Source organism: Lepidochelys olivacea, assembly GCF_965140295.1.
Source record: "Lepidochelys olivacea isolate rLepOli2 genome assembly, chromosome: 2".
Taxonomy (NCBI): domain Eukaryota; kingdom Metazoa; phylum Chordata; order Testudines; family Cheloniidae; genus Lepidochelys; species Lepidochelys olivacea.
Window position 1 is genome coordinate 179664722 of NC_140412.1, and position 288358 is coordinate 179953079.

A 288358-nucleotide genomic window follows, 5' to 3' on the forward strand; every position below is an offset into this window, starting at 1 on the left:
AACTGTACTATGCCACTTGGTAATCACTGGAGCTGGGACCAAAGTGGCACGTAGCTGAGCTGCATATAGACCGGGTTGAAAGCCTCAAGCATGCAGTAGTTGTGCTCTGGTTACCCTGCTCACCCGCAGCAATGAGATGTCAGCAAGCAGGTTGGCCATCTGTGAAAAAGTGTGTGATAATTTTAGAATGAGTTCCCTGCAAAGCTGCCCTGCAAGCCGTGACCGTTTTGTCCATATGCACAACCGCCTTTCCGACACTCACCATGACTGGGGTGCTCACGGATCTGTGTGCCTGCCTAGAGTCAGTGAGCAAGTGATTGTTACTTTGCAAAAGGCCCTTGTTACTGAAATATTTCAATCGTTTGCTGGAATGTAACAATCCCTCTTCTGTGCAATGTCCACAGTAGTGGAGACCTTGAGGAACACACCACACACCCCTGCCGACCAGCTTCAGCAGATAAGGAAGAATCTGAGATGCAGCAAAGAAGACATGCTCTGGGAGGTGCTGCAGCGCGATGAGAGACAAACCAGGGAATGCAAAGAGTGCTGGGAAGCCAATGCAGCATTTGCTAGGCAAGCAACAGAGCAGATGATAAAAGTGATGGAGGATCAGACAGAGATGCTCAGACTTTGATACAGCTGCAGACTGAGCAGATCCGTGGTCGAATTCCACTGCAGCACATATACAAGTCTTTGCCAACCCCAACCATCTCCATGCCCACACATTCCTTTTCCCTTCACAGCACTCCTGAGTTTCCCCATCACTCCACCCCCTCTCACAGCTTGCACAATGATAGCTGGCGCTACACGCAGTTGTGAGGTTTTACCCTTTTTAACAATAAATAAAGGCTAAGGTATTTAATGGTACAGCATTTTTATTTTGTGTTCTACAAAAGTGTATAGCAATCAATTCAATCTGGGGAACAGGCTTCTAAAGCATTTTGTTGCAGCTTGGGCCCCAAAATTGTACACGGATGCACCAGGGAAGCAACTCCAAAGCAGACATGTGTTAGTGCCCCTCATTGTCAAAGTGATTCCTCAAAGCCTCTCTGATGTTAATAGCAGCCCTCTGGGCTCCTCTGACACCCCTTGCATCTGGATGTTTAAACTGTGCAGCCAAGTGCTCTGCCTCAGTGCTCCGCACCTGAGCAAACATTTCACCCTTAGATTCACACAGATTATGCAAAGTGCAGCAAGCAACTATGACCACAGGAATATTATCCTTGGTAAGGTGCCTGCCATTGAGACACCTCCAGCGACCTTTCAAATGGCCAAAGGCACATTCGACTACCATGCGGCACCTGCTCAGCCTGTTAAAATGCTTCCTGCTGCTGTCCAGGTGCCCTGTGTAAGGTTTCATGAGCCAAGGCTGTAAGGGGTAAGCTGGGTCTCCCAGGATTCCTGTGGGCATTTCCACATCCCCCCCACTGTGATCTTCTGTTCTGGAAAGAAAGTCCCCGCCTGCAGCTTTCTGTACAGGCCACTGTTCCTGAAGATGCGTGCATCAAGCACCTTTCCAGACCAGCCTGCATTGATGTCCGCCACAGTTAGGGAAACCCATCTCTGCAAAGTCATTCACTACCTCATGCGCATTTCCCAGAATCACGGTCCTATGCAGCAGGATGCAATTTATTGCCCTGCACACTTGGAGTAATACAGCCCCAACAGTGGACTTCCTCACTTGAGGTTGATTTGCAACTGACCGGTAGAAGTCTGGATTCGCCAGCTTCCACACAGCGATTGCAACATGATTCTCTACCGAAAGGGCAGCTCTCATTCTGGTGTCCTTGTGCTGCAGGTCGGGGGCCAGCTCAACTCATAGCTCCATGAAGGTTGCTTTTCGCATCCTAAAGTTCTGTACCCACTGGTCGTCATGCCACACCTGCATGACAATGCGATCCCACCAGTCAGTGCTTGTTTCCCTAGCTCAAAAAGCCGGTCTACAATATGCAGTTGCTCTATGAATGCCAAAAGCACTGATAAGTTGCTACCGTCCATATCACACTTGTGTACCTGCAGTTCATCCTCTGTCAATAACTTTGCGAGTAACTCTCCTGCCATGCACGATGTTCTCACGGCAGTTAACAACGCATAGGAGAGATGTGCGGGATCCATCCTCTCTCACTGCAGATGCTGGGGCGCACTACAAAGACAGTTGGAAAAACCGTGTGAAAGGAAAGCCAGAACGGCACGAAAGGAAGTCAGAAAGCATTGGAGGGCTGGGACACAAAGCGGTGCATGACGGGACAGTTTGCACATCCCAGGATGCACCACGCTTCGTTTCCGCCTTCCCACAACACCATGCGACAGATGGTGTTGCCAGGCACTGTGGGATACATACCCACCGTGCATTGCTCATGCTGTCAACAATGGTGCTCCGAATGTGGATACGATCTGTCGACATGGAGCAAATGTAGACTCGCTTTGGCATCTTTGATTTTGTCTATTTTTTTGTGTGTGTGTGTCAACATTAGTTTCATCAACAAAACTTTCTAGTGTAGACAAGCCCTAAGGTACTGGTACTATCTGAATGATCAAATCTAAAGCACTCTTATTGCCCAAGGGAATTTCCTAACCCCCTCATTATTTTTATTAAAATATATTTTTAATGAAATTTCAAGCACGTATTTTAAGAAGTAAAACTATCTGATATTAGTATAGTAATAAAACACCTCAGGACATATTAATGGGTCTTTGTTGGACTTCATGTTCTGGCACAGGTCTCAGTCTTGTGTCTCATGCCGGATTGTATTTGGAGGCGTTCACATTAACGCTACAATGTTTTCATCCATGTATTCTTTCTCCTCTGGCTAGAGTGATGGTTTTATTTTATTTGAGGCCAAATCCTGTAGCCCATACTCCTCAGAAGGGGTGAGATACACCTCTGTGCAGAAGGCAGAGACACATTCTATGCACCTCTGTGCAAGGGTAAGTTTCACCCAGGAAGAATCCCATAGAAATAGAAACCAATGGAACTCCTCATGTAAGTAAGAGCTGCAAGACCCTTTAGTAGTAATTCTTCTCAAACAGGAACATTATAGATGGAATTTCCAAAAGCACTCAGAGTTGGCTTAACTCTGCTCTCATTGAAGCTAATTGTAAAATGACTTCAGTGGGAACTGACTTAAGCCAATGCTGAGTGATCTAGAAAATCCTGCTCAAATTCATAGCTTTATGTATCTCACTGCAGGAGGATAATTTCAAATGATTATTTAATTAAGTTTAATTAAAATGGTACACACAGCACTTATAGGACAAAATATACAGCTGTGTTGGAAACTATTTTTCTATCCCACAAATATCATCAAAAGTTTGATGTTTTTCCCCATCTTGAATCAGAATGTAAAGTGTAAATTTCAAAAATATTTCTGATGCAAAACTGATATTTCCCCCACAATTCAGGACGAAACATTTCATTTTGCTAATTTTAAAATGTTTAGTTTCAGTTTCAATCTTTTTTTCTTTTTAAACCTTTTTTGGGGTCTAATTAGCTTAAATTTTGAAACAAAAAGTTGTTTTGAACCAGTAAAGTGGAATTTTTAGTTTAAAAAAATGTCAAAAGAACAAATGCCTGAACAATTTCAAAACTTTTATTTTCAACACTTTTTGAGTCAAGAAATTTGTTTAAAGTGCCCCATTTCGCTTTCAGTTTTGATGAACTGGCAGTTTTTGATTTGCAAAAAAAATTGTTGAAAAATTCCCAATCAGCTCTAATAAAATTCCTCCCACTTATATAATCAGTATTGTGCTCTAGAACTTAGATACTGGTTCAATGTATACTTGCACACTAAAACAGAGATATGACTCTGAAGTTGTAGGGAGTGAAGTAAAATGACCTGAGTGCAGAAAAGTATTAAAATTTGGCTGAAATTATAATTATTTTAATTAAAAGGAATTGCCTAAATCCTTAAATAATCAGAAATTTCATAGACTGATTCCCAAGTAATTAGCCCATCTATTCCTTAATATTTCAGTTTCTTTCGTTATAATTTCTGTTGGGTTCGTTCAAGTTTACTGTCTATAGCTGTACCTCCCTGTGCTGTGATCCTGGAAAGATGGGTCAGTAGGTTCATGGCATAACTGCAAGAAGCATCCAGATGCTGCAGGAAGTAGTATTTATGATTCCGCAAGTAGCACCCTTCCCTTTGAGTCAACGCTGAACAAGTCTGCTAGTATAATGCTAGGGAGCAGTGGAGATGCTGTTTGGCAGACAAAGTTTAGAACTGAAGTAATCTGCACTTGTGGTCATTAAACATCTTGTGTTGCTTTTCATAACTGCTAATCTAATTGTCACAACAGGAATCTAACTCATGTAACTATATTCTGCCTATCAAAACCCCAATTTCAATGCAGCTTCAATTCCCAGGTAATCCTGCAGTTTCATTTGGATACCGTATTCTTTATTTCCTGTCTCAAATTGTCATCTTGCACTGCTATAGTCAGTTAAGCACAGTCCTGGTGCTGAGTAACGTGACGAATCCATATCCTTTACTCACCTCTCCCTGAAGTGTTGTGAAGCTCAGTACATCCGTGTCTGTAATATGGTTTGAGATCTTGGATGAAAGGCATTACCGAAATGAAAAGTGATATTCTGTGTGGGGAAAAATACATTTAAATGGGCTCTGCTGCAAAATGTAAAGTTAGAGTGCTGCGGTATTTTCCATCTCTCATGTGATATTAGAAAACTGATCACTATGGACTAGATTCTCTCATTACATCAGCTGATTTTACACCAGCTGAGAATCTGGCCCTGTATTTATGAGAAGAATTGTTTAATTAGAAATCCTATTTTTGTTGAATTAAGAAAGAAGTAGGTTATGTACGTGTGTCTGACCTCCTTTTTGAGGAACCCGTGAGGAAACCTAGCAAGACTTATTTTAATTTAATAGATGCATTTTTATTAAAATTCCCATGGAAACATTTTTAAAAAGCAAATAAACATCCTGTGCCACGTTTGCAACCTAAACATTTATCATTTTGTTTTAGTGTCTGAGAGCTAAAATATAAAACTGATTGGAAACACAAATAAAATTGAGTGGTATTTTCATTGTCCAAACTGAGATAAATGCCAGAGTAAACAGTATAAACTGTAAACAAACAAACAAAAAAACCCCACAGACAAAACCCAGTCGATTTAGATTTTTCAAATTCTTTCTCTTTCTCTTTCAAAGGAGTTAGTAACCTAAAGAAGGAAGGTTGCTTTCTTTTTTTAAAAAAATTATTTTACCCTGACAGTGTCCCATTAAAGAAGAATCGCAATGGCAGTTGTATATTGAAGGCAGTGCTCTCACATAGCCCTGAGAATATAAATATCCCAATCCAGTGGCTGGCTGGTAATTAATTTTCAAATCATAGGTAATGGAGATGGCAAAATGCACTTTAATGAACTGTACACTGAGGGGGACACATTCTGCCTGCTCTCCAACACCACAGAAGTGCCTGGATGCAGGAAAACCAATGCAGTTCCGCTATGCGAAAAGGAAAGAAGTCTGTGCAGGTATACCCCCCCATTGCATACCATCATGCTCCTGGCAAACCAGCATGGAGAGTTGTTTCATGATCTGTACTGTGGGACCCCAAGGCCAAACGCCTTTCCTCTCATGGCAGAGAACTGGTCACAGAAGCAGCATACTAACAGCTGCAGAGTGGCACTTCACATACCCCCATCCTTGGTATTGCATGAACAGCCTGATGGAGCACAATGGGAATCATTCCATTGGTTTCAATAAGTGTTCGATGTGGAACTAAAATGGTTTACTTGTTCATAGCATCTGAATGTACTTACTCTCCATGGTAGCCCTATGCTGTACCTTGCTGTTACGACTAAATAAGCAAAATACACACACGGTTCAAGTTAAAGCAAGCTCCATTAGTTGATGTATTATTAGAGCTGCACAATCCTTTTACAAACTCAAAACCAAAGAAAAACAAACTTTATGGAAGATGTTAAAAATTACTTCAGAGTTGTTTGGAAGATCCGAGTACATTGGGATTTTGTTTTGATCCCTGCATCTGGCTAACATTAGTAGACTGTGATGTACTGCATAAAATATACTTGGTTTCTGTTGGTGTATTGTGTGGATTTTTTTAAAGGTAACTTGCTTTTCAGGGCATGGACTATGTTTACCTCTGAGTCTAGAAAGCTTTAGCCCCTAAAAGATAGTAAATAATAATTGGGCTGTTATCTATACATCCAAAATGTCTAATCTTACTCCCATTGAAGTTAATGGGAGCTTTATCATGGAAGTTGGATCTTGATGGATATTGAGAAAATATGCAGTTACTAGGACATGGATGATCTTACTACTTCTGTGGCTAGGAGTCTGTAGTTAACGATGTTTGATTATGGCATTTACCTCTGCATTTCTGTATTTGTTTTATGGTGATGGTAACCACCTGGCTTGTATTTTTGTAAAAACTTTTAATTGATTTTTCAAATATTACAAATGTAGAACAGCACCCTCATGCAGACAAAGACATACGGATGCAGAGCCTGGAGTAATGCTTGCCGTATGCCACTGTGTTGCTGTGCTCTGGTTGCAGGTCAGGCAAGCATGTGTTTAATTCAGTACTGATAGATTTAAGCAAGTCTTACCAGGGAGGGTTGGGGCCAGTGTTTAAGTGCTTTCCTGGACTGGGGCTTCTCTGACTTAAAAGCCAAGTTTGCTTGATGTTTAGGTCAATGGTGGGCTGTTTTAAGGATTGTTTGGGTAACTGGTTCAGGGCAGGATAAATATTTTTTGTGGGTTTGGCAGAAGAGACTCAGGTTCTATTCTTAGCTCTGCCACATATTTGATTTTGACCTTGGGCAAGACACTCAGGCCCCAATTTTCAACAAGTGGCCTTTAGTTCTGAGAACTGTGTTTTTTTTAATGTTGGTTACACTACATAGAGGAAAAAAATTCAAAGCTGGTTGACCCAAGTTAGTTATCTTAGGTGTCTAAGTATAGAGATGTTGCCTGATATTTAGATAGGCAGAGCACAGGCAATGGGAGCATAACTCATGTTGCTGAATACACCCAATCGGAGTACTGAGCGCTCCGCACTTCTGAATATGAGGCCACTAGATGCCATTGAGTGGCCAAATATAGATTTAGCTGCCTCACTATGGGAATCCAAGCTTGACAATGTTGAGCTATAAGACTGAGCACCCACAACTTCATTGGATATCAATGACCAATACTCAGCACTTCTGAAAATTGGGTCCTATGGTGTCTTGCTTTGTGTGGCCAAAAAGTGGAGACACCCAAAATGAGTGACACCTTGAAAAAGAGAATCCTTTGGCTCATAGATAGATACTAAGGTCAGAAGGGACTATTATGATCATCTAGTCTGACCTCCTGCACAACGCAGGCCACAGAATCTCACCCACCCACTCCTGCGAAAAACCTCTCACCTATGTCTGAGCTATTGAAGTCTCAAATTGTGGTTTAAAGACTTCAAGGAGCAGAGAATCCTCCAGCAAGTGACCCGTGCCCCATGCTACAGAGGAAGGCGAAAAACCTCCAGGGCCTCTTCCAATCTGCGCTGGAGGAAAATTCTTTCCTGACCCCAAATATGCTCAGTGAAACCCTGAGCACATGGGCAAGATTCACCAGCCAGATACTATAGAAAATTCTTTCCTGGGTAACTCAGATTCCACCCCATCTAACATCCCATCACAAGGCCATTGAGCCTATTTATCATGAATATTTAAAGATCAATTAATTACCAAAATCATGTTATCCCATCATACCATCTCCTCCATAAACTTATCGAGTTTAATCTTAAAGCCAGATAGATCTTTTGCCCCCACTGCTTCCCTTGGAAGGCTATTCCAAAACTTCACTCCTCTGATGGTTAGAAACCTTCGTCTAATTTCAAGTCTAAACTTCCCAATGACCAGTTTATATCCATTTGTTCTTGTGTCCACATTGGTACTGAGCTTAAATAATTCCTCTCCCTCTCTGGTATTTATCCCTCTGATATATTTATAGAGAGCAATCATATCTCCCCTCAACCTTCTTTTAGTTAGGCTAAACAAGCCAAGCTCCTTGAGCCTCCTTTCATAAGACAAGTTTCAGAGTAACAGCCATGTTAGTCTGTATTCGCAAAAAGAAAAGGAGTACTTGTGGCACCTTAGAGACTAACCAATTTATTTGAGCATGAGCTTTCGTGAGCTACAGCTCACTTCATCGGATGCATGCCGTGGAAACTGTAGCAGACTTTATATATACACAGAGAATATGAAAAATCAGTGGGGTGGGAGGAGGTATTTTTTCATATTCTCTGTGTATATATAAAGTCTGCTACAGTTTCCACGGCATGCATCCGATGAAGTGAGCTGTAGCTCACGAAAGCTCATGCTCAAATAAATTGGTTAATCTCTAAGGTGCCACAAGTACTCCTTTTCTTTTTTCATAAGACAAGTTTTCCATTCCTCGGATCATCCTAGTAGCCCTTCTCTATACCTGTTCCAGTTTGAATTCATCCTTCTTAAACATGGGAGACCAGAACTGCACACAGTATTCCAGGTGAGGTCTCACCAGTGCCTTGTATAACGGTACTAAAACCTCCTTCTCTCTACTGGAAATACGTCTCCTGATGCATCCCAAGACCGCATTAGCTTTTTTTACGGCCATATCACATTGGCGGCTCATAATCATCCTATGATCAACCAATACTCCAAGGTCCTTCTCCTCCTCTTTTACTTCCAACTGATGCTGTCCCCAGCTTATAACTAAAATTCTTGTTATTAATCCCTAAATGCATAACCTTACACTTCTCACTATTAAATTTCATCCTATTACTATTACTCCAGTTTACAAGGTCATCCAGATCCTCCTGTAGGATATCCTGGTCCTTCTCTAAATTGGCAATACCTCCTAGCTTTGTATCATCCACAAACTTTATTAGCACACTCCCACTTTTTGTGCCAAGGTCAGTAATAAAAAGATTAAATAAGATTGGTCCCAAAACTTATCCTTGAGGCACTCCACTAGTAACATCCCTCCAGCCTGACAGTTGATCTTTCTGTCTGAGTTTCTGGATCTGTAAAAGGGGGGTAATATTCAGCTGCCCCAGAAGGGTGTTGAGATGAGTTAAACAACCTCTGTAAAGTGTTTTGCTCTCATTCAGTGGAAGGTGATATTATTATACCATATGGTGTTGTCAGACCTACAGCAGCGGGTGCTGCTTTATATACTTCTTCCCCCACCCCACCTCTTTTTCTTTTCCCGTTGTAGAAATCAATAGCGTCCCTTCAAGGAAGAATGCACATCATTTGGAGTAAAAAGAAAAGGAGGACTTGTGGCACCTTAGAGACTAACCAATTTATTTGAGCATGAGCTTTCGTGAGCTACAGCTCACTTCATCGGATGCATACAGTGGAAACTGCAGCAGACTTTATATACACACAGAGAATATGAAACAATACCTCCTCCCACCCCACTGTCCTGCCGGTAATAGGACTAACAGGGCTGTTACTCTGAAACCTATCATTTGGAGTAAATAGCCTCCCCCCCTAAATTAACCTCCAGATTCCTAATGCTGGCCTTGCCTGCTGTTTCTGTCTTTCAATATTTTGTACCATTTTCTTCTCCTTCAAGAGCATCAGGAAAGGAAGATGTTTTTTAAAGGCAGGAAAGTGCTTGGAGCTCAGACCGGCTCCCCCTGAGCACTGAGGGGGCCGTGGGGCCAGGCTCTCTCTCTCTCTCTCTCTGTATCTTTAAGATCCCCTCCTCCACCTTGTCTCGTCGGCCCCTCCCTCCCCCATCTCCTGCTGGCTCCCTCGCTCGCGCTGTGTCTCAGCCGCTGGGCTCTGCCTGACTCGCCGCCTCGCCAGGCTCCCTGGACCAGCAGCCATGGCCGACATGAAAACGGGCATCTTCGCCAAAAACGTCCAGAAACGGCTGAACAGGGCGCAGGAGAAGGTCAGCGCAGAGCTGGGGGGGGGGGGGGGGGGAGGCGGGAAACCTGGGCAGGGGGCTTGTTCACCCTCGGGCGGGGGAGAGCAGGTGCAATGGGCGGGTTGCATCCTCCCGGGATGGGTGCGAAGGGGAAGCGGCCGCAGCAGCAAGGGGCTGCGGTTGAGCATCCCGGGCTCGGGACTGGGAAATGCATCGCTCTGGAGGGCGGGCGGGCGCGGGGGGGTGGGGGGGCGCAGGCTGGCAGGGCTGCAGAAGCAATGGCACCGGGGAAGACCGCACTGGCAGCCACACACAGCTGGGGCCGCTGCTGCAGCCCCCGCGCTCCGCCCTGACAGCTCAATCATGGCAGGGTTCCTTCCTCCACAGAGTGACCAGCCCCAGATTAGGGGCTTTGTCTTATATACCTAACTATACCCTTTTCCCGCCCCCCCCCCCAAAATATAAGTGTCTTGATTTTTCACACTTGCTGTCTGGTCACCCTATTTGTCCAGCCCCTCTGCTGAGCATGCAAAGGTCCACCCCCGACCCCCCTTTGTGCTGTCAGGGCTCACCTTTAGCTGTAGGCGGGTGCCTGTGGCCGGCAGGAGGCGGGGCTGCAGCTGGTTTCATATCTAGGGGGTCGGATGTATTTGTGGACTTCACTGTGGTGGGATTAAAAAGCAGGGAGTGGAGCGGGGGAAATGATGTCTGTTTTGACCCTCTTAGGGCAAGAGAGGAAAGAACCCGTTTCTTTAATCGTAAGCAGGCAAGATCCCTAAACAATGGCTACAAATCTAATGGGGGCTGTCTTGTCTTCTAATGCCTGTATGGCCAGTTAGAAGCAATATTGTATGCCCTTCCTCAGAAGGTCAGGAGGGAAGTGTAAACTCTAATCGATGGGTGCACTACAGTGTTTCCAGTGAAACAAAGTCAGTAATTACAACACACATACTGTGAATGGCCTTTGTTTTAACATATACTTGTTCAATTAGGCTTTCTTTGAATCCTGTACAATGACAGAAGGGATGTGTAAATGCATCTCGATTCATTATGGAATGTAAAATAATCCAGGGAACCATTATCATTTTAATTTTAAATGCCTGTATAACAAAATACTTTGGATAACTACCAAGTAACATGGGGTATTCTTGCCTTAAGGACAGGAAAGCTACTGCTGTCAGATATTATTATATAATATAACTGGCCCATTTATTCTTCAGCTTGACTGAAATACTCTTATACCATTGTGCAGATCAATCAACCTTAGTTTTTTCAGAATAAATATTGTGCGACTAAAGTGGATTTATTTTGTTTTACTCCATTGTTCCCCTCCCTCACACACTGAATATTCCAGGGTTTCATCTACTTGCAAAATTATTGGATAATAATCTTGCTTTGGCATTCAGAGAACACAACTGGGTCAGATCCTCAGTGCATGTTCTCTGCCGTGGCTCCCTCAACAGCAGTAGAGCTACATTGTTTGACACCCGGTGAGGGTCTGGTCCGTGTGTTTTGTAATTAAAGAGAGGCAAAATATCGGGAGAATTTTAGGCCAAATGGCAGCACAGTAGAATGCAGCACAGTAGAAGGAATACATCCGTCGCCTTGATCTCTTCACAGAAATAAAGGTTTGGCTGTCTCTTGTCCCCACCTCCACAAATGCACACTTTCAATACTCTAAGAGGATTGTATTTCCTTTAATATCCTCCCAAGCTCCTCTTGAACTAAAGTGATCCCCCTCACCAGGTTCACTTGGCAGCTGAACCTTCCTATGAAAGAGGTGATTCTAGCTACCTTCTAAATCACTCATGTCAGTAATCCACAGTGACCACAGCATAGACTGCTTTAAGGGCTCATGTCAGCATTTTCATTAGCAATTGCTTGGAGTTTGGAACTGTAATTGTGTTCCTCATTTTAAAAAAAATGTTAGTCATGACACTGAAAACTCATGAAGCTGATCACATTTCAGTTGTTAAAGGATTTAGAGCCCAGTCTTTAATCAGAGAAAACTGTCACTGAAGTTAACAGGGAATTTGCAAAAGTCGGTATTGCAGGATATCCACATTAAGCCTTATTAATTGAACCCAGTGCGTATAAATGTGCCACACACATTTTTCCAGCTTTAAATCTCTTACAGCTATGGAAATATAAATACAAACCTTGAATTTGGGCACAAAAAATACATGATTTGTGCAAAATGTATATATGGAGAAAATATATGTTGGCAGTGTGAAGGTTTTACCAGCATGAGTTTGTGATAGCCATATTCCATGTGAGTGGCAAAGTCATCCCAGTTGAATGCCAATAAAACCGGTAAGCCACACTATCTGCATTTGCTACACATTTTACATAAGTGCTCTAGGGAGTTTTTAAAAATTATTTTACTGATGCTATTTTTCATAGCTCACTGCCTTTGTACCATGTATTCAATGCTACAGAGTTTCAAGGGAGAAAAAATATATCACAGCTAGAATGTAGAAATAATACCATATATTTTTGGTTTACAAGGAAATTAAATTTTATCAATGGGTCTGGTAAGAACATAAAATGCAAAAGTGCAGCCAGAGTAGATTGTGATGTTGCCAGATAGAGATATGTCTTTTCTCTGTTCAAGGTTTGCATATGGTTTTATTGCTTAAAATACATAGATCTGTACTACACCCATTCCTTGTTGTCCCTCACAAAATCTCTCTTGCTATTCTGCCTTCAACGTCTACTTATTTTTTCCTCTACCTCCATATTTGTCTCATGCTTCTGCTGACTTTTTGTTCTGCCTCAGACCCTCCCTTTGGGCTACAGGGATCTCTTCTCAGCTATCTCCCATTCCCCAGACCTTTCTCTCATACTTAAACCACCAGTTAGCTCTGGGTCTCCTTAATGGTTTTATGAGGCAAAATTTCTTAACATTTTTTTGCTAATATTTTTAAAAGCATAATTGAGAATACTAAAAGCTCCATGTGCAGCTATTTAGGTTTTATTTAAGTTTTTAAAATAAAAGGGGTGGGAGTTGCAGAAATTAACAGATATTTATACATTTTTATACAGGTTTTTCACTGGTGTGATATCACACATTTTAAATGATTGGAAGTCTGATTTCTGACTTCATCGGTACAATGTGATTGTGTGATGTACATACTGTACAACACGCGTAGACTTCAGTGTGCTATCTGGTATAAAAGAGCAATATGTTAGAAATGAATGAGTTCAGTTTATTCAGTTTATCCCTGTGATTTGCTGACATTCTAGCAAAAGTATAAGTATTTTCTGCTCTGTTTTGTTTTTGTTTTACTCCTATAATACCTGTACCAAGGACATTGATGTTAGAAGATATTTAATGCCATAGGTCAAATCCCAGACCTAATAGCCAGATTATGGAAAATATCTTTTTAATGATAAATAACATAACTTTCAACTCCCTGTGTGTATACACACACACACATATAAGGGCTGTTGATTAATTGCAGTTAACTCATGCAATTAATTCAAAAAATTAATTGTGATTAATCGCAGTTTTAATTGCACTCTTAAACAGTAGAATACCAACTTAAATTTATTAAATATTTTGGATGTTTTTCTACATTTTCATATATATTGATTTCAGTTACAACACAGAATACAAAGTGTATATTATTTTTGATGACAAATATTTACACTGTAAAAATGATAAAAGAAAGTTTTCAGAGTAGCAGCAGTGTTAGTCTGTATTTGCAAAAAGAAAAGGAGTACTTGTAGCACCTTAGAGACTAAGAAATTTATTTGAGCATAAGCTTTCGTGAGCTACAGCTCACTTCATTGGATTTTTCAATTCATCTTATACAAGTATTGTAGTGCAATCTTTGTTGTGAAAGTGTAATTTACAAATGTAGTTTTTTTTGTTACATAACTTCACTCAAAAACAAAACAATGTAAAACTTTAGAGCCTACAAGTCCACTCAGTCCTACTTCTTGTTCAGCCAATTGCTAAGACAAACAAGTTTGTTTACATTTAGAGGAGATAATGCTGCCCTCTTATTTACATCACCAGAAAGTGAGAACAGGCATTTGCATGGCACTTTTTTAGCTGGCATTGCAAGGTATTTACATGCCAGATATGCTAAACATTCGTATGCCCCTTCATGCTTTGGCCACTGTTCCATGCTGATGACACTCATTAAAAAAAAAAATGCGTTAATTAAATTTGTGACTGAACTCCATGGGGGAGACTGTTTGTCCCCGCTCTGTTTTACCTACATTCTGTCATATATTTCATATTATAGCAGTCTTGGAAGATGATCCAACACATGTTCATTTTAAGAACACTTTCACTGCAGATTTGACAAAACGCAAAGAAGGTACCAATGTGAGATTTCTGAAGATACAGCGCTCAACCTAAGGTTTAAAAATCTGAAGTGCCTTCCAAAATCTGAGAGGGATGAGGTGTGGAGCATGCTTTCAGAAATCTTAAAAGAGCAACACTCCGATGCAGAAACTACAGAACCCAAACCACCAAAAAAGAAAATCAAGACTTCTGCTGGTGGCATCTGACTCAGATGATGAAAATAAACATGCATCGATCTGCATTGCTTTGGATAATTATAGAGCAGAACCCGTCATCAGCATGGACGCATGTCCTTTGGTTTAGTGGTTGTAGCATGAAGGGACATGTGAATCTTTAGCTCATCTGGCACGTAAATATCTTGCGATGCCAGCTACAACAGTGCCAGGAGAATGCCTGTTCTCACTTTAAGGTGATGTTGTAAACAAGAAGCAGACAGCATTATTTCCTGCAAATGTAAACAAACTTGTTTGTCTGAGCAATTGGCTGAACCAGAAGTAGGACTGACTGGACTTGCAGGCTTGGACTTGCAGGCTCTAATGTTTTACATTGTTTGTTTTATTTTTGAATGCAGTTTTTTTGTATATAATTCTACATTTGTAAGTTCAACTTTCATGATAAAAAATTGCACAACAATACTTGTATTAGGTGAATTGAAAAATACTATTTCTTTTGTTTTTTACAGTGCAAATATTTGTAATCAAAAATAAATATAAAGTGAATCATGTACACTTTGTATTCTGTAAAAAGAAAAGGAGTACTTGTGGCACTAACAAATAGAGAGACTAACAAATTTATTTGAACATAAGCTTTTGTGAGCTAGACGAAAGCTTATGCTCAAATAAATTTGTTAGTCTCTAAGGTGCCACAAGTACTCCTTTTCTTTTTGCGAATACAGACTAACACGGCTGCTACTCTGAAACCTTTGTATTCTGTGTCGTAATTGAAATGAATATATTTTAAAATGTAGAAAACATCCAAAAATATTTAAATGAATGGTATTCTATTATTGTTTAACAGTGTGATTAATCACAATTAATTTTTTAATCGCTTGACAGCCCTAATATATATAATATATATATAATATTAAAATGTATGTGTGCGTGCATGTGTATTTATTCACTAAATTAAAATTGATATGTAAATATTTTCTTGTTACATTAGTATATTGTCTTTCTTCATATTAGGTAATCAATCAATCTTTTATTTATCGATATATCGCTATTTAAATGTTAAACAGTAGCTCCAATGTAAATGTACACACTATATGATTCAGCAGTCTCAATCGTTTTTAAAAAAAGTGTATGTGATATAGTAAACTTTTGGCCATTGAACAGTAAACTCAATAATATCAACAGCAATACTGTAAGTTTTATATCGTGCCTTGTTTCTTAAAGGATTCCAAAAAGCTTTGCAAACTAATCAGTACACCCATATCTGGAGTGTAATATGACAGCTGTTTGACACTGTGCTGTAACATTACAAAACGATTCAAGACAGAAGAAGAGAAAGAAACTGTGTCCATTTAAAACTGTAGGGGAAATGTAGGTAGAGGTAGAACATAATTACCCAAACTCAGATTTGGCCAGGCTAATACCCAAAAGTGTGATTTGGATTTTTAATGATAACAAGTGGTTGGGTACTATTATTATGTGCTTTTTAATTCTTTGTCTGCCTCTTTGCCCTCATCTTGCTCTTTCTTCTCCACAAAATTTCAACTGATCCTCTCCTCCTAAGTATTCCCCCCACCATGCATTTCAATGATACCCCTCTGTTTCTGTCTAACTCCCACCAATTTGTCCAACCCAGATCCTATCTTTTTCCCTCTCCACTAAATATGGCCCCTCCACCATCAGATTCCATCTCTCCTGTCCTCACATATTGTCCAACCCCAACAACTAACATTCTTCTCCTGAAAGTGGGATCTGGTCACTTCTCTGCTCTCCACTGCCTGCCTTACTGAACTGGATTGACAGATACTGTGTGGGTGAAGGAACGATTAGTGGGAGCAGGAACGATGAATAAGTCTCTTTTCTCAAAAAGAACAGGAGTACGTGTGGCACCTTAGAGACTAACAAATGTAGTCTTCTTACTATATGTTCCATTCTATGCATCCGATGAAGTGGGCTGTAGCCCATGAAAGCTTACGCTCATGTAAATGTGTCCTCCTTTTCTTTTTGCGGATACAGAGTAACATGGCTGCTACTCTGAAACCTCTCTTTTCTCAGTAGCCTGAGTTGCCCCCAGCAGCCAGAACATGAACTGAAAATGAAACCTTGCTGACCACCTGCTTCTCTGTGACATTTCAGTTGGGATGGGTGACAGAGAGACAGCTGGGGCAAAGATGTGATTGGGTGGGTGTGCATGCAGGGGGTAAAGAAAATGCTTGTGCTCTGGCTCCCTGAGTGCAAATGAGGTGGGCTTGCACAGCAAGAGAGTGCCACTGCGTGGGAGCATGGTGAGCCCCCCTTACCCCAGAGGAACTGGCTAGTGATTAGAAGCTAGTGCTGGAGGGGCAGATGAGCTGCATTTGGAAAAAAGGAAGTGTAAAAGATGCTTCTGAGCACTCTTTCCTCTGTGGCTATGGGGGCATTCTGGCTGCTTCAGCACCCTGTAGGCAGCATGCCTCCAGCTACTGCTGCAGTGCAGCTGCGCCATCTCCTCTACCACTGGTCTGACTGTAAAAGCCACAACAGAGCCCTTCATGTGTTCTGAGAATATTGCTGTTTGTATCTGCTAGTGCCTGAGAGTTGCTGTATGTTTCTTTACATCTTTTTTTCAGGCCATTTGGCATAATCCCACCCCAGCCCTCCACGTCTCACTTTGATTAATAAGCATTAGAAGCAAGAGGGAAATGTACTTCCAATCCATCACTGTGCAGAAAACATTAAGGTCCCGGTTCTCCTCTGCAGTGGTGGCTACAGGGAGTTAACCGTGGTTCCCTGATGCTCAGCCCCACAAAGCAGTTAGAGTAGGCCCCCCTGCTGCTCTAACTTCTGCTGCTGGCATAAGTATGGAGCGCTTATGCTATTGGGGGATCAGACACAGTGGGGCTCATTTCCACCCTACCCTGTTCCACCCTTGCATTACCCCTGGCCTGTATCTCCCACACATTTTCTCCCACTTACATCAGGGATTGGAGGGGCAGCTGGTGTAGGAAGCGTAATACTGCCTCTGTCAGCTTTACACTGCCAGAGAGTTCCCCCTATGTAGGGAAATTCTCTATGGGGAATATCCAGCAGGGTTAAGTAATTCAACTTGTGCTGAAACAAAGTAAACTTTAAAGACCTGGAGAATCCAGTCCTCAGCATCTCAAAGGCAGGGTCTCTTTTCCCTAATCATGCTGAGTGTTGTACCATAGTGAGTGTTGTGTTGTACCATAGTGAGCCTTATCTGGTTTTGAATGCAACATAATTTGATCCTGTCTCAGAGAACAGCTAGATGGTGAATAGTGTTCAGAATCAGAAACCACTGATCCACTAGGAAGGCAATAATGCTATATTGTCTTATGTCACACTAGCCTGTCTTGGCCAATGGGATTGTATATAGAAAACATAGGCATACTTTAAAGATGCATGTAATACATTTCTAAAGTACCTATGGCATTGTGAGAGAGCTCACACACCAAAATGTTCTATTGTTTTTGCTTGCCACACTGTCCTGAGATTCTGACTCTTCATTAATTAATTTTATTACTTGTATTATGGCAGCATCTAAACACCCCATCCAAGATCAGGGCCCATTGTGCTAAGCACTTTGTGAGATCTTTGGGCATAATTCTTATTATGTGTTTGCAATCAAAATAGACAAGGCAGGCAAAAGAGGGCAGGTGAAGCAGGGGCACAGAGAGGTAAAGGGACTTGCCCTAGGTCACACAGCAGGTCAGTGGCAGGGCTAAATTAGAACTAGGTCTCCATACTCTCAGTCCAGTGTCCTGTCCATTGCCCTCACCACTACCTTTTTTTGTTTTTTCCCACTCTCTTCCACTGCCTCTTCTCTGGTTGTTTCTGTTTTGTGACTTACTCACCTGATGTGACCTTCTACCTTGTTCTCCCCAACTCTTCGGCATCCTCATTGCTATCCATTCCCTTTAATCTTCAGTTCTGAGTCACATTCACACACACAGCCCTGCCCCCGTGGAGCTATAGTCAAACTTCCTTTCCTGTAGCTTCCACAGCTTTTAAGCTGTGCTTTACAGCATCACAAGGTCCAGTGACTCAATCGTGCAATCGGGAATTAACACTTTATATGTATAGGGAGAGGGAGACCTGTGCAAAAGTGATACTGTCAATAAAACCAGCTGTATTTATTATTGTTTATTACTATAGTTCAAAAAGCAGCTGGTATTTTTCAGGAGCAGTTCACATATTTCCAATTCTCTCTTTCTCTTTGTTTTATGAAATGTCAACTTTGCTACTACCGGGTCTAGACTTGTAAAATTCTGCCTCAGTAAATAAATATTTTTAACAAATTAGGATTTTGAGGGAATAAAAATTGAGTTCTTTGAAGATGAGTGAATGCTGTTTTCTTTTTGTCCAATGCATTGTCATCAATAATAAGTATTTTGCAGGCCATTCAAGGCAGGTATTCTGCCTTCACCTTATCTGTACGTCTCCACAGGAAACAAAGGAATGACCCAGGTGTAACTGAAGGCTGAAATTGGTCCACAGTGGCATTAAACTGTAATTAATTCTGTTGATGATTCACAGTCCTGCATATAGTACAGTCCATTTCACTGTCCCATTTATATGCTAGCTCTGCAGAGCTAACATGAGTAAAAAATACCTCAAAAGTACTTAAAACTGATTTTGTCTATGACGTAAGCAGATATGACTCTGAATACACATGGGAAGCAGAACTGATGAGTAAGTTTCCATTGTACAAGGTACTTTTCAGAGAATAATCATGTTTAAGTCTTGGGGAAAATGGATCAGTTATCTCATCTGTAAAATGGGTATGATAGGTCTTGATTCAGTAAGGTACTTAAGCATATGGTTCGCAGTCAAGCTTGAAGGGCATATTGAGTGGGGTACTGCAGGGATCAGTTCTGGGTCAAGTTCTGTTCAATATCTTCATAAATGATTTAGATAATGGCATAGAGAGTACACTTCTATAAAGTTTGTGGACAATACCAACCTGGGAGGGACTTCAAGTGCTTTGGAGGAGAGGATTAGAATTCAGAATGATCTGGAGAAACTAGAAAAATGGTCTGAAGTAAATATGATGAAATTCAATAAGGACAGATGCAAAGTACTCCACTTAGGAAGGAACAATCAGTTCCACACATACCAAAGGAAAGGACTCCCTAGGAAGGAGTACTGCAGAAAGGGACCTGCGGGTTATAGTGGATCACAAGTTAAATATGAGTCAACAGTGTAACACTGTTGCAAAAAAACCAACAACAATCCCCCCACTCTCCCCCCCCAAAAAAGAAAAAAGAACATCATTCTGGGATGTAACGGCAGGAGTGTTGTAAACAAGACACGAGAAGTAATTCTTCCACACTACTCTGTGCTGATAAGGGTTCAACTGGAGTATTGTGTCTAGTTCTGGGCTCCACATTTCAGCAAAGATGTGGACAAATTGGAGAGAGTCCAGAGGAAAGCATCAAAAATGATTAAAGGTCTAGAAAACATGACTTATGAGGAAGGATGGAAAAACCTGTGTTTGTTTAGTCTGAGAAGACTGAGTGGGGACATAACAGTTTTCAAGTACATAAACGGTTGCTACAAGGTGTAGGGAGAAAAATTGTTCTCCTTACTTCTGAGGATAGGACAAGAAGCAATGGGCTTAAATTGGAGTAAGGGAGGTTTAGGTTGGACATTAGGAAAAACTTCCTAACTGTCAGGGTAGTTAAGCATTGGAGCAAATTGCCTAGGGCGGTTATGGAATCTTGTCTTTGGAGGTTAAGAACAGGTTAGACAAACACCTATCAGGGATGCTCTAGTTATTACTTAGTCCTGTCTTGAGTGTAGGGGACTGGACTAGATGACCTATTGAGGTCCTTTCTAGTCCTATACTTCTGTGATTCTGTGATTCTACATACCTAAGGGCTTATCTACACACACCTGTGTAATTAAAAGTGGGATGGTTTGGTTAAACTTGTGTAACTTTGTGAGAGGACAGTGTTTTGTAGTTTTAAACCTGGCTTATGGTTGTTTAATTTGCTCCTGTAAACCAGGTTTAAAAATGTACAATTGCATCTTTGTTTAAGCTAATGCAGCATGTGTGTGTAGACTGGGCCTAACTGTAAGCACTTGGGTAGTTCCACTGAAGTCAAGTCTATTGTTAACATGGCATTGTTTTGTTGAAGTAGAAGTGGTGGATAATTACAAACACTAACTTTGGCTTATTTTTAAAAACACAAAGGAAAGTAGATGGTCCTGATTAGAGAGGTAAGAATTGAATTGCTTACACCATGTACACCATGTTTAGATATACATCAGACTGATACTTACAACAGAGAGGAAACTGAGGAGCGAGGATCAAAGTCAGTGCAAAGAATTGGAAAACCTCAATGGGTTGTTCAATCATCAGATCTGAAGAGAAGTAAAGCAAGTTACTTCAGAGATGGTTAGGGACTATTGCTTCCAAAGTTGTGGCTCATCTAAAAGAAGAAACAGGGAAGGCTGGGTAATGATGCTAAAAGTTGCTTTTAGCATAACTCAGAGACTCTGAGAGAGCAGCAGAGCCAGTGGGATTTGAAACCAAGGCTTAATAACTGAAGGAACTGGAACTCCAGATACGGCATGGCTGATTATACAGAGAAGGCTACTGCAACCACAGTGAGTTCATGGGTGCTAGATTCTTTTGTCAGAAAAGGATGATGCTAGAGGAACAGATTCATTATCTGAGGAAAAGGCAGACAGAAAATCATCAAAATAGAATGGAAAGTGTTGGGTCTTATGTCCAGATATTAAGTTATCTGGAAGGAAGTCAGAAACATCAGCTGTAGTTCTAAGATGAAATATAATGTCAGTAGTTGGATTTCAAGAAAAGTTGGTGTGTAAATACCTGAAAGTGTAATCATGCAAAGTTGTATACAGTGGAGTTCTAGCCATGTTGGTCCCAAGATATTACAGACACAAGGTGAGTGAGGTAATGTCTTTTACTGGACCAGCTGCTGTTGGTGAGACAGACAAGGTTTTGAACCACACAGAGCCTCACCCATCTTATCTCTAATCATGCAAAGGGAATTCCCATGATTAAAACAAAAATACTATAGTTTTCCTCACTATATCCTAAAACTCATTTTGGATTAGTGAGCAGAAACCAAACAAATTATTTATCACATTGTAGTCTACAGGCTGCCAAAATACAATTTCTGATAGCTCATCTCTAAACTTTCCCCCAAATTATTCTCAGTGAAAATGAGTTGGCAGAGGTTAGAATCATAGAATTGTAAGGCTAGAAGGAACCTTGAGAGGTCAGCTAATTCAGCCCCCTATTCTGAGACAGGGCAAGATCATTCCTGACAGGTCTTTGTCTAACCTGTTCTTAAAAACCTCCATTGAAGAAGGGTTTCAGCAACCTCCCTTTGCCCTGGTCTACACTACAAGTTTAGGTTGAATTTAGCAGTGTTAGATCGATTTAACCCCGCACGCATCCACATGATGAAGCCATTTTTGTCGACTTAAAGGGCTCTTAAAATCTTTTTCTGTACTCCTCCCCGACTAGGGGATTAGTGCTGAAATTGACATCGCCGGGTTGAATTTGAGGGAGTGTGGACGCAATTCGACGATATTGGCCTCCGGGAGCTATCCCAGAGTGCTCCATTGTGACCGATCTGGACAGCACTTTCAACTCAGATGCACTAGCCAGGTACACAGGAAAAGCCCAGCCAACTTTTAAATTTCGTTTCCTGTTTGGCCAGAGTGGCGAGCTCATCAGCACAGGTGACCATGCAGTCCCAGAATTGCAAAAGAGCTCCAGCATGGACTGAATGGGAGGTACTGAAGCTGATCGCTATATGGGGAGATGAATCCATGCTATCAGAACTCCGTTCCAAAAGATGAAATGCCAAAATATTTGCCAAAATCTCCAAGGGCATGATGGACAGAGGCTACAACAGGGATCTGCAGCAGTGTTGCGTGAAAATTAAGGAGCTCAGGCAAGCCTACCAAAGAGGCAAATGGCCGCTCCCGGTCAGAACCCCAGACATGCCGCTTCTATGATGAGTTGCATGCAATTCTAGGGAGCGCCCCTACTACTACCCCACCCCTGTCCGTGGACACTTGCAAGAGGGGAGTCTCATTCAACAAGCATGAGGATTTTGGGGACGAGGAAGATGAGGAGGATGGCGCACAGCCGGCAAGCAGAGAAACCATTCTCCCCGACAGCCAGGAACTGTTTATCACCCTGGAGCCAATACCTTCCCAACCCTCCCAAGGTGGGCTCCCAGACCATGAAGCCGGAGAAGACACCTCTGGTGAGTGTACCTTTGTAAATATAATACATGGTTTAAAAGCAAACATGTTTAATGATTAATTTGCCCTGAAGACTTGGGATGCAATCGTGGCCAGTACAGCCCCTCCTTTTAAATGGCCAACCCAACGGGTGCTTGGTATGGGAAAGGAGGGCGATGCTGTTTGAAACCATTCCCACATGTTATGAAGGCTGAAGAAGCCAAAAGACTGTGGCTTAGCATGGCTGCCTACAAGCCAAATTCTGTTGCCTGGCCCTGCGTGTGTGATCTCTCACACCAAATCGGCAAGCCCTCACTATAAGAGGCAAAATGCGACCTTGTACCAAAAGCATATGTGCTATATAATGTTAACAGCTTGGTTCATGGTGAAAGTGTCTACCTATTGTTCTCTAAAATGTGTCTTTTAAAATACTACTCTCCCTTTTTTTCCTCCCGCAGCTCCAAATGTTTCAATGCTCCCACTATCATCTCCGTCCCAGAGGCTAGCGCAGATGAGAAGGTGAAAAAAATGCACTTGCGATGAAATGTTCTGTGAGCTCATGCAGTCCTCTTGCACTGAAAGACCTCAGCAGAATGCTGAGGCAAACAATGTCAGAGTCCAGGAAAGCAGAAAATGAACACGAGGACAGGAGGGACGAGCAAGAGGAGAGGTGGCGGTAGCGTGATGAGAGGAGGCAGGATGCAATGCTTAGGCTATTGGGGGATCAAACTGATATGCTCCGGCATCTGGTGGAGCTGCAGGAAAGGCAGCAGGAGCACAGACTGCCTCTGCAGCCCTTGTGTAACCGCCCGCTCTCCCCCCGCAAGTTCCATAGCCTCCTCACCCAGATGCCCAAGAACGCTGGGGGCTCCGGACACCCAACCACTCTACCCCAGAGGATTGCCCAAGCACAGAAGGCTAGCATTCAATAAGTTTTGAAGTGCAGTGTGGCCTTGTCCTTCCCTCTTCCCCCACCCCTCCCGGGCTACCTTGGCAGTTATCCTCCTATTTGTGTGATGAATTAATAAAGAATGCATGATTTTGAAACAAAATGACTTTATTGCCTCTGCAAGTGGTGATCGAAGTGGGGGGGTGGTTGGCTTACAGGGAAGTAGAGTGAATCAAGGGGGCGGGTTTTCATAAGGAGAAACAAACAGAACTGTCACACCGTAGCCTGGCCAGTCATGAAACTGGTTTTCAAAGCTTCTCTGATGTGCCGCGTGCCCTGCTGTGCTCTTCTAATCGCCTTGGTGTCTGGCTGCGTGTAATCAGTGGCCAGGCTATTTGCCTCAACTTCCCACCCCCGTATCTCCCCGTTACTCTCACAGATATTGTGGGCACACAGCAAGCAGCAATAACAATGGGAATACTGGTTTTGCTGAGGTCTAACCGAGTCAGTAAACTGCACCAGCGTGCTGTTAAACGTCCAAATACACATTCTACCACCATTATGCACTTGCTCAGCCTATAGTTGAACAGCTCTTTACTACTGTCCAGGGTGCCTGTGTATGGCTTCATGAGCCATGGCATTAAGGAGTAGGCTGGGTCCTCAAGGATAACTATAGGCTTCTCAACATACCCAACAGTTATTTTCTGATCTGGTCAGCTGTTCAAACAGACCAGAGTTCCTGAAGATGCAAGCCTCATGTACCTTTCCTGGCCATCCCACGTTGATGTCAGTGAAACGTCCCTTGTGATCCACCAGTGCTTGCAGCACCATTGAAAAGTACCCCTTGCGGTTTATGTACTGCCTTGGTGGTCCGGTCCCAAGATAGGGATATGCGTTCCGTCTATCGCCCCACCACAGTTAGGGAACCCCATTGCAGCAAAGCCATCCACTATGACCTGCACGTTTCCCAGAGTCACTACCCTTGATAGCAGCAGCCCAGTGATTTGCATTGGCTACTTGGATCACAGCAGCCCCCACAGTAGATTTTCGTACTCCAAATTGATTCCTGACTGACCGGTAGCTGTCTGGCATTGCAAGCTTTCAGAGGGCTATCGCCACTCGCTTCTGAACTGTGAGGGCTGCTCTCATCTTGGTATTCTTGCGCTTCAGGGAAGGGGAAAGCAAGTCACAAAGTTCCATGAAAGTGCCCTTAACACATGCGAAAGTTTCGCAGCCACTGGGAATCATCCCAGACCCGCAACACTATGCGGTCCCACCAGTCTGTGCTTTTTTCCTGGGCCCAGAATCGGCGTTCCACAGCATGAGCCTGCCCCATTGCCACCAGGATGTCCAAATTGCCAGGGCCCGTGCTTTGAGAGAAGTCTGTGTCCATGTCCTCATCACTCTTGTCACTGCGCTGCCATCGCCTCCTTACCTGCTTTTGCAGGTTCTGGTTCTGCACATACTGCAGGATAATGCGCAAGGTGTTTACAATGCTCATAACTGCCACGGTGATCTGAGCGGCCTCCATGCTTGCCTTGGGATAGTATCTGCAGGAGAGCAGAGTTGCAGTGGAAGCTATGGCTAAAGATGGATGCCACGAGAATAGATATTTATAGAGAACGACGAGAGGACCTGCGAGGTGGATTCATGAGAGCAGGAGAGCAGAGTTGCAGCGGAAGTGGTGGAGGACGACAGTTAGCACCGCACACATTTCCCGAGGAAGAACACACGTACCCGGGAGCCCATGACAGACAGCATGGAGAAGTTCGCTATTGAGACAATAGCAGCAGAGCAGAGTTGCAGCGGAAGCGGTGTACGATGACAGTTAGCAGCACCAGGAGGACCAGAACAGATGCTCTGAGCTGCAGGAGAGCAGAGTTGCAGCAAAAGCAGTGGATGACGATGGTTCGCAGACCTACTGTACCGTCTGCTGCTAGCAGCACCCAGGACACAACAGCGGCAGTGTCGGTGAACTGAGCTGAGCGGGCTGCACGCTTGCCATGGTATGGCATCTGCGCAGAAAAAAGGTGCGAAACGATTGTCTTCCATTGCTTTCACGGCGACTGACAACATGTACCCAAAACCACCCGCAACAATGTTTTTGCCCCATCAGGCATTGGGAGCTTAACCCAGAATTCCAATGGGTGGCGGGGACTGCGGGAACTGTGGGATAGCTACCCACAGTGCACCGCTCTGTAAATCGATGCTAGCCACGGTAGTGATGATGCACTCCGCTGACTTAATGCGCTTAGTGTGGACATACGCAATCGACTGTGTAAAATCAATATCTAAAAATCAACTTCTATAATATCAACCTAATTTCGTAGTGTAGACATACCCTTAGAAGCCTATTCCACTGCTTAACTATTTTGTAGTTAGAAAGATTTTCCTAATATCTAAACTAAATCTCCCTTATAGCAGATTAAGCCAATTACTTCTTGTCCTACCTTCAGTGGATGTGGAGAACAGCTGATCACCATCCTCCTCATATCATATATATGTATATATAAAATGTCATATTGCCTCTCTAAAATCCATGGTAAACCCACATCTTGAATACCACATGCAGATCTGGTTGCCCCATCTCAAAAAAAGATATATTAAAAATGGAAAAGGTACAAAGAAGGGCAACACAAATGATTAGGAGTATGGAACAGCTTCTGTATGAGGAGAGATTAGAAAGACTGGGACTTTTCAGCTTGGAAAAGAGATGACTAAGAGGGGATATGTGACAGAGGTCTATAAAATCTTGACTGGTGTGGAGAAAGTGAATAAAGAAATATTATTTACTCCTTCACATAACACAAAACCTATCACCCAATGAAATTAATAGGCAGCAGGTTTAAAACAAACAAAAGGAAGTACTTCACACAATTCACAGTCAACCTGTAGAACTCATTCTGAAGACTAAAACTTATCTAGTTCAAAAAAGAACCAGAAACATTCATAGAGGATGGGTCCATCCATGGCTGTTAGCCAGGATGGTCAGGATGCAACATTGTGGTCTGAGTGATCCTAGCCTCTTATTGGCAGAAGCTGGAAGTGGATGACAGGGGATTGATCCCTTGATGATTACCTGTTCTGTTCATTCCGTCTGAAGCATGTGGCATTGGCCACTGTCGGAAGACCGGATACTGGGCTAGATAGACTATTGGTCTTATGTTTTAGGTTCTCTTTTTAACATCCCTTACCATATTTGAAGACTGCAATCAGATCTCCACTCAGTCTTCTTTTCTCAAGATTAAACATGCCCATTTTTTTAGGATTAGTCTGTTAAATTTTCCCTTTTGTGTTTATCTCTTCATCTTCCAAATTTCTCTCCTACCCCACCCTCTTCTTTGTCTGTCTTTTCTCCTATCCTTTGTTCTTTCTTTGAGTCTCTCCCTCTCTATCTGACTCTTCTCTTGTAGGATTAGTAGAAAAGTACTTCTGAGCTCAAATGCAAAAACCATTTACAGCTAGAACTTGCTTATTTAGGGCTATTTATTTATCTTGTGCTGCACGGCTCTGTGCTGGTTGCAGAATGGCCAACCCTAAGTCTTCAAAAGTCATGTCAGACACACAAAATAATGAGATTTTTAAAACGTTAGGTTATTTTTTTTCCTGCATTCTGTTAAATGTTAAAAGTGCACTTACTTCACATTTTTAAACTTTTCTCTGTAATTATGGGAGTTAATAACTTTTTTCCCCATGAAAGCTGAGATTTTCATTCAGTTTCTTGATTCCAGCCACCAGGGCTTTAAGAAATAAAATAAACATCATAAGATTTGCAATAAGTGCCTGCTTCTGTCCCATTGAAGTCAATGGCAGCTGTATAAGTAGGGGCATAGCGAGCAGATCGAGGGACGTGATCGTTCCCCTCTATTCGACATTGGTGAGGCCTCATCTGGAGTACTGTGTCCAGTTTTGGGCCCCACACTTCAAGAAGGATGTGGATAAATTGGAGAGAGTCCAGCGAAGGGCAACAAAAATGATTAGGGGACTGGAACACACGAGTTATGAGGAGAGGCTGAGGGAGCTGGGATTGTTTAGCCTGCAGAAGAGAAGAATGAGGGGGGATTTGATAGCTGCTTTCAACTACCTGAAAGGGGGTTCCAAAGAGGATGGCTCTAGACTGTTCTCAATGGTAGCAGATGACAGAACGAGGAGTAATGGTCTCAAGTTGTAGTGGGGGAGGTTTAGATTGGATATTAGGAAAAACTTTTTCACTAAGAGGGTGGTGAAACACTGGAATGCGTTACCTAGGGAGGTGGTAGAATCTCCTTCCTTAGAAGTTTTTAAGGTCAGGCTTGACAAAGCCCTGGCTGGGATGATTTAACTGGGAATTGGTCCTGCTTTGAGCAGGGGGTTGGACTAGATGACCTTCTGGGGTCCCTTCCAACCCTGATATTCTATGATTCTATGATTCTATGACTGCAATGGACACAGGATTAAGCCCTAAAATTGTGAGAGTTGGCAAGTCTGGTTGCTCCTGGTTCTCTTGACCCATGATATTCTGCTACCACAGTTTCATATTTGGGTGGGCAGAGGTCTACTAATTGGGAATGTGATGGAAGGCCAAATATGTTCTGAAAATCTACAGTACACATACACCTCGGGTGAAATTCTGAAATGTAAGGGGAAGCTATTGAAAGGTGAGCAAGTTAGCTAGGAAGCGGGGAAGTTAGTGGAAGGAGTTCAAACAGGTAAGTCAAAGCTTTCAACAGTGAACTGGGGGGCAAAGTCTGGTCCTAAACTAAGGAAAAGTCCAACTGACTTAAGTGGAGTTTTGCTTGATGCAGCAGTTTAGAATTTGGCTCAATGGCAACATCTTCCTAGATTCAACGCTGTGTAGATGGCAGTCTCTGTTCCACAGCATTTGAATATATTTTCCGCTTTTGATTTTAAGTCCATTAAAAGTTGCTATGAAATCTTAATGCTGGGCTTAGAATAGTGTGTTCCAAAGACACTAAACAGGCTGAAACTTTTGCTGAGCTGATATATTTTATATAAGGTTTCCAGCATTGTTTGTTTCAAATGTAGCAGTGGTTCCCAAACTTTTTTCCACCAAAGACACCTTTGGCATCTACCTAGTTGTCCTAGACTCCTTTCCTTTCCAGTACTACTGAAATGCCCCTGCCCAAGAACAAAATGGCATCCTTCATGTGGCAAAAGTGCTGGAATGCTGTTTTGGTGCATTCTGGCCATGGTTCAAGGGACAGAGCCCTGTGTAACCACCGGTGACCCCAGGGGTCTGGAGACCTCACTTTGGGAACCACTGAAATATAGGTTCTATATCTTTTGTTGCAAAATTTCTTATTAGAATAAAATCCAAATGGTGATCCATAAGTTGGCTGAGAATGTAAGTTGCTTTGAGTGCCAAATTGAATAAAAATTAAGGAAAAACCTTAGGTAGTTGTTAGTTCACACACACAGGTGTTGGTTTCTATGACATCTTCATAAGTCAAGAGTCATTTTTAAGTGTGACTGCAGGACTCAGGAGAATTTTAATTGCCTGTGGGTAATTGTTTGGTGGCCTATGTAAAATGTGTTACTAGTCTCATTCTTGTACCTAGTAAACAGCTATGCCCAACTCAGGAACCTCCACCAAAAATGGATCCCTTGTTGGCAAACTCAACAGCTGTTCCATGGGCAGGGAAACTGAATCAGTCTCTTAATCTTAATATTGATTCCAAGTTTGAAGCACTCTGGTAGAGCAGTGTGTGCAAGCTTTTATTTGGTCATGCCATGGCCATGGTCAGCATAGGAAGTGACACTGCAAGTGAAAAACACTCTGTCTCATACTACAGAAGTAGGCTGTTTGGTAAGCTTTGTCTTGAGTGATATTGGAATAAAAAGGTTCGCTGTGAGGGCTTTGTTGTTACGGTGATTACTGTGAAAAAAATTGAATTAATTGCATGTGAAAAATATAGAATGAATACTAACTGGGCAATGTTTAAACGTGTATTTTAAAGGGGATACTATTCTATCAGGTTTGTTAAAACCCCTAAAATTGGGATACCATCAGGATCACAAGCATACATTTTAGGGGCAACTAATCCTCTCTCACACTGTTTAAATTCCCGGGTGACATACAGTGACCAGACAGCGCCTCTTTGCTAAGTCCTATCATAGGGCCTGTCCTGAAAACATTGATTCCGGGGTCTGGTAGTTACTAATGGATGTAGTCTCAGTGATATCACTGGGATTGCTCTCGGTAGCAAACACTAAACCCAGAAGGAAGTCAAGGATGGAGACCATAGTGTTCAGCCACTGTAACCACTTCTCTCCACCAGTTGAAAAAGGAAGTAATTTTACCCTCCATTATATAAGTGTTCTGTTTCACACAGTCACTGATTAATGGAAATACCTGAAGCAGATTTGACTACATGTTAATGTGTCTTGAAGACTGCTGTTTTTTAGATCCACTGCACTTGAAATCATTCTATAAGCAGAAAGTTGGTCATAAATACAAAGGACTCCTTATCCCTCTATTGCTCTGCCTGAAATAGAGTATTCTGAGCTCAGCTTCAGGCAAGGCATTGTCGCTAAGCCTCATCCAAACCACCCTTGGTGGATTGTAATGTGTGTGCTTGGTTTTCACAAATTTTTTTTTTATGGAAATGAAAGTTTCAGAGTCACAATTTCAAATCGCTTGTCTCCTTCCTGCCCTGTAATACACCACTCCCACTGACAGTAGTTGTAGTTGGACTGGGCCCTCAAAGAGGGGAAGCTTGTGGACAGCCAAGAGACTGACAAAATATAAACTCAGTAGCCAAATTCTTCAGCTTTCCTACTCATGCCATGGGGAGGAATCAAAGTCTGATGGGGCACAGCCAAACTTTTCACAGGTCTTCCTGACTCCCTGGCAAAGTGCAATTCCTTTACTAACAGGAGGTGTGCTGTTATGAAATCATAGAATTTCCTTAATTTTTTTTTAAAGTTTAGAAATTGGGATGAAAGAAAGGGGTAAATACTGGGTTAGCAAATCTATGAACAGCACATATACTTTGATTGCTTGTAAACATTTCCACCCTATTTCTATATATTAGATATGGAGAATAACCATATGTACTTTATAACGCATGTTGGATATGAACAGGTGACTGTAATATCTGATGCTATGATCATTAAATAAGAGGCTTAAACGTGTAAAATTTAGAAGGCATTGATGATGGGTCTGATATAAGTGGAGTCAGATTAATATAAAAGTGGAATAGTGCTCTGGCAAATGAGGCCTAGCACATATAAATAGTCTGGTTGAGAATTCACTAAAGTAGTTGCAAAGCTATCTAAGACTAAAGAAGACTTAAACAGAAGTGCACTTGATGTTATCTAGTAGTGTTCATAGTATGGATTACCTTTTAAAGGCCTGATTCTGCTCCTGTTGTCTTCAGTGGCAGCAGGATCAAGCTTTCCTTGTGTTAAATTTAGCCCAATGCAGAGAGCTCACACAAGACCGATGGACCATTAAAGATTTAAATGGTGCATAGGTCTTGTGCTAGCTCTCTGCACAGGGCTGAGTTTAACCTTTAATTGTTACAGAGTTGTCTCTATTACGTACCTACAAATGTGAATACACACATGCACTAAAGTCACAAGCATTTTTTTGTTTAGGTTTCAGAGTAGCAGCCGTGTTAGTCTGTGTTCGCAAAAATGCGATGAAGTGAGCTGTAGCTCACGAAAGCTTATGCTCAAATAAATTGGTTAGTCTCTAAGGTGCCACAAGTCCTCCTTTTCTTTTTTTGTTTAGTCAGTGTTAAAAGTAAGGGTCCAGATCCTCAACTGTTGTAAATTAATGGAGCTCTATTAACTTGTGTGAATTATGCTAGTGACAGCAGCCGCGGATCTGACCCAGGGTTAAATAGTTCCTCATTGACCTCCCCTTTTAGTATCGATTTTATACAATAAGACAAAATGCACATTCTGTTCATCAGCAGTTTTATATTTTGCTGATACCATGAAGTAGTCAGCTAATTGTACCTGTGCCAGCAGACTTAAGTGAATGTGCAAACCCATCACATCCCATTGCAGGGAAATGCCCAATGTTGACTTTGTGCTAAAATTTTCCAAGGACTGCATGCAGACTCACTCGCATCAGCCTATTGCTTGCTTCCCCCACCCCAACAAACGCCCACACACAAGTGCAGAGGGCTTAATAGATCAGTCTGGGGCCGTCTGTCACTGTTTTTAATCTTGCTAATTTTTCTTTGCCTGTTTATATCAATCAGTTGTATGGTGCTTGCCTGATGCTACATGAGTAGTTTGATTGCTCCCTTTTCATATCATTTAAGAAGTACTTCCATGGTATTTACTTGTTACATTGTATTTGCTGCATAGTCAGAGATGTGCAGCATGTGAGCCAAATCCTAAAAATTTGCAGCTTTCCTTAATCTGTGTCAGAGTTTCAGCAGGTGTAAATCTGCATATTTCAATGGAACTGATTTCAATGGAATTATGCCACTTTATACCAGTTGAAGATCTGGCCCGAAGACTAGAAAAGGGAAACAGTTGTTGGATATCTTGATAACACAACACTTGACATTCAGGGCTTGAACACTGATTTCATGGGATAGGTCACTGAGCTGAAAAAGTGAAATACACAGGCTGGTCCAGGGTTCCCTTACTAAAGCTATGAAATGTGGGCATTCTGCTGGATAAAATTTTATGTGCTTCCTCAAAAGGGTATCAGATACAAGGGTGTGTGCTCAAAAGGGGGTGGAAGTAGTACTGTAGGAAAACTTGAGAATTTGGGCCAATGAATAAGTTACACAGACTGTGGGCCAAATTTTATCTTTGATTCACCTGCAGAAGTCTGCTGGAATCAGTGGGGTTGCATGAATTTAACTGAAAGCAGAATTTGCTGCTCTTTTATTTTATTTTATTTTATTTTATTTAACTGAACGTGTAAGTTAATGAAGCCCACACAGACTTTTAGCTTACTAAGGCCAGCTTCTGATAACCTTACCTTTGCCATTATTAAATACTATCTCACTTCATGAGTAGTTCCATTGGTTTTGCGGGAGTACTCCTGGAGTAAGGTATTTCTTATCATGGAAGTGTCAGAATGTGGTTGCAAACCAGCAATTATACAGCAAATCAACCAAGGTCCCACTGACCATCAGTAACACAAGGGATGGTATTTTCACAGAGATTAACTTTTGTTAGAAATTTTTTCAATGTATTTGGCACCAATAAGTTGGTCTCCAGCATCGTGTTTGGAGCGCTTCCTTCCACCAATTCAAATAAATTGAACATCAGTAACGAGGATATATAATAGTAAAAACTATGCAGCACATATGTAGATGCTTACATGGCAGACGTGCTGTACTACTAACTAATCCTCACAGTAATGACTGATACATACCATAAATAGCTGGGAGCTGTTATTCATAGTAAACCAGTTTTATTTGACAAAGTCCCTGTGAACAATGCAATTTATATTTGAGTTTCTGTTTGTCCTCTTAACATCATCCCAGAGCAGAAATTCAGATATGATTTTGAGCAATGCAGATTTTCGTTTTTCCACACTCCTTTCTGTTTGGAGGGATTGCCTACAAGAGCTGAATGCCCTGGGGTAACTCAAATGTTCATTTTCTTTCTTTGGTCTATTTCTAGTTTGGAGCTTTTGCATTTTGTGTTCTTTTGTTTTGGTAGAGTGGGGAGAATTGAGATTGTTTGTTCACCTCTTGACATCTGAAGGTCCTCAGAGAGCCCTGCTGTTTTCCAAGAGTGCTCATGGCACAGTCTGGCTAACCCTCATGTGGCAGAGTGCCACTCTGGGAGATTGCTCTAGCTGAAGTAATGGAGAGTAGCCCTTAGGTGTCCCTAGGACCATGGAAGCGGAAAGCTGTCTTAGAGAGACAGTTTTCTCATTTGTCTCACTCAGGATCTCTCCCTTAGAATTTAAGTTAACATTAGTATGCCTCTTATTCTCTTTTCCTTTAAAAAATTAATATTTTTCTATTTAAAAAAAGGCCTTTTAATTGCAGTGGTTTTCAACCTTTTTTCATTTGTGGACCCCTAAAAAGTTTTAAATGGAGGTGTGGGCCCCTGTGGAAACCTTAGACATAGTCTGCAGACCTCCAGGGGTCCACGGATGACAGGTTGAAAACCACTGAGCTATTATATGTGTTAGGGCAGCTGGAATAAGAATAGAATGTTCCTGTTTTCCATTTTTTCTGTTGTGTAATAAAAATACTACCTTCCTGAAATATTGTAAGGTTCTGGAGTGGAGAGTCGTGTCACGCACAAAGAAAGGAGTTGTTCTTCTGTTGTGCGTATCCATATAACTTTCAGTATAGGGACATCGTTTCTCTCTCTCTCTCTGGGGAGGGAGAGGCCGTACAAAGCTGTCAACCATAGGCAGCCCAGATGCTAACTTCTGCCAAACACAGAAGTTCCACCTCTGCTGTGAAGGGGCTGAAGGAAACTTTCTTCAGTTCCCATTTTCAAAAAAAGCTTTTGTCTTTTAAATTTTGGTAATATTCTAGCTCTGAGGTTTATTTCTGTAGAGTAGTATTGGGTTCCCTTTGGGAACACGGGAAATTTTGGTGTTATTATTTTTATTTAAATTTGCACACCACTGTTACAGTGCTCCCACTGTCATTAAAACTCAGTGTTATATAGTTAAGCATTCCATTGCACCCGTCACATTGTGGAGAGTACAAAGAGGCACCATGCAATGTCATGGACCTATTGCATTCTTAAATTACAGAACTGGGGATAAGTACTTGTACAGTGGTTGCTTTTCAGGAAATGTTAAAGCTATGAAGTTTTTTTTCTACAGAAAATTGTTTTTGACACAATGAAAATTTATATAAAAGTGTCTGCTTCGTGTGGAAAAAGTTGAGTTTTTGTCAAAAAAACATAAACCCCAAACTGGGAAGGTTTTGGTTTTTGGCTGAAATTTTCTGGTTTTGGGTTTTTCAATGAAAAGTCTAAAGAAAATGGCTTTTCTTTTCGTTTTGTCAAAGTTTTCCATTGAAACAAACCCATTCTTTAATGATTATGGCTTACAAGAGAAAGGTTCTGCTCTCACTTCTACTTCTGTAGCCCAACTGACTTGAGAACTGTTCAAAATGTTTTGTTCAAATCTGTTTTTTTAGTGAAAAAATAACCTTTTTCAAAATCAGAAAGTTCTTTGAAAAGTTTCCAGTTTTTCAATTTTTTGGATCAAAACCAGACATTTCAAAACTTCATTTTCTGGCTTTTCAATTTTTCTCCTTTCTCCCCCCTTTTTCCTTTTTGTCATTTAATGCAATAAAGTGAGAAAGGTCCTCTTTCTTTCTTTCTTTCTTTCTTTCTTTCTTTCTTTCTTTCTTTCTTTCTTTCTTTCTTTCACCACTTTGTAACTTTCCCAAACTTCTTCAGCTGAATCACAAGTCACTGCCTGGGGTGCATTTTTAATTCACAGTTTTTTTTCTTACCCCAGTTGCCCACAAGGGCCACAGTTTGGAACCTCAGGAGTAGCAAATGATCCCCAGGCCAGCCACAGGTTGGACTATGCATTGGACTGTGATACATCGCTGCTCCTTTTAGGGGACATGACAATACGGGCGAAGGGGTGTGGGAACACCTAAGTAAACATCAGGAGGTTAAATGGGCTAAGAAGAGAGCATGTGACAAATAGAGCATTTCAGACATAAGAATTTATGGAGTTCTGAGATGTGTTAGAGTGAGTCAGATACTGAAGCAAGATATCACTTGGTACACAAGGCACAATGGTATTCAGCATAGATGTGGTAACATGGGCAAAAGCGTGCCTCCTTCAGAGCTTCCATTTATCTTATTAGTGCCCCACAGAGGACTTCAGAATTTGGTATAGTTCTTCCACATCAGGTTGCACAGTCATTAGGCTGAAATGAAATAAGTCAACGTACCAAAAGAATCTTCCCTTCAGTTACTGTGCAAGCAAATTGCTATCATAGTTTTATCCAGTTTGAAAGACGACTGAGCCCATGTATGTCATGCTTCAGCTCAAGGAACTTAGAATCAACAGGAAAATAAAATTAGCATTGGTTTTCTGGGGATGAATAGATGCTTAATGTAGTTCACTGTTTCTCAGATGTTATACCCACATGCATTAGTAATGCTGGAAAATATTTACAGTGTTTTCTTATGTGCAAAAGGGAAGGGGGCACAAGGAGGTAAATATCTTATATCACAAGAGGTAAAACCAGAACTGATTCCCTTAAGCCATGTCACCGCACATCTCTGAAATCCAGGATAGGAGAGCAGTGTTGCAGCCATACAAAAATAGTTGACTGGGGATGGGGAAGGGGACAAGAATGGGAGTGCGTGGGTTCTGCTGTGCATTGAGAAGGACATAAGCCAAACAGTAAAACCAAGGGACCCATCTTCGTGATTTTGTACCCCTGTCTCTCATGATTACACCTATGAAAGGCAGGCAGTGGAGAAGCAGCTGCAGCATGAATCCCAGGAAGAAGTGTGGCAGCATCCGCAGAGCAGCCCTCTATGTTCTCTTCAACGCAGGCTGCAGCTGTAGGTCACAATCTACCCCTTAGTTGTGTGCTTCAGGTGGATGGAGAAGTTCCCATTTGGACTCACCCATCTGTGACTTGTTTTATGGGGGTGTCAAGTTTATTATAGCCACCAGAATCAGGACTGCCTTTTATAGTATCTGAATGTACGTCTTCAGTCTCTGATTAAACTGTCCTCTGAACCAATACAGTTATTCTTTCTACATTGTTTATCCTTTTACATTAGTTTTCTTATCCATTATATTAGCAAGAAGAATTTTGGAGCTACCTTTATGACATTTGATAGACCATAGGCCAAACTCAACTCACTTTGGTGTCAGTAGCACCAAGAATTACCTTAGGCCAAGGATTGCATATTTGATAATGATAAAGAGTTGTTGAAGGCTTTTCCGGGTGAATGCAATATTCTGCTGATCATGGAAGATAAGGAGCTCCCTGTTTTGCCCTCTTCTGAAGCATAAAAAAGAAAGATCAGGGCACAATCTCAGTGTTAGCAGAGTCGCAAAACCACAAAAGGGCAAAAATTACCTCACTTTGGCATTCATGATCCACATGAAAAGGTTATGTATAAGCTAGTATACATTAGACCTCCTTAGATCTACTTACACTTACTGAGGTATGACTGAGTTCTAATCTAACTTGGTGTAATTTACACTCTGAGGGTCTGGAATAATATGTTGGTGAGGATTATTGTAAAATACACTTTCTCAGAGCCTCCTGCTAGCTATCCGCCTGTCTTAGGACCCCATTGGTTTGTGAGTTACACCCATTTATACCCCATTTCACACAGTGAGACTCAGTGGGCCAAGATCAGAGGTGATGTCTATGTGGAGGTGTAAGTTACATATTGGTAAATGTGTGAGTGTCTAAGTCAATGCAGCACATGGGAGGGAGGGAAGGATATGTTACACTAACTCAGGCTTAGATTCACTTACTTTGATTGATCTAGTGAGTTCAGTGATTCTGAATGGGTGTGAGGGCAGAATTCGGCTAGTAGACTATAAGAAGAACAAACAATTTGAGAAAATATATGGTCTGTCATGTGACTTTTCACCCAAGGTCAAGAGAGATGAAAATATCAAAATAATCTTTAGGAGAATGGATCAAAACCTCTTTTTCAAAGGCAAATGATATAAAAGGCTTTAACCCACTGAAGGTAGAAAGGGCCATTTGAACAGGCAAAGGCTTTATGAGTGGAACAATCTTATGTCTCCCATAGATACTACAAGTTGGACTTGCAACCTTTATTAAATACAGAATTTGTACTCCAGGCTATTGTTGGTCCTCAGTTCTATTATATATAATGGTACTCTTTATGTCTGAGAAGAAATTTTAATTATCTGAGTATTTTTCCTGACTTTGATGTTTGTTCCTATTTTATTTGAAGTCTCACTATTGGCTGCTCTCCTGCGGGGAAGGAGAGCTGGAGGTGAGCTGTGGAGAAAAGACATTTTGTAACCTGCTAGTTTATTTTCTCTAAAACTGCATAGCCATGAATTCTGACCCACCCTGCTGATATAAAGTAAAGGTGCAATATTAGCATTTCAGTAGAACCTGGCTGTTTTGCAGTAAAGACAGGTAAATCCACTGCAAATTATGCATTTTGCAAAGTAATGAGAACATCAACACATAACACAACAAAGGTAATAAATATCACCAAATGTACTTTAACTGATTCTGACAAATATAGGCCAGTTTTAATTATTTATTATAAAACTTTATAATGTACAAGTTGTTAACGTTTTGTAATGAATTGCGTAAAAAAAGAGAGAGACCGTAGGGCTATAGCAAATCACTATTGCCTCTGTTATTTCTGTTGAATCTTTTCTGAGAGATAAAGAAAGATGGACAGATTTTTTTTTTGTCCAGGTGTGAAGTTTAGCGAAGTATGGACTAGCAAGGTTCTATCGCATCATGAAACAAACCATTTCAGGCTGTTGATGTGCTGATGTCATTGGAAATGAAACCAAGGTGAAAGGGAAAATTGAAGGAGGTAACGTGATTTGCCCAGGTCAGTGGCAGAGCTGGGAATACAACACATTGAATACAATGCAACTCCTGACTGCCTGTCCAGTGTCCTATCCGGAGGCCTACACATCTCTTACTGTGTGTATGAACAGAGCCTATCTCAGCTGGGGCCTCCGAGCATTGCAGTAATACAAATAATAATTGCAGCAAGGAAAATACTATTCTGGAGGCAAAGATTATAGATTGGATGATATCCCCTAGCCTTCCCATGTCTTTGATCTGTTAGGGTGAAGGACAGTATGATTCTATAGTACAGAGTTAGCAAAAATCTTATTGTACAGATGGGAAACTGTCAGGTATGCATGCTCACAGGTAACAGAAGTAATTCTTCATTGAAGTCCCACCAGTGTAAAACTGGGGTGAGATAAGAATTGGTCCAAAAATATCACCACTAAGACTGTGTTATGTGAGTTGTCTTTTTAGTGCACAGCTTTTAAAGTGTTAATGAAATGAAATGGGATGTTACTGTGTTTTCTGGAAGCTCTGTTGAACCTTTTCTTCCGGCATTGACATTATGGTTTGCTAATGAAGGTCTGAGCATGAATACTGCAAAATGTAAAAAAAAAAAAAAAAAAAATCTATAAATATTTATCCCTCATACTCTTGAAATTGAATGTTGTCATGACTGTGCACTGGTTTTTAAACAAGATTATGTTTGTGCCCATTTTAGGTAAGAGATACACCATTAGAATAATTGATCCCTGCAGGGAAACATCACGAAATACCTTTTTTTTTTTTTTTAAACATTGTGTGACTTTTGCATATCTGATAGAATCTATTCTTCCCTGGGTGCACCTGCATAGCTCCCCTTAATGCTAATGGAAGCTGTGTGTACTCGCATCCAGAGAGATCATTTACCCTCTGTAATGACCATAATATTCTCCAATCAGAAATTGTTTTAACTATAACTGGTAAACAAAACCTAGTATTTAAATATGAATTGGAAAAATATTTTTCTCTCCATAATTTTTTCTGACAGAAAAGAAAGATCAGTTAAGACTATTTCTGGGTCTGGGTCTGCATTATTATCCGAAGATGGAGAGGAGGGCACAAAAAACCATAGGCAGACCTCAGATATAGTCGCTGTGTGCTTCTCTGGTAATGCACAGGTACCATAAAGATGCCCAAATTGGACAGATGGTGATTCTCCTGGTATAGGGAAAACACCCTAACCTTGACTTGGCCTCAAACTTGTGCTGGGGGTCCAAACCACTCCGTGCTGGGGATTGGAGAAGCACAAAGGTAGTGCAATGCAGTGCCCCACTCTCTCATATCCTTTCACAAGGCACAGTGTGGTATTGCTGTAGCTGGTTTATCTATAATGTCCGGATTATGATAGCAAAGGGGCAAGATGGTGGTCAGGCACCACTTCTTATTGGCTAGTGGAGATGGCAGAGCAGAAAGGGAAGTGGTCAATGCACCCTTTTAAAGGGACCATCCTCCCCCCACACTTACAATTCCTTGGAGCTGCAACAGACAGTCTGAGGATGGTGCATCATCACGCTGCACCCAGTGTAGGGCTCTACCTTAAAGGCACAATGGAGCACTTAACTATTTAGTCAAGTGTAAACTACTTCTTGCATAGCAAAAATGGCATGCTACTGATTCTGCCATGAGTGTGCTGGTTTAGTACTGAAGGTTTTCCTCTTAACCCTGTTCATGTAGTCAGAATCCAAGGGACATCACTCTTATTTTGATGCATGTGTGAGGCCCATTAAACCAAACAACCTACGGGTGGGCATCAAGATCAGGATGCACCTAAATGCATGGCCTGTAACCATCTCCAGCAGAGGGAGTTTGACATTTATTGGGCAAATACCCTCTTGGTGGTAAAATCACTGAGCCACCCCATCTGCTCCTGGAAGCAGAATAAAACTGTTTAACTGATTACAAAATACATAGCTACAGTGGGCCAAATTCTTCCCTCACTTGCACCAGGGTAACCTCGCCAGGCTCAATGGAGTTGCCCAGTTATAAGGGCCTGATTATTCAAGTTGATAAGTACCACATGAAAGTGCAAAATGACTTTTACAGGAAATGCTCAGCATCTCTTAGGATTGGCTCCAGTCATTGAACAATTTAACCAACACTTACCAGCTCAAAAACTAAGCATTCTCACCAGGGCTGAATACACCAGTGCCCCTTAGCAAGTCACGTCCTCTCCCCAGCCGTGCCTCTTCCTCTCCAATCCCCCACTGACTGGGTGCCCTCTGATGTCCTTGCAATCTCCCTGACCTCACTTTAAATGAGGGCAGAGTTTGGCCAAGTATGTTTCCATCCTGAATGAAAATGCAGCAATTAATTATATATTTCTATAGACGTGCCAAGTTAAACCAAAACTATTGAAGTAAATGGCTAAAACTAATAGGTCTTTGAATATTTTCAGTGCTACAGGTTAGATTATAAAGAGTTATCCAAAAGAACGTAGGTAGTGCATATTCTACATGTCGTCATCATACTTAATTTTCATTGTACTAGTTGCTGTGGAGTGAAGTATATTCATATGCTTTTGTTGTTGATAGTTCGTAGCTGTTTTTTCCTTGCTTTCTTTTAAACATCAAAGCAAAGCCAGTGAGTACAATCTCAAACTGAAAAAGCGCCTCTGAAAAAAGTTATCCCTAAAAGAATGATCTGTTTTCTCAGTAGCAACATATTTATTTTTAAATGAAGAATCCTTGCCAGGAAATAGCAGTTGTAGGTTTGTGATTGTACAGAGCTAAGAGGGCTCAATGGGTTTATTTTTTGGTATGTTTGTTGGAAAAAAGTCTAAGAAACATGTTTGGGGTACTTTTAACTAAGTGTCTGTTAACCTTAAAATCTTTATTAATTTGTTTTTTCATCTTCAGTTTTTTCCAAAATGTTCTGATTTCAATGGAATATGTTCAGATCATTTTAAGGAGAAAAGAAAACAGGGATCAAAGGATCATTAATAAACAACTGTATTTAGTGGAGAAATACCGCCATTTAAATCTTTTATTTCAGGTACAATAGATTGCACTTAGAAATCTACTTAGGCATGGTCTACACTTAAAATTTAGATTGATGTCAATCAGGAATGTGAAAATCCTAACCCCCAGCATAGATGTAGCTAGGTCAGTGGAAAAATGCTTCTGTGGACCTAGCTGCTGTTGCTCAGGGAGGTGGCAATGTAGCTATGTCGGTATAGTCTCTGTAGCATAGAAATACCCTTTGAAATTGGGCTGTAAATTGCACTGAAAAAGAAAGTGTTTCAAGTAGACTGACCCCTGAGTTCTGTTTCTGATGCTGCCACTGATATGCTGTGTGACTCTGTGCAAGTCATTTAAACTCTCTGTTCCTCAGCTTACCCATCTGTAAAATGCATGTCATGATTTGTCCTTAGGTATTTTACAGGATGATGAGAGGCTTAATAAAGGCTATGTTGCAGCTTTCAGAGCCACTACTGCATGAAAAGGACTGTGACCAATCATTACATCAATAGCTGGAGGTATTCCATCTGCAGAGAAGAGAGAGAGAGAGATAGAGGCAGCATGCCTAGAGGGGATAGATGGGGTATGTGTGTGTTAGAATTACAGCAAGCCTTCCCCACCACCACCCCACAGTGCCAGCCCTGAGAACCACCAGCTGATTTTAGAAAGGGGCAGGCCTATAGGCCTCCTTTGGATTATCCAGTGCCTCTTCTGCTGCCTTGTGTTTGCAGCCAAGGGACACAAAAACCAGGATTGTAGTTGGCATTTGTGTGGATGAATAAGAAGGAGAAAGTTTCCTTCCAAACACTTCCCCCTTGCATATTTGAGCAGAGTGAGCCAGAATCTGGCCCTTGATGTTTATTAATTTCCTTGAGAGTTTCAAGAAAAAGCCTATAACAGTCAAAAGATCAATGGTATATTTCTGCTTTGAAGTATTATTTTCATAATCACATTCAGTATGATTTCTTGACCCATTTTGTTTTCTGCTGTTTCCCAAGTTAAGTTCCTGTAGGATGGAAGAGGGCAGTGCTTTGTGAGACGAGAAGAGATTGTGCATGCCCTGAAAGTTTGAATTCAAACACAACACACTTTTTTGGTGTTTGTTTTCATTGCCAGCTTGGGCTTGCACCTTCGCTTTCCCTCCTTAGTCCTCTTATGCTTTTTAACATTGTGAGATTCAGTCCAAAAGGAGAAACTTTTTGGTTTTGTGTTCCATTTCAGAACATACTGAGTGCTAGGGTGACCAGACAGCAAATGTGAAAACTCAGGACAGGGCTGGGGGATAATACGCACCTATATAAGACAAAGCCCTGAATACTGGGACCGTCCCTATAAAATCGGGACATCCGGTCACCCTGCTGAGCGCTGAAAGAAAGAAGGAATGTGTGCCTTTGTGCATGTGAGGGAGACACAATGTGAGAGAGGAGGAGAAACCCCAAAACAAAACATTTTTTTCTTTTTGGGCACTTGCAATATGCGGCTGAATTAGAGCTAAATGACCTGGCTAGTGATGTATTCTGTTTAATATAAACCCCTGAGATTGAGAAAAAGTTTAGATTTTCACAGTTCTGGTTCATACATCTGTTGCGTAAATCCCTGAGAGAAAAAATGTGATCTGGGAGTTCACTCATCTGGTTTTCCTAAGACGGTATTTCCTTCCTCTTAGCTCCTCCCTCCCCCTCCCCCGCATCCCTTTCTCCTCCATGCTAAGACTTCAAAGTGTCAGTGAATCTATACTGCTTTCATCTTGGGGGTGGGGGTGAGAGAGAGATAAATTTAGATAAATTTTAACACTTTTCTTTTCTACTGTAACTGAATATGATCTGAATTTTTGCTAGCAATCATTAGCTCAGAATCACTGGCAACTAGTCCTTCATAACTCATTAATGAAATGCTGTAACTGTGAGTGGCTAGGGTTGGTTCTGGGAGGTACAAAAAACCTGGAACATCTGGGATCATCCTGAGCTCATAAAACTGGACCACTGGGAAGCTGTACTGAGCACCTTTACAGATTTCCCAGGACAGTTACCTCAAAAAAGGGATGATGCTGGGAAAACCTGAACAGGTGGCAACCCTAGGCTGTGGAGAGTTGTCTGAAAAGCCTGTTGAATAAATGGCCTTGATCATTCAGGCCTTTCCTAATCCCACAATAAGAGCCTCAATATATAGTTGTACTTATCCATAACTCCCCCACCCCCTTATGGATGGATGTGTGTGTGTGAGAGATAGAGGATGGGCGGTAAAAGTATGACGTAAAATGTGATTTTACGTGAGACCTTGTTCCATCATCAATTAATTGTTACTCTTGCTGTTGGCTGTTACTAAGGATGGAATAGGCATATTTTGTATCAGTGGCTGGATCTCTTGCAGCTATTTTCTTTCAGTTGTTTCTCCATATTACCAAATTGTAGTTTATTGATCATTTGACCCTATTGGGAGAGGGAGAGAGAGATGGGGAGAGAGACATTAAAACAATATCTTGTCCTTCTGAAAAGGAAACTTAACTGAACCAAACTTTAGGGAAGTAATGTACAAAGAATATGAGACAGCTTTGAATCATTCTCACGAGAAATCTGAAATTACTTTCCTTTACCTCTCTGTGGACCTGATTTTCATTTATACTAAGGCTAACTTTCGCCTCCCTGAGAGTGCAAATAGGCCTTAGAGTAGGTATAAATGAGAACTGGAGAATGCAAATGTGTGTTTTAATTAGACCTGAGTGAATAATTCATTGTGAATGATGTAGTCTCTTTTTCCACTAGCATAATATGCTTGACCAGATATGTGATTTCTTCACTTACTTATTACTCAAATGTATTTTTCAATTAACTCCTCAAAATTTTCCCTCCAGCTACAGATTGTTAATGTCCAAATTTCATTCTGTGTTTCTTGATTGCTGTGTTGCTTCATCTTTTAAGGCCTTGTCTACGTGAGATAATTGCACCAGTTTGACTTTAATTGATTTTTAAACTTGTTAATGTAAACTGGTGTCCACCCTGTGTGGACCGTTTTATTTTGGTTTATCTTAAACCAATAATCAACTTTAATTTAACCAGAAATAAGCCTGATTTAAACTGAAATAAGTGTATCCACAGACACTGGTTTAGGTAAATCAGTTTAAAGTCACATCTTTACTTAAACCATTGCAGTATGTCAAAGTGCTCTACATACGTTTTAGTGAGTCGTAGCAGGGTCCACACAGCAGGTTAGCGTGTGGCAGGCTAGCATGCTGTAGATTTATGCCCTGGCTTGTTGTGCACCAAGTCTCCATGTAGACAAGCCCAAAATAGTATTTTTTGTTATTAATTTAAAACCCTGCAGGCTTCAGAACAAATCAGAACACCAAGGTGCCATACCTGTCTGCTGTCAGGAACATCCAAATGCATTCACACTTTGGCTTGCCACGCACTAAGTTTCTGTGTACAAAAACCCAAAGATTTCAATCATGCTAACAACACTATCAGCTGGCTAGATGTTTCTGCAACAATTTTTAATTTTTTAATGTAAACTAAGGTTTTTAACTGAATTATTTCACTATTCACTATTCCAACCAGCGTTGTCTATCATCCCCATACACTGCATAATGATCACTATGGGATGTGCTATACCAGGGGTGGGCAAACTACAGCCCGTGGGCCATGTCCGGCCCATCAGACATTTTAATCTGGCCTTCAAGCTCCTGCCGGGGAGCGGGGTCTGAGGCTTGCCCCACTCTGGCAGTCCAGCTGGGGAGCGGGGTTGGGAGCTTGCCCCGCTCCATATGTGCTGTGGCTCCCGGAAGCAGCAGCATGTCCCCCCTCTGGCTCCTATGTGTGTGTAGGGGCAGCCAGGGGACTCCGCACGCTGCCCCCGCCTCAAGTGCTGTCCCTGCAGCTCAGCATGTGGACCCCCTGGCTGCCCCTACGCGTAGGAGCCAGAGGGGGGACATACTGCTGCTTTCGGGAGCTGCTTGAGGTAAGCGCCACCCAGAGCCTGCAACCTGACCCCCTCCCATGCCCCAACCTGCTGCCCCAGCCCTGGTCCCCTCTCCCACCCTCAGAACCCCTAGGTCTCAGCCCAGAGCACCCTTCTGCACTTCCAAACCCTCATCCCTAGCCCCACCCCAGAGCCCGCACCCCCAGCGGGAGCACTCACCCCTTCCTGCACCCCAACCCCCAATTTCGTGAGCATTGATAACCCACCATACAATTTCCATACCCAGATGTGGCCGTTGGGCCAAAAAGTTTGCCCACCCCTGTGCTATATGTTTTTCATTCTTCCAGTGAAATATCTCTTACATAAGCTGAAACTGTCCATGTCATTATGTGCTCAGATACCAGGTTGCTGGCATGGTCTATAGACATAGTTTATATAAAAACTCATATACGCCCCACCTCCACACACATACTAGAAATGGACCCAACCCGGACACTAGAGGTGAGATTTTCAAAATTGCCTTAGTGATTTAACTAAATGGCACAAGTTCCATTGAAAGTCAGTGAGACTTGTGCTCTCAAGACACTTAGCGCATTTTGAAAATCCTATCCTAGACAGGAAACCATCCTGACAGTGATTTCATTTTGGAGGAATGACGCTTGCTGTTGTGATCCAAGTAATTCACAGTGAAACACCTCCACTCACTGAAAAATTTGCATGACTTGTAATATATGTGAATAAGACAAGTATCCCAATGGCATATACCCTCTTAAAAATTACACATGAAGCCTGATTCTCCCCTGCCTGGCAGCTTGTGTTATCATTTACCCATGTGCAAACTGAGTACAAACTCGTTTGAAGTCTATGAAATAACTCCTATGAATAAAGTCTGCATGATTATTAATCACAAAGGCTCTGATTCAACAAAGCACTTAAGCATATGCTTAACTTTTAAGCATGTGCTTAAGTGCCTTTCTTGAATAGAGATGCTTTTCCTGAATTAGGGTTAGTAAAAGTCTCAGCTAAAAACCTAGTTATCATTAACTGACTTTCTTTTTTGACTTTCTATTACTTTAATAACACAGTTCCCCATTTTGTTCCATTCCCTTACTTTTGTTGATACTATGACAGATTTTTAAAAGCCAGCCTTCCTTTCTGTGACTTCAATCTCTGGGCACAATTAATGTCTCTGAGACATGTAACTGCCTGTTTTGCAAGCACAGTTAGTTATGAAGGGGATCCATCGTGGAGCAAAGAATCTGGACGATTCTCTGTTATGATGGGGTAACAGGGCATAATACTAGCTTACCCTATCTCCTAAAGATTCCTCAAGGGAGATCTGGCACAGTGGCACATAATTTTCCTGTCTTGGCCCCCAGAGTACTAGATTGTTTCTAGGAGGAAGAGGGATGTGGTCTACATCCCTACAATTTCCAGCTGCTGGAGACTCTTGAGGTCATATGTAGTTGGGCACAAGATATAATAGCCCTGAGGCTGCTCTAAGTTGTGTCATAGCCCCAACCTATCTTTGATCTCCTCCCTCCAGTCCAGTCCTGTGATGAGTGAAGCTTGGAAGGTTCAAAACAGAGGTCTCAGTAAAGCTGAGTTAAAAATATGGCCCTGTTTTCATAATAAGACCTTTCTTTGAACTAGATGGACATGGAATTTGTCTAACTAGCTGTTGTTTTGGTATGTAACTAAGATACTCATTTAGCTCTCATATCTGTCACCTTCCTGTGCTGCAAAAGCCCAAAAATGCTGAAGGCAAGTGAGAACTAAAGACACTTGAAAGTTCCTAAAATGTGAAACTATAAAACATCAAAAATAATTGGAGATCCTTTTGGACTCTACTTTTCAGCAACAATCTAGTCTTGCATCTTGTACAAATTAGACTTTTTCTATAATCTATATATTGTTAATTGGACTCCATTTTATGATCTGTTGTAGTAATATAGTCTATAAATGGAATGTTATGCTCCACCATCAGTATAGCCAGAACCTTTTTCAGGAACAAAGGACGCACACTTCCAGCAAGAGAATTCTATAATAACTCTTTTCATACGTGGTCATTGTCCAAACGTATCCTTTTCCTGGGACGTGCCTTTGTTAAATTAACTTACAATAAGAAGATAAACCATAGTCTGAACTTAGCTGTTCCTAAGTTTTCTTCCCTGAAGGAATCCTCTGTCTATAGTTCCTTCAGTCTTTGAGAAACTCTCAACCCTTTTATATTCCTGACTAAGTAATGAAACCCACCTGGTACAGTAATAGGATGAAATAGCAAAATAGCTCTGCACCTCTGCGAAGGGTCCTAGCACCAGACACCTGTCAGACCCACACAGTATATTTGTTTGCCACATGATGTTACCTTTCTCCTTGGTTACAGAAAAATTATTTTGTGTAACTGGGAAAACAATTGAATAGATTCCTCAGTCCCTCACCATTTGTTTTGCAAAAGCACGCTCCCTTTTATACAGGGTTTATCACAGGTAAAGGAGGGAAAATGTTGTGGGAGAACCTTGTTAAAATATTGAAAGCATATCTTAGATACAGAATAAAAATTCCATTCTACATTATGAACTTTTACTGGAATACTTATGGAGCATTTGTGTGACATGACTGCAACATAATCAAGATAAGAAAGAACTTCCAGTGTTTATGTGACAGTTGGTCTACAGTTTGGCATTAAGACATTTTGTCTTTATTTTCTTAAATAATCTCTTCCTCACAGATGTGGTGATTGCTTCCTATTTAATAATACAGCCTCTGTTTTGAAGGTACCATTTCTCCTCTGCTTCTTCCTTCAAGGTGCCTTGAGGCATTCATTTCATTCAACTACATTTTCAGAATGATAGTTTACTCACTGGAGCAGTAATACATGTTTCTCCTTCCTCTAAGGCTGCGGAATAACCTTTCAGGGGAAGGGGTAGGAGCCCATCACTTGAAGCATTTAAAACTAGACTGGCTGAACAACAGACAATATACTGGAGGGAGCAATCCTGCATTGTCAAGAAGGATAGGCTAGGGGGTCTCTTCTAGATGTAAAAGATTTGATTCTATACCATTCTCTTTCCATCTTGTATGATATGAAAAACTCTAACCGAATTCCAGATCAGTGTTGTTGTCATCCAGCATTATCCTCTTATTTTGTGGGGAAAGAGTTAGGGAAAACATTAAAGGCTCCATAAATAATTGTGTGAAGACAGCAGCATGTGTTTCAGAAGAACTGTATAATTCTCACTGTGGCCATACATCTGTTATCGCATAAAAATCTCGCACACCGATATGTATCCTGCAATAAAGTTGGAAAACATGAGAAATTTTTGAAAGTGTGGCTGTATTCTGAAAAAAAAACAGCCCACTCTGTGAAAATGCCATAGTTGAATTCCATGCTTGCTGTATCTCTATGATTTTCAGATTAAATCTACTCAGTTTACAAAAAAACCAATAGTTTTCCTAACTGACAGCATGGCATACTTAATCTGAAAGTCAGACTGGGTTATTTCTGTTTACACATTAACAGCAATAAAGACTCTGCAATTGGAATGTGATTAAAGTGTGTGAACAATCGCAGAACAGAATAGAATCTAGTGTACTCCTTCCCACAGCTGTATAAGCACTGCAGTGCTAAGAGGAATGTAATGTAGTGAAAATGTATTTTATTGAGAAAAATAAGTGACTTTGAAAGGCACCGAGAGCAGATCGGTTGAGTAAAAATATGCCATTTGTACCCTAGAATTATGCTTTAAGAAAAAAGATCAACTAGCTACCGTTGGTCATAAAAAAAGCAAAACATGCCATAGACATAAATAAATGTCACGTCTTTGGTTGATTGGGGAATTATGATTGCTGTTACAGAATCTTGCATGGATTCTCGCATAGATTACTAAAATATATTAAAATGGTTGGCTGGTCAGATTGGTCTGTCCCAAAATAATTTAATCACTGTGAATGATGCAGTTCTCGCCTCAAATTTCTGTTAACATTCTGAGATGCCACTGTAACATCTTGCAATACATGGAACACAGACTCCCTTGATCCCACAATAAAGACTTAGCAATGTGGTACTTCTGGGAGGGATTAGGAACCAGTCACCCTTTCTGTCATGCTTTATTGCTTAATGAAAATTCTGTTCTGCCATATGTTTTTGAAACACCGTGTCCTTATGTGCTGTTTGCTGGGTCAACTGTATTTAGATTTCCCAGCGTACGTGCCGCTCTGCAGTACTTCATAATAAGCAAAGAGAGGAGATCTGATTCCAAAAGGACTAAGGGCTTGTATTCATTGTAATCTTAACATGAATTATAACCCAAGTATTGCTCCCTATCTTGAGTCCCACACACACACACACAAAACCCCTTCACACAACTGTGGTGGTGCTTTTAACTCAACTTGGCTGGCCCATCAGGGAGTATGGGCTACAGCTGGAATTAGCACAACTCATCAGCTGCTAATGCAGCTCGTGATGCTATTACAGTCACTCTGCCTCTCAGTTGCTATTTGGTGGTGTGGTCAGTCTTATTTGAGCTAGGCAAGCTATGGAAATCCATCTTTAAGATGGAGAAGTGACTCAGCAGTGATGTTGCACTAATGACAAAGCTAGATGTTCAAGTGGCATTGTAAGGAGAAAACTTAACTGCAATAAGGGTCATCGATAGGATACAAAAATGTAATTCCTTTTACTTTGCAGAGTCCATACAGTAAGTAAGTATGACATCCTTGAAGTATGAATGCAGTTAATTTTCCAACCCCAGATGTTGCCAGGGCTTTTCAAGTATTTGAAAGTTGTGATTGAACTCATGTGCAGATTTGAGGGGCTGAATTATATGATGGGGAAGTAAGTAGCTTCTTGAATAGCAATGCTTTAACAAGTTTTCATTTTTAAATTATGGTTCAGAATGGCACAGTTGGATTTTGATTGATGCTTTTGCAAGCTCTTCTGTCTCAAAGGTCAAGTTCTTATTCATTTTTTTCTGGCAGTGGCAAGTTTTGCTGTAATAAATTCCAAATTAAAAATCTGAAAAGTGTGTCTGTGCAGGGGTAAATTACATTGGGAAGGGGGACAATGGCAAACAAAATTAAAATTGTGGGGGAGATGGTTGGCTAGACTTCTACATCCATATTTAGATTCATAAATATCTTAACTTAGGTACCTAATTATGAGGTAGTAGCCTAAATTTTGGCCTCATAGGTATGACTAGTAAGCTTTTTTCTCTTCTTGGAATGCAAAATGATGGAAGTGGCAGCGCAGGAGAAAAATTGTATTCAGATTAACCTGTGCTGATAGCACTGTATTTCAGTGAGAGGTTGAAGCACACACACATTTGAAGTAGAAATGACAATATAATCAAATTCATGCGTTTTATTACATTAATACAGAGCTGATAAATGTCTACTTTCGGCGTACACAATAGTTCCTTTACTTTCTCCCTGTTGTTCCCCCAATCAGCTTTACGTTAGCAGCTGAAAAGGAACTGACCAAATTCTAGTATGGGTAATTACATTGGCCAAGATCCTCAGAGGTATTTAGGTGCCTAACTCCAATTGATTTAAATGGGAGTTAGGTGCCTATATACCTTTCAGGATTTTGGTCATTCTCTCTGATGTTTTAATTAGATGTGATAATCTTTACTTTTGGGTCTCAGCTCTTGTGAGGTGTTGTTGCACACTGTTAAACTGCTGCTTTTTTGCACCCTAGAAGCAGCTGCATTTTAGTGAAGTGCGTGAAATTATTCTTCACACAATGAGCAAATGGTCGCTTCCCTTCTGGGTTTTTTTTGTTTTTTGTTTTTTTTTAAGTTTCCATGGTAGCCTCCTTTTTTCATGCACTGACAATTTTCCAAATCATTCTGATTTGGGGTGGAATTTTCCTTGTTTGGCCACTATCCAAACGTGTTTTTTTGTTTTGTTTTTAAAGTTTTGGGCAAAATCCATTCAGCCAGTTTGAGTTCAGAGGTGGGGCAGGAAGCCCAAACATTTTTCCCATTGTAAAAATGCCCTCCAATGTTCATATGCTTTATCTTGTTTTGTGGCAGTGGAGGGATAACTCAACTCAAAAACAACATAACCTGTAAACTTAAAATTTAACATGTACAGTACTTAAGGAGGGAGGAGGGAGATTGTGGTGGTGGAAAAATCTATCTGCCAGAGGACTAGCAAATTCCAAAACGCTGAGTCAGCATATCCCTTGATCACCACCTGCAATTTACAGCTGCTCTTGACAAATCCTGACATTGCTTCTGATTCTCCAGAGTGAATCCCTTCACAATGGCTCCAGCTGATGCCGGAAAATATAATTCACTCTAGCCTCCCTGGCCTTTGAGTGCTTGATTTATCAGCCTAAAATTCATCTACACAGGAGTTGCCTTTTCATTTTTTTTTGTGGAGCACATATAATTTGCAAGGCACTTTAGAATGTAACTGTTCTTGTAGTGAAGCTGGCATATTGAGTATTCCCACTGTGATTCCTATGCAGCTGACATTTCTTAATGCTGATTAGGGCACAGTGTCTCAGAGATCTTCAGTAAATTGCTGTGATCTGGACACTGAATGCTTTTATCTTTTTACTTTCTTTTATCAAGCTGTTTCTTGATTAATGTGATTTGCACGCAGTAATTTTAGGTACTTGCACAAACATGAATGGGGTTCTAGACGCTATTTAAGTGATTTCCAGTATGGAAGAACAGCCCACCCCAGATATTGTTGTGTTCCTCCTTTCCTGACATTCTGTTTCACTGATTCTTTTTATTATTTTAAATCACTGATATTTTAATTAGGGCTGTCAAGCGATTAAAAAAATTAATTGCGCTGTTAAACTTGAATACAATACCATTATATAAATATTTTTGGATGTTTTTTACATTTTCAAATCTACTGATTTCAATTACAACACAGAATATAAAGTGCACAATGCTTACTTTCTATTTATTTTTTATTACAAGTATTTGCACTGTAAAAAAACCAAAAGAAATAGTATTTTTCAATTCACCTCATACAAGTACTGTAGTGCAATCTCTTTATCATGAAAGTTGAACTTACAAATGTAGAATTATGCGCAAAAAAACCCTGCGTTCAAAAATAAAACAATGTAAAATTTTAGAGCCTGCAAGTCCATTCAGTCCTACTTCTTGTTCAGACAATAGCTCAAACAAGTTCGTTTACATTTGCAGGAGATAATGCTGCCCAATTCTCATTTACAAGGTCACCTGAAAGTGAGTACAGGCATTCGTATTGAACTATCATAGCCGGCGTCACAAGATAATTACATGCCAGATGGGCTAAAGATTCATATGTCCCTTCATACTCCAACCACCATTCCAGGGGACATACGTCCATGCTGATAACAGGTTCTGCTCAATAATAATCCAAAGCAGTGTGGACCAATGCATGTTCATTTTCATTATCTGAGTCAGATGCCACCAGCAGAAGGTTGATTTTCTTTTTTGATGGTTCAGGTTCTGTAGTTTCTGCATTGGAGTGTTGCTCTTTTAAGACTTCCAAAAGCATGCTACACATCTTGTCCCTCTCAGATTTTGGAAGGCACTTCAGATTTTTAAACCTTGGGTCAAGTGCTGTAGCTATCTTTAGAAATTGGTACCTCACATTGGTACCTTCTTTGCATTTTTCAAATCTGCAGTGAAAGTGTTCTTAAAATGAACAACATGTGCTGGGTCATCATCCGAGACTGCTGTAACATGAAATATATGGCAGAATGCAGGTAAAACAGAGCAGGGGACATACAATTCTCCCCCAAGGAGTGCAGTCACAAATTTAATTAATGCATTATTTTTTAATGAGCGTCATCAGCATGGAAGCATGTCCTCTGGCATGGTGGCTGAAGCATGAAGGGGCATACGAATGTTTAGCATATCTGGCATGTAAATACCGTGCAATGCCAGCTTAAAAAGTGCCATGCAAATGCCTCATTTCACTTTTTGGTGACATTGTAAATAAGAAGAGGGCAGGATTATCTCCTGTAAAAGTAAACAAACTTGTTTGTCTTAGCGATTGGCTGAACAAGAAGTAGGACTGAGTGAACTTGTAGGCTCTGAAGTTTTACATTGTTTTGTTTTTGAGTGCAGTTATGTAACAAAAAAATCTTTACATTTGTAAGTTGCATTTTCACAACAAAGAGATTACATTACAGTACTTGTATGAGGTGAATTGAAAAATACTATTTCTTTTGTTTCATTTTTACAATGCAAATATTTATAATAAAAATAATATACACTTTGATTTCAATTACAACACAGAATACAATATATATGAAAATGTAGAAAAACATCCAAAATATTTAATAAATTTAAGTTGGTATTCTATTGTTTAAGAGTGCAATGAAAATTGCAATTAATCACAGTTTTTTTAAAATTGCAATTAGTTTTTTTGAGTTAATCATGGGAGTTAACTACGATTAATCAACAGCCCTAACTTTAATTTAAGTTCTGTAACTTTAAAAAAATTTTCTTTGGTATAGTGACATGCTGGAATGAAAATTTGATGATGTTACCTAATGGTTCTGATTCTGCGTTCATTCCTTGTGCACCAAACGAAACTGTCATTGACATTGATGGGAGTCCTACATGAACAAGGAATGCAATATAGTGCCCCATGTTGCTTAGAGCTGTATTAGAAACTTGTTTGTCATTGTCAATACTTTCCACTGAAATGAACAGCATGATGGGTGCAGGAAGAAGGGCAGCAGAGAGAATCCATAAGAAACAGGGTTTGAGATCACCAGTGAACTTCAACTTTTGTCAAAAATAAGCACGAATATTGTCAAAAGTGACTAGTGCTTTGGGGTGCCATGATTTTAGGGTGCCCAATTTGACACAGTTTAAAGGGGCTTAATTTTCAGTAGTAGTAAGCAGCCACTCACAGAAAATCAGGCCTCTTAAGATGCCTCAAGTTGGGCACACAGAAATCAAGGTACCCCAAATCCCTAGTCCCTTTTGAAAACCTTAGCCAAACTCCTCCCATCTCTTGTCAAGAGCAGGAATGGTGAAATTCCTCATCCATTCTGATTTTTGTTAAAGTCTGGACATAGCATGCATGATTACTTGCAAATACTGTTTAGTTAATGCAGAAGTTATCTGTATTCAGCAAGGTATGTTGTTTGGTGGGTCAAAATTGTTCTTAGGTGTTTTGTCTCTTGCTCAAACAGGCTGTGAAGTCTCTGACACTGTGCTGTGAATCTCGGAGAGACTTTTTAAACATTCATGGATCTATTTATTTATTCTGAAATATTTAATAAATAGTTGAAGATGAACATTTATGACATTGGAGATGCTGCATTGACATGGAGCTTTGGAGTGGAAAAGTTTGTACTGCTTTAAATTGTATCCTCCTAATTTCAGAATTTATTTAGAATTAATTATTATGGAAGGAGAAAGCAGAGGATAGTATGTTCCAGCCCCAATCATGCTGCTTTGCACTTAATAACACAGTCTTACGTTAAACATACAGCTTCACATTTCTATAGGGCCTATTGTCCAGAAGGACCACAAAGTTCTATACAGGAATTACTTCATTCACTACTTAAATGCAGGCTCTTCTGGAGGGGATGTGACAAATGGTTAACAGCATGTACACTGTATGCTGTACAGTGGTTTAGAACAGGAAGAGAAAGGAAAGAACATAATATTGGAACCACAGGAGAAAGGGTAGAAAGGCAGATATGTAACTACCCAAATGGGAACTTGTTTACCATCCTTACTGTTGTGAAAATACAAATGGTCAGGACATAAGCTCTACATCTCATCAGAAAAATGACACCTCCAGTGACCCAAGCTTTCTAATAATATGCTGAGGCATAGGGTTCAGTTTTACTCGGAAGAATAGTGTCAGCTACTGAATGACCAATACCATTTCCTACAGCATTGAGGATTTCCACTGAGGTCACCAATCCAAGTACTGACTAGGCCTGACCATGCTTAGGTTATGCAGTCTGACAAGTTCACAGCATAAAATGGTGTGGCTGCAAGTCTGTCTCAGAAGGATGGACAGAGAGGTGCCGTAATGGAGTGCTTCTCAACTTTTTCAGGTTGCCAAGTCTTTGTTTGAACTCAAATATTTTCATGATCCTCTTGCATGTTTTAGTCTTATGTTACTATACAATTATCAGTGATAACATTGATAACCCTGTATAAGTGTGTGTGAGAGAGAGAAAGATGGGGTGGGGGTTGACCTTGAAGGGTAAGGGTGTAGTCAGAATAGGAGAGCTAAATTTTCTTTGCTTTAGATGGTAATTAATTTTCAATACCTTGCAACCTTTCTTTGATTGCCTATTGTGACTGGCAAGTTGAGTAACACTGCCCTAATATAATAGTTTACATCCTTTTATTTTCCTCATCTTTCTTCGAAGCTGCTTGAACATTGGCAGCTGAACGTCAGTCACATGGATAAATTAGTATGAGTGAAACTGAAATGAGATTGGTGGAAAATGAACCGGCTAGGTGTGCCAATGTAAAAGTCCTGTTGTGTGTTCAAGGGCTTTTCACATTTTCTACTTGTGGGGCCAAACAAATGCAGGAGCTTTCGATTTGTTTTGGTTTGTATTTGACAGTGTTTGCATTTGATAGTAGGAGAGGAAAAATTATCACGAATTTTAAAAAACGGGTGGTTTGTTAGGTTCTTCTAGTATCGCTGCTTGCCTAAGTTCCTCAAGAGCAGAAGTGAAACTGTTTTGGGAGACACCTTAGGGAGATTCCCCCCCGTGTGGGATAAAACATGGTTTGATGTTGGAACCAGAGCTTATATATTCCTATACAGAGAAGGAGTTCCTGGCAGGTTATACTTATGAGGCAGACGACAGTGGCAACATTGTCAGAGACATATGTCTAAAGGTGTTCTAACCATCCCTGTGTAGAACGGGACAGGGAGATTATTTCCAATGACTATTAATTTTGATTGCAACAAGTTAGCTCAAGGTGAATTGTAATGGATATATATGTTCTGATATATATTCTGATATATGTTCTGAAGGGTTTTATATATATATATATATATATTCTGATATATGTTCTGAAGGGTTATTTCTCCTCACTTTGGAACAGTTGTTATATAAATTGTAAGGGCCAGACAGGTTTAAAAGAGATCATTCAAGACACTATTGTGTGTAAATTATGTGTCCGCTCCTATCATAATTTAGAGGTGAGCAAATAAATACCTCTGGAGAGTCTTTGATAGGCAAGTGAATGGTAAAATGACAGTTTTATAATCCATGGCCATCAGTGGTTCCTTAGAGTACTTTCAAAGCAACACATCAGCTGTTTACTATACTGCACGCAAGTTAAAGCAGAATACGTCATATTATACCTGTATCAGAGATGCCAAGTAAACTGTTGAGTTCAGGATATTGAGAGGATGGCTAATGTAATAAACCAGTGGCATCCAGACCTTGCCCAATGGAGGGCCACATCGGTTACAACTTCAGGATCCTGTTAAATTACTAATCAGCATTAAACAGTGTAGATTGCAGCCAGCATAATCTTTAATGGAGCCAACAAAGTCTACGGCACTTGGATGCATCATTGCACTGTGGTTCCTGTAATCCCATGGGTCACATTTGGCTCACACTTGACTCAACCCTGTGTTAAACAGTCTACAACATTCAGGTCTGTGGCAGCTAAAGCATGTTGCATACATTTAGGGGTTGAATATTATGATGAGATTTATTAGAGTTAAATTATGAGAACAGTCAATTGGTTAATGTTAATCTGTTTTGAGCTTGGACATCAATTTAATGATGCATTCGACTGTTTATGATTTATGTATTTGAAGTACTTGTAATTTTACTGATAAAAAGATATTGGCCAACTCCTCCTCCATACTGGAGGCCCATGATGTTACTTGTTGTAAAGAGATAATTTATATATAATGAACTTCAAATGAAGCTGGGAGTCAGAGTACTGCTTCCCTAGCTTTACTATAGAGCTGGGGTAGTCAATAGGTGGACTGTGGGCCAAATCCGGACCGCCAGACGCTTTTGAACAGACTGCAACTTCTTCTTATCAGTATTCTTGTTGGTTTGGTATTCTTTTTCTCTGGAGTCTGGACTTTGACCAAGACGTTTGTACCTTGACAAAAAATAATTGATTACCCTGCTATAGAGTGAAGAGCTAATAAAGGAGGGAGAGCTCTTTTAGTTTTTGCTGTCAGCCTGTTTATTCACCTCTTTAGCAGTCCTGCTAATTGGCATTTTTTCCCCATAAAAGGGTTACTGCTCTGCTAGATTTGTAAAAGGTTTTTTTTCTATCTAGAGGCATAGTCTGAAGAGTGTAGTAAAAATGCACATATGGCAGGAATGCTCACCGCAAATTACATAGCCTGTGTAGCTGGAGGGAAACAGGACCTCCCTTCCCCAAGTAGTGTTAGGCAAAGGATATTGCAGGAATCCATCACTCACTAACTGATGGCATGGAAGGAACTAGGATCTTTAGAGTTTCATGTAACAAATGCCAGGATTATTTCTTTTGGCAATATTAACAGAAATGAGCTGTGTTTTCTTTTCTCCTCCCCCCACCAATCTCTTCAGTGGAATTATAATTATAATTTACTTGTATCATCAGCCTCACATTCCATATAGGCTGTGTCTACACTATGAGGTAGGGGTGTGATTCCTAGCTTGTGTACACACACTTGTGCTAGCTCTCATTGACCTAATGTGAGTATAATATAAGTAGCAGCATAGCCATGATAGTATGAACGGCGGTGGCACGATTTAGCCCTGCCAAGTACAAACCTGTCTGCAACTGGTGAATACAAACTTGGCAGAGCTAAGCCATGTGGCTGCTGTTGATGCCCATGATACCATGGCTACACTGCTATTTATACTTGCGCTAGTTGGATAAGAACTAGTACAAGTATGTGTACACAAGCAAGGGAATCACACCCCTACCTCATAGTGTAGACACAGCAAAGCCAGCAAAGCCTATATGTGACGCTTAATAGACTGCATTTTTAATTGGGTAATCTAATTGCAAAAAAAAGTGACGCCTCATTGCTCATGTATGTTAAGGACTGTTATTAAAGAGGACGGTGATCAGTTGACATGGAGAACAATTGAAGTTGGGACAAGAAGTAATTGACTTAATCTGCTAAGGGAGATTTAGGTTGGATGTTAGGTAACTATAAGGGTAGTTAAGTTCTGGAACAGGCTTCTAAGGGAGGTTGTGGAATCCCCATCACTGGACTTAGTTAAGAACAAGTTGGACAAACACCTGTCAGGGATGATCTAAATTTTCTTGGTCCTACCTCAGTGCAGGGGACTGGACTTGATGACTTCTCAAGACCCCTTCCAGCCCTACCTTCCTACAACTACAGTATCTTGAAAAGGATGGCGGGGATGAGATCTTTCCAGACCTTCACTTTGGGGTGAGCTGGATAAATACTGAAAAAAGCTGGAATCCTGTTGGTATTTGCTTTACAATAATTCATATAATTTTAATGGTAGGATTTTGAGGCTAGCCACCTATTTTCTTGGGATCCCTTTCCAAAAGTTGCTGTCTATAGGTGTGGTCCTGGTTGCATTTAAGTTAACGTAGGGTTGATGCCAATATCAGCAGCAAAGGGGTAAAGTGAGCAAAAAGGAGAAGCTGAAACTTCTTTAGATTCCACAAGCATCTGCTGCTTCAGAGAGGAGCCGCTGCAGGGATAATGGGAAGATCTACATCCGCACACCAGGACAAGAATCAGGTAACCTGGATGTAGGAAGAGCTGGCTATCGGGGAAGGGTGCTGATAGAGGGACCTGTCTCACCTCTCTCCTCCTGTCTCTCCCAATGGGTAGCCCTCCAGCATTGTCGTCTTATACCCCAGCTGCCAGATTCTTTGAGGGAAAGAGTAATTTTCCCCTGGGGGCTGCTTGTCTTAAAGCTTTCTATCCCACACCATGCTCCCTTTTCTGTCTGCAGGCATACTCTGCTGTTCTTGTTGCTGTAGATAATATCTCTCACCAGGAGATTAGGTTTCCAGGGTCAAAAGGGGTTAAAGTGGGGCTATGAGGGGCGCCCAAACCCTTAAAATTATTACTGTTTGAAATAAAGACCAAGGTTGGCTATATATCCACCTTCATCCTGACATTTAAAAAGGTTGTGTCAGTTGTTCTAAATACCCTTTAAATCACACCCCACAATATCCAGCTAATAAGGGAGCCAAGGGCAACAGCTATCTTTACTTACAGAAGGTAACACTCCTAAACCTGAGGACCACTGTTAGGCAAGGTCATTCAGAACACATTTTGGAATCAATGTTTCAGAGCTTATTGCGTTAATTTGTAAGGGAAAACAAGACAGATACAGTGAATGACAAATGTGGATCTTCACCAAAACACTATAGCTCTTCACATTGTTAAGTCTTTGCAGGTGACCACTCTGTATTATACAACCCAAATCTGTTTTAGTCCATGTTTTTAGAATAAAAATTCCTTCTTTCCTATGCAGATATTATTTTGACCATGTTTTCATTTTTATACTGAGTTCTAGATCTTGTTCTCTTTTATACCAAACCACTTGATCTTACAACAATATAATCAGTCTAATCAGGGTATAAATCTACAGTCTTTGAAAGTCTGGCAGTATTTACCTGAAACACTCCACTCTGTTAGCAGGTGTATTGATCCTTCTGGGAAGGGGTTAATTCCCAGTTTAGCCGGTACTTAACCACATGCATAATCCCATTGAATTCAGTGCATCTTGTGCTTAAAGTTAGTCATGTACCTGACTGAATTAGGACCTTATGTGTCATGAAGGAAATATATGGAAGTTACTTGACTTATACATCCCAACCATATGAGCCTTGATGGAGCATGTCCTACAGGTATATAAACTAGTCTCTCAATTAAACAAGCCTTTGTAATGTCACAGAGTATGGTGGGATCACAGGACAGACTCTAATTATTTCTTTATAGTTTTAAATAAAAACCAATATATGCCTAAGTGCCTGGTATGCTTCCTACAGTACTTCCCTCTGAGCGCTTCAGTGCCTACAGGAAGGAAATGTAGGAATAAATTAACAAAATGCTGGGATTTGCATTGCATTTTTAATCTGTTAGTGGCTGTTAGAGGTTAAATATGTATTTATCATTGTTTTTAAACAGGTACAGTTCTGGTTGCCCTTCAAAGCCATTATGGTTTATAAGAAAAGCATGCTATATTTAAGCTCAGAATCAAAATATTTTTTTAAAAATGCCTTTGCAAAGTAGCTACCTGCTGCAGGAGCCATTTTGCACAGTTGAAAGTTTCAGCTATTAGTTTAAAATTATAATAATAATAAAAACCTAAGTTGCATAAATACAAAAACCATATTCACTACCTATAATCTATTATTTATTTTTGCACTCATAACTTTAATTAAATTGGTTTTAAAGTTTTTGCTACATGTCAGCAGAAATTAAATAATTACCATTACTTTTTTAATAATAATTTCTGCAATTGATATAGAACTAAATCCTTCTTGTAGTGGATCCACTAAGTGGATCTACTCATATGAGTGAGGTGAGCAGTACTGAGTCTTGTTATGTCTCTGAACTTTCTCTCACTTGTCTAAATGTCATAGCTCCATCAGAAAGAGAATCAGCCCTCACAAAGATTCCTAGAGAGCTCAGTCCTGCAATCCTTACTCATGTGTGTAGCTCTGGTGATTTGATCCCACTCCAATGAGGTGTTGAATGCCTCCTGAGAGATGCTCGGTGCTTGTCAAGTCAAGGAGAGATGATGGGGCATTCTGAGACTGGATCTGAAAATACTTACTCACATAGTCCTCACTTGCATTGCCTTGAGCAGGACTGTGTGTGCAAGTGAGAACTACTTGTTGGGAGTGAACCTCTACCTTTGAGGAGGTGTGGTGCTGGTCCTTAAATGAGTAAGGATGATCTTGTGGTTAAGGCACTGGACTGTGACACAGGAGATCTGAGCTCATTTCCCAGATGATTAGTGTGGGATTTACTGGAGAGGGAAATCTTTCACTCTGTCCTGTACTTCACTTTCCCATCTGTACAATGGAGATATTTCTCAAGCTCAAGGGAAGGTTGTGAGCAAAAATAAATGGGAAATGTTGATCCAGTACAGTGATGGGGCCATATAAGTACCTAGATATACTGAAGGGTTGCTGGATTAGGCATTAAAAGCATTGAGGCACTGAAGAACTAATATCTTCTGATTAGAGGTGTGCAGAAATGACAAATATTTATTTTGATGCAGGTTGTGCTGCTTTGCTGCTTATACATGCCTAACCCCCCTTCACACCTAACCTCATTTTCAGTGCGTGCCACTGTTTTTCTTAGTACTGAATTAAGTACCACAGATCTTTTTTTTTTAAATTATGACTGACTTGTAAAAGCACTGAAAATCCAGGAGGGCAGCAGTATAAGGCAAAAATGTGCACACAAAACTACCATAGAAAGCAAAAAGTGGCATTTCTCTCCCAATTTTGCCATTCACTGCTGAGTGCAAAATACATGGATTGTTTCTGATTGTTCTGAGCTATGGATAAATAGAGCACCGTGTCCAAAAGTGAAGGATGGAGGACTTTAACATGATACCTTGCTGTTACAGTAAATGGTTGGGGAGGAGGAGGAGGAGAATGTCTCTTTCAGTCAAGTTTAACTAATAGACTTCAGCTATGTACCCTACCCCTGTTGATTTTCAGTGGCAGCTTGTCTGTGGCTGCATCTTATTGAAGGATGTCTTGTTCTGCTGTTTGATATTACCTGTCTGATACAGACTTCTGTTCATTGAAGAACAGCCAAAGCACAGCGTGAACAGATTGTATGCTGAACAGTTAGAGGCACCTCTACATTTAGGATGGCTAATGAAAGACTTTTTTCTTCCCGAATGTTACAATTGGTGCTGTTTCTAAGGAGTGGCATTGGGGATGGCCAACCTAAGTGCTTTAAGAACGTTGGAATCATGCATCAGTTACTCTCTGACCCATGGCTGGAATTTTTGTTTGAAAGCATTACGATGAATCCGTTTGGTGCATTTTTCGTAGATTATTTTTTAAAACTATTTAGGACATTTTGATGGATTTATAAATCCTTGCCATGTAACTATCAGAAACCAAACTATCATTACAGCAGTGAGTTTTTGTTTAGAGAAACATACAGTAATATCATCACCAGCTCTCTCTAAACCCCTGTTTATTGAACATGAACGAGGGGCCAAATCCAGAGCTCCCTGCTCCCTATTAACTCTGTTCTCACTCAGGTGAGCTCTCCCTAGGTCAGGTGGAATTTGCGTGAGTAAGGACAGTTAAATCCAAATAGAAACCTCAGGACTTGGCCTGTTGAAGGAGGGTGTACAGAAGAGTGACCTCTTCCCCCGTGAGAACGACAGCAAGCCAAGTTTGAGCTAAGGAGAAGCTCATGGAATGGCAGAGATTTTCCAGCATGGGTAGACACACCCCTCCTCATAATGCCTCTCTGCATAGAAAATGTATCCTCACCAGAGAACTTGTTAATAGGTTGTAGTTCAGAAAAGCATGCTGGATAGGACAGAAAGCCTTTTTATTAGGTGCAAAATCAGCTTGGTTGAAAAGCTGAACCTGCCTGAATTTTCTGCATTCCACTGATCCAAACCTAAACTTGTCCCCATCCACATTCAGCAGCCAGGAACACAATGTCAATGGTGGCTGCAGGGAAGCAGCCAGAGAAGGGGTAGATTCTGGGGCTGCATTTCCAGAACATAAGTAACAGAAGAGGGCCGACTGCATGAGGAAGTAGCTGGCCAAGAAAAGCCAGACTCCAAAGTCTTGACTAAATAAGACTACTGAAATATGGCACCTACACTGAGAGAGATGAATTGTTGCAAATTGTCCACAATAACCATCTTGCAGAACATAAGAATGGCCATACTGGGTCAGACCAAAGGTCCATCCAGCCCAGTATCCTGTCTACCGACAGTGGCCAATGCCAGGTGCCCCAGAGGGAGTGAACCTAACAGGTAATTTTCAAGTGATCTCTCTCCTGCCATCCATCTCCACCCTCTGACAAACAGAGGCTAGGGACACCATTCCTTACCCATCCTGGCTAATAGCCATTAATGGACTTAACTTCCATGAATTTATCCATTTTAAACCCTGTTAGAGTCCCAGCCTTCATAACCTCCTCAGGCAAGGAGTTCCACAGGTTGACTGTGCGCTGTGTGAAGAAGAACTTCCTTTTATTTGTTTTAAACCTGCTGCCCATTAATTTCATTTGGTGGCTCCTAGTTCTTATATTATGGGAACAAGTAAATAACTTTTCCTTATTCACCTTCTCCACACCACTCATGATTTTATCTAACTAATTTTACCTCTATCATCTCCCCCCTTAGTCTCCTCTTTTCCAAGCTGAAAAGTCCTAGCCTCTTTAATCTCTCCTCATATGGGACCCGTTCCAAACCACTAATCATTTTAGTTGCCCTTTTCTGAACCTTTTCTAATGCCAGTATATCTTTTTTGAGATGAGGGGACCACATCTGTATGCAGTATTCAAGATGTGGGCATACCATGGATTTATATAAGGCAATAAGATATTCTCCGTCTTATTCTCTATCCCTTTTTAATGATTCCTAACATCCTGTTTGCTTTTTTGACTGCTGCTTTACACTGCATGGAGGTATTCAGAGAACTATCCACTATGACTCCAAGATCTTTCTCCTGATTAGTTGTAGCTAAATTAGCCCCCATCATATTGTATGTATAGTTGGGGTTATTTTTTCCAATGTGCATTACTTTACATTTATCCACGTTAAATTTCATTTGCCATTTTGTTGCCCAATCACTTAGTTTTGTGAGATCTTTTTGAAGTTCTTCACAGTCTGCTTTGGTCTTAACTATCTTGAGTAGTTTAGTATCATCTGCAAACTTTGCCACCTCACTGTTTACCCCTTTCCCCAGATCATTTATGTACAAGTTGAATAGGATTGGTCCTTGGACTGACCCTTGGGGAACACCACTAGTTACCCCTCTCCATTCTGAAAATTTACCATTTATTCCTACCCTTTGTTCCCTGTCTTTTAACCAGTTCTCAGTCCATGAAAGGATCTTCCCTCTTATCCCATGACAACTTAATTTATGTAAGAGCCTTTGGTGAGGGACCTTGTCTATAGGCTATAAAAGGCTATAAGCACGGGGTTACTGTAGAGGGCTGTCTGTAGATCCATGAATGCTTTCTCTGCGGCATCTGTCCACTTCACCATGTCTGGACCCCGGGCTTTTATCCAATCTGTCAGGGGACTCGTTCTGGTAGCAAAATGGGGAATAAATAGTCGGTAGTACCCCACCACACCCAGGAATGCCCGGACTTGCTTTTCCTGATTCGGCTGGGGCCAATTTTGGATAGCCTCTAGTTTATTTAGTTGGGGCTTGACCATACCCCTTCCTACAATGTAGCCAGGGTATTTTAGCCTCGTCTAACCCTATAGCACACTTGGCTGGGTTGGCAGTGAGGCCAGCCTGTCTTAGCGTGTCCAGAACTGCTTCCACCTTTCCTGAGTGGGTTTCCCAGTCGGGGGTGTGAATAATCACATCATCCAGGTATGCCGCTGCATAACTGGTATGGGGTCGTAGGAGCTTGTCCATAAGAATCTGGAAGGTGGCAGGTGCCCCATGCAGTCCAAAAGGAAGAACAATATATTGAAACAGACCCTCTGATGTAGAGAATGCCGTCTTTTCTTTTGCACCTTTGGCAAGGGGAATCTGCCAGTATCCCTTTGTTAAATCAAGGGTGGTCAAAAATCGGGCATTGCCCAGGCGGTCAACTAACTCATCGATATGGGGTATGCATTGAATTTGGATATCTCATTCAGCCTGTGAAAGTCATTACAAAACCTAGTGGTGCCATCGGGTTTGGGCACCAACACAATCGGGCTTGACCACTGACTATGGGGCTCTTCAATGACTCCCAGCTCCAACATCCTTTTTACCTCTGCCTTGATCTCCTCCCTTTTTGCTGCTGGGACCCGATAGGGCCTTAGAGTTACCTTTGCCCCAACGTCTGTGATAATCTGGTGATATGCTTCGGTGGTCCGGCCTGGTTTGGTTGAAAACATGTCCTGGTATCGGTTGATCATCTCAGTTACCTCCTTCTTTTGCTTTCGTGTCAGATCAGTGGATATCCTGATCTGCTCCTGCATATTATTTCCCTGGATCGGGGTCTCTGGGGCCACTACACACGCCTCTCGTTGGTGCCAAGGCTTTAAGAGGTTAATGTGAAAAATTTGTTCTTATTTCTGGCGTCCTGGCTGCCGCACCTTGTAGGTTACTTCCCCCATGGGTTCAAACATCTCATAGGACCCCTGCCATTGGGCCAAAAGCTTGCTTTCTGCCGTGGGTACCAACACCATCACCTGATCCCCTGGTTGGAACTGTCGGACTTTTGCCTGGCGATTGTAATGCGTTCGCTGGGCCTCCTGCGCCTTTTCCAAATGTTCCCGTACAATAGGGGTGACCCGGGCTATCCGTTCTCGCATCTGCAACACATGGTCAATTATATTTCTCCCCTCACTGGGTTCCTCTTCCCAGATTTCTTTTGCAATATCTAATATGCCACGGGGGTGGAGTCCGTATAATAATTCAAAGGGGGAAAACCCAGTTGAGGCCTGAGGTACCTCCTGGATTGCAAACATAAGGTAGGGTAGTAGGGTGTCCCAATCCTTCCCATCCCAACTTACCACTTTCCTTATCATTGCCTTGAGGCTTCGGTTAAACTTTTCTACCAGCCTATTGATCTGCGGATGATAGACTGAAGTTCTCAGGGTATGTATATGGAGCAGCGTACAGAGGTCCTTCATTAGCTTCGACATAAACGGGATACCTTGGTCTGTTAATATCTCCTTTGGTAGCCCCACTCGGGAAAAGATCCCCACCAACTCTTTAGCTATCGTTTTAGAGGCCGTGTTCCACAGGGGGACGGCTTCTGGGTAGCAAGTAGCATAATCCAGAATGACAAGTATATATTGGTGGCCCTGGGCTGTCTTCTCCAGGGGTCCCAGTAGATCCATGGCTATTCGCTCGAAGGGGACCTCTAGGATGGGAAGGGGTACTAACGGTGCCCTCAAGTGGGGACGGGAACTGTGCAGCTGACACTCCGGGCAGGATGCACAGTACCTGCGCACTTCTTCATATACTCCGGGCCAGAAGAATTGTCTCAGGATCCGTGCCAGGGTCTTCTCTACCCCCAAATGCCCCCCAAAAAGATGACTATGGGCCAGACTTAATACAGCATTCTGGTGTTTTTGAGCTATTAGGATCTGCTGTACCTTCTGCCCCTGTACTGGTGCAACCTGGTATAAGAGATTCTTCTTCATTATGAAGTAGGGTCCTGGTCCCTGGGTTTTCCCTTCCACAGGGACCCCACCTATTTTGGTCACCTCCTTCCTAATGTTGTCGTACCTTGAGTCTTCAGCCTGGTCCCATCCAAAATTTCCTCTCCCGGGGCTAATCTGCCCGAGATCTAGGGGGCCAGTCTCTGTTGCCTCTACTGGTTCAGAGGCGTTAGGTGTGGGTCAGACTCGGGTGCTTCTCCCTCCTGGGTGGCCTCCTTTTCAGCTGCTTGGGTCCGCCTACCTATGAGAGCGACCCTCTGGCTTTGGATCAGTATTCGGGTTCCCAAGGCCGTAGCTGCCCTTCTTTCCCTTTTCGTCTTTCTACGCTGTCTGGGAATGGAGAACAAATCTGGGGAAATTTCAGAGAAGGTTGGGGGTTGACAGTCTACTGTGGATGCCGCACTACTTTCAAGGCTTCCCCCTTTCTCCAATGTCCCTACCGGGAGTAAGTCTCCAAACCCTGGGAAGTCCCTCCCTAGGAGCAATGGGTATGGGAGTATAGGGACTACACCCGCTGCTACCTCAGTAGCGTTCCCCTGAATCTCGATTTTTACTGGGATTGTGGGGTAATAACCAACTGTCCCATGGACGCATGTTATCCCCGTACGCTTAGCCCACAGCAGCTGACTACGCTTCACGAGCTTCGCCGAGACAAGCGTGATAGCACTCCCCAAATCAACCTGTGGTCTCTACCCCATTTAGCTTCCCTGGTCTGGTGTACATATGTGGGGTTAGTGAGACCCCACAAGGTGGATTAGGGAGCATGGGTCTGGCCAGTTTCCCACAACATAGCCTGGTCTTGAGCAGCCTGGTCCATCAGCAGGTGATTAGTCTCTTGCTGCAGCCGCACTGTCTCCTGTTGGGCGGCTGCCTGGACACGAGTAGCCTCCTGCTGGGCAGCTGTGTCCGCACTACCTCCTCCATTGTGTTGAAAAAAAAATAAAAAAAGACCCTCTTCCCTTTTTTTTTTTTTTTTTCCCCTTCCAAACACCCTCCTTCTTCCAGCATGCTGTGGACACCAGATCCCACAGCTGACACCAGTTGGGACAAAGTTCCTGTTCTACCTTGGTGGGTCTTGTGCTTATTTGCTCACCTTGGAGCTTCACGGCAGCCCTCAGCTTGGCCGTTTTTCTGAACCCACAGTCCAGGTCGATGACTCCTGTGTCTGATCAGGAGTTGGGGGGTTTGGGGGGAACCCGGGCCTGCTGTCTACTCCGGGTTCCAGCCCAGGGTCCTGTGGAATGCAGCTGTCTAGAGTGCCTCCTGGAACAGCTGTGTGACAGCTACAACTCCCTGGGCTACTTCCCCATGGCCTCCTCCCAACACCTTCTTTATCCTCACCATAGGACCTTTCCCCTGGTGTCTGATAATGCTTGTACACCTCAGTCCTCCAACAGTCCACGTTCTCACTCTCAGCTCCTAGTGCCTCTTGCTCCCAGCTCCTCACATGCACACCACAAACTGAAGTGAGCTCCTTTTTAAAACCCAGGTGCCCTGATTAGCCCTAATATATCTGCCTTCTATTACTCTCCTATAGCCAGCTGGCCTGGAGGGAGAAGGAGGGAGAGAGCTGCTGCTCCCGCTGCTGATACTGCTGCTGCTGCTGGTGTTAGGCCCTGGGCTCTCCCTGCTGCTGTTACTGTTCCAGCTACTCCCCTGGCTGGGCCAGACACCACACCCTCCTTCTCTGCTACCTAGTTGCTGGCCGGCTGCTGGACCCCCCCACCCTCGGGTGCAGTGGGCAGGCTTTGCCCACCCACTTCCCGGATCCCAATAGGATTACTCTCCTATAGCCATCTGACCCGACCCAGTCACAATACACAGCAGCTAATGAGGGGCATCTGGTTGGGTCCAAGAATACTGATCTCTGATCTGATAATATTAAAATCTGAGCACTCCCCCAAATGCTTGCAGACAGTCTTATAAAGAACTATCTTGGAAAATGGAAAAGTCACCTTCAGTTACAGCTAATAAAAAAAAATGATTTTTTTGCCAATTTTCATAGAAATTTTGACCTTCCTGAAATTTTCTGACCAGTTCTACCACCAAACTACCATAGCTCACCTTCTCTAGCAACTGAATAACATGAATACCATCCTAACAACCTCCAGCTCTTACACGATTGGAAATGTCCTAAAGATGAATATGATGTTATTGAATGCTGACTACCAACTTCATGTATGCGGTGTTGTTCTAGCTGGGTTGGTCCCAACTTCATGTAAATTCTAAGAAGGAAACCACATATTCAAATTCTCTTCTTGTAAGTGCCAAACCCAAGGTACCTTGGACATAAATTAGATCAGGTTGGTGGACTTGACTAAAACTAAGGGAAAGGGTTTGGCTGTTAAGAACCAGATGCCACATTGTGGATTTAAGCCAGATATATGTTAAAAAGCACCATTAAATCTAAAGATTGGTTTACTTACAGATTGCTTAGTCCACTAAAACTGTTATCAGCTGAACTGCAGAAAGTAACATGAAGGTGCAAAATATATATTGTGATTCAGTAGAGACTGATATGATCAACAATGGAGTTTTAAATTCAAGGTCCATCATCATTAAAGTATTCTTTAGTTTTGACTAGTGATTTAAAAAAAGAGACCAGGTGAAACAGTTTCATTTGTCTCTGTCAAGGTTCCTCCCCCACTCTGAACTCTAGGGTACAGATGTGGGGACCTGCATGAAAAACCTCCTAAGCTTATCTTTACCAGCTTAGGTCAAAACTTCCCCAAGGTACAAAATATTCCACCCTTTGTCCTTGGATTGGCCGCTACCACCACCAAACTAATACTGGTTACTGGGGAAGAGCTGTTTGGACGCGTCTTTCTCCCCAAAATACTTCCCAAAACCTTGCACCCCACTTCCTGGACAAGGTTTGGTAAAAAGCCTCACCAATTTGCCTAGGTGACTTAGACCCTTGGATCTTAAGAACAATGAACAATCCTCCCAACACTTGCACCCCCCCTTTCCTGGGAAATGTTGGATAAAAAGCCTCACCAATTTGCATAGGTGACCACAGACCCAAACCCTTGGATCTGAGAACAATGAAAAAGCATTCAGTTTTCTTACAAGAAGGCTTTTAATAAAAATAGAAGTAAATAGAAATAAAGAAATCCCCCCTGTAAAATCAGGATGGTAGATATCTTACAGGGTAATTAGATTCAAAAACATAGCAAAACCTTAAGTTACAAAAAAGATACACAGACAGAAATAGTTATTCTATTCAGCACAATTCTTTTCTCAGCCATTTAAAGAAATCATAATCTAACACATACCTAGCTAGATTACTTACTAAAAGTTCTAATACTCCATTCCTGGTCTATCCCCAGCAGAAAACCAGCATATAGACAGACACACAGACCCTTTGTTTCTCTCCCTCCTCCCAGCTTTTGAAAGTATCTTGTCTCCTCATTGGTCATTTTGGTCAGGTGCCAGCGAGGTTACCTTTAACTTCTTAACCCTTTACAGGTGAGAGGAGCTTTCCCCTGGCCAGGAGGGATTTCAAAGGGGTTTACCCTTCCCTTTATATTTATGACAGTCTCCCAACTGAGATAAGGAAACCTCTTATGCTTGGTACATTGAAGTTTTTAACTCAGAGATAAAATTTGGAAATGACTGAGTTCTTTCCCCCTCCCCCTCCGAATAGAATTTGAATGTCTAATTAAGAGAGTGAAACTATGCCAGCCACAATTAAATTAAGGCTTTATAATTGGTGTTCTGTTCTTGGCACAAGAGAAACTTGATTCATTTCGAGATACCATCTTCCCAGTCAGGTACTGCTACTGTGAACCACAGGAAGATAAACTGTACTAAGTTAATTGTAGTATGATAAACTTAAGGGTTCTTACTGTGGAGGAGACACAATATTTCAGTCTGTTAATTTTTTCCTCACGGTACACTGCTGTAAAAAAAGAAACTTTGTACTAGGTTTCATTTCAGTTATGAAATTATTAGTCCTAGACCCATGCAACTGAGAGCTGGACAAGTTTTATAAAGATCATATACTCCATCCTCCTGCCAATGTTCCTATGGTCTTTGACGGAGACTTTGGCAGTAGTGTCTCTTCCACAGAATGCTCTGTCCAAAGCAATGGAAATGTGCTACCAAGACTGTGCAGAGTAACTGGGTTAGGTTATTAGTTTTTTGTTCTTGGTTTTGGTCAGTATCAAGTGGGAAAATATTGAATTTTTGGATAAAAGAACTATATGTTGTGCTGGGTGGATTTAAACATCAGTGTGGTGAGACTACATATACTGCTGATCTAAACAGTCTTTCAGTAGGCACGCTAATGGGAAACATCCAAGTCACTTTTCAGCCAAATGAGCAAATATCAGGCGGGAGTGAGATAGTTTGTTTGGATATTCATTAATTCACAAGAGTGGTCTTGTGATTTGTTTGGGATGCAGTGAAAGGCATAGAAATGCATTTGGTTATGCTGTTACTATGTGGTTGGGCAGTTACGTTTGAGATATCACAGCATGCTCTTGTTCAGTCAAAAAGGATCGAATAAGTCTTTGTATGAAGTGGCAGGACCTACAGGTGCAGAAACAGCTGTAGCAAAAGAAAGCAGGGTAGGCAGCTTCTCCAGTTCCTTGAGATGCCTCTATGACTCCTCATCCTCCTCTCTCTTCTATTCAGCTCTCTCTTCCTAATGTGTGCATTCTGAACATGGCAGATATCAGGACCCTGAAGCCCTTCTGTGACTTTTTTATACCTATCTCTTCCTTCCTAAATCTCATGATGGCTTCTCTGCACTAGCTTTCCCCCAATCTGCACAGGGTTCTTCCTCTCTCACATCTTTTCTTGGCTCTCCGCTACCTACAACGCCTTGATAGTCTTCATTTTGGTTGACGTCCTCCTCCTAATCACATCCCTGTGAGACTCCTCAGCTGTATTCCATTCCAGCACCTCCTCCTTTGGATGGGTGCTCTGCTCTGCCTTTCACAGGCAAGTCAGACACAACTGGCTGGGGAACATTGATTAGGTAAGCAGTTTGAAAAAATTGTGTTCCTTATGCTACTTTTCAGAGTAAACCGGAACTCTTTGAAGCCATCCAGGGTTTACAATGCAGTCTTAACATTTTGTTGTAGACAGTACCCTTCTGCATACTCACAGCACTCATGTGGTAAGTATTTGATGAAACATTAGTAGATGAGAGGGGAGTACTATTTTAAATGCTGTAAAAGGAATGCTGCGGAAAAGGACCTGGGGTGACAGTGGACAAGAAGCTGGATATGAGTCAGCAGTGTGCCCTTGTTGCCAAGAAGGCCAATGGCATTTTGGGATATATAAGTAGGGGCATAGCGAGCAGATCGAGGGACGTGATCGTCCCCCTCTATTCAACATTGGTGAGGCCTCATCTGGAGTACTGTGTCCAGTTTTGGGCCCCACACTACAAGAAGGATGTGGATAAATTGGAGAGAGTCCAGCGAAGGGCAACAAAAATGATTAGGGGTCTGGAACACATGAGTTATGAGGAGAGGCTGAGGGAACTGGGATTGTTTAGTCTGCAGAAGAGAAGAATGAGGGGGGATTTGATTGCTGCTTTCAATTACCTGAGAGGTGGTTCCAGAGAGGATGGTTCTAGACTATTCTCAGCGGTAGAAGAGGACAGGACAAGGAGTAATGGTCTCAAGTTGCAGTGGGGGAGATTTAGGTTGGATATTAGGAAAAACTTTTTCACTAGGAGGGTGGTGAAACACTGGAATGCGTTACCTAGGGAGGTGGTAGAATCTCCTTCCTTAGAAGTTTTTAAGGTCAGGCTTGACAAAGCCTTGGCTGGGATGATTTAATTGGGGATTGGTCCTGCTTTGAGCAGAGGGTTGGACTAGTTGACCTCCTGAGGTCCCTTCCAACCCTGATATTCTATGATTCTATGAAAAGGCACAGAGGGGCAGCCATCAGAAAGACAGTGAACAGAAAAAGTTGCTGGGGAGACACTGCTACTACTGTATATATCCCTGCCCTCTCACCTGGAAACCAGGTCTGAGGCTCATCCCCTTCCCGATTCTCCTTGAATTCCTGCTGACCAGCTAAGCTGTCCTGCTGGATCTCTTACAATCACATTAGCAGGTGGCTGCCATCCTGTATAATCCAGTTAGATTTTACGAGGGTGTCTATTTACACAGGACCAGGTATTAACCCCCTGTTTGCATATGTGTTTTGGGGTCTATCCATCACAGCCCAACAATACACTGTTGTGTTAAACAAGTGACTACTGTCCTTAAACGCATCTTTAACTTAAAAAAAAAAATCCGTAACCACCTCTCAAATAAACCTTTGAAAATACCAACAGGTATTGATTGTCATTACCATCAAAAATTAATCAGGCTCAAGTCCGTCTTCCAAAGTATTCTGAATCCATACTGCTGCTCTACTCTCGTACAAAAATGACGTCGATAATTTCGTATACCAATCAATCACTAGCCAAGAAAGCTTGTGCCTTACTTTTTGTGTGTTGTTGATGACATTTGTTCAGTGTTGCTCCCTAGTGAATCCTTATGTCATCTGCAGAATGATGTATAAATGTGTTTTGTAATTCCTATAAAAGGTTATCATAGTCATTAGTTTTCCCATGGCATAATTTGCACATTTTGTCATTTAGGCTGTGTACAAAGCTCACATTTTCAGTGCTTATTTTGATTAATAGAACAGTTCTACATCACAGTATTTTATGCTTGTATGAATAGTATAGAAGTGCTGTTCTTGTTTGTTAACTAACTGTTCCCATGGCCCTTTATGATACACAAAACACTAACAAAGGGTGGCATAAAATTAACAGTAGAAATGTAGCCTTCAGTAAAGTAAGTCTTCAGGCTTCCTGACTCAGGAGAATGGATCAGCCAATTGGTTTACATTTGTACAGAGCTTTTTATCCTGGAGCTTCCCATGGTACTCTGCAAATTATGTTCATATAAAACCACTGAAATGCAGATACCTCTGCAGTGAAATATGCAGGAGCATAACTGCTTCCTGGATGGCCACTGAAGTGTTTGGTGTCCTAAAGCTCAGAGGAGCCCAGCATGAACTGCTACATTCAGTAGCAAAGGGATTTGCTGTTGTTTATCAAAAGAAGTCAGGTTTTCTCTACAGCATTAATTCAGTAAACTTGGTGCTGTGGTAGAAGAAATCTTTAGCTAAAAGTCAAACAAAATTGTACTGGAAGCCTTGGGCTCAGTGTAAACAGGTCAGTTAAGATAGGTTATTGGGAGTGTTCCTTAGAGCAGTGGCTCCCAACCTTTCCAGACTACTGTACCCCTTTCAGGAGTCTGATTTGTCTTGTGTACCCCCAAGTTTCACCTCACTTAAAAACTAGTTGCTTACAAAATCAGACATAAAAATACACAAGTGTCACAGCACACCATTACTGAAAAATGGTTTACTTTCTCATTTTTATCATGTAATTATAAAATAAATCAATTGGAATATAAATATTGTACTTAGCAGTATAAATAAGTCGTTATCTATATGAAACTTTAGTTTGTACTGACTTTGCTGGTGCTTTTTATGTAGCCCATTGTAAAACTAGGCAAATATCTAGACGAGTTGATGTATCCCGTGGAAGACCTCTGTGAGCCCCCAGAGGTACACATACCCATGGTTGAGAACTACTGCCTTAGAACAATTTTTTGCTTTGCATGTATGATGTCTAGGAAGAGCGCATGTGAGGTTAGCTGCTTTTCTTAAATTTTCCATTTCTTTGTTTTCAGTGACTGAGCAGGTGTAAATTTGTCAGCTTTGCTCCTCGGTGTCATCTTCTGAACATGTAATAATTTGTGTGTGTGTGTGAGGGTGGGGGAAATCAGGAAAGTCTCCTGCACACTCTGGACTGGAGGGTTATTGCTTGTTCATTAGTGATACGGAGCAGGCTTTCCAGATTGGTTCTGTGCTTTACATGTCAATGGTTCTTCTTGATATTTGAAAAACAGTCCAGTGCATCATCGTTGCTGATTCAGCTACTCTGTTAGCAGGGTTGCTAAGTGCAGTCCTCAAGCATGCCTGAAGTAGCTCTATTATAGGAAGTCACTTGATAAAATATCAAGGGGACAAAGAGCAGTTATTTATCAGTGAAGAGGTTTGCTGCGATATTCTTCCAAGCCTTCCACAGCTCTTCTTTGATAAACACTGAAGTGTATGCTGTTGTTTTAAATGGTTTGACAGATGTTAGCTTTTCAGATGTTAGCTTTGAATAAATGACAAATGGATTTTTTCACAGTCATGGAGTATGAATTAATGAAAATTGAGGCCTGTGCAAACATTCTGCAGTCGTCAGCTGATGGCACTGCCAAAAAACAATGGCAACATAATAATATGGTCCAAGAATAACCTAGTGCTCTTGGAGGTGGTAGGAGTGAAGAAAACGAAGGATGAAATTCAGCCCTGGGATAATCAAACACAACTCCTATTCCAGGCAATGGAAGCTGTACCTGATGAAACCAGGCTATATTTATATAGTTGAAATGAAGATAAAATGCTATTTGCATATGTGTGTATTTTTTCCTAATTAAATAATGAACATTTTAACTCATTTAGATATGTTTTGGGTACTAAGAGCCAGTTAATTAAGTTATTAACATTACATAAAACATGATGTAATGACCTCCTGGTTCAGCTATGAACTGGGATTGAATCAAACTCCAAAGGACAGGATTCTACCACTTAAGCTAAAAGGCTAAATTGATTAGCTAGAAGTAATAGCAGGCTGATACTCTCTTATGCTATCCAGCCAATAGACCAAAAATTTTAAATGATGGTGCCTCAATGTAGGCATTTAAATAAATGACTTGATTTCCTTTTGGTACGTAATTTGGAAAATATTGGCCTTGTTGATCTCTCTGTGTCTGTTTCCCTATCTATAACAAATAATACTCCCCATATCAGAGTACAGTTCAATAATGCTTTTAAAACGATTTGAGATATTTCAGTGGAAGTTGTTACAGAAATTTGAAGTATACCTATTTTTATATTTTATACTGCATAAGGCCCACAATAAACAATTGCAGGAAGAATTTAAGCAGATGTCTAAGGGACTGTTTTTATTAAATCTGTAGAGTAATGGTATAGTAATTGTTTTTAATCCTAACATATAAACGAAAGCAAAACAATCAGGAAACTTACATCTTCCTTTCTTTCCACGTTGAGGAATCATTATTGGCAAGGAATCAGGGCCAGGAGACGTAACAGACCTGGACAAAATTGTTCTTAGAATCATCATGCCAAAACATGACATTTTTCTGAAATTTGCCAAACAGAAAAGCAGACAATTGAAATAAGTGTCTTGTATATAGATATACCTTACATCTAGATACTGTAACATGGTTCACCAAAGCACATCACAAACTGCCTTGTCCTGTTCCCCTTTTCAGTAGGGATAACTGTGAGACAATCTTGTTGTAATATTTCTTTTGTGCTTGTTTACTGATGTATAGTTCTGTTGTAGTTGCCCCAAAGTCAATTGTCAGAAATCAGGATTTTCCTGTCATTTCAGTGGCTCTTTTGCATTCTGTTTTCTCTGTTTAGGGTTTCATTCAATGTCCATTGAAGTGAATGAGAGATGGTGGGCTTTGGATCTGGTTTTTTTGCAGATTTCATGCTTGGATAGAATGTCTTCAGAGGCAACATTTATGCCTGGCTATAGCAGGCCACATTTGGCTTTAGTCTGATGCTTCTCAATACCACATGGGCACTGTGGATTATGCATAGCATTTTCTAGCTTGATTCTTTGTGGTTTTATGATACTGGGTCCTTTGTGCAGAATCCAATCACATGAAACCATTTCATCTCCATAGTCCTAAATAGCTATGTTTCAAGGTGTTCTGTTGGTCATCTGTTTAGAGTAGTCGTCTCCAACCTTTTTATGTACAAGATCACTTTTTGAATTTGAGTGGAACCCAGGATCTACCCTGCCCCATCCCTGAGGTCCCGCCCCACTCTCTCTATCCCCACTCCCTCCATCACTTGCTGTCCCCCACCATCACTCACTTTCATCAGGCTGGGGCAGGGGGTTGGGTGTGGGAGCAGGGTGTGGGCTCTGGGCTGGGGCCAAGGGTTTTCGAGTGTGGGAGGGGGCTCTGGGCTGGGCTGAGGCTGGGGGAGGGGGTTTGGATGCAGGAGGGGATGCGGGGTGTGGGCTCTGGGAGGGAGTTTGGAGGAGGGCACTCTGGGCTGGGGCAGAGTGTTGGGATGCAAGTGGGGGTATGGGGTTCTGGCTGTAGGAGGGGGCTCAGGGCTGAGGGTTGGGGTGTGGGAGGGGTGCAGGATCCCGCAGGGTGGCACTTACCTTGGACAGCTTCCAGTCGATGGCAGAGTGGGGCTAAGGCAGGGTCCCTGCCTGCCCCAGTTCCATGCCGCTCCTGGAAGTGGCCATCACACCCCTGCAGCCCCTTGGTGGAGGAGGGGACGTGGCTCCATGTTCTGCCCCTCTCTTCAGGCACTGCCCCTGCAGCTCCCATTGGCCACAGTTCCCCATTCCCGGCCAATGGGAGCTGTCAGGACGGTGCTTGCAGGCAGGAGCAATGCATGGAGACCCCTTGCCCCCCTGGGGCCTTAGGGGTGGGTTGGCTGCTTCCAGGAGCAGCGCGGGGCTAGGGAGCCTGCCTTAGCCCCACTGCGCCGCCAGACTTTTAGTGGCTGGAGATCACGATCGACTGTCAGAGGCTGCAGGATCGACCAGTCGATTGTGATCTACCGGTTGGTGTCCACTGATTTAGAGTTACTCTTAGGCTGCTTTGAAATTGAGTCATTCTGTGTTTTGTGTTTTCCTTCTGAGACATCACACATTAGTTTAGCAATGGGTACAACTGAACTACAGTCATATTTACTCAGGCATGAAAGTAAAATTGAAAACTTACAGGTATGGGGGCTGGCTCCGGCCCCCTGGAAGGGGCGGGGCCTCAGGCAGAAGGGGCCGGGCGATTTAAAGGGCCCTCCAGTGGCGATTTAAAGGGCCCGGGCAGCAGCAGCCAGAGCCCCGGGCCCTTTTAAATTACCTTTCCCGGGGCAGCTTCTCCTTTTGCCCCACCTCCCCCCTCCACTGGCAGCCTGGGGGGTGCAAAAGGGGCAGCGACAATAAAGCGCTGCCATGGCAGCGCTTTAAATAGGGTCCTTTGCCATGGCAGCACTTTAAAGTAAGGCGGTAGGGGCTGGTAGCGGCAGCCACTTTTTATCGGTATGCCGTAGCGGCTCATAACGCCTTACTTTCACCCTGTATTTACTTCAAACTCCTCCTCCTGCAGTTCCTTGCTTTTCTAATGAATAGGCATTCTTGAAAACATGTCCATTATAAGAAGCTCCTTTCCAAACCTGTTTTTCACATCGAAGCAATACTTTTACAGTTTTGTGATTATTTTCTGCAGTATTTGTGATACTTTGCACTTTAGTTTCTGTAAAATGGCTTCCATATGGTCTGTTTTGACCTTAACCGATTTCTGCCTATAACTGTATTCATGGAACTGCTCACAACCCGAAACTATTGCCAGAATTTCTTTTTCAATCTTAGAATTTCTTTTGTTCTTTTGTATTTTAGTCAGTGCTTGAAAGTGTATCCTATTGGAAATATGTTTTGTATCGGGGCAGCCCCCAACCGATGTGAGTTTGCATCAACTAAGATCTTGGGCTGTAAATTTTGGTTGGGGTTTGGGTGCAAGAGAGGGTGGCTCTAAATTTCATAGACCTCAGTTGCTCGGGGAATCTAGACGGGCAGTTGCTCAATCATATATCTACCAAAAGGTTGGTTGGAGATGCAGAATTTTACATTACTGTATTGAGTTAAACCTGACAAAACCCTTGGCTTGCATCCAAAAATGAAAATAATCTTTCATTTTGAAGACTAGACGTGTCCTCTTTATAACTGTTTGCAAGCAACAGCATTCTCTTTTGATGGCCTTATTCAAATTGTCTAGGTCTATACAGATTGTTAAATTGTTTGGTTTTATTATGGTGACCATACTCCTAATCCAATCAGTTGGTGTCCGTTCACTCAATAACGTCTAGTTTTACTAGCTGATCAAATTCAGCATTTACTTTATTCTCAATACTAATGGGACTTTATGTGGCATGCTGATATCTATATTAATGAGTAGGACTGGTTGATTACTCGCAGTTAACTCACGTGATTAACTCAAAAAAATGAATCACAACTAAAAAAAGTTAATCACAATTAATCGCAGTTTTAATTGCACTGTTAAATAATAGAATACCAATTAAAATGTATTAAATATTTTGCATGTTTTTCTACAATTTCAAATATATTAATTTCAATTACAATACACAGTGTACAAGTATCACTTTATGTATTATTTTTGATTACACCTATTTGCACTGTAAAAATTATAAACAAAAGAAATAGTATTTTTCAATTTACCTCATACAAGTACTGTAGTGCAATCTCTTTATTGTAAAAGTGCAACTTACAAACTTAGGGGGTTTTTTGTTACATAATTGCACTCAAAAAATAAAATGTGTAAAACTTTAGAGCCTGCAAGTCCACTCAGTCCTATTTCTTGTTCAGCCAATTGCTAAGAGAAACAAATTTGTTTACATTTACAGGAGATAATGCTGCCCTCTTCTTATTTACAATGTCAACAGAAGGGAAAACAGGCGTTTGCATGGCACTTTTGCAGCCAACATTGCAAGGTATTTAGGTGCCAGATATACTAAACATTCGTATGCCCCTTCATGCTTCAGCCACCATTCCAGAGGACATGCTTCCATGCTGATGACGCTCATTAAAAAAATAATGTATTTATTCAATTTGTGACTGCACTCCTTGGGGGAGAATTGTATGTCCCCTGCTCTATTTTATGTGCATTCTGCCATATATTTCATGTTTTAGCAGTCTTGGATGATGACCCAGCACATGTTGTTCATTTTAAGAACACTTTCACTGCAGATTTGAAAAATGCAAAGAAGGTACTAATGTGAGATTTCTACAGCATTCAACCCAAGGTTTAAAAATCTGAAGTGCCTTCCAAAATCTGAGAGGGACGAGGTATGGAGCATGCTTTCAGAAGTCTTAAAAGAGCGACACGCTGATGCAGAAACTACAGAACCCAAAAGTCCAAAAAAAGAAATCAACCTTCTGCTGGTGGCATCTGACTCAGCGGATGAAAATGAACATGTATTGGTCCACACTACTTTGGATCATTATGGAGCAGAGCCTGTTATCAGCATGGACTCATGTCCTCTGAAATGGTGGTTGAATCATGAAGGGACATATGAATCTTTAGCCCATCTGGCATGTAATTATCTTGTGACGCCAGCTATGATAGTTCAATACGAATGCCTGTACTCACTTTCAGGTGACCTTGTAAATGAGAAATGGGCAGCATTATCTCCTGCAAATGTAAACAAACTTGTTTGTCTGAGCGATTGGCTGAACAAGAAGTCAGACTGAGTGGACTTGTAGGCTCTACAGTTTTACATTGTTTTACATTTGAATGCAGTTATTTTTTGTACATAATTTTACATTTGTAAGTTCAACTTCCATGATAAAGAGATTGCACAACAGTACTTGTATTAGATTAATTGAAAAATACTATTTCTTTTGTTTTTTAGAGTGGAAATATTTTAAATCAAAAATAAAGTGAGCATTGTACACTTTGTATTGTTGTAATTGAAATCAATGTATTTGAAAATATAGAAAACATTGAAAAATATTTAAATGGTATTCTATTGTTTAACAGTGTGATTAATAACAATTAATTTTTTAAATATCTTGACAGTCCTATTAATGAGTTATATCCTGAACCTAGTCCATTAAACATCTCATCAAATATTTTAATAATTTCTTTTGCATCCTTGTTTTTACAAGTTGTATGCCTATTTGGTCATCTGCATGTGCAAATTGCTGTTAACCTGAGCAGAGCCTGGGACTTCCTTTTCCGCTGTTCCAAACTCTTTTAAGTGGTATCTGTCCTTATATGACATGCCTGCATGGTTTTACTTTTGCACCTCTGTGCCCCTTATAAAATTGGATATTCACTGATTATTTTGTATACTTTTTCTGAGATTACATTGCAAGTGCTAGTCTTTTTTTTAAAAAATCACTTTTTGCTCATTTATTACTGGTGTACACACCAATCTGTTTTAGACTCTTGCTTTGTTTTGTAAATGTACAAAGAGACTCAACTTAACACCTCTCGTTTCTGTAATATCATCATTTTCACCATCAATGCTGTATGTTCGTGAAAGTATTTTGCTTTTGTATTTCTTTGAAAGTTGTGCTTGGAGCTGAGCAGCACACTTAGAAAATGGTTGCTCTTATGCCTTGGATGACAGTGCACTCATGATTGCTTCCTGTATTTATTGCAAACTAACCTTTTATTCCCCATTTTTTTTAACATTCTTTCCTTGCTATACATTTTTAATTGGATGCACTTCATTTTTTTCACTGTTTGTTAACCTTTCATTTGGTAAACACAGTCTAAAGCAAATTTCGACTTTTCTTTATAAAGGCAAGTCAATTTCCTGCAATAACCTTGCTTTCACTTGGTTATTACTCATACCACAAGTAACTGAGTCTCTGTTTATTCTACCTGCTAACTTCTTATTTGTATGACTTGGATATATTACTCTGGTCAGTAGTCCAAGCTGTGTAGAAAATGTGGCTTTCCTATGTGGCACTCTTTCATAGATCAAGATAGTCTTAAACATTTTGAATTTTTCCCCTAACTTTGCAATCCCATACATGGTTTCACTAAAATGTAGCTCTCTGGTACCTCTGGGTCTCCCATGCACCCTCTCCTATTTGTCTGCAATACCATTTATTTTCAGGAAAATATGCTAATCCTGAAGAAAGCGAGATTGGATAGATGGTCCAATGGTGAGGGCTCTAGCGTGGGACTCAGGAGATCCAATTTTGATTCTCTGTTCTGCTGCAGATTTTGTGTGACTTTGGGCAAGTCGTTAAGCATTCTATCGCTCAGCTCCCCATCTGTAAAATTAAGATAATTATACTTCCCCCATTCCCCACCTCACAGGCATGTGGTGAGGATATATACATGGTACGCCCACATCTTGAATACTGCGTACAGATGTGGTCTCCTCATCCCAAAAAAGATATACTGGCATTAGAAAAAGTTCAGCAAAGGGCAACTAAAATGATTAAGGGTTTGGAATGGGTCCAATACATGGTGAGTTTAAAGAGGCTAGGACTTTTCAGCTTGGAAAAGAGGAGACTAAGGGGGGAGATGATAGAGGTATATAAAAATCATGAGTGGTGTGGAGAAAGGGAATAAGGAAAAGTTATTTACTTGTTCCCATAATATAAGAACTAGGGGCCACCAAATGAAATTAATGGGCAGCAGGTTTAAAACAAATAAAAGGAAGTTGTTCACACAGCGCACAGTCAACCTGTGGAACTCCTTGCCTGAGGAGGTTATGAAGGCTAGGACTATAACAGGGTTTAAAAGAGAACTGGATAAATTCATGGAGGTTAAGTCCATTAATGGCTATTAACCAGGATGGGTAAGGAATGGTGTTCCTAACCTCTGTTTGTCAGAGGGTGGAGATGGATGGCAGGAGAGACACTTGATCATTACCTGTTAGGTTCCCTCCCTCTGAGGCACCTGGCATTGGCCACTGTCAGCAGACAGGATACTGGGCCGAAAGGACCTTTGGTTTGATCCAGTATGGCCATTCTTATGTTCTGAAAGATTGAAGCACTCAGATACTACAGTAATGTGGGCTATATAATTATTTTTGGTAGCTAGCATGTGACTGCTTCTAGACGTGATTCAAGTGGCTTCATTTGCTCCATCTTTGTCAAAGATTCAGTTTTCTTCTGTCAATGTGCATAAAGATGTGATGCACAGGAAGTTGGTGAGTGTTTGGTGAGGAAAGTTGACCAGTGACCAGTCACAACAGGCTAAAAAATACAACTGAGATTAACAGAAATCTAAAACGTGCTTAAGACCAGTAAACTACTAGCTTTTAAAATTATTTGTCCTTACTCCTAACTCTTCAGTATCTGCCTATAGTGGATATGTCAGAAACTACCTTCAGTGCATTAACAATATCATAATCATCATTGTGTCACAGTTCAGGGCAGCTGCACCTGTATTCCCCTTCTGTGGTCCAATAAATGCATCTACTTTAGGCCCCTGGCTTGTCAGCTGTCACCTCTTTTGGGTGGAGACCTGGGCCTCCCTTCCCAAGGGTATTTGCAGGCTGCACAGTTCCCTGACTATACTGTGATATCCCCAGCAAAAGACAGACTGCCTAAGCAGGCCTGCTTCACTTCTCTCCTCAGAGATGGTACATAGCATGATTGCCACAGTTAGGTTATCACACAGCTCTATGTAAGCAAGCACATTTATTCTTAAAATGAAAGCATTCAGAGAAAACCTACTAACACAATACATGCATGCTAATAAGCTTACCACAGATCACCCCAACTCCACAAGGTCTCCGGCCAGTGAACAGTCCTTCAAACTCTATCTAGGGGTTCTCCCTGTGGTCACAAGTTCATCACAGGTTCAGCTCAGAACAAGCACCATCAGCCTTATGGGCTCTCAGTATTTGAAAGTTCTTCCCTAAGGATTGGGGGATACACCCTCCATTGAACCAGAGCTCCTGTCTGTTTGCTGGATCAGAAGGAAGTCCCCAAGTCACTTTTAACTCAAGCTATTTAACCAAAATTCCTTTCTTTGTCTGTTGGTCCCCAAAAATCCAGTTTGAACCAGTATAGGTGAGATTCTCTTCAGGTGGTCGTAGCTGTCTGGAGGCTCTCTGTGTGAATTTGCTAACCACCCACCTAAATCGTTTACCTGACCAACCTCCACTTAGTTCCTGGGAGGCTGTGGTCCCCCGCCCCCATGGAAATACATACAATCCCTCAACAGTACATGAACATTTGCATTTTTAATACAGTGAACTCCTAAAATACTTATTGAATTAAGTTTAAGGTTTGTCCAAGATATTGCAAGGTATTGGCATACAGTACATTCACCTTTATCATCATTACCAGCCGTGCTGCACTTCTGTTCTCCTTTACTGGCCCAGTTTTTGTGGCCTCTAACCAGTCCAAGGCATGATTAGTGGAAATTAGAGAGAAGATAATGAGTGGATCAGGTGCATAAAGTACTTGTTTTCCGCAGACTAGGAGATGTTGCTAATTCATTGTTTATATTTCTGCCCTGTCTCTGCCATTTGTGCTTGTCCCCTGATGTAGGAAACTCTGGAAGATTTTTAGTGGCAGGGCCAACAGCTACACACCTCTGGTAAAATCTTGGCTTCACTGAAGTCAGTAAAGTTTTACCATTGGTTTCAATGGTGCCAGGATTTCACCCCTTGTATATATGTATGTGTGTGTGTGTGTGTGTGTGTGTATAAATAAATAAATTAAATTGTAGAGAAATTCCACACTTTGGGGGAAAGAATTAAACTTTTGTTTGGAATATTAAAATAAGAGCTGAGGAGAGGGATTTTAATGATCGAGTGCATGTAGGTAGGCAAACAGATGAAAAGTATAGCAGGATTGCATGGTTTTCCAAATTATTATCACATGACTAGCCCTGCTACAAATCTCTAATATATAACACTCATAATAAAGTACGTTTGAATGAATGGGAGGACTAAATACCAATTCCAGTACAAGTTTAAAATAGTTATTTGTGATTTTCAGTTTTTCACTCTATATTTCTTGTTAAAAGCCATACAAATCAGGATCGTGTTAATAGCGTAACATAGGATGAGCCATAAGATGTAGAAAAGGTCTATGAATTTTGATCTTTGCTCCATCACACTCAGACTGAAGCTGATGTTTCCAGAAAATCTCTCTCTTTCTTTGAACCTTGGGGTTATTTCAGTGTCAGAAATATGTATTGCTTCATAAAAGGGGAGCAAGAACTCCACACATTCCATGTATGCACACTCTTCCTCCCACACACACACAAAATGTTTCAGAGTTTTGTGTCTATAATCTTCCTTTATTTTTTGCAAAGGTAGTAGTATCATGTATGTACTTTGGAGACAGATTATACATTGTAGTGCATACCACAGCTAAAAAGTAAAATGCCATTAAAACATAACAGCAGCTCTGGTGAGAACAGAGGCAGTTCAAGTCAAGATTTTGTTCTATTGTGACTCCAAATATTCTCCTTACTAGACATAATGCAATTCTTTTTTTTTCTTCTTTCCAATTTAGGTACTTCAAAAGCTAGGGAAAGCTGATGAAACAAAAGATGAACAATTTGAAGAATATATTCAAAACTTCAAACGACAAGAGGTCAGTTTCTTGTTTGGTTTGTGTAACACCAAAAAATTGGGGTGTATTTGAATTCATGGATTGTGATGAACATGCTTTCTGGCAACAGGTCAGACACATTGTGTGAAGATTTACAGTTAAAGGATTTCATCCAGCAGTCCTCATGTAAACAAAACCCAGTTCAAGTTTTGTTTGCAAAGGGACCACAGGATTGGGCCCAACATTTGTAATAAAGGGCCAAGTTCTGATTTCATGCAACACCATTCTGAAACTTCAGGCACTCTCTTGAACATAATATCATGTAACTCACTGGAGTGACTGTGGATGTACAACAGTATAACTGAAAACAGAATCTCACCCAAATTAATACTGCAAATGCAAAATTGTAGTTGTATTTTACAAAGGGGAGGCATTTCTTTGCTTGTTTTCTTAGTAGTTGTCAAAGTCTTAAGATGAATATGAACATTAGACTATAGTGTGTATTTTTCCTGCACTGCCCTATTGATGTATTAATAATAATAATAATTATTATTGTTAATATTTATTTCACAACAGCGCACAGGCACCCCAATCAAGATTGGAGCTTCATTGGGCTAGGTACTGTAGGTACACATATGATGAGATACTTTCTGTCCCAAAGACCTAATTATCTACTCTGCTTACAATGTACTCTAAATTCTAACCTCCATTACTCCTTGCTGTACTGATCAGAGGTGACTAATTATATTGAATTCCATGGCACCTTTCTAGTGTGAATTAATACCCACTAAGAATTAGATGAATTCTACCAAGATTATTTCATTTGTTATGTAAAACAAGTATGAATCCAGGTCTCCAGAGGTTTAACCATAGTCTTTCTGTTCTTCCCTTTGCTTGCGGTTTAGCTCACATGTAAAGACATTCAAATAGTTCAGGCCCAAGAAGTTATTTCTCCATCTGTTGTTGAATGTACTTGGGATACAAAAGATCTGTTTTATTTATCTAAAATGTTTCACATGTAAGTGAAAATAACAAATTTATTTTTTTAAAAGTTCACCTGTATCAAGATGTTTTCTATAAAAACAGCCCCATTAGAAAAGAGCTAACATGGTGAAATGGTCACTTTAAATGAGAAGCCGCTAGAGACCGATTTGTATCTCCATCACCTCTGTTTGTTCATACCCTCTCTTACAATCCAGAAACTCACTCATGGGAGAGGTAACTAGGACTCGGGGAGCATCAGGGTTGGTCCTCCACATTTTAGTATGGCACATGAGAATTGGCTTTGGGAGCATGAGACTGTCTGTGTTTGTGATACCCTCCCTGAATCAGTCCCTACCCATGCCACTCACTGGTGTATCTCCCATACAGACACTGCTCATTCCTCCCCCCGCCTCACTTGCTCCAGACTGGCCAGCCCCAGTTGGGCTCTTGCTCAGTGTCCTTGCAATTAATGGAGAGGGGTGCAGAGAGCCACTGAGGTAAAGGATTTGCACTCCCCACTCCGTGAGGCCCAGGAGCAATTCAGGAATTGCTTGTCCAGGTGGATCTTCACTTCTCCATCCCAAGGCTCAAGGGACGGGAGACAGCAGCAGTCACTGTTCTGGGAGGGTGGTTCTTCACTCACCTTTCTGAGGCCTGGAGGGAGATGGAGATACCGTGAGCCACTGGGCCCAAAGCAGAGAGCAGACCTGGGAGCTGTTGGGCCATGCAAGGATCTTGTATTTTTCTCTTTTCCAAGATTTTTAACAGGGACCTTTACATTAACATGGGGCATTTTTCTACTTCCTCTTCTGCAGCTGCTTATTGTCGAGTGGGAAGCCATAATCATTTCTTGGTAATGTCAGTGCCATTTGCATGGCAACTAATTGTGATGTCAAAAAACAGAGGTATATGTTTTCTCTTTGGTGGAGCAAAGGTGGGAGGAATGAGGCCCTGTTAAGAAACAAAGTTCCTGTAAGATGTAATTTTTAGCCAAATGACTCTAGTAATAGAAGAAGAAATAAGAAGGAAGATGAAAGGAGTGGGGGGAATCTCCTATTTCAACAAAATTTTGTCTAAGATAATTTGTTTTTGAAGAATTTGCTGTAGTGGTATTTTCCTGCTGGAAGTCTTGCTGTGGGCAAACAAGGCTGATGATGCTACTTTTATTTATCTTCTCAGTCTTTGGTGGACAGACTGTAAATAATGAGCAGTCATGGGCACAGCAGAATCTAGATAGCACTAAATCAGGACATAACCATGACTTAGGGCAAGAGGTTGAATTGAGGGGGAAAGTATTACCATTCCTTTTCTAAACTCCACCCACAAAATAAGCCCTGCCCATGTGATGTTCCAAATTGACACCATTTTGAGTAGATAGTGCAGATGTTCAAAATCTGATCATGCATGCTCTCTGAGCTCGATTGGGCTCCTTGGGCTTCCCCCTCAGTGGGGTTCAGATGTATCCATAGGCTCTGCTTGGTTCCTAGTGCTCGATTATGGAAAAACAAAAGCCTGTCCGTTTGCATAGGTCTTCATAATATGCCTTCTCTTGGTTTGTCCTTGCTTTAATCAACAGTGAAATAGTTGACAAAGTTCAGATATAAAATATTATCATTGTGCATCTGAATTAACACCCATTCTGATGAATGTAGCATTTCTCAGCTTTCAAAGCAACTCAACCAAACCTCCCAGTCAGAGAACATTTTAAGGGAAATTCCAAACTTTACTTAAAATCTCTGACTAGCAATTTGGCTCAATAATGCATCCATCTGATTCCCAGCTGTGCCCTAGGGCTGCATTTGAATTCTGGGGAGATTGTCCCTTCAGCTTTGCTTCCCCTTCTGGGGTGTTTGCAGCCACCGATGCCCCTGCAGGCTTTAGTGAGTGAGCTAAATTGAGAAATGCCAGAGAATAAAAGAAAGGTCTGTTTCACTTTCTCCCTCCCTTATCAAGTGTCTCATTGGGGGATCTTGATGAGTTCTGTGAGCAGAATGCAGTCCATACCCCTACTTATCCAGGCGGGGTCATCTTCCCCCACTCCCCATTCCCTAACAGGAAAGAACTGGCTACAGGGGCTAGCAACCACCCCACCTCTATCTGTGTTAGAGCAGTGAAGCCAGATGGAAGATTGTGCCTGGGTTCCTATAGCCTACATTAGCAGCCATGCCTCTGATGGTCATACCATCCTCCTCCTACCCATCCATTTTCCCCATAAATCATGGATGGACAGCACTGGACACAGCGCCATTCTCCAATGCCCACTTTGTTTCCATGCTTCGACCTCCTCCAAGCAGCTGGCCAAGGAGTGAGAAGAGGGGCAGAAACCCAGATGTGGAAGAATAACAAGGCAGCAAGGGATCTCTTTTTGGCCCACCATTTATTTACTTCTAACCCTTAGCCCACATTTTATAAGGCCAGAATGTTCCTCAGTGCATATCAGTCCAAATTCAAAATAGCCACATTTACCTTCAGTAGTTACACTATCTCCTCTGATGGTCGAAGACCCAGTGGTTCTAACTAAGGAAGATGGTTAACTGAAAGAATGGCCTTCTCAATACACTGGCACTTCACAGGCAGCCAGTTCCAGAAAGACATCACCTCAGTTTCCTTTGTTGGCATGAAAACTCTCAGATGGCAACAGACCACCCCACCCTCTGGGAAAAAAAATTATGATCAGTTATGACACTCTAAGCTCCTGCACATGCTGTCACAAGCTATGCTAACATTTCTTCCAGGATTGTGTTAGTGTTAATACTGGCTTAAAGAAGAAGAAAAATCACTTCTATCTTTTTCTGGATAATTTTTCTTATCAGAACTCTGTATAGCGAGAGTTGAATCTAACCACAGAGTCATATGGTTTCTGGAATATGTTGGATTCATAATAAATACAGACACATGGTACCAGGGAAGTCAATCAAAGGTCTGGGATGAGAAAGAATATTATCTGGTACAAAGTCTTATTTCAGATGAATATTAACTGAAAATGGCCACAAAAGCCATAAACAGAAACAAAAATCCAATTACTATTGGAGCCTGTTGGGAATTCTGATCTCAGACACAGGCATGCTTCAGTGAACCAAGAGTGCATAGGAGACCTGTCCAGTATTATTTGTTGTTCCTTCCACATCTCACACTATCACATCCATTGGCAGAGACCACAGTCCTATTGTAAATTCTCCTCTCCGTCAACTGGTGAATGCGACGAATCAGACATTTTTAAGGGATTCACTGATTAGCAAACCAGGCAGAGTGATCTTTAGGTCAGAGGCCAACTGGGGATAATGGAGGAAGGTTCATTTAGATCCCATTTCAATCCAGGAAATGGGTACCAGAGACAGAGCACAGCATCCACCAGCTGGAACATAGTGATCCACTGAGGTAGAAGCTACAGAGTACTATTTAAAGTAGAAAGGGGTGGCAGAGATTCCCTGCCTGACCCTCCACCTCTCTCAGGAACCCCACTTCCTCACACCAGCAGCCAGGAGGACTTTAATATGGGTGTATCAGAATATCCAAGCAAAAAGGCCAAGTGTCTGTTATCAGCATGCTCAAGAAAAGGAATCCCAACATTAAATACTTCCTTGGGGGCAACAAAGTTTGCTTTTTCATGAGCTCACAGAAAACTGCCTTGGGACCTCATTCTGCTCCATACAGCACTACCCAGACCCCTGCCAGAGGTATCACTATATTTTCTACCCATTAAAATAGATGTCCCAATAGCTACTATTTCCAGTCGGATGAGTTTCTGAAGTTGGGTCTCCTCAGAGAAGACTTCCAGTATACTAGTTTTAACTCAGAGAAGCAGTTCTCACAACTGTCACAGCGTTCATTCCCAAAATAGATGGAAGAAATAATCTTCCTTTCATTAAGCATCAAAGTTTGGAGCACGGACAAACTCAGGAAAGGAAGTTTGTCTCCCCTGTACTGAGATCTGCTAGGCAGCCTCATTGCCATCGATACATACATTCATCAAAATCTACATATGGGCCATTTAATCTTTAGCCAATACCATTTCTTGTATGCAATGTTGTTGTAACTCAGTCCCAGGATATGAGAGAGGCCAGGTGGGTGAGGTAGTATCTTTTTATTGGAGCAACTTCTGTTGGTGAGAGAGACACGCTTTCGAGTTACACAGAGCTCTTCTTCAGGTTCAGATCCAGCAAGATACTTAACCACTTGAGTATCACCACATGCTTAAGTTTAGTCACCTCCTTATGCACCTTGATGAAACAGAGCTGTCACTGAACAAAAAAGTCAACTGTATGGTCTTTCTGGAGGCACTTTGAACTGAGCTTTTTAATTTTTTTTCCCATGGAGGAATTTCATCTGACTTAGGATTCCTGAGGATTCCTTCAGGTTTACCCACCACCATCCACCTCTTGGCTGAGGACTACAGAATAGAATCCTCTTCTGGGCCTATCAAACCAGCTGCTGAATTGGCCAGATGAATCACTACAGGCTAACACGAGTCAGTTCATTTTTTGCAGGCACTGAGCAGGCTGCCTTTACGTAGTTTCCAAGTTCTATGAATCAGAAGAAGCCAGATACCAGAACTGAACCAGGGTCTCTTAGCATAGAGCAATGAGATTTGGATTTTAAACAATACATAAAACATATTCATATCTTAGCTTTATTTTGCTTTGCAAGGAAGTTGTCACTATTAAATAGAATTCATGTACTGTGAATAGGTTCATATAGAACACAGACATTTTCTGTATACTAAAAGATAGCAATTCCTGAAGCTTTATTTCTTCTTTTCTGCATAAGCTAATTGTGAACATGCCTAGCTTTTTAATTCAGCCTAAAGTAAAAAAAAAAAAAAAAGTGTCAAATCTTGCATGTTCCTCTCTCAGGCAAAAATATCACTGATTCTAGTGGGAGTTTGTACTAATAAACACGATGAAGGATTTGGGCCTAAATTTTCTCTCTGCTCCATTGTTCAAGCAAGTGCATCTTGCACTTTATTTTTATTTTCTGATCCCAGTCTCCTGGAAAGAATTTATTACTTGCTGACTAGTATTATGCAAAGTTAAACAGTGATTCCCTTGTTGCTAAGTGTATTCTAATCAGAATAATGCCAGCATTATAATTCATAACAGATCAATATTCTGTTTAATGTCTCCTGTGCATCTTTATCTTTAATTGCTCAGTTGCTCCATCAGTATGTGAGACCATTTCTGTGATGGAAAACAAAAAGCAAGTTATAGGTATTTCATTAAGCTATTAAAAAAATAGCCTATCCACCACTCACTGTTATAAAATAAAATGTTGCCTGGATGAAAATTAAGTAGAATGTCCAGTGTTCTGGGTGCTGGTTTATAAAATTACGAGAAAATCAAGAGGCTTTTCTGCAGTGAGCAAAGCTTGTTCCTTTAGTTGAGTTACAGAATTCACATTTCAGAGTAACAGCCGTGTTAGTCTATATTCGCAAAAAGAAAAGGAGTACTTGTGGCACCTTAGAGACTAACCAATTTGTTTGAGGATAAGCTTTCGTGAGCTACAGCTCGCTTCATCGGATGCATACTGTGGAAAGTGTAGAAGATCTTTTTATATATACACAAAGCATGAAAAAATACCTCCTCCCACCCCACTCTCCTGCTGATAATAGCTTATCTAAAGTGATCACTCTCCTTACAATGTGTATGATAATCAAGTTGGGCCATTTCCAGCAGAAATCCAGGTTTTCTCCCCCCCCCCCTCCCAACCCACTCTCCTGCTGGTAATAGCTTATCTAAAGTGACCACTCTCCTTATAATGTGTATGATAATCAAGGTGGGCCATTTCCAGCATAAATCCAGGGTTTAACAAGAACGTCTGGGGGGTGGGGTAGCAAAAAACAAGGGGAAATAGGTTACCTTGCATAATGACTTAGCCACTCCCAGTCTCTATTCAAGCCTAAGTTAATTGTATCAAATTTGCAAATGAATTCCAATTCAACAGTTTCTCGCTGGAGTCTGGATTTGAAGTTTTTTTGTTATAATATCACAACTTTCATGTCTGTAATCGTGTGACCAGAGAGATTGAAGTGTTCTCCGACTGGTTTATGAATGTTATAATTCTTGACATCTGATTTGTGTCCATTTATTCTTTTACGTAGAGACTGTCCAGTTTGCCCAATGTACATGGCAGAGGGGCATTGCTGGCACATGATGGCATAGATCACATTGGTGGATGTGCAGGTGAACGAGCCTCTGATAGTGTGGCTGATGTTATTAGGCCCTGTGATGGTGTTCCCTGAATAGATATGTGGGCACAGTTGGCAACGGGCTTTGTTGCAAGGATAGGTTCCTGGGTTAGTGGTTCTGCTGTGTGGTATGTGGTTGCTGGTGAGTATTTGCTTCAGGTTGGGGGGCTGTCTGTAGGCAAGGACTGGCCTGTCTCCCAAGATTTGTGAGTGTTGGGTCATCCTTCAGGATAGGTTGTAGATCCTTAATAATGCATTGGAGGGGTTTTAGTTGGGGGCTGAAGGTGACGGCTAGTGGCGTTCTGTTATTTTCTTTGTTAGGCCTGTCCTGTAGTAGGAGACTTCTGGGAACTCTTCTGGCTCTATCAATCTGTTTCTTCACTTCCGCAGGTGGGTAGTGTAGTTGTAAGAATGCTTGCTAGAGATCTTGTAGGTGTTTGTCTCTGTCTGAGGGGTTGGAGCAAATGCGGTTGTATCGCAGAGCTTGGCTGTAGACGATGGATCGTGTGGTATAGTCAGGGTGAAAGCTGGAGGCATGTAGGTAGGAATAGCGGTCAGTAGGTTTCCGGTATAGGGTGGTGTTTATGTGACCATCGTTTATTAGCACTGTAGTGTCCAGGAAGTGGATCTCTTGTGTGGACTGGACCAGGCTGAGGTTGATGGGGGATGGAAATTGTTGAAATCATGGTGGAATTCCTCAAGGGCTTCTTTTCCATGGGTCCAGATGATGAAGATGTCATCAATATAGCGCAAGTAGAGTAGGGGCATTAGGGGACGAGAGCTGAGGAAGCGTTGTTCTAAGTCAGCCATAAAAATGTTGGCATACTGTGGGGCCATGCGGGTACCCAAAGCAGTGCCGCTGATCTGAAGGTATACATAGTCCCCAAATGTAAAATAGTTATGGGTAAGGACAAAGTCACAAATTTCAGCCACCAGGTTAGCCGTGACATTATCGGGGATAGTGTTCTTGATGGCTTGTAGTCCATCTTTGTGTGGAATGTTGGTGTAGAGGGCTTCTACATCCATAGTGGCCAGGATGGTGTTATCAGGAAGATCACCGATGGATTGTAGTTTCCTCAGGAAGTCAGTGGTATCTCAAAGGTAGCTGGGAGTGCTGGTAGCGTAGGGCCTGAGGAGGGAGTCTACATAGCCAGACAATCCTGCTGTCAGGGTGCCAATGCCTGAGATGATGGGGCGTCCAGGATTTCCAGGTTTATGGATCTTGGGTAGCAGATAGAATACCCCGGTTGGGGCTCCAGGGGTGTGTCTGTGTAGACTTGTTCCCATGCTGTAGCACATGAGTTTCCATTCATGTGCTTTATGCTACCATTTGTTGTTGCTGCCACCCTGTGGTAGGAAAATCCACTCAATAAACAAATCGTTTGGTGAAAGTATTAGGGCCTGATCCTCATCTGATGAAAAGGCAATGTAGCTACACTGATTTACACCAGCTGTGAATCTGGTTCTTAGCCCACATTTTTTGTTAAGAGAATGAACAGTAACAAACTATCACTTGGTAGCTAACTAAGGGTCCTTGTGGCCCCTTTCTCAATACCAGTCAGAGACTAAAAGGTATGAAGGCGAAGGAGCACACCAACATGTACCCTAGTCACCTGGAATCAATCTGAACTGAAATTCTCCAGCAGCCTTTTTCTTGCGGGAATGCCTGGTGCCCCACATATGGATCTTAAATCTGTACTGCATCATGATGAGTATAGAGCCCATTTCACACTCCTTCCCTTGGCACTCACTCCTGTGCTTGGGCTTGGGATGGAAAAAGGGACCAGTCAATAAACAAGATTTTTTAAAGCTGCCTGAGTGATTTAGAAGTCTAATTCCCATTAGCTGGTATTAGTCCCTTACAGTTTTGAAAATCTCAGCATAAAACTGCAGAGAACTCCTGACACTTAGTATTTTGTGAGAAAAATGTGTAATTACATGAGGGTTCCCATACCTCTGTCTGTTAATACAGATCTCCATTCAGGGAGCCTTCTTTCCTAAAACAGAGCTGATGCCAAAAGTGATTCCCCGTGGATACTCTGCAGAAAGCTAGACTCTCCAAAGAATATCTAGTCTCCAGTGGGGATTTTTTTTCCCTAATCTCAAAACTGGTGATCAGTGAAAGTCCTCTGCATTCCAGTAAGGATCATGTGAACATTACACCCAGAGCCTGTTCACCTAATGGACACTTTCCCTGGAGCAAGCCTGTGGCACAGCTGAGATGTCTGCTGACCACTAAGCCCAATGAGGATGGGAATAAACACTGCAAGTCATCAGGGAAGGAGGAGAAATGCATTCCTGCTTGCCACTGGGAATCCTTTTGTCTTAAAATGTATGCGTGATCATGATGGGCACAGTGATGAGCTATGAATACTCAAAAACACATGCCCTGTTTGTGGATTTCACCAGGACTACTAGGTGACCTAGTGTACAATTAAATCCCATATCAGTCCCACTAGTTTCCAACTAGGCATGATCTCAGGAAGGTGGAGAATCTGTACTTTCATAGGTTTATTTTTTCAGGAGATACCTGTCTATTCTCTAATGAATTCCACAATTCACATGAGACAGTAGTTGGTTGGGTTTGGGTGGGTTTTTTTTTTAGATGTTCACTCAGACAAAATCTAAAATGGAAAGCTTAATTAATCAAATTAGGGTTAGTTTAGATTGCATCTTGACACTTCTTGGTTGTGTTTACCTGTTATATTTCAGCCTTTTAAAATGAGTGTTTGTTAGTTGCTTTCTCTAAGACAAAACCTTGCTGTGATTTTTTTAAGTCAAACTATCATTCAGTGTTTATCAAACATACTGTTGTATGTTACTTCAGGAACCCTTCAAATATCTGCCCACTGAGACACTAGACTTCATCTACATCTGGGCTTTGACAAATGGAGGGAATGCCATCCAGCAGATCTACCCTGGGGGATATGAAATGTTTTAACACTGCCTCCCAACATGGGCCAATTACTCAATGTTTAAAAAATATTAAATCAAATGAACATAAAAAGTACATTTGTTAAGAAGTCCACTAACACACAGCATTTAGATATAGATCATAAATGCATATAGGTACAGATATAGGTAGGATACAAATATAGCTACAGACAGAGGCAAAGTACAATTATAGAAAGTACAGATCTATATAGTACTGCATGTAGGTATAGATTATATTCAGGCACACACTTTAGAGTCTGATCCTGCATTCCTCACATACTCAACATTTCCTTTGACTCCAGTGTAAGATTGAGGTATATAAATAATGCAGGCTCACATCTCTAGTAATCTCCATTAGAAAACAGGAAAAAGATATGGACGTTAGAGACCAAAAAATACCACGAGTAGAATATCCTGACTGGAACAATATATGGTAAGCAGTAAACATAAGATGTGAAAAAAAATTGACTTCTGTGGTTAACTTCTATCAGGACAAATCAAGGAAAACCTGTTTCATATTCTAAGATGTACTAGTGCATTTGTGCCTTTTCTACATTGTCAAGGGGAGTTTTTTTGTTTTGTTTTGCTTTTACTTTAGATTATTATCCCAGATATTTGTGTTTGAACAAAGGCTCTCTCTGTATTGGCTCATTCCGTCTTCCAGATGCCCGAATTTGCCACTTCTTTTATTACACTAATCACAGACTGTTACACTGTGAAGCACCACACTTTTCCCATTCATATATAATAAAGAAATAAGAATCTTATGAGATAATTAATTAGTGGGATATAATGGATAAGGGAAGTGCAAGCAATGTGAATGCCACGTCTTTAATATTAGACTTTGCATGTAGGTTTGTTTTACAAAAATCAAGACTGGAAACTCTGGGGTGATGTAGGGGGAGAGAAGGTAACACTTAGAAGAACTGAGCACTGCTATAAGATCATCTTCTACTGCGGGTGTCTGCTCTCCTCATTAAAACAGGGATTACAGAAACATGGTGGAATAGCAGTCATGACTGGAGTATGGGTATTGACAGGTATGTACTGCTTGAGAGGGATAGAAGTGAAGGTAGTGGGGCAGTGTTGTATATCAGCGATGTGGTAAACTATAACGAAATGAGAAGTGATAGTATAAAACAGAATCTGTTGAGGTCTAAATGACTTTGGGAAAGGATTGCAAAAATGCTTCTATAGTGTCCCCCAGGCTCAGACTCTGACATGGATAGAGAGTTCTTTAAAGTTATTTGAGAGAGAAATACTACTTGGAATTATGTCATAATGGGACAATATAACTTCCTGGATATAAACTGGAAGATAAATGCTATTAATAATGGTAGGGCTCAGTTATTCCTGAATGTGATAGCTGACAATTTTCTTCATCAAATAATCTTGTTTCAAGTGATCATGAGTCGATTACATTTAAATTAAATGGCTGGGTAATCAAAACCAGGTTGACAACTATGGCTTTTATTCATTTCAAAAGGGTGAACTTTGAGAAAAAAGGGAATTAGTTTGAGAAGTCAACTAAAGTGTGAAGGACTTAAATGTGGAAGAGGCTTAGCATTTCTTTAAGTCAAGGATACAGAAACTACCTACAATTTGCATCGCAAGCAAGGGGAAAAAACATGTAGGGAAGGGCTTTATACCGAACTGGAGGAATATCCACCTCAAAAAGGTTATGAGGAGTAGCAAAGAGGCTATAGGGAAGAGAAAACAGATTGATCAGCAAAGAAAGCTACATCTTAAAGATCCAAAAATGGAGGAATAAAGTGAGAATTGTTACAAGTCAAGCTGAAGTAGATCTTGCCAAGGAAATTAAAATAAATAAGAGGTTTCTTAGTTATAGAAATAAAAAGAGAATGAAGAAGAATGAGGTTGGGCTGTTCTGCAGTATGAATCGGGTAGAGATTAAAGATAATCTGTGGTCCAAAAACTAAATTAATACTTTGCCTCAGGTTACAATAAGGATGAAAACTTAGGGCATGAAGACAGGCCTGACAATTGAAAGGCATGTATAGAAATAGAAATTACCTGACCTGAAGTAGATGAAAAAGGCTCAAGCATTGAAATTAGGTGGGAGCAGGAAGGGAGAGGATGAACTGGATAATTTGCAACCCGGGACACTGAAAGAACTGGCACATGAGATTGCTAGTCTAGTAGCAAGGATTATCAATAAATCTATCTATTCGGAGGTGGTACTATATGACTGGAGAACAGCTAACATTGCACCTATGTTGAAGAAAGGGGAAACAACAGATCTGGGCAATTACAGACCCATTAGTCTGATATCAATAGCATGCATGGCTTTAGAAGAAATTTTGAAGGAAAGAATAATTAAATCTAGGGAGGAAAATGGAAAAGTTGATGTCATGCCACATGAGTTTACCAAGGGAGATTGTGCCAGACTAACTTGATTTCCTTCTTAGGGAAGATAATTGACCTTTTAGATAATGGAAAGGTAGTAGATTTAATATAGAACCATAGAAATGTAGGTCTGGAAAGAATCTCAAGAGGTTATCTAGTCCAGCCGCTTATGCTGAGGCAGGACGACTATACCTAGACCATCCCTGACAGGTGTTTGCCTAACCTATTCTTAAAACGCTCTAATGATGGGGATTTCACCACCTAAGCCTATTCCAGTGCTTAACTATCCTTACAGTTATATTTTCCCCCTAATATCTAATCTAAATCTCCCATGCTGCAGATTAAGCCCATCACTTCTCATCCTGCCGTCAGCGGACAGGGAGAACTACTGATCACTGTCCTCTTTGTAACAACTGTGATACAGGAAGGCCAAGGAGCAATGGGAGAGTGCTAGAAGGGAAATATATAAGCTCAAAGCTAATTAAGGTGTGGTTTCCTGTAGCCTAGGGAAGGTGGCTGCAGGTTAATTGGAGCACCTGCAATCAATTAAGGCCCTGTTAGGAACCTAATAAAGCCCCCTGCTTCAGGCAGACAGAGGAGGAGGAAGGAGAAAGGACTGGAGCTTGGAGGAGTGCTGTGAGACTTGGAAAATCAGAGAATCAAAGTAAGGGGGACCCTGCTCCAGCATGTAAGGACTTCAGGTACCCCACCCAAGGGGGAAGAGGGTAAGAACCCGCAAGGATTGAGAGGGGCTGGGGCTCAGAGTGAGGAGCAAACCCAGACCCCTCCCCCACTTCCCTCCTTTAGCACCTTCCTAGGCCACTAGTAGGGCCATTGACACCCCAAGAACAGAGCTAAGGGGGGGCATCTTAGCTCCCTGCCAAGAAAAGTGCAGGACCCACCAGACTAACATCGGCCATCTTGTCACACAACCCTTAACATATCTGAAGACCGTTATCCCCCATCCCTCAGTCTTCTTTTTTTTTTTAAGTTTAAATATGCCCAGTTTTTTAACTTTTCCTCATTGATCAGGTTTTCTAAACTTTTTATCATATTTGTTGCTCTTTCCTGGGACTCTCTCCAATTTGTCCATATCTTTCTTAAAGTGCGGTGCTCAGAATTGGACACAGGCCTCCAGCTTCTCACCGGTGCTGAGAAGAATGGGACATGTCTTACAATCCCATCTCTTACAATCAATCCTCTTGTTAATGCAATCCAAAATGACATTAACCTTTTCACAAGTGAATCACATTGTTGACCTATTCAATCTGTTATCTGCTATAACCTCCAAATCCTTTTCAGTACTACTGCCTAGCCAGTTGTTCTCCATTGTGTAGTTCTGGATTTGATTTTTCCTTACTAAGTGTAGTACTTTTCACTTGTCTTTATTGAATTTCATCTTGTTGATTTCAGACAAGTTCTCAAATTAATCAGTTTGACTTCATTAAAACATGGGATCACACAGGAAATTATTAGTTGTTAGAGAAGTTAGGGATTAGTACAAGAATTGTAACACAGTAAAGGAACTGACTAAAATGGATTGTGCTGAAAGGTTGTAATGTGCGTACTGGAGGGAGGTTACTAGTGGAGTTCCTCCAAGATTGATCTTGGGACTTATAATATTATTTTTATTAGTGACCTTGGCGAAAGAAGTAGGACTGCGCTGATTAAATTTACTGATCGTACGATGTGGGACAGGGGGGGCATCGTCAATAGAGAGGAGGATTGGAATATTCTACAGTAGACGTGTGATGAATTTTAATAGTACAAAGTGCAAGGTCGTGCATCTAGGGTTTAATAATAAAAATGTCTCCTATGAGCTGGGGGCTCGTGAGTTGAAAGCAACAGAGGAGGAAAGAGACTTGGGTATGGTAGTTGATCACAGGATCACGATGACTCACTAATATGATGTGGTTACCAAAAAGGCAAATGAGATCCTGGGATGGATTGTGTGAGCTATTTCCAGTTCAGATAGAGAACTATTAATGCCATTGAACAAGGTATTGATAAGATCTCATTTGGAATACTGTGTACAATTCTGGTCACCCATGTTCAAGAAAGATGAAGTCAAAGTGGAACAGGTACAAAGAAGATCTACTAGGATTATCTAGGGAATGAAGAACCTATTTTATGAGAGGAGACTAAAAAAGTTTGCTTTATTTAGCCTAGTAAAATCAAGGCGGGGGGGGGGGGGCTATGATTGATCTGTGCAAATACATCGGGGGGGAGGTAAATACCAAGGAGGAAGAAGAGCTATTTAAGCTAAAAGATGATGATGGCACAAGAGCAAATGGATACAAACTGGCTATAAATAAAGGAAGGTTTCTAATCAGAGGAGTGAGGTTCTGGAACAGCCTCCTACTAGGAGTTGTGGAGCCAAACAACTTAATTAGTTTTAAGAGAGAGCTTGACAAATTTATGATTGTATGCTGGGGTTGCCTGTGGGGAAGGAGGGCTGAGCTCAGTAGCCCTGGCAGGTCTCTTCCGGTTTATATCTTATGTTCCTAAAATCTTATACTACATAGCTCTTGGCCTGCAGAGGTCCAAAGGGGATTTTTTCCCTTGCATATTCTGTTGTGGGTTTGCTTTTGTTTTTGTCTTCCTCTGAAGCATCGGAAAGGACCAAACAGGAGATGAGGGGACACTGGACAGGGTGAGTTGGCACTCTGAGGTGGTACTGAGAATTCTCTCAGCTGATTGCCTGGCTCGTTCTTGATCACATGCTCAGGGTCTAACTGATTGCCATAAGTGGCATCAGGAAGGAATTTTCCCCTATATCAGATTGGCAGTGACATTGCCAGTTTTTTTCCTTTGTCTCCAGCCTGGGGCGTGGGTTGCTTGCTAGAATCATCTGGGTATCTCTCACTTAATCATTTCCCTGCTATTGTGGGTCTTGGGCATTGGTGTGCTTAGATTCATAGATATTAAGGTCAGAAGGGACCATTATGATGATCTAGTCTGACCTCCTGCACAACGCAGGCCACAGAATCTCACCCACCCACTCCTGCGAAAAACCTCTCACCTATGTCTGAGCTCTTGAAGTCCTCGATTCGTGGTTTAAAGACTTCTTGTAGCACACAATAGCTTCATCTCCCAATGCTCCGATTTCAGTTGCTGGGTTCAGTGTGCAGGTGCTGGGTGGTGTCAGAGGCGTGTGGTACACAGGTGGTCAGACTGGATCATCTGGTAGTCCCTTCTGGCCTTAAACTCCATGATTCTATCATTCAAAACCTACCTCTCTCAACCTAGACTTCTTACAGTAACATCACCAAAGAAAAATAAAAAGAGAAAAACAGAAGAATGTCATTGAGTGCACTTCCTAATTTAGGGAGGCAGTCAGATACCACAGTGATAGGAACCATACACAAGCCTAGATAGATAGAAAATAATGTTGAAAACAGGGTTGGTTTAAATTTTTTCATTTGATATGCGCATATACCTCCCATTGAGTTACCTGTGCATACCAATGGGTAGGATTTGGCCCTTCATATTTTTTCAAGCTTTCCCTGGTGTTAACAGTTCTTTAAAGTCATACTTTGATGTCTCTAAAGAATGTCGATCCCTATCTAAAATGTATGCAAATTAGAGCTCTTGATGACAGCCTAGGTTTTTTTGCTAAGACTAATAACTACATATTTCAATAAAGCATGTCAGCCAATTGATATAGGAAATGCTTTAATTTGAACTGTTGTACCAGACATATTTAGTTATGAAATGACAATTTTCTGTTAGGCTTAGAATTACATAAATGATTAACCCTTCTGTAATTCTGTCTCTCAGTTTAACAAGAGTTACCAAAAAGGCAATCAGGTGGTAGACAATGCTCTGGACTCTCATCAAGTTCAGGTGATTGATTTCTTTCAGAAATAAAGTACATGATACTTCCAGCCTCACTGCATAAATTGCACTGCAGCTGCATCTTGTAAATGAAATGATTAAGAAAAGCATGTACCTATCTTCCTTGTTCAGTGACAGTGTGAACCAATGATGCTTTGAAACAATTCCATAAGCTGATAGGAAGGAATTTTCCTAAATTCACAAAGAGGTGACTTTCACATTCTAAATGGGGGCGGGGTGGTGGAAAAAGGCATTCCTAATGTGTCTGTTGGCAGCTCCACTTCTAATTTTCTTCCTCCACATCTAGAAAAGTTTCCAGAGTCTTATGCCAATTTTATCCCTCAAGTGACTGAATTTGGCCCTTAGTGTTTTAATCTATGATTCAAAATATGCCTACCTGCTGTACCATATTTATATTTTTCATTAAAAGGGCTGATTAATGGTTTAAGGGACCATGGAGCCCCATGGCGATGGAGGGTTAGGGGCTCCTTAACAGTCAAGAATTTTCCTGGTCTCCCTCAACATTTTGCCTGTATTTGACCTCTGCCCTGAGGTGCTTATGCCTTTGTTGACCACAGGATATTGATGCTTATAAAATAGGACACCAGGGTTGGTGAATAAAAGAGAAGAAGAAGGGTGATGTGACCACAAGACCAAGGATTTTTATAAAAATGGTGTTTTGGATAATTATTGTAAGTTACTGTTTTTGACATCAGAGTAGAGTTTTGTGGTGGTTTTTTAGTACGGAATAAGTCAAATGGTAGTATTTTGTATGTGGAGCATCCCATATCACTATTATGTGCAATCTAATGAGATTGCCTGTGAGATTATTGTGGACATATATATTAATTTTGACAATGTGTGGCCTAATGGTAACATTCTCATTGACATCAAACAACTGGATTGTGAGGATTCTGCTATCCTTTTTGAGTCTTTTTCCTGTTTTTCTGTATTCTAAAACTATTACTTGTTTGCTGTCATGTTTTTATTGTATACAATGTTAAGGATAAAATAGGCATCAGTGCCTGAGAATAAATAGGACATGATTTGTTTTTAAAGTCTCTTTTAGGCGCACTGTTTACAGATGCATACAGCAGCAGACTGGTACATGGCAGTCATTTGCCTTCAAGAAGCTACATCTCAATTAACAAAGTTGATAGACTGATTGTCTTAATGCAAATTCATGCAACAACGATTTCAGAGCTAGCAAATGCTTTAGTGTGATGGCTCAGAAAGGAGGGGGAATCCTCGGCATATATCTGTCATAGCACATTCTTTATAGCAATAAGATTTGGTGGGGGTGGGTGGGTTACTTTTGCTGTAGTTGTATTTTTTTTTCTTTCACTAGATTTCATCCTTAAGTGCATTGTTTAAATTGTGGTTTCATGTCTGGTGTGAGGTGTTGCAATGTTCCAGGGCTTCTAGCACCATAAGCATAATCTGGAAGAATAGAAAAGAAAACTCTTTAAAATTGTAAGACAAGACTATGGGAGCATTCAAAGGATAGAGGGGAAAAATATGAGATGTGGTCAAAATTGAAAAATATGCCAAAGAGGGTAGGGACAAAAGAGGAGTGCATTGATTACCCTATGTGAAAAAAGAGTTTGTTAGCTGATCAAATTATATATATCTTCATCAATAGCTACATTGTAAGATTGACAGGGCAGAGGATTTCTGAAGCAAATTTGCCTTTCTGTCTAGTAAGGCCTAATTCTCCTATCATTGAAGTCTGTGGGCCTTTTGCTATTGATGATGAAAGCTGGAACTGGCTGTGTTATAGAATATTTGCTGGTGGAGTTCTGTGTTGCTTAGATACTTCAGTGACTTGAGCCCTAAAATACCATAGACTGAGAGCGCTGCACATTGTAAGTTCTGACTCTTCATATAGAAGGATAATGCTAACTGTCAATATGATCAAATATGACCTTTTTTCATATGTCTCTGTCCAGTGGTCACTGGCAACTCATGACATTTACTGATTGATCATAAAATATTACATAATTTTTGTGATGTTACCCTAAAATAATATGTGGAATTAGAATTGGAAACTAGTTCCTGAATAACTTGTCACTACTGCACCTTTTGTTACGTGCTTGTTGTTTCACAACAGTGGTAGCACATCATATACAATTCTGTAGTTTACCTCTGAACAGTACATAGACATTGTACTTAAAATGGGACCTGGATAGCTCAGCGGATTGGTAAAGGCTATGGAACCTTCCAGTTTGTCACTGAGTCAAATCCATCATGTTCATGAATGATCAAAAGTCTTTACCATCTAACCATCTGTTCGCAATACAAGACGGTGGATTTAATGTAGTTCCTAGTAGACGTGTGTCTACAGCCAAACTCCCACTATTACAATTGGACTAGAATCCATGCTAACTGTCTCTGCAAAGAAACCATGAATGGGAACTGAATTGTCCTCTTACTAGACAGGTTGTCCTTCCAGAACTGGGTTGAGACCTGGTGGTGGGGTGAAATCGGAGGAAGTGCACAGCTCCTCTTTCTCTGCTAAAAGCAGAGGACAAACTCCCCTCCTCTCTCTGGCTTGGGTAAGTAGTGTGGCCCATAGCTCCCACTCCTCCTTGATACTGTGATGGCAACTTCCCCACCAGTTTCAATCTAGAGGCAGTATGGAAAATTGTGCATTTGTAGCCACCCATAGTGCCCAATTCTGCTGAAAACAAACAACTTTAATCTGCATGGCTGCCACTCCAACAGTACATTTATTTATTTCCTTTTTAAATGAATGTAATGCTCCTAGGTGTGTGACCCTTTTCAGTGAGAATAATTTGTATTAAAACGTGTGTGTATCTAATCTGACAAAATCACAAGAGACACTTATCCCAGCCATTTATGTGCCCCTTACCTGAGCACTATAGGCACCTAAGGGCGGATCCTCAATGGGTGTGAAGTGTCATAGTACCACTGACTTCATTGTACACCAGCTGAGATCCCCCCCTCCCCCAAATGTTCAGATAGCTCCCAAGAGAGGCGCCTAACTTTCATATTAAAAACATGATTAAAGCTCAGAACACACAACTGATGCTTCATTTAGGCAGTGCTCAGACATACAGGAGAAAATATGACCGCAAGCTAATATTCTTAAACAATAGCTTCAAAAGAACTATTTAAAGGATATTAGACAGTAATATACATTTAAGATTTTCCTAATTCTGCAGAATATGAAAAGCATCCTAAAGAACAGCTTTTTGGATCTAAAATATGCTTAAGGGCACTAAAATATGACAGATTTTTGTAAATACGCCACTGAAGTGTGAAGCATGAACTGTGTTACAATCACCGCTAAAGTACACCCAGTCAGTATTTTTACGTATGGTCTTTGGGATTCTCAAAGGATATTGATAATAGATAAAGATGCCTTTGATGTAGTTGCAAAGGAAACAGTTAAGATTTCAGAGCAGACTGTAGGATTTTATTGCCAAAGTATTTTTCTTAAGATTGCTTTGTCCTTTTGGAACGATATTAAGTTTCCAGTAACATTTCTGTGGTTATTTAGTGCCCCAATGGCACTAAAATTTTCTGAAAAATTGCTAATAGTGCAATAACGGTTGAGAAGACCTTTAGAAAAAATTTAAAGGGTAAAATTATTATTATTTTTTTTTTACAATAGCCAATAAAAAACTTCTTCTAAATTTATTTTTGAAATCCCTTTGCCAAACTATTATGAGATTTACAGTTGGTGCCAGATCTTCAACTGGTATAAATTGGCGTAGTTCCATTGACTTCAAGAGCAGGTGGTGATTATGGGATTTTAATTAATTGTTCATCATTGTTAGGGAAAAGATAGGATATCATACATGTCAATCAGACCTTGGCTTTGAAATATGTGATTCTTACTAATTGGAATTCTTCTTTGGGTGGAGCACAAGGGCTATGCCCCAATTAAAACCTCAAATTATAGTTTAAGTAGCACATGAGATTTATACGAGCCAACATCTGCTTGTGTGTATTCATGTACACACATCCAGAAAGAGGGTGTATGTAATGTTTAGAATGAGTCATAATGTGGCATCATCTGATAGATATTTTCTGAAATTGGTTTTTATTGCTAATTAAGCTTTAGAGGCACTTTCAGTTATTTTAAATGACTGTTGTATATATGTATTTTAAAGCACATGAGACGATGTGGGGAAATGCCCATTCTGGAGGTACGTGGATTTTGCTCAGCTACATTCTGGATATACAACCTCTATTTTCATGTTCTTTTTTTTTTTTTTTTCAGGCGGAAGGTTCCAGGCTCCAGAGAGAGCTAAGAGGATATTTAGCTGCCATCAAAGGTAATTTTTTAACAGGCTTAATATTTGTGTTTATTTTTTAACAGTTTTTGTAAAAAGATCCCCAAACAAATAGGAAAGGAGTACTCCTTTTCTTTTTACAGATACAGACTAACACGGCTGCTACTCTCAAACAAATAGGCTGTTTTGAAATAATTTTAAATACTCAATGGGGAAATCGGTGTGTAGTTGTGTGGCTTGTCCAACAGACCAGGTCAATGAGAGAGCATTTTTCTCATCATGGTGCCTCATTTCTGATTTGTCATCTTGCATAGACATTGTGGTCTAAGCTCTGAATTTCAAAATGTGTGACCCCTCATTACATACGTGCAGCCTTGCACACATTTTTCCCATGCTAGTCCTTATACAGACAAGTGATGTATTTCACATGCACAAACTCCCATTTGAGCACGCAGAACAAGCAAAAACAGGGCTTGCATTCTGTGACTCACCTTCACAAATGGCAGTGTCCCAAAAATATTATGCCCAAATAGAGGCCACTGGTGAACATGCTACCACTTGTGAACGCTGCACTTGACCTCTGCAGCCATAATGCCTGAAGACCTTTCTGCTCAGGCAGTGGATCCCTTCCTCTCAATCCCGGTCAGTCTGACTCAGGCTTTAAGTCTTTGCATTGAGGTTTATCCAACCTTTCTGACTGTCAGGTGCATAATACATTATCTTTCATCTACCAAAGAAAAAATCATTTCCTCTTTTTGGGATCAAAGTTGTTTTCTATGTTCTCCGCAGAAGTTCACTGCACATCAGCCAAACGTCGGGGATAAAGCAGAGTTGTTTAAATCCTAGTGGACATGTAAATCTAACCGACTGAACACAGTTATTCCCTGCAGAGAGGTGTCTGTTTTGTAATCATCTCTTCTAGAAAACCTTTGAAGCCTGATTCTTGGGGGATAGCAAAAGAAGTTGGCCATTAGAGAGATGATGATGGTTTCCTGATTCTTTATCCGGCCCCATCCCCAGGATGCTCTAACATGGACCAGTTAGCAACAGTGCTCAAAGAATGTCTTGTTGCAGTTACTGCAAGTCATAACAAAGTTTCAGAGGACATGGATATGCTAGGAAATTCTTGCTGATGAGCCATTCTTTTTACTCCTATATTGTGATTCTCAAGTTATTATATACCATTTATTGTTTGTATAATTGTGCAAGGCACTGTACAGAAAAGTCATATAATAGGCATGTGACATTCCTTGGTATCTAGATCAGAACAAACTATTTTACAGTTGGAAGGAATACAAATTCCTTTTGGCATTGCCTGGTGCTAGTATTGTATCCTCATTACTCAGACCCCTAGCATTACCAGCCATATATTTAGTGAGAAATTCTGATGCAGCTGCTTGTTAGCCAGGTCATCTTTCCTCAATGTAGGATGATTATTTTCATGGTGCTTTGATTTCTGTGCTGGTGACAACAATCCTCCTCTTCATCTCTATTTATTTTTTTAATGTTTTGCCACTTTATTTACTACGTTATTTAATGAAGACTACTCTTTGCACCGAATTTACTTTAACTTTACATGAAAGTTCTTGATTCGCTTTATCGGCAATACTAGTCTGTTTCTCGTCATGTTGCTTGTCATCTAAATTTGGTAATAAATGGAGCTCAAGAGACTTTCAATGTGATGAATGAAGTAAGTTTGGTGGCTCAGTACCTTCCCAGTGATCATCTCAAGAAAAGTGACATAATCACAACTTGTGGCAAATGGCATACTTGTTGGGAATCCTACTGAGCACAAAATGATCTTTTTTGCCAAGGCAGACATATAGCAGCTCTTGTTACAAATGTCATACAAGGGACTGTGATATTGAATATGTAAAGAGGAATTGCTGTAAATGTACTATACTAAGATTATGCAAAGAATAAACCTATTATTTCGTAAAGGTAACAACATCCCATATTTACACTGGGCTAAATTGTGCCCGGGTTCTGAATGGCCACACAGGGCAATAAAGGGAAAGAATCCCTTCTTCCCTTGTTGGCCATACAACACTTTTATGTGGAGCTTGTTCTGGGTGTGGGTGGGGAACACAGACTGCTCACCCAAAAGCGAGCAACTGAGCACAATGTGTAGTGAGTCAGGAGTAATCCCCTCCCTTCATCTCCCCCTCATTTCCTCCCCCCCCCCCACCATGCAGTACGCTCCTCCATCCGCAGAGAACGGGGAGTGCCAGAGGAATTGTACTTCAGAGACACACCTGTGCCCTAATACTCCTCCCAGGGCTGTCGAGCTCTGTGTTGCCCTATGCTTGTAGCTGTGCTGAAAGGTTTAGATGAGCTCCTAGAAAAACCAGCAGAAGATTGTCCAGTCACCTCAGTGATGAGGAAACTGCTGAACATTCTTCAACCTAATGCCAAAATTTGCATTTGTTGAAACTGCAACATTCCAGCCCACACACGTATGAGTTGAGTATTCACTGCACAGCAAATAACAGATTAGTGTATAGTTCTTGAACTGGTCAGTGCCTCCACTGTAAACTGATGATGATATCTTGTAACTGACATTTGAGGCATATATGGGAATTCTGCTACTTTATCACAATTGCACTTGCTGAATAGTACAACTGTTCTTGAATTGTTAGTTCTTCAAGGCAGGTACTGTCTTTTTGTGTATTTTACTGTGCTGAACACATTGTTGGAATTCAACAAATAAATAACAAAACAAACAATTATTACCTTTTAGTATAAGGACTTAGACATAGGAGATAAGTCAGCACTTTCTAACCATATTAACAGCGAATGTATACCATAACTTGGCATATTTGGGGAAGGGACTGTCTTTTTGTTCTGTGTTTGCACAGTGCCTAGCACAATGGGATTTTGGTCCGTGACTGAGGTTCCTAGGTACTACAGTAATAGCAATAAATAATTAATAATTAGTCATACTTAGATGTGTTTCAACAGTCAGGAAATACTGTTAGTTGATGTGGTAGGCAGAAACAGAAGTTTGAAATTCTGAGCAGAATTACAGAGCCTGCATCAGTTGCTCTTTAATTATGGATACATTTTTGATGAGATGGCTGATATCCTTATCAGAACAGATTACACTGGTAGCTATTTTCAAAGATATAAGTACAGCAGACCAGCATCATGAGTCTCAGGAAGTAGACAAACTGAAACACTTAATCTCTAATTAAAAGGATTTTTCTCTTTTTTTATTTGGCAGTAAGTTGTCATGGTATGAACTCTAGTAATAAACTTAATTTTACTCCATGACATTGGAATCTCAGGATTCTAGAAGTAAGATGTAAGAAGATCATTTCTGAATTTTAATAATGCACATTCCTAAAAGAAAAGAGTTTCTACAGAATTCATGCACCTCCCTGGGCTCTGTGGTGCTTCCTAAATCTCTTGGCTTTAGCCTATTCAGGCCCTTCTTGTCCCTCTATGGCTCTTGCTCTTTTCTGGTGACCATTGGAAGGAATAAGGTAATTGTGTTAAATATGTGTAGAATATTTGAGATGCTAATAAGAGAATGCTACACCTCGCCTGCATTTCTGTATCATTCTGGCTACATTTCACTGCATCTATTCAACCTGTATTAGGACTCTCTTAGAGCAGAGGATTAAGGGAGTGGATAAAATTTCCCTGTTTACTATAGTTTTCATCTGATGGCTGGGGTCCTTCCTTCCCTCAAGCCTCTCTAGTATCAAGTGCCTTCAGGGCTCTCTGGGGGTTTTTATCTCTGAGCTCTTCAAAAGCCACAGAGTTGTAGTTGGCTTTAATCAATTTTGGGTTTAATGGTCCTGATTTTTAAATAAATCCTAAATCAACTTCCCTTTTTGCACCCCTAAATTATTTGCAAGGTACACAAAGGCATGTAGATGTTTACCTGCAGTTATTTGCGGATGCAAATTGACGGAGTCAAGCCCTGTCTCTTTGATCTTTCATCTGGCATGGAAATGACAGCTGGCCTTCAGAAGAGCTGTAGGAAAGCTCACACATTCTGTGGCTGACATATGAGCTCCTATCACACACATACCCAAAACATAAATTACTTAAAGTTAGTCATTTCATTTCTTAGAATTTGTCTTTTGGATAAGACTTACTAATGAACTCAGATAATTCCTCTGAGAACCTCCTTGGAAAAACACCCTCCCCTCTTGAGTAATAAAATACTAGGAGCCAGGCCGGATTGTTCAGCTCAAGCCACAGGTACGGAAATTTCTCATAGATTGAGCAGGGATCTCCATTTGGAACACAAAAAGGTCAGCCCCAGAATGTGTCGATCACAAGGGAGCAACTGGAGTTAAGGGCCCACCGCACACACACACACAGCAACCCTGTTCCTCTGAACCCTAGCCATGGCTTTCTGCTGGCTTTGGACTCCCTGGCAGCCTGTTTTCATGGATGCTCTGCCATTAGGGATTCTGATTCCCTGCTGCCCCTGGAAACACCCATCAGTGGGAGCATCACATCTTGGAAGATCTCCACTTCTTCAGGCTTTTATAATGTTTAAAGCAAATTACTCAGAGTAGGTAGGGGCAGACTTGTTCCCTCCCATGCCTGGCCTGCTGCCTTCAGGCTTGCCCCTCTCCATGTGTGGATCCGTAATCTTGCTAAGAGCCCTTGCAAGATCCATGGAAGGTGGCTCTTCTGCATGGAAAGAGGGAGTCGATTTCATCCATGTGAAGTTTTCAGGGGAAAGATACAAACCTCAAGACCTGGATTATTTACCACAGATTTTACTAAGTAACTCAATTATTTCATCATGTCTAGTGATTAAAAAGTAAGTGATCTAATTACCAAGAACAAGCAATTGATATTAAATATGAATTGCTAACCATTCATCATTGGTACAAATTATTTTACCATTCCTCAGAACTTAAATGGTTTTTTAAAAGTAATTTATCTTTCTCATGACAGCAGTTAAGAGACAGCACACAGCCTAGGAAAGGCACTAATCTTCTTAATTTCAGTATTGAAAAAACACATAAGAGTTATCAGTATCTGAAAAATATTGAATGCGAATAGAAATAAATAATCCCTGGACATTGTGAGTTCATGCTGAGACAGATGTGTACGCACATACAAATGGGAAGCCACGAGCTGAAAGCCTAGCCATAGATCATTGTATATGTATACATACACACATGAAGAATATAGCAATAAATATAACATAAAAACTATAGTCAGGAGGCAAGAATCATAGTCACAAGGCCAAATTTAGCCCTAAGGTACAACTCCCATTATCTCAGGTTACATCTGAATTTGGTCTATGGGGTCTACAGCAATATGGGGAAAGAACAGATTATTGGGTATTGATAAAAATATTATGTTTGCACTTTTCTGGTGTATTTTTGATACAGGCCAAGCAAGATAGAGTCCTTTTCATTTTTTAAAAACAGATGTATAACTAGGATCTGCAATATTTAGATAATATTTGTCCTTTCTACTACTGCGTTAGTGGAAAAAAAAATGACTGGCTTGGAAAGAATGAGAATGTGTGGTCAGTTTTGTGTGTATTAATCCACGATACTCATAGGTTATGTTCTCACTTATTTATCTATTTAGTCATTTTAATAATTGATGCCTTGTGTGATAGCTGCATGTTCAGGGTTGGTTTTCATTTTTTTTTCAGGTTTTACAAATAATGAATGTTGAATTTTGTTTGTTTGCTATTTCCTTCTTGTGCGTGTGTGTGTGTATATATATATATAATATATATACTTATTTTTATTGTTTTTATATAAAATCTTTAAAAGAAAGTCTCTGTCAATCGAGATCTTATACCCAGCACTGATTTTTGTTTGCACAGTATCTTATCTGTGGCTGAGTTGAATGTAAGCAGCAGATAGATATAAAGAGAAGGGCTTTGTTGGCAGGAACATATGTTGGGGGTGTAATACGCAGTGTGCTCAAGGGCACAAGAGCAGAAGAATGATGATTCAGAGTAGATCAAAGTGTGAGTAAGGATGTCTGAACCTCCCTGACGTGCATTTTTATTGAGTGAATGGTCAGAACACAGTATTCCTAAAAGCAACAATGCTGCTTTGTTTCTTTTTTTTATTGGCTGAATTAATTTGTGGCAGTTGAAAGAGGATTTGAAATAGAGCTCTACTAAAAGATTTGAAAATCCTCTTCATTTTGTTTGGTAAATTCTAAATCACGTTTTAAAAAAATCAGTAATACCTTTTTAAGGTCCAGTGATGCATTATTCCTAGCAAGGATCAGGTAGCCATATCTAGAGAGGGGAGTGAATTCCAGCAGAGGAAGGGAAATCTTCCGTAAGCCCTTACCATCAATTTGAACACTCTGGGCTAGGTTGTGGCATTAAATAATCGTCCTTCATTGGGAGTGATGCAGCACGCCCAGTTGGAGCATTGTGAGGCATTGTACACAGTGTCTCCTGTTGCTCTGGGGAAGCACACAGACACTGCACTATCTTTAAAGTGAGTGCAGTGAAAGTGCCACTCTGCATTCAGCCAGCTCCACAGGGGTGGGATGAGGCTTGATCCTGCTCTCTCCCCTTCCTTGCCCTCCTACCCTCTTCCACACAAACCCCTATTAGCACTCAGAGCCCTGAGGTGCTCAAGCATTCCTTGGTCCTAGCCTGCTCATAGTGGCAAGACACCCATGGATTTAATAGTGCAAGATTGAATGCAAGAACTCCCATTGTGCTTGACCCTTGTGCCCCTCCTTCCCTTAAGTTTCCATGCAGAGGCCAGAAAAGAGAAATCTTAATTTTTTTTCTTTTCTACATAGAAAATCATTTTTGTAAACAGAAAAGTACTTTGTTGTTTTACTTTTAATGTCCCGTGTGTTTTTCAAAGAGTGGGCAATGAGTGGGAGGATCGCTGAGCAGGTCACAAAATACCTTCCTTGGAGTATTTGAACAGGGGTTTCAGGCTATTCCAGATTTTGGGGGTAACGTCTCTATTTCTTTCCAGGGAAAATAGAAATTTCACTGCTATTCCAAAATTCAGTCAATTAAGGGTTTATTCTAAAGCTTACACTAGAGATATTTCCAAGGCAGAGCAGATGTGCTGTTGCAAACAAAGATTTTGGCTGGCAATTTTTTTGTGATTGAAAAGCTGGACTTTTTTCAACCATTCCATTTTGTTGTCATTGGAATTCAGCTCATTTCAGCAGGTTTTATGTAAAAGTTTAAATAAAGTTTGGCTGTAATTTTAAAACAAGAAAGCTATAATGTTGGCCTGACCCTTATGGATATCTCAGGAAGGGTCAGATCACTTCTGCAGATAGAGCCAGGATTTTATCCACTATTAAAATCAACAGCAACACTCCCATCTACTTCAGTCAGACCAGTTGATCTGGGTTTGATTCTCCTCTCACAGGTTTAGACTGATGTTACCTGTGCTCACTTCAGTGGAGTTACTACTTACTTACTTCAATGTAAGTGAGAGGAAAGCAGACATTTTGTATATTAGAGTGATTAGACTAAGCTAGACCATTTTATCTTCTCATCAGTAATAACCAATGGTTCAAAGGAGGGCATAAGAATCTCATTGTTACAATCTGGCACAGTACCTCTCAGTATGACCAGCAGTCTGTTGCGAGTGGACTCCATCACTGGGCCCCATGTGCTTTCAAGCCAGCTGGGTCTGGACAGAATTATGGCCACTGTTTTCTAGCTTTGGGTTTGTTAGGCACGTTTCCAGGCTCAGACTCTTTGTCTGATCCTTTCCATGGGACTGCAATGCAACTACCCTAGACCCTGAAACCTGTGCCTCAAACCACCCAAGCTCCCAACTATCAGTCATGTACACAAGCTCCCCTAGAGCTCTGCTGAGGCTGTGGTCTCTCTGTCCCTGAAGGGGTTAAACAAGTATTTCAATGTGGCAAGAAAGCAAGGAACACAGGTTTAGCAAAGGAATGTCTTAACCAAAGTCACTTCACTCTTAAAAGCTCTCAAGACTTACAGATTTTTAAAATGACAAAAGGTCTTGGGATGCTGCCTACCCCAGTCTGATCTCACCCCTTCTGCGAGTCAGTGTTTCAGGCTGGGTAGAGTCTCTCCTGCACATCCTGCTTAAGTGTTACAGTGGCTGGCCTCTTGCACACAGCAGCATGCTCTCTTGAACAGTGTCTCTGCCTGCTTGCCATGTGCTCCCCTGGCATGCTTCAGTCCCATCCCCCATTCATGCTGGCACCACCTGCATAGAAAAACGTTGTTCCATGGGGGTGAGCCAGGAGCTGAGAGCATTCAAAGTTGATAGCTACAGATCGCCATTTTGTTGGCTTCTCAGTGACAGTCCTTCAAGTTTTCAAGTGATTTTCCTGGGCAGAGCCACAATCTGAATGGGCAGAGCAGCTATCTGAATGTAATTCAATACACTGCCTTGGGCCAGTTTAGAAGCCTGTTCAGCACATAATACAAAATGGAGTTCATAATTGTGTACAAAGATACCCCACTCTGTCACACTCATAACAGACTATAAAGGACATTTCTTGTTAACTCCAGGTAGTTAGTAGCTGGTTTATACCTTGAACACAAGGTTTATTTTTTGTTTAAACTCTTTGAAAGCTACATTCTTACCATACCAACAAGCATTATATACAGGGCCCTACCAATTTCATGGCTGCGAAAAACGTGTCTCAGACCATGAAATAAGCCCTTCCCCATGAAATCTGAGCACCCCAGCTCGGGGCTCCTAGCTGCGAGCTCCGGCCACTGTCGGGGAGGAGATCTCTGGGTGCCTCCACACGCTGCAGGAAGCTCTGGGGCTGGGCAGCAGCCTTAGAGGCTCTTGCAGCCGGAGGAGGCTTGTGGAGGTGGGCTCCTAGCTGTGAGTTGTGGCCAGGCTAGGGGAGGACAAGACTTGTCCTTACCCGGACTGGCCACTCTCGGGGGGGGGGGGCAGGGGAGGTCAGTCCTTTCTCTAGGTACCTTTTGGGTTGGAACCCTCACAGTTACAACACCATGAAATTTTAGATGTTCACATCTGAAAATGTGAAATAGACCAATTTAAAAACCCTCTGGCCATGAAATTGATCAAAATGGACCATGAATTTGGTAGGGTCCTATTTATATAGAAGGAGGAAAATGTGGAAGTAAATAAAGATTTGACCCACTATTCCCTGTGTTGTGTAGAATAATATATTGTTTTTCTACAAAATCCTAGGCATGCAAGAAGCCTCTAAGAAGCTTACAGAGTCTCTTCATGAAGTGTACGAACCCGAATGGTATGGCCGGGAAGATGTGAAAATGGTTGGAGAGGTAAGAGATGTGAATGTGAAGAAACATGGTTGAGAATATATTAATCTGAACCAAAGAATGGAAATATTAAACTTAAGTCACTGAGTTGCTCATTTATTGTACTAATGTATTGGTGCAGAATGTAATTGTAAGGTTCCTAGAGAGCATCTCATGGTAATCAGAAAACACTCCATGAACCATATTTACAAAACACAGCAATAGTGGAAAAGTGTGTTCTTAAAATAATTATTTTTAAAATAAAAATGTGGTTGACATTCTAAACCATTATGCATAATTGCCTTTACTCTCCTCTCACTCATGCTCATTGAAAACCCAGGTAATTCTATTAACTTCATTAATTTGGAGTTATTCCAGAATTACTTCAGTGTACCGGAAGTGAAAGCAGATTCAGGCTCAATAACAGATGCCTCGCAGTAGCTTGTCAAATAAGTTATATGCACGTTTATAAGATTTAGAATGTTCATGATCATCCCGAAGTATTTCATAATAATGGTAGGACTAATTATAAGAGAGAATACCTGACTGCATACTGACTGCTCTCTAGCCAGAATCTGTTCTTGTTTACAGTGGTGCAAGACTGGAGTAACTCCACTGAAGCGTTACTCCAGATTTACAACATTGTGAGAGTAGAATATGACCCTTTTATCTTTGGACCAAGCCTGGTGGTGGCGGTGTTTTTATTGAATTTCTTTAGGGTGTAATAAATATTAGAGGCCAAATTAGGACCTAGTGTAAGCCGGTTTAAATCCCATGGAAGTCTATAAGCAAATTTATTGATGATGAGGGTGTAAGCTGGTCAGAAAATGATGTAAATTATAATCAGATGTAATTTGTACTGATCTGGCATTAAGTGTGGGAGCCGTAGCAGGAAAAACAAATACAAAATCTCCTATTAATTGCTTTTCTTGCTATTCTCCTCCCACCTTGCTCGCTGCCAATGGAATACAAGTTACATTTGTGTTGTAAACACACACAATGCCAAATTAGTGTAAGTTATACTACTTCACTGCTTATACCCACTTAAATTTATTGTCTGAACAACTTACATCTGACATATAACTTATATTACCAGTTACATCATTGCTAATTTTGGACTTGGGTACAGAATCTTATTTCATAAATGCTATTGTAAATACAAAATATTACCACTGATTCCAGAAGAGTTGCTAAGCAGGGGACTACAGCTCTCATCAGTCCCCCATCCCACTGCATTTCCATTTCCCCTGGCCAGGTAAGGAGAAAGATCCTGAACCAAGAGCTGTCTGGGCTCTGCTGGGAGGCAGTAGCCACATGGCAAGAAGGGAACGGCAAGAGAAGCTGAATTCAGAGCAGATTCCTCAAGAACTGCATACATAGCTGCATGTGGAACAGATTGTGGCTGCTAATATTACAGCCAGGTGCAGATTAGTATGGTATGCATAAGGAACAGCAGCAGCTGGGCAGGAAGCCAGTGCAGAAGGGTCTCAATGACGCACACTGACTGAGACTAGTCTGCAAGCTCCTATTTGCTTGAATGGAAACTGAACTGGAGACGGCACCTCAGGCACTAGGACTGGAGAGCCCAGTGTCTCAGTTGGACTGCCCCAGGATCCTGAATAAGAACCACTATTGCTCACTTTGAACTGTGACTGTTTAAGCCTCTATAACTAGGGTATTTGCAACCATTTCCTTGCCTACTAGCTCTGTAAAATACCTGTTCACTTAGCCGTGGGTCTGAGTGGTTATTGAATCCCACGAGGGCTAGCACCTACAAGGCCTAGATGCTGAAGCACCTGCAATGCCTGCCTCTACATCATGGTGCACCTGGCATGCCACTGGAACCTTAGGGATTTGGTGTAGTCCTGTCATGAGAAACCCCAGTAATTTACACTGGTGTCAGCGATGGGATTCCAAAAGGCAAAGTTGGCTGGCAGGATGTAAAGGGCAGGAGCCAGAGGCACGAGGGCTACTTGGTGGGTAGAAATGAACAACCCTGATGATCTAAGTTTTCCTCTGAGCTCCAATAATGGAAATAGGTAGGGAAGTGCAGTGGAGAGAGGGTGATGTGAGTTGTTGTCCTGTGCTTAGCAGATCCATCACACGCTGGTGTAGATCCAAAGTATTCCCGCTGATTTAAGAGGAATTATCTTGGAGTCACAATAGTTTACCTGAGAACACAGCTGGGTCTTGGTCTCTGTTACATACAGGAAGAATCTTCTATCTCCCCACCTGTGTGAATATGGTCTCAATCAGGGTAACACATGACACACTATAGTTTCTACAGCTGAGTCTTTTCCAATTTAATCTGAAGTTTGGATGTGATGTTATAGATTTATGCAGTGCTGAAAATAGTTTAGGAGAATATGCTTACCTTGTCAAGTCCACAGGCAATTATTCCTAAATTGTTCCATCTAAATGATTTTGATCTTTATGTGAGCAGAGAAGGTGATTTGAGGCACTAATCATTTATTTAGCAAGTGCTTTTCAGTCCCATTAGCTTTTTTGAAAATCTCCAAGATTTTAATTTATCTAAAATGTGTCACTGCAAATTATTTTCAAATGCCAATGTACCATAATTGCTATTGCTTGCTATGATCTAATGCTTTGCTGCTTTTTACACAACTAATTAAATCGTGTTAATAAATATGGACTTTTTAAAGTGTGATGGATTATTAATGGAGTATTCTTCATCAGAGTCTTCAACTAAGATAGGAAATAGATGAAATAAATTCTGGCATTTTGTGTCATCCTGCATTTACAATAAGTCTGCCTTGTGGCACAGAATGAGTAAACAGTGTCACTAGAAAATAGCCTTCAGGACTGCTGCTTGCCCTTGGATCCTGTAGGGCAGTGGTTCTCACCTTTCCCATACCAGGAACCCCCCAAAACTTCCCTCTTATCTAGGTGAGATCTAGCTGGGGCCTCCCTCCCATTTGGAAAAATGAGAAGAGCAAGGTGATTGTGAGCACCCCAACACCTGTTCAAATCCCAACGTTGGGAAACCAAGTCCCAGGAGACTTTCAGAAGGGCACTGATGTCTACCAGAAGCAGAACTTTGCCTTTCTACATAGTATTCCTGGTCAGTCCAGCTGCATTAACGTGCTCAGTGACAAGAGAATTCCAAGGAGCATGCTCTGGCAGTCCCCCGATGACTTTACATGGGAGTGAGACAGCCCCCAGCTGACGCGAAGAATGGATGTGATGTGAGGTTCATGTGAAGAATGGGTCTTTTTATCTGTTGGGGTAGCAGTGGTTTGTATCCTGAATGCAATTTTCTGACTTACAGATCCATTGAGTTTTGTGAAGGCCACCTATTTGCCTTCAAAATGCTCTATTAATGATAGGCAGAGAGAAACAAATATGGGGAATGTATGACTTCCCCTGGTCTGGAAGGATACTCAACCAGAAAACAACTGTTAAAATAAAATAAACCCATTTCTCCATTGTCCATACATTTTACTGAAAAATCAAAACTGAGGTTACAAATTACTCTAGTGAATGAAGGAACCACTCTTTATTCATTTAGTTTTATTGTGGTTTTAGTTGTATTTTGCTGCTCGTGAGAGGAGAGGTTATGATGTACATATCAGTGAACCTATTTATAGGTGGGAAATAGAGTAACTTTGGTTTTGGGACTACCGACCTGCAAATAGTAATCCTGCAAAGCTTGGATTCGTGACTTTCCAAGACTGCCACTACTTTGAAGACTGCAACATTTTTGAATTGATTACTGCAGTTAAATCTATTCTATTGCAAATTAAAACTCACATTGAAGATTTTTTTATCCATTTTACAACTAAATTCTGATTTTTGCCAGAAAAACATAAGATTACAGGAGAATTAAGATTTGCAATTTACATAAGTGTTTTTCCATTTACAGAAGCGTTTCCCCTAAATTTTGAGTGAAATTAAAGTGATTGTCAACTGTTTCTCTGTATCTCATCTTTCTTTACAGAAATGTGATGTGCTCTGGGAAGACTTTCATCAAAAGCTGGTGGATGGATCACTGCTGACACTGGATACATACCTGGGACAGTTTCCTGATATCAAAGTACAGTAATACATTTCTATACAGGGAAGATTTAAAAGGTTACCTATTACAATTGAGTCAAAATCATGCGAGAAATGAAATAAAGAATATACAGGAAGCCAGCTCTCATGTGGAATGTAACACATCTAATTCTGTAAGCAAGTTCCATTCATAGTCTATGCTATTTTCCTGAGTGAACAAAATTAAGTATTATGCAGTAGCACCATTTGATTTTCTTAAAATAGCCTTTAATTTTCTTAAATTAGCCTTTGTATCTCAGACTTTTATGTAGGTCTTTTCTGCTCCCACTGAAGTCAATGGCATAACTACCACTGACTTCAGCAGTGCTGGAGCACACCCCTTGGGTCCAAAGTGTTACTGCAGAATTATTAGAATAAGAAGAGTTCTGCCATTATTCTTTTCTTGGTGAGATGCACCTCTAGATGTTTAAAAGTCAATTGTTTTCTTTGTTGAATTTGAAGCAATAAATGGCTTCTGTGATTTGATCAATCACAAAAGCTTTGTAATACATCTCCATAGAGATTGCTATTATACAAATCACAACATACACTCCCCAAGTCCCCTTTTAATTCTGTCTTCCCTGTAAGGATTTCAAAGTAGCATGTACCCAATCGTGTGAAATTTCAATAATGTAAAACACTGAAGCACAAAGCTTAACACTTGAAGACAAATGGGACTATTAACATGCTTAAAGTTAATCAAATGCTTAAGTGCCTTGTTGGACTGGGGCCCTGGAGCATGGCTATGATCAACCGTGTGCAGTGGAGGAGTACATAATAAGTACATGACTAAAGAAGAGATGGGACTTTAAGGAAAACAACTCATTAACCCAACAGATGATGAGGAAGGAGAATGTTATAACTGGATGATACCGTAAATTTTCAAAGCATTCCTGACTCACATTTAGTTGCCAGGTAGATGCCATCCTTTGGATACTTATGCCAAAGCATCAAAAAATAAAGATTTCACCTTTGTTCAGAAGGGCAGAAATACTCTGTTTCTACAGACGGTGATTGGCTGAAGTTTAAGGTTACTATTTTGTGGCATTGGCAGCCAGTCAAGGTTGGCTACAGCTCTTGGTGGTACTTGTTAAAGGCATGTGTTCTGATATTTCAAGAAATGCTGGGTTCAGCTTTGTTTTCACAATGAAATGCTATTGAGGTGATAAGGATGTCAAGATGTATTGAACTGAATTTGGAGCAATCTTTGTAATCAAACATCCTGATGTGTTACCTTTATAAGTACCATCAAAGCTGTAGCCAGCTTATGTTAACACCATCCATTTTAAGAGCCATAGCCAGATTGGATGGCTTCCGATACTGGGGAATTGGAGCTCAAGACTTCTGAGCCAAATTCACCCATGAGTGACTAAGGTGCAGCCACTCATGCCTGTGATTAATTTAGTCCTTTTGCTTCTGTGTTGCTGGTTTGAATCAGGCCTACACTAATTGTGACTCTCAAAATTGTCATCTAAGGGCTGTTCAGTGCTTATTTGAAAGGAAAGAGTGGACTCAATGACTTTCTATAAAACAGGTGGCCATATTGCAAAAATCACCACCGTAACTGGCAAGTTTACTTAGTCTCATTTGAGACACGGGCAGATCCTCTGATATGCTGGGTCAACTTTACATCTTGCCGTTGGTGCAAAGCTGCTCTGAAGTCATTTTAGCCAGCCACTAGAAGATTCTGGTAGTACTGAGGCATCTTAGTGGGGCATAGAGCCAGCTTAGTGACTTCAGCACTCCCCAGGCTTCTGACACAGGAAAAATAGCCAGGGAAAGGGGGACATGACCAGAGATTCCTTATGAAGGGATGATCTTCAGCTGAGTGTATGGGTTGTACATTCAGCCCCTGCTATAATTGGCATTCGCACCAGGACAACCCTAGAGTCCTGGGTGCTCAAAGGTGTGAGAGTCCCATTCCTGATCCTGAGCTTGCCCGGTTCTCATTAGCTGCAGCCTGGGATCTGGTCCACAGTATTATAAAAGGAAATTCATATACCATATGCATTAGTGTAGTGTCAGCAATTTTCCAAGGCACCTTTTTAGTACAATGAGCGGTCCTATGACACCTACAGTAGCTTAATTGGAATTCCTATTACGTGATGTCAAAATTAGATTTGTTATATATTCAAAAGTCATATTGAGAAGTGTGTTTTCAGCATTTTCCCTAACTCAAAGAAAAAATTAATATATATTAATCATTAAATTCACACACTGTGTAATGTGAAAGGGAAGACAGTTTATGATACTATTATAGTCTAGCTTAATGAGTCCATTCACACTGCTGGAGAAAAGATGCGTGGGTTCATATATTATAAAATTTGATATGCGAGATTCCAGTCCTGCAAGCTCTCCACACAGACATCTCTTGTCATGCCCTTATTTCTCAATAAATAGGTTCCTTATTAAAATAATAAATTACCTAAATTTTCTCTTTCACTGTACAATCTTATGATAAATAAAATTTAGATTGCAAGTGAGAGGATAAAGAATCAAAGACAAATTAAAGCAAATGAAATGAGAGTTCCATCTCCGATTGCTTGGCTGTGTGGCAATAGTGCTGAATTTTTTGCAGACTCGCATTGCAAAGCGAAGCAGAAAGCTGGTGGACTATGATAGTGCAAGACATCACTTGGAAGCCTTGCAGAGCTCAAAAAGAAGAGATGAAAGCAGAATTACAAAGGTAGGGTATATCTTTAAATAATAATGTTACTAGCGCAGACGTCCTGAGTTTGGGTGAAATTTATTTCTGCACACTCGATAGCATAAAGTCTGTTCTCTTCCATTCCAGAAAATGGGACTGCTCATATGCTGACGTTTAAACACATTATTCATTCTGCTAGATCAGGGCCAGAGTGCTCAGCTTCCTGAAGGACTGAGTCCCATTTAAATCCTATTTTGAGTTGCACTGGGATTTAAGGGGTTCATAGGCTTTGTGCTTGCCCTTTGTACAGGGATCAGTTGTGCCCTTTATGAGATGAAAGACCACCATGAGGGGCTTCATCCTACAGCCCATAATCATATGTGTAGTCCCACTGATTTAACAGCATCTGCTCACATGAATGAGGGTTGCAGGATCTTGCCCTGGATTATTAAATTCTTCAGAATATTGTCTATCGCTCTGTAAATAAATAAGAAAAGAGTGTAAATAGTAAAACTGAGAAATGACATTACAACGTGAGTTCTTTGGAAAATTGCTGGTTTTCAGTTTTGTTATAAATTCAAGACTCGGCAAAGGTTCACCCAAAGGTTTAGAGAGGCTCTGAACCTATACAGTAAAGCTGGGCCAATTTATTGTTTGTATTGAAACCCCATGGAACTTTGTGATTTTGCACATTTTGACACAAAAAGGTGACTTTTTCTTTTGGTGTTGATTGTATTCTTTGGAACCAGAAATGCCTGGGATTCGAACCTATGCAAGCCAAACGAGACACAAATGTTTGCAGTAGCCTTTGCGAAATGAAACAAGCTATAGTAAACAACAGTAGTTTGAACCACGCTCTTCTTTTGTTAATAGAAAAACAGATCAGTACAGTGAAACTGCACAAATCTGTTTTTCTATTATTTGGAGAATAAAAGCCAACATGTCTTGCTTTGTTATAGGCAGAAGAAGAGTTTCAAAAAGCACAGAAAGTGTTTGAAGACTTTAATATTGATTTACAAGAAGAGCTGCCATCTCTATGGTCAAGGTAAGCCAAACAACTTGCATATATAGGCTAGAATTTTCAAAGAATCAGAATCAGTCTCCCAACTTCCACTGAATTTTAATGTGTGTCACAGGATGGCTGGCCCAGTAAATGAAGTAGGTCCAATTCCCCAGTGTCTGAACTAGTATCAGAACCATAATTTCTGAGCATCTCTAGCAGCTTGCTTTCTTTAAAATTGCATGGCAGTCCCTGTGTTACAAGTTACAATTTAAAAACTGGCAAGAGATAAATAGCTGTAAAATGCAGGTATTCTGTTTCTATTAGAGATTTAATAGGCAGGTGAACAAGAACCGCAGAGAAACGTTCCATTAGAGTGTTACATTATTTGACAAATGAGACTTGGAAAAAGGATGCTTTGGGTGGCCAGAATTTGTCTGCTGTTGTCCTCTAAACTTCTGTTTAAAGTGAGGATGAGTTCAGATTTTTCTGTGCTGTTAGTCCTTTCAGGCACTTATCACCACAATACATTCTTTTTGCAGGCTACCAAAAGAAACAACAAACCAAACAAAAAACCCCAACCAACTGCCCCAAAACCCCCCAAAAGTCCACACCACACACTTTGGCATACATGTTATTTGCATCACGGTGTGTCTGTTACCTTCTAACTAGACTACAGGGTTGATAGAATTTCAGTGAACATTTGAGCCTACAGTCATGGTTCAGGAACCACATTCCTTCAAAGCCCCTGTTTTTAGACACTTTACAGAAAAATAACCCATTGGGATGAAATTTCTCACGCTTATTCTCAGCCCAAAGGCGATTTTTTGCTGGTGAAAATTTAGAGAAATTGCATGTGGAATTTCCAAACAGGTGTAAAATTTAAGTTTTTTATGCTCTTAGGATTATTCAAAGTTTTCTGCACTAATATAAACCAAAGACATGTTTTCAGGACCAAATTAAAAAAAAATTCAAACAATTTCAAAAAATATGCATACACACACAGTGCAATTAATTGCTCTCACAAACTTCCATATGCAAATACCTACATGCATGTACAAGTATGTATTTTGCATTCATAATTATTTTCTTTTACATGTGTGCATATTTTGCATCCTCTATTTAGTCATCTGTGTTTTAAAACTTGCAGTCAACCTTTGTATGTATACAGCCTGTGAGGCGACGGATGGTGCTTGAAGAATGAATCAGGTTTGTTTAGTGAATGAAGCTCATTTGTTCCAGAAGTTGGAAGGTGTAATGCAGGAAGAGAAAGGACAGTCTTGTGATTACAACAGTTTAACAGTGGAAATGGATTCTATCCTTGTTTCTGTGCAAGTCACTTGAACGAAACTTTTCACAGGAGGTCACTAACTGTATGCATCTCATTTTCTGGATGCCCAATTTGACACCCTGGAGATCAGATTTGCAGAAGTCCTGACTGCAACTGAAGTCTGCGAGACTGTGTTCCAAACAAAAAAAACTGCACAATGTTAAATACCCTCAAAAACCCTTCAGATTTTCAAATTGATCACCCAATATTAGTGTGTGCTTTTGACATGAATGTCCCTGTGCCTTAGTTCACCATCTGTAAAATGGAAATAATGCCACCTCATCTCACGGGGATGCTGTGAAAATATATTCATTAATGTTTTTGAAGCACTCGGATACTGTAATGTTCTCCACCATAGAAGCCCTATGTGAGATAAGATACTTATGCACTAATCTCTATGTGCACAGGAGTATTTGCTAATCTTGCCTGTCTCACAGTGTTACTATAGTGAGACTGGAAGAGCTCATTAAGAGTCTTGTGAAAAATAGACATTGGAAAATTTTTTTTGCTTGCTTAAAGCCTGGATGCTTTAAACATCATATATTCTTGTTTCAGTAAGGCCAGCAACTAGATGGGTATTCCAGATTTGGGGAACATGTTTCTCATCTCTTGGATCTGAAATTACCATGATTTGAACAGGCAGTGTGGCCCAGGATAGGGCACTGGACTCAGATCCAAGAGATCTTGGTTCTGTTTTAGGCTCTGCCACAGGCTTGCAGTGTGGCCTAAGGCAAGTCACTTCAATTCTGACTGCCTTGCCTTTCCCCTCCCCCCGCTTTGTCTTGTCTATTTAGACTGTAAATTCCAAAAGCCTGTCCCTTTTTGTTCCTCTCTCATGCCCTAAGTCTCTTACTATGTATTTGTACAGTGCCTAGCATAGTGGGGCCCTGCTCCCATTGGAGCGCTGTAGAGGCTACTGTACTACAAATACGTAATAATAATTCTGTACTAACATGGTAGGAGCTTACGTACAATACATAAATATAATTGTTTTATTGGGCACTGATGATATTAACTTCAGTGATAATGCCTACAGGACAGATTCTGCCACCCTTATTCACAATGAGTATTAACTTACTCCCTAAGTATTTCCACTGACATAAATGGGACCATACGGGGAAGAAAGTAACCCTCAGCATGAACAAGTGTGGCAGAATCTGGCCCCGCAGCTGCACCACTTCAGGAATTGTTACATGATCAGTGAATCAAGATACAATTTTTTGTTTAATATTCCAGTTCAATTGTTTGCTTTTCTCAATTGTCGGGACACAATGAAGAACGTTTCTTGTTGTTTGAAAGAAATGAACAGCTCATTTTCTCTCCTTCACTCTCTTCACCCTCCTTTTTTCCTTTCTCTCTGTCATCTTCTTTCAGACGAGTTGGCTTCTATGTGAACACTTTCAAAAATATATCCAGCCTTGAAGCCAAGTTTCACAAGGAAATAGCTTTGGTGAGTAAAACTAAATGTGCTGTGTGAATTATGCAACAAACAAATGTCTTATTTGGGAGCAGTGGAAAATATTGCAGCAATGTATCTGAGAATTTGTCCTTACTGCCTTGATCTCTGGTGACAGTGTAGTATTAACATGAGTTTTCACTATACTTCTTCTCACTATACAAAAGTAATTTCCCTGACATTGTTGGATAAAAATCCAACTGCAGTTGCAATGTTAAGCTCTTTCTCTTTTTTTTTTTTTTAAGAATGTCCTCCCTCTCTTTTTTCCACCTTCACACTGTCCTCTTACACATTATTAATGGGGCAAGGTTGTTGAACATCTTGTGCCAGCATTAACTTTCAAACTGCATCAACTCAACAGGTACAAGAGGCAATGGTAGAGGCTTCCCCTTTCAAGATCTACCTCTGTGAATTCCTACACTGCCAGCAATTTATCAATACGCCCACGGTTCTCAAGCTAATAGAGTAACTTCAGTAAGCTACTTATGACCGTATGCTTATATACTTCACCAAGTCAGTGCCTAAGAGCTTGTCTACACCCAAAAATCAGTTAAATTTAAAAATAGTTAGACTAGTACAATAACTGTGTGCAGACCAGATTGTGTGTGTGTGTGAGAGAGCGAGAGAGAGAGACAGAGAGAGTTAAAGAAATACTAGAAACTAACCAAGTTTTCAGGTAAGGGTCCAACAGTAATCTTGACTGTGCCTCACACTTGAAATCCCCAGCCACTGTCCTCTTACAGGTTGGAGATCCCACCACATTCCAAAAATAAAAAAAGCTTGTTCCTTTGAGTGTGAATTCCAGAGGTATGCGTTCTAGTTGTGTGCAATGATAAAACCCACACCCTTCTACAGTACTGGTACAGGGTGAGTTCTGCTTCATATCTGTAGGATGTCAAGGTGGACTAAGGGCAAACCTATGGATTAAGCCTGGTAATTAACAGAACTCTGTTTTACGGGTTTTTTTAGACACAACAAGCCACAGGAGGCGTTTGTGACCTGTTTTCTCTATTGTTAATAAAGTTAGCTTAAGACTGGCTCCCTTCAGGAGCTCTCCACGCAAACCAAAATATGCCATAAAATTGGCCTCTTTTTCATCTAAGAAACACCCCATAGAACTTTACAAATGTCAATTAATTATTGAACCATGGAACCTTTCTCTCTCTCTCTCCCTTCTGCAGACAGCTCCCTTCTTCCTTGGCTGATTCTGTAGTCAAAAAAGTCCCCTCTCCCTCAAAAGCCTGTCCCTTTGTTAGTCTCTCCTGCCCTAAGCTTCCCTTTGGCTCCCTGACACACTCAGTCTGTAGTTTTTTAAAAGCTAGTATTAGCAACTTGGTTCTATGTCCTGCTTCTGTGGAAATTCCATTTCTTCAAACCAAGGAACCCTGCAGAGAAGTTGAAGAAAACTTGTTTTCCTAGGCTTCAGGCAACCTAATGTCCTATGGTGTTCTCATTTGCATGAGAGCCATTCATGTTAACCACTTCTTTTATTTAGGGTGTGAATATGCGAGTGTCCTTGACAGCCACAGCTCATTCACTACACATTGCAGGTTAGAGTAACACATGGAATTCATAATCACATACACAATGAATAAATTATATATAGACTCCCCAAATCATCACAACTTCAGTCAGCTTTGAATCAGGCCCTAAATGAACATGACACTACGGTATACCTGAAGAGGTCTATATTGTTTTAGAGAAGTCAGCAATTTGTAAACCCGGCTTACCATCTGCACTTTTATCTAATATTGCAACCTTTAACCTAATATCACATTTAATAGGCATGTGTTTTTCTTCTCAGCTATGCCACAAACTGTATGAGGTGATGACCAAGTTGGGAGATCAGCATGCTGACAAGGCCTTCACCATCCAAGGAGCACCCAGGTAATAAATTGTTTATGAAATTACAATGGGCTTTCACCTTTCTAAAACAGTCAACCCAGCTATAGCATGTGGTACTACTACATCTTCATCTGTGAACACCAGTGTACAGCAGCTAAGGATCTAGCCCTTGCACTCTTATAGATGGAATATACAACAGTGTTGCCTTGTCTAATTATTTTACCACAAATCTTGTAATATATGGTGTTTTACTTAAAGCCATGGCTCCTGAAGGCATGTAGATTTAGTTAAAAACAGTCTGTTTCTAACCCTCATGGTGGCCGAGGAAAGCCTGAGAACATTGCCCAAGTGCCCCCTAAAGGTTCAAAAACTAAAAGGCAAATTAAAGGAATCTCAAAATTATATATATTTTTTTAAAATTATGATTTCTAAGCCAATCTCATGCTCATGTTTTGGGAACATTTTGGGTTGGTGATACTGATGCTTTATCTCCTGACTTTTACTTTGCACAGCTTGATCAGCTGCCTCTCTGCCTGGCATAGACAGAAATGGATTTTCTGCTTTCAGTTATATAATGATGATGGGATGAAAAGGCACAAAGTGTAAAAAGAATGGTACTGATCTATAGGAAAAAAAATCTCAGTTTTAGAGAGACAGAATACATAACTCCTTCATTTATAACCATCATCCCTTCCATAAGCAATTGTGGAACTAAATTCTGACCAATGTACTAATTTGCCCCCAAAACAGTGTCACATTAGCATTCATTAGAGCTCATCATAAACCAGAATTTCTATCCCAAAGGAGATTCCAATATTTCAACATTTGTTTTCATCCTAAATCAGAAGGAAAACTTGAAATATTGGAACTTTTCACAAAATGCAAAGGTTAGAAAAATGTCTATTCAGAATTATCCAAACATTTCATTTTGGGTTCATTTGACCTTAATCTGCATCTCCCTGAGCTGCCACAGTGCCGCATGGCAGTTTTAATTCCTTAATGTCCCCATTCTTCCCTATGGACTTCCCTGTTTGGACTACATCTCCCATGATGCACTTGCAGAAACTTTGATTTTACAGAAACCACACTTGCCGTTAGGAATTTTCCATCAAAATACTTTTAAACTAGCATTAATATATACCCATATTCTGGCCAGCTGTAGCCCCACAAGCACACACATGCTTCCCCTGCTTTTCCTTTGCCAAGTTACTCTTCTCAGAAATGAATGAGAGAGAGAGTGGTTAATACAGTATGGGCTATTTTCTAATTTATTTAAATAACCTTGTGTTTTTGACCTTCTGGTATGACAAGTTTTGTGTGTGTGTAAAATATATATAAAATGGCATCACTACATTATGTTGTTGTGTGAATACTGTCATAACCCTGGTTTGGAAGCTTTTCATTGTTATGCTAAGATTCAGCATTAAGATGAAGAACGAACAGCTTTACTTGAGTCTAACTGTTTTGCCGAAAGCCTGCATAAAATTAACTACCGTGCACACTCTGAAATATCTTATGCCCCAACATGCACTAGATCTTGTGTCAAACCTGGAAGGATTCTTTGAGGGCAGTTTTTTTTAGTGGCGTTTGAAAAGCTTGTTCTGGAACTCAGGAAAGGGTCATTTCAGAATAAGAGAGTTAATATTTTTTATTAAGAAGTAAATAAAGAACACACTGAAGTTTGGACTTTTCTTCAGAGTGGGAGAAGGAAAACAAAACAAAAAAGTTTAAGGGGCATGTAATTGAATATGCTACCTTGAAGGGAAATAAAATAGATAGGAAGGAGCTTGTTAATAACTGCATATTCCTTTTTTTTTTAAATATTTCCACAGAAAGAGGTGGTGAGTGTGAGCTACAATATATTCTTGCCAAAGAATAAATTTGCTTTGCTTTAGTGTTAAAAACATGATTGTGGTTGGTCTCCTCAATCATGTAATGCTTCACTTCTCCCTAAAGATATGTAGGGCCAGTTCTCTTCTTATTGAATACTGTGCTCATAGAATGCTGTAGACTGTAGGCTCATTAATTATAGAAGGAAAAATGTTGTAAAAAAAATTGTTTTCTTCAATATTAGATGTTAGAAATTTCTAGACAGTAAAATGTCCCTCTGACTTTGAACTTGATCCAGTTGGTATAAATTGATGTAGCACTGACAAAAATTAACTGAGCTATGCTGATTTACACCAGCTGAGCATGTGGCCCTATAATTAGTAGTTTTGGTTTTTGATTAAATTTCTTCTTATAGCTGTTGTTCTGTATGATTACTATTAATTATTATTGCCCCTTGAACTGGGATTGTATATCACTAGAGCCTTTTAGATTGTGAACTGTGTAAAGTAAATTGGTTAATGAAGACAATAATTGTCATTCACATTTTATATTTTCAAACTGACACGAGAAATCATTTCAAATACAGAACCTTCTGAAATGTAAGGACTCTATCTTTTGAAGATAAAGACACGAGAACAGTAGATGTTCTAGAAAACAACCTCTAGAAAATAAGAATTTCCTTTGGCACTATAGTTCATTGATAGATTGAATTTAATCACTGTTTTAATTATTTAATCACATAAGGGGCCAAATACATCCCTGATGCCAGGGATGCATTTCAACTATTGTGTCAAATATCATCATTTGAGGCTATAGAGTTGGAAACCTACATTTCTCAAAGGGTTCAGAAATGTAACTCGTGGTATAAAGTCAGTGAAGCTTCATGATATATTCAGAACTTGTTACTTTGTGTTCATCCAGTGACTCAGGTCCTCTCCGCATTGCGAAAACACCATCACCCCCTGAGGAGGCCTCTCCTCTGCCTAGCCCTTCATCTAGTCCCAATCATACCCTGGCACCTGTTTCATCTCCTGCACCAGCTCGGCCTAAATCACCTTCACAGGTAGGAGCAAAGCTAACCTGGGGAGTGGGCCTCTTACACAGATGTAGCTGAGCTATTGTGGGAGATTCCACAGAGATAAATTGGGTGAGATTTACATTTGGGTGGTGAGTGCTGGAGTGCAGGAGGAGTGATTTCTACATTAAAATGAAAAAGTGATGGTGAGCAGCACTGATGTGGCTTTGTCAGGAAGGGCTGTAACGCCATTAGTTGCCCCAGCTGCTCATTCCCCTGTTGCAGGTGTTTGTTTGAAATTGATCTTAATAAGAGGAGATGGGAGAATGGATTGAGACTAGAAAGTGGTGCTGATTGAACTATGTGTGTGTTGAGATACTTTTATGTATAGGACCTTTAAAAGAATGTATATTCAGGGTTTTTCATGGGAATTAGATCTATCCAGCACATAAATTACTGTATGAAAAACTTTAAAAACATTTGTGTATTAATACAAAAATAGAATTGTAGATTACGGTTTGTTTATTATTGACTATTTAGGCACAGCTTTGTCATTAAAAAGTCAACATTAACCAAGAGTTGTCACCACACAGAGCTATCTGAGATACCATAATTTTTCCTTTCCTTGGGATAAGGAATACTTGTGGTAGCTCAAATACTATACTACTGTGGTAATTTTTGGCAAAACACTTATTGGACCTGATTGTCCTATTATATTGATTTTTATACTAGATTGAGAAGTTTGATCTCGATGGAGTCATACACTGAGAATCATGAAAGTGAGATAAGAATCCGGCTCATTAATGGCAGCTTGAGTAGTGTAAGAATTGTACATGATGGTTTACATGTATATCAAGCATATACTTTCTATAGTAAGGCAGAATTTAAAGTTTTTAATTAAAACAAGCACAACAGTGCTAAAACTCTTATAAAAAGAGAGATTACAGAATTATATTTTTTAAAATTACAGTAAAAATATGATAGTAGTTTGACATACTATATGTTAAAATAGTAGTACTGCAGTGTATGAGGCAATCCCTATTTTTATATGGGGAACAGTTAAACATAATTGTATTTTCATGAAATTATTTGTCTCCGAAGAGTGTGTTTGCACACTGTTTGCCTCTGTAACTCAGTCTACTTGTAATTCAATGTTGCCCTATTGATTTCATTGGAGATACATTGCTTTACATCATCTGAGGTCTGCCCAAGATTTATATGCCTGTTTTTGACATTTTCATAGGCACGGATATCCTATTAGGTATTAGTCCAAACTATGGATTTACCATGGCTATTTTTATCCTTGTGATATCAGAGGGATTATAGTTTCCTTTCCTAAAGAATAAATATGATTTGATTTGTTTTGTCACTTTTTCTGTGTCACGTTGTAAGAAATGTCATCACAGCATGCTTGTTACATCTGTAAAAAGTGCAGTACTATCAACCATCAGATTCTCCTCAGTGCAGGATACAATGCTGTACAGACCAACTGTACAGTAGATGTCCTTAGACTTTGTTAGTTCCTGACTGTAGACCAGAGGTGGGCAAACTACAGCCCGCGGGCCACATGTGGCCCGGCCCCTGAGCTCCTGGCCCAGGAGGCTAGCCCCTCCCCCGACACCTGCAGCCTCAGCACGCTGTGCCGCCGGCACAACGCTCTGGGCAGCCGGGCAGTGCAGTTGCAGAGCCGTGGCCTGACCTGGTGCTCTGTGCTGCATGGTAAGGGGGCAGGGAGGGTTCGATAGAGGGCAGGGGAGTTCGGGGTGGTGGTTAGGGGGCAGAGAGGGTGAATAGGGGTCGGGGCGGTCAGAGGGCAGGGAACGGGGGGTTGGATGCAGCAGGGGTTCTGGGGGGCCAGTCAGGAATGAGGGGGGGGTTGGATGGAGTGACGGGGGGCAGTCGGGGTGGGGGTCCGGAAGTGGTCAGGGGACAGGGAGCAGGGGGTGGTGGATAGGGCAGGTGTCCCGGGGGTGGGGGGGCAGACAGGGAACAGGAGGGGGTTAATGGGGCAGGAGTCCCAGGAGGGCCATCAGGGGACAGGGAATAGGGGGGTTGGATGGGGCAGGAGTCCCGGGAGGGCCGTCGGGGACAGGGAATAGGGGGGTTGTATAGGAGGCAGGGGTTGGGCCTCCCCTAACCGGCCCTCCATACAATTTTGGAAACCTGATGTGGCCCTTAGGCCAAAAAGTTTTCCCGCCCCTGCTGTAGCAGACCCTGAATGTTATCTTTTCTGCCATCTCTGCTTGATGCTGTTTATCACAATTATAATCACAGCCCAGCAAAGTGAATAGAAAGATTCCCATTGACTTCACTCCGCTTTGGATCAGGACCCACAAGACAAAGATTAAAAACTTATCCTAAAAGACCTGATATTTTTCATTCTTTCATATTTGAGGATTTCAGCAGCACAAGCCTCTGATGCTGCCTCTGAAATTTGTAGCCCCCTAAAATTAATTTTAAGTGTAAAAAGATTACTTTTTTAAAAAAAAGTAATTGTAGTTTTGTGGTATACTCTGTCCCAGACAATATACTGGATGGTTTCCCTGGAAAACAGAAAATTCCAAAATATGTTTTACCAATAGATTATTCCACATAGAAACCTGTCACTACAGCGAATAACTTTTGTAACTGCAAAATTTAACAAATCCTGTGTCAGGGTGAAGTCCAGGTTATGCAGATTAGAGTATAATAGCACAAAGGTAAAATAAGATTTTTCTATAGGCACTCAAGTTTCCTCTTGAACATACAATATACAGTATTGTACCTATCTTATCAATTGGGGACTAGGCAACTTCTGGCTAAATCGCTGGCCTTTAATTGATTTCATTCTGGATTGCTTGCTTGTAGTTTTAAATAAAGAAAAACTTACATTTTTTCTATTGGATAAGAAGCCACAGTCAAGAAAAAAGTAATTGATGTAGATGAATGGCACCTTTTGTCGTCCACACAGGTGAGTTACAACACAGCACTTTGGTATGCACTGCTATTCACGCCTCCATGGGCCAAACTCCAGGGCAGCATAGACATTCCCTTAATCTTAGGACATAAGTACCTGGCAGCACTGGGAACTAACCATTACTAGCCTTAAATAATGGGTGAACATGGGTCCGAAAAATGAATAAACTGAAGAAAGTTTAAGAAAACAAGTAATGAGAGAGTTAAGTTTCTGTGCAACCCTGCAGTGCAAATGATGCTACTGTGTTGCAGGTGAAGTGTCTTCCAGCCTATTACCCTAATAGTTTGAATCTTCAGCCAAGAAATGCTGTCGTATTAATCCTCTCAACTGGAGTCCTCGTAGACATGAGAGATTTATTTTAAAAAATGTTTTCTTCCCTCAAACCAGATGATTTTGAACAGACAGTGAGTTTCTGATCTGAATTACCACAGTGGAATTGCTGAGGTCAGTGGAGTTACTTCAGATTTGCACTGAAGCAACTGAGATCAGAATCTAACCCCAAAATATTTAAGATGAACTCTTTATTTTAGTCCTACTTAAAACCTAAAATTCATTCAATTATACCTGCCTTAAGGTTTTACTTTGTGACATTTTTGCTCTTTGCTTAGTTGAGGAAAGGGCCTCCTGTCCCACCGATGCCTAAACTCACACCCACAAAGGAACTGCAGCAGGAGAATATCATCAGCTTCTTTGAAGACAACTTCGTACCAGAAATCAGTGTGACGACTCCTTCACAGGTCAGTCTCAGAGATGATGGGTTGCTACAATATGAGTATAATCTTGCAAATCCTCCAATTCTCCAAGAGGGGAACTACTATTAATGTCAGTTGGGGTTCTGAGTGCAGAGGGCATACAACACTCATCTTTTATAGTATCGTTGAATGATTTATACACATTGTTCGCTCTCAGGAGGATTAGAAGTGGTGGCATATTGAAAAATGAAGAAATGCAATGTTCTGAGGATGGCTACAACTAAAAAGCCTGTGAAATGTTTGCAACCAAACTTGACATTCATCTGATTTCAGGTTTCATTAAAAATCAGCCTACTTTGTTGTTAAAGCCTAATACTTCCAAATATCCCAAAATCCACTTTTGAGTAATCCTGGGGTAATTTATGGGCTTCCAACAAAATAATGAGGGGGAAAAAATCTTTCTCTTGATTCTGACTGGGGAAAGCAGGGGGAGGTGGGAGGGGAGGTTGACACTGTGATTTCAGTTATGTTTTTGTGCAGATTTCTCCATGATTATGTGTATTGAAAGCAAAATATATATTTGCATGTATTCATGTAAAGCATCCCCAACTGAATCAGGTACTTCTCTGGTTTTGACCTGTATGAATATTAATTACACAACAGTGCACTGTACAAGATAATGTGATTTCTTAATCTAATTATACTGTAAAATAAAATAAAAAATGGTGTATGTTCAAATACCTATAACAAAAATCAGTTGTGCAAAATGTGCATGCATAAATTTCACTTAGTAGTTGTGATTGAAGGCAGTCATGTAATTACAGGTACAAATAGTCTGAAATCTGAGCCTAGGTCTGGTATGCTGTGTACAAATATATAAAGTATGCATTGATGTGGTATGTGTTTGAGAGTTAATATTTTCACCTAAATTTATAGAAGATCAAGAGGGTGTAAACGGAACTAAGAAAAACAAAATTAGATTCCAGACTCAGTTCAAGTAATATTTTGAGTTTCTTGACAAAAATGCAGTGCCACCTTTCGCAAGGATTCTACCGTGGCGAAGGCCGTGTTAATTTAGACCTGGCCTACACCTTAAACTTAGGTCACCTTGAACCTAACTGCATCGCTCAGGGCTGTGAGAAATGTCATGTCCTGTGTGACGTAGTTAGGTTGCCCGAACTGCACTGCAGACACAACTAGGTTGATGGAAGAATTTTTCCATTGGCCTAGCTATCACCTCTGGAGGCTGTGGATTTACTGCAGTGATGGAAAAGCCCCTTCTGTTGCTGTAGTAGGTATCTACCCCATAGTGCTACCATGGCACAGTTGCAGCTGTGCTGCTGTAGCGCTTGTAATATAGACAACCCCTTATAGTCAGTGCCCCATGGGGCCTTGCTGGCAGTGGGATGTAGTGACACCGTGCATGCCTTGGCCACTGTGGCCACACACCTCTGCTGGGCCAAAACCACTAACTGTGAGGCCTTTGCAGGTAGGTTGTAAGGGCCCTGACAGAGTGAGTGTTTCAGGTGCCTTGCACCACAGTATTTTGAGTTCATGTGGACTTGCCACTGCGGGGGAAATGGAGTCCTGGCTTACGCAGAAGGTGCCAGTCTAACCTGTTCCTGAATATAACCCCCTGCATTAAATATCATATCTATCTAATTTGCATCTTTCTAGATTGATAGCTGTGGGCCTGATTTTCATTTACACGAAGATCTAATGGTGTAAAAGGGCCTTGAATGAAGGTCAATCATATTTCTACCACTTTCAAGGCCCTTTTACACGGCCAGATGGTATAAAGGGTCTTTAATGTAACTAAGAATTTTGGGTAAATATATATGCACGCACAGAGAATACGATGTGTTTTTACTACTGGTGTTGAGTGTTGTAGGTTTCTATAAGGGAAGTAATTATTGAAAATATAATAAATGAAAAGAGTAGAAAGCATACTTGCCCCTCATACACTTACATTATATATTACGTATGCAGTATTGTGTTACTCCAGTTGATTTGACAGTGCAGTGCCAAGTGGTCTGAATGCCATCTAGCCTACAAGGCCCTCTACTGGTGCAGAGCTTTAAAACATTTTTAATGTTGTTAAGAAACACCAAAGCCACAGATTGATGAGTGGTGCCATGCTGCCCACTGGTTACCCATTTCAAAAAGGATTTTCAGTAGTTCAGAGCCCACCTCCTCCTTTCCCCTCCAGCAGAAGAAAAAAAAACATTATGATGATTGGTCATGTTTGTTATTGATTGTTTATTTAGTAAGCACCAACGATGTGCTTGGTGCTACACAAGATGTAAAAATAAGGACAGTCCTTCCTGAGAGAGTTTAAAATTTAGGGCTCTGATTCAGGAAAGTAGATAAGGACATGCTCATGTCCATCCCTTTTCAGGATAGCATTTAATTCCCATTGACTAAAAGACAGACATCAAGAAAACTGACATCTTGTGAGACCAGAGGAAGGTGATAATTTAGAATTGTTTTATTGCTTTTATGTGTGTTTTCTTCTTCCCTGGTCTCAGACAGTGTTAGGTTGAGATACTGAAGGCATCTGACACAATTTAGAGATTTTAGGTGTCACTACAATACTTGCATAATACTTTTTTGCTGTTCACATAACTGTTTTTTATTTTCAGGATTTCAACTGCCAGACAAACCAAATAGAAAATGATTGAGCCGTTCCCATCACTGTCATTTCTGGGTGCCAGATCCATTTGTTGGAGAGATGAAGCAGGTGTGAGGAGGAATTTTCAACAATACTCTGCTTTAGCCTAACGCTGCTTCCTTTGCAGTGAGTGGGAACACTCTTGCTTGTTTCAGTGGGAGCAGCATGAGGCCAATGCTGAGCACTTTTGAAAATGTCTCACACAATGCTCCGAGCTCCAGTGAGGGTTGGGGAGCATGGCTGTTGAGTCAAGCTTGAAGAGGCTACAGCATGCACCCCCCACTGCACCGAGCTGGTTCCACTGGCTCTTCCTGGTGAGGAAGCAAAGCAATGGCCCTGTCTCCACTCCACCCCTTTATCTCTCTCTCTCTCTCTCTTGGAGAGGCTAGTACTGACAGTGGCCTTACATAGTCTTTGTACTCACAGGGTGGCAAAGGGCACATCATGCTGATCCCTAGCATGGGTGCCTACATTTCTTGCATCTTCCTCCTCCCTTGCACACTTGTGCTTAGAGAGGCACAATCTTGCCTTTGCAATACACTCCCAGTTCAAGCCGCCTTAGAGGTAGATCATGCCATTGTTCATGCTTCATCCCATTCTACAGGTGTTAATCTATAGAATATACTGAGTAATTTGTTAGACATTTCTATGTGTTTCACGTCTTTTTTTAGTTTTTCCACTTTCCTAAGTTTTCATGTAATTCAGTATCTAAATTAAACTATAGCTTTCTTCTGAGATGTTTTTTTTCTAGAGTTAAAATGAGCATGCTGTTCATTTTGACCTAAAGGTAGCTGATGTAACAATCTCTTGAACAGTCCATATCCTATCACAACAGGTACTTCACCTTGTCACTTTGCAGGGATTAAATAAGACTCCCACTCATGTGTTTCAGTTCTCGTAAATAACAGCTTCCTTCCCAAATCTCAGTAAAAGATGATTAATTTCTCTGTACTCAATCTGATTCTGATTACATACTGGTTAACACTCTGAGTTATTTCATGAAGCTGTATAACTATATGAATGCTAGTGCCCAAGGCTGGCCTTATGGGTGGTTGACATGGGCGACTGCATAGGGTGCTGTGCTTGGCAGGGGAGGGAGGGGAGGGAGGACATCAAGAGTGTCACAGTAACAGCCTTCTGCCAACCCCTGCAGTTTCACCCCCAGCCCTGTTCACCTCATAGCTGTGGTCCACCTCTAGCCCTGGTCTGCCCCCATCCCCTGCGCCTCCTGCATCTCTGCCCTCCTGCCCAGCTGCACCTCCAGTATAGCTCCTCCCCCATCCCCAGCTCCTCCCCATCTCCTGTTCTGCCTGCACCTCCGCTCCGCCCCCAGCCGAGCTCCAGCCCCCCACTCCTCCAACCCTGCTCCACATTCAGCCTTGCCCACAGCATCACTTTAGGTAAGGCCAGCCCTGCTAGTGCCTCAAGATTATGGTATAATAAAATCTAAATGTTGCTGACAAGCTGACTTGACAAATCTTAACAAAGGATATAATCCTAGTGTGTATGCAGGGGTGGGGAGGAGTGTTAATTACCTGAGTCATGGTATCTACTATATTTTCAATATATCCATGTGACCTAGGATTATGCTCAAATCTAACTGGAACTCCTCCATGTAAAACTGTGAGCCAGTTCATATGAAAATCAACAGCCGAGGGATTTTTTTAGCAGTGCAATTCCTTGCACTGAATAGGTCAATAAATTCTATGTATATACAGCTTTAAAATGAAGTGTATGAATTCATAGAAAATATTATTAGCCTGATTTTCAGATAATTTATGCACCTAATTTCCCTGGGACAGTTGACATGCTTGTGCATGAAGGTCAGCTTTTTTCATGAGAAATTATCTAATCAGACACATTTGAACCTGCCATTTCCCAGTAGTAGAGTTCATTTACAGTGTTTTCACCCTTAACATTTTAAAATTCTGGATCTATCTGTTTAGACCATTAGCCACCAGAGAGGTGTTTGTGTGTGGAATTTTATCATTCACCATACTGGTGTGGCTAACCTGAATTCCTTTAAAAACAATACACCAGAGCCTCACAAATTAACACTTCAGTAACCTGCATACTCCCCAATTCATATGTAAAAAACCAGTGGGATCTCTCCCTATTTTTCTGCCAAAATTTAAAAAACAAATGCTTTAGTGAGGTCTTATTGCAAAAACTAGGACAGTTATGAAAAATAATTAAATCTAAGTTGTAACTGTGAAATTAGTGAAAAGAAGCACTTTCTGATGCAGTATTCTAATTATTTTTTCATGTTTGTTCACGCAGAGCCTGATTCAAAGCCCAATGAGTCAAAAAAGATGTTTGTATTGACTCCATTGAGCTTGGGATCAGGCCCTTGCTTGACAATTAATTGTGAATAAGAAAGGCACTACAGTAGTTAATGCAGACTTTTGGACAGATCAATGTAGCAAGATTTAAGCAGGGCTGTGGATGACTCTACAGTTTGGAGTCACAGACCTTTATTAGAGTGAAATTTGATTCACGCATATTCATTGTCCTTTTATGTTAACTTTTCACAAACAGTCGAGCATTATTGTTGGGATTTTCCGAGGACCCCAGGACGTTGGATGTCGGATGGGAATTAGGCATCCAAATCTCTTTAACTTAAAGCTATAAGGGAAGGGGTTTTTTGTGTTTTTTTTTTTTTTTTAATCAGGTCTGGCAGTCGTGAACACTGAATTCTATGGAGAATCCTCTGAAGTCTTTAGAGAACTTTTCCCCTCTGGTTGCATGTAGATGGGAAACCTTCATATTTTGCTTGTACGGTGTGGTTTCTATATGAGTTTTAAGTGAGCATCTCTTCTCTGACAGAATGAAGCTCCTGAAGTGAAGAAAGAGGAATGTTTGCTAGATCTGGACTTTGACCCTTTCAAGCCAGAAGTGGTATCAACAGGAATAACCCTAACCCACTCTCCCATGTCTCAGGTATTTCTTTGCTAGAGGTATGCTATACAGGAATGGAGTGTGTTGACTTTGGTAACAAACATCTGCCTCATGAATTAATGAATGATGGATTTACAATTTCTGAAAAACTTGATCTTTCATAGTTCTCATTAGCCATCCATCTTCCTTCTTCAGCAATGCCAGTACAACCTGATGACCGGGTAGGGGAAGAGAGAAGCGTCAGGCTAATATGAGATTATAGTCAAGCAGAGCAGCCACCTGTAACTGATGGCTTTGACTCTGATGTTATACCTTTTTCTCAAACCATAGACTAACTCAGAAAAAATGTTGTAATCTTCCCAAGCCTGCTTTGCTGACAGGTTCTTTTTTTAAAATCCAGCTATGACTGTCTGTGGCTCAGGCGACACTCAGTCTTATAGGGGCAGCATACTACCACTATGCTGTGATAGTCTTTGTACTAAATACAGAATATGACCTGATTGGCTTTCTTTTTCATAAATCTCTTTTAGTTATGACTATAAGAAAAATAAAATAAAACTGTCTCACATGTTTTTATGTGGGATATTATAGGGAAGAATTATTCTGTACTATATAACACTCTATGCCATGTTGACCGAAGATAGCTTCCCTCAGCAGAATTATGGGCAACATGGGAGTTGCTGGCTTGACCTAGTGAAGCTGCAATTTTAAGTTTCTGTCTATACTGGTACTAAATAATGTTAATAGAATCCTTTCTAAATACACTTACTTCTGGTTGGGTGATAAGAATTTCTCTGGCCAGCATGGACCTGTCTCTTGTACAGCAGCCAGAGAAACCATGTTAACACTGCTAGCAAGGACCATGTTTCAGTGTGATTCTGGCCTGACATGATTTGAACTGTAATGTAGTTAGTCTAAATCAATTGTTCAGGAGCTCAACAGTGGTGGAGGAGTGAGAAGACAAGCCAGGTTGTTGAGACAATCCAGGTTTTCTGCTGATCTTTCTCTCTGTGAATTAATTTATTTGAGCATGCCTGGTTACATAATAGATTTGTGGTGATTTCCACTGATACATGTGGGGACAGAAAAACATCACACTATCAGCACTCCAAACTCCAAGTCAGATTTCTAGTTGCAGTTTTCAATGTTTAATTATCATGGAGCTTTGTCACATCCTGCTTGTTGTTTAATTCCCCTCCCTGAAAAAAATAGAATCCTTGGTTTTAGATTTATGCGTTCAGTATTGACAGAAAATTCCAGCTTTGACTCTGCAAGCTCTGCCCTTTCAGCTCCTCATTCAATAATCCTGAATGTGATAAGAGAAATGGGAGAATTAAACACAAAACATGAAACTTCCATAAAAGAGCATTCATGCGCTGACAGGATAATGTACAAATAGCAGTAGGTTTTATTTTTGCAGTGGCTGGAAATATTTGCCAACATGAAATATAGAGAACTATTAAGCAGAGACTATGCACATTGTCTGTGTATTCCCAAGTAGGTGCATAGGAGGCATTCACTAAACGCTCTCCCACCGCCCTGCCCCCACCCCCCATAAACATGCAGAAGGGGATTATCTATCTTTTGTATGGGTGAGACATAGTGGCTACCCCCACTCAGAGGATATCTTTGAGAATTACAATTCACTTACAATCCACTATTCTGACTAGATGTAACTGGATGAAATCTGATCTGTGTTTGGAGAGCCTTGTAATACTGGAGGGGAGGGGGATGCTAAGGATGGAGTTCCCGCCTTAAGTGCATTTTCTGAGTTTGTGCTGGTTTTACTGTTGTGGGTTTTTTTTCCCCTCTCAGTAAAGTGCACTGAGGAAGATAAACATAGTCTTCTGTGCAGTGGCTCCCAAATGCCTTCCCAACCTGCCATTTAATTCTCCCACCACATGCCCTCAACTGCAAACAGACCCTGAAAAGTGCCCGTCTGCTCTCGTCTCTGCCCCTACCTCCTTTCGATCTCTGTAACCCTCATTCCACAAGTGCCTGGCAGTATTCTCCCTCTGCCTATCCCACTCTTCCAGCAGTAACTTCCCCACCTCCCAACACCCTCACAGTCCAGACCACCCTCTGTGTTCTGTCCCTTCTCTCCCCAGTTATTACACATGCACCCCACAAGCACCTAGTCTCTATCCCCCCTAGCTAATAAACCCAACCAGAGAAACATTCTGATCTTCATTCTGAGTCCTGCTGGTATCCTGTCTCCTAGAGCACACAGTTCTGCCCCACCTCCCAGCTGTCAAATCTCCATATCACCCACAAGTGCCTGATTTTAACATCTTAAATCCACCTTTTCCTCAGGTGCCACTAGCATGGGAATGAGATAACATCCCTTAGGGTTAATGTTACTTTAAATTATTTTGGCTGTTGGTATTTTGCATCTGAACAGTTAAGTTAATGCTATTTGAGTGTGTTTAGTAGGGTGATCAGACAGCAAATGTGAAAAGTCGGGACGAGGTGGGGGGTAATAGGAACCTATATAAGAGAGAGACCCAAATTGGAACATCTGGTTACCCTAGTGTTTAGAGACACATCCATCAGCCTAAAAGAGACCAGCATTGTGGAATTTAATTTTTGTGCTTTTTAAAATAGTAGAATTGGGAGAAATAGTTCTGCTGACATGCCAGAGTTGTGTTGCCGTCACACCATGGAGTTTTAAGAATTGGGGAAGATTATAACATTGTGGGGGAAGAGAGATAAAGGGATGCAAATAAATTTTCCCAAACACCACTATTGTCACTAACAAAAAAGCCACAACTCAAAACAGGGTTTCTAATGAAAATTCTAGCAGCTACTTAATTGTAGTATTAATGTCAGACAACAGCATGGGATGCAACCCTCCAACTTTGACTTTAGTGGTACTACATATGTGAATGAGAAGTAATTTAAAGTGAATGGGACTTTTAGCGTCAATAAGTCGGATCGTTTCCTTTGAGCAAAGGTTGCAGATCTGGGCCCATAATTTTTCAGGAAAGTAGTGATATTTAGCTAATAGACTATTAAGATGCATGCAGATAAATATCAATTGGGATATGTCCATAAAAGAGATACTTATCTGGGAATAAACTAATTGAGAACTGGATGATGATGTTCATCCTCAGGAAAGCTGGGTACTGAAGTACTTGATTTTGATTTATGGAAAGGGGTTTGTAGTCATAAAAAATTGAAGTAGTTCATTACATAAGCAGCAGATTTGCTTCAAGGCCTTCAGAAGATTTAGGGTGCAGGCATTTAGCAAGACAGGAAGGCAAAGGTAATATGCTCCATCCTTGAAGTTAAGCAAATATTTAGTAGCAGTTCTCAAAACAGTTTTTGAATTTTTTTGGTAGTTGTGTTTTTATTTTGTAACCTCTATGGAGCACAAGTTTTATCTGTTGTAAAGTGTCCCAGCCACCCTTTGAGATCAATGAAGACCCTTTGGATGTGGGGGAAATATTAATGTCAGGACTAAACTTAGCTTTCTTTCATCCATTTGTCTGTCCATCTTTCTCTGGCCCTTTGCTTAAGGTGAGAACATTCAGAATGTAAACCAATGCAAACCAATTGTGAGGGTGTAAGGTTTGTCACTTGATTTTACCTAAAGCTATAGGTTTTTCTTGGGTCCCTACAACAGTCACACAAGATTATTCTTTAAGGTCTGTGGGAATCATGGCCACATATTCCTTGATCTTTTGAAAGGAATCTTGATCATTTAATAGCTGTGGGAGGCAGAGACACCCATCCTGCCTCAGATGTTGCTAAAGTCACTACAAGATTTTTCCCAGCTGTGCCATGCAGCTAGGCTGGCCCTTCTGATAAGCCACTAAATTTTATCAATATTTTAATAGATTCAGAGGTATAGAAATCCAGTGTGTTGAGCAAGGGATTGACAGCAAGGGACTCCTGAATTCAATTCCTGGTTCTGTTACTAATTCTCTCTGTGGTATTGGTCAAGTCACAATTTTTCTGCTTTTGTTTCCCCATCTGTAAAATAAAACAATACATCCCTGTATTGTACAGGGATCGTGACAAGACCCTACAGTTACTGGAAAGCCAGATCTCTGGCTTATATGAGCAACTGTCCCTCGCTTGTGTACCTATTGATGACTATGTTGATGATCCAAGTAGCTGGCCTCCATTTCTGCAGTAATAGCAGACTGGGGAGACCTGAACATAAGAACAGCCATACTGGGTCAGACCAAAGATCCTTCTAGCCCAGTATCCTGTCTTCCGACAGTGGCCAATGCCAGCTGCTTCAGAGGGAATGAACAGAACAGGCAATCATCAGTGATCCATCCCCTATCGTCCACTCCCAGCTTCTGGCAAACAGAGGCCAGGGATGCTCAGAGCATGGTGTTGTATCCCTGGCTAATAGCCATTGGTGGACCTATCCTTCCTACCTGAAGTTCTCCATACATGCCAGTCATATGCATAGTGGTATGATCTTACTGGACAAGTGCAGTTTTGTTGTAGTAGGAACTATCACAACCCTCCATTTGCCCTCCCCCAGCCCCCAAAATATACTAAGGCTGTGCTTAAGTACCGGGTATAGTTACAGCACTATATAGATAAGTTCTAACATACAGTGTACAGACAATATTTTCAACAATGTCTTTTTTCGCCCTTTTTCCAGACATTGCCCTGGGATTTATGGACGGTAAGATTGATATTTATCATTGCGTATTGAGAGATTTTCTGTGCCTCTGATTCTGTAGCACTCTAGAGGATTTCACATAAGGCAAAATGAAACATTTACAGAGAATGCCAGAATATTTTAAAGTATGTGAAGCCCACCTAACACCATTAGGAACGAACGGAAAAAAAGTCTTTATTATTTGGACAACAAAAAACAAACAGCTACTGTCATCCAGGTTAATAGGATTCTGCTACTCGTGACATTTTTTGGCTTTAAAATTGCCATGCTGGTGATTCAAGGTCCGATAAAGTCATTTTTACCAATGTAATTTAAAGTGATTTATTTTGCTTATTAGTGCAAACAACAAATTGCAGTATATTAACAAGGTTTTATGACCTTTATCATCTAGCTCATATACAACAAATCTTTCTGGAGGCTTAATTTAAAAGGAAATAGGATCTTCAGCCAGAGTTCTACCATAGCCCTATAGCTGAATTAATCAGCCAAAATCCTATTTTAACAATGTACGTTTAAGCCATTGGTGCAGCCACTGCTCCACTCCCAAGAGGTGTTGCTCATCCCATCCTGAGTACCGTATAAAGCCATTAGGGAATGTTATTTGGGAGTCCCCTTGAAGATGCACATAGAGGGTTTCTGACATATGTAAGGAAGGTTTGGCTGTTCTTAATTGATAGCCAGAATAAGATTTTACCTATCTAAATACCTACATGTAAAACAATCTGATGCAAAGCCATAATCCAGGTCAGAAAGCTTTACAGTAGGGATCTGATCTAAAGCTCATTGAAGTCAATAAGTTTGAATGAGGTCCTGACCTAGACAGCCTGTTTTGGTAAGAGCCTAGATATGTACCCAGCTGCCCATTTATGGTCACATCACACTGGAGGTGGAGTTAATTTCATGTCAAGAGGGAAACAACTCCTGGATTTAAATGATTTAAAGTGAACCTTCTCTCTAAATCCTGCATTACCTGCTGAACAGATGTCTCATATGCAGGGGATTCATATGTACAATTCCTCGCCCATCCCATGTAAAGCACAGAGAGACAAAAGTAAATGGTCTAGAACCTCAGCCAGTGTCAATTAGCATAGTTGGTTTCCTGGGAGCTGCACTTATTTATATGAGCTGAGCATCTGGCCTTATATCTTTTTCCTACATCCCTGCTGTGCTAGTTTTCCATGAATATCCTCAGCACTCCTGAACCCATTTGTTTGCCCTCCAGCAGCAGCAGTAATAGACCCCAGAAAGTTTTGCCTCATGTCCACTGCTTCAGGCACAACATGCAAAGCCTTTGAGGGTGCATTACAGGCCAGCAAGGAAACCAAACCGGGTTTCAGAGCTCTGGGGCCAGAAATAGGAGATCTGGTCACAGAGATGGAAGGCAATCCTATATGAAGGGAAGGAGAGACTCAGCTTCTGAACAGAAGGGGCAGTGCTAACAAAGATGATGTATTTATATTGAATTGTTCCAAGATGGGTTCACTCAGTCAAGCTGATGACCGCTATTTTCTGCTTTTATTTTCATGTATTTAATAGCTGTTGGTGGGTGGTAATGGACGCTACTGGTCACCTCTTTTCTGAGGTTGTATTTCCTTTGAACTTCCTTTCAATAGACACCTAATTTTTTATTTTTCAAAATTCAGGGGTGGAGAGAGAATTGATCTTTAAATACAGTAAATTTAAAAGCAACAGTGGACATACCATACTCTGGTATCATTTAGAAAAGCAGCCACTGCTGTAGAAGATGCAGTTGCTCTTTCTCCCATCTCCTGCTGCTGAATCGGGTATAATGGTGTTCAGGAAGAAGAGGGCTAGTTTTTGTGAGCTTTCTTCCTACTTTATGTCAAAGTGATGGCTGGCTAGACCTCCTGAGGAAGCAAAACTCTAATCTGTGACCTTGTGCAGACTTAAACAGCACACAAATCTATGGATCTTTTCTGTTGACTCAAGGCCTTAAGTAGCAAAATTTTACAGCCGTGTTGCATGAATAGATAGCAAGTGTGATGCTTTTATAATGGTCACCTCTGCTTCTTAGAGAGGATTAAACAGAGTCCAGAAGAAAAATTAAGGTTTCATCTACACACACTAGTTAGAATTCAGTTTTTTACTTTTAATTTCAAAGCCAGTGTAAATGCCATGAGAACCTCTTGAAATTATAACACTGAATGAATAGTAGATGTTTTATGTAAGTCTGCTTGTCTCACATTTTTCCTTTGTAGCTTGTCAATATTTTTCTTTTTTTTTATAGCTAACTCTAGTTCTCTCCATTCCTGTTAAAACAAATAACAAGCTTGACAAGGGCTTTACTGTTAAATAGTTTGGATCAGAGGTTTCACAAGCTTTATTACATTGTGAACTTCCTCTTAACAGACAAACTGAGCCAGATTCACCTTTGCCCTGCATTTTGTCTAGTCATTTGTACCAGTGCAAAGTGTTTGTAAAAGCTGGCATTTTAATTTGGCAGCATTTTATACCCATTTGGCACTGATGCAAATGTCTATGCAAGGTGGATAACAGAGAATCAGACCTATTTTACAGTAAGGCCCCTGCCAGAGTTGTGTAAAGGGCCCTAGAGTTAATGATATCAGACCCATTGTCGGTCTCTCTAGTATTACCTTGTCTCTCTAGAATCCTAGAACCAACAAGGCTACAATTACACTGTATAGACCAGAACTATTGTCTTTTGGATCACTTCCCATCCTATTCATGATCACGCAGAGTAATCTCCCTTTCTGTTGGTGATTGTATAAGATCCTTTTGACAAGCACAGAAATTCCTTACATGGAACAACAATGTTAAGGAACTATTTAATATTAATTTAGCTATTAATATGAGTTAGCAGCTGGAAACATGGAAGAGAGCCAGCACCATGTGATCAGCCACTGAGCAGCTCCATAACCACTGGTAATCTATATGGCACTGATTAAAAAAACAAAAAAAAAACCACAACAAACCACTAGTTTAGATGAACCACAGGGTTTAGTTTTACATTTGTTTATTTATATGGTTTTCTTCCATACAGACAAGCAGTGAACTGGTGCAGCCGGTAAGCAAACCTACTAAAACTCTGTTTTAATCTTTTAATTAGTATTCTCTCTTTCATCTATTGATACCGTTCTTTAGATTGTAGCAATTGTCTCCAAATATTACAAACCACATAACTTTTCCTTAAGCTGTTTGATTTAGTTATTTTGCATTCTTTATCTTTAAACTAAAATTACTGTAGTATAATATGAATTTTGTGTTTTCTCATCAAGTCAGCCGTTATCTTTTTCATCTTGTTCTTTTCTTTGCTTTTCTGCTTGCCTAAAGCCTGATTCTTCAAAAAGTCTTTCCCTGTGTAACCTGGTCATGGAGGAAAACCCAAACAATGGGTCAACAGAAGATATTAACAGATCCCAAACTGATCTAGGTTCACTCAACTGGGGCCTAGAACTTAGCACAGCCAGTGTCAGCCAGGAGATCACTGCAGGTGGTTCTTTGCCTTTCCCTGAGGCAGAGCAAACCTCAAGAGAATCCACTGGCACGTTGTCTGTTAGTGTTTGGCCTGCTGTAGGTGAACAGGAGGATCATGCACCAGGGTCCTCTTCTATAGATGAAAATCAGAGGACTTCACTGAAGGCACATTCAGATGCTAGAAATATCCCATGCAAAGATTTGGAGCCTGATCAGCCTTTAGCAAATGAATCCAGTTGTGAGATGCCTATAATTGGAACTGATAGCTTATTGGATGAATCCCCATGTGATGTGGAAAAGGCAGAGGAGAAGAAGCAGGAGGAGGAAGAGTCTATGTGGGCAGGTGTGGAGCCATGTGAAAAGGTAGAGACCAGAGCTGTTAACTTCAAGGAGATAAAACATACAAAGGAGTTTGAAGAGACAGATTATGAAAATAAAGAACACAGTGAAGTAGAACCTCTTAAGGGCTTAGCAAAACGAGACCATGAAATTGTAGAAAATACTGAGATAGAAACTGTATGGGAGTCAGAATATAATAGTGGGCAAACTGAGACAACTGTTGACAATTACCTTGAGGAAACTGGCCTGGAAAATCATGGGCAAATAAAATTTAAAGGGGTAAATGTCATTCAGGAGATAGATGGAATGGTTCCTGGAAGTTTGAGTGCAGGGTTGGAAGATGGGGCTAACATAGTAGAGAACACATGTAAACATGTAGAATGTGCTGATGTTGAACCTGAAAATGTCTTAGATAACTGGAATTGTGACCATGAAACAGAGTTTTTGGATGACGTAGACCATGCTGGCAGTGTTGCTGGCGGGAGTACAGCCACGGAGCGCATAAATGTTTTGGGACATGTTGTCGTAGATGTTACAGACCACTCTGAAAGGGACACTGCGGATGTTGGGAAAGTTCTATGTGATGCTGAATTATTCAGTGCGGAAGAGTCTGTTAAAGAAACTGAAGACAATAGCTTCAGCATCCTCCAAAATGGTAGTGCTGCTGATGAAGGTCAAGCTGACTTTATACCCTTTGAAAAAGAGTTGGCACTGCAGCCTGAGACAGCTGACCAAGCTAGTGCAAAGTGCAGTGATTCTTGTTTAGATAATGTGGGAGATAAATTGGTAGCTAGGGCAGCACCTGCAGTGACTGAAGACCATAGTAGTAACATTAGTGTCCCTGGAGGAGCCTTGGAAACAGATCCCTGGCTGACAAACTGGGATCCCACCGTTAATAATGATCCCTGGGGGTTTTCTAGTCTGTCAGATGGCCAAACAAATGGATTTGATAACTGGCCCTTTTCCCCTAAGCAACAAGACTCAGAGGAAAGTAATATGGAAAACACGTGGCCAAGCTTTAGTGATAAATGGTCTACCCAAGACTTGGGAAGTATAGATAATAGCTGGCAAGATATGGGTGTAACCACAAGCAATAAAAATCAGGAGGTATCTTTAAAACAAGGCTCATCCGGGGAGCAGGCAAGCATTAGCAACTCTGGACCAAGCAAGGAGATAGCTAGACCCTTGGTTCTGTTTGAAGTGGGAAATTCCAGAAACGCTAGCACCGAGAGTTCAACTAGTCCCAAAGACAATGAGACCAACAACTCAGATTTATCTGAAGATGAAATTGCTAACCGGAGATTTGGATTATTGTACCAGGAAATTGAGGCTGATAAAGAAGAGGTACCTACCCCAGTGTGTAGCATAGTCTAGAAAAAAAGTTCCTTAGGTTGTACATAACCCTGTGTTTTATAAACAATCCATTTATTGTTCCCCCTGCCTTCTCTAAACCCCTTACTAATCTTGTTGAAAATTTCTCATGCAACTATCCAAAATGTGGTGCAGCACTAAACCATCAAGGCCCATTTTTGTATTTTATATTTTCTAAAAAAAATACACCTACAGTCTTTTCAAAATCCTAAAATCAATCATTCTGCCTTTTTTAGCCTATTAAAAAGTTACCAAGTAGCTCCTCTCACTGTCTTGACCTTCATCTTTTTTTTTTAATTTTATATTTTTGGTGTATTTTTTGCATTTTTAAAAAAATTTTCAACTAAGAATATATTGACTTATTCTCTGAGTTAATAAACTAATAATATTTGTTCTGCTTTCCACTTCTATTAGGCATCCAGCAGCACATTTAATGGATTCACACAGGTAAGAAATAAACATGTTTGAGAGATTTGCTGGGCTGTCAAAAGAGTGGACAAGGACTGGCCTTATGCTTTGCGAGTCTCAAACTGCCAGAAGCATAAAAAGCAGAGGACAATACCAGACCATGAGTTACCCCTTCCATTTCCAAACATCATACATAATGGGCATATTCATGTTGCTATACCCAAGTTAGCTTTAATCTAGGCAGCTCGGGTACTGGAGCAGTGAAACTGCTCCAAGATGGGTTTCAGCATAGGCTGGCCCCATGAGTAATTAACCAGGGTTTTGGGTGGGCTTGTCCAACTTGAGTAAAGTTAGCACAAGTACATCTGTACAAGCTGCAATCACATCCCATGACTTCAGTGTAGACCTACCCAATGTCATTAGGGCGACCAGATGTCCCGATTTTTATAGGGACAGTCCCGATATTCAGGGCTTTGTCTTATACAGGTGCCTATCACCCCCATCCCTGTCCTGATTTTTCACACTTGCTGTCTAGTCACCCTAAATGTCATTGATATGGCACCAATATTTCAGGTGAAATCCTGGCACCACAGAAATTAATGACAAAACTCCCACCACTTCTATGGGCCAAGGTTTCCACCAGTAAGCTACTGTGTTTTAGATTTCTAGTTGAATTTTTTGGAAGTGAGTTTACTCAGACCTCAAAATATTAAAAGTGTGGGTTTCATATTCTTCCACCAACTTTTATACTTCTAAAAAGAAAAGGAGTACTTGTGGCACCTTAGAGACTAACCAATTTATTTGAGCATAAGCTTTCGTGAGCTACAGCTCACTTCATTGGTTAGTCTCTAAGGTGCCACAAGTACTCCTTTTCTTTTTGCGAATACAGACTAACATGGCTGTTACTCTGAAACCTGTTTTTATACTTGTGTACACCTTTGTGTTCATTTTTTTTAAATCTGATTTTCAGTAAGGAAGTTAGTTCTAGATTATTTGTTAACCACAGAAATTTACTAGTGTTAACTCAGTGCTGGGCCTCTGAGAGGTGAAGCAAAAGGGGGTATGATGGGGAAAAGTTGCTTTAAGTGACCTTTGCACCCTCACAATCTTGGGCTGCTCCAGGGCCCCCAGCATAACTTAGTCAGCCCTGGGTCCTATCTGAGATACAGCAGCATCCGTGGGCTACCCTATGGGCCACAGCATGCTGCTTGGAATCTCTGCAGTGCTGTGGCCCTTCTCCTGATGCCTTTCCCACACTCATCCCCCCCCTTACACTAAGTCTTGTGGTGTGGCCCTCAGAAGGCACAGCTAGAATTGGGGCTTTCAATGCTGCTCCAGCCCTTTTACCCATACAGTGGGTCTGGAGTGGGTAAGAAAATCTCACCCTTAATGTCTTACAGAACCAAATCTTTGTACCACTTAAATCAAAGCTCTCATCGAATTCAGTAGGACCAGAATTTGTCCTTAGTATTTTGTGAATGACCTGACTGCATATAAAAGACCAGGTTTTTAAAAGTGGTCTTCCACCTTTGCACCTGCAAATTATGGGTACAATTTTGTATCCACAATTATTTGGTGGGACAGTTTACATCATAGGGACATCTATGCATCTTCACCTGCTAAGATAACTCTGTGATGGGAGCAGAAAAGAACTTAAGCAGGGTAGAACAGAATAGAGCAAATAATTACAAACACAAAAATGGAGGCCAGTACTTAAAAATCTACCTCATTACATGTGGATTTTAAATTGACACTGAAATTTTAGGGTAGGATTTTCAAATGAATGTTGGCCAGACTCTTCTCTTGCTGAAGTATTTAGAAAACTTAAAAGCTATTGAATCCAGTACACTTTACCTATAAAACAGCCACGCAGAGCTGGTCAAAATTTTTTTTGATTTTAAAAAAAAATTGTTGAAGAATGCTGTTTCAACAAATTTGAGGTATTTCTTACCACATTTCAATGTCAGTAAAAATTCAAATTGAACATTTTTGTAAGTGTTTGGTTTGTTTTTTTTCATTTGTAAAGCATTTTGTTTGTTCTTTGCTGGTGAGACAGTGATAGAAAAATCCATACTTTGTCTCCCTTTTAAACTTTTTTCCATTAGAGAAAATGGGAGAAAGTGTGCAAAGAAGGGGGTGGGGAGAGAGTGGGAGGTTTCCCCACCAAAACAAAATTTTCTTTAATTAAAAAAAATCTAATTCTAAAACTTTCATCAAAAAAAGCATGAAAATTCTTGAAAGAAATAAATAAAAAAATCCACTCTTTGAAAATGTTTCACAAAATATACTAACCTTTTTTTGGAACAGCTGTACAGCTTGAGCTGTCTAGCTGGTGCTATCATCTGCCAAAGAAAGGCAGAAGAGAATTTGTGTATTTATAATAAACATTTAACAAATGTAAAAGTTATTGCACCCAATGCACTCAACTTGTAAAACAGCCCAATGTCTAGTTTATATTATAACCCCCCAGAGGAAGTCAAAAGACCAGATAGTGCTTAGTTAACATTTTGTAGATTTAGTAAAACGTTAGTTATCTAAATCTGTTATGTGAAATCTGATACACGTACCAAAATTCCATACTTATGTGAAAAAAACCTATTTAACTTTTTCACATCCCCCATCTCATGTGGATAAGCAGATTTTAACTGTCTGAAAGTTCTGTGCTAGTGTATGGTTCATTGTTTAAATTCCTTTTTTCTTATGAGTTTCTTTTCAATTTTTTAAAGATGTCTTCATTGATTTTGAAACTATCCTGTAATGTGACATAAAATGTAACATAATCATTGGGCTGACAACAACCAATCATTTTACCAAACTGTCTTCTGGTAAATACGAATAGACCATGTCGCTAGGGTGCGCGGGAAGGCAGAATTGGGCTCTGTGATTGTGATTCTCATCCCTGCTCCAGCCACTTTACAATGTGGAAAAGAGCCAGAGCCACATAAAGGAGCCCTAACAACCCCAGGTCCAGCTGAAGGAGAATTCCTTTAGTGCAGGAACTGAGGAAGATGGATTCAAATTATCCTCCAAGAACCCCATCATGAATCCTGGTTTTTATATAGGGGATGTGCTGAGAGCATGTCTAGGGGTAGGCAGAGCCACAGCACAACATTGTGGAGATTCTGAGCAGTGCTGCCTCCCATAGAAAGATGGGGGCAGGCTGCCATAATTTAGCCAGTCCAGGCCTCAGAACAGCGCAGAATCAGGAAAGTACAGTGGTGAGCTATAGCCACCTTAGTTCTCCTCTTCCCCCCCACCTGCCCCACCCCACCCCCCGGACTGCTTATTCTGTGTTTCTGTCCTTAAAAGCATATCATAGGCTGTCTACGCTACCGCGGTAAGTCGCCCTATGCTATGCAACTCCCTGGGCTAGCTGGAGTCGACGTACCTTAGGTCAAGTTACCGCGGGGTCTACACCGGGTGGAGGGGGGGGAAGGTTCGACAGGAGAAACTCTCGTGTTTACTTACCTCACTCTTCTCGTCGGGGGTAGAGTACAGGGGTTGACTGGAGAGCGATCTGCAGTCGATTTGGTGGGTCTCAGGGTGTCAGTCCCTGCTGTAGTGTAGACCTGCCCCCAGACGCTTATCCCTCTACCTTGGATGGTCCTTTATAGTATGTGCTAACTACTTATGCTAAACAAACTGCTCCACCTTGTATTAAGCTGTGACACATGGAGCGCCTTTCCCAGACCTGAAGAGCTCTGAGTAAGCTCGAAAGCTTGCCTCTCTCACCAACAGAAGTTGATCCAATAAAAGATATTACCTCACCCGCCTTGTCTCTGTAATGGAGCTGTTGTAAGTTAGGTGTATTGTGAGACTGTGAACTCAGTTTTACACTTCTATGCCTTCATCAGGATAATGTTTAATAGATTTTCATTCTTCCATAAAGTATTTCTAAAAAAAATGTTTAACTGTCTACATTTGAGGTAAACTTATTAAAATGATCTGTCTGGGAATCTGATTCTCCATCACTTACTTAGGTAAAGCTCTGTAATCAATGAGAGGGTTGCCTGACTAAGCCTTACGGAATCAAGCCTTTGGTAGACTTCTACAAGCTTGCTTAAAATATTTTTCCTGCTTCTTTGTATATCCCTAGGATACTTCTCTATTCACAGTGCAATCAAATCAGAATGTGGTAGATAACTTGGTAAGTTGTGGCTTTTATTCCTTTTTTTAAAATATCCCTTAAAATATTGTGTTGCGTTTTTGCAAAAGCCTCTATTGCACTGATGTGCTTCCATCTTTTAAAACATGTACCCTTTGCTTGCAACATTGGGCTAAGGATTCTGTGTAGCTGTGAACTTTCCCCACTCAAACATTTTTCTACAAAAGCAAACCAAAACAAAATAAACCCCACAACAACCAGAAATATTGCCCGGCACCCAGCATCTTAAAAAGGGATGTTTTTAAATATTCCAAATTTAATTTCTAGAATTTTAGTTTTATGATATAACAGCAATGGTCAGTTTGCACATAATTTATATTTGTTTTTATAACTGGTGCAGTCATTTCAATCAAGAAAGGGTATTAATAAACACCACTGTGCAATGTTAACCAAGTAGAAGCTGGCCCAAAATGTCACCAACTTTATTCTCTGTTACAATAATACATTGTCTTTGTCACAATTTATCCACCTGGAAATATTACTTTTGATTAGTGGTTTTTCATATATTTAATCAGACACATTCATTTTTATTATCATATAGGGGTTTAGAAATGTTTGTGCAAGTGACCATGCTCTGGTAGACAATTTCTTCTCACCAATACTCTACTGCAGTCTTGATTTAGCTAAAGGTGATGTAAAAATATGAAGTATCAGCATAGTAGAAAATAGACATACACTATATATGTCAGCTGGCAAACAGGAAAAGTTTGAGAACATTATTTGGTGTGGCTTTTGTACAGTGCATGTGCATATGCATACATCCAGAAACATAATCAAATACTGTATTTCCATTATTCAACAAGTGTACTATGGGCAGTATTTAGCTGAAGTTCAAACATGGTAAATAGACTGCAGATTACTTGATAAATCCTGTTTATGTGCAAGCAACTTGAAGAAAATCAATATAATCTGCATTATAACAATTGTCTAAGTAGCTACAGTTACTTATAGTATTAAACCTCAGGAAACTTATTAGTGGACTCCCCTAGATAGAACTGCCTAGTGTTTTTCATTCCAGTTTCTGATGTCTTCTTTGTGAAATACCGTACAGCTAATATTAATGTGCTGCACAGCATGGTACAATATAATGAGTGTGTCTTTATACTGTGCCAACTCCTGACATCCTTACTTAAGCAAACTTCCATTGACTGCAGTGGGAATTGGCCTATTTAAGGAATGAGTGGAAAATAAGTAAAGACCTCTTGATTTTACTTGAAATATATTGAAAAAGAAAATGTTTTAATCTTAGACTTTTATAGAGGCTGCCTTTTATATCACAAGAGACTTTCCACCCAAAGTGTTATTAAATGTGAATGAAGATGCTTGACTGAACTCAGTAACTTGAGCTTTGCAATGTACAGAGTAATTTGTTCATGGTGGACTAATCCATTAAGGTTATTTTGTCTGGTTGAGCTAGCTATTCTGTGTAAGTGATCCCAACCTGTAGCTCTCCTTCAATATGGAACAAATCCTGCCCTAAGTATTTTTACCCCCAAACTAACCACTGTTACATTAATTGCTTGGAAACTGTCTTACGAACGGTGGAAAAGCTTTCTTTTTTTTGAGGGGGGGGCACTTTGCTGCAGAATTGAGGTTGTGCCAGGACTGGTGTTCCTGGATGCATCCTTATGCTAACAACAAATGTATGCTAAAATTCATCAGACTCTGAATCGCGGTAACATGGCTCAGAAGATGGATTCCACATAGGTGGTTTGGAATTAACTGGTAGAGGGGGAGCTTGTGCATCACAATCTGGTTATTTTCATTCTGCCAGATTTAAATAAACTGTTAATGGGAAAAAGGGTAGACAGTGGATCTGGAAAAGAGCAGGAGTGCAAATTGTTTCGGTCCATATTTGCTCCCTATAAATGGCTGTCTGGTATGACTACATCCAGCATAAATAGACAGAACAGGGACCATTTATTTTCAGAACAGACAAAACTGCATATAAAAGAACAAGGGATTGTTTTAAAATCTCATAGTAACAATAGCCTTGTGGTTTAGAGACTGGACTGGGGTTTATGAGCTCTGAGTTCAGGTTCTGGCTCTGCTACAGACTTTCAGAATATCCTTGTTCAGGTCATCTGATTTCTCTGTGCCTCATTTTCTATCTCTAAAACTGGGATGATACTATTTCCCTACCTCAGAGGGATGTTCTGAGGATCAGTTAAATATATATAAAGTGCTTTGAAGATGAAAATGCTAGATGTTAATTATTGTTACGAGGCCCAGTTCTGCTATCCTCTCAGAGGCATGGGTCCGCAAGATCAAGCCCGTTATGACAGCTACCAGGGAAAGAGAATTGTAATAAATACAGAACTGTAGTTGTGCACTCTTTCCTGTTCCCCAATTTCAAGTGTTCAATGATTTTTTCATTTAAAAAACCAAAAACCTAAATAAGATTGAGGCGGAAGAAGCTCCATCTTTGGAACTCCATGCTGAAGAACCCCTCTCTTTTCCGGCCGCGGCTCCTACTCCTGTTGCGGCCGTGGCTCCTGAACAGGAAGCTCTGCCTGCTGAGCCTAGTGAGCCAGCAGAGGAAGCTGTGGTGAGTGACCACTACCTCATATGCCCCAGCTTTCATCTGATTTTTTTTTTTTTTTGTTCATCATTGCGTATGTGTCCACCATATTGCAGCCATCCTCTCCATTTTTATCCTCTTTACTTTTAGGGCTGGTTTCCGTTCTAGCCTCCCATGTCAAAACAGGCTTTCCAAAAGCTGTGTGTGCCTTTTTACCCTAAAATGTCCTTCCACTTATGGCTGATGTTTCAGAGTGAAGTTCAACTGAACTACTGTGGATTCAGATATTGTAACTGTCAGACAAACATAACCAGGGAAATGAATTGATACTATTTATAAATGACACTATTCATGCTTTTCTCTTTTCAAGTAGAGAGAGAAGTACTGGGCTAATGTACATCTTGAATGTTGTTTGCCTGAGCATTGAACTGCTTCCTAATAGAAACCAAAACACAGGTTTATACAAGTCTCCTAAGGTTGGAAGTCAGCCGGAGAACTGAGCTCCAAAGCCAATTGAGGGTATCTAATTGAAGGTCTCAAAGTCAACATTCAGAAAACTGGGACTCAAATGTTGTGGAAAAAGATGATAGCTCTCAAAGAAAACCTCAGCAAGGTTGCCTGAGCTGCTTCCCTCTCCTCCCCAGCCAAGCTGTTAGATTTCAAGAGGTACTCTAAGCCAGTGGTTCTCAGTCTTTTCCATATTGGATCTCCATTTTTCCATAATGGTGCCACCATTGACGCCCCTTCCATCTAGCCAGGGCATCCCTTCTATTTAGCAATATGGAAAGGCCAGGAGGGTTTCACCCCAGTGCTGAGAATCCATGATCTAAAGAAAAATGCATCCATTTCTGTTGATTGCCAGCCTAATAGTGTATTATCTTTCTCCAGGTCAGTAACTAGTGGTCTGTCACTGTTAGAATCTGAACAGGTATTCACTGGGCCAAATCCTGACTTCCCACAAGTCACATTAAAGGTTATTAAATCAGACTATATCACCATTGCTTTTTACTCACATTGTGTGGGAAGAGAGGAATTTGTCTGGAAGACATCTGAGGCATCACCCTCATTTGAAGGCACCTTAATTACTCCTTTTTAGAGTTCGTAAAATATTCCAAAGAATTATTTGATATTCCTCATGGCTACTCCAAAAATTCAGTTCAGTGAGGCCCAAAACGGAGTCTGGAATTTTCCTGTGGACTGTTACAGACACATGACCAGAATTAGACAGGAAAAGAACTGCTTTATGGGCCTGTCCTTCTGCCATTGAAGTCAATGTCACCTTTTATGACCCCCAGGAAGCAGTTTGATCCAGAGATAGGGGCATTGGTTGGGGAATCAGAGGGCCTGATGGGTGACATGGACAAGTTTCTGTGCCTCATTTTCTGGTGCTATCTACTTTGTGAAGTTAGGTATTTATTAGGATTAGGCCTTTCTTCATCCACCGTTTCACTAGGGGTAGGTGAAGTGGACGTCTGCTTTTTCCTATTTGACTATATGAAATCAAAACAGCCCTTGTCTCCATCTAGACAAACGTATTATCTATAGAATTTATTTATGGCATATGTACTGCGGTGAACAGGCCTTATCATATGTGCCATGGCACTCTACTCAAAATCATGCTACCAACCCATACTTTGGCCACTGACTAGAGAATAGCTGGAGGTTTGTTTATATTGAAATAGTTATAATGCGGTGGTTCACCCTTTTTTTTAGAACTGCTGTTTCACGCAGTCTCTCTGTAGACTCAAGTAAATGTATTGTATCACTGCATTAGTTCACCTGCAGAAAGCATTCTTCACAGAACAGAAAATGAGGGCGACTTAGTAGCAATTCAGAAGATAGATGATAGATATTAAATAGCAGTTAAATGATTTTGTTAAGGTTTTCTCTGCTTTGTTTTATTTTGTAAATGAAACTAAGTTCTTGCTCATTTGGAAAAGAGTCCTCTGGGAAATAAGAAATGAAACATGCTGATTTTAATAACGCATGCGGTAGCTTTACTGTTGGAATCTGGTCCAGTGGGAGAAGCAAATGTTACTTTAGAAAAATAGCTTTTAATATGTGATATAAGAAGAGTTTTTGAAGATTAAGATTAAAGAAGAAATAGACAAAAGGTCAAAGGCCAACATTTGATAAGGCTACCATAGATGAAAACATTCCTCAATAGGAGTCCTGCATTCAGTTTATCCATGTGAATTTTTAAAAAATGTGTGTTATAAAATATTTGTAAATTTTCTCCCACTACGTATCTCTTGGCTTTACATTATACTCAAATTACTGTGGCATCATCAATAGGTGTAATTTGCCTGTAGGATATTTCTTGTCAGACCATGCTATGCCAGCAAATGTACCTTGGACATGTATTGCCAACCTTGTGGGGCGAGGGTAAATTTTCCAGCATAATGTGGGTCTCATTTAATTTGAAGGAAGGGAAGGGCTAGTCCAGTTATCAGGACACTAAGCTCTGACTTGGTAGACTTGGGTTCAAGTCCCAGCTCCTGCACAGTCTTCCTGTGTGGCCTTGGTAAGTCGCTTAGGGTATTGACACCGCTCACATCAGCGAGCCACCTGGGTCAGAAGATTCGGGCTAGTAGTGCTTGCACTAGTGCTGTAAAAGTAGCTGTGTAGGCATCATTTAGAAGTAGCTGTGTCAGGCACTGAAGCTCCAGCCCAAGCCACGACTTTAAAGTGCTGTCTACACGGCTGTTTTTAGAATGATAGTGCAAGCCCCACTAGCCTGTCTCTCTCAGTCCAGGCTGGGAGCCTCGCTGCTGCAGTGTAGACGTACCTTCTGGAACAGATTCTCAATGGTATTTATTTAAGTGTCTAAAGATGCATATAGGCAGCTAATGGGATTTACAGAAGCACCTGAAGTCAATTATGTCAATGGCCAATAGGCACCTAGGCACTTCTGTAAATCCCACTAGGTTCATATTTGTAGTGTCAGGTACCTCAGTACCTTTAAAAATCTGGCCCTTAAGTCTCTCTGTACCTCAGTTCCCATCTGTAAAATGGGGATAGAGGTACCTTAGATAGATGTGATTTATGGATAAGTCCCTCTATTATTGAATGCATATCTTGGGAAATTTGCTATCTGAATATTCTCATGTAAGTCAAAGGGGCTTCTTGTGCAGCATGAACTCATAGTGAGTAGTAGCTGTCAGAATCTGGCCTTGTTGTTGTTTACTTGTGATTCTTTAATCCTCAGTCTCCTGTTTTAAAATGTTTGTCACCAAGTGAGGGAACAGAATCAGTATGACATGGCTTAAGTAAGTAATTGCGCGCGCACACAAAGAATAACAAATAGACAAAGGGAACTGTTCAAAAATCCTTTGCCTGAAAATTGATTGCCCAAATTGTTTAGTAAATACTTAGAAACAACAAATGAATTTGCAGAAATCCAGGTTGGTACTTTAATGATTTGCAAATGGGGTGGGGAGGAAGGGACTAAATTTGTTTTTTCAACCAGCTGTAAGTAGCTGATTTAAGTAAAATGTTAGCTTATAGTAAGCTTCAGGTCCCTACCAATAGGTCTCATTCAGTAATATAAGAGTATATTTTCCAAAGGCCAAATCCTGAAGTACTTGTTATTCAGGCATAACTCCTAATAACACAAATGGCCCTTAGATTTGAATAGTTCTTGAAAAATCAGTCTGGTATTTTCTGCTGTGTCAGACACATGGGTATATTCTTTCCTCCTCCATTTTTCTTCAACAAAATACTTAATGTGGGGAGTGAAAGGAGAAAAAACAAGCCATTCTTCCATTTGTGTTCCCCTGTGTCCTCATTCCAGTGTCTCATTATGTCAGTGCAGTACAGGAACTTGCTTCATGCTCCTTCCTTTCTCCTTCAGGGCTCAAGTGCCATAGACCAACTGCAGATTTTTATTAGTTGTCAGCAACAATTGATCTGTGTTTTTTTCCCTCATTTTTGTGGGGAAGGAAGTGATTGGCATTCCAAGGTGCAACATGTACACTTATGCTATCTTCTGACAGTGTTCCGTAGAACCAGGGAAAGTAGAGGCGTCATCAGCTTATGTTGGTATAGGAAGGGCAGTCTCATCACTAATGCAGCTCTTTGGAGACAGTTCTGCCACCTATTTCTATGCACTAGTAAAAGATAGCAGTAGAATACCATGTAAAAAGCACATAGTACGCTAGCCATTGTGCTGTTTCTTTTTCTGATTTAAAAAATGCTCCTTCCACTGTGTCCATTTTTCATTCAAACTCCAATACATCTTCGGCCAAACACTGACCACAACTCTGAGTATGGCTGTATGTTTTGGGCAGATGTCCTGCTGCACGTGTGGGGAAGATGTGCATTAATTGAAATGTCAGAATATGCCACCAAATATAGTAGTAATTCATATTCAAGACGTGGGGGAAAATAAGAGATTGGATTTGAAATGAAGGCAACAATGTGGTGTCTTAATGTGAAAGTTAATTGACCGTGTTATGTTCATTTCCTAGCCATTTGTATGTTGTATGGAACACACTGATGTTTATGGGGGCTATTCAGAGATCCCTGTTTTATTAGTTACACTTAGTAGTTCTGAGAGAACTCTCCTGTGCCTTGGGTCTAATGTGGCCACCAGGGGGCTTTCCTGTGTCCACACCACCTTCCTGGGCGGTGATGGGGGAGGGGGGTGTGGGTGGCAAAGCTTCCGGGCTCTTCCCCTTCCTCCCTGTTGTCCCTGGATGCGTCACTCTGCACGTCTCTGGAGACAGGTGGGGCACAATGCTGAAGGAGCAAGGTGAGCCCTCTACCTGTGAGGGGGATGGGGGACTTAGTGGGGCTCAGACTTCCGCCCTGGGATGGTTGGGCGGCAGGGACGTAGGGAGCCTGGCTGCAGACTAGGGCTCCAGCCATAGGGCTTCAGACTCCAATTCCCGGCTCCGGCTGTGTGGCACCGACCCCCAATCCCGCTGGTGGCTGCTGGCCCCAAGCGCTGACCCCCCCCATCCATGCACTCTGATCCTCAGCCCTAGTCACTGACCCCAGGCGCTGACCTTGAGCTCCAGCAGCTGCTGGCCCTGGGTGCAGATCCGGGCACTGGCTTTGGGCTCTGGCAGGTGCTGGCACTGGATGCTGACCCCTAGACCTGGCTGTGTGGCAGCAGGCGCAGGACCCCCAGCCCTGGTCGCTGACCCCAGGCACTGCTCTTGGATGTTGACCCTGGGTTCTGGCAGGTGCTGGCCATGGGTGCTGATCCCCCAGCACCAGGTGCAGATCCCCAGCTCCGGTCATGTGGCAGCAGTCACCAACCCCAGGCTCCAGCAGGTTCTGGCTCAGGACACTGACTCCTAGCCCTGGCTGTGCAGCAATGGGCATGGAACACAAGCGCTGATCAGCAGCTGCACAGCAGAAGGTGCCAGGTGCTGACCCCAGCTGCGTGGCAGTGGGTGCTGATCCCCAGCCCTGGCCACACAACTGTGGGCGCTGACTATGGACTCCAGTGGGTGCTAGCTCAGGGTGCCAACCCCCCAGCCCCAGGTGCCGACCCATGCCTCCAACCTACACGGTGGCGGGGCCCCACATCCATTGCCCCGGCCTCTGCTGCCTCAGCCTCTCCCCCCCGCCGTCCTCCATCCAGGTCTTAGTTTGCCAGAACTTACTGTGAAAAGTGATATTAACATACCAGTATTTTTCACAGCATTACTTTTATTATTGAGTCCGTAAAAATAACCTACATAAATAAATGACAATGATCTGGATGTGTATATACGTGCATATTTATTTGTTTTTCCTCAAGTTAATAAGTATTTTAGGAAAAAGTGTCCGTGCAGCCAGCAGCCAAAGTTGGTGCCCGCACTCTGAGGCCACCAAAACTTTTATTGTGAGAACCACTGGTAATGCCTGCTTGCATGGTGCCCCCTCCCTTAAATTAATCAAAGTCTAAACTAAATTCTATATATTTTCATAGTTCTATTCAACTATGTATGAGACTCTCACCTGCTAAGTTCCTGGCAAGCACAAAATGAGTACAGCATACATTGGGCTTCATTTTAAAAAGCAGCCTTCCATCTGAGGTTACAAAATTGTGGCTGCATCTAGTTGTGGACACAGTTTATGGCATGTAGATGCCTCACTAGCTGACTTGGGAGTGCAATGAGGTAGTTAGGTATGGAAGTGCTATGGACTGCACCTGCAATTAACTGTGGCTAAAATTTTGTGCTTGCACTTAATTGCAGGTGCCAAATTGGAGCATGAGGCTCTTTTAAAACTGAGGGTTCTGGGACATATATGTGAGAGATTGTGACAGATAAATAGCACGCTGACATGTAAAGATGAGGACAGAGCTGGTGCAAAACACAAGATGGATTATTCAAGAGGACAGACCAAGAGAATCTAAAACCGTGGATACATATCCGACTGAGAATCTTGGCTTCAGTAAGCTCCAAGATGCAATAGAAGTGTGAACCAAGCAAATCCCAAGGACTGGACCTTATCTATGGACATATGATAAAGCACTTTGGGAAGAGGGCTAAAGCCAGGTTATTGGACGACCTAAACAACTAAAGGTACCTAAACAGTGGAAGTTTCCCAGTAAGCATACAAAAAGCCAGGGTACTAGTGAGCAAAAGTTCCAGTTTGAGAGACCATTTTTATATGACACACTTTTTTTATATTGATAAGTCGACTCAGCAGAAAATTGCATTTGGTGTGTGTGTGTGTGTGTTTACGTCTTAAAAGAAATTATCATTTTTATGATCAATCTTTGTTCATATATTCATGCATCTAAAGTCTCACTCAAGCTTGTGGTGTAAATAGGTAAAAAAAATTCAAGAAGTCAGCTTTGGTAGCTTCAAAGGAGAATTAATAATAAAGTTATATAACACTAATTTTAACAGGATAAAGCTGAGAGAGGTTTCCATGGTAACGCTGCCGATAGCAATTGACTTGCCCTGGCATCTGGACATGTTTAGGGCTTATGATGTGACTGCAGGCAATACTAGAAGATTAGATTAAAAACATGATTGATATGAAGTTCAGAAATAACTCAGCATCCTTTTGTTAGGGGAAAAAAAATACAACCATTTCCAATTAAATTTGTGCAATTCTGGAGTGACAGTTACAGGCTTGTGAAGGTTGCTAATTGAGACTCTGTCCACGTTATTATGTGGAAACTATTTTCAGCTATGGCTGTAGCCAAACTGTAACATGCTTTGTGTTCATACACATTACTGTTGCAGACTGGGTTACCCCCCACATTCAGAAAGCATGCTAAAATTTTGCTAAGAGGGTAGATTTTATAGCCTGTCTTTAAATAATCCCTGTCCACAGCTGCATCTACCTTGGTGTTAAAACTCTGCTTGCTACAGTAGAACCAGAAAACAGCTAGGAAATGGTTGTCCAGAAAAGTTCTGGAAGAAATGTACTTGTCGTCTGTTTTCCAGCAGGTCTTGCAGTTAGTACAGTTTTACTCCTCCTGTCTAGAGGGCCTTAGTGTTAAGTCCCAGCTACACTGAAGAAAATACCAGGTATGGGGAGCCAGTTACATCATAGTAGTTCTTTAATTCAATTAAAACCTAACACATCTGAGTACCTTATGCAAAGATCTGAGGCCCCTATTCAGCAAAGCACTTGATCACATTCTTTAACTTTTAACTTTAGGCATGTGTTTGAGGCCCATTGAATCAGGCCTTAAAGTAGGTTGTGGGTATGTCTACACTAGAAACAATACAGCACCATGGCTACAGATGCACCGCTGTGGTGTGGACAATTACTACAGCAATGGAAGAGGTTCTTCTGAGAGGCTTAATTATGTTTTAGAGGGCATGACATTTTTCACAGCCCTAAGCAATGTAGTTAAGCCAACCCAACTGTAGAGTAGACCAGTCCTTGGTTAATTCGGAAAAACAATACATTCTGTGGCACAACATCTCTTTCTGCACAGTTCACTTAAATGAATCACTGTCCACATAAAAAAAAAGTCTTTCATTTTTGAGAAATTCCAAGAGGAAAATATGTGTTAAATGTTGTTGGGGTACACAGCGGGGACAGGACAGTTGTAGCCAGCTTTAGGAAAAGCTCAACAGTGCTCCCTGGAAGGTACTTATCAAAAACTTTTCAAAGCTAACATTACCGTGAGAATAACCATAAAAAGTTAATAATGGAGCTCTCCAAATTCCTAGCGTGGTGGTGGTGGTGGGGTGATTGATGAAGGCGGAGGAAAGGATTAATTTTCTTAGTTCTTAGACCATGCTGACTTGTTGCTCTGATGCTGTGTTATAATAAGAATGGCTTGTTTTGCCAGACAATATCTGAATTAGTTTCCATATATTATGCCATTAAACTTCAGCTATTCATTTTGTTGCATCCAGTACATGCCCTGCTTCCATTACATTTTATTAATGCATACTTTTCTGTTGCTAAAAACTCTAGTGTGCTGACCATATTTCCTTTTTAAGCAGGAGACTGTCACAACAGGTGAAAAGGAGACAGCTGGGATTGCTGAGGAGGAGAGTGAGGTAAATATGAACAGCCGTAGGAGGGTATATGTTCTTTAATATATCAAGAAAAGTGTCACAAAGTTGTGTGCATTGGTTTTTTGTTTCTGTGTTATGAATATGTTGGCCAATAGAATATGTGCTAGCTAGAACATCTCTCAATTCAATGGAGACCTATTTTAGAACCTATCTGTTGCAGTAGTATACTATCATAAATATTTTCGGACAGGGAAGAATGTGGTTATGTGGTAGAAGGTGATATGATGTTGTTTCTATCGACATTCAGAATGAACAGAAAATATACTGCCATGGAGTCTGAAAGACTTTAACACTTCCTGTGGATTTGTTTGTCTGGGCTCCGAACAGTGTCTTTAAAAAAAAAACAAAAAAAACCCTTTCTTTCATCATTCCATTTTTCTAGCATGCTAAGCCCTAAACTGAAACAGAAGTTAGAATATAATTATCTTACAACTTTATTTTCTAAAGCACAAATTGGGCATTTCATTAGATATGATTAAAATCAAATTAAAAACAACTAAAAAGTTCAATGACCTATTGAATTTCTCTTTAAGACCAGGTACCCTCTGATCGACTGTTTTAGATTATGTTCTCATATGGGTGAGAGAACATATACTATTTATTCTGGATCTTTGTTTACTAAAGTGCAACCTTCACAATGCATTTTAAATTATGGTGAAAGTAACACGAGGATTTCAGCACTAGAGACTGGAAATTAAATTCAGAAATAGGAAAAAGGATTGAAAAATAAAGAAACCGTGAACTCCGGTAACTCCTCAATTTGGGTCCAATCCTGCAAGGTGCTAACTACTTCTCTTTTTATAAGTTTTCAAGCTCTGGTATGTAAGTATTTGCTAAAATATCATAGACCGATTCACTACTCATTCTGGTTTTGGATGATTGTAACTCCAATGGGCCAAATTCTGCTTAGTTATACTGGTGTAAATTTGGAGTAAATCTACTACTGTCAGTAAAGTTACTCCAAATTTACGCCAGGGTAATTGAGGATAGAATTTGGTTCATTGACTTCATGAAAGTTGCTACTGCTTTATATTGGCGTGAATGGAGAACCAGGCCCTGCAGTGTAATGCTGATTTTTTTTTTCCATTTAAACAGAAAATTATAGACCCGATTCACCAGTGCTTATTCCAATTTCACACCAGCGTAGCTACATTGAAATCAGTGGAGTTACACAGGCATGACACTGGAGTAATATAGTGGTCAATCAAGCCTTACTTTTCTAAATCTGAGGGTTGAAATAGTATCTAATACACCACCATCTTTCTTCTAGAGCAATTGGCTTGTCACTCTTGATATGTCTGTTTCAGCAGCTTGCATCCAAGAAATCCTTTACTGTCCATAAAGTGCGAGCTGACTGTCTTCCAAATGTAACTGTTCATCGAACTCGCTAGTATAGTGTATATGTAAACTCAACCTCTCTTGCATGGCACATTCACCCGTCACACACATGCATCAGTTTTTAAAAATCTCATATTTAAAATGGCAATATTCAATGTATAACAGCTGCCAAACTCTATCCATCGAGTCTTGTATCCTGCCTTCAGCAGAAGGTGGTATGTGATGCTTGAGAGAGACCCACACACTCACCATTATTTGTTTAGCCAATTGTGCAGTTCCGTATATGGGAAATCCATCCAGACCTCCGCAGGCAATGGATTTATTCCCTAAAGCATGAGCTTCGGTTCCCCATAGCATTATATTAGCTTGCTTAGCTACAATTATAATTAATGATCATAAAAATTATCCAGTCCCTTTTTAAATCCAGCCATTGGGACCAATCTTAAGTTAGTGAAAACTGGCGTGCACTATTCAGGTCAAACATTGTGGACTAGATCTTATTAACTCATAGACTTCCCCTAGCAGTAAATACCTTGGGCCGTGTTTCTCCTCTTACTTACACCTCTTTTGTATATAGGAGGGTTTGTTTACAATATGAAATCAGGTAGCATATGTAAATATAAAAGTACCTGTATGATTCACCACTGCTATCTAGGGTGAAGTCGTGGTCCTGGTGAAGTAAATGGGAATTTTGCCATTGACTTAAATAGATTAGAATTTCATCCTAAATAGCTATGGGGCTAATCCAAGATTTTGAGATATGATAGAAAGAAATGGCTTCATTTTTGCCACTTACCCTTGTAATATCGGCAAAACCCCATATTTATGATTTTCTTTCCTTTCTTGTTATAGTCTGTCACAAGAATGAATTATCATACCATTTTGATGCATGATGTACATATGGTGACTTATGACAAGGGGCTGTCAGAGTCTGACCGTTTCAGTGTATTGTATTTTAGGACTGATATTTGTAAAATTAGAACATGCTTCCTTCATGGACCATGGACTGCACAAATCCAATAAATAGAAACAAAGTGTTGATTCTGATCACATCAGATAATAGGATCAATTTCTGTAGCATTTTGTTAGAAGCATAGTGTATAAAGCAATCTAATATGCACTGCTTCCCCCATCTCTCCTCCATGAGCTTCTTTCTGGGTTTTTACAACTACTGTTTGTTTAAATCTCTTATTGGAGCAAGACTGCTGAAATCGGTAGTACAATGAAGTCCTGACCTGAAGACTTTACTCAGAAATCCCGTGACATTTGCTGGTATAATTTGATCTGGCTACCCATTAAAGCAGTGTATACTTGATTCTGTGTCGAATGCAATTAAAAAGTCTCTAAAATATATTGTGTGAATTTATAGCTTTTCTTTTTCTCTGTATTAAAAAAAAAATTGTTTACCAGTCTCATTAAGAGTTCATGATGGCAGAGACCAATGCAATGTCCAGCAACTCAGATAGGATGTGATCAACCTCATCTATGAAGCAGATATCTGATCTGAGGCAACAAGCGTTATCAGACTCTTAGCCACCAAAGCCAATTCTGTTAAATGCAACTTGTTAGATGCAGTGGTGGAGGGGAAAGTGATTCATTTTTACCCCCAATTTCACTATTGCATGATAATCAGAAATACCATAATGAAGCTGGTTGGATTTAGAGTAGGAGTTTTCCGTTTGCCCAGCCCCCAAAGTAGATGACACTAGCTGGGGAGGGGATGTGGCCAGGGCAGCCATTCATTATGTTCCATGGACAGCCTCCACTGCTGGTTTCCTATAGAGCCGCAGCCCTGTTGCAAGTGGCCCTTCTCTAGCAGAACCTATTTGTAAAGTGCAGTGAAGACCTATTCAGCTCTCTCCTCAAGGCAAATCCTCCAGTAATGCGGCTTTAAGGCAAATGAACCCTCAAACTTTGCTCTAAAACTTTTTTTTTATTGTGGGGTGTGTTCTATATCTGTGCTCAGTAAGGCGCCATCCCAATATGCAGCAGGATGCCTTTAATCCATTTTTCTTTTAGCTAATGCCTTAGGAAACCCTCCCTGAAGAAGTAACTTTTGTTACTAAATATACTAAGGAAGCATCATAACAGGTTTTTCCCACCTTTTATCATAAGGTGCAGAATAGCATCTAATGGCATGATTCTTTTTGTATTTACTTTAATACAGAGACACTCCACTGAAATCAGTGGCATTACCCTGGTATGAAACCAGTGTGGGATCACAATAAAGTCCACTGCATTGTCTAATGGATCTAAATAAGCAAACTGATGCCAGTTCACCTATCTACCTACCTAAAGACTGGAGCTCTTTAAAGTGGCCTGGGTGCAGTTGGTGAATAGGTGTTGTCCAGAATGATGGATGTGCCTGAACAGTTTCCATTTTCTGTTGGCTGTAGATGGTAGCTATAACTGAAGATGCTGGTGCAGTAGAAAATGCTGTTGTAACTCAAGCCAGTGAAGCTACTGCTGCATCTGAAACGTCTGATGAAGGTGACAAACTTAAAACAGAAGAGAAGGAAGCAGAGGTGGCTCAAGTAAGATGCTTTCTGAAGCACTACACAAGAAAATATTGGACTGTTCATGTCTCCTGGCCTGAGTTATCACAACACCCCTTCTCAGGAGAGCGGTGACTTATCTGTCTATATTGGCCCCCATTCTGTTTTAAGTGACACTGGTATGAAGTAGCACCATAACTTCAGTGGAGCGATGCCAATTTATACCAGCTGGGAATCTGGCCCAGTATACACAAAATAATTTCTGATGACTCTACAATTGATAGATACTCTCAGATGTGTTCTGGGGTTTTTAACAGGCTCAATTAATCTTAAAGATAAGCAGAAGCTATTTCATTCCATTAGCTATAAATCTGGAGAGCAGTGGCTTGTTAAACAGAGCTTTGATTCTCTTCAAATGTGTTTTTTATCTAACTGCTCTTCCCCTCCCCCAATGATAAATAAGATCAAGTGCACTGGTTCAGAGATGCTGAGCACATGTAATTCCCCTTGAAGTCAATAGGAGTGGTGAGTGCTTAACAGGGGAGATTTTCAGAGGCACAAAGGGTAGCAAAGGCCTAACTCCCACTGATTTCCATTTGGAGTTCGGTACCTTTGTGCCTCTGAAAATCCCCTCCCCTCCTCCCCCTCCGGCACTGCTGAAAGTCAGGCCTTGAATCTCATGTAACTCTAGAAGCAATAAATTGCAAGGAAACTCTAGTGTGTGGTCAGGCTGGCTTTCAGCTTTCTAGCAGCTGGAGACCAAAGAAAAGACCCCAAGTGGTACTCTGGCACTCTAGAGATCAAGGACTTCATGTCATGATTACCTTAGGCTCTTCATATCCATTTGTTTCAGTCACCCTCCTGTTGTCTCAAGCTCTTCAGGTTGTGGATTGCTTTTTGTTATGTGCTTATGCAATGCCTCACACAATGAAGCTGGGGCCCCAGGTGCTACCACAGTACAAATAATAATAATCAGAACAGTCCCTGACCCATCAATAAAAAATCTATCTCTCTCTCTGAAGGGTTTGGGGGTATTTTTGACCCAGACTATATAAAATAAGCAATAGTTTGATAGACCTGGTAATCCTCCATTCTACCTGCTTCCTCATGGGGGGGATGGGAGAGGAGGTACAGATTGAGATTTGGGAAATGGGAAACTCATTTACACAATCTCTCCCACACCCACACGTTAATGAACAATGCTACAGAATTGGGGGAGAGGTATTTCCCTTGAGCACCAGGCTGAATTGGATATGTTGGCCAGGTGAATAGCTAGCCAATGCGGCCTTTAGAGGGTTGCATGCCCCAGACAGCTGCCTAAAATACTGTCTGAATAGGGCTCTTATGATTGTAATGAGCTTCACATGGTCTCTTCTCTCATTTATGCTGGTGTAACTCAGGAGAAATTTTAATTGGCATTTAAACTATTGCAAGTGAATATAGCGTGTCTGATTTCGATCTCTCACAAGGTTTACACTAGTGTTACTCCACTGATGTAAGTGGAGTTACTGCTGATTTAGGGTAGTGTTATGGCCTGATCCAAAGCACTCTGAAGTTAGTGGAGGTACTCCCATTAATTTCACTGGAAGTTGGACAGGAGCCTAAGTGAAAACAGAACAGGGTGTAGAATGTTTTATCTGCTATGATGACAGTTCTAATCCATGGGGAGTAAGATAGAGAATTGACATGGGGAGGAATGGAGACCGGCAGTCACAAACTGGGAGGATATTATCCCCTAGATGCACTAGCATAGCTCTTCTCAATGAGAAGATCAGCTATGGATGAGAGGAAAATACATCTGTATTTTCTCTCATAAACAGAAAAGCAAATAAAGTAAGTTTTGTTCCATACTTTTTAGAAGTAAAAACAATGAGGAGTCCTTGTGGCATCTTAGACACTAACAAATTTATTTGGGCATAAGCTTTCGTGGGCTATAGCTCACTTCATCAGCTGTATGGAGTGAAAAATACAGTAGGCAGGTATACATACACAGCACATGAAAAGATGGGAGTTGCCTTACCAAGTAGGGGGTCAGTGCTAATGAGGCCAATTAATCACTCTCAAAACATTTCTCTCTGTTTTTTTTTTTTCCCCAGGAGAAAGTCAGCAGCATCCCTTCACTAGTAATAGAGCCAGCATCAAACAACGAAGGGGAGGGAGAGGAACACGAAGTCCTAGTGAATGAATCCAAAGCTGTTGTGGAAGACGTTGGCGCTCAGGGCATTGAAAGTGATGCCAGTGAAACTTCCCAGGTTGTAAGTGAGCAGAAAACCATTGAGGAAACCCAAACTACATCCTCTGAAGAACAGCCTGTGTCAGCAGATGATGCAGCCCATGGAATGCCACCTGGCTTTCTCTTTAAGGTTTACTTGAGTATTTAGTCACTCTTATTTTAAACATTCCTTTAAACCTAGCATCAAGTGTAAGTAAGTATATCCAAGGGCACAGGTTATTTAGGCTGATGGCTGTGTGGTTAAATAGCAAAAATGTCAAGCTATTTTTCCTTGAATTGTTTTTTCTACATAAAGGGGGAAATAAAACTTGTACTGTTCTTTATGTGGAAACATGATCCATGTAGAAGTATGGCATTCAGTCAAATGTGCAAGTACACTAATCTAATCAGAGCAGTGAAAATATTTTAATATGTTGGGAGAATTTCTATGGCTTGCATTATGCAGCAGATTAGACTAGATCAAAATATTCCTTTCTGGCCTGAAAATCTATCAGTACAAGCATGGTCCCATTGAAATCCAATGAAACTTTTGCAATTGACTTCAATGCAACCAAGATTCCACATATTATTAGAGTATCTTTTAAAGTGATCATGTTGTAAAGCATTCTAGTTCAGTGAACAGGTCTGAGAAATTCTGCCCTAAGTGTGTGTTGGCTCCTAAGAACCTTTGTGTTTCTTGGTTCCCAGGTACCTGATATTTCTTATTTCAGAATGATTGACTAGTAGGTAAGCTGAACGAAGATGAATGAAGTTCATGTGCTCTGTATTATAATTTGGATAGTTCAGTCTAACTAGTCCCATAACAAGCCATGGTTATGCCCAGTTATTTTGGATTGTTTTTTTCTGTTCTCATACACAAATATTCTTTGCAAACTTTAAAAGTAACAGGTCAGAGTGAGACATGTCATGTGACTATGACTTAAGACACACTGATAGTGTGCCTCTATTTTTTCATCAAACTCTTGTGAGTTAAGGGAGAATGCACAGCTACCATTCCGGCCTTTGCCGCAGTGATGCCATGGGATTAGTTGCCATCAAGGAAACTAGAACAGGGTATCTGTTTACGGAGATGGAATTATTTAGTTAAGTGGGCCATTTAGCTCTGCAAACAGATTATCTTATCAGTAATTACTAGATGAAGTGAGAAATATCATAGCCCTAATTTACCAGCAAACAAGAGTGCTTCCCGGTCCACACAGCAGGATTCCCATTACCCACACCTTTAACTTACCACTGGAATTATACCATTTTCCTCACTATTATTTACAGGGAGGATTGCTTCAGGAAGATAATTCCTTCAGGAATAAGATTAAAACCCCAGAACCACAGATATCATTAGGGCATCAGCATTACTCTAACTCCATACTCAGTTTGCCTAAGATAGGTTGGCCAAATGCTTTCACCCTTCCTCGGGAAAGCCTCCAATTATGCCAGTCTTTGAATAAGGACAACAGGATTTGTCCAAGCAGCAGTACTTATGGGATGTTGCAGCATCACCGATCCTCCAGATCCCTGTGAGTTGAGGGTACCCACCTGTCATTGAAGGAATGAGTGAATAATTAAATTCATATTTAATATGTGAATTTCTTCATGGAAGAGAATAAAAAACATGGAATTAACAAACATATCAAACAAAAAAATGAAGTGTATGTGTAATGATATCAGTTGAAAGAGGCAATGCCATGGCAGTGTATTTGAGAGTTTGAAAGCACAGTACAGCTGCACATTGTTAAATGTGAGTTGTGAAAGAGAGAATTTGTTTCTACTTAATTTTTCTTATTACTTTCCCTAGATGATGTCCTCATGTTTTGTATTCTTTTCTTCAGGTTGAAGCTCTACATGATTTTGAGGCAGCTAATACTGATGAGCTTAACTTAAAACGAGGAGATACTGTGCTAGTAATCCCTTCTGAGGCCACAGATGACCAGGTAAACAACCGAGGAACCATTTCTTTTGCTATTTTTCTTTTCCTGGAGATATTTCTAACCGTCTAGAGTTAATAAGAAATGCAGTCATTTAAAATGGCACTGTTAGAACATATTAAGACTAAAATGGTCTTCATACTTCATTTTCATCTAAGAGTAAAAGGCAATGTTGATTATAACTTGGAAATGCAGTAGATGTATTGATAGCATGATTTAACCTTCATTATGGACCAACATTCTTCTAGATTTCATTTGGCTGCTTTAAATTATGGTTTTACTTCTCTCTCTCACACACACTCACACACAGTAGATGCATACAAACAGTGCATTAAGTCACTGTAAATCTTGTTTTAACATTGCAGCAAAATCGTTGTCTAGTGTCTGGAGCTTATACATATAGATTGGAACAGATCAAATCAATACAAATTAGGCCATAGAGTATTTTGCTTACAAATTGTGTAACCCTACAACCAAATTGTGTAGTAATTCTGTAGCTTTAACTCTGCCCTCTGGAAGTCTAAATCTCCTATAGTATTGGTTCTGGAAATATCAACTTCTATTAATCCTGCAGTTCCCTACCCAGGCAAAAGATCTGGCAGCTTCAGCCAAACCTCCAGTGGTATTAGCTGTGGAGGACCAGGCCCCCAAAAGTGTTCAGGTTGTTGGCAACAGAGCTTTAATTTTGCTGGAACACAGAAAGATGTTTTAATTTCATTTAAATGTTAAACATTTGCAATAATAAAATAAAATGGTTTTTAAATAGAAGATACAATTTTATACGCTAAATAAAATGCCTATTGAAGTCAATGGAAAGACTCCCAAAGGATAAGCCCAAAAGAGATCATAGCTCCAGATCACAATTTGATTTGAACAAAAAGCAGTCTTCAGCTTTGCTTAAAACATGGATCTACCCTCTCCCCTTCTTCCATAGGCAGTGGAGAAATGATTTTACCTTTTCAAAGGGTTCAAGGAAGGTACTGCACCTATTTTACCAAGCTTCTTCTTGTTGGTTAGTTCCCCATTGGTAGGGGAAGATATGAAGAACATGCCTCTATTTCTGTCATTTCGAGGCCTGATCCTGCAAGTACGTAGTGCTGGGAATATTCCTTACCACCCTAAATAATCCTATTGTCTTCTATGGGACTATTCAGAATGCTAAGCACTGTTCCTGACAGCATGTGTTTGCAACATTCAGTCCTTGTAATATTCCTTTTAAGCAGTGCTAATGTTATCAGCTGATCTCTTGCTTTAATATATGAGCAGGATATCTTATCTGTTTTACATTTCTAGTATACTGTACTGGATACTTTTTCAGCATGACCCTACACTCTTCTTATAAAGCTAGATTGTGCTATCCTGATTCAAGTTGAGTAGTACTTTATTCCATGTGTAGTCCCATTTATTTCAATGGCATTATTCACAGAGTAAGGTGCTAAATGTGAGGATGACAGAATCCGTCTCATAGCTACTTAAGCCCTTAGCTTCCATTGAAGTCAATGGAAGTTGGGCACTCAAATACTTCTGAAGCTCTGGGCTATATGCCTTAGCTCTTTTTTCTTGGAGTATTAAATGTAAACTTAATATTTTTTCTGGGTTAATCTAGAAAGGTGTATTATTCTCTTGTTGTTTTCATGTAAATCCTATTAGCATTAATTGGAGTAAATTGTGTGTATTGATGGAGAAAATAGACTTTTTTATATATTCATGTTTCTGAATTCAGATAACATCTATTATTATTCAGTGCACATTTGCCCTTCATGTTTATCATCATCATTAAACTTAATATAATACCACAACGTACCCTAGTGAAGGACAAAAAAGATTGAGTTTTTTCTTTTTTTTTTCTTCTCAGCTGTTCATTTTTCTTCCTTCAAAAGTGGCCTGTCTAAAGCCATATTTCTTGTATATTTGGTAGTATCGATTCATAGTTTCAGAACATACCAAACAAGAACACTTTGTGCTTGTTTGATCCTGGTGACTCCACTTTTTCTAATATACTTGAGTTGAATTGATTAAGATTAGTTCTAGTCAGCACCTGTCCCTAGCAGAATCTGCCGCCTCCTATGATCAGGAAGCTGTCATTTACTACTGCCCCTTCTGTCTCAATCATGCCATGTGCTTGAAAGATATTTTCTCAGTTAAATTTACCCTGGTTTATTTCACTGCCAGTCTAAAATGTTGTCATCCTTACCTGCTTCAGTGGTACTCAATCCTGATTAATTAGAAAGTCATTTCACCACTGACTAAAAGCTTCAGAAAGCCATTAAATCACAATTTGATGTAATTTTGTATTGTGTTGAAGTTCTATCAAAAGCATTCAACCTCTACATGTACATGATAAAATAATCACAATGCAATGGCAGGAGTTTCCACCATGTCTCATTATTTTGTGACTGTCTGGATCATATTTCTGAAAAACAGCCTCTAATTTGGGACCTACACTATTATGGATTCAGTTAAGTGTGCCCACCATTCTGCAAGTGTAGTCACTTGTGGGCAAAAATGGTTAAATGTAAATGGCCAGGATACAGACACTTGCATATGCAGATCAGGCACCTCAGTCCCTTTGTGTATCTAGCTCTAAATCTTAAAGTTCAGATGTTAGAGCGATTTGGTGGACTTGCTCAAAGACTGCCAGAGTGCGTATCTAGCGGATTGGGCCCCCTACAAAACACAGGAGGAGGATATTGTCCTCTTATAGCCCATAGCCCGGTGATGAGCATAGTCCAACACAATATGGGAAGAGTCATGTTTAGATCTCACCTGTCCCTATCTGAGGTGGAGCAGGGACTTGAAGCCACATCTCCCACCTAAAGCCAGTGGTTGAGGTACTTAGTCACTCTCTGGCCCAATGAGTATTTATTTATACAAAGTGAAACCGTAGAGACAGAGAACCCTGCCCCAGAATATCCCATAGCCTAGGGGTAAAGGCACTCTCTTGGGAGGTGGGAGACCTGGATTCAAGTTCCTACTCCAAATCGGGCACAGTGGGGATTTGACCCTAGGTCTCCCACATCCTGGGTGAGGTCACTCACCACTGGGCTAGGATATAAGAGACCACCTCTGCTCTTTTTATTTTGTGAAAGCATGCACAGCTACGCTGCTGTAGTGATTCTAGTGTAGACTAGCCCGTAGTCCCTTGTTAGGAGTAGGGCTTAGGCCACACACCCCTCCTTGGCATTTCCTACTGGCTGGCTTAGGCAAATCAGCATGCTGGTGTTTGTAAATCCCATTCCTAGGTGTCAGGCTCTCCTCATTCATTATATAGGAAGGCTGGGTGCTTTACTAGGGGCTGTGGATTCCACTAGGCAGAAGGATGCCTAAAGTTAGACACTGCAATTCTGTGTCATCTGTGCAGGTCTCACTGCTATAGTCTAATGTGCAACAACAACAGTGTAGTTGCAAAGTTATAGGGTAGTTGAAGACACTGAAAATTTGGCCTACTATCTCCTCTCACCCCCCCCTCCCCCCACCATCTATTTTTGTCTCTTTTGTGAAAGCTGGGACAGGTCTCAACGTTTCCCTGCTATTTGCTTAGCAATCTCTGCTGCCCTAAGTTATAGCAGCAGTTCAATGTACTGTATTTCATGGGCCTGTTAGTGGTCAATTGAACTGCTTCATGTTAGCTCACCATGTGAACACTGCAGCTCAGGGGGCTAGGCCAAGTCTCCACTGGAGCTGCAACATCCACACTGCTATTTTTAACATGCTATCTAGAGCACAGCTAAAGTATGATGTCTACCCAGGCTGGGAGGCTCACTCCCAGCTGCAGCGCTGACCTAGCCAAAAAGATTTGGAGCTGAGAGCAGAGGATATATTTTGAAACACATTGAATGAATTTTATTCTAAGCAGGGTGGGTTAGCACCACAGCAAGTTAAGTTTCCCCAATGCCAGCCCCTGTAAGACCCTGCTTTTCAGTTACTTAACCGCCAAACTATAATAATTTGGTGTGAAGTTTTCAGTGCCAGGTGTCTGCCTCAGTCTGGATATTTGGAAAAGTTTCAAGTAATGGTTTTGGAATCTTAGAGGTACTTTAACAGAGAAGAGCCAGGAACTGTTGCCATCACCAACTTCCACTACAGGAACCACAGTGAACTATCCTGCATAAAAAGGGGAGAATTTAGGGTGATTGGAAAGGAAAAAACCTGTAATTTTCTCTAGCTTGTTGGGGTTAGAAGGTTCTCCCCCACCCCAAACACCCCTAATATTACACAGTATGAATTTTAAAAGGACCTCACCACATCCTCCCACTTTGCACCTGTAAAATGCTGTCTGCCTATAAATTCTCCCTTTTACCTTGCAGGAGGCTGGATGGCTGACAGGCATTAAAGAATCTGATTGGCTGCAGTACAGAGATGCAGTAACCTATAAGGGACTTTTCCCAGAGAACTTCACAAAGCCCTTGGAGTAGTTCTCAGCTCAGGCATAACAGTGTTATAAGAAGTTCAGTTGGTAGGTTTTTAAATCTCTTTGAAACACAGGAACCCACTTTTGTAGTTAAACTGCTAATGGTTTACAGACTGGTGCCAGACAAAGCTTGGTGAAACATATCAAATGAGCATGAATGCAAACAGTTAAGCTAGCCTCGTCTGAAGCAGTATATGAAAAAATATATTAAGAGAAATGTCCTTCTTTGTTCACACGTATGTGGCAACAGGTTTGTTTGTGCTTTGTCGGAGCTATGGTGATCCTGTATTTGATCCTTTCCCATGAAATCTAAAATTAGCCTCCACACTACAAGAACCTTAACTTCTCTGCACTAAGTGTATTGTATTGAGTTGCTGCACTACAGAAGATTTTATTAGTAATCCTTTAGTAATGAGGTCAAATTATTAAATTATGTGTTTAAAAAAATGAACTGCTGCAAAGGTTTTCAATGTTATTTTTGAACATATATACACATATATGCTTGTGTATATATAAGTGCATACAGATACATATGCATTAACACGTTACCCTCCATTGTAGTTCTTTGACTCTGTAGTATCACTGATAGATGCATTGCTCTTACCAGGTCTGGCATTACAGTCAATAGCTTTGTTCCAAAACAAAGCTAGCTGCTCCATTGCCAAAACATTATACAGTATCTGTGTTTGTAATGTGAAATTTTCATTCTGAGATGAACAATTATTACTATCACGTTCAAAGCTGCTAAAACATTGGAAGGCATGGCTCAGTCTCCTCTATTTCTAGCTGCAATAGTTTGAGATTGTGTGGATGGAGTGGTTATAATGCTAATCTATACTTTAATTGGCTGAATTATGAAAACAAAAAATATCTGAGGACAAAACCAAACAATATATTTTCACTATATGTATTTATGCAGCACACCTTCACAGATCCTTTTAAAATAAGGTATATAATGTATCATGTATCAAGAAGTCATATGTAAACTATTATGTTTTTCAGTGTTGTGTCATTCAAAATAAACCTTTGATCCAAAAGAAGCTGTTTTTGAGAGTTTTTTGAAGTTTGGTTAAATTGGAATGAATATAATCCTACCAGTTACTCTCCCTTCCACCCCCACCCCAAAAGATACTCAGCACAACAGATACCCACCCATATGTATGAGTTCTAGCACAAACCATCTCATACCTGCTCTTCAAACAGAATGAATTTTTCTTAGCGCTCTAATCCCCAATTAGTTTCTGACCACAAGAGAAGGAGCTTACCTGGGATTTGGTTAACGCACAACTGCAGTTCACATTTTCTACTCTGCATCCTTTGTCCATTTACTGTACTTTGAATCCAAATCTTGGAAAGAAAAATCTTTCATGAACTGCATTGTTTGTGGGGCTGTGTATCTTTAAGAACATCTAGGATGTTCCTTGAGTTCCTTTTCTTGACGCCTGGTTCCACGTCCATTAGTGGACTTGCTAGGACTTTTGATCTTGTAGCTCCCACAGGCCTAGAAGTCCTTGTCTTTGAGTGATCCAGAGTACAGGATTTCATTTGGGAACCAAAACTGTTCCTCCGTTTTGGTCTGGTGCAGTAGACCCCGAATTCTGCTTCCACAAGTTTGAGGTGGTCAATGAGACCCAGTGTTGCTGGTGTATGTCACAGATTTGATGTCCTTATGCCCCACATTGCTTTAAATGGTGTTTGACATCTACATTTCATTAATTTTCTGTAAAACAGTAAAAACAAAATAACCCCCCCCCCCCTGCATTAAAGGGAGCATCCTCACCTCTTTCCTAGAACCACGGTTGTCCTCATCTCCTGACAGCAAGGAGACTGAGGACTCCAGGCCCTGTTGCTTCAGAACAGTAGAGGAGATAAGAGGCAGGAGGACATAGTGATCAGCTGAATGTCTTAATTTAACCAATGCTGACTGTACTTTGTGCACTTGATGCCTTGGGGGTGCTAAGTGCATCTGAGACTGTCCCATGCCATGGCTACTTCAATGCCATTGGTGCTGGTCTCACTGCCATTGGTATCTGGTATGCAGCCTACACAAGAATTTACACAGAGCACATATATATTAAAACGGGAAAGCTCTGATCTAGAGTAAACAGCCATCATGGATACTTTTGCCCCACATAAATACTATGTGACTATTTTCTTCATGTTGCAATTTTGCCTCCCTTTTTAAAAGAAAAATGGCAGTTTGTAAGTCAACAGGATACCAGAAATAATAAGACCCACTAATAATGACTCTAGTATCCACATATGGATTATGTGCTGCAGGTTACTGCAAGTGTGGCTGATATGTCATGGGGGAACTCCTCCTGCTGGAGTAGAGCCTTTTCCAATCTAAATCAATGCAGTACATGGCTTGCTGGCAGCCAGAGTTACAGGTGCAGAGGAAGGTTTCAGGTGCCTGCCTGAAGCATGCCAGCCTCTGACAAGTCTAATTTCAGATTAGCCCTGCCAGAGGCAGATGAAGGGGCATCCAACTATCTGCGCACTATTACTGCTTGCGGTCACCCAGGAAGGATTCAGAAGGTCTGGAGTAAAATCTGTCCAATAGCGGAGTCCATCACCATTTTCTCTCCCTGACAGGGGAAAAAGGTAGGGAGAGGTGGTAACATGTGTGCTGCAGTATTTAAAAGGCCCTTTAGATGCAGACAGGGGTTGCAGTAGAGGGAAGGGAGAAATTAGAATGAGGGGGGATTTTTTTATTGGGGAGGGAAGGGGTTCCAGTAGCCAGCTTTGAAGGTTTAAAGGAGAAAAGTTACTTACCTTATAGTAACTTGAGTTCTTCTAGATGTTTTGTCCCTGTGGGTGCTCTGCTGTGGGATGGTATGTGCCTGTGGGGTCTCAAGTGGAGAGTGCAAAGCAGTGTCCGCAAGCCAGTGCCTGCACAGAGTAGCACTTCTTGCCTCCAAGTAAGGACATAACGGAGGTGTAAACCCACCGCTACTCACTTCCTTCTCAACTGCAAAGCAGACCCTACACAGCTGAGAAGGAGGAGAGCAGGAGGAGCACCCATAGCAACAGAACATCTTTAATGAACTCAAGTTACTGTAAAGTAAATAACCTCTCCTCTTCCGTCAGTATATGTTTCTATGGGTGCTCCATCATAGGAAACTCCCAAGCAGTAACGCAGTGAGGAGGAGGGTGCTGGGACACCAAAAGCAGCATCATCCCTGGAAGCAGGTAAGATGGCATAGTGCTTGGCAAAAGTATGAAGGGAAGGCCAATTTGCAGCCCTACGAATTTGTTATTGGGTCATCCTTCAGTAGAGCTGTAGATGTGTACTGAGCTCGAGTGAAATGTGTTTTTTTTTTCTCTCTCTCTCTCTGAAGGGGCTGCATCCCACTAGATTCATGGCAAGTTAAGATGGCAATTCGAAACCCACCTTTTGAAGTCTGAGTGGAAATGGGTTGATCCTTCATCCTCTTCTCAAATGATACAAATAGCCTAGGAGAGGCCCAGAAGGTCTTAGTAGGGCCCTCAGCTTCTACCTTGACAGATCTGACATCTAGCATATGTAGACTGGCCTCTAAGAGGTATGAGGTTTTGGGTAGAACTCTGGCAGGCAAATCTTTTCATTAATGTGGTATCCTAAAGAGAAGTTCAGGAGAAAGAGAGAATGGGGTGCAGTGTTACTTTGTCTTTATAAACGGTGGCATAGAATGGGTCAAATGGGAGAGCATAGTGCACTTATGGCTGTCTAGCTGAAGCGATGGCTATGGAGAATGAAGTCTTGAGGGAGAGATGAAGGAGAGATCAGGTAGCCATCAGTTTGAAGGGAGGTTTCCTCTGGGCCTAGAGAACCAAACTGAGGGGCCAGATTCTGTATTGGGGGTCAGAGGGCAGGGGGACAAGATTTATAAGCCCTTGAGGAATCTAGCTGAGTAGGGTGGGCAAAAACTGAGAAGTCTTTGATGGGTGAGAGGAAGGCTGTTATAATGGCCAAAATGTACTCTGAGCCAATTGATTGAATTTGCATCTTTAAAGCCAACAGGTAGTACAGGATTTTGGAGAGCAGAACAGCTGAGGCTTGGGAAGAGCAAAGGGAACACCAGGAGTGGAAGCAGCATTTCCACTTTTGAAGGTAAGTTTTGTGAGTACTTGGTTTCCTGTTAAATAGGAGAACTGACTGGACCATATCTGAATGTTCAAGAGCAATCTAGGAACCATGCTCACAGGTTCAAGGAGTAGTTGTGATAGATCAGGGTCCCTGGGTTTTGCAACATGAGCTCCTTCCTGAGAGGCATTGCCACAGAGAGATGTAGGAGATTCTTGTCTTGTCTTGACCAAGACAGTGCTAGGAGGATGACAGTCTTTCCTGACGCTATTTGAGTAAGGTCTTGTGGAGTAGAGGTAGAGGCAGGTAAGCCTACAATAGGATATGAGACCCACAGTGTTATGAGGACACTTCCCAATTAGTTGTGGCCATATCCTCCCTTGGAGCAGAAAAGACAGCATTTCACATTGTTGGGAGTGGCAAAGAAGTCTGTTTCTGCTAAGCCCCAAGTCTGGCAAATTCTGTGGAAGATAGAACCATTGAGTTTTTATTTGTGACCCTGAAGGAAGTGTCTGCAATTGTATTCTGGAGATCTGGAAGACAGACAACTGAGATGTCTATCTAATGGGGAAATGTGCCAGTTCCATAGCCTTAGCAACTCGGCACATAAAGACTGGGATCTTGCTCTACCCTGTTGGTTAATACATATATACATACACACACCGATGGAGTGGCCCTGTATTATGTGAAGGAAATGTTGGCACGCATAAAAAATTGCTCAGCTCCAGAATATTGATATGGAGCATGACCTCTTGTGCAGACCACTTTTCCTTGGAGGTGAGTTCCCCTCCCTTCCCCCATCCCAGAAGAGGAGCATCTGTTGTGAGAATCTTTGAAGATGGGGGAATCTGAGAATGGGTTCTCACACAGACCTTCAGTGGCTCCTTCCACCACCGGAGAGAGTCCAGAATTTTGAAGTACTGTGATGCTGGTGGAGAGACTGTCTGTCTGGGGTGTACACATCTGAGGTGCAGTCTCACGTGAGGCATGATGAACGTGGAGGCTGACGTGGACGAGTTTTAGACCAGTTCTTGCAGTTGTTTGCAGGCCATGTTGCATTGTTGAGATTAGACTGAACAGAGTGGAGAATATAATCTCTTTGGGGAGATTGGTAGTTAGGCAGTCTAAAGTGACTCTGGTGAAGTCTATTCTTTGGACTGGGGTCAATGTAGACTTCTTACAAGTGATATAAAGGTCCAGAGACTGAAACAGACCTACAGCCCTGGAGGTTGCTGACTGGACCTCTAGAGGTGATTGACCCTTGAGAAGCCAATTGTTCAGGCAGGGAATAATGCTATGCCCTACTGTTGAAAAAGGGCAACCAATGCTGAGAGAAGAACCTAGAAGCAGCAGTAAACTGGAAAGGAAAGACTCGGTACTCAATGTTCTGAGTCTAATTTGAAGTGTAAGAAATGTTTGTGGGATTGGTAGATAACTATATGAAAGTAGGCATCCTGGAGATCAAGGGTGGTGAACCAGTCTCCCAGATCTAGGGATGAAATTAGTGAAGTGCTGGGAAAGGATAGAGGTGTTCAATCATCAGTCTAAGAAACCTGGTCCCCATCCTCTGCCCCTCATCAGAAGTAGGAAATAGTTGGAGTAGAACTCTCTTCCAACAAATTCTGGGAGAAACTGTCTCCTACTCTTGGGGGTGATTGAGAGATTGGAAGAGGGACAGGGCAGGGGTGTGGGAGGGAGGGAGGGGAGATCATGTGGAAGGGGATAGAGTATTCCATGTCAATCACCTCCAGCCATTCTAGTTTCATCCCTAGATCTGGGAGACTGGTTCATTGCCCTTGACACCTAATTTCATCTAGCTATCCACCCATCCCACAAATATAATTGGTGTGCAGGGAGGAAGTGGGATAGCCGATCTCCAAAAGAGGGTTGGATGGAATTGTTCAGCACATGATCCCGAGAGGGAGGTTTCTTGAGGCCCTCAACTAAGAAGTCAAAACTGTTTCTTTAAAAGGGAGGTGCAACTGATGTCAGAAAAGGGGAGCATCCCCTTCTATAGCACATCTAGATCTCCTACTCTGAAATTCCAAAGGTCTGGGAAAAGGCTGTTGGGGGTTGTACTGGAATGGCCTAGATTGTGGTGATGTTTGAGACCTAAACTGTCTCTTTGTTTCAAGAATGTAAATTCCCAGCAACCATAAGGTAGCTCTTAAGTCCTTCAGAGTGTGGAGGGGGCAGTCTGTGTCAGAGCTAGGGGCCTTCAAAGGGAAAGCCTTCTAGAGAACCCTGCATCTCTCTGAGGAGAGCAGAAGACTGGAGCCTGGATGCTCTCTACACAATCATGGCTGTTTCTGCAGCCTCAAGGACAGCTCAGAGGGAGGTTCTGGATACCACTTGACCCTCTGAAATGAAGGCCTGAAATTGTTCCCTCTGGTTGTGTAGCAGATGTTCACTAAAATGCGTGAACTTGGGACGTGTGTTGAAGTCAAACTACCAAGTCCTGTTGGCGAAATGTATCACGCGAAAAAGGAGAGCTACCAAGGAGTAGCTTTTCCTACTCAGGAAATCTAAACAGTGAGACTCCTTATCACAAGGAGAAGGTCTGGAATGTCTATTAATTTCATTAGTTACATCCACCACCAGGGAATTGGGAGTGGAATGGGAAAAGAATTCTCCATTTCCTGAGCCTGTGGAGTGATATTTCAAAAGAGCTTCTTCAGAATACCGGCTCTGCAGGACGTGGTGGTAAGGCACCAAAAGAGAGCCCTTTGCTGAGATCTGAGAGTCTGACTAAGAATCATCCACTGGGCTGAATGGGGCAGCCTCAGATATAGATGAGCAGTGCCAGTGAAGGGCCCTGGTAGAAGATCATAGCACAGGAGACTCCAGTACCTCTGGTATAAATAGGTCTTCCAGGAAAAAAAAATCTGGAGGGTTATGATGTTACCTGGAGTTTTTCTGAACCCAAATCTCTTGGTAACCTTATTCTTTGTGAGGCAGTGTCAGGAAATGAATCCATGCGGACACAGCACATCTGTCTAATAAACCAAACACGAGTACTTTCACTTAAAGCTTTTCCTTTAGTCAGTCTCAAGCACAAACACACGAGCAACAGCTTAGAGCACCCCAAATCTATAATTACCCAAATCTGGAGTAGTCTTTGAGTGGTCAATGGTAGGTTTCCGGTGACCAGCCTTCTGTCTGCTACCTCGGGTCTTAAGATGAGTCCACAGAAGAGTCCACTCAACCCAGACCTTTTCGCCCTTTTTAGGCTTCTAAGCATTACAACAACATATATATATACATTAAAAAAAAAAAAAAACCAAAACTGTTAAGCAAGCCACTTCAAGCCATTCATTGTGCAGCTGTATTTCTACATACCAACAAATATATTTAGACTTCCTGTTTTTGAAAGCTGCATGCTTCAGAAATTTTAAAAGAATGCTCAACAGGATGGCAGCAGAGTTTCTTGCATTCAACCCCCTCTACCTGGTTATGCTAAGGCTGCTATAAAGGCCTTATAGCTGCTTTTGGCAATAAGTGTGACTGATATTCCAGTTAGTGGTAGTGGCCTAGGCATAATGCTGGGTTGACAAAGTATCCCCTAACAATAGTATCCAGAAGACCAAGTCAGTACCAGGGCCTGGCATTGTGAGATGGTGAGTACAGTACCTGTGAGACTTGTAGTGGAGTTTCTTTAGCCTCAGAGCCCTGCTGTAAGGGAGGTGATGGTACTGGGGCATATGTAGGCAGCCTCTTGGCTCCCTGGGCTGTCTGGTCTAAGACATGTCTGCACTCTGCTTCTTGTGTGGTACTGGAGGCTCAATACCAGGCTCAGAGAGAAACTCAGCTGAATCCCTTGATGGACATGGAGACTCCTTAGAGTTGGATTTATGGGGTCATCTATGCCTCCTCTTTGGTGCTCTGTAAAGAGAGAGGCTTCTTCCTCTCAGAAATCCAAGCCTCTGAAGCTTGGGATGTTGAGGATGATATATGGGGCTGTGGGAAGCAGACTCCACTGGGGCTAGCAAATGCTCCATTAGAAGGAGCGTAAGTGTAGCCCAGTGGTTCTCAACCTATTTACCATTGTGGGCTGCATCCAATACTACTTGTAAGGCCCTGAGGATGTCACGTGGCTGCAGCTATGTGCTGATTGGGCTGCAGGTTAAGAACCACTGGTCTAGCCTCTGTCTTTAAATCCCATACTGACCTTACGCTTAGACAGGATGGGGGTGTCCCTAAGGCAGACCTTTGATCTTTATTCATAATCAAGAAACCCCCTGCTACTTGTTCTTCTCTCTCTTGCTGACCTTGCAAACTTTTAAATTAGATTCTGGCTTTGCATGCAGATAGGCTTGCATTGTGAGAGACGCAATGCACAATACACACCTGACCAGATAAAGACAGGAGCACCCCCTTCCGAAACAGAATTTGTCAAAGGCTTGACACCTCCTGGTGACCTGCTTTTAACTTCAAGGCTTTAATTTCCAGTATAGATACAGGACTTCTTAACCATTACCCGCACATGCATTTCACGGTGACTAAGCTGATCGGGGCATTACTTGCTGCTAGTAGAGCCCCCACGTGCCTCCCTTTGGTGCACTGTTATGTAGACATCACACCCAGGGGATTCCTATAACCCCCTGTGCCCTCTCTGCCAGTTGGCACAAAGAGGTTCTTGGGTCAGAGCAGGATGTCACCAAGAGGAGTTGAAAGTCTCTGGCCTGACATTCAAAGCCCTCCATATGATTTGCTCTGCCTACTTAAGACATTGCCTCTTTCTGCAACTAAGATGTGTCAGGATAGCCACATTCCACCAGAACACATGCAAGCCTCTTCTTGTTGGCTGATTAATGCTAGAGAGACATTTCACAGAGGCTGGACCTAGATTATGGGGCTCACTACTGCAAGAGTGAAGTATGTCCAGAGGTCTTACTGTGTTTAGAACTGAACACAAAACTCTTTTGACTTCACTTCCCCCCATTACGCACCCCCAAACTCCCACTTCCACACACCCCACCACAAAAACAATTCTAATCAAACATTAACTCCAACCCACTCAAAAGGAAGGGTTATATCTTTAAAATACTTTGGAGATGCTTAAATACTACAGTGATGGGCACTATTGTGATAAATAGATGAACAGATACATCATGATTTTTGCTCTTCCCTTTAGGAAGTGCAGGCTGTGAATATGAATCTTGTGTGTCTCTGTAGATGGCGAACACTGATTTTTTCAATATGCAATTTCTTCGTACTCAAGCGTGATTATGCAGTCACAGTTTTCTCTGTGGCACTCTCCTGTCTGCAGCTCCATAAATGGACAAAATGTTAAATTTCATGTATCAGTGTACATACACCCGCCCTAGAGTACGCCAGGAAATACTTTCTTATGAAGCTGTACACACTGCAATGACTTTCTGCCAGCTGTAGGTTGGTTAAGAATAACATCCTGCTTTATATTTCCGATGAATGCACAGGCTTGGGTTTGGTGAGTTGCTGCATTTCAGGCTCTGCGTCACTGGAGCACAAACCCATTGTATCTCAATTTTTCTAATGACTTATTTATGCTGGAGCAATAGCACATGCTGAGTCTAGTAACCTTCCATAACAGCGACAATTTCTAAGTCTGAATAAAATGAACCCTTGAAAGACCTAATGGGCCTCCCACTACTGTGCATTGATTATGCACCAGGTGGGCTTGAAAGTATAACTGGCAGGGGAGTAACATATAGTCTAAGATACAGCTACCTAGTACAGTGTATATTTGTATCTGGTCTTCAGCCCTTACCTTTACTTTAATTTTTGTAAATAAATTTGATGTCCATTTGCTTTCCCTCCTCTCCCCAGAGATCAGCTCTGAGGTGGGGGAGGGTAAACTGTTCAGGACACAGACCTGTGCTAATAGGGTTCCACAGCTTCCAGTTCAGAGACATTGATTGCTTGACTGAAGTGCTAATCTTTAAGTACTGAAATCAAAAGGGACTGTTCCTGTGCTTAAAGATGGGCATGTGCTACAGTACCTGGCTGGATCAGGGCCCAAATAAGTAGAGGATAGTGTCATTACAGTGCCTTTTACTTAATCAAATGTGGCTGGTGAGGGAGTAGGCCTTGGCTGCTCGTTCTGCTAGCTTCCCGCTCCTCCCAGCACAGGTAGGGGGAGTCACAGGTGCAACACCACTCCCCCTCCCTGGTTCACCTGCTTCCCCAGTGTTTGAACCAGATTCCTTGGCCCTCACACTGCCACCGCACACAATTCAACTATTTACACCACACACTTTGAGACTGGTTTAGCTTTTTACTGGTTAAGTTCATCAAAAGCTCAAGAACAAAATTATTTGTATTTAAAAAAACACCAGTATCAATGTTGATTTGATTATCCAGCAGTACTTGCTTAGAGCAGTCAATCATGGATGACAGGAAGATGTTACTTAATAAGTAAATGTAAGCAGGGGAATAGTCCCACTATTGTGGGGAACTTTCCTGGCTTCTGCACTACCCCGGTGAAGTGGGCTAGTGAAAGGGTCTGAGTCTTTGCTCCCACTTGCTTTACCCAGTGGCCTCCCTGCCCTCAAGGGCTCCCCTTCCACTCTCCTGTCTGGCAGAGTCCTCGTAACCCCAATAAGGCTGGGCCCAGGATTCCTGGGGGGCTCAACCCCCAACCTTGCTGTGGTCACCTAAGACAGGGGCTAGGGTGTCCCCACTCCAGGGTACTCTCTCTGCCCTGGGCACTTATCTGACCATTGCATGCAAGTTAAAGCAAATGCAAGTTATTTAATTAACAATTAATTTTAAAAAGAATAAGGAAAAATGGGAAAGGTTAAAAGAAACACATCAACCTGCTCTGTGGTAGGGAACATCACAAACAGTGTCTCTGGAATGTCAGGGCAGTTCACAGTCTGTTCCTTGTAAGTCCCAGGCCTTCTTCTCAGGCCCTGGCTGTGCTGCAGGGATGCTGTGGGTTGGACACTTGCTCTGGTGGTGGCCACACGCTCTCAGGCTCTAAGTGGTAGGACCCTTCCTCCCAGTGTCGCCCCCACCCTGTCGGGGTTACGATCCAAGCCTGGCCTGCAGAGCCTCCTGGCTGAGGTGTCTCCCTGTGCTGGGCCCACTGCCCGGGGTCCCTCTTGCTCTCCCCAGCTGCTCACCCCACCGAGCTCCGGACTGATCCAGCCCCAGCTCCACCACTCTGTCGCTGCACTGCTGCTCTGCCTCCAGATCCCTGGCTGCTTATTTGGCCCCTCTGTCCTTGGTTGCTACAGCTCTGCTCCCAGGCTGCTTTTGTGACTCTGCTCCCAGCACTGACCTGCTTCCTGGGCTGCTTTTCTGGCCCCTCTGGCTCTGGTTGCTGTAGCTTTCTTCCCAGGGCAAGTCTGCTCTCTCTGGGCTGTGCCTCTAGCCTTGGGGCTGCAGCTCTGCTCCCAGGACAGGGTCTGTTCTCTCTGGGTTGCTTTTCTGGTCGCTCTGGATCTGGCACAACTCTGCTCCCCAGCTTAGCTTAGGCCCACTCTGTCTGATCCAGGCAAATCCAGCTCATACAGAGGACAGGACCTCTCTGGCCTCCTGACTCCCTGATTAGCCTGCCTACCCTGTCATTCAGGCTGGCATTGGCCTCTCTCCATTGTTCCTGGGGACTGGCAGTCTCAAGGTCCTGATTCCCCATTGACCCTTCCCCCTTTTTAGTATTGGGAGCTAGCAACTAAAACACCCCCGCTGACTGTGAGTAAGGGGGCAACTGTCCACTTACATAAAGCCAAATTGTTGCATGGAATAGAAAGACACCACCACAACAGACCCATGTGATTATAGGGACTAAACACAACTAAACCTACCCCAGAGGATTGCCCAAGCAACAGAAGGCTGGCCTTCAATAAGTTTTAAAGTGCTGTGTGGCCTTGTCCTTCCCTCCTCCACCACCACCCCTCCTGGTGCTTCTCTCCTCCACCACCCCTCCTGGGCTACCTTGGTTGTTATCCCCCTATTTGTGTGATGAATGAATAAAGAATGCATGAATGTGAAGCAACAATGACTTTATTGCCTCTGACAGCGGTGATCGAAGGGAGGAGGGGAGGGCGGTTGGCTTACAGGGAAGTAGAGTGAACCAAGGGGCGGGGGGTTTCATCATGGAGAAACAAACAGAACTTTCACACCGCAGCCTGTCCAGTCATGAAACTGGTTTTCAAAGCTTCTCTGATGTGCACTGCACCCTCCTGTGCTCTTCTAACCGCCCTGGTGTCTGGCTGTGCAAAACCAGCAGCCAGGCGATTTGCCTCAACCTCCCACCCTGCCATAAACGTCTTCCCCCTTACTCTCACAGATATTATAGAGCACACAGCAAGCAGTAATAACAGTGGGAATATTGGTTTCGCTGAGGTCTAACCGAGTCAGTAAACCATGCCAACATGCTTTTAAATGTCCAAATGCACATTCTACCACCATTCTGCACTTGCTCAGCCTGTAACTGAACAGCTCCTGACTACTATCCAGGCTGCCTATGTATGGCTTCATGAGCCAGGGCATTAAGGGGTAGGCTGGGTCCCCAAGGATACATTTAGGCATTTCAACGTCCCCAACAGTTACTTTCTGGTCTGGAATAAAGTCCCCTCTTGCAGCTTTTGAAACAGACCAGAGTTCCTGAAGATGCGAGCGTCATGTACCTTTCCCGGCCATCCCACGTTGATGTTGGTGAAACGTCCCTTGTGATCCACCAGTGCTTGCAGCACCTTTGAAAAGTACCCCTTGCGGTTTACGTACTCGGCGGCTTGGTGCTCCGGTGCCAAGATAGGGATATGGGTTCTGTCTATGGCCCCACCACAGTTAGGGAATCCCACTGCAGCAAAGCCATCCACTATGACCTGCACATTTCCCAGGGTCACTACCCTTGATATCAGCAGATCTTTGATTGTGTTGGCTACTTGCATCACAGCAGCCCCCACAATAGATCTGCCCACTCCAAATTGATTCCCGAGTGAACGGCAGCTGTCTGGCGTTGCAAGCTTCCACAGGGCTATCGCCACTCGCTTCTCAACTGTGAAGGCTGCTCTCATCTTGGTATTCATGCGCCTCAGGGCAGGGGAAAGCAAGTCACAAAGTTCCGTGAAAGTGCCCTTACGCATGCAAAAGTTTCGCAACCACTGGGAATCGTCCCAGACCTGCAACACTATGCGGTCCCACCAGTCTGTGCTTGTTTCCCGAGCCCAGAATTGGTGTTCCACCCCATGAACCTGCCCCATTAGCACCATGATGCCCACATTGCCAGGGCCCCTGCTTTGAGAGAAGTCTGTGTCCACGTCCTCATCACTCTCGTCACCACGCTGATGTTGCCGCTTTGCCAGGTTCTGGTGCTGCAGATACTGCTGGATAATGCACGTGGTGTTTAATGTGCTCCTAATTGCCAAAGTGATCTGAGCGGGGTCCATGCTTGCTATGGTATGGCGTCTGCACAGAAAAAGGGTGCGGAACGATTGTCTGCCATTGCCGTGACGGAGGGAGGGGTGACTGACGACATGGCTTACGGGGTTGGCTTAACAGGGAATTAAAATCAACAAAGGGGGTGGCTTTGTGAGAAACTGAATGGCCCCCTCAAGGATAGAACTCAAAACTGTGTTTAGCAGGCTGTTGATTTCAAAGAGGGAGGGAGGAGAAAATGAATACAAAACAAATCTGGTCTATTTCTTGTTTTGAGCCACTTCATCTATCTTTATACATCTTGCTGGCTGCAGACTGTGCAGTACGACCGCTAGCAGTGCAGTACGACCGTCATCATCTCCTGGGTGCTCGGCAGAAAAAGGTGCAGTATGACGACTAGCCATCATCTTCTGCTGGCTGGAGGTTAAAAGACAGCGCGCTGCCGCTAGGACTGAATCGCCACGAGACAAAACTTAAAAGGGAAATGACCTGGATGAGTCACTCCCGTGTTTGCCCAGGTGCCCGATTAAAAGAGCACCCAGGACTATGTCGATGACGGCTACCAGTCATACTGCACTGTCTGCTGCCAAAAGGCCATGAACTGCTGCTGTGTAGCAATGCCGTACCACGTCTGCCAGCACTGAGGAGACGTACAGTGACGGTTAGCTGAGCGGGCTCCATGCTTGCCGTGGTATGGCGTCTGCACAGGTAACTCAAGAAAAAAGGCGCGAAACGATTGTCTGCCCTTGCTTTCACGGAGGGAGGGAGGGAACGGGGGCCTGACGATATGTACCCAGAACCACCCGCGACAATGTTTTAGTCCCATCAGGCACTGGGATTTCTACCCAGAATTCAAACGGGCGGCGGAGACTACGGGAACTGTGGGATAGCTACCCACAGTGCAACGCTCCGGAAGGCGACGGTTGCCTCGGTACTGTGGACACACTCCGCCGACGACATGCACTTCGAGCACTTGTGTGGGGACACACACAATCAACTGTATAAAACCGCTTTCTACAAAAACGACTTCTATAAATTCGACCTAATTTTGTAGTGTAGACATAGCCACAGACTAACCTTGAGTATGTCAGTGCAAGCTTCAGCTCCATGTTCATTTGTGTATATCGTACCTACAGGAGTAAATAGAATGCCAGTACTCTGCAGAGGTAAGTCACCCTGTAAAAGAGAGGGTTAACAGGTTTTCAAGACGCATACGTATTTTATAACAAACTACCACCACCACCATTAGAGATCAGGAAGGAGATGCTGGCATACGTCCTGTAATCAAGGTGGTTTACAGATGAATAGAACAGTGGATCAAATTCTACTCAAAATTACATCATTGTCTTGAACTCAATGGGGATGAACATGTGCTGTAATGAAGGGCAGAATCTGCCCTAGAAAATAATGTCAGCTACAGGAATATCACTGTTGGATGTATAGTAGAATCACCAGCTCATTAGAATTATGCCAAATTCTGACACCAGTTACAGACAGGCAATGCCAGAGCCAGCCGTGGTCTTACACCTTTGTAAATACAATCAGCATTTGGCCTATAGCGGTCTGTGCATATTTCATAATAGGATCTCCTCTATCCTGGGTACAGCACTTTCCCAACATTGGAATTACAAACTTCATTCTTCATGTACTTTCCTGGCATGAATGTGCACTAAAAAAAAAATCACTTCATCTATGTCTTTTAAAAAATCACTAAAGAAAGAGTGATTGATATAATGTAACATTACAGAAAATTCTCTAGCTACAGTTAGAGAAACCACCTCTCTTCATATTTCAGTACTAGCCTATTCAAACTGATTCCCAAGAGTTTTACTCCTTTATCACCACGAGAGGGTAGCAGAAGCTTGAATTTGTTGCATGTACAGTAACTGGCTATTTAGACCTGCAGAAAAATAAAAGTATGTTACTCAATGCACATGGAGTATCACATGTTATAGCAAATCACCTTGGGAAACACGTGCATATTAAAACATACACCAGAAATCAAACCATACTCTCTCCTCTTAGCAATTCTGCAATGAATAACTAGCAGCATACAGCTGATTTGGTTTGAGGGGCACTGTCAGGGGAAAAAACAGTCTGCTATTTATTTGAAATAGGTAAAAACTAACTCAAATAATCATTTCACAATAATGAAAGCAATGTTTAAATCTACTGCCCAATTCACTCTGCGGCTCAGAGAGCATCACACTACTTTGGCGATGCAAAGCAGCCATAAACCCAATTTATGCTCCCAGTTTTCTTAGATTTACTTTTTCTGTTTGTTTCCACTTGGACAAGGAACACAAATTACTTAGTTTCACTTCTTGGTTTACGTGCCCTGGCCCCAAGCTGCAATGTTTGAGTTGCAAGCAGTGCAAAAGAATGCTTTTAATCACAAACAAAACTGTTCTCATTTTATTCACATTAGAGTATGTAAAAATCTCCCTCCTTTTTACCCAGTAGCTGACCCCCAAATATTGGCTCACATCTGTCCAATAGTGACCCTTTTAGTTCCACAAAACATATAACACAAACTGACTCTCCCATATAAAGCACTCTTCATAAGTCAGTATTCAGCAACATAGTTTACACACAGCCTTAGTTGGCTAGCATCATATGTCGGGGAAGGGAAAAAAGGAAAAGGAAGGAGAGAATTAAGAAAGGGTAGCAACAACCCAAATAAGCAAGTTCTCTCTCTCTCTCCTCTATAATCCTGGCTCTTTTATCAGGGCAAGGGAAATGCAGAATAGTGTCTGATTTCAAGTTAGCTCCAGCCTGTGCCATTTTGTGTATAACCCACCTTTTTGCCTCCCAGAGTTCAATAGAATGGCACTGCCAGGGAGCTGAGGGGAGGGCTGCTAGGGAGATGGGACTCCAATCAAATGGCCCTGCCTCTCCTATAGTGAACCTTGGGAAGCCCCTCTCAGCCTGGGGACAGGTGGGCCCCATAGCTGTTTCCATATAGTTCCCCCTCCCCCCCAAAATGGATAATGTGCAAGAAAGTCAGTGAGGGCATCTTTAGAGGGACATCCTCTCCTTGAGCTCCTGTGAATGGATTTCCCAGAGGAGGGGCTGCTCTGCGCCAATAGTAGGCACAGCATCTTCAGATGGCAAAGTGTGTTTCAATTGGGTGGTGTACCTTTACTAAATTGATATACACACTACATCCAGGACTCACTTCATCCTAGATTTAGGCTTGGAATAATTCAATTTTTATTTGTTTGTAATTGTGACAGCTAATATCAATGTTTATTTTTCAGCAATTTTATCAATTTAATTTTTACAGCTGCAGGAAATTATGGGGAGTCAGACAATTATTTAGTGACAGTAGAAGTTCAGATTCAAAATGTTAAAGCTTTATAACTGTTAAGGTACATCTTGTCGACATCGCATGTCAAAATATAAAAGTAAATATTCTTAAATCAAACTAAGACGTTCTCAAGCAGCACTTCTCTTACTTTATCTATCTGTAAATTGATTATCATTAATGGAAATACTGTTTGTGAGGGGTGTGTGTGTGAGTGTGTATATATATATATACACACACACTGAAATCAACATTTACCTCCATTTACTAGTTAAAATCGAATCCTTCCAAGCCTATCTATATTGTAATGCAGCTGTCTCAGGGGTGAAATTTAATGAGCCTACACGAGACCTTGGAGAGGAAGTGAGGATTACACCATATCCAACTGAAACTCCAGGGGGAAGTTTAGCTGAGCGGAATGGAAGTACTCAAATTGGAATTTGACAAAGACACTAGGGCTCACATCTTCCAGATACACGGGTGTCTAACACCAATTGAAATCAATTGGAGTTAGGCACATAAATACTTTGAACGTTGGGCATAGGCTCCTTCTCTTATAAAAGGTTCCATGGGATCTTTAATGATGGGAATTTAACATGACCTTTGTCTTACATTTCATTTAAAAAAAAAAAAGGGAAGGAGGAAGCATGTGAGCAGCCAGTGATGTTCCCAAGAAGGGATGAGTTTGTGTTTTATTTCCAGTGACAGCACCTCCTGCCTGTTGCGATGGAGGGATCTGGTGTGGAGTTTCTGAGAGAAAGACATGGTTTGGCCCTTCCAGTTTTATTGACTAAGAATTCTTTTAACATTAACTATTTAAAGTTTGTATGCTTCAACTAATCAAGATGCTTGACTGTGTAGTTCTCTATTACTGGGTGAAGAGAATGCAATGAGGAGTTTGTTTTTGGTTAGTGGCTCACACACTGGGCTGACACGTGTCCCCTCTCACACTCTTAAATAAAATCGGAAACTCTTTGATAGAGAAAGAACGACAGCACCTCATCTCTTCTGCTCAGGACTGGGCAGCCTGCTCCCACCTTTTTCTTTCAGCATTTGATTATTTGTCACACAAGAGTGAGTAGCATTAACTTCTTGTGCTTTTATTTCTCCTCAGGAGCCAGAGCAATTTCAGGAGACATGGTGGGGTTTCTGGAAATTCTCTTCGCTTGCCTCTTGCCATGTAAGTTCGCTGAACTCAGTTCTGTTTATCATTTATTGTTAGTTAAATATGTGGCTTTGTGGACTTGGATCCCCAGAGCTACAACAGTTTTATTTCAGGGCAACCCTAGTGAAACCAATGAATTAAGACTGGAGTCTCAGCACCCCTGAGTGTGCATGGAGCTTTACAGATTATCCACAGACCAGGGCCGCAGTTCTCCACCGCCCTGCACCTTGTGCAGTCATTGGCATCTGTGCCTGGGAAAGAAAAGATTCCGAGATCAGAATTGTCCTCTCACTCACACCTGTGGCAGGAATTTACACCCATTACCCTCACTATGCACACTTGTAAATGAACGTACAAGGTGAAAGGCAGCAGAGAAGCAACCCCAGTGTCCCTTCAGCCCACTGGGATAGATATTACTACTCCATCTAGGTGGATTATTTCTAGCTGCTGTCTTCTCATTGCTCCTTACCCTCCTTTTGCCTTCCAGTTGTGCTATCGGCTATACACCTGGAGCAGGTACCAAACTCCATCACAAAGCAGCCATATGTGGGCACCATTGCTCAATTCACCTGCAAAGTGTCTGGCGTGTCGGAATCTACCTATATCCACTGGTACCGAGCCCCAGCTGGAGGGGCACCACAGAGGCTGCTGTACCTTTCTTACTCAGACTCTAACCCAAGATGGGAGACCGGCTTCTCCAATAAGAAGCTCACTGCCTATTTTCAAAGCCAAAACAGCTGCAGACTGATGGTGTATATGCTGGAAAAGGCAGACAGCGGCCACTATTACTGTGCCACATGGGATTATACACAGTGCCACAAACCTCCTGCAGCCCTGCACAAAACAACAAAACCACACACCCCCACCACGTCCTGGGGGGCTGGGCTCAGCTCTCACATTACTGCTGCAGCAGAGCTCACCAAGCCCCACCCTCAGCCCACTCTCTAGGGTAGACAGCCTCTCCCACACACACCGCCTAGCCAATGACTCCTGCCCCAGCTCCACCCACCCACACTGATGCCCATTCATCCCAGGAAGTGGGAGGAGGGGCTTACCTAGCGAGTGACACTGGGCCAACTTCCCCAATGTCTGTCTAGCAATACCGGCTCCATCTCTAAAGGCAGACCAAGCAATTGTTGAATAATCACATCACAAGAGAGGTGACTTGAGAATGATGAGGGTTTGGGGGGAGATAGTAAGACACAACAGGCTGGGAAGGATAAAAGACTGCAGAGGATTTGGGGTAAGTGAATGGGGAAGATGAGGGGGAAAAGAATTTCTAGTTTGCTCACATCAGCAAGTCACTTAATTCATCACCACTGAGAGTTTTTAGCAATGATCGGAGCACTAGCATACACGGGTGCAGGAGCATTTGCTATCTCACTGTTTAACCCTGTTCAAACCAGGTCTAAATCATGCGTAAAACACCTCATCCACTGTGCTCTCTCTCTCCTACCGCTGTCACCATCCCTGGATCTGCAACATTGCTGGCCAAGTGAACAATGGTAGACAAAGGTACGGAGATGTGCTGATTGAACCCCCTCAGTGTGATGCTCTTATCTCCCGCTAGCCATGGTTGGGCAACAGAAAGAGACTGAATAGCCTGCTACAGCCTTGGCTAACACTGCTGGCTCTTTGAGCTCATGCTTTCAGTCCCTGATTCTGACAACCCACCCAGGGACATGACATTACACTAACACAGACAAGGCTTTAGAACCAGTTTTGCCCCAGTTTCACACTCAGCAATGGTGAGTGCACTAGTACAGTGGTTCTCAACCAGTGGTCCAGGGACCCCTGGGGGGGCCGCAAGTTGGTTTCAGGGAGTCGGCCAAGCAGGGCCAGTGTTAGACTCGCTGGGGCCCAGGACAGAAAGCTGAAGTCCCACCGCCTGGGGCTGAAGCCCAGGGCTCCGACCCCTTCCACCTGGGACCGAAGCCAAAGCGTGAGAAACTTAGCTTCCTGGGGGCCTCTGAGGCATAAAGCCCCAGGCAATTGCACTGCTGGCTACCCCCTAATGCCGATTTTGGCTTTTATATGCAGAAACCTAGTTGTTGTGGCACAAGAGGCCCGTGGAGTTTTTATAGCATTGCGGGGGGGCACCTCAGGGAAAAAAAAAAAAGGTTGAGGATCTCTGCACTAGTACACACAGGAATTCTCTGGCCATGGCAGCAGCGGTCGAGGGTAGACAACGAAACGTAACAGAACTAACTTTACTGCATGTTATACACACCCAGAGAAGCCCTCAATGGATTAATGCAAGAGAAGCAGTACAATTCCTGACCACTTTCAAGCTCTTCAAACCAAACAAGGGAAGGGCATTGACATTTCCAGGAAGTTGCGGGGAGCTTCCTTGCCAGTTATCAAATTCCTAGTGAGCAGGTTGGCTGCACATCCACTTTATGTTACATTGGTAATTCAGTGATCTTTCTATATTGTAGCTATTTTTGATCTAATCTATTTAGGTAGCTGTTTGTCTGAGTAAGGCATTCCTAAAATGTCCATCACCATGGTATCTGAGCACTGAACAGAGTAATGTGGACTCTGACAGCACTGAGGCCATCAGAGTAGGGCCTGCTTTTTGCATCTCCCAGTTTCTATGAAGCTTTCTTTGCTTCTTTCTTTGCATATGTATCTGTTGAACACCCAAGTGCTTGCAGTTGTTTCTTTTAATTGCAGCAGGACATTTTTTATCTAGTTACATTTTTTAAATGCAAATACAGTAATATTATTTCTATTGAGGTAGCACCCAAACTGATGGAGACCTCTTTGTGCTCGGAACTGTATAATCATGTGATGAAAATACTCCCTGCTCTAAGAGTTTTACAAATGATGTATTCAGGTTTATTTGATTCCATATGAAGGATGGAGGGAGAGGGATATAACTTTCTTATTCGATGGTAAATTGTTTGGGGCAGGAGCCATGCCTTTTGCACATCTGAACACCACCTAGGACAGTGGGACCCTAATCCTAATTAGGGCCTTTGGTGTTTCCACTATAATAGTAAAATTGATATTTTCATGATTTGGGGCCTACAGGCCCCAGCTGAAAGAGAGGGGTCCCACTATGCTAGATGCTCTAGACCACAGCGAGAGCCGCAAAGAGGTTACAGTCTAAATAGACAAGACATAAAAGGAAACGATAATCTTCTGTCCTCCATCTGTAAAATGAGACCTATGGGTCAGATTTCCAAGAAGAGCTGAGCACTTTTCCCTCCAGCAGAACGCGACAGAAGCAGCGGGTACGCTGCACCTCTGAAAATCAGGCTCTTAGTAACTTGCCTATGGGCATACATTGAGCTTTTTGCATTGCTGTGAATTGAGTTCAGACCTCCTGAGTCCTGGTTTAGTGCCTTAACCACAGAGCATTAATGGTGGAGCGTGCACTACAATTCACTACATGGATGTCTTTTTCCATGGGAGCAGAATGCACTAAGGCCAAAATTCTCAGAGGTATTTAATCTCCTAACTTCCACTGAAATCATCCTTTTCACTGAATTAGGATCTGGACCTAAGAACCTAAAATGGTTAGTGGCTCTCTCTCACACACTCACTCACTCACTCTCCCTCCTTCTCCTCACCCCCAACCCAACAGGAAACTAGCCAATACAGTAAAAACAGAAGCAACAACTTCATTTCTTGCTTTCTTCAGTCAGGACTGGGTAACAGTATTTTTCTTTTGATAAAATTGAGCACCATTAACTTTGATAACTTTCCTTCCTGAAAAGCTGCTGCAAGCTACGGAGAGATGGTGAGATGTCTGGCAGCCCTCTTTGCTTGCTTCTTCCCTGGTAAGTTTACTGGACACATTAGCTGTAGTTAATTGTTTTATTCTCTCTCATTTATTGTTAACTATATATATACACACACACACACACACATACATATATATATATATATACACAGCAACATGTGACTTATGAGGAGAGGCTGAGGGAGCTGGGATTGTTCAGCCTGCAGAAGAGAAGAATGAGGGGGGATTTGATAGCTGCTTTCAACTACCTGAAAGGGGGTTCCAAAGAGGATGGCTCTAGACTGTTCTCAATGGTAGCAGATGACAGAACGAGGAGTAATGGTCTCAAGTTGCAGTGGGGGAGGTTTAGATTGGATATTAGGAAAAACTTTTTCACTAAAAGGGTGGCGAAACACTGGAATGCGTTACCTAGGGAGGTGGTAGAATCTCCTTCCTTAGAGGTTTTTAAGGTCAGGCTTGACAAAGCCCTGGCTGGGATGATTTAACTGGGAATTGGTCCTGCTTTGAGCAGGGGGTTGGACTAGATGACCTTCTGGGGTCCCTTCCAACCCTGATATTCTATGATTCTATGTGCCTGAATCTCCAGTGCAATAACACAATTTTAATGCTGGGGCAATCCCAATCAAACCGGTAGCATTGCACTGAAATAAATCTGGTGTACGGAAATGGGGAAATCGGGACTCATAATCCTGGATGGTTTCTCACAGATAAAGGGTCTGATTCTTCACTGCCTGTACCTTGTGTAATTGTTCACACCATCTTTCCCCAGGTGTAAACAGAAATTGATTCTTAACTCACTAGAGAGAGGCTTTACTCATTTTGCCCTCGCATTTACATAAATGGCTGCACAAACTGCAAAGCAATGGATAATTAAGCCCATGTGCCTTCCTCAAGAACTTACAGGTTGCAAGACCATGTGCATGTTACTGCTCTCTGAAGAGGGAAATGTGTCTAGGTGCTGTCTCCTCATGGCTGCTTTCTCTCTTTTTGCCTTCCAGCTGTTCTGTGCGCCATTCACCTGGAGCAGGAGCAGATCTCGGTCACAAAGCAGCCACTTCAAGGCAGCTCTGCCAAATTCACTTGCAAAGTGTTTGGTGGATCAGACTCTACCTACATCCACTGGTACCGAGCCACAGCTGGAGAGGCCCCACACAGGCTGCTGTACCTCACTCTCTCTGGGTCAGAGTTAAAGCGAGAGGCAGCCTTCCCCAAGGAGAAATTCTTAGCCTATGGGAGACAAAGCACCTGCATCTTGTTCGTGCATAAGCTGGAAGAGACAGATAGCGGCCGCTATTACTGTGCCACATGGGATTTTACACAGTGCCACAAGCTTCCTGCAACCCTGCACAAAAACCACCACAGCTCTGTGTGTGGGACTCAACTTTCTTATTACTACTGCCACAGAACAGGCTGAGCCCTGCCCTCACCCAGGCACACCAGCCTACAGAACAGGCATAACCTCAGTCCCACAAACCACGGCCAGTGTGAACTCCTGTGTGGCCAGCCCAAGTTGTGTAGGGATTTGCCTCAGCCAGTGAAGAGAGAGTTTACCTAGTGGGTGGCACAAAGCTGACTGCCTACCAGTGCTGACTCCATCTCTAAAGGCAGAAGAGGTGATTGAACAGTCACTACCCATTTGACTTCACAAAGCCAGAGACACTGGGGAGTGAGAGAATGAGGGAGAATGGGATGGGGACAATAAATATCTGGAGGTGGGAGCAAAGTGAATAGGGAAGGTGAGGGGAAGACATTTTCTAATTTGGAACAAAACAGGAGTTTGCATCTCCACTGGGAATTTTCAGCACATCTCCACGGCTGGAGCTGTAGTGTACACAGAATACCGGAGTTTTCTACTCAGTTTCAATGGCCGCACATAAAATAACTAACTAGGTTCCTCTCAGCGTACCTCTGTGCCATGCTCAAGGAGTTAAGACAAGAGCAGCAGCTAAATTCTTTGTAGCTTACAAGTTCTTCATTCTAAATATAAGAAGGGCACAGGAAATCTTGTGGAGCTTCCTTCCCATGGAAAAGGGCCCGATGCTCACATCCATCTGCACTGCACTCAGTGCAAGACTGAGCTTGGTGACAAAGGTGGCTGGATGCCATCTCCGTGCCTCCATAGTGCTGGGGGTCAGCTAGTGGCTAGTTTTGCTCCCACTACAACTTAGTCCATTTAGTTGTGCCCCGCTAGGAGTGGCCTTGAGGAGCCATTCTGGGAGTACAGAAGTACATTCACAGAAGTACAGTACCTCCCTCTAGCCATGTATTTAATTTCTACTCTGTTGTAATGGACCCTATCCTAGGTTCCTGGAATTCCAGCCTGTCCTGAGAATGGATAGGCTTTGGCTCAGACTTATGTCCTCTGGTACCTCATTTCACCATCAAACAGCTTTGACAGAATCTTTAATTATCACTACAAATAAGCAAATTAAATTGGATATTATATTGATTGATGTATGGGGACCCTGTTAATATCAATGGATTGTAAATGGTACTAAATCACCACATATAGTTTAGAGAGACATACATGTGAATGTCACTTACAGACACTGTTCTGAATGTCCAATATAGATTAATATCCATTCAAGTTCTTGGCATGTATGTTAAGGAAACCATTTGGTCCACAACAAATCATGAACCTGGAACATTTACAGAAGTGTGGTACTTACATATTTATTTCCAAAGAATTCATTACTATGTGGTTAAAGTTCATAAAATTATAAAGATTAGAAATGGAGTCCAGTATCCAGTCCATCTTTCTGCCAATGCAGGATTGTTCGTTAAAAATAGACTAGACAAAAAACACTAGAAAATAATTTGTAAAGATCTCCAAAATGGGGCTTCCATCATGTTCTTTGGGAGATGATTCCAAAGCCTGACTGAGAAGTCAGGAAGTTTTCTTGATTTTCTAAGTTTTGCATATTTTCTCTGTCCTCACTGATGGCTGCAATTCAACCCAGTTTTGGATCATATGCAAATGTTTTAAATGTATTGTTCACTCCATCCTCCACATCAGTAAGGAAGACCGATTAAACCACTCTGAGATCTTCAAAATGAAAGGGGATCTATTCTGCAAGATCCTAAGCAATTTCTAAAGATAGTGGGTGAATTCATCTTCTATAGAAATTAATAAGAGTTGGGAGACCTTAGCACTTCCAGGGTTACCTAGTGCTTTACAGGATAAGCTCTGTATGAGCAAAGTGTTCAGTTTTTTATTTTTAGTAGATTTATGTACACAATATAGTAACTAAGAAAGACTTAAGATTTCATACTTCAGTTGGGTATTTTTTCTTTCTACTCTCTTGATCATTACAGTGGCAATAATATATATTTAAAAAATTATGATCCAGTTCTCAATGCAAAGTTCTCCTAATACATTCCTCAGAAAAATAGAATTTTCAAAGCACTGTAGCAAGATTTGGAACACGGACCTGGACATAAATAGACTTGAGATATCTAAGCTGCTAATCTTTTTTCAGAATGTGCTCCCTTCTGTAGCATGGAGCAAATGGTGAAGGGAGACAAACCCATTTGATATGTATAAAGCCAGGGACAAGGACATTTAATCGCTGAATTAAATACTGAACCATTAATCCCTTGTTATTCTCAAGATATCTTGTATTTTCACAAATAAGTTCATACAGCACATTTTTTCCACCCACATAACCACAAACATCCTTTGTAACAAAACAGGATGTGTCGCTTTTCAGCTGCTTCACCACCAAGACAGGAAACCAACAAATTGCTGTTTAAACATCTAGCAGGTTTGGATTCCAATTACTTCACCATTATTGCAATGAGCTTTTCTGTAAACAACAACAAAAACACCCCAAGTACACTCAGAAGAATCTTTTCCCACTTTAGTGTTAGGAATGGGATGTGCTTTTTACTTTGGTGGGATTTAAAGCATTAAGGCCCTGGCCTTGTGAGTTCCTGTTGCCCGTAATGGGAGATGAAGGTGCTCAGCACCTTGCAGGATAGGCCTTGTCAGGTTTTGTCCAGAGCCCCATGAAGTCAATGGAAGAACTCCCAGCCACTTCAATGGGCTTTTGATCAGGCAAGCACACATGCGCGCACCCTCCCACCCCAGATTGTCACTCAGCCTTTTGCAGTGGAACTGAACTACTACTTTGTAAAGGGGCTCTCTTCAGATGCCAAAGAGAGGGCTGGATTTGACCCTTACAGCCTCAGCATGCTCCTATGAAAGTTGGTAATAGCTTTGTCATTGACATAAATGAGAGCAGGATGGGGCCCATATTTTCCAAGTTTTAATTTAATATATAAATACTGATGTGGATTCTTCAGAGGCAAGATTATTTGACTGGGAATATTGTATATTTACATAATTCATTACGGTGTTTCCATCCTACAACTGCATGTTTCTATATAAACTAAAAGGCAAAAATAAAATCAGACAACCCTGTGATAAAATTCTATAACGGCCATTGAACAGGATATAAACGTGTATGAATATAAGTGCATAGCAAATGCATTACATAGAAATAAGAAAAAATTCAATTCTAGTAACTGAGCTCGAGGAAGATTGAGCATTATCAGACTACCTGAGGAGTCAATTTTGAAAACAACCATCTCTCCTGAATAAACCCACTTCAGTCAATGAGTTAATTAATGTGAGTCAACTTACTCAAATTAAAACCTTCCTCTCCCTTGTACATCCCCGTAAGAGTCAGAGGTAAGTTAACCCTTAATTAACAAGGCAGGGCTCAGATAATTTTCATCATCATCAAGAATTCCAGTGGGAGGCTTTCAGTCTCATTTAAACGTCCGCGCTCATCCACATCCAGTACAGCCCTCTTTGTGAGATCATTCCTGGTCTCATGATTAGAAAATGGCTGCCTGTGTACAAACTATGATTTTTAAATCCTTGGACTTCAGGCCAAGTTTCTCAAGGTGTCAAGGTTCCTCCCCCACTCTGAACTCTAGGGTACAGATGTGGGGACCTGCATGAAAAACCTCCTAAGCTTATCTTTACCAGCTTAGGTCAAAACTTCCCCAAGGTACAAAATATTCCACCCGTTGTCCTTGGACTGGCCGCTACCACCACCAAACTAATACTGGTTACTGGGGAAGAGCTGTTTGGACGCGTCCTTCCCCCCAAAATACTTCCCAAAACCTTGCACCCCACTTCCTGGACAAGGTTTGGTAAAAAGCCTCACCAATTTGCCTAGGTGACTACAGACCCAGACCCTTGGATCTTAAGAACAATGAACAATCCTCCCAACACTTGCACCCCCCCTTTCCTGGGAAATGTTGGATAAAAAGCCTCACCAATTTGCATAGGTGACCACCCAAACCCTTGGATCTGAGAACAATGAAAAAGCATTCCGTTTTTTACAAGAAGACTTTTAATAAAAAATAGAAGTAAATAGAAATAAAGAAATCCCCCCTGTAAAATCAGGATGGTAGATATCTTACAGGGTAATTAGATTCAAAAACATAGAGAACCCCTCTAGGCAAAACCTTAAGTTACAAAAAAGATACACAGACAGAAATAGTTATTCTATTCAGCACAATTCTTTTCTCAGCCATTTAAAGAAATCATAATCTAACACATACCTAGCTAGATTACTTACTAAAAGTTCTAAGGCTCCATTCCTGGTCTATCCCTGGCAGAAACCAGCATACAGACAGACACAGACCCTTTGTTTCTCTCCCTCCTCCCAGCTTTTGAAAGTATCTTGTCTCCTCATTGGTCATTTTGGTCAGGTGCCAGCGAGGTTACCTTTAGCTTCTTAACCCTTTACAGGTGAGAGGAGCTTTCCCCTGGCCAGGAGGGATTTCAAAGGGGTTTACCCTTCCCTTTATATTTATGACACAAGGTGACCAAGTTCAGGCACCTAAATTCCTTTACGGATCTGGTCCTAACTTCTTTTCCCCAGCTAGGTCTGTTCAAAGAAGTTTGTGTTGGGGGGATACGTTCCCTCCCCCCCAAATAAACAGGGGCAGTGCAGGTAGCACTCCATCTATATACTTAATCACTATGCTTTTATGCTTTGGAAATGTGGTATAATTGTACCATATTTGTTGCTATGTTTCTGTGGATAGTCTGCAAAGTACAGTCAAAATGTTACAGATTTTAAGGAGTTCTCAGATAGAACAAAAGCTTATGCTCAGATAAATTTGTTAATCTCTAAGGTCCCACAAGTACTCCTTCTCTTTTTGCGAATACAGACTAACACAGCTGCTACTCCGAAACCTGTCAGATAGAATAGTTCGTTGTAATGTTTAATGGGTTCAATTCAGCCCTTTGCAGAGGGGCAAGGATGAGGCTTATGTAGCACTCCTTTCTCACTTAAACCCTCAAAATAGGGCTTAAGTGGGGTTAAAACAGAGTAAGGACCTTGTTCTGGCTCTCTCCACAGAGATGAAGGTCACCCAATAAAAGTTACATACCTTTGTGGAGTGAGGGGAATAGACACCAACAGATAATCAAAGGGAAACTCACAGGGTGTATATAGCAACAGAATTCACCAACAGCATATGAACCCCTTATGAAACAATGGGAATCTACTGATTTAGGTGAAAACAAAGAGTTAATCCTTGAGGCAACTCTGAGTTTGGATGACACAAGAGTCAAATTAAGTGCAAGGAAAATGTGTTTATTTAAGAGAGTACTGATTTCTTTTCCTTGACAACAATTCTGTCAGATCTATAAACTTGATAGGACTCCCAGTTAAGACAGGATAAAAAATTCCTGAGTAAGTTCTCCCTAGGAACTGGGACTTATTCCAAAGCTCATTGAAATCAATTGAAGAACTTCCCATTGACTTCAATGGACTTGGCATCAGACCCTTAGTGATCTATTTTCAATACTGCTTGGTGAAAAAAAAGTTATTAGTTGGCTTTTTCATGCTGAGAGCATTATTCCTTGATCAAATCTGTTGATTTTTTCCCCAACACAAACAAGTCCAGAGAATCTCAGTACCTGTAACTATTGTTATAAAAATCTCACTCTCTTTTTGAAAAAGTTCTAAACAAGGGAGCAGTCAGAGAAGAGTTGTAGGATAGCATGGGGGAAACTGGGGCAGCTTAGGAGAGGTTCCTATCTTAAAGTCCAGCCTTATGAACTTTTATAGAGGGAAAACACAAATCTATATTGCTTTGAAATAGCTCGTCGTCACTGGACATTTCTCATCTTCAGATCTGCCTGTCACCTCCTCTGCTCAAGTGACTCCTCCCTTCTTCTGAGATCACATATTCATAGTCCTTTGTTCCTCAGTAGCGAGTTCATCATAACTTAGTGAGAATGTTACTACTGCAAGTTTATCTTGTTGCTTCAGTAGTTTGGTCTTGTAAGTTGCTTTTTTCCACCCTAGCCTTCTCCATGCAGGCACACTACTGAGCAATAATCGGAGATCCTCCATGTTCATTCAATTTCAGATTAAATGGCATCTGTCTCTTTTCTCTGCAGACGGAGAGGCCCAAGTCCTGGTACAATCTCAACTATCCATCACCAAAGCAGAAGATAGAACTGCACGAATTGACTGTCATGTTTCTGGCATAACCCTTAGTACTGCTTATATACACTGGTATCGACAGAGACCTGATGCAGCTCTGGAACGGATTCTCTATCTTTCATCAGGAAAACCCGTCTTTGACCAGGATTCCGAGAAGGGAAAGTTTGAGGCAGAGAAGCAGCTCTCCGAGTCGACCTGCGCCCTGACAGTAAAGAAAACAACCAAGAGTGATGCAGCCACCTATTACTGTGCCACTTGGGATCACACAGCATCAAAAAACCATTCACATTCTGTACAAAAACCTACTTTGTATTCTCAAAAACAGTCTTTCAAATGTATGAAACCACAGCTATCTCCTCATCCTGTTTCTTACGATGGAACCAGACACAGAAACACCTTACTGGGTTCTGCAAGAAGAGATCAAACCAACAGGACTGTTGCTCTCACAAGTTTTGCAAACAATAAGATCCCGCCTGTCTCTGCCAAACAATAAGACCACGTAGCGGCACAGGAGAGCTACATATTCCAGAGCACACAAAACTAGACTAGCAATGTTACAACACATTTTGACATTAGCAGAGCAGAAACAGGAAAAAGATTTGAGCTCTTTAATTAGCATTTGACCTGCAAAGAGCTTGTTAGTCCAGAGATGCCTGCTCATAAAACCACAAAATTCAGTTCTAAAGAACGGTTTCATATTTAGTCTGCAATACCGGTTTGTTAGATGAGTTGTACTATAAAAGTTACACTCTCCTGGAGCAGATATTTCTATCTAGCCACACATGTGAATGTACCTTACAAGCAAATAAATGATCAAAGTCCCTGCCCCACAGAGCTGATACCCAAAACTGAGAGGAGTTACTAGAGAAACGTGGATTAATGCGTGGATGGATAATGAAGGAAGGAAAACAAGGACTGCAGTCATGTGACATGAATCTGGACACATCTTCAGACTCACGCTTTTTTTTTTTTGCTTTTTTAAAATCTATTTAGTTACTTCTTTTCTACTCTCTGCCATATGGTCAGGCATTATATATATATATATTATATATATATATTTCTCTCTCTCACATGCACACACACAGAATAGAGTAATTAGGTTTTGAAGGCCTGCGGGAAGAGTGCATTTTGACAGAAATTTGAACGAGGGGAGATGGTAAAAGCATGACAGACTGGATCAGGGTATAGCGGTATAAATGTAAACTAATAGTGCCATAGTGTAGAACGTTAAAAGCAATTAACTGGAGGCTGTGTAGGTGTGTGCATGCGTTAATGCACACGACCCTCTAGTGGACGATTCCAGATTTGCCCAGCTATGTGGCATAGGCCCTATACAGATAAATGAATTCCTTTGTGTGGGATTATGCTACTTTATTCTTGTGTTTAACAGAGAAATGAATTGTCTGTTTACAAAAAAGGGCTCTTGAAATATACAGAACATCACCTTGTTGATGGCTTTCTGATCACTAAAGGGGAGAGCGAAACTGAGTTCTTCTTCAGTTCAAATAGATGGAGTTCTCTGCCTTGGATTAGTCCTCAGTGCAAGCCAACAAAAACTAATAATGAAAAATTAATGAAGTTGCTTGTAAATTAAGAGTTGGGGTGAAGCTAAGGACTTGTCTACATTTACAGCGCTGCTGTAGTGCTTAATGAAGATACTATTTATGTTAACAAGAAAGATTCTTCTGTCAGCGTAGATACTCTGCCTCCCCGAGACATGGTAGCTATGTCAACGGTAGAAGCCCCCCTTCCCCCTGCCATCAACACAATGCTGTCTATACCGGGAGTTAGGTCAGTATAACTGCTACTCAGGATCATGGATTTTCTACACCTGAGTGATGTAGTTATCCTAACATAAGTTTGTACTATAGACCAGGGTTAAGTGTACAGGAGCAGGCCATCCTATTTCAGTAGAGGACATTAGCACAGAGATGTTAGGTCTGTTATGAGTAGTGAGATATAAAATGGCCACGCTATCACAATTAAGTAGGGAGTGTGATGGGTTCGGTCACAAAGATCACTTTGGGACTGTCAGCCAATGTGCTGGAATCACTTCTGAGCCCGTTTTCCACTGCCAGCTTGGGGTTCCAGAACTCTGCCTTGTTGAGCCAGACATGCTAGCCTGCTGCAACACAGACACAGGTCTGCTCCACGCCCCCACAGCTGCAGACTTTAACCAAAAACTGCTCAGCAAGTTACCTATCTCCAGCACCCAGACACTCAGCTCCCAATGGGATCGAAACCCCAAATAAATCCATTTTACTCTGTATAAAGCTTATACAGGGTAAACTCATAAATTGTTCACCCTCCAGAACACTGAGAGAGAGATATGCACAGCTGTTTGCTCCCCCAGGTATTAATCGCTTACTCTGGGTTAATTAATAAACAAAAGTATAAAAAGTAGGATTTAAGCAGTTTCAAATAATAACTGACAGAACAAAGTAAGTTACCAAGCAAAATAAAACAAGACACGCAAGTCTAAGCCTAATACATGAAGAAACTGAACACAGGTAAAGCTGACCCTCAAAGATGTTCCAATAAGCTTCTTTCACAGACTAGGCTCCTCCTTAGTCTGGGCCCAATCCTTTCCCCTGGTACAGTTCTTGTTAGTTCCAGCTCAAGTGGTAACCAGGGGATTTCTCATGACTGGCCACCTTCTTTGTTCTGTTCCAGCCCCTTTTATAGCTTTGGCATAAGGCGGGAATCTTTTGTCTCTCTGGGTCCCCACCCCTCCTTCTAAATGGAAAAGCACCAGGTTTAAGATGGATTCCAGGACCAGGTGACATGGTGACATGTCCTGTGAAACCCCAAGCCTCCTCTTTCTGGCCTCTCATGAAAGCAGGAAGGCCTGCAAGTAAACAGAGCCATTTACAATCAATTGTCCTAGTTAATGGGAGACATCAAGATTCCAAGCCACCATTAATGGCCCACACTTTGCATAATTACAATAGGACTTCAGACTAATACTTCATATTTCTAGCTTCAGATATAAGAATGATAAATTCATACAAATAGGATGAACATGCTCAGTAGATTACAAGATTTGTAATGATACCTTACAAGAGACCTTTTGCATAAAGCATATTCCAGTTACATTATATTCACACTCAAACATATGGAGTGTAACGTCACAGGGAGAAACACTGAAGAATTTAAGACTGAAAAATACACTACAGCTCAATTCTGCCAGATGCTCAGTGTCTCTGGAAACATTGTGAACACCATCAACTTCCACTGGCATCTGTGGGATCTGAGGGCACTCTGTCTCTCTTTCTCTTTCTGTGGTGGCTCAGCAGCTTCGCAGGGAAAGCAATGAGTGAATGATCTAAAGACAACAACAGTTTAATTGCACCATCAACTGTGTTTCTTCTCCACACTCTTTTTCCCAACTGCCCACAACACAATGCCTTGGAGATGAGTGAGGAGAAAACAAAACCCAGTATATTTGTGCATAAACAAGGACATGGGGAAAAACGGTTATTTGTTTTGACTCTTCCATTTCCCCACAAGCTTGGAAGGTCACTCCTTTTTTTAGACTGTCAGCAGACTGAGGCAGAACTTTGCCTCTTTGTTTTCACCCCAGGGCCCAGATCCTGCGTAGTACCTTAGGGTGTAATAAACAAGAGTAATAATCATCAACACTGATCCGTCATGGTTCGTTAAAGGATCATGAAACACACCCAAGCAATCTGTTTCATGCCAGTGCTAGGGCTGAAACTCACCCAAGGTCAAAGTTGTCATACTGAGCAGCAGTAACTCTACAACACCTTGAAATAAGTCTTCTACAGCCAGTTCCGTTTAACTGGAGGTTAGTTATATGTACCTTCCTCGTCCTACCTAACCATTAAAAATCAGCATTTACCTTCTTTGGCTGGAGTCTAACAAGAGCAGCAAAAATGTTGCTGCTGAAGACTTGTGTTCTGGCTACGGTCTGCTCTTGTGTGTTGCTCACGCGGCTCTCCACATCTGTAGACAAATTCATTGTTTCTCCACAGATGGCTCCTCCCAAGTGCTTCAGACCCAACCTGATGGGAAGAGAAGAAAGTAATGCCATATGAATTGACTGCCGTGCTTCTGTATCTGGGGATTTTGACAAGGATCCTATTCACTGGTATAGAGGCCCGGTGCAGCTCCAGAGCAGATTCTGTTCATCTCAACACAGTCTGTCTTTGACAGAGACTCAGTAAAAGGAAAGTTTAATACTGAAAAGACTGTCCAGTCTACCTGTACCCTGATCATAAACAAAATAACCTCCAGTGACATTGCTACTTACTATTGTGCCTACTGGGGTGGGGGGGGGGGTCCCACAGCATTAGTAAATTGTTGACAGCCTCTACAAAACCCCACTCTGCATTCTGAGCCACAGCCTTTTGAGTGTAAATAACACTTCCTTATTTACTTTCTCCACAGCAGTCATGATCTTTAGACCTCTATCGTAGCTCACCTTAGTCACCTCTTTTCCAAGCTGAAAAGTCCCAGTCTTATTAATTGCTCTTCATATGGAAGCTATTCTACACCCCAAACATTTTTGTTGCCCTTTTCTGTTACTTTTCCAATTCCAATATATCTTTTTTGAGATGGGGTAATCATATCTGTAAACTGTATTCAAGATGTGGGCGTACAATGGATTTATATGGAGGCAATATGATATTTTGTCTCTTATAATCTATCCCTTTCCTAATGATTCCCAACATTTGTTACCTATTCAGTGTGCAGCAGCAGTCAAAAAAGCTAAGATTTTTACTTCATTTGACTCTACACTTGCTTTCACATATAGTGCCACTCCCCCACGAGCATGACCTATTCTGTCCTTCTGATATAGTTTGTACCCTAGTATTACTGAGTCCTATTGATTATCCTCATTCCACCAGGTTTCTATGATGCCTATTATATCAATATCCTCATTTAATATGAGGCAGTCTAGTTCCTCCACCTTAGTATTTAAACTTGTACCATTTGTATATAAGAACTTTAAAAATGGTCACTTTTTAGCTGTCTTCCATTTTGTGATGTAATTGAATTGGACTCTTTCATTTGGCTGTTTCTCATCATATCCTCCCTGTATTTATCATCTTCCATCCTCTCCTCCTTACTAAGATATAGAGAATCTCGATTAACAGATCCTCCCCTAAGGGAGTCTCTGATGCCTGTTCAGCAGAAAACACATTGTGTGACAGCAGGCCACACTCTGCTTGAACTGATATTATGCTGTAGAATTTCAATCTTAGCACGAATGTTCAGGGAACTTCACAGAATAAGGGATCCAGTCCCTGCCCCAGTGTTTTTATAGTCTAAGCTGAGTTGCTAGATCAGTGAGGATAAATGGAGTCAGATTCTTAGTACCCGTGGGAAAAGCATGTGATTGCAGACACTTGAAAGAAGGGCAGAGGTGGAAGCATTGCTTGCTGAATAAAGCTAGAAAGACATAAGAAAACTAATGGAGCCACAATGTAGAAAAGATATCATGGTTGAATGAGCTCTGATCACAAGGAAACAAAGAAGGGTTTAAGAACAAATGAGGTTCGTAAATTAATTCAACAAGAACATCTTAGTGTTGAATTGGCCCTTTTTCAGAACTAGGACAAAACTGACTGCAAATATACAAGAACAGGTCCATTCTATCTCAGTAGAGAGTATTAGCATACAGATATAGTAGCCACTTTACAAGACTCAATTCATGTAACAGAGGGAAAGTATCACACTGAAGAAGGAAGTGATATTCCACTACTTCAACATCTGGAAAACTCAGCGAGAGCAAGATCATGGGAAGTGCTTAGTATCTTCAGAACAGTTTGAATGCTCTACTGGCCAGATGCCCCGATTTAATAGGGACAGTCCTGATATTCGGGGCTTTGTCTTATTTACGGGACTATTACCCTTCACCTGTCCTGATTTTTCACACTTGCTATCTGGTCACCCTAACTGGCAACAGCACCACTCAACACAGCACCTCCCATCTTCAACAGGGAAAGAAAATAACCCCCAAGAAAATTAGTCTTCAGTGTGCCATCAACATGGCTCTACCTATCCCTTCATCTTTGTATTAGTTACAGTCATAGCTAGGAACCCCAATAACAGATGTGGTCCACAGGGCACTGTACAAACAAGTAAAAAGACTGCATCCCTGACCACAAACATCTTGGTACACCCCCCCCCCGCACTAAACCATTAGCCTCTTCTCCTTCAAATCCCTCTCAAGATGTGGTCCACAGGGCACTGTACAAACAAGTAAAAAGACTGCATCCCTGACCACAAACATCTTGGTACACCCCCCCCCGCACTAAACCATTAGCCTCTTCTCCTTCAAATCCCTCTCAAGATGTGGTCCACAGGGCACTGTACAAACAAGTAAAAAGACTGCATCCCTGACCACAAACATCTTGGTACACACCCCCCCCCACTAAACCATTAGCCTCTTCTCCTTCAAATCCCTCTCAAGATCCACTCCTGCTGCAACTCCTACAAGAAATCTGCCAGGAAATGACGACTCTGGCTGAGGAGGGAAGAGGGAAATGCTATATTTAAACATTATGTACCAAATTATGTGCTGGTACAAATGGTTGAAACCTCATTTAAAAAACAAAAACAAACCAATGGAGCTGTGCCAGTTGATACCAGCAGAGAAACTGGCTTTAAACATTGCATATATAGTGTATATGTTAGTGTTTCTTTTCCCCAAAACCAGTGAGAGTGTCTGCACTGCAACTGGCACACACTCCCACCTCTGGGTAGACAGACTTGTCCTACTGGGCTTGAGCCAGTGTGCTAAAAATACCAGCATGGATATTATGACTCAGGCTAGCCCCCGAGCTCAGACCAAACACTGCTATTTTTAGTGTGCGAGATCGAGCCCCACTACCACTCCCAGCTGCAGTGTAGACATACCCTTTTAGACTGAAGATCTTTGGGACAGTCACTCCATATATTTCTATGTATAGTACCTCACACAATGGGGGCACCATCCACTCGGAGGCCTCTGGGAACCACTGTGGTATAAACAAGAAAAGAGAAGAAAAAAAAGATTTCTATGATACAATCTTCACTGGTCTAAAGATAGCTGAAGAATTTTGTTCTTCCCAGATAATGCTCTCTGATAAAAGTAAAGTCTGGTGAGTTTAAGCCATAACTCTACCTTACTTTAAATTAACACAGGCAGCCAACAAAACCTCATTGCATGTTAACTAAATGAGTCACTTCCGGTCCCCAAATGTACGTTTCCTTCCACCCCAGCATAACTGTCACATTTCTCATAGATGCAGATCCAAGCAAAACTTGTAAAATGTTGCTGCTCCACGTTGTTATTCTGGCTTTGGTTTTGTCCTGTACGTTTCTTTTTTACCCTTTTCTACACAGTTGTACATTACTGAGTCACAACTCACCATGCTCCAGATTCATGTTAATTTCATGTTTTCTTTTCTTGCTCTCTTTCTAGACGGATGTGCACAAATACGTCTGAGACAAGCTCGGTTGTCCGTTACCAGGGCAGAAAAGAAAACTGCACGTATAGTCTGTGAGGCTTCTGGCATTCAGAACTTCAGGAGTGCTGTTATACATTGGTACCGACACAGACCTGGTGAAGCTCCAGAGCGGATTCTGTACATCTCACCTGAAAAAGTTCAATTTGACAAAGACTCTGATAAGAAGTTTGATGGTGAAAATAACCCTGACCAGCCCATCTCTACCCTAAGAGTAAATGGAATAAACCCTAACGACAGCGCTATCTATTATTGCGCTTATTGGGATGGCACAGCGTTAGAAAGCCATAGACAGCCTGTACAAAAACCTCACTCTGTATTCTGAGCCACAGACTTTCAAAAGAGTACAAAAATTACAGCTGCCTCCTGGCTTCAGCTCAAAGGCAAGATTAAGGAGTAGACACTTGTCAGGGCTCCTCCCCACTCTGAACTCTAGGGTACAGATGTGGGGACCTGCATGAAAACCCCCTAAGCTTATTTTTACCAGCTTAGGTTAAAACTTCCCCAAGGTACAAACTATTTTACCTTGTGCCCTTGGACTTTATTGCTGCCACCACCAAGCATCTAACAAATATATAACAGGGAAAGAGCCCGCTTGGAAACGTCTTTCCCCTCAGAATCCTCCCCAAACCCTACACCCCCTTTCCTAGGGAAGGCTTGATAAAAATCCTCACCAATTTGCATAGGTGAACACAGACCCAAACCCTTGGATCTTAAGAACAATGAAAAAGCAATCAGCTTCTTAAAAGAAGAATTTTAATTGAAGAAAAAGTAAAAGAATCACCTCTGTAAAATCAGGATGGTAAATACCTTACAGGGTAATCAGATTCAAAACATAGAGAATCCCTCTAGACAAAACCTTAAGTTACAAAAAGACACAAAACCAGGAATATACATTCCATTCAGCACAGCTTATTTTATCAGCCATTTAAACAAAACAGAATCTAACACATATCTAGCTAGATTACTTATTAAGTTCTAAGACTCCATTCCTTTTTTGTTCCTGGCAAAAGCATCACACAGACAGAGAGAGCCTTTGTTTCTCCCCCCTCCAGCTTTGAAAGTATCTTGTCTCCTCATCGGTCATTTTGGTCAGGTGCCAGTGAGGTTATCCTAGCTTCTTAACCCTTTACAGGTGAAAGGGTTTTTCCTCTGGCCAGGAGGGATTTTAAAGGTGTTTACCCTTCCTTTTATATTTATGACAAGACTCCTTCCTGTTTTCTCTCAGCTAGACATAAGACCAACACATACAGATGATGATTTTAAGTATAGCAGGTATAGATTTAAAAGGGTGTAGTAAAAGCAAACTTCTATAGGTACAATACAGTATGTGACTGACCATGTCCTGCAGAAATGTATACTATAAGTCAGATATCTAGTTTCTCCTTCATTTGTGGTTAATAATCTTGGGAAAGTCATTCCTATCAAATCTATCCTTGAATATAGTTTTACATACTTGCTACCATTTGTTTGGCCTCTTACCAATGTTGGTTTCAACATGATTACTGGCAGGGACAACCTTTGGAGAATGTTAGTTTGCTGGAGTCCCCTGCTTAGAAGAGAAAGCAAATTTTCCAGGCCGATGGCTGAAGATCTGTTTTTCAACGAGAAGACATTTTGTCCATGGCGGCCTGAACAGCACATCAAATGAACGGAGAGAGCTAAGCTACAGAGCTGGAAGATTTCCCTGCCAGTAATATCACTCACTGTCTTGATTTTCTCCTCTATGAAAAATTATTAAGCAGCACTAGCCAGAAGTGGGAAAAAATTCTAACAAACATTATCTGAACTAGGATGCAGAAACTAGAATCTGCCTCCATGTTCCTACCCCCCAGACATGGTGTTCCTACCCCCCGGACAACATAAGTTTGCCATTGTCACTAAGGGACTTTCCCATGGTACAGTCACTGGGATTTATAATTCAGTCTTCCTGCTACAGTGCTGTAATACTAGGACTGGAATAACTGTACTACAGTGAGACAGTTCTAGGAAGCGAAGACCATGTACTTAAGCTTCCTAAGCCTGCATTCCGAGATCTGATTCCCTCCCACCATCCATGCAACAGTTGCTAGAATAAATCAAGAGTTGCACATTTAAATCCCTCCCCTCCCCGCTTGGATCCCTTGGATCACACATGGTGGGGAGGTTGGAGGAAGGGGGGATCAGGAAACTGGCCTGGCTTCCACCCACAACTGAAGCTAAGGCCACCCGATAGCACATAAATATAGTGCATGTGAATGATATGGTAATGATAAGAACAGTGATGGGCAGCACCTAGGCTGCCTCCCCCCCCAAAAACAGTGCTTTTGGCCTTGGCTCTTCAAGGGAAGGGATGCTGGGCATAAATGGGGTACACTGCCTTTTGGGAGGATGGGTGGCATCTGTCCTCAGGCTGCAGGGTGGACAGGCCAGGATTCATAGGGGAGAGGAAAGATGGCTCCCTATGGGTACACAGAGTTTATATGCATGTAATAATTAAAGTTAATACTGTTCCTCAAGAAGTGTTAATAGTGGGCCACCCTGCCCATTGCAGCGGCACACATCAGCCACAGGGAAAAAAGTTTTGGAACCCCAGTGTTAGAAGACCTGTCTGTACACTGCTTCTTGTGTGGTACTGATGGCTCAATACAGGCTCAGATGGAGCCTCAGCTGAACCTTTTGAGGGACATGAGGTCTCCTTAGAGTGGGATTTATTGGGCCATCTACCCCTCTTCTCTTTCTCCTTCCGGAGAGCCTAGGGTTTCCAAGCCTCTGAAGGTGCTGCTGCCATGGGGGCAGGCTGGGATGTTGAGGCTGGTGTCTGGGGCTGGGGGAAGCAGACTCCACTGGGGCTAGCAAACACTCCATTAGAAGGAGCATCAATCTAGCCGCTGCCTTTCCCCAACCTGCCTCTAAATCCCATACAGACCTTACACTTAGATAGGACATGGGTGTCTCTGAGGCAGCAAAGACAGCTTGAATGCCCATCACTACAGGGAGGAGATCTCTGGTAGGGCTTAAAGCCTGCGGTGTTCAGCATAACCCAGTGAGTGTTAGTGGACATGAGGGGCACACCCTCCACCCCTTTAAATACAACTGTATGAAACTAAAAAATAAAACAAAAATAATAAAGAGGAAAATTAAAAAAGGAGAGAGGCTGAGAGGCATGCACTTTCTCTGTCTTGAGCTGCAGGCAGCTGAGAAGGAAATTATGGCAGCAGATCTCGCACCTCTTTATATGGCCTCCCAAATCAGGACAATCTGCTTCCTCTGGACACTCACAGAATTCACAGATCTGCTACTCCCAAAGGAATAGCATACACCAGCTTGTCAGTTACACCTCAGGGTCACCACTCCACTTAACACACAGCTCTAAGAAATAAACTATTTGTTCTTCTTGTAACCAGAAGAAAGAACAGAGATTGAGAAGCAAGTAGAATTAATGGAAACAAATTATTACATACAAAATAAAATCATAACATGTATTCTAGGACCCAGACTGACTTAACTAGTTATTGTCACGTTGTATGGAGGAAAAGGTCACCTAAAGTTCTCCCAGTGTATTACAGCCAGGCATAGCTGTGATGTTCTGTTCATGAAACGAGTCACACTGCCTCTTGTCTCCTCCATGGTAAGATCTCGTGCCTCTTTGCAATCCCAGACATATCAAAAGTCCTTCAACTTTGGTTATAATCAGGAAATCCCCTGTTGATGGTTCTTGGTCTCCCCTCTCTTGCTGACCTTGAAATCTTTAAATTGGCATCTGGCTTTGCATGCAGATAGGCTTGCACTGTGAGAGATACAATGCACAATACAAGAGAAGCATTACCTATCCCCTGCCTGAACAGAGTCTGGCCAAGGCTTGTCACCTCCTGGTGACCTGCTTTTAAAACTTCAAGGCTTTAATTTCCAGTATAGATACAGGACTTCTTAACCATTACCTGCACATTCATTTCACGGTGACTAAGCTGACCAGGGCATTACTGGCTGGTAGTAGAGCCCCCACATGCCACCCTTTGGTGCACTGTTACGTAGACATCACACCCAGGGGATTACTGTAACCCCTTGTGCCCTCAGCCAGTTGGCACCAAAAGGTTCCTGGCTCATAGCAGGATGTCACCAAGCTTTGTTGAAAGTCTCTGGCCTGACATTCAAAGCCCTCGATATGATTTGCTCTCCCTACTTAAGACATTGCCTCTTTCTGCAACTAAGATGTGTCATGAAAACCATATTCCATCAGAAGACTAGTATTAATCAGCCAACAAGAAGAGGCTTGCATGAGAGTCCTGCCACGGATAGCTCAGTGGTTTGAGCATTGGCCTGCTAAACCCAGGGTTGTGAGTTCAATCCTTGAGGGGGCCATTTAGGGATCTGGGGCAAAAATTGGGGATTGGTCATGCTTTGAGCAGGGGGTTGGACTAGATGACCTCCTGAGGTCCCTTCCAACCCTGGTATTCTATGATTCATTTCACAGGGGCTGGACTTAGATTATGGGGCTCACTACTGCAAGAGTGAAGGATGACCAGAGGTTTTACTAGGTTTAGAACTAACTGAAAAACTCTTTTAGCTTCCCCTTCCCACATTAAACACTCCCAACCTCTCACTTCCACACACCCCAAAAACCACCCACCCACATACCAGAGTTTGGGGAGTCACAGGAGCAGTTCCACTCCTCCCCCATAGCTCCACTGCTTCCCCAGTGTTTGAATAAAAAGAGGATTCCTTGATCCTCACACTGCCACAGTGCAGAACCCAGCTATTTACACAATGCACTTCAAGAAGGGTTTGGCTTTTCACTCGTTAAGTTCATCAAAAGTTCAAGAACCAAATTACTTGTATTTAAAAAACAACACAAGTATCTGTTTTGATTGCTCTAGGCAAGTATTGGTGGATAATCCAATCAATCAAGGATGACAATAAGTTGTTGCTTAATAAATAAAGCCACATTGTTGCATAGAATAGGAAAAAAACAACAGACCCATGTGATTATGAGAACTGAATACAACTAAAGTTATGTTTGTCAGTCAGGCATTAACAAGATTATAACCAGCACCATTCACTGTGCAAGCTCTGCTATGCATTCTCCTGATCACATGGGCAACTAGTTTAGCTGCTTCTGGGAGTCAAAGTGATTGGAATGGACTTGATGCAAATAAGCAAGCAGCAGTGTATTACACAAAACGAACACCCCTTAGTCTGTGTTCTTGCAAAATATAAAGTTTTGCTTTAGTTACATGGAACACTGAATTTTAAAAATCAAACTTTGTTTAAAATGAAGCCGGAGGGACAGGAATTGTAGGCCGTAGCAAATTCTCAACCCCGGTTAAAATGCAAACAGTAAAGCTCCTCTGGGTATTTGGACTCTGTCTTCCCAAATGTACAGATCTTGAATAATTACCCATATCCAGACCCCATGGAAACACACCGTGGATTCTTGTTGTGTGCACCAGTTGGTCAGCAGCATTTAAAATAAGCCTGTTTCTTTTCAGTTTGTCAAGAAGCCAACATTTTAAATCACTGAAAGGGAAGAACAAGTGAGAAACACACAATGGAAGGCTTTCTGAGATTAAAGGGGATGCAGTTCCAATGAATGCAAATTCTACAAAGCTGAAGTCATTTTGGAAGGCAATAATACTGTAGGTTTGGATTCTCAGCATGAGAAATCCTGGTGAAACAAAGTTCCCAAGCAGTTCTAACAGCACCAATGAAAGGGTTAACAGGTAGAAGTGCACACAGTTTCAGTCCATCCACAAACACCAAGAACTAGCGATTCAGAGAACTACAGAGGGCTTTGGAGGCCATGGAAAGTGGAACCTTCAGAGGTTGGAGAGAGCCGTATTGCCCAGGTGGAAATTAATAATTCTGTCACAGAGGAGTGAGGCTCTGGGGGCTGATGAGGTAGTTAGAGCTGAGGCACCAGCTCTGCTCCTCACCACCCCTGAAATGCATTGAGTTTGCCTGAAAATAGTAATAATGCCAAAGACCTGCTGTTCCTTCAAAGCAGAGCTGTGAACCCTGAATAATACAACAGCCTTGCCTTGGCTTAACAGCTCAAAAAAAAACAAAACGAAAAACAACCGACCTCATCTATGTCTTTAAAAAAAAAACACCGAAGAAAGAGCAATTGATACAATGTAATGTCTTCATATTTCAGTACTAGCCTATTCAAACTGATTCTCAAGAGTTTTACTCCTTTATCGCCACAAGGGGGTACCAGAAGCTTGGATTTGTATTTCACTAACCTGAGCTGTTATTTTGTTCAGTCTTCAAACAGGAATTGGGTGCAATATGGAGGAAGGGGTCATCTATGCAGGTACACAGAGCAAATTAAGTGAAATTACAGAAGCAAAACCAGTGTTGCATGTACAGTAATTGGCTATTGAGACATGCAGGAAAATATAAAATAGATTACTCAATGCACAGTATCATACATTATAGCAAACCACCTTGGGAAACACATATGCATATTAAAACATACACCAGAAATTAAACCATACTTGCTCCCCTTAGCAATTCTGTAATGAATAGCTACCAGCATACAGCTAATTTGGTTTAAAAGAGGAACTGTCAGAGTAAAAAGTAAAATAAATAAATCCTGCTTATTTTTAACTGTTTCAAATAAATACCTCAAGTCATCATTTTATAATAAGGAAAGACATTTTTTAATCCACCGCCTGATTCATTATGATGCTCAGAGTGCTTCCCACTACTTTGGCAATGCAAAACAGCCATAAACCCACTTTGTGGTCCCAGTCTTTTTAGATCTATCTACCTTTTCTGTTTGTTTCCACTTGGACAGGGACCACAAATTATTCAGGATTATTTTGGGGTTTTTTTTGGTTTTCATGCCCTGGCCCAAAGATACAATGTTTGAGTTGCAAGTGCTGCAAAAGAATATTTTTAATCCCCCAAAATGGATAATGTGCAAGAATCTCGGTGAGGGCAATTTCACGGGCACTTCCTCTCCTTGAGCTCCTTACCACATATTTCCCAGGGTGATGCTCTGGGCCAATAGTAGGTATGCCATCTGAAAATGCTGAAGTGAGTTTTAACAGGTGGTGTACCTTTAACAAATTTATATATAACTTACAGCCAAGAATCACTTTATCCCATATTTAGTGTTAGAAGAGGTAGATTTTTTGTAATGTTAAAAGATAGTTTGTTTTAAAACAACCTTTCAATCTGATCAATTTTACACAGCTGTGGGAAATTATGGGAGATCAGACAATTGTTTAAGGACAGTAGATGTTCAGATTCAAAATGTTAAAAGCTTTATGGCTGTTAAAGTACAACTTTTCGACATCGCATGTCAAAATATAAAAAGTAAATATCCTTAAATCAAGCTAGTAAGTTCTCAAGCTGCACTTCTCTTACTTTATCTATCTGTAAATTGATCATCATTGATGGAAATACGTGCGTGTGTGTGTGTGAGAGAGAGAGAGACCCCTCCATTTAACAATAAAAATCTAATCCTTCCAAGCCTATCTATATTGTAATGCAGCTGTCTCAGTGGTGAAATGTAATGAGCATACACAACAGCTTGGAGAGGAAGCAAGGATTACACCATCTCAAACTGAAACTCCAGGGGGAAGTTGAGGTGAGCGGAATGGAAGTACTCAAATTGGAAGTTGACAAGGACACTAGGGCCCACATCTTCCAGGTTTATGGGTGTCTAACATGAATTGAAATTAATTGGAGTTAGGCTCAGAAATACTTTCAGCACTGGGCACAGGCTCCTATTCTTACAAAAGGTTCCATGGGATCTTTAATGATGGGAAGTTAACATGACCTTTGTCTTACATTTCACTGAAACAAAAAAAGGAATAAAGGAAGCATGTGAGCAGGCAGTGATGTTCCCAAGAAGGGATGAGTTTGTGTTTTATTTCCAATGACAGCACCCCCTGCCTGTTGCGATGGAGGGATCTGGTGTGGAGTTTTTGAGAGTCAGTCATGGTTTGGCCCTTCCAGTTTAACTGACTAAATTAACTATTTAAAGTTTGTATGCTTCAACTAATCAAGATGTATGACTGTGTAGTTCTCTAGTACAGGGTAATGAGAATGCAGTGAGTAGTGTGTTTTTGGTTAGTGGCTCACACACTGGGCTGACACGTGTCCCCTCTCACACTCTTAAATAAAATTGGAAACTCTTTGAAACAGTGAGAATGACAGCACCTCATCTCTTCTGCTCAAGACTGACATTGACTTCTTGTGCTTTTATTTCTCCTCAGGAGCCAGAGCAATTTCAGGAGACATGGTGGGGTTTCTGGAAATTCTCTTTGCTTGCCTCTTGCCATGTAAGTTTGTTTAACTAAGTTCTGTTTATTATTTATGGTTATTTATGCAGCATTGTGGGCCTGGATCCCCAGAGTTACAACAATTTTATTCCAGGGCCACCCTAGTGAAAGCTATGGAGTAAGACTGGAATCTCAACACCCCTGAGTGTGTATGGATCTCTACAGATAATCCACAGACAATGGGCCCAATTCTCCACTGCCCTGCCCCTTGTGCCTAGGAAAGAAAAAAACCCTGAGATCAGAATTGTCCTCTCACTCACACCCGTGTCAGAAATTACACACTTCACCCTCACCATGCACACTTCTAAATGAACATACAAGGTGAAAGGCAGCAGAGAAGCAACCCCAGCGACCCTTCAGTATAAGCAACATGGATTCTGCATAGAGACACATTACTGCTCCATGTAGATGGGTTATTTCTAGCAGCCATTTCCTCATTGCTCCTTATCCTCCTTTTGTCTTCCAGCTGTGCTGTGGGCCATTCGCCTGGAGCAGGTACCAATCTCTATCATAAAGAAGCCACATGAGGACACCATTGCTGAATTCACCTGCAAATTGTCTGACACGTTAGAGTCTACCAATATCCACTGGTACCGAGCCCCAACTGGAGGGGCTCCACAGAGGCTGCTCTACCTTTCTTACTCCAAGCCTGACCCTAGCTGGGATGCCGGCTTCTCCAGCAAGAAACTCACCGCTCATTTTCAAGGCTGTAGCATCTGCAAACTGTTGGTGCACAAGCTGGAAAAGGCAGACAGCGGCCACTATTACTGTGCCGCATGGGATTATACACAGTGCCACAAACCTCCTGCAGCCCTGCACAAAGAAACTCCAAAACAACAAAACCACACACACCACAGCCTGGGGGGCTGGGCTCAGCTCTCACGTTACTGCTACAGCAAAGCTCACCGAGATCCACCCTCAGCCCACTTTATAGATTGCCAACTTTCTAATCACACAAAAGCAACCCTAACACCATTTTCCCACCCCTTTTGAGGCCCCGCCCCCCACTCACTCCATCCCCTCTCCCTTCCTGGTTCACGGTCCCCCGCCCTCACTCACTTTCACCGGGCTGAGGCAGGGGATTGGGGTGCAGGAGGGAGTGAGGGTTCCAGCTGGTGGTGTGGACTCTGGGGTGGGGCCAGTGATGAGGGATTTGCGGTGAAGGAGGGGGCTCCAGGCTGGGGCTGAGGGGTTCGGAGCACGGGGGGGGCTCAGGCTGGGAGAGGGGGTGTGGGCTCCGCCTCTGGGTGTAGGCCCTGGGGTGGGGCCAGGATAAGAAGTATGAGTGCAGGAGGGGGCTCAGGCCTGGGGCAGGGGGTTGGGGTGTGGGAAGATGTTCGGAGTGCAGGCTCCAGCCAGGTGGTGCTTACCTCACACGTCTCCGGGTCAGCAGTGCAGCGGAGCTAAAGCAAGCTCGCTGCCTACCTCAGTTCTGTATGGCTCATGTCCAGGTCCTAGGCAGAGGGGGGTTCCTGGCCATTGGGAGCTGCGGAGCCAGCTCTCGGGGTGGAGGCAGCACACAGAGCCCCTCTGGCTGTCCCTGAGCCTATGAGCCACAGGGAGATATGCTGGCCACTCCAGGTAGCTGCATGGAACCAGGGCAGGCAGTGCTGACCAGAGCCGCCAGGGTCCAGTTTTGATCGGGTGTTGCAGTGGAAAACTGGATGTCTGGCAACCCTATCTATGGGGCAGACACCTCTCAAACACATACCGTAGCCAATACAGCAGACTGACTCCTGCTCCAGATCCACCCAGCCACGCTGATGCTGATCCCAGGAACTGGAAGAAGGAGCTTTCCTAGTGAGTGGCACTGGGTCCACTTACCCAGCATCTACCTAGCAATACTGGCTCCATCTCTAAAGGCAGAACAAGCAATTGTCTTGTGATGTGACTATTTCACAAGTGACTTGAGAATGATGGCGGGGGAGGAGAGAATAAGGGACAACAGGGTGGGGAGGATAAAAAACTGCAGAGAATTTGGGGTAGGTGAATGAGGAAGCTGAGGGGAAGAGAATTTCTAGTTTGCTCACATGAACAAGTCACTGAATGCATGTCCACTGAGAATTTTTAGCAATAACTGGAGCATTAACCAGGGTGCAGGAGTTTTTGCTATCTCACTGTTTAACCCTATTCAAACCAGGTCTGAATCATGCAGGGTACAAACACCTGCATCCACTGTGCTCTCTCCCTCCTACTGCTGTCACCATCACTGGATCTGCAACGTTGCTGGCCAAGAGAACAATGGTAGACAAGGTGTGGTGTTTAGATGTTGCTTCTAATTATTAAAATTGGGAGCACTGGGTGCTGGGAGTCTGATAGGACAGGAAACAGGAAGGAGGGGGGAGGAGTTGAGAGGCTGGGAGAAAGCTACAGAGGGTGCAGCAGCAGCTTGGTAAAGAGGTTTCCGCTTTGAAAATAAAGTCCTGTTGAAGCTTGTTAGTACCGTACCTGGTTGATACAACATTTTGGCGATGAGAATAGATTTTTTTGCCTCTGAACCCACCTGCACCCTTTCTGCAAAGCCCAGGTGAGCCTCCAATTGGTTTTACTACCTGGATCCATATGTTTGAGACTTATCTACTTGCAATCAGTGCTACAGAGATTTCTGAAGTAAGAAAGTGTGCTCTGCTTATCCACTGCCTTGGAGCAGAAGGGCAGCATACATTTTACACTTTTCCCCTTGCAGATGATAAATACGAGACTGCACTTGCTGCATTTAAGAACTTTTTTGTGCCAAAAGTGAATGTAGTAGCTAATGGCTACAGATTTCACCAGCGTGAGCAGAAACCAGGGGAAACTATAATGCAGTATATTGCTTCCCTGAGGAGTCTGATTGTAATTTGTGACTTTGGGAATATGGCAGATGAGATGATTAGAGACCAGCTGATTGAGAAAACAACCATGCTTCATGTAAGAGAATGCTTACTTCTAGAACCACAAGTTACACTAGAAAAAGCAATAACCATTGCTACTCAGATTGAGTCAGCTACAGCTGAAGCCAAAATAATGAGCATGGATACAGGAGGCACAGTCCAGGCTGTGACTCCTTTGCAGAAAAGTTCACTACCACTGCAGACACACAATTGCAAGAGGAAAACTAATGAAAAACCACCAAATCAGCAAATTCAAAATACAGTAAAAGCATGTTTTCACTGTAGATCCCTACAACACCTTGCAAGCTACACAGGAGGGCCGGCAAAAGTAGCTCAGTGCAATCATTGCAAAAAGACTGGACATTTTGCTAAAGTATGTCACAGTAGCCAGTTCAATCAACAGGTGCATGCAGTTACAATACCAGATGTTACTGTGTTGAGCATGGACAAAATCACAACTGCACATATTCCAGAACAGATAAAGTGCACTGTAAACGTTTCTGCCATACCCTCAGGCAAACCACACTCTATTCAGCTAATGTTGGACATTGGCTCAGCAGTATCTATACTACCTGATTCCATCTATCTGCATTACTTTAAAGATGTGCCTCTTACTGAATCCAAACTTCACTTGGTGTGCTATTTGAAAAACCATATTCCAGTACATGGCTGCCTGCCAGTAATAGTTACTTTTGGTGATTGCTGTGTAATTGCAGAGTTCTACATTGTCCACAAAGGTACTCCTATTCTTGGCAGAGATTTATTGGCTACTTTAAATCTCAGGGTAGTTAACGGACAAATTGATCTTCCTCAGCAAAGCACTCTTGTGGTACACACACCAGTTTCAGCTGGGACCCAACACCAGGTTGAGGAGACACTCGGCTGTGCTTATGGGTTTCTGCATAAAGTTAAAATGTGGAATAATGTGATGCCTGTACGACAGAAGTTACGGCGCTTACCATTTTCAGTCATGGAAGCTGTTTCAGAGGAACTTAGAAAACTTGTTCAAAAGGACATTATGGAAGAGATCGACTCCCCGGAATGGGTTTCACTTATAGTAGTGACGCAGAAGAAGGGTGGAGGCATTCGCCTTTGTGTGGACTTAAGGAAGGCAAATAAAAGCTATTGTGATTGACAGCCACCCTCTTCTTCACATAGAAGAAGTATTTGCAGAACTCCGTGGAGCAAAGATGTTTTCTACTCTTGATTTGCAGAGCGCATACCACAAGGTTATGTTGCATGAAGATAGCAGAGACCTCACAGCATTTATTACACGAGGGACTATTTCGTTTTAAACATGTTCTATACGGTCTCGCATGTGCCCCAAGTGCCTTTCCAAAACATGATGTCATTGATTCTGAAGAAGCAACATGGAGTTCAGTGCTATCTGAATGATATTATCATGTTTGGAAATACTTCTGAGGAGCATGACAATAACCTGCAGTCTGTACTAAACTGCATCAGCAATGCAGGCCTCCAGCCCAATAGGTCCAAATGCATATTTAGACAAACTGAACTCTTTCTGGGGCATACAATTTTACAGGCTAGACTAAAACCTGATCCAGATCATATCCTGGCAATTTCAAATGCTCCTCCTCCAACAGATTTGCTAACCTTATGTTCCTTCTTGGGTCCTATCTCCTGGTATGCAAAATTCATTCCCAATTATGCTTCTGTCATTGAACCATTACGGGAATTACTACGGAGAAGTTTCAGAGTAACAGCCGTGTTAGTCAGTATTCGCAAAAAGAAAAGGAGTACTTGTGGCACCTTAGAGACTAACCAATTTATTTGAGCATGAGCTTTCGTGAGCTACAGGAAAGCTCATGCTCAAATAAATTGGTTAGTCTCTAAGGTGCCACAAGTACTCCTTTTCTTTTTACGGAGAAGTTCTATCTTAGTGTGGACAACGGATGCACAAGCTAGTTTTGAAATGGTGAAAGTCTTGATTGTACCTAGTCCAGTACTTGCACTATTCAGTCGTGCATTGCCCACAATTGTAACTACCGATGCTTCTGATTATGGATTTGGAGCTGTTCTCACACAACTGCATGAGGACAACACAGAGAGGACTGTTGCATTTGCTTCAAGGACAATAAGTAATGCAGAGAGAAAATATTTTACAGTTGAAAAAGAAGCACTTGCTTGTGTCTGGGCTACTGAAAAATGGAGAACTTACCTGTGGGGCCGCACATTCAAGTTGTGCGCAGACCATAGCCCTTTGACAATGTTGCTCACCACAAAAGAACTGGGAAGAGCAGGATACCGTATTGCTCGATGGTCTGCAAGACTACTCTCTTTCAATTATGAACTGGAATATAAGCCTGGAAACCAAAATGTCATCGCTGATTGCCTTTCTTGCCTGCCTTTGCCTTCACCAGATGGTCCACCAGAGGATGAGGATGTAGTTGTTGGACTTATTACAAGCACTCTCACTGCTGTTACAAAAGAACAATTTCAAGCTGCTTGTTTAGCATGTCCAATTCAACAAAAAGTACAGGAATTTCTGACAAAGAGACAACCCAGTCACCCTAAAAACCTTGACCCAGTTTTGCTGCCTTATTTTAGAGTTTGGGATGAACTTTCTTTGTTTGATGGCTGTGTGCTATGAGGTACACACTGGCTCCTTGTGCAAGAAGAATTATAGTCAAAACTCATACACCTGGCACACAATACTCATCAAGGAATTGTCTGAACCAAACAATGACTACGGGATCTGCATTGGTGGCCACGGATGGACTCTCAAACTGAAGCGCTCATAAAATCCTGGGTCACTTGCCAAATGCATGATAAGACAGCAGTGACATGTACCCCTCCATTACAGCCTGTTCCTCTTCCTGAACCTGCGTGGGAAAAAGTGGTGATTGACACTGTAGGACCCTTTGATACTGCTCCAACTGACTGCCATTATGCCATCACTTTAATAGACTATTTCAGTAAATGGCACGAGGTAGCGTTTACATCGCAAATCTCTTCTGCTACAGTGATTAAGTTCCTCTCTTCAGTTTTTAGCAGGGAAGGCAACCCCAAAGAACTGGTTTCAGATGATGATAGTCAATTTACTTCCCTGGAGTTTGAAACTTTTCTAGCACAGAGGGACATTTTACACAGGTGTTCATCCCTATATTACCCTCAAGCCAGTGGGGAAATCAAACGGTTTAACAGAAGTTTGAAAGAGAGTTTGCAAACGGCTAAACTGGAAGGGCGATTGTGGATACCCTTCACTACTGATTTCTTGCAAGCATACTGGGCTACATGATACGCCACAATGCAAAGATCACCCACAGAGTTACTGCATGGAAAACAGATGAATACTAAACTGAACATTGCTGGATTGTTAAAGGCACGACCTGATGTCCCAAACGAGGATGATGTGAGAAAAACAGTTGAACAGAACCAAGCAAAGTCTAAGGCGTTCCACACACAAGCAGCGGGGTGCTAAGGAACCAAAGTTTGACTGTGGTTCCTTCGTTAGAATACGAAAAGCTGGAATTTTATGCAAAGCTAAATTCACCTCTCCTCTTAAAATCATAGAGAAGAAGGGACCTTACACCTATTGACTTTCTGATGGGCGGGTATGAAATGCTTCTTATCTTGCACCTGCCTATGCACCAAGAGGAGATTATGCCAACACCCAGTCTGCATTGGATGACTTCACCATAGTACCAACACAACAAGACATTGCACTGGAACCGGGGCTTGAGAGACGGCCTGTCAGACCCAGACGACCACCTGTCCGGACTAGAGACTGTGTTATGTAGTATCTACAGTGTTTTCAGTGTAATATTTCTGCCAACAGTATAGTGTCTTGTTTCATATTTGTTCCTGTGGTTAGAACAAGAATGTTTATTTTAATTGGGAGAGTTTCTTAAGAGAGGAGGGAATGTGGTGTTTAGATGTTGCTTGTAATGATCAGAATTGGGAGCACTGAGTGTTGGGAGTCTGATAGGACAGGAAACAGGAAGGAGGGGGGAGGAGTTGAGAGGCTGGGAGAAAGCTACAGAGGGTGCAGCAGCAGCTTGGTAAAGAGGTTTCCACTTTGAACATAAAGTCCTGTTGAAGCTTGTTAGTAACTTGCCTGGTTGATACAACACAAAGGTACAGAAAGGTGCTGATTGAATCCCCTCAGTGTGATGCTCTTATCTCTCACTAGCCATGGTTGGGCAACAGAAAGAGACTGAATAGCCTGCTACAGCCTTGGCTAACACTGCTGGCTCTTTGAGCTCCCAGATCCTTTCACTCCCAGATCCCTCAACCCACCCAGGGACATGACATTACACTACACTAACATAGACAAGGTCTTAGAACCAGTTTTACCCCAGTTTCACACTCAGCAATGGTGGGTGCACTAATACACACAGGATGCAGGAATTCTGTGGCCATGGCAGTAGGGGTCAAGGGTAGACAATGAAACGTAACAGAACTAACTTTACTGCATGTTATACACACCCAGAGAAGCCCTCAATAGATTTATGCAAGAGAAGCAGTACAATTTCTGACAACTTTCAAGCTCTTCAAACCAAACAAGAAAGACACGGGGAGCTTCCTTACCACTTATCAAATCCCTAATGAGTAGGTTGGCTGCACATCCATTTTATGTTACATTGGTAATTCAGTGAGCTTACTCTATTCTCTATATTTCAGATCTAAATCTAATCTATTTAAGTAGCTAATTGTTTGAGTAAGGCATTTCTAAAACGTCCATCACCATGGTATCTGAGCACTGAACACAGTAATGTGGACTCTGACAGCACTAAGAGGACATCAAAGTGGGGCCTGCCTTTTGCATCTCCCAGGTTCTATGAAGCTTTATTTGCTTTTCCTTCTTTGCATATATGTCTGTTGAACACCCAAGTGCTTGCAGTTGTTTCTTTTAATTGCAGCAGGACATTTTTTATCTAGTTACATTTTTTAAATGCAAACATAGTAATATTATTTCTATTGAGGTAGCACCCAAACTGATGGAGACCTCTTTGTGCTCGGAACTGTACAATCGTGATAAAAATACTCCCTGCTATAAGACAGTTTTACAAATGATGTATTCATGTTTATTTGATTCCATATGAAGGATGGAGGGAAAGGGATATAACTTTCCTATTAAATAGTAAATTGTTTGGGACAGGAGCCATGTCTTTTTGCACATCTGAACACCACCTAGGACAGTGGGACCCTAATCCTGATTAGGGTATTTGGTTTCCACTATAATAGCAAAATTATTATTTGCATGGACCTAGGGCCTGAGGGCCTACAGACCCCAACTGAGAGGGGGTCCTACTGTGCTAGATGCTCTAGACCAGAGGTGTGCAAACTATGGCCCGCGGGACCGTCCTGCCCGGCCCTTGAGCTCCCAGGCAGGGAGGCTAGCCCCCGGCCACCACTGTCCCCCGAAGCCACGCCATCGCGTGGGCAGCACTCTGGGTGGCGGGGCTGCACGCTCCCGCAGGGCAGCACATCTGGCTCAGAGCGGCATGGTAAAGGGACCGGGGGGCTCCAGGGAGCAGTCAGGGGGTGGTTGGATAGGTGTGGGAGTCCTGGGGGGCCTGCCAGGTGGTGGTTGGATGGGGCGGAGATTCTGGAGGGGCAGTCAAGGGACAGGGAACAGGGGGGTTGGAAAGGTGTGGGAGTCCCAGGGGAGCCTGTCAGGGGGCGGGGGTGTGGATAAGGATCAGGGCAGTCAGGTGACAGGGAGAGTTGGATGGGGGTGGGGTCCTGGGTGGGCAGTTGGGGCAGGGGTCCTGGGAGGGAGCAGTCAGGGGACAAGGAGCAGGCGGGTTGGGAGGGGTCAGATAGGGGGAGGGGTCAGGCTGTTTTGGGAGGCACAGCCTTCCCTACCCAGCCCTCCATACAGTTTTGCAACCCCAAGGTGGCTCTCGGGTCAAAAGTTTGCCCACCCCCTACTCTAGACCAGAGTGAGAGATGGTTCCTGCCTCAAAGAGGTTATAGTCTAAATAGACAAGACATTCAAAGAAACAAAAATAGTTCTCATTTTACAGATGGAGAACAGGAGATTATAGGCCAGATTTTCAAGAAGAGCTGAGCACTTCTCCCTCCAGCAGAACTCGACAGAAGCAGTGGGTACTCTGCACCTCTGAAAATCAGGCTCTTGATAACTTGCCTATGGTCATGCACGGCGTTTGTGGTGTTGCTGTGAATTGAGTTCAGATGCCCTGAGTCCTAGTTTAGTGTCTTAACACAGGGCATTAATGGTGGGGGAGTAAACTACAATTCGCTATGTGGATCTATCCTTCCATGGAAGGAGAATGCACTAGAGGCCTAAATTCTCAGAGGTATTTAGTCTCCTAACTTCCATTGAAATCATCCTAATCACCACATTAGGATCTGGACCTAAGGGCCTAAAATGGTTAGAGAGAGTCTCTGTCTCTCTCTCTCTCTCTCTCTCTCTCTCACACACACACACACTCCTTCTCCTCACCCCCAACCCAACAGGAAACCAGCCAGTACAGTAAGAACAGTAGCAATATCCTCATTTCTTGCTTTCTTCAGTCAGGACTGGGTAACAGTATTTTTCTTTTGACAAAATTGAGCACCATTAACGTTGATAACTCTCCTTCCTGAAAAGGTACAGCAAGTTAAGGAGACTTGGTGGTATGTCTGGAAGTCCTCTTTGCTTGCGTCTTCCCTGGTAAGTTTACTGGACACATTAACTGTAGTGAGTGATTTTATTCTGTATTTATTGTTAACAACCCCCCGCCTGCTCCAACCTGGGCCTGAATCTCAAGTCCAATATAATAACTTGATGCTGGTACAATCCCAATGAAACCAGTAGCATTGCACTGAAATAAAACTGGTGTACTGAATTGAGGAAATCAGGATCCATAATCTTGGATGGTTTCTTACGGATAGAGGGTCTGATTCTTCACTGCCCTGTACCTTGTGTAATTGTTCACACCATCTTTGCCCAGTATAAACAGAAACTGATCATTCACTCACACTAGAGATAGAGGCTTTACCCATTTTCCCTTCACATTTACATAAATGGCATTTTAAAGTGCAAGGCAATGGATAATCAAACCCATGTACCTTCCTCAAGAACTTACAGGTGGCAACGCCATGTACATATTACTGCACTCTGAAGAGGGAAATGTCTAGGTGCTGTCTCCTCATGACTGCTTTCTCTCTTTTTGCCTTCCAGCTGTTCTGTGGGTCCTTCACCTGGAGCAGGAGCAGATTTCTCTCACAAAGCTGCCACTTCAAGGCAGCTCTGCCAAATTCACTTGCAAGGTGTTTGGTGGATCGGACTCTACCTACATCCACTGGTACCGAGCCCCCACACAGGCTGCTGTACCTCACTCTCCCTGGGTCAGAGTTAAAGTGAGAGGCAAGCTTCTCTGGTGAGAAATTCTCAGCCTATGGGAGACAAAGCACCTGCATCTTGTTGGTGCACAAGCTGAAAGAGACAGACAGCAGCCGCTATTACTGTGCCACATGGGATTTTACACAGTGCCACAAGCTTCCTGCAACCCTGCACAAAAACCACCACAGCTCTGTGTGTGGGGCTCAACTCTCATGTTACTGCTGCAGCAGAGCAGGCTGAGCCCTGCCCCTGGCCCAGGAGCAAAAAGCCTCACAACAGGCATAGCCTCAGTCCCACAAACCACGGCCAGTGTGAATTCCCGTTCGGCCAGCCCAAGTTGTGTAGGGATTTGCCTGAGCCAGGGAAGTGGGAGTTTGCGCCACACACTAGGTGAAGCTGACGTCCAGTGACTGCCTGCCAGTACTGGCTCCATCTCTAAAGGCAGAACAAGGGATCGAACAGTCACTACCCATTTGACTTCACAAAGCAAAGGATGACCAGAGACACTGTGGAGTGAGCGAATAAGGGAGAATGGGATGGGGACAATAAATAACTGGGGGGAGTAAAGTGAATAGGGAAGGTGAGGGGAAGACATTTTCTAGGTGGGAACAAACAGCAGTTTGCATCTCCACTGGGAATTTTCAGCACATCTCCACGGCTGGAGCCGTAGTGTACACAGAATACAGGAGTTTGCTACTCAGTTTCAGTGGCCAAATATAAAATAACCAACTTGGCTCCTCTGAGTGCACCATGCTCAAGGAGTTAAGACAAGAACAGCAGCAAAATCTGTAGCTTAAAAGCTCTTCATTGTAAATGTGAGAAGGGCACAGGAAACTGTGGGGGGCTTCCTTCCCATGGAAAAGGGCCCAATCCTCACATTCATCTGCACTGCACTTGGTGCCAGACTGAGCTTGGTGACAAAGGTGGCTGGATGCCATCTCTGTGCCCCCATAGTGCTGGGGTCAGCTAGTGGCTTGTTTTGCTCCCTCTACAACTTAGCGCATTTAGTTGTGCCCTGCTAGGAATGGCCCTAAGGAGCCATTGTGGGAGTTAGGGATCACAGTAATGCAGTACCTCCCTCTAGCCATGTCCATTACAGCAGAGTGGAAATGGAATACCTTATCCTAGGTTCCAGGAATTCCAGCCGCTCCTGAGAATGGATAGGTTTTTGGCTTACACTTATGGCCTCTGATAGCTCATTTCACCATCAATCAGCTTTGACTGAGAATTTTTCTTCATCATTACAAATAAGCAAAGGAAACTGGCTATTGTATTGTTGATGGACATGTGGGGCTCCTACTAATATCAATGGATTATGTGGGGCTCCTATTAATATCAATGGATTATATATGGTACTCACTCACATACAATTTAGAGAGTAATACATATGCATGTCACTTACAGACACCGTTCAGGATATCCAATATAGATTAATATCCATTCAAGTTCTTGGCATGTATGTTAAGGAAACCATTTGGTCCACAACAAATCATGAACATGGGACATTTACAGAAGTGTGGTCCTTACATATATATTTCCAAAGTTTTCATTAACATGTAGTTAAGGTTCATAAAATCATAGAGGTTTGAAATGGAAAAGGCCTATTACATCATCCAGTCCATCTTCCTGCCAATGCAGAACTATTCCCTACAAAGTATTTTCTAGTGTTTTGTTGAGTCTAGTTTTAAAGGTCTCCAAAATGGGGCTTCCATCATCTCCTTTGAAAGATGATTCCATGCCTGACTGAGATCAATGTCACTAAGTCTTTTTGATATTCTAATTTATCCATATTTTCTCTCTCCCCACTGGTGTCTACAACTCAACCCAGTTTTGAATCGTATGCAACTTTGGTAAGTGTGTTGTTCATGCCATCCTCTGCGTTAGTAAGGAAGATGTCTGGCGTTTCTTTTTTCTTGCATTAAAGATTGATTAAAGCACTTTGAATTCTGTACCTAAGTCAGAACTATTAAAAATAAACTGAACACTTTGCTCATACAGAGCTTATCCTGTAAAGCAGTAAGTAATGCTGGAAGAGGTCTCTCAACTCTCATTAGTGTCTACAGATGATGATGATGATGACAATGACAATAGCACCCACTAGCTTTTAGAAATAGCTCAGTATCTTGCAGGATAGAGCACCTTTCCTTTGGAGATTTCAGTCAAGTCATAAGATTGCATACTTGAGTCGGGTAACTGTTTTCCTTCTAGTCTCTTAACCACTACACCAGCAATTATATAATGTATATTTTAAAAAGTTATGACCCAGTCGTCAATGCAAAGTTATCCCACTGTGTTCCTCAAAAAAGAATTTTCAAAAGGCTGTAGCAAGACCTGGAACATGGACCTGGGCATTAGCAGCTGAGATTTCTCAAATCTACCTTTTTCAGAATGTGCTCCTTTCTGAAACATGGAGCAAATGGTGAAGGGAGAAAATGACCCAACAATTTCCAAACTGAATTCATATTGAACCATTAACACCTTATTTTGTGAAGCTACAAGATGTCTTGAGAATAAAAAGTTTATACAGCAAATTCCACCCCCCCCCCACTTCCAACCTGCCCAGAACACAAACATTCTTTTAACAAAACAGGATGTGTCACCTTTCAGCTGCTTCATCATCAAGACAGGAAACCCACAAATGCTGTTTAAACATCTAGCAGGTTTGGATTCCAATTACTTCACCATTATTGCAAGGAGCTTTTCTGTAAGCAACAACAACAAAAACACCCCAAGTACACGCAGAAGAATCTTTTCCCACATTCTGCTATTAGGAATGGGATTTTCATTTTACTGTTGGTGGGATTTAAAGCCATAAGACCCTGGCCTTGTGAGTTCCTGTTGCCTGTAATGGGAGACGCAGGTGCTCGTCACCTTACAGGACAGGCCTTTTCAAGTTTTCTCCAGAGCCCAGTGAAGTCAGTGGAAGAACTCCCAGCCACTTCAATGAGCTTTGGATCAGGCCCCCAGACATCCACAACACACTCCCTGGGGACTTTCACTCACCCTTTCGCAGAGGCACTACAAGTTCTGTAAAAGGGCTCTCTCCAGATGCCAAGAAGAGGGATGATGTTGATTCTTCAGAGGCGAGATTGTTTGAACAGGAATATTGTATATTTACCGCAGTCATTACAGTGTTTCCATCCTAGAACTGCATGTTTCCATAGACACTATCTGGTAAAATTAAAATCAGAGAACCCTATAGATTTCTATCACAAGGCCATTTAACAGGATATAAATGTGTACGAAAATAAGTGCACAGCAAATGAATTACTATAAATTGAATGTTCTTGTTTAAATATAACTGAGCTAGAGGAAGATGGAGCATTATCAGACTACCTGAGGAATAGATTCTGAAAGCCACCATCTATCCTGAATGAATCCACTTCAGTCAATGGGATTATTAATGTGAGTCAACTTACTCAAAACCTTCCTCTCCCTTGTACATCCCCATAAGAGTCAGAGGTAAGTTAACCCTTAATTAACAAGGCACGGCTCAGATAACTCTCATCATCAGCAAGAATTCTACTGGGAGGCTCTCAGTCTCATTTAAACGTCCGCACTCATCCACATCCAGTACAGCCCTCTTTGTGAGATCATTCCTGGTCTCATGATTAGAAAATCACTGCCTGTGTACAAACTATGATTTTTAAATCCTTGGAATTCAGGCCAAGTTTCTCTGAATGACCAAGTTCAGGCTCCTAAATTCCTTTAGGGATCTGGCCCTAATTCCCTTTCCCCAGCTAGGTCTGTTCAAAGAAAGGTTATAAAGAAGTTTGTGTTGATGGGCGAAAAAGTATATTTCCCCTCCGCCCCCCATCCCAGCCCCAAAAAGCAGGGACAGTGCTGGTAGCACTCCATCTATATACTTAATCACTACACTTTTGAAATATGGTATATTTGTTGCTATGTTTTTTTGGATAGTGTTCAAAGTATATTTAAAATGTTCCAGATTTTAAGGAGTTCTCACAATAGTTTACTGTAAAGATTAATCAGCTCTTTGTAGAGGGGCAAGGACAAGGTTTATACTGCACTTACTTCTCACTATAACCCTCAAAATAGGGCTTAAGTGGGGTTAAAACTGTGTAAGGACCTTGTTCTGGCTCTCTGCACAGAGATGAAGGTCACCCAATAAAAGTTACATACTCTTGTGGAGAGGGGGAATAGACACCAACAGATACCCAAAGGGAAACTCACAGACAGGGTATATATAGCAACAGAATTCACAAACAGCATACGAAACCCCTAATGAAACAATGGGAAACTATTGATTTAGGTGAAAACAAAAAGTTAATCCTTGAGGCAACTCTGAGTTTGGAGAACACAAGAGCCCGATTTTAGTGCAAGGAAAATGCGTTTTAAGAGATTTTTTTTTCTTAGACAATTTTATCAGATCTGTAGACTTCGTGGGACTCTGAGTTAAGACAAGATGAAGAATTCCTGAGTAAATTCTCCCTAGGAATTGGGGCTTATTCCAAAGCTCATTGTAATCAATTGAAGAACTTCCCATTGACTTTAAATGGATTTTGCATCAGACCCTTAGTGATCTATTTTCATCACTGCTTGAAAAAGTTATATTAGTTGGCTTTTTCATGCTGACAACATTATTCCTTGATCAAATCTGCAGACGTTTATGTTGGGAGGGGAGGGGGAAGGAGTGCAGAGAACCTCAGTACCTGTAACCACTGTTATAAAAATCTCATACTCTTTTTGAAAAAGTTCTAAACAAGGGAGCAGTCAGAAGAGTTGCTGAATAGCACGATGGAAGGTTAGTAGATGTTCATATCTCAAAGTGGAGCTTCATGAACTTTAATATAAGGCAAATGAAAATTTGTATTGCCTTGAAAATGCTCATCTGCAGATGAGAAATATCCAGTAACGATTTGTCTATCAGTCACTTCTACTCAAGTGAACCCCTCCCTTTTTCTGAGATCAGAATTCATAGTCCTTTGTTTCTCAGTAGCGGGTTCATCATAACCTAGTGAGAATGTTACTATTGCAGCTTTTTCTTGTTGCTTCAGTAGTTTGGTCTTGTGAGTTGATTTTTTTCACCCTACCCTTCTCCATGCAGGCACATTACCGAGCAATGACTGGAGATCCTCCATGTTCGTTCAATTTCAAATTAAATGGCATTTGTCTCTTTTCTCTGTAGATGGAGAGGCCCAAGCACTGGTACAATCTCAACTATCCATCACCAGGACAGAAGATAGAACTGGATGAACTGACTGTCATGTTTCTGGCATAATCTTTAATAGTGCTTATATACACTGGTATCGACAGAGACCTGATGCAGCTCTGGAACAGATTCTCTATTTTTCATTAGGAAAACCTGTTTTTGGTCAGGATTCTGAGAAGAGAAAGTTTGAGGCAGACAAGCAGCTCTCCGAGTCGATCTGTGTCCTGACAGTAAAGAAAATAACCAAGAGTGATGTGGCTACCTATTACTGTGCCACTTGGGATCACACAGTATTACTAAACCATTCACATTCCATACAAAAACCTACTTTGTATTCTCAACAACAATCTTTCAAATGTATGAAACCACAGCTACCTCCTCATCCTGCCCCTCATAATGGAACCAGACGTAGAAACACCTTACTGGTTTCTGCAACAAGAGATAAAAGCAACACAACTGTTGCTCTCACAAGTTTTGCAAACAGTAAGATCCCACCTGTCTCTGCCAAACAACAAGACCAAGTAGTTGCACAGGGCAGCTAAATTTTCAGTTCCTCTTTATGGGTGACAAAGGTTTGATACGGGTGCACAGTTACCAGTTTGCATAAGGGAGCTGACTCTATGATTGAATTAGGTCAAGATTGGACATGCCTTGAAACAGGAAGGACAGGAGAGTCAGTCCAGGGAGTTCAATCCAATATGCAGATCTAATGAAAAATCTCCTGGTTACTGACAGTATGGAGGATTAGTTTGTCTAACACCTGGTCCATAAACTCATTTTAATACTGCCTACATATTCTAGTAACCTTTATGTAGTTAGTTACTCAAGTGCACTGGAAACTAGACTGCTAGTGTAAAACATGTTGCAACACTGCTAGAGTAGAAACAGGAAAAAGATTCAAGCTATTTAATTAGCATTTTACCAGCGAAGAGCTTGTTAGCCCAGCAGATGCCTGCTCATAAAACCACTAAATTCAGTTCTAAAGAATGGTTTCATACTTAGTCTGTGATAACAGTTTATTAGATGACAGGTAATCTAAAAGTTATGCTCTCCTGGAGCAGATATTTCTATCTAGCCATACATGTGAATGCACCTTATGAGCAAATAGATGATCAAAGTCCCAGCCCCACAGAGCTGATCCCCTAAACTGAGAGGAGTTACTCGAGAAATGTGGATTAATGCTTGGATAGATAACGAAGGAAGGACAACAAGGACTGCAAGTGATGTGACATCCCTTTAAAAAAAAACAAACCAACAAACAAAAACAAACACCACATGCAGCACCAAGAGGAATTAGGTTTTGAAGGCCCATGGAAAGAGTGCATTTTGACAGAAATTTTGAGGGGAGATAGTGAAAACATGACCGATTGGAACAGGGTATAATGGTATAAATGTAAACTAGTAGTGGTATAGTGTAGAACGTTACAAGCAATTGTCATATGCTCTAATTAACTGGAGGCTGTGCAGGGGTGTGTGTGGGCTCATGCACACTACCCTCTAGTGGATGGTTCTAGATTTGCTCAGCTATGTGACTTAGGCCCTATACAGCTAAACAAATTCCTTTGTGTGGGGGGGAGGGGAGATCATGCTGTTTTATTCTGTGTTTAATAGATAAATGAATTGTCGGTTCACAAAAATGGCTCTTGAAATATACAGAACATCACCTTCTTGGTGGCCCTTTGATCACTAAATGAGAGCTGAACAGAGTCCTTCTCTACTTCAAGCAGAGTTCTCTGCAGTGGATTAGTCCTCACTGCAAGACAATAAAAGCGAATATTGGATAAAAGAAAGAAGTTGCTTGTAAATTAATTGTACAAGACACATTCAGGTATAAATTGGCCCCTTTTCAGAGCTGGGATGAAACGAAATGTCCATGAACAGGGCCATCCTATTTCAGTACAGGGCATTAGTACACATATTATGAGCACTGTTATGAGTAATGAGATGTAAAATGGCCAAGTATCACAATTAAGTAGGAGAAAAACTGAAGAATTTAAGACTGAGAAATACACTACAGCTCAATTCTGCCAGATGCTCAGTGTCTCCAGAAACGTCGTGAACACCATCAACTTCCACTGGTATCCATGCGATCTGAGGGCACTGACTCATTCTCTCCACCAGGAAAGGCTCAGCAGCTTCTCTGGGCAAGTGATAAGTGAATGACAGAAAGATAACTACAGTTTTAACTGCACGGTCAGCAGCTCTTGTCCTCCCCCATCTTGTCCACCACCTGCCTATTCAATTCTCCAACAAATTTATACAGGCTTTCTTCCATACTGTCACATACTCATGGAACAGGGCCCTTGTCTCATATGGAAAATCACTACCTTCTCCTCTGCAAGATTTCTATTCCACAGGATGTATAAGAAATCTGCTAACACACAGTGACTGAAGCTTTAGGGGTGAGTGAGGAGAAAACAAAAAACAGTGTATTTGTGCATAAACAATGACATGGTAAAAAAAATATAGAAAAAAGGGGTTTTGAAGTTTCCCTTTCCCACAAGCTTGAGAGGTCACTCCTTTTATAGGCTGTCAGCAGTGTGAGGCAGGACTTTGCCTCTTTGTTTTCACCCTGAGCCTAGATCCAGCACAGTATCTCAGGTTGCTACTGTAATATAAGTAATAAACACCAGTAATAATAATCATGAACACTGATCCTGAAACACACCCAAGGAATCTATTTGACGCCCATGCTTGGGTTGTCACTCACCCAGGGTGAAAGTTGTCATACTAAGCAGCAGTAACTATCTCAGCTTGCAATAAAACTTCTTCAGCCAGTACCACTTAACTGGAGATTACCTAAATGAGTCACTTCCTCTCCCCGTCTACATTTCTCTCTCCATTCAAGACCGTCATTTACATACCTTGGCTGGAGTTCTAACAAGGGCAGGAAGAATGTTGCTGTTAGAGACGTTTGTTCTGGCTACGGTTTGCTCCTGCAAGTGTGTTGCTTGCACTTAGGGTGACAAGATAGCAAGTGTGAAAAATTGGGACAGCAAGTTTGGGGGGCGGGGTAATAGGCACCTATATAAGACAAAGCCCTGAATATCAGGACTGTCCCTTTAAAAATCAAAAAGAAAAGGAGTACTTGTGGCACCTTAGAGACTAACAAATTTATTTGAGCATAAGCTTTCGTGAAAAAGCATAAGCTTTTTTTTTCCCTTCACTCTCACAGATCTGAGATGTAGATGTGCAGATGAACGAGCCTCTGATAGTGTGGCTGATGTGATTAGGCCCTATGATGGTGTCCCCTGAATAGATACGTGGACACAGTTGGCAACGGGCTTTGTTGCAAGGATAGGTTCCTGGGTTAGTGGTTCTGTTGTGTGGTGTGTGGTTGCTGGTGAGTATTTGCTTCAGGTTGGGGGGCTGTCTGTAAGCAAGGACTGGCCTGTCTCCCAAGATCTGTGAGAGTGAAGGGTCATCCTTCAGGATAGGTTGTAGATCCTTGATGATGCGTTGGAGAGGTTTTAGTTGGGCGCTGAAGATGGTAGCAATTCTTCAACAAAAAGGCTTCAAAAACAGACTCCAACGAGAGACTGCTGAATTGGAATTAATTTGCAAACTGCATACAATTAACTTAGGCTTGAATAAAGACTGGGAGTGGATGTGTCATTAAAAAAAGTAAAACTATTTCCCCATGTTTATTCCCCCCCACCGCCCACTGTTCCTCACACGTTCTTGTCAACTGCTGGAAATGGCCCACCTTGATTATCACTACAAAAGGTTCCCCGCCCCTCCCCCGCTCTCCTGCTGGTAATAGCTCACCTTACCTGATCACTCTCTTTACAGTGTGTATGGTAACACCCATTGTTTCATGTTCTCTGTGTATATAAATCTCCCCACTGTATTTTCCACTACATGCATCCGATGAAGTGAGCTGTAGCTCACGAAAGCTTATGCTCAAATAAATTTGTTAGTCTCTAAGGTGCCACAAGTCCTCCTTTTCTTTTTGCGGATACAGACTAACATGGCTGCTACTCTGAAACCTTTAAAATCAGGAAATCTGGTCACCCTATTCACACTACTCTCCGCAAACATTGTCACATAGCAGCAGCAGCAGCTGGAGAGCCTTCACATTATTTCAGTTTTATGTTGATATTTTTTCTTTGTTTCTCCACAGATGGCTCCTCACAAGTGCTTCTGACCCAGCCTCAACTGACCATCACCAGGGAAGGAAATAAAACCATACGAATTGACTGCCGTGTTTCTCTATCGGACGATTTTGGCAAGGCTCCTATACACTGGTATAGACAGAGACCTGGTGCAGCTCCAGAATGGATTCTGTTCATTTCAATGCAATCTGTCTTGAACGGAGACTCGGAGAAAGGAAAGTTTAATGCTGAAAAGAAGATTGGCCAGTCTACCTGTACCCTGACCATAAACAAAATAACCTCCAGTGACATTGCAACTTACTATTGTGCCTCTTGGGATCACACAGCGTTAGAAAACATTAGACAGCCTGTACAAAAACCCACTCTGCATTCTGAGCCACAGCCTTTTGTGTGTATGAGGCCACTGTCACCTCTCTTAAAATTCCTCTCAGCCTGGAGCCAGTGGCTGAAACTCTTCATTGGCTTCTGCAACTAGATATGAACAGCAACTGCTGATTTAGTGCATATTTTCCACATAAATCACTAAGAACGGGTCAGGTCTAGCAGAAAACGAGGTCACCTCGGGCACAAAGGGGAGCTAGGCACCCAATCCTGTTACAAGTCAATGGGAGTTGTGTGTTTAGCTGCCCCTTCCTTGGCCTTTTAAAAATAAAAATCTTCCTGCTGAATATTAGGTGAAGCCGACAGTAAGTAGTTGTCTGTGGGGGTTATCATGGGCTGACTGAGTGGAGATTTGTCATCAGTCTAGAGGAGCAGAACACTTGGGGTGAAAAATCTGGCTCTAGAGAAGGAAATGGAGCCAGGCTCTCACCCCCATAACTGCCTGACACTACAGTCTCCCAATCCAGACGTCATTCATCGGCTGAAACAGGAAGCAAGTGAGAGTAAAACAGGAACGTTGGACCCAGTGTGCAGGTGCAATAATGTACCTACTTATAACTCCTAGTAACTGGGGCTCATTCTGCATAGTATCCTCCCCAGGTACAGAGCCTCATGTTTGTGTCTATAGATTCCAGTTGTGGATCTCAGTAGTGTTGTGTATTTGGTTGTCGTGGTAATAGAATCTTGTTGTTGCTATGGCAACTGAGGTAGATTATTAGGGGATAGCCCAGCCAGTTTTGGCTGCTTTTTGGTTAGTTCAGCGTTCGGCAATAAATGGCTGCTTTTAAGGTTTACAGCTCTCGTGTCTCAAGTGGTTTCTTCCTAAAACTGTTGCCCCCAAGAATATAACAACGTGGCAACGAGGATGGGATGTCTGTGCTGCCCCAGCAACAGAAGGAAGTAGAAGTCAAAGTACCAAAAAACAACAACAACAACAAAAACGAAACCAAAAACCACCAAAAAAGCCCACCTTTTTGCTGTTGGAAGGGGGTGAGAACTGGCTTGTTTGCACTGTGTGCAAACTGAAACTAAAACCATGGCTACACTTACAGAGCCGCTGGAACCTTTTGGGGAGACTATAGTGCAATGGCACGTATATACTGAGCATTTTGAGCTTTTTGTTATTGCAAATGACATTACAGAAGAGAAGAAGGTGCCAATATTCTTAAGTGTTGTAGGGACTAAGACCTACTCCCTGCTATGCAGCTTACTGCACCCTGTTAAGCCCGAGACCAAATCTTACAGTGACATTGTGGAAATCCTGGGGTCCCATTTTAATCCAAAACCACTGGTCATTGCTGAAAGCTATAGGTTCCACAAAAGAGACCAGAAAGAAGATGAAACAGTTGTACAATTTGTAGCAACTTTGAAAAAGCCTGCAGATCACTGTGAATTTAAGGAGATATTAAATGACACCCTGCGTGACTGGCTAGTGTGTGGCCTGCACAGTGAAGCTATATGGAAGCGCCTATTGACAGAGGCTCAACTTACCTTACAGAAGGCTGTTGATATTGCGGTCTCCATGGAACTGGCTACAAAGGACGTGCAATACATCGGTGCATCCCCTAGGGTGCATAAAGTGTCACAAGAATCTACCCACAAAACTGTTCAGAGTCAGGAATGTTACCACTGTGGTCACCAGGCATCAGAATGCTGGTGTAAGGACCTGGTGTGTCGACACTGTGGCAAGCAGGGACATGTTGAGTGTGCCTGTAAACAAAAGAAAAAGAGGCCTGTGGTCTGGCTGACCAAAAAGGGAAATCTGCATAACCTAGAGCAGACCCAGGATGACCAAGGAGACACCTCATCACAAGAAGAAGTGCCACTCCACGTTTTGTCTTTGGCAGTGGGCTCACATGAATACTGGGTAACCCCGTTGTTGGACGGCAAACCTATATGCATGGAACTGGACACCGGTGGAGCCGTCTCGCTGGTCTCCGAGACCATGTATAAAGAAAAGCAACAGCATCTTCCACTTAAGGCAATGAAAACTGTTCTGAAGACGTATATGGGAGAAGCTGTCTCTATGTTGAGCATTACTGATGTTAAGGTGGAGCTCAATGCACAGACAGGCTGCTAAATTGCCACTGTTTGTGGTGAGAGGGTAATTACCCAGACTTAATGGGTAGGTCTTGGTTTATGTAAGGGGACTGTTGCCCCCTTAGTAACATTCAGCGGGGGTGTTTTAGTTGCTAGCTCCCAGTACTAAAAAGGGGGAAGGGTCGATGGGGAATCAGGACCCTGAGACTGCCAGCCCCCAGGAACAATGGGGAGAGGCCAATGCTCCAGGACAGCCTGAATGACAGGGCAGGCAGGCTAATCAGAGAGTCAGGAGGCCAGGGAGGTCTCATCCTCCATGTGAGCTGGATTTGCCTGGGTCAGACAGAGTGGGGCCGAGCTAAGGAGAAAGTAAGGGCCCAAGCTAAGCTGGGGAGCAGAGCTGTGCCAGATCCAGAGGGACCAGAAAAGCAGCCCAGAGAGAGCAGACCCTGTCCTGGGAGCAGAGCTGCAGCCCCAAGGCCAGAGGCACAGCCCAGAGAGAGCAGACTTGCCCTGGGAAGAAAGCTACAGCAACCAGAGCCAGAGGGGCCAGAAAAGCAGCCCAGGAAGCAGGTCAGTGCTGGGAGCAGAGTCACAGAAGCAGCCTGCAGAGCAGGACCTGTCCTGAGAGCAGAGCGGCAGCAACCAGAGCCAGAGGGGCCAAAGAAGCAGCTCAGGGAGCTGGAGGCAGAGCAGCAGCAGCGCAGAGACAGAGTGGTGCAGCTGGGCGCAGTGAGCCACTGGGGAGAGCGAGTGGGACCCTGGGCAGCAGGCCCAGCACAGGGAGACGCCTCAGCCAAGAGGCTGTGCAGGCCAGGCTTGGATCGTAACCCTGACAGGGCGGGGTCGACACTGGGAAGAAGGGTCCTACCACTTAGAGCCTGAGAGCGTGTGGCCACCACCAGAGTGAGTGTCCAACCCACAGCATCCCTGCAGCACAGCCAGGGCCTGAGAAGAAGGCCTGGGACTTACAAGGAACAGACTGTGAACTGCCCTGACCTTCCAGAGACTCTGTTTGTGATGTTCCCTGCCACAGAGCGGGTTGATGTGTTTCCTTTAACCTTTCCCATTTTTCCTTATTCTTTTTAAAATTAATTGTTGATTAAATAACTTGCATTTGCTTTAACTTGTATGTAATGGTCAGTGGGTCAGAGAAGTGCCCAGTGCAGAGAGAGTACCCCGGAGTGGGGATACCCAAGCCCTTGTCCTAGGTGACCACAGCAGGGTTGGGGGTCGAGCCCCCCCAGGAATCCTAGGCCCAGCCTTGTTGGGGTTAAAAGGATTCTGCCTGATAGGAGAGTGGAAGGGGAGTCCTCAAGGGCAGGGAGGCCACTGGGTAAAGGAAGTGGGAGCGAGGACTCAGATCCTTTCGCTAGCCAACTTCACCGGGGTAGTGCAGAAGCCAGGAAAGTTCCCCACAACAGCGGGACTATCCCCCCGCTTACATTTAGAAAGATTCAGCTGAATTGGGCAGAAGTGCACCAAATGACTAAAGAAGAAACCGGTCTGAGGAAAGAAAGGTTACTGGTAAATTAATTCAACAAAAACATAAGTGTAGAGTTGGCCCTTTTTCAGAACTAGGACAAAATTGACTGCAAATATACAATTGCAGATCCATCCTATCTCAGTAGAGGGCATTAGTACACAGATATAATAGCCACTGTACACCACTCTATTTATGGAACAGAGGGAAAGTATTACACTGAAGCAGGAAGCGATATTCCACTACTTCACATCTGGGAAACTCAGCGAGACCAGGATCGTGGGAAGTGCTTAATATCTTCAGAAGGGTTCCGAGTGCTGTACCGACGACTGCACCCCTCAGGGCAGCACCTCCCATCTTCAACAGGGAAAGAAAATAACCTCCAAGAAAATTAGTCTTCACTGTGACATCAACATGGCTCTGCCAGTCCCTTCATCTTTTTATTAGTTTCAGTCATAGTGAGCTCTAGCTCACGAAAGCTTATGCTCTAATAATTTGTTAATCTGTAAGGTGCCACAGACTAACACGTCTGCTACTCTGAGACCAGTCATAGCTAGGAACCCCAGTCACAGATCGGGTCCACACTGCACAGGGTACTGTACAATCCAACAAGCAAGTTTGCATCCCTGCCCACAAACATCTTGGTGCTTTCTTCCAGGACTTATGTGTGGAATGCCCCCCCCCCACAAATCCCTAAACGACTAGCCTCTTCTTCTTCGAATCCTTCTCAAGACACACTCCTGCTGCAACTCCTACAAGAAATCTGATGGCAAATAACGGCTCTGGTTGGGGAAGGCAGGGGGATAAGGTATATTTAAACATGAAGTACCAAAAATTCTCTACTGGTGCAAATACCCTTGTAGACTGAAGATCTTTGGGACAGTCACTCCATACATTGCTATGTGTAGTACCTCACACAATGGGGACACCATCCGGACAGAGGCCTCTGGGAACCACTGTAATATAAATAATTAAAAGACCAATCCTTCATTACCCAGATTTCCACAATCTACACTGGTCTAAAGATAGCGGAAGAGTTTGCTTCATGCCAGATAATACTCTTTGATAAAAGTAACTTTGGATGAGTTACCATAACTCAACCTTATCTTAAATTAGCATATGCAGCCAGCAAAACCTCATCCCGTGTTAACTAAATGAGTCACCTCCTGTCCCCAAAGGCACCACTCTGTCCATCCCAACACAACAGTCACATTTCTGATAGATGCAGCACCAAGCAAAACCTGTAAAATGTTACTACTTCAGGTTGTTATTCTGGCTTCGGTTTTGTCCTGTAAGTTTCTTTTTTACCGTTTTTTCTACACAAGTGTAGATTACTGAGTCACCATGCTCCAGATTCATGCTAATTTCTGCTTTTCTTTTCTTGCCCTCTTTCTACGTGCACAAATACGTCTGAGCAAGCTCAGTTGTCCGTTACCAGGGCAAAAACTAAAACTGTACGTATAGTCTGTGAGGCTTCTGGCATTCAGAACTTCGGGAATGCTGTTATACACTGGTATCGACACAGATCTGGTGAAGCTCCAGAGCGGATTCTGTACATCTCCTCTGAACAACCTCTCTTTGACAAAGACTCTGATGACAACAAGTTTAATTGTGAAAAGAAGCCTGACCAGCCCATCTCTACCCTAGTAATAAATGAAATAGCTCCTAACGACGGAGCTACCTATTATTGTGTCTATTGGGATTGCATAGTGTTAGAAAGCCATAGACAGCCTGTACAAAAACCTCACTCTGAATACTGAGCTATATCCGATCAAATGAATGAAACTACAGCTATGTCCCTGATTTTGCCATCAGTTGTAGAAACTCCCCACTAGCTTATTTTAAAAGGTTTTAAAAAAAGTAACATGATTAATAAAAATCTTTATTATGAAGTAGTTAAGGCCACCACCCATATAACGTACCTGATTCAAAGTCAGAAAAACCAAGTACCATGACCACAGCTCCTATAATACCCCTGATAGGGAGGGTGGAGGTAAGTGTAGTGTTCAGTGATCACTCAGTGTTAAAGGGTTTGCAGAAGATCTGCTTTTCTCTGCGTCAGATTCCAACTGGCTATTCATAGCAACAAACGCATCAATGCCCCATCCAGACTCTGTCTGGGAATCTCAGACCTTACAGGCACAGTCCCTTGTACCACACAGGGAATACTGCTGAAGGCTTTCATTCTAGGAAAAGAATAATCATTAACATAGAAACAGACAGTGATTTGTCTTCAATGGGATGGCAGCAAAGCACTTAAGATTAAACATGGGCTTAATGCAGATGCTTTCCTGAATAAAGGCTTAAATAAGAAAGGTGGTGTCTACTGCACCAATCAACATGAACCTTTCATTGTCCATCCTCTTAAGAAACAATGGATATGGTCCTATATTCTCTGGAGCATCCGTTTCATACTAGACTTATTGCTGAAACTCATATTGGCTCACTTTTGTCTTAATGACTGTCAGTCAAATTAACCTCACATGGAAATGACACACCTACAACCAACAGAACTGTTCTCGGCTGCTACTTAACTGAGTCATTTCCTCTCCCCAAAGGCACTCGGCCCTCCATCCGAGATCCTAACTTACAGCCTTCTGTTTCTTACATGCAGGCTCAACTGAAGTCAGTGAGAATGTTACTGGTGCAGGTTCTTATTGTGACTTCAATTTGGTCATGTAAGTTGGTTTTCACTCTAGTTTTCTACAAATATGCAGACTACTGAGCGACAACCAGAGAGCCTCCAAATTCATGCTTCTGATATTTTTTCTTCTTTTCTTTGTAGATGGAGCTGCACAAGTACAATTGACACAAGTTCAGTTATCCATCACAAGAAAAACAATGAAAACAGTAAGAATTGACTGTAAAGTTTCTGGCATCAGTTTTGGTGATGCTTATATGCACTGGTATCGACAGAGACCTGGAGAAGCTCCGGAGTGGATACTCTACTTTAAGTCACAAGCTGATAAATCAAATTTTGACAACAACAAGTTTAGCGTTGACAAGGCAACTGAAAAATCCACCTGTACCCTAACAGTAGACAAACTAACCTACAATGACATGGCTACCTATTACTGTGCCTACTGGGATTACACAGTGTCAGAAAGCCATAGACAGGCTGTGCAAAAACCTCACTCTGTATTCTGAGCCACAGAGTTTCAAAAGTGTACACCCCCCCTCCACACACACACACACACAGTTGCCTTCTTAATCTTAATCACCTGAAAGCACAAGTAGATACTCACTTCCTCTGAGCTAGATACAAGACCATCACATACAACTGATGTTTTTAAGTATGGCAGGCATAAATTTGAAAGGGTGTAATAAAAGCTAACTTTTATAGGTACAGCATAGCATCTCATTGACCACATCCTGGAGATACTTATAGTATAAGTCAGATATCCACTTCCTCCTTCATTTCTGGTTAATCATCTTTAGAAAGCCATTCCCACCAACTCCCTCCCTGAATGTTCTATACACTTGCTACCATTTTTTGCGCTCGATAGAGGGGTCGGCACACACAGACCCAGGGGCTGTTAGCAATATTGGTTTTAACACTATCACAGGCAGGGACAACCTTTGGAGGATGTTGGTCTGCAGAAGATCCCTGGTTGGAAGAGAAAGCTGGAACTAGGGATTCTGCTGCACCATCTGGCTTGAAGTGGTTTCCATTATATGCATGCTTTACAGTTTGGTTCAATGGCTCTCAGCACCATGACTATATACAAATTGTTCCAGCACCCCCAGAGATGACTGCTGGAAGTTTGCCCTGCCCAGGAATATCCCTGATGGTCTTGATGCTTAAGAATCTTTTATAGAGGAGAAAAATCACTAACCAGGAGTGGAAAAAATTCAGACAGACATCACTATGATTCTGATCTAGGGTGCAGAAACTTGCTGACAATAGAACTGCCTCCACCCCCACCCCAGGCCAACAGACATTGTGCCATGCATGCTCAACACCAAGATGCCATTGTCACCAGGAGACGTTGTCACATGGTACAGCCACTGGGATTTATTATAATGCAGTCTTCCTGCCATAGCGCTGTAATACTAGTGTTGGAATAACTGCACTAAAGTGTGACAGCTATAGAAAGAAGAATATGTGGAAATACATACTTAAGCTTGCTAAACCTGTAGTCCCAGATCAGATTTCCTCCCACCATCAATGCAACAGTTGCTAGAATAAATCAAAAGTTGCACATTTAAATCCCCCCTGCTTGGATCACACATGATGGGGAGGGTGGGAAGGTTGGAGGAAGGGGGAGCAGGGAACTGGCATGGCTTCCACCTGCAACTGAATCTAAGGCCACCCTATACCATATAAATATCTTCCATAACAATAGTTTTATTGCTTGTAACCCAAAACTCTATCCCACTTATGCTGCAATTTCCCCCCATAGTAACAATAACATTAGTAGCAGTGGTCACTTCCCAACTGCAGCTCTGGCTCCACTGGTGTTTCCTCTCCAGCACATTCCCTGGGCCCACACACATCCTCAGAGCATGGACTTAGGACATTCCCCAGCCCCGCTAGCCACAGAGTCTGTTCCAGGGTCGAGTCCAGGTCCTGGCTCTGTTCCTGCTCCTCTGCCACCAGAGGAGCCTGTGGTGCTGTCCTCATCCCCTCTGCACCAGTCTAGAACTCACACTCTCCCAGCTCAAAAAGCCTGTCATGCAAGAAGGGAGGGATCCATACTCAGGGTGGTGGTGAACACCCAGTTAATCTCCTCGGAGTAAGGGCAGGTAGATAGGCCACTGCCGGACTTTTGCTTGGCATCCTTTGCCTTGTGATAGGCACCCTGAAGGTTTTTGATTCACACCCAACACTGGAGAGCCATCTGCTGGATCCCCTCCTCTGCCAGCCTCTTCGAGATGCTCTCGCACTGATGCTGGTTTCAGATGCACTTCCCAAAATCATGTTCTTTGCCGTGCTCACACCAGAGAGCAACAATGCTTTGACCAGCTAGGACATGCTGGGACAGCATCTTCTCAAGCTGTTTGACTGAGCTGAGCAGGGCAGAGGTGGAGCAGGCTGGATGAAATGAGGGGTTAAATGCTGACTTGGTATAAAAGCCAGTAGAGGTGAATAGGAAGTTAGTACTATAGGTAGAAGGACAGAAAATACAGCCCCGGGGAATTCTGGGATGGCATAGAGGACTATCATACCTGAGCTCCACAACCTGGCATTCAGTTGCATCTGCACTGAAAAGTGGGCAGCTTTGGTCTTACCTTAGAGCAAAACCCAGGCTGTAAATCTACACTCCCAGCCAGGCAAGCAAGCCCAGGTTCAAAAGACATAAAAGGCTGGGCATAAGGGTTTTATGTGAGGAGTAGAGAGGGGTTTTGGCTAAAACCAGGGTAAAAGCCAAGGTGAATCTAAAGTGACAACACACCCTGAAAGACATAAATCTGCTGGCAGCCACAGGTACCTTTCTACAGCAGTGTTCCCGTACTTACTTCCACCAGTGGAACAAACCCAGGGGTAGAAACTGAGAGAAATTTTAGGGAAAAAGTTTAGTGTAGACAGATGAGGCTAACTGACATTTGGAAAATGTCCCAGGCAGAGCCAAGTGGAAGTCCCATTCCATCATTTAATGAAAAGAAAGAAATCCATGACCACTGAAATTGTCACGATGCTACTCACTGTGGTCTTGGCAGTCCCTGGCAGCAGCAGGGATACATTTCAGATCCTTCTATCCCAAAGTACAGCCCCCTCCACTTGGGCTGAAGAAGAGTTTTCTTTAGCTGTGAGCAGGACTGGGTTTATGCCACATAGCTGGGCATTTGGGGTACCATCCTTGTTCTTTGCACATATACACTAATTAGGGTATCACAGTATCTATCAAGGGCTTTTAAGAACATTTGGAAGAATACAGAGAAGGAAAATCCTGACTCTCATACCACAGTCTGGTGGCCCAGTAGCATCAGTCAATAATTTGTGCAAGTGCAATCAAGCAGAATTAAAGGTCAAGTGGATCCAGAGATGACACTTTCCAAAACAGGCTGTTTAAATAGAGAAACTGCTACCCAGTCCCTGCACAGCTTATTTGTAACTCATTAGCAGATAAAGGAGTTTCTTGGAGGAAAGCTGTTGTGCATTTGGAGTTTTATAAGAGAGGGTGTCAGGATTTGAGGGTAGGTTTGAGTTGGTTAGGAGAATGAGAGATTAAAAGAATTCATTGTATATTAGCTCCCTACCCAGGAATAATATGTTCCCTTACCAGCTCCAAACCCATCCCCACAGTCCCCTCCACTACCAACTCTGATCAGTTCTCTGCTCAGTCTCCAGAACCCCCTTCCCAACACCTCTTTGTGGGGTAGGGAAAGAAGTTCATGTTGGTTTTTCAGCTACAAAGGCTGAAAAGAGAACAGTGAGTCTTCAGATGATCTCTGGCCACTGTATTACAATAATTTACACATTCTCCAAAGTGCAACATATACCTATGTCTGAACATTAATAATAATTAAATATGCTGTCAAAGGGTAACTCACCATCAAAATACCCCCATGTGGCTGGCAAAGTCGGCTCCTCTGGTCCCCCCACCAACAGCCACTTAAGCCCTGCTGTGGTCTACTCCTTGTGCCTCAGCCCTCCACCAGGTCACATTCAGTCCTACCCCTTCCAGAGTTACAGAGCGTCACACAAAACAACAGTCCAATGACCTTATGACAGATCTTCAGCCCAACTTGGGGCCTCAATAACCCTTATACCGCTTATCTCAGGGGGCTTTTATGTCACCTTCCTTGGCAGCCAGTAGGGGAATATGGGCAATCAGACAGGCCTTCCCTCTACTCTGGGTTTCAATACAAGAACCCTGTAGCAAGCTGCTACAGGCAGCCTACTCTTCCCAGCTAGCATTCATCCTTAATTCACCCACCCAGACCTACCCAGCTGAGCATAAATTCTAAATTAGGCCTGGCCCACCCTCCAGATGCAACTGGATGCACTAATTGCTGTCTGGCAGGGGCCCAGGTTAACTCTTTCTTTGCCAGTGTGTGGTATATACACCATCACATATGCTATTTAATAGGTCATAGGTATGTGCTTATATTATATCTTTAAAATGAAACCTTGTGGCAACATTTTACCTACACGTTTGAAACAAAATTACATACAAGTAGTTAAGTGTACAAATGGCCTTTTTTGGAAGACAGGATAAAGTCAAAAAGAAAAGGAGAACTTGTGGGACCTTAGTGACTAACCAATTTATTTGAGCATAAGCTGTCGTGAGCTACAGCTCACTTCATCGGATAAATTGGTTAGTCTCTAAGGTGCCACAAGTCCTCCTTTTCTTTTTGCGAATACAGACTAACACGGCTGTTACTGTGCAATCTGTCATTATGCAAGGATAAGGTCCGTTATTAATGTACACGAGCACGTGTCATATCTCAGTAGAGGGCACCAATAGCACACAACTGAACTGACAATGGCGGGTGTGCAGCCCAGTGACTATGTGTACACCCGAGAGAAGACGCAGACTCAGATTTGTAATGGAGGGAGCGTGCTCCTGCCCAGCCAGCATGGACATCGGTGCTGGCCCACGTGAGCCACTGAGCACACATTCAGGCACTGCTAGGAGCAATGAAGCGTGCTCATAACCACATTACATGCTCTCCTCATATGCCTGTGCCCAGGGGCATGCACAAGTGGGGGCACGCAGGGGCACAGCCCCCCCAGTATTCATCTAAAAAATATGCATTTCTGCTCTAGCTCTGGCCCTAGCCTTGGCCGCTACTCCAGCCCTGGCGGCTGACCACCGTTCACTGCCCCAGCCCTGGCCATGCACTGCTCCAGCCCCCGCCCTGGCCCCTGACCCGGCCCCTGGTCCAGCCCACAACCCCCAGACACTGCTCTAATGTGCCCATTCAAAAGTGGTCAAATTTAAATTCCTGTGCATGCCCCTGCTTCCTGTGCCTGTAAAACAAACCAAAAATAAAACACCTGACAGATTGCATAGAATCCCATCTGATATCCAACAACTACACAAGTTTTACTGTACTTGTGTTCACTTCTGCTTTAGTATATGTGGCTGCATTATCTGGAGGACACAATCCTTGATTTGCAAACATTTTTACCCCTCCAGTTGGTTTTTGGAAATAGATGAGACTTCAGCCCCCTCCCCTCTCCTGGGATTTTAGCTTCTGACCACCTGACTACATACATAGTTTGACTCTTCTGAAAACTTACCCCACACGTCTGCAGCCAGGAGAGCTATCATTGGATACGGCTTAAACAACCCATTTCCTCTCCCCAGCTGCACCTCTCTCCCTGTGTCTCCAACTGAGGGGCTTTTTCATAGTCGTCTGTTTCAAGTTCAACCCAACCAGTGAGAATGTTACTGCTGCAGTTTCTTATTGCGACTTTAACATGGTCTTGTAAGTCATTTTTCCATTCTGTTCTTTCCCACATGTACACATTCCTTCAGCTACCAGACACGTTCCAAATTCCTTCGGCTTCAGGTTTATAATATCATTTCTCCTTTTTCTTTTTAGGTGGATATTCACAAATAACTCTGATACAAACTCCATTGTCTGTCACCAGAGCGGTAACTGAAAGTGCATATATGTGGTGTAAAATTTCTAGCAAAAGTTTTAATTTTAACAGTGATTATATACACTGGTATCGACAGACCCCTGGGGAATCTCCAAAGAGGATTCTGTATATTAGATCAGAATCAGTTACTATGGATACAGGCTTTGACAGAAAAAAGTTTAAAGCTGATAATTATGTTTCTGCATCCACCTCTAAGTTCACAGTACACCAACTAACCCGAGAAGATGCTGCTACCTATTATTGTGCTGCCTGGGATCGCACAGAACTAGAAAGCCATAGACAGCCTGTACAAAAACCACTCTGCACTCTGAGCCAAGTGTATGAAACCAGACACATCCCTTGTCCTTCCTCTCAACTTGGAACCAGCTGCAGAAACTCCTGACTGGTTTCTGCAATATGACAGGAAGAACAACAGCACAGAACTGCAGTTTTGAACTATATTTCGTTACAAACACACCACGACACAATTCAGAGCTGACCAAAGTTGTTTTGACAAATAGTTTATTCCCCCTCAAAAATGCAATTTCAGTTTGACCAAATCTATTTGCAAATTTGGGTTGAATTTACCAATAGTTTCACTGAAAAAAAATGATTTTTTTTAAAGTTGAAATTTCAACATTTTCAAAATGAAACATTTTGACTTTTCATTCTGAAACATTTTGTGTTGAAATTTAGTCAGACTTATTTAACCATTTTAAAATAAAACACCTAAAAGGTACAACCCTCCCCAAAATAAAACCTAATGAAACACAAAACAAACAAACAAATGTTTTGGTGAGAACAAAATGTTTCATTCAATCAGAAATGAAAATATTTCAGTTTTTCATTTTGGGGAGAATAATCAAAATAGGTTTTATTTTGGGTTGAGCCAAAACAAATTTTGGAGGGGATTTTTCAGACACTTACACACATGCTTAACTTTAAGCACCTGGATAGTCAACCATCTCTGGAGAGCAGACAGTCACCTATGGCAGCAAAACATTGCATACGTATAACTGTTTGTGCAAATGAGCGTGGGCTGGTAGAACGGCATAGTTGTTTATAAAAGCCCTAGACTGAGGCTAAGATCTGAGGGTGAGTCTACACTAGAAGCACTACATCAGTGCAGATGCTCTGATGCACCTGCGCTGCTGGAGTGCGTCTGGTGAAGACGCTCTGTGCCGAAGGGAGAGAGCTCTCCTCTGGGCATAATTACTCCACCTCTGCGAGAGGCGAAAGCGATGTCGGCGGTAGAGAATCTCCTGCCGACCTAGCACTGGTGTGGACAGCATTTAGGTTGCTGTAACTTGCGTCGCTCAGGGGGGTGGCTTTTTCTAACTTAGCATGTAGACCTGCCCCCAGGCTTGACAATATTCACCCCAAAACAGGAAGGACGTGAAAGTAAAACTAGGTTGCAGGTGGGTGATATGAAATATATGCTTGCCCCTTCCTGGTATTATGATAGTCTTTATTTACATGATCACTTGCTATTTTTGGATAGGATCCCTACCTCATTCAGTGAATCACTAGTTATTCAGAATTTCTCTTTATCCTCCACATCCATGTGGCCCGAAGCCTTATTTAATACAGACCATCCAAACATGGGCATTTCTATGCTGCGGTCACTGTAGTATCTGGGTACTTAAACATTAATGAATTTCTTTTCACAACAGCCCTGTGAGATTAAATGGTGTTATTAACCCCATTTTACTGTGGGGAACTGAGGCACAGAAGGATTATGGCCAAAATTGTCAAAGTGTCCACTAATTTTGGGTGCTCAACCTGAGACCTCTACTGCCCGATTTTCCACTGTACTTCACATTTTCATAGCACTTGATATGTTCAAAGCACTGCTCCGACCAACTTCAGTTGCAGTCATAAGCGCTCAGAGCTTCTGCAAATCAGGTCCCAGGAGGCCACCCAGAAAAGGAGGTGCACATAATGTGTGTCCAGCTGTGAATATTTTGCTTTAAGTGACTTGCCCAGCATCACACAGGAACTCTGAGGCACAGGCAGGGATAGAATCCAATTATCCCTGTTGACACCCAACTGCCTTTATAATGAGACCAGCCTTCCCTTTCCTGCAACCCCCTCCCTCATCCACCAGACACCTTCCAAATTCTGCAGCAAATGAGTCCAGGGTCCTACATACAACAGCCTCCTTCAGTACACAACCCTGATTCAACCCCAGAGCACCAACCACCCTGTGCACAAAATGAAACAGGAGTCCAGCGGAAGAAAAAGTGTGTGATCATGTAATTAAAGACTGTATCGTAACACATATACATAAGCGGACCAAATTAAGGTTGCCTGGGCAACATTAAGTCTGGCATTTGCTAACTTCTGAGTGCTTGATTTTGCAACCTTAATAGTCTATTAAAGTAGTCTTTTTTTATACACTGTCCTAATTTAAAAAACAGAAACAAAAATAGAGGTTCCATTCATAGACCTCTGTCACTTCTACTAACAGAGTAACTGGTATCACTACTAGGCTGTTATCCTCTATGTGGATCAGGCACTAAAGGGGGATGATATACATGTTACAGGTATTTGCTGAAAGAAGAGAAATACTGAAACTCAGGATTCCTGGGTTTAATTCTCGGAACTCCAAGGACAGATTTGGGCCTTTGGTTTCCACTATAATAATAAAACTATTATTTTCATGATTTAGGGCCTATAGGCCCCAACTGAAAGAGAGGGGTCCCACTGTGCTAGATGCTGTAGACCACAGTGAGGGATGGTCCCTGCCTCAAAGAGGTTACAGTCTAAATAGACAAGACATAAAAAGAAACAATAATCTCCTGTCCTCCAGCTGTAAAAAGAAAAGTATGGGCCAGATTTTCAACAAGAGCTGAGCACTTCTCCCTCCAGCAGAAATCGACAGAACAAGTGGGTACTCTGCACCTCTGAAAATCAGGCTCTTGGTAACTTGTGTGTGGTCATGCATGGCATTTGTGGCGTTGCTGTGAATTGAGTTCAGACCTCCTGTATCCTAGTTCAGTGCCTTAACCACAGAGCATTAATAGTGGGAAAGTGCACTACAATTCGCTATATGGATCTTCCCTTTCCTGGAAGGAGAATGCACTAAGGCTGAAATTCTCAGCGGTATTTAGTCTCCTAACTTCCATTGAAATCATCCTAATCACTGCATTAAGATCTGGACCTAAGAACCTAAAATGGTTAGTGGCTCGCTCTCTCTCTCTCTCTCACACACACACTCTCCCCCTCTTCCCTCCACCCCCAACCCAACAGGAAACCAGCCAGTACAGTAAGAACAGCAGCAATATACTCATTTCTTGCTTTCTTCAGTCAGGACTGGGTAACTGTATTTTTCTTTTGACCAAATTGAGCACCATTAATGTTGATAACTCTCCTTCCTGAAAAGGTGCAGCAAGTTAAGGAGACATGGTGGGATGTCTGGAAGCCCTCTTTGCTTGCTTCTTCCCTGGTAAGTTTACTGGACACATTAGCTGTAATTAGTGATTTTATTCTGTATTTATTCAAAACAAAAAAACCCAACATGGGCCTGAATCTCGAGTCCAAAGTAACAACTCGATGCTCATGCAATCCCAATAAAGCCAATGGCATTGCACTGAAATAAAACTGGTGTACTGAAATGGGGAAATCATAATCCTGGATGCTCACAGATACAGGGTCTGATTCTTCACTGCCCTGTACCTTGTGTAATTATTCACACCATCTTTGCCCACATGTAAACAGAAATTGATTGTTCATTCACAGTAGAGATAGAGGCTTTACTCATTTCCCCCTCACAATTATAGAAACATAAATGGCTATACAAGGTGCAAGGCAATGGATAATCAAACCCATGTACCTTCCTCAAGAACTTACAGGTGGCAAGGCCATGTACATATTACTGCTCTTAGAAGAGGGAAATGTCTAGCTGCTGTCTCCAAATGGCTGCTTTCTCTCTTTTTGCCTTCCAGCTGTTCTGTGGGCCATTCACCTGGAGCAGGAGCAGATCTCGGTCACAAAGCAGCCACTTCAAGGCAGCTCTGCCAAATTCACTTGCAAGGTGTTTGGTGGATCGGACTCTACCTACATCCACTGGTACCGAGCCCCAGCTGGAGAGGCCCCACACAGGCTGCTGTACCTCACTCTCTCTGGGTCAGAGTTAAAGCGAGAGGCAGCATTCCCCAAGGAGAAATTTTCAGCCTACGGGACAAAAAACATCTCTAACTTGTTGGTGCACAAGCTGAAAGAGACAGACAGCGGCCGCTATTACTGTGCCACATGGGATTTTACACAGTGCCACAAGCTTCCTGCAACCCTGCCCAAAAACCACCACAGCTCTGTGTGTGGGGCTCAACTCTCATGTTACTGCTGCAGCAGAGCAGGCTGAGCCCTGCCCCTGGCCCAGGCACACCAGCCTACACAACAGGCATAGCCGCAGTCCCACAAACCACGGCCAGTGTGAACTCCCATTCGGCCAGCCCAAGTTGTGTAGGGATTTGCCTGAGCCAGGGAAGTGGGAGTTTGCGCCTCCCACTATGTAAAGCTGACATCCAGTGACTGCCTGCGAGTGCTGGCTCCATCTCTAAAGGCAGAACAAGTGATTGAGCAGTCACTACCCATTTGACTTCACAAAGTAATGGGTGACCAGAGACACTGGGGAGTGGGAGAATGGGGTGGGGACAATAAATAACTGCGGAGAGACTTGGGGGGGGGCAGGGTAAAGTGAATAGGGAATGTGAGGGGAAGACTTTTTTTGGTTGGAACAAACAGCAGTTTGCAACTCCACTGGAAATTTTCAGCACATCTCCACGGCTGGAGCCGTAGTGTACACAGAATACAGGAGTTTTCTACTCTTTCAGTGGCCAAACATAAAATAACTAACTTGGCTCCTCTGAGTGCACATGTGTGCCAGGCTCGAGGATTTAAGACAAAAACAGCAGCAAAATTTATAGCTTACAAGCTCTTCATTGTAAATGTGAGAAGGACACAGGAAATCGTGGGGGGCTTCGTCCCATGGAAAAGGGCCAGATCCTCATATTCATCTGCACTGCACTCGGTGCAAGACTGAGCTTGGTGACAAAGGTGGCTGGATGCCATCTCTGTACCCCTATAGTGCTGGGGTCAGCTAGTGGCTTGTTTTGCTCCCCCTACACCTTAGCGCATTTAGTTGTGCCCTGCTAGGAATGGGAGTTGTGGGAGTTAGGGATCACAGTAATGCAGTACCTCCCTCTAGCCATGTCCATTACAGCAGAGTGGAAATGGAATACCTTATCCTAGGTTCCAGGAATTCCAGCCGCTCCTGAGAATGGATAGGTTTTTGGCTCACACTTATGTCCTCTGATAGCTCATTTCACCATCAATCACCTTTGACTGAGAACTTTTTATCATCATTACAAATGAGGAAATGAAACTGGTTATTGTAGTGTTGATGGATGTGTGGGGCTCCTGTTAATATCAATGGATTATATATGGTACTCACTCACATATAATATAGAGAGTCATACATGTGCCTGTGGCACCTTAGAGACTAACCAATTTATTTGAGCATAAGCTTTCGTGAGCTACAGCTCCCCTCATCGGATGCATACTGTGGAAAATACAGTGAGGAGATTTATATACACTCAGAACATGAAAAAATGGGTGTTACCATACACACTGTAAAGAGAGTGATCACTTAAGATGAGCTATTACAAGCAGGAGAGCGGGGGTGGGGGAGAGGGAGGGGAGAAAGCCTTTGGTAGTGATAATCATTCCCCATGTTTATTTCCCGCCCCCTCCCCCCACTGTTCCTCAGACGTTCTTGTTAACTGCTGGAAATGGTCCACCTTGATTATCACACAAAAGGTTTTCTTTGGAGATTTCAATCAAGTCATAATAAGATTGCATACTTGAGTCGGATAACTGTTTTCCTCCTGGTCTCTTCAACACTATAACGGTTTTAGTTGGGGATTGGTCCTGCTTTGAGCAGGGGGTTGGATTAGATGACCTCCTGAGGTCCCTTCCAACCCTGATATTCTATGATTCTATGAACGGTAATTATATAATATATATATATATATGTTAAAAAGTTATGACCCAGTCCTCATGCAAAGTTATCCCACTGTGTTCCTCAAAAAAGAATTTTCAAAGGGCTGTAGCAAGATCTGGAACATGGACCTGGGCATTAGAAGCTGAGATCTCTCAAGTCTACCTTTTTCAGAATGTGCTCCTTCCTGTAACATGGAGCAAATGGTGAAGGGAGAAAATGACCCAACAATTTTAACAGAATTCATATTTAACCATTAACACCTTATTTTGTGAAGCTACAAGACGTCTTGAGAATAAAAAGTTTATACAGCAAATTCCACCCCCCCCCCCTTCCAACCTGCCCAGAACACAAACATTCTTTTAACAAAACAGGATGTGTCACCTTTCAGCTGCTTCATCATCAAGACAGGAAACCCACAAATGCTGTTTAAACATCTAGCAGGTTTGGATTCCAATTACTTCACCATTATTGCAAGGAGCTTTTCTGTAAGCAACAACAACAAAAACACCCCAAGTACACGCAGAAGAATCTTTTCCCACATTCTGCTATTAGGAATGGGATTTTCATTTTACTGTTGGTGGGATTTAAAGCCATAAGACCCTGGCCTTGTGAGTTCCTGTTGCCTGTAATGGGAGACGCAGGTGCTCGTCACCTTACAGGACAGGCCTTTTCAAGTTTCCTCCAGAGCCCAGTGAAGTCAGTGGAAGAACTCCCAGCCACTTCAATGAGCTTTGGATCAGGCCCCCAGACATCCACAACACAGTCCCTGGGGACTTTCACTCACCCTTTTGCAGTGGAACTACAAGTTCTGTAAAAGGGCTCTCTCCAGATGCCAAGAAGAGGGATGATGTTGATTCTTCAGAGGCGAGATTGTTTGAACAGGAATATTGTATATTTACCGCAGTCATTACAGTGTTTCCATCCTAGAACTGCATGTTTCCATAGACACTATCTGGTAAAATTAAAATCAGAGAACCCTATAGATTTCTATCACAAGGCCATTTAACAGGATATAAATGTGTACGAAAATAAGTGCACAGCAAATGAATTACTATAAATTGAATGTTCTTGTTTAAATATAACTGAGCTAGAGGAAGATGGAGCATTATCAGACTACCTGAGGAATAGATTCTGAAAGCCACCATCTATCCTGAATGAATCCACTTCAGTCAATGGGATTATTAATGTGAGTCAACTTACTCAAAACCTTCCTCTCCCTTGTACATCCCCATAAGAGTCAGAGGTAAGTTAACCCTTAATTAACAAGGCACCGCTCAGATAATTCTCATCATCAGCAAGAATTCTACCGGGAGGCTCTCAGTCTCATTTAAACGTCCGCACTCATTCACATCCAGTACAGCCCTCTTTGTGAGATCATTCCTGGTCTCATGATTAGAAAATCACTGCCTGTGTACAAACTATGATTTTTAAATCCTTGGAATTCAGACCAAGTTTCTCTGGATGACCAAGTTCAGGCTCCTAAATTCCTTTAGGGATCTGGCCCTAACTCCCTTTCCCCAGCTAGGTCTGTTCAAAGAAAGGTCATAAGAAGTTTGTGTTGATGGAGGAAAAGGTATATTTGCCCCCCCCCCAACCACCCCGCATCCCAGCCCCAAAAAGCAGGGACAGTGCTGGTAGCACTCCATCTCTATACTTAATCACTATGCTTTTGAAATATGGTATATTTGTTGCTATGTTTCTTTGGATAGTGTTCAAAGTATATTCAAAATGTTCCAGATTTTAAGGAGTTCTCACAATAGTTTATTGTAAAGATTAATCAGCTCTTTGTAGAGGGGCAAGGATGAGGCTTATGAGCTGTAGCTCACGAAAGCTTATGCTCTAATAAATTGGTTAGTCTCTAAGGTGCCACAAGTCCTCCTTTTCTTTTTGCTTATACAGCACTTACTTCTCACTATAATCCTCAAAATAGGACTTAAGTGGGGTTAAAACTGTGTAAGGACCTTGTTCTGGCTCTCTGCACAGAGATGAAGTTCACCCAATAAAGTTACATACTCTTGTGCAGAGGGGGGAAATAGACACCAAGAGATACCCAAAGGGAAACTCACAGACAGGGTATATATAGCAACAGAATTCACAGACAGCATACGAAACCCCTAATGAAACAATGGGAATCTATTGATTTAGGTGAAAACAAAAAGTTAATCCTTGAGGCAACTCTGAGTTGGATGACGCAAGAGTGAAATTCAGTGGAAGCACAATGTGTTTATTTAAGAGATTCCTGATTTCTTTTCCTTGACAACAATTCTATTAGATCTATAAACTTGAGGAGAGTCTGAGTTAAGAGAGGATGAAAAATTCCTAAGTAAATTCTCCCTAGGAATTGGGGCTTATTCCAGAGCTCATTGAAATCAATTGAAGAACTTCCCAATGACTTCAATGGACTTGGCATCAGACCCTTAGTGATCTATTTTCACCACTGCTTGAAAAAGCTCTATTAGTTGCCTTTTTCATGCTGAGAGCATTATTCCTTGATCAAATATGCTGATGTTTATGTTGAAAAGGAAAAGAAAGGGGGAGTGCACAGAACCTCAATACCCGCAACTACTGAAGCTTGAGAGGTCACTCCTTTTTTTAGGCTGTCAGCAGCATGAGGCAGGTCTTTACCTCTTTGTTTTCACCCTGGGACCCAGATCCAGCACAGTATCTCAGGTTGCTTCTGTAATATAAGTAATAAACAACAGTAATAATAATCAACACTGATCCTGAAACACACCCGAGGAATCTGTTTCATTCCAGTGCTAGGGTTGACACTCACCCAAGGTCAAAGTTGTCATACTGAGCAGCAGTAACTATCTCAGCTTGCAATAAATCTAATACAGCCAGTACCACTTAACTGGAGATTACCTAAATGAGTCATTTCCTCTCCCCATCTACATGTCTCTCCCCATTCAAGACCGTCATTTACATTCCCTGGCTGGAGTTCTAACAAGAGCAGCAAGAATGTTGCTGTTAGAGACGTTTGTTCTGGCTACGTTTTGCTCCTGTAAGTGTGTTGCTCGCACTTTGGGTGACAAGATAGCAAGTGTGAAAAATTGGGACGGGGTTGAGGGAGTTAACAGGCACCAATATAAGACAAAGCCCTGAATATCAGGACTGTCCCTATAAAAATCAGGAAATCTGGTCACCCTATTCACACTGCTCTCCGCATACATTTGTCACATAACAGCAGCAGCTGGAGAGCCTTCACATTATTTCAGTTTTACATTGATATTTTTTCTTTGTTTCTCCACAGATGGCTCCTCACAAGTGCGTCTGACCCAGCCTCAACTGTCTATCACCAGGGAAGGAAATAAAGCCATACGAATTGACTGCCGTGTTTCTCTGTCGGAGGATTTTGGCAAGGCACCTATACACTGGTACAGACAGAGACCCGGTGCAGCTCCAGAGCGGATTCTGTTCATCTCAACGCAGTCTGAATTTGACAGAGTCTCGGATAAAGGAAAGTTTAATGCTGAAAAGAAGATTGGCCAGTCTACCTGTACCCTGACCATAAACAAAATAACCTCCAGTGACATTGCAACTTACTATTGTGCCTATTGGGATCGCACAGTGTTAGAAAACATTAGACAGCCTGTACAAAAACCCACTCTGCATTCTGAGCCACAGCCTTTTGCGTGTATGAGGCCACTGTCACCTCCCTTAAAATTCCTCTCAGCCTGGAGCCAGTGGCTGAAACTCTTCATTGGCTTCTGCAACTAGATATGAACAGCAACTGCTGATTTAGTGCATATTTTCCACATAAATCACTAAGACCAGGTCAGGTTTAGCAGAACACGAGGTCACCTAGGGAACACAGGGGAGTTAGGCACCCAATCTCGTTACAAGTCAATGGGAGTTGTGTGTTTAGCTGCCCCTTGGCCTTTAAAAAAAAAAAATTCCCGCTGAATATTAGGTGAAGCCGACAGTCAGTCGCTGTCTGTGGGGGTTATCATGGGCTGACTGAGTGGAGATTTGTCATCAGTCTAGAGGAGCAGAACACTTGGGGTGAAAATCCTGGCTCCAGAGAAGGAAATGGGGCCAGGCTCTCACCCCATAACTGCCTGACACTACAGTCTCTCAATCCAGACGTCATTCATCTGCTGAAACAGGAAGCAAGTGAAAGTAAAACAGGAGCATTGGACCCAGTATGCAGGTGCAACAATGTACCTCCTTATAACTCCCAAGTAACTGGGGCTCATCCTGCATAGTGTCCTCCCCAGGTACAGAGCCTCACATTACTGACTAGAGATTCCAGTTGTGGATCTCAATGGCTATTGCGTCAAGCCCTAAGTGTCTTTCCATTGACTTCAATGGGCTTTGGATCAGACCACAAGTCACCTAATGGCACTGCAAACCAGCCTGGCCACTTTACATTTTGATATTACTCCGATGGAAACAGGAGTCAGTTTATTTTGGTTGCTTTTCTGCTGTTTAATTAGCCCTGAACCACAAAGAGCTTATTGTTCACTTTATAAAAACCACAGAGTTCTGTTCTGAAGGACCAGCCTATCTTTAGTCTCTGAAGCCAGTTCAACAGAAAACACATGGTGTGACAGCAGACCACACTCTGCTTGAACTGATATTATCCTGTGGAATTTCAATCTTAGCATGAATGTTCAGGGAACGTCACAGAATAAGAGTCCTTGCCCCAGTGATTTTATAGTCTAAGCTGAGTTACTAGAGCAATGAGGATAAATGGAGTCAGGTTCTTCAGAACCCCTGGGGAAAGCGTGTGATTGCAGATGATACTTGAAAGAAGGGCAGACGTGGAAGCATCGCTTATTAAATGATGCTAGAAAGACATAAGAAAACTAATGGAGCTACAATATAGAAAAGACATCATGGATCGGATTAGCTCTCATCACAAGGAAACAAAGAAGTGTTTAAGAAAACACGAGGCTACTCGTAAATTAATTCGAGAAAAACATCAGTGTAGAGTTGGCCCTTTTTCAGAAGTAGGACAAAATTGACTGCAAATGTACAATTGCAGATCCATCCTATCTCAGTAGAGGGCATTAGTGCACAGATATAATAGCCACTGTACAACACTATTTATAGAACAGACGGATAGTATCACTTTGAAGTAAGAAGTGATTTTCCACTACTCCATATCTAGGAAACTCAGCGAGAGCAGGATCCTGGGAAGTGCTTAATATCTTCAGAAGGGTTCTGAGTGCTGTACCGGCAACAGCACCCCTCAGGGCAGCACCTCCCATCTTCAACAGGGAAAGAAAATAACCCTCAAGAAAATTAGTCTTCACTGTGACATCAGCATGGCTCTCTGCCTGTCCCTTCATCTTTGTATTAGTTATAATCATAGCTAGGAATCCCAATCAGAGATCTGGTCCACACTGCACAGGGCACTGTACAAACAAGCAACAAAGTTTGCATCCCTGCCCACAAACATCTTGGTGCTTTTTTCCACCACTTTTGTGTGGAATGCCCCCGCCCCCAAATCCCTAAACCACTAGCCTCATCTCCTTCGAATCCCTCTCAAGACCCATTCCTGCTGCGACTCCTACAAGAAATCTGCTGGCAAATGACAACTCTGGTTGGGGAGGGTGAGGGATATGGTATATTTAAACATTGTGTACCAAAAATTCTCTGCCGGTGCAAATACTGAAGATCTTTGGGACAGTCACTCTATATATTGCTATGTATAGTAACTCACACAATGGGGACAGCACCCAGACAGAGGCCTCTTGGAACCACTGTAATATAATGAAAAGACCAATCCTTCATTACACAGACTTCTATGATGCAACCCACACTGGTCTAAAGATAGCGGAAGAATTTGCTTCATGCCAGACACTTTTATCAAAGAGCATTAACTTCGGAGGAGTTTCACCCATAACGCTACCTATTTTAAATTAACATATGCAGCCAGCAAAACCTCATCCCCTGTTAACTAAACAAGTCACTTCCTGTCCTCAAATGCACTTCTCTGTCCATCCCAACACAACAGTCATATTTCTCATAAATGCAGGTCCAAGCAAAACCTGTAAAACGTAGCTGCTCCAAATCATTATTCTGGCTTTGGTTTTGTCTTGTACGTTTCCTTTTTTACCCTCTTCTACACAGTTGTACATTACTGAGTAACAAATCACCATGCTCTAGATTCATGTTAATTTCTTTTCTTGCTCTCTTTCTAGATGGATGTGCACAAATACATCTGTGACAAGCTCAGGTGTCTGTTACCAGGGCAGAAAATCAAACTGCACGTATAGTCCGTGAGGCTTCTGGAATTCAGAACTTCGGGAGTGCTGTTATACACTGGTATCGACACAGACCTGGTGAAGCTCCAGAGCGGATTCTGTACATCTCATCTGAAAAACTTGAATTTGACAAAGATTCTGATGAGAACAAGTTTAATTGTGAAAAGAAGCCTCACCAGCCCATCTCTACCCTAACAGTAAATGAAATAGCTCCTAACGATGGAGCTACCTATTATTGTGCCTATTGGGATCACACAGTGTTAGAAAGCCATAGACAGCCTGTACAAAAACCCACTCTGAATACTGAGCTATATCCCATTAAATGTATGAAACTACAGCTACCTCCATGATTTTGCCATTCGGCTGCAGAAACTCCACACTAGCTTATTTTAAAAAAACAAAACAAAAAAAACCACTCAACATACTATAATACCCCTGATAGGGAGGGTGGAGGTAAGTGTAGTGTTCAGTGATCACTCAGTGTTAAGGAGCTTGCAAAAGATCTGCTTTTCTCTGTGTCAGATTCCAGCTGGCTATTCATAGCAACAAATGCTTCAATGCCCCATCCAGACTCTGCCTGGGAATCTCAGACCTTACAGGCACAGTCCCCTGTACCACACAGGGAATACTGCTGAAGGCTTTTACTCTGGGGAAAAATAATCATTAAAATAGAAACAGGCAGTGATTTGTCTTCAATGGGATGGCAGCAAAGCACTTAAGATTAAATATGGGCTTAATGCAGATGCTTTCCTGAATAAAGGCTTAAATAAGAAAGTTGGGGTCTACTGTACCAACCAACATGAACCCTTCATTGTCCAGCCTCTTAAGGAACAGTGGTGTGTTGGGTCCTAAGTTCACTGGAGCATCTGCTTCATACTAGACTTATTGCTGAAACTCATGATGGCTCACTTTTGTCTTAATGACTATCAGTCAAATTAACCTCACATGGGACTGACATACCTACAACCAACAGAACTGTTCTCAGCTGTGTTAATGTTCCTTTCCCACTCTGAACTCTAGGGTACAGATGTGGGGACCTGCATGAAAACCCCCAAGCTTATTTTTACTAGCTTAGGTTAAAACTTCCCCAAGGTACAAACTATTTTACCTTTTGCCCTTGGACTTTATTGCTGCCACCACCAAGCATCTAACAAATATGTAACAGGAAAAGAGACCGTTTGGAAACGTCTTTCCCCCAAAAATCCCCCCAAGCCCTACACCCCCTTTCCTGGGGAAGACTTGATAAAAATCCTCACCAATTTGCATAGGTGAACACAGACCCAAACCCTTGGATCTTAAGAACAATGAAAAAGCAATCAGGTTCTTAAAAGAGGAATTTTAATTGAAGAAAAAGTAAAAGAATCACCTCTGTAAAATCAGCACGGTAAATACCTTACAGGGTAATCAGATTCAAAACATAGAGAATCCCTCTAGGCAAAACCTTAAGTTACAAAAAGACACAAAAACAGGAATATACATTCCATTCAACACAGCTTATTTTATCAGCCATTTAAACAAAACAGAATCTAACACATATCTAGCTAGATTACTTATTAAGTTCTAAGACTCCATTCCTTTTCTGTTCCCGGCAAAAGCAACACACAGACAGAGAGAACCTTTGTTTCTCCCCCCACCCCAGCTTTGAAAGTATCTTGTCTCCTCATTGGTCATTTTGGTCAGGTGCCAGTGAGATTATCCTAGCTTCTTAACCCTTTACAGGTGAAAGGGTTTTTCCTCTGGCCAGGAGGGATTTTAAAGGTGTTTACCCTTCCTTTTATATTTATGACAGGCTGCTACTTAAGTGAGTCACTTCCTCTCCCCAAAGGCACTCGGCCCTCCATCCAAGATCCTAACTTACAGCCTTCTGTTTCTTACATGCAGGCTCAACTGAAGTCAGTGACAATGTTACTGGTGCAGGTTCTTATTGTGGCTTCAATTTGGTCATATAAGCTGGTTTTCACCTAGTTTTCTACAAATATGCAGTTTACTGAGCAATAACCAGAAAGCCTCCAAATTCATGCTTATGATATTTTTTTCTTCCTTTCTTGTAGATGGGGCTGCACAAGTACAACTGACACAAGCTCAGTTATCCAGCACAAGGAAACCGACACAAACAGTAAGAATTCACTGTAAAGTTTCTGGCATCGATTTTGGTGATGCTTATATACACTGGTATCGACAGAGACCTGGAGATGTTCTGGAGTGGATATTCTACTTTAAGACACAAACTAATCAATCAAGTTTTGGCCAGGACACGTTTCAAGTTAAGATAACTGAAAAACCCACCTGTACCCTAACAGTAGAGAAACTAACCTAAAACGACATGGCTACCTATTACTGTGCCTACTGGGATCGCACAGTGTTAGAAAGTCATAGACAAGCTGCACAAAAACCTTACTCTGTATTCGGAGCCACAGACTTTCAAAAGTATACAAAAAAAATACAAAACTCCACACACATAGTTGCCTTCTTAATCTTAATCAGCTGAAATCACGAGTAGATACTCATTTTCTCTGAGCTAGATATAAGACCATCACAGTCTGCGGAAGATCCCTGATTGGAAGAGAAAGTAAGTTTTCCAGGCCTATGATAGAAGGCCATTTATTAAGAAGATGACATTTTTCCCCCTGCTGACTGAAGAGCAAATCAATGAATGGAGAGGGCTAGTAAGCTACTGGAGTGGTCATAGGTGCTGGAACTAGGGATGCTGCTGCACCATCTGGCTTGAAGTGGTTTCCATTATATGCAGGCTTTACAGTTTGGTTCAATGGGTCTCAGCATCCTGACTATCTACAAATTATCAGACGGGTAGCCATGTTAGTCTGTATCCACAAAAACAACGAGGACTCAGGTGACACTTTAAAGACTAACAGATTTATTGGCCTTCATAATAAGCATAAGCTTTCATGGGTAAAAAGCCCAGTTCTTCAGCTGCATGGAGTGAAAATTACAGATCTAGGCATTAATATATATTGGCACATGAAGAGAAGGGAGTTACCTTACAAGGGGAGAACCAAGGTAGAAGGCCAATTCAGTCAGGGTGGCTGTGGTCCACTCCCAGTAATTGATGAGGAGGTGTCAATACCAAGAGAGGGAAAATTGCTTTTTTAGTGAGCCAGGCATTCCCAATCCCCATTCAAGCACAAATTGATGGTGTTAAGTTTGCAAATGAATTGTAGTTCTGCAGTTTCTCTTCGAAGTCTGTTTTTGAAGTTTTTTTTTGTTGAAGAACGGCTACTTTTAAATCTGTTATTAAGTGTCCAGGGAGATTGAAGTGTTCTCCCGCTGGCTTCGTATGTTACCATTCCTGATGTCTGATTTGTGTCCATTTATCCTTTTACATAGAGACTGTCCAGTTTGGCCAATGTACATGGCAGAGGGGCATTTCTGGCACATAATGGCACATATCACATTAGTAGATGTGCAGGTGAATGAGTCTCTGGTGGTATGGCTGGTGTGGTTGGGTCCTATGATGGTGTCGATAGAGTAGATATGAGGGTTCTAGGGGTGTGTCTGTGTAGATTTGTTCCTGTGCTGTAGCAGGGAGTTTCTTGAGCAGATGGTGTAGTTTCTTTTGGTATTCCTCAGTGGGATGGGAGGATAGTGCCCTGTGGAATGTGGTGTTGGAGAGTTGCCTGGCAGCCACCTGTTCATAATCCAATCTTTTCATGATGATTTCAGCACCTCCTTTGTCAGCCCCTTTGATTATAATGTCAGAGAGTTGTTTCTGAGGCTATGGATGGCATTGTGTTCTGTACAGCTAAGGTTATAGGGCAAGTGATGCTGTTTGTTCACATTCCAGGCTGTGCACATCGGTGGAAGCACTCTATGTAGAAGTCCAATCTGTCATTTAGACCGTCAGGAGGAGTCCACACAGAATTCTCCTTCTTGTAGTGTTGGTAGAAGGGTTCCCGTAGGTCAGTGCTCTCTTCAGTGGTGTGTTGAAAATATTCCTTGAGTCGGAAACGGCGAAAGTAGGCTTCCAGATCACCGCAGAACTGTATCATATGCGTGGGGGTGGTGGGGCAGAAAGAGAGTCCCCGAGACAGGACAGACTTTTCTGCCGGGCTAAGTGTGTGGTTGGATAGATTAACAATATTGTTGGGTGAGTTAAGGGTACCACTGTTGTAGCCCCCTGCGGCATGCAGGAGTTTAGATAGTTTACTGTCCTTTATGCTCTGTACAGAAGTAAAGTGTGCATTGTAAATGGCTTGTCTTGTTTTTGTAAAGTCCAGCCAAGTGGAAGTTTGTGGGGAAGGTTGGTTTTGTATGAGAGTCTCTAGTTTTGAGAGCTCATTCTTGATCTTCTCCTGTTTGCTGTACAGGATGATGATCGGGTGGTTCCTCAGTTTCTTTGAGAGTGTGTGGCACAATCTCTCACCATAGTCAGTGTAGTATGTGGATTGCAATGGATGTTTTACCTTCAGATGTTTTACCCACAAAAGCTTATGCCCAAATATATCTGTTAGTCTTTAAGGTGCCACCTGACTCCTTGTTATATACAAATTGTTCCAGCCCCCGGGGGTGATTGCTAGAAGTTTGCCATGCCCAGAAATATCCCTGACTGTCTTGATGCTTAAGACTTTTCTTATAGAGGAGAAAAATCAATAACCAGGAACATGGAAAACTTCAGACAAACATTACCAGGCTTCTGAACTAGGGTGCAGAAACTTGCTGACAATGGAACTGCCTCCACACATCCCCCAACCCCCCAGACATTGTGCCACGCATGCACAACACCAAGATGCCATTGTCACCAGGAGATATTGGGATATATTCTAATGCAGTCTTCCTGCCATAGCGCTGTATTACTAGTATTGGAATAACTGTACTACAGTGTGACAGCTATAGAAAGAAGAATATGTGGAAATATGTACTTAAGCTTGCTAAACTGGTAGTCCCAGATCAGATTTCCTCCCACCATCAATGCAACAGTTGCTAGAATAAATCAAAAGTTGCACATTTAAATTCCCCCCCGCCCCAGGCTTGGATCACACATGGTGGGGAGGTTGGAGGATGGGGGACCAGGGAACTGGGCATGGCTTCCACCCACAACTGAAGCTAAGACCACCCTATAGCACATAAATATCCTCCATAACAATAGTTTTATTGCTTGTAACCCAAAACTCTATCCCACTTCTGCTGTAATTTTCCCTCATAGTAACAAAGGTGGCAGCAATGGCCAATTCCCAGCTGCAGCTCTGGCTCCACAGGTGTTTCCTGTCCAGCACATTCCCTGGGCCCACACACATCCTCAGAGCATGGACTTAGGACATTCCCCAACCCCGCTAGCCACAGAGTCTGTTCCAGGGTCGAGTCCAGGTCCTGGCTCTGTTCCTGCTCCTCTGCCACCAGAGGAGCCTGTGGTGCTGTCCTCATCCCCTCTGCACCAGTCTAGAATTCACACTCTCCCAGCTCAAAAAGCCTGTCATGCAAGAAGGGAGGGATCCATACTCAGGGTGGTGGTGAACACCCAGTTAATCTCCTTGGAGTAAGGGCAGGCTGATGAGCCACTGCCGGATTTTTGCCAGGCATCCTTTGCCTTGTGATAGGCACCCTGAAGGATTTTGATTCACTCCCAACATTGGAGAGCTATCTACCGGATCCCTCCTCTGCTAGCCTCTTCGAGATGCTCTCGCAAGGATGCTGGTTTCAGATGCACCTCTCAAAATCACAGCAGAGAGCAACGAGCTTTGACCATCAAGGACATGCTGGGACAGCATCTTCTCAAGCTGTTTGACTGAGCTGAGCAGGGCAGAGGTGGAGCAGGTTAGATGAAATGAGGTGTTAAATGCTGACTGAGTATATAAGCCAGTAGAGGCGAATGGGAAGTTAGTAGTGTAGGTAAAAGGCCAGAAAATACAGCTCCGGGGAATTGTGAGATGGCATTGAAGGGGTATCAAAACCTGAGCTCCACAACCTGGGATTCAGCTGCATCCCCACTGAAAAGTGGGCAGCTTTGGTCCTACCTTAGAGCAAAACCCAGGCTGTAAATCTACACTCCCAGCCAGGCAAGCAAGCCCAGGTTCAAAACACATATAAGCCTGGGCATAAGGGTTTTGTGTGAGGAGGAGAGAGGGGTTTTGGCTAAAACCAGGGTAAGAGCCAAGGTAAATCTAGAGTGACAACACACCCTGAAAGACATAAATCTGCTGGCAGCCACAGGCACCTTTCTACAGCAGCATTCCCATACTTGCTTCCACCAGTGGAACTGACCCAGGGGTAGAAACTGAGAGAAATTTTAGGGAAAAAAGTCTAGTGTAGACACATGAGGCTAATCGACACTTGGAAAATGTCCTGGGCAGAGCCAAGTGGAAGTTCCATTCCATCATTTAATGAAAAGAAAGAAATCCATGACCACTGAAATTGTCGCTATGCTACTCACTGTGGCCTTGGAACTCCCTGACAGCAGTAGGGATACATTTCAGATCCTTCTAACTCAAAGCACAGCCCCCTCCACTTGGGCTGAAGAAGAGTTTTCTTTAGCTGCGAGCAGGACTGGGTTTATGCCACATAGCTGGGCATTTGGGGTACCATCCTTGTTCTTTGCACATATACACCAATCAGGGTATCACAGTATCTATCAAGGGCTTTTAAGATCATTTGGAGGAATACAGAGAAGGAAAATCCACACTCTCATACCACAGTCTGGTGGCCCAGTAGCACCACTCAATAATTTGTGCAAGTGCAATCAAGCAGAATTAAAGGTCAAGTGGATCAGGCTGTTTAAATACAGAAACTGTTATCCAGTCCCTGTGCAGTTTTTTTGTAACTCATTAGCAGATAAAGGAGTTTCTTGGAGTAAAGCTATTGTGCATTTGGAGTTTCATAAGAGAGAGTATAAGGATTTGAGGGTGGGTCTTAGGGGCTTATTCCTTCACTCGCTTACTTCCCTGGTCCTTCTCACATGAACAAGAGCTAAAATACCCGAAGTCCACAGGTGCAAACAATTCTATGTCTATTGGGGTGAACTCCCAGCAAGCAATGATTCCAATTTCCTTTCTTTGTGTCCCCCTTCCCAACTCTGACACCACAGAGCCTTGCCTGTGTCCCTGTTCCCATTCCCCCTCAGCAAATCATGATTCCAGTTCCCCCACCCCATTCCCCCCTTCTTCCTGATTGACTGCAGACTATATAGTAAAACTTGAGCTCTGCTTAGCTATACCTTAACCTATCATTTTACTGAAGGTTAACTAACCAATCCTAACATATTGTAACATGATTATCTTACCAATTATATCCCACCAGCTTAATTGGTTTATACTCAACAAAATTAATTATACAGCCGACAGAAACAATCACAGAACCAGACAGAGATTATACAGACAAACAAGAGGGAAATGGGGACTACAGTGAAAGAACAACAAAGAAATGAGGATTTCACATCCCAGCTATTGATAAGTGAGTTCTTGCCAGACAGGATGTTACCATTACAGAGTTACAGAGTGTCACAGAAAACAACAGTCGAATGACTTTATGACAGATCTTCAGCCCAATCCAGGAACCCTCTGGCAAGCCACTACAGACAGCCTGTACCTCCTAACTAGCATTCATCCTTAATTCACCCACCAAATCCTACCCAGATAAGCATAATTCTAAATTAGGCCTGGCCCACCCTCCAGATGCAACTGGCTGCACTGATTGCTGTCTGGCAGGGGCCCAGGTTAACTCTTTCTTTGCCAGTGTGCGGTACACGCTCCATCACATATGCTATTTAATATCTCAAAGGGATGTGCTTATATTATATCTTTAAAATGAAACCTTGTGGCAACATTTAACCTACACATTTGAAGCAAAATTACATACCAGTAATTAAGTGTACAAATGGCCTTTTTTGGAAGACAGGATAAGGTCCGTTATTAATGTACACGAGCACGTGTCATATCTCAGTAGTGGGCACCAATAGCACACAACTGAACTGACAATGGCGGGTGTGCAGCCCAGTGACTATGTGTACACCCGAGAGAAGACGCAGACTCAGATTTGTAATGGAGGGAGCGTGCTCCTGCCCAGCCAGCATGGACATCGGTGCTGGCCCACGTGAGCCACTGAGCACACATTCAGGCACTGCTAGGAGCAACGAAGCGTGCTCATAACCACATTACATGCTCTCCTCATATGCCTGTGCCCAGGGGCATGCACAAGTGGGGGCAAGCAGGGGCACAGCCCCCCCAGTATTCATCTAAAAAATATGCATTTCTGCTCTAGCTCTGGCCCTAGCCTTGGCCGCTACTCCAGCCCTGGCGGCTGACCACCGTTCACTGCCCCAGCCCTGGCCATGCACTGCTCCAGCCCCCGCCCTGGCCCCAACTGGGCCCCTGCTCCAGTCCCCGGCCACTGTTCCAACGTGCCCATCCAAAAGGTCAAATTTAAATTCCTGTGCATGCCCCTGCTTCCTCTGCCTGTAAAACAAACCAAAAATAAAGCCCCTGACAGATGGCAATCAGATGGGATTCTATGCAAACAACTACACAAGTTTTACCGTACTTGCCTTCACTTCTGCTTTAGAATGTGTGGCTGCATTATCGGGAGGACACAATCCTTGATTTGCAAACATTTTTACCCCTCCAGTTGGTTTATGAAAACAGATGAGACTTCAGCCCCCTCCCCAACCTGGGATTTTCGCTTCTGACCACCTGACTACATACATAGTTTGACTCTTCTGAAAACTTACCCCACACATCTGCAGCCAGGAGAGCTATCATTGGAGAAGGCTTAAACAACCCATTTCCTGTCCCCAGCTGCACCTCTCTCCAACTGAGGGGTTATTTCATAGTCCTCTGTTTCAAGTTCAACCCAACCAGTGAGAATGTTACTGCTGCAGGTTCTTATTGTGGCTTGGACATGGTCTTGTAAGTCATTTTTCCATTCTGTTCTTTCCCACATGTACACATTCCTTCAGCTACCAGACACGTTCCAAATTCCTTTGACTTCAGGTTTATAATATCATTTCTCCTTTTTTCTTTCTAGATGGATATATGCAAATAACGCTGATACAAACTTCATTGTCCATCACCATAGCGGAAACTAGAAGTTCATATATGTGGTGTAAAATTTCTGGCAAAAGTTTTAATTTTAACACTGCTTATATACACTGGTATCAACAGAGCCCTGGGGCAGCTCCAAAGAGGATTCTGTATATTGGATCAGGATCAGCTATTATGGATGAAGGCTTTGACAGCAAAAAGTTTGAAGCTGAGAAAATTGGTTTTACATCCACCTCTAATCTCAGAGTACACCAACTAACCCAAGAGGATGCTGCTACCTATTATTGTGCCGTCTGGGATCGCACAGTACTAGAAAGCCATAGACAGCCTGTACAAAAACCCGCTCTGCACTCTGAGCCAAGTGTATGAAACCAGACACACCCCTTGTCCTTCCTCTCATCTTGGAACCAGCTGCAGAAACTCCTGACTGGTTTCTGCAATATGACAGGAAGAACAACAGCACAGAACTGCAGTTTTGAAATACATTTTGTAACAAATCAATCAGATTAGAGCAGGTCAAATTTGTTTTGACAGATAGTTTATTCCCCCTCAAAATTGCAATTTCAGTTTGACCAAAACTATTTGCAAACTTGGGTTGAATTTTCCAATAGTTTCACTGAAAAAAAAATGACAGGTTTCAGAGTAACAGCCGTGTTAGTCTGTATTCGCAAAAAGAAAAGGAGGACTTGTGGCACCTTAGAGACTAACCAATTTATTTGAGCATGAGCTTTCGTGAGCTACAGCGCACTTCATCGGATGCATACCGTGGAAACATCCGATGAAGTGCGCTGTATGCATCCGATGAAGTGAGCCGTAGCTCACGAAAGCTCATGCTCAAATAAATTGGTTAGTCTCTAAGGTGCCACAAGTCCTCCTTTTCTTTTTGAAAAAAAATGATTTTTTTTAAAGTTGAAATTTCAACATTTTCAAAATGAAACATTTTGACTTTTCATTCTGAAACATTTTGTGTTGAAATTTAGTCAGACTTATTTAACCATTTTAAAATAAAACACCTAAAAGGTACAACCCTTCCCAAAATAAAACCTAATGAAACACAAAACAAACAAACAAATGTTTTGGTGAGAACAAAATGTTTCATTCAATCAGAAATGAAAATATTTCAGTTTTTCATTTTGGGGAGAATAATCAAAATAGGTTTTATTTTGGGTTGAGCCAAAACAAATTTTGGAGGGGATTTTTCAGACACTTACACACATGCTTAACTTTAAGCACCTGGATAGTCAACCATCTCTGGAGAGCAGACAGTCACCTATGGCAACAAAACATTGCATACGTATAACTGTTTGTGCAAATGAGCGTGGGCTGGTAGAACGGCATAGTTGTTTATAAAAGCCCTAGACTGAGGCTAAGATCTGAGGGTGAGTCTACCCTAGAAGCACTACATCAGTGCAGATGCTCTGATGCACCTGCGCTGCTAGAGTGCGTCTGGTGAAGACGCTCTGTGCCGAAGGGAGAGAGCTCTCCTCTGGGCATAATTACTCCACCTCTGCGAGAGGCGAAAGCAATGTCGGTGCTAGAGCATATCCTGCTGACATAGTGCTGGTGTGGACAGCATTTAGGTTGCTGTAACTTGCGTCGCTCAGAGGGGTGGCTTTTTCACACCCTAAGTGACATAAGTTAGATCGACTTAAGCGGTAGTGTAGACCTGCTCCCGGTATTTGGACTCTGTCTTCCCATATGTACAGAACTTTAATACAGGTTTCAGAGTGGTAGCTGTATGTCACGGCATACCTGGCAATACCCAGAAGTCACCTACTACAGGACAGGCCCAACAAAGAAAGTAACTGAACGCCACTAGCCGTCACCTTCTGACCCCAACTTAAACCTCTCCAGTGCATCATCAAGGATCTACAACCTATCCTGAAAGACGATCCCTCACTCTCACAGATCTTGGGAGAGAGGCCAGTCCTTGCTTACAGACAGCCCCCCAACCTGAAGCAAATATTCACCAGCAACCACACACCACACAACAAAAACACTAACCCAGGAACCTATCCTTGCAACAAAGCCCGTTGCCAACTCTGTCCACATATCTATTCAAGGGACACCATCATAGGACCTAATCACATCAGCCACACCATAAGAAGCTCCTTCACCTGCACATCTACCAATGTGATATATGCCATCATGTGCCAACAATGCCCCTCTGCCATGTACATTGGCCAAACTGGACAATCTCTACACAAAAGAATAAATGGACACAAATCAGACATCAAGAATTATAACATTAAAAAACCAGTCAGAGAACTCTTTAACCTCCCTGGTCACTCAATTTCAGACCTAAAAGCTGCAATTCTCCAACAACAAAACTTCAAAAACAGACTCCAACGAGAAACTGCAGAATTGGAATTAATTTGCAAACTGGACACCATTAAATTAGGCTTGAATAAAGACTCGGAGGGGATGAGTCATTACATAAAGTAAAAACTATTTCCCCATGCTAATTTCCCCACCTCCCACTGTTACTCAGATCTTCTTGTCAATTGTTTGAAATGGGCCATCCTGATTATCACTACAAAAGGTATTTTTTCCTCCTGCTGATAACAGCCCACCTGAATAAATTGGTCTCATTACAGTTGGTATGCAATACCCATTTTTTCACGTACTCTGTGTATATCTATCTTCCTACTATATTTTCCACTGCATGCATCCGTTTTAGCTCACGAAAGCTTATGCCCAAATACATTTGTTAGTCTCAAAGGTGCCACAAGTAATCCTCGTAGATCTTGAATAATTACCTATATCCAGACCTCATGCAAACACACCATAGATTCTTGTTGTGTGCACCGGCTGTTCAGCAGCATTTAAAATAAGCCAGTCTCTCCTCAGTGTGTCTAGAAGCCAACATCTTAAATCACTGAAAGGGAAGAACAAGTGAGAAACACACACACACACACACACAAACTGGAAGGTTTTCTGTGATTAAAGGGGATGCAGTTCCAATGAACGCAAATTCTACAAAGCTGAAGTCATTTTGGAAGGTAATACTACTGTAGGTTTGGATTCTCAGCATGAGAAATCCTGGTGAAACAAAGTTCCCAAGCAGTTCTAACAGCACCAATGAAAGGGTTAACAGGTAGAAGTGCACACAGTTTCAGTCCATCCACAAACACCAAGAACTAGCGATTCAGAGAACTACAGAGGGCTTTGGAGGCCATGGAAAGTGGAACTTTCAGAGGCTGGAGAGAGCCGAATTGCCCAGGTGGAAATTAATAATTCTGTCACAGAGGAGTGAGGCTCTGAGGGCTGATGAGGTAGTTAGAGCTGAGGCACCAGCTCTGCTCCTCACCACCCCTGAAATGCATTGAGTTTGCCTGAAAATAGTAATAATGCCAAAGACCTGCTGTTCCTTCAAAGCAGAGCTGTGAACCCTGAATAATACGACAGCCTTGCCTTGGCTTCACAGCTCACAGGAGCATTGACTACAAAAGATGATGATCAGCAGCTCCACACACAGGAGGACCCACTCCATCACTTCGTACCATTCTGGTGGCATAGCTGGCTCTGAGGATTCCCCTTGTGTAAGAACTACCCCGGGTGGCAAAGCACCAGCATGGCAGGTCTGCGCTGCAACCACCACCTCCCCCTCTGTAAATTTGAGGGGACTCTGAGTTAAGACAGGATGAAAAATTCCTGAGTGAATTCTCCCTAAGAATTGGGGCTTATTCCAAAGCTCATTGAAATCAATTGAACAACTTCCCATTGACTTCCAAGGACTTGGCATCAGACCCTTAGTGATCTATTTTCATCACTGCTTGGGAAAAAAAAGTTCTATTAGTTGCCTTTTTAATGCTGAGAGCATTATTCCTTGATCAAATCTGCTCATGTTTATGTTGAAAAAAACAAACAAACAAAGGAGTCCAGAGAACCTCCGTATCTGTAACTATTGTTATAAAAAATCTCACACTCTTTTTGAAAAAGTTCTAAACAAGGGAGCAGTCAGAGAAGAGTTGTAGGATAGCATGGGGGAAACCAGGGCAGTTTAGGAGATGTTCCTACCTTAAAGTCCAGCCCTATTAACTTTTATAGAGGGAAAACACAAATCTATATTGCTTTGAAATAGCTCATCATCACTGGACATTTCTCACCTTCAGATCTGCCTATCAGTCACCTCCTCTGCTCAAGTGACTCCTCCCTTCTTCTGAGATCACATATTCATAGTCCTTTGTTTTTCAGCAGCAGGTTCATCATAACCTAGTGAGAATGTTACTACTGCAGCTTTTTCTTGTTGCTTCAGTACTTTGCTCTTGTAAGTTGCTTTTTTCCATCCTAGGCTTCTACATGCAGGCACACTACTGAGCAATAATTAGAGATCCTCCATGTTCATTCAATTTCAAATGAACTGGTATTTGTCTCTTTTCTCTGGAGATGGAGAGGCCCAAGTCCTGGTACAATCTCAACTATCCATCACAAAAGCAGAAGATAAAACTACACAAATTGACTGTCACGTTTCTGGCATAACCCTTAGTAGTGCTCATATACACTGGTATCGACGGAGACCTGATGCAGCTCTGAAAAGGATTCTCTATTTTATATCAGGAAACCCAGTCTTGGACCAGGATTCTGAGAAGGGAAAGTTTGAGGCAGAGAAGCAGCTCTCCGAGTCGCTCTGTGTCCTTACAGTAAAGAAAACAACCAAGAATGATTCAGCTACCTATTACTGTGCCACTGGGGATCACACAGTATTACTAAACCATTCACATGCTGTAGAAAAACCTACTTTGTATTCTCAACAACAGTCTTTCAAATGTATGAAACCACAGCTACCTCCTAATCCTGTTTCTCATGATGGAACCAGATGCAGAAACACCTTACTGGTTTCTGCAACGAGAGATAAAAAGCTAACAGAACTGTTGCTCTCACAAGTTTTGCAAACAATAAGATCCCACCTGTCTGCCAAACAAACAATAAGACCACGTAGTTGCACAGGACAGCTACATATTCCAGAGCACACAAAACTAGACTAGCAATGTTACAACACATTTTGACATTAGCAGAGCAGAAACAGGAAAAAGATTTGAGCTCTTTATTTAGCGAAGAGCTTGTTAGCCCAGGAGATGCCTGCTCATAGAACCACTAAATTGAGTTCTAAAGAACAGTTTCATATTTAGTCTGCGATACCAGTTTGTTAGACGAGATGTAATCTAAAAGTTACACTCTCCTGGAGCAGCTATTTCTATCTAGCCATACATGTGAATGCACCTTACGAGAAAATAGATGATCAAAGTCCCAGCCCCACAGAGCTGATACCCTAAACTGAGAGGAGTTACTAGAGAAATGTGGATTAATGCTTGGATGGATAATGAACGAAGGAAAACAAGGACTGCAGTCATGTGACATGCATCTGGACACATCTTCAGACTTACGCGCTTTTAAAAAAATAATTAGTTACTTCATTTCGACTCTCTGCCATACGGTCAGGCACTCTCTCTCTCACACACACCCACGCCCTCACACACACACACACACACACAGCCCCCAAGAGGCATTAGGAGCACCAAGAAGAATTAGGTTTTGAAGGCTCCCAGGAAGAGTGCATTTTGACAGAAATCTGAAGGAGGGGAGATGGTAAAAGCATGACAGACTGGATCAGGGAATAACGGTATAAATGTAAACTAATAGTGCCATAGTGTAGAACGTTAAAAGCAAGTGTCATATGCTTTAATTAACTGGAGGCTGTGCAGGGGTGTGCGTGCGCATATACACTACCCTCTAGTAAATGGTTCCAGATTTGCTCAACTATGTGACATAGGCCCTATACAGATAAATGAATTCCTTTGTGTGGGATTATGCTGCTTTATTCTGTGTTTAACAGAGAAATGAATTGTCTGTTTATAATAAAGGCTCTTGAAATATACAGAACATCACCTTTCTGGTGGCTTTTTGATCACTAAAGGAGAGCTAAACAGAGTTCTTCTTCAGTTCAAGTAGATGGAGTTTTCTGCATTGAATTAGTCCCCAGTGCAAGTCAACAACAACTAATAATGAAAAATTAATGAAGTTGCTTGTAAATTAAGAGTTGGGGTGAAATTAAGGATTTGTCTACACTGACAACGCTGCTGTAGCACTTAGTTAAGACACTATCTACGTTAACAAGAAAGCTTCTTCTGTCAGCATAGATACTCCACCTCTCCGAGAGATGGTAGCTAAGTCAATGGGAGAAGCGCCCCCCACCGCCATATCAGCATAATGCTGTCTGTACCAGGAGTTCAGTCAGTATAACTGTTGCTCAGGGTTGTGGATTTTCTACACCTGAGTGATGTAGTTATAGTAACATAAGTTTGGTAACATAACATATAGTAACATAAGCCCAGGGCTCAGTGTACATGAGCAGGCCATCCTATTTCAGTGGAGGACATTAGCACACAGTTATGTTAGCTCTGTTATGAGTAGTGAGATGTAAAACGGCCACATTATCACAATTAAGTAGTGAGAAACACTGAAGAATTTAAGATTCAAAAATGCACTACAGCTCAATTCTGCCAGATGCTCAGTGTCACCGAAAACATTGTGAACACCATCAACTTCCATCAGCATCCATGGGATCTGAGGACATGCCATCTCTCTCTCCCTTTCTCCCAGGGAAAGCAATGAGTGAATGACTTAAAGACAACAACAGTTTTAATTGCACCATCAACAGTGTTTCCTTCTCCTCACTCTTTTTCCAAACTTCCCACTCTGGTCCACCACCTGCCTATCCAGTTCTCCAACAAATGAAATCATGCTTTCTTCCATACTGTCACATAGAATAGCCCTGACTGGTCTCATATGGAACATCACTTCCTTCTCTTCTGCAAGATTTCTATCCCACAGGGCGTACAAGAAAAATCTGCTAACAAACAATGACTGAGCTTGGGGATGAGTGAGGAGAAAACAAAACCCAGTATATTTGTGCATAAACAAGGACATGGGGAAAAACGGTTATTTGTTTTGACTCTTCCATTTCCCCTCAAGCTTGGAAGGTCACTCCTTTTTTTAGACTGTCAGCAGTCTGAGGCAGAACTTTGCCTCTTTGTTTTCACCCCAGGCCCCAGATCCTGCGTAGTACCTCAGGGTGTAATAAACAACAGTAATAATCATCAACACAGATCCTTCATTATTCATAAAAGGATCATGAAATACACCCGAAGAATCTGTTTCATGCCAGTGCTACAGTTGACACTCACCAAAGGTCAAAGTTGTTATACTGAGCAATAGTAACTCTACGACCTCTTGAACTAAGTCTCCTACAACCAGTACCACTTAACTGGAGGTTACCTAAATGGGTCACTTCCTCACCCCACCTACATGTCTTTCCCCATTCAAGATCACTATTTACATTCCTTGACTGGAGTCTAACAAGAGCAGCAAAAATGTTGCTGCTGAAGACTTGTGTTCTGGCTATGGTCTGCTCCTGTGTGTTGCTCACGCGGCTCTCCACATTCGTAGGCCCATGAGAGCAGCAGCTGGAGAGCCTTCACATGATGTCAATTTTATGTTGATATTTTTTCATTGTTTCTCCACAGATGGCTCCTCACAAGTGCATCTGACCCAACCTCAACTGTCCATCACCAGAGAAGAAAGTAACGCCACACGAATTGACTGCTGTGATTCTGTATCTGGGGATTTGGACAAGGCTCCTATTCACTGGTATAGACAGAGACCTGGTGCAGCTCCAGAGCAGATTCTGTTCATCTCAACGCAATCTGTCTTTGACAGAGACTCAGGGTATGTCTTCACTACCTGCCAGATCGGCGGGCAGTGATCGATCCAGCGGCGACCGATTTATCACGTCTAGTCTAGACACTTCAGAGCATGGTTTTGCATCTCTGCCCATCCTGGCTAATAGCCATTGATGGACAAATCCTCCATGAACTTATCTAGTTCTTTTTTGAACTCTGTTATAGTCTTAGACTTCACAACATCCTCTGGCAAAGAGTTCCACAGGTTGACTTCCTTTTGTTTATTTTAAACCTGCTGCATATTAATTTCATTTCGTGACCCTTAGTTTTTTTGTTATGAGGAGTAAATAACACTTCCTTATTTACTTTCTCCACACCAGTCATGATCTTTAGACCTCTATCATATCCCACCTTAGTTGTCTCTTTTCCAAGCTGAAAAGTCCCAGTCTTATTAATTGCTCCTCATATGGAAGCCGTTCTATATCCCTAATCATTTTTGTTGCCCTTTTCTGTACCTTTTCCAATTCCTATATATTTTTTTTCAGATGGGGTAACCATATCTGCAAACAGTATTCAAGATGTGGGCGTACAATGGATTTCTATGAAGGCAATATGATATTTTCTGTCTTATTATCTATCCCTTTCCTAATGATTCCCAACATTTGTTAGCTTTTTTGACTGCCCCTGCACATTGAGTGGATGTTTTCAGAGATCTATCCACAATGACACCAAGATCTCTTTCTCGAGTGGTAACAGCTCATTTAGAGCCCATCATTGTATATGTATAGTTGGGATTGTGTTTTCCAATGTGCATTACTTTGCATTTATCAACATTGAATTTCATCTCATTTTGTTGCTCAGTCATCCAGTTTTGTGAGATTCCTTTGTAACTCTTCACAGTCAGCTTTGGACTTTACTATTTTGAATACTTTTGCATCATCGTGCAAATTTTGCCACCTCACTGTTTACCTCTTTTTCCAAAGCATTTATGAATATAGTGAACAGTACTGGTCCCAGTACAGAACCTTGAGAGACACCACTATTTACCTCTCTCCATTCTGAAAACTAAGTATTCCTACCCTTTGTTTCCTATCTTTTAACCAATTACCGATCCATGAATGCACTTTACTCATATCCAATGACTGCGTACTTTGCCTAAGAGGCTTTCGTGAAGGACCTTTTCAAAGGCTTTCTGAAAATCTAAATACACAATATCCACTGGATCACCATTGTCCACATGCTTGTTGACCCCCCCCCAAAGAATTCTAGTAGATTGTAAAGGGAAATCCTGCCTCACCAAAAACCACCTTGACTCTTTCCCCAACAAATCGTGTTCATCTATGTGTCTGATAATTTTGTTCTTTACTATAGTTTCAACCAGTTTGCCTGGTACTGACCTGTAATTGCCAGGATCACCTATGAAGCCTTTTAAAAAAAATTGGTGTCACACTAGCTAGCCTCCAGTTAACTGGTACAGAAGTGGATTGAAATGATAGGTTACATACCACAGTTAAATATAAAATTACAGAACTACTGAGTTCCTTCAGAACTCTTCAGTGAAGACCATCTGTTCCTGGTGACTTATTACTTGTTTAGTTCATCAATTTGTTCCAAAACCTCCTCAATCTGGGACAGTTCCTCAAGTTTGTCACCCAAAAAGAATAGCTCAGGTTGGGGAATCTCCCTCACATCCTCAAGCAAGACTGATGCAAAGAATTCATGTAGTTTCTCCACAATGGCCTTATCTTCCTTGAGTGCTACTTTAGCACCTCGATTGTCCAGTGGCCCCACTGGTTGTTTAGCAGGCTTCCTGTTTCTGAAGTACTTAGAGATTTTTGCTGTTACTTTGAGTCTTTGGCTGGCTGTTCTTCAAATTCTTTTTTGGCCTTCCTAATTATATTTTTACTCTTCACTTGCCAGAGTTTATACTCCTTTCCATTTTCCTCAATACGATTTAACTTCCACTTTTTAAAGGATGATTTTTTTCCTTTAACTGCTTCCTTTACTTTGTTGTTTAGCCATGGTGGCACTTTTTTGGTCCCATTAATAGTTTTTTTAATTTGGGGTATTCATTTAAATTGAGCTTCTATTATGGTGTTCTTACAAACTTTCCATGCAGCTTTGCAGGGATTTCACTTTTGACACTGTACCTTTTCATTTCTGTTGAACTAAACTTCCTCGTTTTTGTGTAGTACCCCTTCCTGAAATTAAATGCTAACTGGGTGGGCTACTTTGGTGTTTCTCCCTGCACAGGGATGTTCAATTTCATTTTGTTATGGTCACTATTACCAAGCAGTCCAGGTATTTTCACCTTTTGGACCAGATCCTGTGCTCCACTTAGGACTAATCAAGAATTGCCTCTCCTCTTGTGGGTTCCAGGACTAGCTGCTCCACAAAGCAGTCATTTAAGGTGTCAAGAAACTATTTCTGCATCCCATCCTGAGGTGACATGTACCCAGTCAATAGGGGGATAGCTGAAATCCCCCATTAATTATTATTATTATTTGTGTAGCCTCTCTAATCTCCCTGAGCATTTCACAGTCACTATCACCATCCTGGTCAGGTGGTCAGTAGAATATCCCTACTGATATATCCTTATTATTCAAGCATGGAATTACTCTCCATAGAGGTTCTATGGTACAGTTTGGCTCATTTAAGATTTTTACTTCATTTGATTCTACACTTTCTTTCACATATACAGGAAGCAAGTGAAAGTAAATTTGGAGCATTGGACCCAGTGCACAGGTGCAGGAAAATATTTCCGCAGTACCTGGGGCTCATCCTCCATAGTATACTGCTCAGGTACAGAGCCTCATCTTAGTGCCTAGAGATTCCAGTTAGGGTGTGACCCAATGCCCACTGAGATCCACATGTGCCTTTCCATTGACTTCAGTGGGCTCTGGATCAAACCACAAGTCACCGAACAGCACTGCAAACCAGCCTGGCTACTTAACACCACCTTTTGATATTACTCCAATGGAAACAGGAGTGCATTTATTTAGGCTGCTTTTCTGCTGTTTAATAGCCCCTGTTCACTTAATAAAAAAAACAGAGTTCTGTTCTGAAGAACCAACCTTTCTTTAGTCTCTGATGCCAGTTCAGCAGAAAACACATGATGTGACAGCAGGTTACACTCTGAAATTATACAGCATAATATCAGTTCTAGCAATCTTAGCATGAATGTTCAGGGAACGTCACAGAATAAGAGTCTCTGCCCCAATGGTTTATAGTCTAAGCTGAGTCGTTAGAGCAATGAGGATCAATGGAGTCAGATTCTTCAGAATCTGCGTGTGATTGCAGATACTTGAAAAAAGGGCAGAGGTGGAAGATTAGCTTATTCAGTAAAGCTAGAAAGAGACAAGAAAACTAATGGAGCTACAATATAAAAAAGACATCATGGATTGGATTAGCTCTGATCACAAGGAAACAAAGAAGTGTTTAAGAACAAATGAGGTTACTCGTAAATTAATTCAACAAGAACATCTTAGTGTTGAATTGGCCCTTTTTCAGAACTAGGACAAAACTGACTGCAAATATACAAGAGCAGGTCCATCCTATCTCAATAGAGGGCATTAGCACACAGATATATTAGCCACTTTACAAGACTCAATTCATGTTACAGAGGGAAAGTATCACATGAAGTGGGAAGCGATATTCCACTACTTCATATCCGGGGAAACTCAGCGAGAACAGGATCCTGGGAAGTGCTTAATATCTTCAGAAGGGTTTGAGTGCTCTGCTGGCCAGATGTCCCAATTTTATAGGGACAGTCCTGATATTCAGGGCTTTGTCTTATATACGGGACTATTACCCCCCACCTGCCCTGATTTTTCACACTTGCTATCTGGTCACCCTAACTGGCAACAGCACCACTCAACGCAGCACCTCCCACATTCAACAGGGAAAGAAAATAACCCCCAAGACAATTAGTCTTCACTGTGCCATCAACATGGCTCTACCTATCCCTTCATCTTTGCATTAGTTGCAGTCATAGCTAGGAACCCCAATCACAGATTTGGTCCACACTGCACAAATAAGGAAAAAGACTGCATCCCTGAGCACAAACATCTTGGTACTTTCTTCCATCACTTATGTGTGGAATGCACACGTACACATGCACCTAAACCAGTAGCCTCTTCTCCTTCAGATCCCTCCCAAGACCCACTCCTGCTGCAAATCCTACAAGAAATCTGCCAGGAAATGACAACTCTGGCTGAGGAGGGAAGAGGGAAACGGTATATTTGAACATTAAGTACCAAATTTTCTGCTGGTGCAAATGGTTGAAACCCCATTAAAACCAATGGAGCAGTGCCAGTTGATACCAGCAGAGAAACTGGCTTTTAACACTTCATATCTAGTGTATATGTTAGTGTTTCTATTTCTCCAACCCAGTGAGAGTGTTTACCCTGCAACTGGTAGAGACTCCCAGCTCTGGGTAGACAGACTCGTGCTACTGGGCCAGTGTTCTAAAAATAGCAGCATGGATTTTATGACTCCACTGGAGACTCAGGCTAGCCCCCGAGCTCAGACCAAACCCTGCTATTTTTAGTGTGCGAATTCCAGCCCCGCTACCACACCCAGCTGCAGTGCAGACATCCCCCTTTAGATGGAAGATCTTTGGGACAGTCACTCCATATATTTCTATGTATAGTACCTCACACAAAATGGGGGCCCCATCCGCATAGAGGCCCCTGGGAACCATTGTAATGAAAAAGAGCAAGAAAGAAAGAAAGACTTCTGTAATACAATTGACACTCGTCTAAAGATAGCTGAAGAATTTTCTTCTTGCCAGATAATGCTCTGACAAATGTAAAGTCTGGTGAGTTTCAGCCATAACTCTACCTTATTTTAAATTAACATATGCAGCCAACAAAAGGCATTGCATGTTAACTAAATGAGTCACGTCCTGTCCCCAAATGTATCTCTCCTTCCACCCCAGCACAACTGTCACATTTCTCATAGATGAAGATCCAAGCAAAACCTGTAAAATGTTGCTGCTCCACGTTGTTATTCTGGCTTTGGTTTTGTCTTGTAAGTTTCTTTGTTTACCCTTTTCTACACAGTTGTACATTACTGAGTCACAACTCACCATGCTCCAGATTCATGTTAATTTCTGGATTTGTTTTCTTGCCCTCCTTCTAGATGGATGTGCACAAATACGTCTGAGACAAGCTCGGTTGTCCGTTACCAGGGCAGAAAATAAAACTTCACGTATAGACTGTGAGGCTTCTGGCATTCAGAACTTCGGGAGTGCTGTTATACACTGGTATCGACAGAGACCTGGTGAAGCTCCAGAGCGGATTCTGTACATCTCATCTGAAAAACCTGTCTTTGACAAAGACACCAATAAAAAGAAGTTTGATTGTGAAAAGAAGCCTGACCAGCCCATCTCTACCCTAGTGGTAAATGCAATAACTCCTAATGACAGAGCTATTTATTATTGCGCTTATTGGGATGGCACAGTGTTAGAAAGCCATAGACAGCCTGTACAAAAACCTCACTCTGTATTCTGAGCCACAGACTTTCAAAAGTGTATAAAAATTACGGCTGCCTCCTGGCTTCAGCTCAGAGGCAAGATTAAGGAGTAGACACTCCTTCCTGTTTTCTCTCAGCTAGATATAAAACCAACACATATAGCTGATGTTTTTAAGTATGACAGGTATTGATTTAAAAGCGTGTAGTAAAAGCAAACTTTTATAGGTACAATGCAGCATGTGACTGACCATGTCCTGCAGATAATTATAGTACAAGTCAGATATCTAGTTCCTCCTCCTTTTCTGGTTAATAATCTTTGGAAAGTCATTCCTATCAAATCCATCCTTGAATGTAGTTTTATATGCTTGCTACCATTTGTTGGGCCTCTTACCAATGTTGGTTTCAACACAATTACTGGCAGGGACAACCTTTGGAGGATGTTAGTTTGCTGGAGTCCCCTGATTAGAAGAGAAAGAAAATTTTCCAGGCTTTTGGCGGAAGATCAGTTTATCAACAAGAAGACATTTTGTCCACGGCGGCCTGAACAGCACATCAGATGAACGGAGAGAGCTAAGCTACAGAGCTGGAAGATTTCCCTGCCAGTAATATCACTCACTGTCTTGATTTTCTCCTCTATGAAAAATTCTTTAGCATCACTAGCCAGAAGTGGGAAAAAATTCTAACAAACATTATCAGGATTCTGAACTAAGATGCAGAAACCTGATAACGATGAAACTGCCTCCATGTTCCCACCCCCCAGACTTTGTGCCATGCACGGACAACATAAGTATGCCATTGTCACTAAGGGACTTTCATGTGGTACAGCCACTGGGATTTATAATGCAGTCTTCATGCCACAGTGCTGTAATACTA

At 42.0% G+C, this 288358-nt stretch overlaps 1 protein-coding gene across 4 annotated transcripts; it reads left to right on the top strand.

Moving 5' to 3' along the window:
- The first annotated feature begins 9747 nt into the window (after window positions 1-9747).
- Window positions 9748-177317, top strand: AMPH (amphiphysin). Of its 4 annotated transcripts, none has more exons than XM_084620552.1 (22): window positions 9748-9911; window positions 84319-84399; window positions 104913-104967; window positions 114069-114163; window positions 118098-118193; window positions 120771-120878; window positions 121799-121884; window positions 124544-124619; window positions 126430-126512; window positions 129222-129363; window positions 132880-133008; window positions 138461-138574; window positions 143157-143180; window positions 146200-146223; window positions 148758-148790; window positions 152848-152898; window positions 155318-155464; window positions 163849-163908; window positions 167661-167798; window positions 169856-170122; window positions 171819-171920; window positions 176222-177317. In XM_084620552.1, the coding sequence occupies exons 1-22, from the start codon at window positions 9843-9845 to the stop codon at window positions 176327-176329; spliced, it is 2088 nt and encodes a 695-aa protein (XP_084476678.1). In that variant the 5' UTR covers window positions 9748-9842; the 3' UTR covers window positions 176330-177317. The 4 variants fall into 4 exon arrangements, with proteins under 4 accessions (XP_084476678.1, XP_084476679.1, XP_084476680.1 ...); XM_084620553.1 differs by having other exon boundaries at window positions 163852-163908; XM_084620554.1 differs by lacking the exon at window positions 155318-155464.
- Window positions 177318-288358: the final 111041 nt, after the last annotated feature.

Bases quoted from the DNA above. Each gene is read 5' to 3' on its own strand.
- AMPH (XM_084620552.1), top strand. From the start codon at position 9,843: ATGGCCGACATGAAAACGGGCATCTTCGCCAAAAACGTCCAGAAACGG. The intron at 9,912-84,318 runs GTCAGCGCAGAG...TTTCCAATTTAG, and splicing joins TGAACAGGGCGCAGGAGAAG to GTACTTCAAAAGCTAGGGAA. The intron at 155,465-163,848 runs GTGAGTGACCAC...TTCCTTTTTAAG, and splicing joins AGCCAGCAGAGGAAGCTGTG to CAGGAGACTGTCACAACAGG.